Genomic DNA, 231045 nt, shown 5'->3' with positions numbered 1-231045 from the left:
TGTGTGCAGGAGGGTGACGCTGGCAAGGCCGGCCAGTGCAAAGGGCAGGACATGTGGCCGGACCCGTGGGGACCTCAGGAGGCCCCTGAGACCCCCTTCCAGGGCACACGGGGAGCTAATAGCCAATTGGGCCATCTTCAGAAGGGCCTCTGCGGACACGCGGGAGGGACACAGCACGTGCCAGGAAGGAGGGCTTTCTCTCGGGGCCACCCAGGGACCAGGAAGCAGAGGGTCACCAAGCGAGCCAGTCAGAGCCGGGGCCCAAACGTGGCCTCAGAGACCCCGGCCTGGGAGGGCCTCCGGGGGGCCGAGATGTCTGTTCTCGATGAGCCACAGTCCGGGGGGCTGCTGGGGCTGGGGCCTTCCCACACAGCCTGGGAGCCACTGTGTCACGCGCACGCGGGGCCATCACGTCCTGTGACTGAAGCCAGGTTGAGATGGGGCGAGAGCCCAGCGCCCCCTGGGTCCCTGCCCTGACCGCCCAGCCAGGGGGTCTCCTCAGGTAGCATCTCCTTATCCCTGTGGCCTGCCCCCGCAGACAGACGGACGGGTGGGCCTCACAGATCCGACCGCCTCAGGTCCACCCAGCGGGCGTGACCGCGGCCCCTGGCCTCTCTGCCCTCCCTCGGCGCCATCCTGGAGATTGGGGGAGGGGGCTGGAGGGACAGGAAGGTCAGGGGGTGGGGGATCAGGAGAAGCCCCCTCAAGTGGGGTCAAAGGTCTGAGCCCCAGCCCAGCCCCTGCCCCAGCTGAGTGGCCCTGGCAGTCCCCTGGGCCACTACTTGTCCTCTTTAGGGTGACGGTGGGGTTCTGCAGGGCAGGTAGCAAGGGTGATAATAGGTCCCATCCACGTGACTTCCCTGGGCCCTCAGGTGAAGTTCCTGTGCGTCTTTTGCGGGGCCCACCCCGCTTTATCCCAGGGTCTAGCAGATGAGGTGGCTCCTTGGCCACTTTCCCTATTTTGTAGACAGAGAAAATGAGGCTCAGAGAGGTCAAGCCATTTGCCCAAGGTCACACTGCCTGGGGCTCAAGGCTGAGGCCAGCCTGGGCCAGAGCTCCAGCACAGACATGTGTGAGCAGTTCACCCACCACGCATTTATGATGCCCCTGCTGGATGCGGGACTCTGAGAAGAGTCAGAGGAGAATCCGAGGTGGGAAAGAAGCCACAGGCATCTCCAACCACAGCCTGTGGTAGGAGCCGTGGCCCTGGAAGAGGGGTCTGGGGGCGGAGGGGCGGAGGGCGAGCTGGCCTGGGCAGACCCAGGAGGGCCAAAGGGTGGGGTGGAGGCCTCAACAGGAAACCGGCAGGGACACATTCAAGGCTAAGTGTGAAGGCAGGTGGCAAGTGGGGTCCTTGTCTGGAGGCCTGGGCCTCCCATCTCTACTTGGCCGTCGCCTCTCGGCTCTGAACGCACCCAGTTCTGCCTGGAGCAGGGCGTCTCCTGAAGCGGGCACCTGGGGCAGTGCGGGAAGAAGCCTGGGCCCAGACCCCAGCTCTCAGGGACCTTGCAGCCTTGGCCGGGGGACAGCCCTCCCGGCCCTCTCCAAGCCCATCCACTCCCCATGTGGCCTTCAGAGCAGCCTCGTGGCCCACAGCCCCAGCCCCCGCCCCTGGCCTGCTGCACTCCGACGGGGCCCAGCAGCCACCAAGGCCCTGCTCTCAGGAGGGAGAGCTCCGCCTTCTGAAGCCCTCCCTCCCGGCAAGTCCTCCCCTCGGCCCTGGAGCATCACACAGAGGAAACTCCTTGCCACCCTTTGGTGGCTCTAGGGACAGGCAGCACCCAGGGGTGACATGGAGGGAAGAGACCCCAGCTACAAAAAGACGTGGCTGGGCCTGGTGAAAGTTGCAACTCAAGTTTAATCAAGAGGAGGCCGATCCGACCGGCCCAGAGAGCAGCTGGTTCCCCGAAGATGGTGCAGAGCAGGGGAGGGGACGGGGACGGGGGACGCAGGCCCTCAGGGAAGGTTCACAGCCCGGTCAGGCAGCCGACTCGCTGGCAATGGCTCCAGCTGGCTCTGCCTCCGCCCCCCCAGTGGATGGGGCCCTGGGCAGCGAGGCCGGCCTCTCCCAGCCCTCCTGGTGCTCCTGCTTCAGGGGTGGTAAGAGAGTCCGCTGGAAATCACCACGGAGTTCTGAAGAGAAAGCCATGGGCAGGTCAGAGGCCGAGGGGACAGGTGGGACCCCAGTCACCCCCAGCACAGACCTTCGCCTCTCTGGGCCTCCATTTCCTGCTCTGTCACTAGGGGACAACCGTACCCGCGGCTACAGTGAGGAGGCAGTGAGAACCCATAGGAGCTGGGCACTCTGTGGGGTCAGTGCCATTGCTGTGGTATGACTGGGGGCCCAGGGCCATCGGACATCCTCTTCACATCCCAGCAGAGCTAGGTGCCCCCGTACCTCCCCAGGTCTAGTCATTCAGTCATTCAACAAACGTTCATTGAGCCTCTACTACACACCAAGCCCTGCTGCAGGTGTTGGGGCCTCAGCAAAGAACAAGCCAAACCCAGTCCCTGCCCGTTGGTAGCTCGCGGTCTAGGGCCACGTGGTCCAATATGGTGGCCGTTAGCCACATGCAGCCTCATAAAAATATTTTCAATGAAAAAATTAAAATTCAGATCCTGTGTCACAGGAGCCACACTCCAGGGGGCTCAGTCGTCACAGGTGCCGTGGCCGCTGCTCTGGACGGTGCGGGTTTCCACTTTGCAGAAAGTCCTGGGAGTGCAAGTCTCTGCCTCTGGAGGGCTAACGTGGCCCATCACCTGGGGAGTCCTAGGGATCCCCACTGCTCCTTCCTATGGTGGGGATCCCCCCAGTGCCTTGGGACCACAGTTCCCAAGGAACAGGGGCTTCTCCCTGGAAGGACATCAGCGGGTCCCCCCTTGGGGTGTGGTGGCACAGAGCCAGCGCGGAGGGGCCTTGGCTGAGCGCTCCGTCCCGGGGGCTCCTGCCAAGGGAATTCCCTTTTGTTTCCCAGGGAGACAGGACGCCACTCTAGGGCGTCCCTGCAGGCGGCTGGGCCTCTATTTCACATCTAGGGATGTCCCTGTACCAGGTCCCCTCCAGCCCACAGAGATTGTCCCCAAGGCTGAGCCGCCATCCACCCCGGACTCCAAAGGGCCGTGCCCATCCAGGGCGTGGGATCTGGGGAGGCTCGAGACCCTGCTGGGACTTAGTGAGGACTAAAGCAGGGTGACGTCCCTGGGTGTCCTGAGTCGCCCACCTCTTCACAGTGAGGGTCATGGTGTGGCTCTGGAGCAGGGTGAACCCCAGGCCTGGCTGACCCCAAGACCCTCTGTGGGTGCTAGCAGGTGTGAGGGAGAGAGGAGACCCCGGGCCCCCATCCCAAAGGCCCTCACCTCATTGATGCAGATATCAGGGTTGACATAGTGGAGGTTGGTCACCGTCGGGAGGGAGATGCCTATGCCCAGGAGCGCTGCAGGTGGGAAGGAAGTCATGGTCAGCCAGAGGCAGTGACCGACCACCACCTGGAGCCGGCCCTGGGTGTCATGTGGATGCCATTATTATTACGCCATTTTACAGAAGGAGGACATGAGACTCAGAGAGGGGAAGCAACTTAGTGGAGGTCACCCAGCTACCATGCAGGTACATACCCAGATGCCCACACAGGCAGCTGGACTCTGGGGCCTGGGAGGGAGGAAGGGGGTGGGGCAGAGCACAGACGGGGCATGGGGTCCACAGGGGACCAGAGGCCCTGCTGCGCTGGGTGGGCACGACTCACCATTGAAGTGTTCCAGCAGGGGCTTCTCGAACACGGTGTTCATGAGCAGGTACATGCGATCCAGCTGCAGCCACAGAGCCAGGGGCCAGGCCGAGAGGGAGGGACGATTAGGCCCACAGAGAGGCAGACAGACAGAGGGACAGGCAGAGGGAAGAAGGCAGGTCACCCACCTCTGGAGACCGGGGGGAGCCTCCCAGGAGTAGGCCGCAGAGTGAGGCTAGCCTGAGGGACAGGCCCCAGTGGGCCAGCACGCACACACTGTGGCCACAGGGGACCAGCCAGCACCAGATGACCCACCGAGGGACAGACCCACAGACGGGCGCATGGGCCAAGGACCTGACCACATGGCATGCCCACGGGACCAGCCAACACTGTCTGACTTGTCCTTTAATCACAAAGGACTCCTGGACTGAGGGCCAGGCCCATGGGGTATTCGTCCCCAGGCAGAGTGACCAGAGGCTGTGACTGACCCACATCAGCAGGGCCGGGCCAGCTGACTGACCACTGCCCCCAAGCGCCCCAGGGAGGCTGATTATGGTGGCACATGTGGGCACACCCCCTGCCCAGGCTTGAGCTCTGCCCACCCGTGGGGAGCTCCGTGACGCCCCCCCCACTCACGTTAATTGAGCCCACGTTGGAAGAGGCCACGGCCAGGTACATGTCCCTGGGAGAGAAAAGAGAGCTCCAGGGGGGCCTGGCTCCCCCACCCCTGCAGCACCCAGCCGCACCCCAGGCTCCCCCACCGACACCGTGACCCCCGTGGCTGTGACCCGTGGCTGTGACCCTCGTGGCTGTGGGCCCACTGCACAGACCCTCCCACCGAGTCCTCTGGGGTCGAAGGCCTCGCTTACCCCACCACAGAGGTGGTCCCGTAGAGCTTCGCCTTGGACACGGAGAGCTGAAGGTTCAGGTTCACCACCTGGGTGCAGGGAGGGCAGGGTCAGGGCACAGCCACGCGGGAGCCCCTCCCCACAATCCCCTCCCCCTCCCCTCCCCCTCCCCCACCCCGTTCATTGGCGACGCAGGTGTTTGTGAAGCAGCGGGTGCCAGGTCCTGCACTCAGCCCTGGGGACAACGCAGTGTGAATAAAGCTGGCCAGGTCCCTGCCCAGGAGCCCACCACAGGCCAGTGGGGGTTAAGCAAAGCTAGAGTAACCAGACAGGGTCCTTGCAGGGAGTGGAGGATGAGCGGTGGTCTGGAAGGGCTAGTGGAACCTTCTCCCTCAGGGTGGGGCAGGGTGCCCTGAGGAAGGCCACAGCATTTAATCTGAACCAAAAGATGCCAAGGAGCTAGCCATGCCAAGAGCAGGGAAGAGCCCTCTGCAGAGGGCCCAGTACGTACAAAGGCACTGGGGCAGGAATGTGCTGCTAAACAAGTTCAAGAGACAACAGGGGACCACCGTGGACAGGAGAAAGCCGGCGAGGAGCAGGCAGGAACGAACGAGCTCTTGAGAGGCGCCCTACCCGGCCAGCCCCACCTGGCTGGCTTCTTACCACAGTCAGGGAGAAGAGGGACTGGAAGGCCGAGTTGGAGGAGGTGGCCAGGACCTCCACCAGGGGCTGCAGCCGCAGCGTGATGCTCCTGTTGTGGAACGCAGCCACGGGCATGGCACCCAGGCGCACCTTGAGCACCACGGGCTTGTACTCGGGGACCTGGTGGGCCACCTGGAGAAGCAGAGAGGGCACGAGGGAGGGAGCCCTGCTGGGCGAGGGCTGAGCAGAAGTCCCACCCAGTCGCCCTCCAGTGTGGCCACCACCGGGGCCCTCAGGACTGGGCCACGGGGGCACATCCAGGCCAAGCCCTTGGCCCTCCAGGAGGAGGCTCCTGAGCTGGGCCCTGCAGGTGAACAAGGCACAGGGAGAAGGAAGGGTGCCCGGCAGGGACACTGCTGGGAGGAGGCAGTGGGAGAGCAGAGCGAGATGTCCACACAGGCCAGGGGCACCCCGGAGGGCTGGGGAGCAGACTTCAGGGCAGGCACTGAGCAAACCCACTACGGACGGACACGAGCCAGCCGAGGTCACACACCCCAGGGAGCCCCCAGTACCTGGGGCGACCAGAAAAGGCACCGACCTCGGGGATGAACTTGCTCAGGACGGAGGTGTTCAGCGGGTTGTCGTCTGACTGCTGCAAGCCCCCACCCAGGACAAGTTTTCAGGCAGCCATTCCCCAAGCAAGGCTGCCACGTGCCCCTCCCGGACAGGAACCCCGCCCCACCGATCCCACGCCACCTTGCCAGTGGCCCCTGTTATCTGTCCCACCCGCCTGCCACTCGGCATCTGTGGTGTCCCCCGGGAAGGCCACGCGCTGGGCAGAGGCCTCGCTCACCAGGTGCGCTGTGATGTCCAGGTTGAGGGCCCCGGCCTTCTGCAGCAGCAGCAGGACAGAGTCAAACAGGTTCTGAGACAGGGCCAGAGTGGCCATGGCCGCCCTGTTGCCCACCAACTCTGGCAGCTCCAAGTGGGGGGTGTCCATGGGCAGGATGATGGGGTTGCCCAGCAGGAAGAGAACCGCCTGCGGTGGAGGTGGGAGAAGAACACCAGGGTCTCGGGAGGGACGTGGCCCTGGGACAGGTCCAGCTCCTAGATCCCAACCCCCACCCCACCCGCCACGTGCACGCCAGCCTCATGCCTCTGCCTGGGGGTCACACTCCTTGCAGAACATCACACCAGCCCCTCTCCCTTTCACTTCCCCATTTTTTTAAGATTCTTCGAGGACACCAAGGACCCCAGAAGCCACCGGCTCCAAGCACTGGGCTGACAGGAAGGTACTTGCATTTAGATTCATGGAAATGTAGTCCCGGGTGATGCTGGGTGGGTTCATCATGTAGTAGCAGATTTGGGACTCAGGGCTCACAGGGTTGAGGCCTTCATAAAATCAGGATGGAGAAGAAAAAAGGGGATAGTTAGACCATCAAAACTAGGTTATCTGACTACCTTGAGTAGCCAGAACCAGGCCAGCCAGAGGGACTGGCCAGGCCTCTGGGGAAGCACATGTCAAAGGGCACAAGTTTTGCCCACTCACAGCCTGTTGACTCTTAGTTTAGACACAATTCTGACAAGGTGGCTTCTGCTTTCTCAATCAGTAAAAGACTAGTGACCTAAAATTACAAGGTAGGAGAAGGCTCAGTCTGGGCCTTCTTTACCTCCTGATAAAAAGTAAGAAGGAAAACAGAAAAAGACGAGAGCTCACATTTATCAAGTCCAGATACTTGACTTACTCTCATTCAGCCACCATCACAACACTAGAAGATAACCTTACATACACACATGCACACACACACCGTTTGGAGTTCAGTGTTGCCTAGGATTGTATATTTGGTCAGTTTTCAGTCTGACCTCAAAGCTATGGTCACTCCATCTAATCACACTGCCCCCTAAAGAAACACCAAAGGCACATATCCCCAGGTGTAGTCAGTGCAAGAGCACAGGAATCTGACTCCCCTACAAAGACTCAGGGCAGCTTGCAAGAAGGCACAATTAAGAGCCCAAAACCTATGAGGCAAGTTTACTCAAGGCTCTGAATATTCTGCATGGGAAAAGTTGCAGAAGTCATCCATGAGGGGAACCACATCCCTGGACCTGGCTGAAGATGTCTCAGATTAAGCTCAAGCCCAGCTGTTAGGAAAACCCACCTCAGCAAGAGCTCTGCTCCCAAGGCTCTGGATGACCAAGTTCACTCTGTATGTATATGAGTCTGCATGGATATCAATGTGTAGTACACTGTCTGTATTGTTTGGTTTTGTTTACATATAAAATATGTAATTACACTTAATATTTTCCATATAAAAACATAGGATATAAAAATATATAAATATGTTTATAAATACATGAATGTATTATACATTCATGTATTTATACATTCATGTATTTATAAACATATTTATATATTTTTATTCAGATTCCTGTTTTTATATTGTCTCTTCTGGATTTAATTTTATTTTCTCTAACATTTTGGAAATGTTTTATGATTGTAAAAGCAACGTAGTATGACTCCATTTCTACAGATCAGGAGCAGTGGGCAGCATGAGGGACCTGGGAGCCAGTGTCATGCTCTGTACCTGAGTATGGGGGGGATTACGCAGCTCTGCATTTGTCAAAATTCACTTTTTAAAAAAAGGTGAATTATTCCATATTTTCATTATAAGTAAAAATATTAAAAATTTTTAAATAATGATATATATTCATGAAGGATGTTTAAGAAATGGGAAAAATAGATGAAAATGTAGCCCAGAATTTCAAATTTTTAAAAAAAAATTCCTTATGCAGAGGTAAATCTCTCTTCTTTCCTGCCCTCCCTCCCTCCCTCCCTCTCTCCCTCCCTCTCTCTCTCTCTGTCTCTCTCTATCTCTCTCTCTCTCATCTAGGGTGAAACCCCACATAATTTTGTGTTCTTCTGGGTTTTAAACAGAGTACTATTAGAACTTTGGCTAAAGGCAGAGGGTGGGGGAGGCAGACGGAGCCTGACAGGTGGAGGGGAGGAAGGCCTTGACCAAGGGCCCTGCCTGCATAGTGGGTGGCCCCCAAACTTGTCCTGCAGGAAGGGCCCCCGGGGCAGCACACAATGGTCATGCCCCGCCCCTGGGGCCCCTGGCCCACCCTTCCTGCCCACTGCCTTTAATCTCTCAGGCTGTGCATGGCCCTGAGCCTCGTGCCCAAAGGCTCCAAGGCCACAAAATGACAGGATGGGTACCCTGGGGCCACTCATCCCCCTTCCTAGAGCTACTTCAAGAGTCCATCTGTAAAGTCCAGCACCCTGTCCCATAAACCCAGCTGGCTCCCTGGCCCAGCGCGGGTGCAGCGCTTTACACGAATCACTGCAGTTCATCCTCATGAAGGCCATTCTCCCATTTTACAGAGGAGGACACTGAGGCCCAGGAAGGCTGACTGACCTAATGTGGGTCACACAGCCAGGAGCCAGCTAGTCAGGCTCAAGGGCAAGCTGTACTTGTCCTCCTGCACTGGACCAACAGCTCTGCTTAAAGCAACTTCCTTTTTCTTAAATTGATGGCAAAGGAAAAACCTCCCCTCATGTCAAAAATCAGAAATCTGCACTAATAGTCATGAAGTCCCCGGGTGGATGGGGTGGTCACCCATCCCCTCCGACATGGCCTTTGAATGCATAACTGTTCGATTGAAGAAACTGCATCCCGGACGCACAATACATCCATGACAGCCCAGGCCTGAGCCCCGACCCCCAGGGCATGCCAGGCCAGCTCTAGTGACACATGTGCCCAAGGCCACAGCCTGCCTCCCAGACCCCTGTGGATTCCCTTGGGGCTGCTGTGAGCCCACACACTGTGTCACTGTAACTCCAGAGGAAGGAAAAGGTCGCTATGAGGCCCCTTCCGAGTGTCGGCGCCCTGAGAGCCCCCCTTCCTGGAAATGCTGTGGACTTGAAGACTCTCCAGCGTTAAGACCCATGACTTAAAGATGGGCTTTTATTTTCTTTCTCCAGATGATTGGCGCTCAAGTCTGCAGTTCTGGAATCAAAGACTTGGTTCTAGAATTCGGAGCCTCCCAGGCTGCACAGAGGCCTGCGGTTTGAGGACCCCACGTCCAGCCTTGCTAAGACTGGCCTCCCATTGCCCTGAAGCCCCGGGTCTTACCGATTAAGGTGCCCATGTGGATATTGATGTTGTCCACCAGGTTGGCCAAGTTCAGGTTCAGCTGTGGGGGACAGAGAGGAGGCGGTGAGGGGCCACTGCGGCTAGAGGCAGAGCTAGAAGGAGTCCAGGGCTGTGCCGAGGCCCCCCTTTCCCCTACGCCGAGCCCGGAATCCCACTGTGGCATCTTCCGGCTCCTCCTCTGGGCACCAGGGAATCTGAGAGGTGCCCCAGAAGCTGGTCATGGTGGCGGGGCCCAGAGGCACACAGAACCAGGGGCTATGCAGGCTGCTGGGGTGGCCCCAGCTGGGGAAGTGACCAAAGCTGGGAGCCTACTGCCCCAGGGTCCAGAGGGGCAGCTTTGGAGGGAGCAGTGCCCAGGACCACAGCAGTCAGCAAGCCACAGATGCCAGTCCAAGGGGACTGGAGGTTCTCCCAGGCAGTGGGCAGCCGTGGGCGCCATGCTCTGGCCAGAGGAGAGACCGCAAGGCCAGAGCACTCACTATCCAGGCCAGGTGACAGCGGAGGAGCCGGGCCATGCAAGGCCAAGGCGGGGAGGACAGGGCCTTCCTGTCCCCTAGAGCCACACACGACCCCTGCCCTGAAGGATCTCGTAAGAAGCTGTCCCATGGGCAAGGCCAGCGTCCTCCTGGGCAGCCCGTGGGACCCTGGGACAAGCTGCAGCCCCTCCTGCCCCAAGCCCGTCCTCCCTTCAGCGGGAGACCGTGGCCTCCTCTTGATCTGGCCTCTGCGCACCCCTCACGGGGAGGAAGGGCTGGCCTGGAATGGCCGAGAGGGAGGACCCGTTCCCTGGGCAGTGAGACCTGGAATCCAGGGGACAGCCTCCCCCCAGGTCAGTCGCATGCTGACAATGACAAGAGCAAGATCTGCTGTGACCCCAGAGCACCCACTCTGCCCAGCCCCACGGGGGAGGGCGGACGCTCACTGCAGACGCGGAACCCGGGGCACCAGAGGGTGACGGCAGGGAGGAAGGTCAGGACCCACCCAGCTCCTCTGCTCTGCCCCATGCCCCGTCCACAAACACTGTCCCCGCCCAGCTTCTCCCACGGAACTGGGCTCCCCAAGGGCATGAGCCCATGGGACCCATCCTCTCCCCCTGGACAACACATCAGCCCCTCTGTCCTCTGGGGGAAACGGGAGGTGCCCACGGGGGGCTGTCAAGGGTCCTGGGTGGGGACATGCCCAGTGGTAGAACACGGGCTCTGCACGGGAGGCCCTGGGTTCCATCCACCCCAGGCTCCCACGCCCTGTGCCCGCGACCCTCGTTCATTCATCACTCCTTCAGACACAGCGGCACCCCGTCCCGGGCCACCCCGCGGGGTCTTCACCTTGCTGCTGAGAATAGCTTTGATGTCCTTCTGTAGCGTGGCCAGCAGCGCAGGGGACAGGCTGAGGAAGAGATGCAGAAGGGTCCGTGAGTCCCCAGGGTCTGTCCCTCAGCGGGGCGCTGACAGCCCAGGCCAGGGGAAGGCGAAGGAGCCTGGCCAAGCAAGGCCCAGGCAGAGAGGACAGGGCCTTCCTGTCCCTGTGCCCCAAGGCTGGGACAGAAGTCTCTGTCCCCGGGCAGAAGCCCAGAGATCCCTGCCAAGACCCCACCGGGGGCCAGGCAGCCCTGGAACCATGGCCCCACGCTGCAGGGGAGGAAGCTGAGTCTTGGTCTCAAAGTGGCCGAGAAGGTGATGCCCGAGGCCAGGCTCGGGAGAGGCAGAGACACTGCAAAGGCCAGAGGAGGCCACCCTGCTGTCCCCTGGCTCCATGACCACTCAGAGCCCAGGGCGGTGGGCTGGGGCGGCAGGATCCAGGGTCTGCTTCCTGCTTTGGTTCCATTCTCTGTGACTAGTGAGGTCCCCTCCTGGCCCTGGAGCTCAGAGAGGGGGGTCTCAGTTGGTGGTTCTCAGAGGTGGCCCCGGGGAACCGAGCTTCCTCCATCTGCCAGGGGTGGACGGAAGTCACAGCTGGGACTCACTGGACCACGCCTGGGAGCGGGGAGAAGGTCTGGGCTTTCACCATGTCAGCTCTGGCTGCAGCCTCCCCTCCGGTCACCAGGAGTGGCCCCTGCCTGCGGAGACCGCAGGGACCACGGTCTACCCAGGACACCGCATGAATGAACGAACGTGTGTGCACCCGTCTCTGGGGAAAGTGGTCAGGCTTTGTGCAAACACGGCGTCTTTTAAAGACTCCAAAATGCTCAACCACCTCAGAGTAAGCCCCTCCTCATGTTTGGGAAGATGGGGACACAGTGTTGGGGATTCAGGAACAGTGGGATCAGGCAGCTTCCTTCACTTGAATTCAGCTCCTGGCCTTAGGCTAGTCACTCAGATTCTCTGAGCTCCATTTGTTCTTCTGTAAAATGGAGGAACCCTGACACCTACTGGGAGGAGCGCACAGTAGGGCTCAGGCAGGTGCTGTGTTAGTCTACATGAAAACATGAGCAGCCTCTCCACCCTTTGCAAGCTGGCTTCCCCTCCCACTCTGCAGGGAGGGGTGGCCTCCGAGGCTCCCGACAGCCAATGTCATGGGCAGAGTCCCCTCCAGGGTGTCCATCACTGGCTGTGCGTATGGGTGGACAATGGCTAGGATAGGCTGTGTGACCTCAGGCAAGTCTTGCCCCTTCTCTGAGCTTCAGTGTTCTCCATCACAAAAGAGGCATGAAAATGGGGGTCTCTTAGGTCTACTGTGTTCATTGGGCAAATATTTGAGGGGGACACTCAAGAACTGGCCCCACAGCCCTGGCACGGGGGCTCCTGGAGCCCTGCCCTCCGTACCTGTGAGCAGACACCTACTTTTTGTTGTCATCAAGCACCGTGGCTCGGCCGAAGTGCGGGAAGAAGGTGGAGATGCTGATCTTGGGGGTCCCAAGGGAGCTCTGGGTCACACGTAAGTCAGACTGCAGTGTCACAGGCACCATCAGCTCCAGGGACTCTGGGACACTGCAGGGAGGCCAGGCCTGAGTGCGGGCGGTCAACCTGCCCCAGGTGACCAAAGAACCCCAAGTCCCAGACCTGGGCTGCCCCCCACGGGGCATGAGACGGCGGCACCAGGGCAGGCCCAGAGCCCCCGGCCACGTGGCTGCAGATGTTGTGGTAGGTGAATTCTGGCCCTCTGAGCCCCCCACCGCAAGACCCTGGGCCAGTCACTCGCCAGGCACAGCCTCAGCTTGCTCTTCTGTGAGGAAGAGGAAGAGTGGGCCTGGGACTGGTGGCACTTATCCCGCAGGGCTGTGCTGAGTCTCCCACGAGGTCACCAGGGGAAAACAGCCCGCTCTGGGCCCGGCCACCGTGAGCGCTCATGAAACGGCAGTGCAGGGAGGAGGGTGAGAGCAAGGGCTCCCCAGAAGGCCAGCTCATGGCCTGGCCACAGACTGCCATCGCCCAAGAGCTGCCTGGTGCTCAGGACTCATTCTGATAGCTACGTTTATTGAGCACCTACTGTGTGCCTTCCACCATGAGAGAGGATGGTGGTGACAAGTACAGGAATGAATCTACTCACAGCCCCGCTGCCCAGTTTCACCCCATTTCACAGAGGGGGAAACTGAGGGTTGGGGAAAGGGCAGGTGGATGGGATCTCAGAGATTCTCTCACTGTCCTGTCCTGCTCAGAGGGTACAAGAGAGTGGCCTGGAGGAGGTGCCGGCCCCCCAAAACCTGGTCTGCCTTACTCTGCTCCTTGGAGTGTCCCCCAACAGGGAGGTAGTCACTCACCAAAACACCTTGACAGTGAAATTGGCGGCCGCCCACATGTATATGCCGAAGTCAGGGAGGAACTTCAGGTGGAGGCGCGTCACGCGGACTTCTGGAACCTGGATCCTGCAGAACCAAGGTGACAAGGGAATCCACGCTGCATCAGGGGCCTGAGCCACCCTCACTCCTTTGGTGCTAAAGAAGGGTTTTCTGAGGACGGGACCATGAGGGGAGGGGGCGGCCCTGAGCCCAGGCAGGATGTGTACCGAGCAGGGCGACCGAGGGCCGAGCCTCCGGCAGGACTGAGTGACCTCAGTCACTGTACAGGTTTCTGACATTCCTGACCACAGAACTTAGGAAGGGGGCAGGACAGACCCTGGGACCCACTGAAGGTGGAAATCCCTCCAGAGCTTTCCCGCAGACAGGGTCAGCTTGCAGCCCTCCAGCAAGGGGACAGTCCCCCTCCAGCAAGGGGACAGTCCCCCTCCAGGACTGCCTGTTCTGATGGCCACACTCTGTTCAATGACCCTGTTTTCCTTTTTCCCCAAGTGAAAATCCCTTTATTTCTTAGTTGGGGGTGTGGGTGATCAGACACTACAAAGCGGCAGGAGAGGTAAAGGTCACATCCAGACCCACCCTGAACACCCTGGCCATTGGCGTCAGGTGGCATGGGTCCACAGTGCACCCCAGCACACAGGCCACCCTAGAGCCTGCTCCACAACCACCTGAGTGTGTTCCCACGGCTGCAAATGAGGGCCCTTCTGTGGGACACGCGTGGCATGGCCAGACCAGAGACTGTGGCAGAAGCCTTGGTGGGTGGGTGTCTACGCGGTTCTCGGCTCCCAGCCACTATTAACGTGCCACGAACAGCGTTCCAGTGCTCCTCGGGAGGGTCTCAGACCAGTGGCCCTGAGCCAGCTGGTTATTTACCCATGTGTGTTCCAGGGTCTTAAAGTTAAGTTTTTCAATTTGAAAGTATAGATGATAAGTAGGTAGGTGGGTGGATGGGTGGATGGATAGATAGATAGATATAGAAAGATATAGACAGATGCTATTTGTAAATAAATAGATATAGATGATATAGAGATAGAGATAACAGATAAAGATAGATGAAAGATAAAGACAGAGGTAGAAATAGACACATAGATGAGATAGATAGATAGATAGATAGATAGATAGATAGATAGATAGATAGATAGATAGATAGATAGATGATAGATAGATAGATACATTCTTCTGGACACCCAGACTCCTGGAAGTAGCAAGTCTCTGTTCCCACATTAATGGGGACACTTTGCCCAATCTCTGCAGGTGCCTGAGTTTGAGGCTCTGTGCATTAAAGGACAGAGGCGACGCTCAAGACTAGTGTCTAAACCTGGTCCAGCTGTTGGAGGGAGCAGCTGGGGTCCTGCCAGCTCTGTGGATCCTGGAGCCACAGTCTTGGCCCTGAGAACAGAAATCCACTGATCCAAAGGCGCGGGGGCCCTTGTGACTCCATCTTGGTCCCATCTCCTAAATCTTGTAGGCAGTCACCCAGGCAGTGGGCACCTCTAACCTGGCAAGGGGAGCACTCCTCCATAGACAAGGGTGCTCATCCAGTGGTCTGGGAGTTGAGCCAGATGGAATGCCGCCTCCTAGGGCACCTGCAGGGGGTGGGGGAGGCCTCCTGTGCAGCTCAGGCAGGATCCTCCCTCCTGACCGCTGGAGCACACACCTGGCTGGCTCCACCTGGGCTCGTGAGCACACTTCTAAAAAGGGGAGCACTCACCTGACAGTCTGAAGCACCTCACTACTCTGGTCCAGAAAATGCTGGTCATTGACCTTTAAGGCCTCCTGGAGAGGAACTTTCCCGAACTCCGACACTGTAGGGCCAGGACAGAGCAAGGTCAGGCTGCCCTCGGTCTTCACCAAGCAGCAAGACCACCACCTCCCATCTGCCCAGCACCTGGAGTGCAGGGGACTCAGCTTCTGGAAGGGCGGAGCTTGCAAGCCGCCTCAAGGTGGTCCACCACTCACCCCAGGCCCTCTGCGGCACAGGCCGTCCCCTCTGGCTTCTGCCTCTCAAACCCCTGCACATTTCATGCCATTCCTCAGAGAATAAAATCCTTGGCCTCTTGCGAGGCTCCAGGAGGCTCCCAGCATGCCTGGTGGCTGAGGAGGCTGCCCCTGGGCAAGGAGGGACCTCGGCTGGAGGCTGGACACCCCAAAGTCCTCAGATTGTGGGTGCAAGTCCCAGCACTGCCGCACGGCCTGGGTGGCAGCTCCATGCCCCTGTTTCCACATTTGCAATGATTATAATGGTGCCGTCACCTGGGGCCACTGCAAAGGCCGTGCGAAATGAGTGCTGGCTACCACCGCGGCGGCTGTCCTTACAGAGGACTAATGGTGGCTGTCCCTTACAGAGTCGGGCACTGTTCTAAGCTCTTCCCTCTTATACCGTGCCCAGGTTACAGGGAGGCGAGGACACCTGGCCAGGGAGATCTGGCCTGAGCCCCAGCAGCTGGCTCAAGTCTGTGCACGTCCTCGCTCCCCGGCGCTGCGCTGCGGGGGCCCTGGTGCTGGAAGGGAGGGTCAGCTCAGGAGCGGGGAGGCGAGAACCTGCTCAGGCTCAGTGGGGATGGTGGGAAGAAGTCCCTGGGCCTCAGTTTCCCCAGAGGCAGAGCAGGAAGGCCAAAGCTCCAGCTCTTGGATTCCCACGTGCTGAGCCCCCTCTTTGGGGCGCTTGCAGTCTGGGGCTCCAGGCCGGGTGCTCTGATGCAGAGCAAGCCGCCCCATGTGCCAGGTGCGCCTCCCACCGGATGTCCACTAGGAACAGACACAGGCACGTAAAACCCGGGAGGGATCCCTGGGGACAGCAGGGGGCGGAGCGTCAGGGTGGGGCAGCTCATGGCCACGCCCACCCCGCCCACAGGCATCCGTGCGAGACGGTGGACAAGTCAACAAGTCACGTTCGGCTGGGATCACTGCCCGCGCTCCCTGTCTGCTCATCTGCCAGGATCCGAGGTCCCGGAAAGTCGTTGCACCCTGAGGGCCGAGGGAGGGGACCCTGCTGCTTCCCAGAGTGCGGGACACTGAAAATCCCTTCTGCTGCCTGCTGGAGCTGCTCACCCCAGCAGTCGTCCACCCTGACCCAGGTTTTGTGGGACACGGAAGCTCCCTGGGAGGCCACAGGTGGCCAACAGACTTCTGTGCTCAGTCCTGGACCGTGGCAACTTTGGTCCCTCCTGGGCCTACGTCTCCTCCCCAGGGGACAGGGCAGGTCTCCAAAGGATTTAGCAGCAAAGTGATGAGACAGAGGCCTGGCCCAACAGGGGCCCAGAGAGGCTGGCTGGCCCTCTCCCACTGAGCCCAGCAAGGATCTAACCTCAGACACTCCCCACAGCACTGCTTGACATGCTGCTCTCCAGGACACATGCACGTGCAGATGCCACACGCACACATTATACCCGGGGAGCACAGCCATCCAGGCACATGCGGTGATCACACACCCTCCCGACACTCAAGTACACAGGTGAGCACATCTGCACAGAATTCCAAACCCAGCCAGGCATAGTGGAGCACGCCTGGAATCCCAGGGACTTGGGAGGCTGAGGCAGGAGGATTTCAAGTTCAAGGACAGCCTCAGCAATTTAGCGAGGCCTTAAGCAAGTTAGCTGAGGACGTGGCTCAGTGGTTAATCACCCCTGGGTTCAATCCCCAGTACCCACACACACCCCCAAAAATTCCAAATTCATAAGTAGACATACAAAAAATGGAACTAACCACTAATACACGTGAACACAGACATGTGTGCACGTTTGCATGTTGACCATATGATACATAGTCCTGTTCATTTAATAAATATTCATTGAGCAGTGCTGGCTCAGGCACTGTCACAGCAGCGGATAAGAATCCTTTTGTGGCCAGGCACAACTATAGACCCAGTGGCTTGGGAGGCTGAGGCAGGAGGATGTTGAGTTCAAAGTCAGCCTCAGCAACTGAAGGAGGCCCCAGCAACTCAGCGAGATCCTGTCTCTAAATAAAACATTATAAGCTCAGGTGTAGCTGGGTGCAATGGCGTGTGCCTGTAATTTCAGAGGCTGAGGCAGGAGATATCTTGAGTTCAAAGCCAGCCTCAGCAACTTAGCAAGACCCTCAGCAGATTAATGAGACCCTGTCTCAAAATTTAAAAATTGAAAAAGGGCTGGGGATGCGGCTCAGTGGTTAAGCACCCCTGGGTTCAATCCTCAGTACCTCCCCACAAAAATAAAAAATAAGATAATTTTTAAAAAAATAATTCTTTTGCGTTCACAGCGTGCACACACTTTGGATCGCCCACACATGCAGACACGGGCTCCACGCACAGGTTGGGTGGTGCCTCTCTTACCGTAGCTCAGGACGGCCTTGTTGATTCGGACCACGGTGCCTGCCGTGGAGGCGCTGACCACGGGCAGCAGCAGTGCCAGCAGAAGCCTCAGCCCACGCACCCCAGCCATGGCTGAACTGGCCTCCGCCCCAGGATCTGCAGGTGGATAGAGACAAGGCTCAGGTAGTGAGCCCGCACAGCCCACCCTTGGGCTCACACCAGCCTGTCTGGAGGACACAAGTCCCAAGTGGAGAGCACAGCCTGGCCCTGGACCCCAGGCACCAGCTTTGCACCTTGGGAGTGACCGTCTCCCCATCTTCCAAACCAGGAGGGAAACTGGTTTGGAAACGGTTCCCAGACCCTGAGAAGGCGTGGCTTTGCCCCAGGCCACACAGCCTACTGGGGACAAGTGCAAACACCACCTCATGTCAGAGGAGGGTGGAGAGACTCCTAGATGGGGAGATGGGGGGCAGCTTCCTGTCCCAAGAAGAGGACCCGGAACAGGGTCCCAAGGCCAGGGCTGTCATCAGGAGTCCAGTCTGGGGTGGTGGCCCACCCTGGCTCCAGGTGGCTCCCGGCTGATCTCCTCCTAGCCTGCATGTTGGCCGCCCCCAGGACCCAACCCACCCGGCCTGGCCTGGCTCAGAGGGCAGGTCTGTACCGAACCTGTGTTCAACCTCTGTCCCAGCAGGAAGGGACGAGGGGACACAGCTCAGAAGGGCCCTCTGAGGCCCAGCAAGGCAGCCCCTGCCCACAGTCCCCCAGCAAGGCCAGGGGTGGCTGGAGTCCCCTGCAGCAGGCAGCCAGAGTTCATGTCCCCATGGAGCAGGGGACAAGTGCCAGTCCCAGCCCCTTCCTACCTCAGGTAGTTCTTGAGGCAGGTGGACACTCAGCCCAGACAAGTCCGCTTCTGCCTGAGGTGGACGGGTGCGCAGGTGGCTTTATGAGGCTTCCCGTGTGCAGGGCCCACTGTGCAGGGCCCCGGGCAGAGGAGGTCCGTGGGTGGTGCCAAGTGTTTTCCCTGCAAACACAGTCTTTGCCAAGTGTCCATCTCAGTCATGTGCGATGGGCTGCCACGTCGCCAGGCCTGGCTGCCAACGGCTGCGAGACCCTGGAGCTGGACAGCGCTGGTCTCCAGGGCCAGGAGCCTCCGGAAGAGTGGCTGTCCCCAGGGGTGGTCCCTCATCAGCCCAGGCAGGCCCACCAAGGCCCAGGAAGAAGGGAGTGCCCAAACACAGGGGGACGCCACAATGACCCCTCAAGCTTGGGGTCCCCATGCTGTCCCAAAAACACGACCCTTTCAGAGGAGAAGGAGGCTACCTGAGCCCCAGTCCCCTGATCCTGGCCACACCCTGAGCTTTGTCTCTGGGTAAACACTGAGACCTGACCCTGGTCACTGACTGAGGTCTGATGCTGGTCACACACTGAGCCTTCGCTCAAAGCAAACAGAAGACAAGGTGTGGATGACCCCCCCCCTTAACACCCAGTCCCCCTCCAAACTCGCACACAGTGGGTCTAACCCGTCCCCTCTCTCCACTGCAACCTCCACAGTCCACCGCAGCCACACAGGACCCAGAGGACCGTGTGTGCCCCTGAAGCTGGCATGTCCATGTCTGTGCATGGGAGGGGGCACTAGGTGTGTGTCCGTGAGTGTGGTGGTGTGTGCAGAGTTGCACGTTCACATATGCATTAGGTTGTCATTTCTGGTTTCTGTGTGGGTGAATACGTGGCAGGGCACATTGACACCTTGGTTTTGGATGTCACGTGCCAATTTGCACAAAACCATAAGAGTGCAGATATGAGGCGGTGGGCACACGGGCATGTGTGGCTTGGTCTGTTGAGTGTTTGTGGGTCTGTGTGTGTTAGACGCAAGTGTGTGTAGTGGACTGCTTCCTGTCCTGGGGTGTGTGTGTGTGAGTGAGTGTGTGCATGTACACATGTGCACAGGAGGTGACGTCTGGCTTCAAGGAGGGTCTTTCCATTCCTCTGAATGACTCAACTGGGACAGAGGGACAAGGGCCTAGAGGGCTTCCACCATTCCAGAATGCTCTGTGGCTCCCACTGAGTCCTCGCCAGCCCAACTACCAAGCCCCAAGCCCAGGCTGACCCTGTCCTGGGTTCCCATTAGTGCCCACAGGGCTGAGAGGGACCTGGACACTATCAAGCCCTCTCTTGGGGACCCAGATCTCCCCTGGACTGGCCCTGTCTCCCGTCCTTGCTCCATGACCCCAATTCTAGAGGCCAAAAGGAACGAGAGGGGCTGCTCTGAGCTCCCTCCCGTCCCACTCCTGGCCTTGGTTTGTCCACAGATGCCATAGACACTAGGCCTCCCGAGTCCTCAGCAGAGCAAACTCCATGGACAAGCGCAAATATTGACCGAAGGCATCTTGGTGTTTGCATTTGACATGAACGCTTCCTCTTCCTTAACACTTCTAGCACAGGGGACAACATTTAGGAACATCCAGGTGACACGAAGGAGGGATTCTCACCGGTTCATCCCTGAGCCCAGCAATCTCCCTACAGCACTTGGCAGGCCGTTTGCTAAGCACCTGTTCCCTACAAGATGGCCCTTCAGGCCCGGGGACAGGAGCTGGTGTTGCTCAGCCCTGTATCCGGTGCCTGGACACAAATTTACTGAATGAATGTATAATTAATTCAAAGGTCCTTGTGACAACAAGTGACAGAATTTCAGTTTCCCCTTCACTGGATATTCTCACGTTAGCCACCTACTGCTGCATAACAAATTGCCTCACCCTTAGTGACTGCACGTGCAAATTCATCATCTTATGGTTCTAAGCATTAAAAGTCCAAAGTGAGTCTCACTGGGTTACAATCAAGGAAGCAGAGCAGGAGATTAAGGAAAGGAACGGTTTCCTGACTTTTTCCAGCATCTAGAGGCTGCCCTTGTTCCTCAGTCCCTGGCCTCTTTCTCCATCTCTAAAGCCAGCAACGTTGAGCTGAGAGCATCTCTGTCTCCCTCTTCCATCTTCCACTTATAACTGCACTGGACCCACCTGGATAATCTAAGATAGTCTCCCCTCCTCAAGGTCATCTGAATTGGAACCTTAATTCTGTCTGCTAGCTTTAACTCCCTTTTGCCAAGTAACGTAACATATTCTTATGTTCAGATTTTAGCACGGGAACCTCCACTTCCCACAGGTACTTAACCTGCAATTTTTAGTACCTGCCATCAGGGGGCAAGAGCGAGTTCACTTTTAGTGTCAATTCAAATGGTCAGGTTCTCCTTTTTTTTTTTTTAATTCTATATAGAATTAAAAGAAAAAGAGAACCTGACCATTTGACAGCAAAATGCATTTCAATTCATATTACACATATAGAGCACGATTTTTCATGTCTCTGGTTGTACACAAAGTAGAGTCTCACCATTGTGTCTTCATTACGTGTACTTAGGATAATGATGTTTTTCTTATCCCCCTGCCCCCCTTCTTCTCCCTCCCTTTTGCCCTATCTAAAGTTCCTCTATTCCTCCCACACTCCCCCCGCATCCCCATTATGGATCAGCATCCTCATATCAGAGAAAACATTTGGCATTTGGTTTTGGGGCTTACTTCACTTAGCCCATTCACTTACTTCTCCAACTCCATTCATTTACCTGCAAATGCCACAATTTTATTCTATTTTAATGCTGAATAATATTCCATTGTGTATATACACCACATTTTCTTTATCCATTCATCTGCCGAAGGGCATCTAGGTTGATTCCACAATTTTGCTATTGAGAATTATGCTGCTATAAACATTGATGTGGCTATGTCCCTATATTATGCTGTTTTAAGTCCTTTGGATATAAACCAAAGAGTGGGATAGCTCAGTCAAATGGTGGTTCCATTCCCAGTTTTCCAAGGAATCTCCAAACTGTTTTCCATATTGGCTGCACCAATTTGCAGTCCCACCAACAATGTGACTGTGCCTTTTCCCCCATATCCTCACCAACACTTATTGTTGTTTGTGTTCTTAATAGCTGCCATTCTGACTGGAGTGAGATGAAATCTTAGAGTAGTTTTGATTCACATTTCCCTAATTGCTAGAGATGTTGAACATTTTTTCATATATTTATTGATTATGGGTATATTATCTTCTTAGAAGTTCAGTTTCTTAGCCCATTTATTGACTGGGTTATTTGTATTTTTGGTGTTAAGATTTTTGAGTTCTTTATGTGTCCTAGAGATTAGGCTCTATCTGATGTGAGTGTGGTAAAAATTTTCTCTCATTCTGTAGGCTCTCTATTCACCTCACTGGTTGTTTCTTTTGCTGAGGAGAAGCTTTTTAGTTTGAATCCATCCCATCTGTTGATTCTTGATTTTATTTCTTGCACTATAGGAGTCTTGTTAAGGAAGTTGAGGCTCTAGCCAGAGCAATTAGAGAGATAAAAAATTAAAGGGATATAGATAGGAAAAGAAGAACTCAAATTATCATTACTAGCCCACGATATGATTCTATGCCTAGAAGACCCAAAACATTCCATCAGAAATCTCTTGGAACTAATAAATAAATTCAGCCAAGTAGCAGAATATAAAACCAACACCCATAAATCAAAAGCATTTCTGTACATCAATAACAAATCCTTTGAAAGAGAAGCTAGGAAAACTATCCCATTTACAATATCCTCAAAAAATAAAAATACTTGGGAATCAACTTAACAAAAGAGGTGAAAGACCTCTACAATGAAAATGTTAAATGTTATAGAATGTTAAAGAAAGAAAGTAGATAAGACCTTAGAAGATGGAAAGATCTCCCTTGTTCTTGGATAGGCAGAATTAATATTGTCAAAATTACCATACTACCAAAAGCACTATACAGATTTAATGGAATTTCAATCAAAATCCCAATGACATTCCTCATGGAAATAGAAAAGGCAGTCATGAAATTCATCTGGAAAAATAAGAGACCCAGAGTAGCTAAAGCAATGCTTAGCAAGAAGAGTAAAGCAGGTGGTATCACTATACCAGAACTTAAACTATACTACAGAGCAATAGTAACAAAAGCAGCATGGTATTGGCACCAAAATAGACTGGTAGAACAATGGTACAGAATAGAGGACACAGAGAATAACCCACCTAATTACAGTTATCTTACATTAGACAAAGGCGCCAAAAACATACATTGGAGAAAAGATAGCCTCTTCAACAAATGATGCTAGGAAAACTGGAAATCCATATGCAGCAAAATGAAATTAAACCCCTATCTCTCACCATGCACAAAACTTAACTCAAAATGGATCAAGGACCTAGGAATTAAACCAGAGACTCTGCGTCTATTGGAAGAAAAAGTTGGCTCAAATGGTCAGCTTCTCTACAGACAGAGTTAACAGAAAAACATGTAGCCAGACATTTCCTTTTATCTTTTCCAGTAAATAGTAGACCTTCATTAAATAAATAACCGACATAATAGTATTTTGTGTGATGCAAAATGTCCACTGGTGAGAAGCTCAACAGTACGGAAAACATTCATGTACAACCTAAAACGGTAAATCAGAAAATTTGGAGCAGGTAGGAGTTTGGGAACAAGGAAAACCTGGTCCAGTTTTTGGAGACTCAACTCATTCCTATGCGACCCCTGAGACCAAGCATGGCCCTCAATGTTTTGTTTTGTTTTGTTTTTTCCCCTGTTCTTTTTGGTACTCAAGATTGAACCCAGGAAAGATTTACCACTGAGCTATATCCCCACCCTTTTTCGTTTTTATTTTAAGACAATGTCTCACGTAGTTGCCCAGGCTGGCCTCAAACCCGCCATCCTCCTGCCTCAGCCTCCTGAGTCACTAAGTTACAGATGTGCCCTTCAGCACTCAGGGGCCCTTACTGCCTTAGGCCTTCAATTTGCTCCACCTTAAACATGGAAAATTGTCACAATGGCTTCTTCTGAGGGGAGGTTCTAGGGCCAAGCTGGAGACTGGGTTCCTCCCTGCCCACTGCTCTGTGAGGTCACAGAGCCAACAATTCTCCCTGACCCTGGCAAATTTGCCACATGGCACCTTCCAGAGGACACTCTGAGGTGGTGGCAGCAGCTAGTTCCTCCTCATTGACTCCCAGAGATCCCCACCATCATCCATTAGCCCTACAGAAGGGAATCGATGCCACGGTCAAGGAACACTGGGGACCCAGGTTCCCTATGCGAAGACGTGATCCCCAATGTTAGGCCCAGGAGGTGAGGACAACAGCCCCTCCCTTGGCTCAGCCTTTAACAACCGACAAAAGGCAGCCCCTCCACCCCCGCTGGGAGGGGAGCTGTGCTTTACAGTTGACGAGAGGTTGACAGCGGCTTTCCCAAAGTCTCTTGGCGAGGAGGTGGCCATCTTTCAGGATGTGTTTATTGAGCATCTACTCTTTGCCAGGCACCATGCAGAGAACCGGGGCACCATGTTGTACCAGCCCCATGGGCTCCCTGCTCTCCTGGAGCTAGTCTGGGAGGGAGGCAGACACTGAACCAGGAAACACGTATCTCGGCCCTCTATCTGCCAGGAGGCCTCTAGCTGCAGGTGACAGGAATTCCAACATTCAAAATGGTACCCACTTCCGGGTCCCAGAACAGGGTGTGTATGTATCCCACCAGGGTTTACAAAAAAGCCATGGAGGTGAAGGAAGAAATCGTTAATGTTGCATGAGTATTTTTAGCTCATCCTCCTTGATATAATTAACACATAATAATTGTGTCTATGGGTGCAAAGTGATAAGTTGGTACATGCTATCCTCTATAATGATCAGATCAGGGTAATGAGCATTTCTTTGTATTGGGAAGTTTCAAACGCCTCTCTTCTAGTTATTTTAAGGTCTACCGCAAGTTGTGAAGCTAGTCACCCCCCTGTGCTGTATATTCCCTAGGAATGTTTAAATAAATCTGTACATTGAGGAAGGGTAAGTGTATGTTGGCATAATTGGGAATTATGTGAGCTTTCTAACACTATAATAAAATGCCTGAGATAATTAAGTTTTCAAGAGAAAAGGTATATTTCATGGTTTTGGAGGTTCTGGTCCATGATCAAGTGGCCCCTCTGTTTGGGGTGGCACTGCATCATGGTGAGAGTACATGGGGGAAGAAAATCACCCACCTAAGAAGCCAGGAAGGAAAGAAGGGAAGACTGGGGTCCCACGGTTCTCTCCAAGGACACGCCCCCAACAACCTAAGGACCTCTCATGAGGCCCCACCTCCTAAAGGTCCACATTGCCTTCCCATAGGGCCATTTGGGGACCCCAACCTTTAACACAGGAGCCTTTGGGGGACAATCAACATCCAAGCTGTAATAGGTATATTTGTGATTTCTCAAGAAATAAATGTAAACACAAAGGGGGGACAATGAGAAAATGTTGGGGGACCACTGCCTGAGGAAATGAAAGGCTTTTATCTCACCTACCAAGGGCTCCTGAGCTGTGGCTCCAGAGTCCCTGGATGCTGCAGTCCCATGCTGCCTCCGGAGACCAGGTTCCGGCTGTCACATGGCTCTTCCTTTAGTCATCTCTCGTGGTCACAGCATGGCCACCCTCGGTGGGGGGCAGGAACATGGCTGCTTAGGGGGAAGGAGAGCGGTCACTGCTCTCTGTGGGTCTCAACTCAGCGATGAGGAAACCTTTACCCAAATCAGGCTTCTGCCAGCAAGAGGAGTGGGTGGCTCGGGGTGATGGTCACCTACAATGGCCACCCAACCACAGTCCTTGCCTTAAAAGACACCTGGATTTGGGGTCAGCCAGACCCTGATCTGTCCCTGTTCCCAGCCTGGTGGCCTTGGCAAACTTATCTGTCACTCAGTTTCTCAATCTGGGATGCGGTGACATCACCGGCTTGTGTTGTAAACCGCGACTGTGAACCTTGTCGTCCCCAGGTGCAACCCGAGACCCCGGAACACCAGCAGGATGGTGATGGACCCCTCACCAAGCAGGAGTGAGCAGAGAGGGGAGCGGGAGGGGGCCGTTGAGGGGCTGAGGCTCAGAGATGTTTAGCAGGAAATCCAGGGTCACACAGCAAGAGGTGGAGGCAGAGGGGCAGGGATGCTCCTGAGTGCCCCCCAGGTCTCCACCAGCCCACATCTCAAAGGCAGTGACCTGACCGCCCATCGCTCCCTGCAGATGACAGCTTCCCGTTGCCCACCCGCATCAACGCCCCGGCCATCAGCCTGACTCAGTTCCTGCTGGGATATCTGTGTGCGTATGGTCTGCAGGGTCCCCTCGGCCACCCCCAGGGCCCGGGAGGGTCCGGCCTCGCGAAGCTGGGGAGGGGGAGGCCGTGAGGTTTACAGGGAGCCGCGGGTTGAGCCCCGCCGGGGTGATCCCAGCCAGGACCCCTCTGGTGGATGGAGTGGAGGTCGGCAGGACACTGGCAGGACACTGGCCGGTGAAGGGCTGCCCGCCAGCCCTCCTCTGCTGGGCCCCAGCCCGCCCGGCTCCCGCCGAGTCACCCCTCCAGCTGGCAGCCTCTCTCCTCTTCCAGTCCATCCACTCATTTCCCAAGTCCAGCGGCCATTCCCTCCTCCGTTCTCCCATCCGCCCGTGTGTCCCCCACCCTTTTGCACCCCTGTTTCTGCCGGCCCCACGCTGTGCTTCCCCGGAGGAACCCAGCAAGGCCCCTCCGGTCCCAGGCTCCCAGGTTCTGGACCTGGCATCAGCCCATCCCAGGCCTTAGGGCCACAGCCGCGCTCCCCTGCAGGGCCCAGCAGGTGCCAGCCTGGCACGTCCCATCGGCCTGTCCTGGGCCTGTCCTGGGCTTGACCAGCGAGTCCAGGGGCCTCCCAGGGCTGGGGCTGGGCTCAGCCGGGGCCTTGCCTCGCATGTGTGAGGCCCTGGGCTCGAGCCTCAGCACCACAGAAAAAATAAGTAAGAAGAAGGCCGCCCAGCTCCGAGGTGCCCCCACAGCCCCCGGACCCGCCGTAGGACAGGGATGAGGCACAGGACTCACGCTCCGTCCGTGTCCCCCGCAGCCTGGATCGCCTGCCTGGCCTACTTCCTGAGGACCCAGGCGCAGCAGGTCCTCTTCAACACCTGCCGGTGAGCGGCAGGGCGGCCAGGCGGGGCAGGCAGCCCGTCCTTGGCTTAGGCGTCCCCCTGGTAGCAGTGTAGACCAGGGACCCCAAGCTGGCCCCAGGGCCCCCAGGGCTCCTCAGCCTCCCTCCACAGCGGCTGCCCCTGGACCCCTGCCCCTTCTTTTCTAAGCTCCCCTCATTGTCACCCAGCTTGGGGACAGCAGGGCTGGGTCCTGGGCTTGACGCTCGGCCTCCTCCATTCATTTGAAGTCTGATGCCTGCCCTGGTCCCAGCTTCGGCCCACCCCTCGTGAGCTCCAGCCTGGAGACAAGGACAGACACAGCCAGCGCTCTGCGGGGACTGTGGGGGACCCTGGAGGTCCCAGCGGAGACCACGTTCATCAGGGAGGGGAGGGGGCAACCGCTGGTGGCCGGGGGAGGGGAGCCCCTTGACTCTGGCTCCCCTGGCCTCCAGGTGCAGGCTGCTGTTCCAGAAGCTCATGGAGAAGACGGGCGTGCTGGTCCTCTGCGTTTTCGGTGGGTCTGCACACCCCGGGCAGGTGGCGTCCCCGGGTCTGGCCCCCGCTGGGAGAGGAGAGCGGGGGTCGTCTAGCACTGCTCTGCAACACCTGGCCACACGTGTCCCCTGCACGCGACTCAGCATCCCCACCTAATGAGGGTTCAGTGAAATGATGTCCAAGAAAAATTTTTGAAAGCCAAGAAGAGCTCTGGAAACCACATTCATGCTTCTGAATATGGATCCGTGGTTGATCCAGAACCATTTATTGAAAAGACCATTTTAGTCTTACTGAAAGTCTGGACGCCCTTGTGAAAATCCATTGACCGCCATGTGAGGGCTTTATGTCTCGACTTCAGTGGGAAAGCTTCCATCCGGCGCCACTAGTAGGATGTTAGCTGTGGGTTTCTGATACACTGAGGAGGTTCTCTTCCGTTCCTAGTTTGTTAGGTGGTGTATCAAGCTGGGTGTGGTGGCCCACGCCTCGAATCCCTGCCTCTTGGGAGACAGAGTCAGGGAAATCACAAGTTCAAAACCAACCCCAGCAATTTAGCGAGGTCCTGTCTCAAAATTTTAAAAAATGTCAAAAGGACTGGGGATATGGCTCAGTGGTTAAGCACCCCTGCGTTTGATCCCTCACTTCAAAAAAAAAAAACAACAAAAGTATTTTGTCAATAATAACAAATAGGTTTTAAAGGCTTTTAAACAACTGCTGAAATGGTGAGGTTTCAGCCAGTTGGAGATCATGAAATGCAGAAGAAACCACCTGCCTTCTTCTCTGTACTAATCCTCCCCAGCAAGGCTGGGACAGGAGTGTGGGAGGAGACAGGTACCAGGTAGTTTATGTAACGTGATTTCATTTGCATGTGATTTCATTTGCACATGAAGTGGATTTTATGCTATTGCCATTTGGCAGAGGAGGAAACTGAGGCATAGAGGGATTAAGTCATTTCTCCCAAAGTTGTGCAATGCTAGCGAGTGGTAGGGCTGGGCTCTGACTCCAGGCTCTTACTTGACCTTCTATGTTAAGCAGCTGATTCTTGTTCTCATGGCCCCGCAGGATTCTGGATGTTTTCTATGCATTTACCATCAAAAATGGAAGTCTGGCAGGTGAGTGCGCCCCCGTCCAGCCCACAGCTGACTAGTCTCACCTCGGGCAGCTAATTGTCCCTCCGTAGCTCCTCTTGCTCTCACCAAATCTGGACTCTGTCAAGTTCCTGATTTATTCCAAACCAAATCTCTGCCTTGATCGTGCCACCCATCTAGGACCCTTCTCTCCTGCTACCTGTGACTTTCAAAGACCACATGCAATAGTCCCTCCACCAGGATGGCTCTCCTGCCACCCCCTAGATGACTCATCTCTCCTTTCTCAAGGCTCCCAGTAAAGCGAGGCAGTGGGAAGGGGAAGACCCTCTTTCTACTCAACAGTTGGTTCTTTTCTGCTTAAATGAGACAACGATACCCCTTTGCTTTGTGGTTTCTGGGGAGGAAAGAAGAGGGGAAAGGAGACTGGAGCTCCCTGTTCAAGGATGTCTCGCAACACCTGCAGGGACCGGGAACCCCAGAGGCCTATCTCTTCTCCTCTCCCTTGTGAACCCTTCACGTTCTTCAAGATTTCACAACATGTCGCTCCCTCCAGGCACAACCAGGCAGAGGTGGTCCCAGCCCCTTCCTTTCTCCCACAATGTCCTACACTCCTGACTGTCTCCCCAGCTCTACTATAGCAACTTGGAGGAAGGAGAGAGGGCGGATACCTCTGAGCAGTTCCAGCTCAGTGCAGGAAAAAGGGCTGCCACGCTCAATGCTGAATGACTGGATGGTCAGACGGGAGTCTGAATAGAGGGAGAACGGATAGGAAGGTGGATGGATGGATGGATGGATGGATGGATGGATGGATGGATGGACGGACGGACGGATGGATGGACGAACGTTGGATGTAATGGAGGTAGGGATGGGAAAAACAAAAGAGGAACATATAAAGGGAGAATGGGCAGTCGGGAGGGCAGGTGGGATAGATAGGTAAGTGGGGAGATGGATGGATGAGAGGAGGATATATGGGGTAGGGTGGGCGGATGGGAGGGGGATGGACAGGGAGCTTGGGGAGATGGAAGGGTTGATGGGTGAGGAAAGGTGATGGAGGAGAATGGATGGATAAAACTAAGAGTAAACTGGAGTTTCGAGTTTGGAGAGATGGTAGGTGGGTGAATGGATGGAAGCCTACATGGGAAGGTGGATGAGTGGATGGACTTGTGGTTTTGGAGAATGGATGGAGGGACTCTCTCAGGCCAACTGAAGGGGATTTCTGCTTTCTTCAACACTCCTCCAGGATGACAGCATAAATAGTCCGTTGCAGAGTTTGAGGTAAGAGGAATCTGCAGGTAAGTCCTATCATGTAAAAAATATATATATATACAGGTATAGGAAGACTCCGGGGTATATTGGCAGGATCATGAGCTCACAGACAAACCTGGACTTCAGTCCTAGCTCCCCTGAGTTTTACCTGTCTGGCCTGATGCCAAAGAAACTTCCTCTCGCTGAGCTTTTAACCAACGCCTCTTGTGTGAGATGAGGCAGAGTACTCCACCTTGCCCTGGGGACTTATGGGTATTAAAGAAACTCTGCACAGTTCCTGGTCCACAGTCAGTGATGAGTAAATGGTAATTAAGAGATTTCAATGAACAAGTCACCACCTGGTAGCAGCATTCTTAATTGCAAACAAAATTCTCAGAAATATTTAGAAAGAATGAACTGGTCTTAAGCATATTCCAAGAAGAAAGAAGAGAATGGATGGTGTTGAGAGATAATAACCTCTGGGTGAACCAGGAATGGGCCCAAGAGAGGAGAAGAAGATGAAGCTAGTTCTTTGAGATCTGACAAAGAGAGAACTTGAGGCCACAATAGCAGCATTACAGGACAGTCACTTCTTGCTTCACTCCTTCCTGTTAAGGATGTACCAGGAGAAGGTGCGACATCACACTGGGGAAATCCAGGACCTCCGAGGCAGCATGAACCAGCTCATTGCCAGACTCCAAGAGATGGAGGCCATGTCAGACGAGGTGAGATGCCACTCATTCTGCCCCCAGACACCTAACTTCTTTGATGTCCTCTTTCTTATATCCTGAGTTTTCTCCTTTCTTGGTTTTATCCCTCATTTTAATGGAGCACATCCCCAAGTAACTACTGAGAAAAGAACAAAAGAACTTAGAAACTTACATGTTTAAAAACACCTTTATATTCTACCCTTGCACTTGATTGGTAGTTTGGCTGGGTATAGAATTCCAGAAAGGAAATTTTCTCCTGAGAACTCTGAAGGAGGTCGACCACTGTATTCTCATTTGTATTGTTGCGGTTGGGAATTATTATGCCACTCTGATTACTGACCCTTTGGGTTTAATCCATTTGTTACTCCTGGGAGTTTATAGGGTATTCTTTTTGTGTCTAACATCCTTTTTTAAAAAATGTTTTAGTTGTAGATGAACTCAATACCTTTATTTTATTTTTAAGTGGTACTGAGGATCCAGTGCCTCCCATGTGCAAGACAAGTGCTTCGCCACTGAGCCACAATCCCAGCCCCTCATAGTCTATATATAACCAGCTTGGGGGTTTCCTATATTTTTAAAATCTATATATTGATATTTTTCAATAGTTTTAAAAAATGCGTAGCCTTTCTCTCTTAAAATATTAATCTTCCCCATCATCACTCCTCTCTTGAATTCTGATTACTATGCTAGACCTTTAAGAGTGTGTTTCATGTAATTCTTATGCTATCACCTGATTCACTTTTTTAAAAAAAAATCTTTTTTCTCCATGTTTTGATATTGTTTTTTTTTTAATTTCTTCAGGTTCACTAATAATTCTGTATTCTGCCTGAGAAATCTACTATTATTTCATATATTGCATTATTTAGTTATAGCATGCACATTTAACTCTTTTTCATATACTTTAACTCTTCAGTAAAATTCTCCATCATTTCATTTATGTTGTTCATCTTTTCCTTTATTTTATTTAACTCATCAGTCATGGTTATCTTTCAAATCTTTGTCTGCTGACTCCAACATCTGGATTATCTTTGGCCTCCTTCTGTTTTCTGTTTTTTCTCTTGGGTATCAGCCATACAATCTTGACTCTTAGTGTCTACTTTTGGGTATGAAAATTTTTATACATTTTTATATTTTTAGTGTTTTCTGGACATGGGATATAAAAGAACTCTATTGCTTCAAGTACTTTATGACTTCTACCCGTACAGTTCCCTTTTCTTTGGAAGGAGGATCGGATCCCTTCTTTCTAGACCCACACTGAGCTGGTTCAGACAGACCCAGATTGCAAATTTATGAGATTTATTCAGATATTTTCAGGTTAGCTCTTTGGAAAGCTGCCCAGGAAGTTTCAAATATTTGGCAAGTGTTTTCAAGGGGAAGACTGACCATGGATCTGAGGGCTCTCAATTCTCCTTTTTCCTTCTAGCCCTGAATCAGTATAAAATCTCTGGCCCCAGTGGCACCTCCTCTTCCAGGGGCATACTTGAATTCCCACCTTCTAATGGTGCCAGACTAGTTCAGCGCCTCATGGAGGGCAGCTAGGGTACTCTGGGCTGACTCCCCGCTCCTTCTAGGGCAGTGGGTCTCAGAGGAGGGCGCCCATGCCTGAAGCATTCCCTGGGGAAATGTCAGGCATTCCAATGAATGGGCCCCACCCAGACGGGCTGGAGCTGCAGTCAGGACGGGAATCAAGCCAGGGGACTCTGATGCCAACCCCAGAGAACCACGGTCCTACGGCTTTAGTCTCTCACTTGTTTCATTTTGTGCCCCCCCCCATTTTATTTCCTAAGCTTTAGATTCAGGAAGTTCTGCCCTCCAGAGCCTGGGAAGCAGCTCCTGGTCTCCTGTAGTCTCGAGTCCAGGGAACACTTTGTGGGGGAGGCTGGCCGAGGGTGCTTTTCCTCTGTCCTGATTTGATCCCCTTAGCCCCCCGGGGGGGGGGGGGGGGACGGGACTGTAACTTCACTGCTCCTCCTTCTCCAGGAGCAGTTCAGAGTCTGGCCCAAGCCCTGATCCTTAGTCCATGATCCGAAACATCAAAGGACCCCAGGGGTCAAAATAAAATTGTCAGCAGAACTGGGCCCGGTTCTCCCTTCTCTGGAATTTTAGTCCCTAGCCCACATTGGCCTTAAAATATGATTTATTCAACTCTCTGGCTTCTTCTAGTAGTTGCTGTGGTAGGCACTGGCCCTCCACGCGGGGCCAGGTCTTACCTTCCATCCAAAACTTCAAGAAAAACGCCCCTGGGCCGGACACCTGAGGAAGCTTTCAGTCCACACACTCACGTCCTTCCATCCTAAGAAACGTTCTTTAACCATGTGACCAAACTGGTGACCTCTTCCCTGGTCCTGTTTGCTCTATTCTTTTTTTTTTTTAATTGGGTTTGAACCCAGGGGTCCCCAACCACTGAGCCACACCCCCAGCCCTTTTTTATATTTCATTTGGAGGCAGGGTCTCACTGAGTTGCTCAGGGCCTTGCTGAGTTGCTGAGGCTGGGTTTGAACTCGCGATCCTCCTGCCTCAGCCTCCTGAGCGCTGAGATTACAGGTGTGCGCCACCGCGCCTGGCTCTATTCTCACTTTTAAGCTTTTGTTATTTGGATGTCAACTCCTGAACAAGTCCTCTACTGTCTTTTCTATTCTCGCCTCCTGGGCCTCTTTGTTCTACAGTTAACAAGATAGCTTCAGCCTTATCTACCAAAACATCTGGTGAGTTTTCACTCTACCACCATCTTTGCCTAGAAGCCAAATTTCTAAGAATTTACAGATGGGGGTTTTGTCGTGTGAGGTCAAGCAAAGCTGCCTGAAGCTTGACTGTACTCTTTGTTGTTTCAAAGTCCCAGGTTTCTGGCCAGGGCTATAGCTCAGTTGGTAGAGTGCTTGCAGCTTGAAGGGTCTGGAGAGTGGTGCTGGCCATGCACAAGGCCCTGGGTTCAATCCCCAGTACCCCCTCCCCCCCAAAATTCCAGGTTTCCAGGGCTCCTTCCTCTCCCCCAAGCCTCTCAGGAATCAGAGGAGAGAGTGTGTGTCACTCTTCCTCACTCAGGAATGAGGCCCTCTGCAGGGGTTTCCTCTCTGCATTGGGGAGGGAGGCAGGGATGGGCCATGTGGGGGGTCGTAGAAGACGGACCACTGACTCAGAGAGACAGTAAGCATGGTGGTTATGAGCACTGGCTCTCGAGTCAAGTACTTGGATTTGAATCCCATGTTTACCATCTATAAGTTGTGTGACTGCTCTCCTCCCTTAGCTTCTCTGCGCCTCAGTTTCCTCATCTACAAAATGGGTTGTATATGGATTAAACATGGTAATTCATGTAATCCTTAGAATAATGTCTGTCATAGGGTAAGTGTTCCTTAAATGCTTGTTTCCTTGGAACAAAGGTAGAAGCCCAAGGCATACACTAGTCAATACATAATCATTAAGCACCTACTGTATGCCTGGTCCCATTCTGGGGTTCAAGGATAGTGATAAACTAAATTCCATCCCTCCCTTTAAGGCAGTCCCAGGACCTGTGGACCCCTAACCAGACTTGGAGCCCAAAAAGGGCATGGCCAGCACCATCAGGGAAATTTCTTGGAGTTGGTGACCCAGTTTTGAGAAGAAATAAATGAGCATTTGCCCAGCAAACAAAGCAAGAGTTAGGGATACTTTATCTTTTGGAGCTGTGCAACCTAAGGCAGGCCATCAACCTGTCTGAGCATCAGTTTCCAAATCAACAAAACAGAATTGTAACCTCCACCCTATAACAGCCTGGCTCTTGTTTAGTCACTATGGCTGCATCCCAAGGCATCCCAAGAATTAGTGTAAAACAACCACTGTATCATGGTCAGAGAGTCTGCAGGTCAGGACAGGTCAAGGATGGTTGGTTTCTGTTCCACAACACCTGGGGCCTCAGCTGGGAAACCTCAACACAGGGGGCTTTGATGAAGGGTCTGGAGAGTGGTGCTGGCCATCAGCTAGGAACCAAGTTAGGCTGTTGACCAAAGCATCTCCTCATGTGGCCTGGGCTTCCTCACAATATGGAGGCAGCTTCCAAGAGTGGAGGTTTTAGAAAACCAGTCAGTGTTCTAGTGACTTTTAGGACTGAGCATCACTTCTGCCATAGTCACGAGCCCAGACTAATGGGGAGGGAGCTTATCTGCCTCTCAAGGGAAGAAGTCAGCATCACATGGAAAAAGAGTGTGGAATGGGAGACCTGGTTGCAGCCATGGTTGGAAAATAGAATGGGCCACATGTGAAAGTCCTTTTGCCTCTACGCTCTCACCTTTAAAATGGGAGGAAGACCTCCACACTTCCTAGGAGCGCTGCAGGAGGCTGAGGCCAGTCCCAGCACACACTGGGGCTTTCTAGACCTCTCTAATCCTCTCTGAGAGGGAGTCGCCATTACCACCCCATCTTACGGGTGGAAAATCAAGTCTCAGAGGCACAATATTGCCCAAGGCCCCACAGCACTCAGGTCCTGCTGATTCCAGAGCCCCTGCCCTTGCCCTCAGTGAGCCTCTTGGCCCCTTGTGACACAGTCATGGTGCACTCAGACACTCAAAGTGAACCTCGTGGGAGGGGGCAGGGCTCTGTGTCACTGGGTCGTCCTCAGAGTACAGGGACTGGGCAGTCCTGTGCTGGGCCATCGGAGGTGACCCAAGAGGGTTGCACCTGTCACCTGTGGAGGACACACCCCTGGGGCTTGTGATCTGTAAGGACACATCAAGGCACAGCCTGTGTTTTCTGCCTTCTCAGCAAAGAATGACCCAGAAAATAATGAAGATGATACAAGGCGATTACATTGAAAAGCCGGACTTTGCCCTTAAGTCTATAGGTAAGCGGCCTCCCCCGCCCGCTTCCACCCCCCTCAGCGTCTGCAGAAACCCTTCCATGCCTGGATTTTGATTCTGGTGTGATACACCCTCTGCTTGAGGACAGTCCTCCTCAGAGCTAACCTCTGTTCTCAGCTGGTTTTCTTGCTAGAATTTATTTTGTCTAATGGAGCCAGAAGCAGGGATGGGGCTAGGAATCCAGATGCTCCCCACTGCCTGACCCCTCCACTGCCCCTCCCTCCTGCCTCTCTCTCAGCCTGGGGCTGCCACACAGTGGTCAACAGGACAGAGAGATGGGGGTGGGGACACACTGACTAGAAATAAACCAATGTGGGCCACAGCGGTCAGGACTCAGGACTTCAGGGGCAATGAGGCAGTGACACTGGGTCCAGACCTGTGAGGAGGGAAAAGCCTTCCAGATGCCCCAGGGGAGGAGGTTAGCATGAGTGAGCTAGGGTCTCCTGGTGAGGGGACAGAGGCCAAAGAGGGGCCCGGGAGGGCACCCTAACATCAGTGAAACATGGGGGTCACAAGGCGTGTGCCCCGACCCCTGAGCGACCCTGGGTCCCATGCACCCTCTCAGAGCCAGAACTTCCCCTCTCTACTCTGTACAATGGGTGTAAAACCAGCCACAAAAGCACAACAGGGCTGCCAGACATAGTGCGCACGTCTCCCCCAGGCTGGTGGGGAAAGCCCTGGCTCATTACCGCTGCCAGTGGACCTGGGGTGGGCGCTCTTTGGCGGCCTTTATGGTTACTGTCAGACCCACTGCCCAGAAGAGAGCACTGAGGTCCAGAGAGGGCGCTGTGAGGCTCCCAGGGGCTCCAGCACCCGGCGAGTGCCCTCCCCAGGCAGAATCTGATCCTCAACGTCCGTCCGTCCGCACAGGGGCCAGCATAGACTTCGAGCACACCTCAGCCACCTACAACTACGAAAAGGCTCGCTCCTGCTGGAACTGGATCCGGCTGTGGAACTACGCGCAGCCCCCAGACGTGATTCTTGAGGCAGGCGACAAGGGGCGAGGGACGGGTTTGTCAGAGACAGGGCCCTGGGATAGAGGCTGGCAGCAGAGGCTGGGCGGTGGAAGGAAGGGCAGTGGGACCTGGGGCGGGGCTAGAGGTGGGCGGGGCTAGTGGTGGGCGGGATTAGGGTTGGGGCGGGATAGAGTTGGGGGGCGGGGTTAGGGGTGGGGGCGGGGGAGGCAGGCCCCAAGAACAGAGAACAGGGCCCCAGGGTCTGCTGTAGGAGCACGGCATGGGACTGCTTGCTATGGCACTGGAAAGTCCCCTACCCCGCCCTGAGAACCCTCAAGGCCACCAAGGCTCAAAGAGCCAGCTCGTCGCTGCAGGCCCACAGCTGGCTCTAGTGAAGGGCAGAGCCAGAGTCCACCCAGCTTCAGCCCCTGCGCCGCAGCCCCTGGATGAGGGCAGGGGCTTGCTGGCTCGCAGAGCAAGCACAGCTCCATTAGCAGCCCCCGGCTGAGCATCCCGTCCCGTGGCCAGCCTTGGGTGGTGCCAAGGCCACAGTGACTTTTCCATGGGTCCCTCCAGGAGCCCAGAGATGTCAGTGCTTGAGACCAGGCTGGGGCAATGGCCTTGCAGGGACAGCGGGCCTCCTGGAGGAGGTAGCCCCGGGTGAGCAGGGTTCCTTAGGCAGAATAGGTGTAAGGGCCCTCAGGGAGGAAGCAAGGTGGCAGGCCAGGGCCCCGAGGCTGGAGAGATCCTGCCCTCAGGCCTTCTGCCCTCTCCAGCTTAAGCCGCCGCTCCCTGCAGCTAGTTCCTGTGGCCCTCAGGGCTGTGGCTGTCCCTCAACTCACTTTCCCCATGCTCCTGACCCTCCTTGGTCCCAGCTCCTCAAGAGGCCTTCCCTGACTCCACAGTCCCTGTCCCATCCCGGTCTCAGCATCTACTGTTCCACTTCAGAGCTGGCCACACTGAAAAGCTGCTGATGAATGCCTTCCTGTGTGATTTCAGCTGAAATGCTCTCCCTCTCTGAGCCTGTTTCCTCTTCATAGGGTAGGAGATGGTAGTGGTTAAAAGCAAGTGGTCCAAAAAAAAAAAAAAAAAGCAAGTGGGTCCAGGGTCAAATTGCCCAGGCTGCACTCACAGCTCTGCATGGTTCTGGCCAGTCATTTCCCTGCTCTGCTGCCCGGTTTCCTCATCGGTCAAACAGGGATAGTAACTGTGCCTAGTTGTAGAGTGAGGAAGCCCCTGCCGCCCACTCAGCATAACCCCGTTACCTGCCTCTTCTAGCCCAACATGACACCTGGCAACTGCTGGGCCTTCTCAGGTGACCGTGGCCAGGTGACCATCCGGCTGGCCCAGAAGGTCTACCTGTTCAACATCACCCTGCAGCACATCCCCAAATCCATCTCGCTGTCCGGCAGCGTGGACACGGCCCCCAAGGACTTCGTCATCTACGTGAGCTGAAGGGACAGCCTGGCGAGGTGGGGGTGCCCCGGGCCTGCACATCTGGAGGCGCAGGGGGCTGGGGAGGCTCAGGGGGGCTGGGGGTCAGAGCTCGCCTCCGAGGGCAGACGTCCCAGCGCCTCGATTTCCACCGGGTTTTCAGAGCCACCAGAGCCTTCAGAGACCACTGTGCCCCCATTTTGTTGAGAAGGTCCAGAGAATTATCAGGAACTGCTCATCTAAATGGGGTCCAGAGAAGGGTCGGGAAACGCCCCAGGCCTTGGGGTCAGTGGCACGGGCAGCAGCTGGCCCTCGGCCTCTGCCTCCCAGGCCCTGGCTCTCTCCTGCTGTCACCTGTGCTGCCCTGGAAAGCTCCGGTCCGGGAGGGGCGCTGGCCCAGGCTGGAGGGGGAGGCCCCCCAAGGCCCCTGTCTGACAGCTCTGGGTTCTGCCCCAGGGCATGGAGAGCTCCCCCAGGGAGGAGGTGTTCCTGGGAGCCTTCCAGTTCCAGCCAGAAAACACCATCCAGATGTTCGACCTCCAGGTACCTGAGCAAAGCCCTGCAATGGGGATCGCCAGGGGCCACACATCATCCCCTTGCGTCCCCATGAGGTGCTCAGCCACTACTGACCCACTGGACAGCTGGGCAGCTGAGGCTCAGGGAGCGGCAGCAGGGCCCGGAGTGGGACGGGGAGGGGGGGACGGGGAGGGGGAGACCCACCCACAATCCTGGCTCCAATCCTGGGGCACAGCCAGTACCACTCCCATCCTTCAGAAGGGGAAACGGGCTTGCCCAATCCTACCGCAAACAAGCTGCCAGGGGCCCGCTGCTGGGGCATTTCCCAGCCACTCTAGGTTGGTTCTGCTGGTCTCAGCACCTTCTATCCTGGCCCCTAAGTACTGACTTGCTGTGTGGCCTTGGGATACACCATTTCCCTCTCTGAGTCTCAGTCTCTCACCTGAGATATGGGAGGCTCTCTTTCCACTCTGCCAGGGAGGCTGAGGGCCTGTGGTGAGCTGCCCATATCTGATTCTGTTTTCCAGAACCATCCACCTCGAGCTTTTGGTGCTGTCAAGGTGAAGATCTCAAGCAACTGGGGGAACCCTCGCTTCACCTGCCTGTACCGAGTGCGCGTGCATGGCTCTGTGACCCTGCCCAAAGAGACTCCTAACTAGGACTCCTGCCCTGAGAGAGAGTAAAGTTTATTCTGTAGCCCGCGCCCCAGTCTGCATGTCTTTGGGCCCTGAAGAGGGAGAGGGGCCCAGCACTTGAGGTCTGAGGCCATGGTGTGCAATTCCTGATCCGCGCTGGACGCCCGCACGTTACAACATCCCCGGCAGGACACAGAAGCCTCTGAGCAGCCAAGTGACTGGTGGAGGTCTCCGCCAGCAAGTGGTAGCACCTGGATCCAAACCCAGGCAGTCTGGTTCTCTCTCTCTGGTTTCAAATTGATCCCACCCCTGGTCTCCCCATCTCTGCAACAAAGACAGGATGACATCTGTTAAGTAAGGTGGCAGAGGAGAGTGTTTCAACATCCTCTGAACATTTTTCTGTGTGATATCAAAAGGACGTGCACCCTCTCTGGGCCTTAGTTCTTCGTTCCTCCTATTCCCCAGACCTCAGCCACTCATATTTGTCTGTAATCTTCGCCAGAGCTGAGGCCACCTGTTCTAGTGATGGTTTCCTCGAGAGCGTGAGCGCTAGACACGGTGTCACCGCCGTGAAATTCCCAGCACATAACATGATGCAGAGTAGGTGTTAGGTAAGTGATCACCGAGGGAACAACTGACCTCTGGCCCAGGCAGGCAACAGGAGGTCCAGTCCCAAGGAGGGAATAACACTTCCCTAAGCAGGGCCTGGGAGTGGAGCAAGCTAGCCAAAGCGGAACGGGATCAAGTAGTGGAGCTGGGAAGAGAGGGGATGGATTCCAGGCAGCAGGGGCCCAGCTGGGCGTTAAAGAGGCAGAGATATCAGAAAGACCCAGGGAGGGCACCCTGGACAGGCCCTGCCCTGCCGCAGAAGCCGGCCCTCTGGCCATCTGCCATGCCTCCACTCCCGCCCCTGGGGGCCCTCCTAGACCAGCTCTCCAAGTCTCCACGGTGCAAGGAGCTCAGGAGGTCACCTCACACCCCTGCCCCCTCCCGCAGCCAGTGGACCTGGAAGCCACACATGTCCAGCCTGGCATCATGTTTGATAGTGGTTACGTGAACCATTCTTGTTATGAAAAAGCCAAATCATACTGAGATTCGATAAAAAAAGAAAAACAACTGTAGACACCCACTTCCTCCCCCAAATCCCTCCCAGCTTCCCTTGGCCAGCTGTTCTGTGTTTTAACTTTGTTTAGAATATCTTTTGTTCAACAGATTTTTTTTTCTTTGTAAAACATGATCCAGTCAATCAGGAAAGACATCAAGTTCAAGTTCATAAAAAAATACCTCTGTTTTCTTCTACTAATTTTATTACACACAAACACACACACACACACACACAAGCACACATTTGTTCTTTCATGCATAAATCTACAAGGTACACGTGCATTGAAGCTCCTCAGTGCATCTGGAATATATCTTAGTGTATGGTGTGAGGTAGGGATTGATGAATTTTTGCTTGATTACTAAGTCACCACTATACCCCACCGCTTGGGGACAGTGTGAGGTCGCCTCCAGTTTCCCTACTTGGCTGAGTCCCGTTTCATCCTGTGTCAACACCATCCTTTTTCACACATTCTGGCCTGGGACGCTCTCTAGCAAGCACCCCATTTCCAACACTTGCTTGGTGATTCTCATACACTTTCCCAGGCAAGATGTAAAATCAACTGGTCAGGTTGTGGTTTTTATGGTACTAAGGATTTAACCCCCAAGAGTGTGAGCTACATCCCCAGCCCTTTTTATTTTGAGACAGGGTCTCCCTGAGTTGCTTAGGGCCTCCCTAAGGTTGCTGAGGCTGGCCTCAAACTTTTGATCCTGCCTCAGCCTCCAGAGTCACTGGGATTACAGGTGTACATCACTGCGTCTGGCTCAGGTGGTATTTTTGAAACCCTGCTACTTAACGCTGGTTTTTTGGGCTCGGGTGTGGAGGGTGAGTCTCTAAGCCCCCAGCACTCCTTTTCCTGAAACTAGAATCTTCTGTATCTTCGGGTTTCCGTGTTCTTCAGCAGAGTGGCATGGCTTATTTCATATGAATTCCACACTATTCTTACCAGACTGAAGCCTGGATGTTTTAGCAGTTTTAGGGAGATTGTAAATGGGGTCTTTACCCTTGGTGACATTTTCTGTGAAGGGAATTCCAGGTGTTTGACAGTCACACGGCTCACCCTTCCATGACCCTGCCCTCCCGAGGACTCACACCATTCCACGCTGCGTGCTCCAGCCCCGGCTGCCCTTCCTCTCCCTGTAGAGACAGGGCTTCCCCACAGACGTGGGGCGTGGGGAGGCGCAGCAGGTTCCCAAGGTCCCAGTGGTGCAGCTGGGACCCAGCCGCGATCCTCCAGGCCTCCCACAGCCAGGACAGATTCCGGCAGGTCCCGGTGACCTGGAGCGGCTAGCGGGGGCAGGACGGGGGGCTGACGGCTGCACCCTGGAGAACAGGTGCACCCCTCCCCAGGACGGCCGAGGCAGCCGCAGGGAGCCCGGTAGGTGGGTAGGTGCTCCGTGAACAGGAGTTCTGTTCTTCACCTGAGGGGAGCCGCTGCCCAGACGTCAGGTCCCTCTCGTCACAATCGGTTCCCCTCTGCCTGCCCCCCTCAGGCCCTCCCATCCCCCAGGGCCATGGTCCCCGGGGGAGCAACACAGTTCACAGTGCCCTTGAAAAGCCCTGTGCACAGGCAAGGAGGCAAGGCTGAGGGACAGCCCTACCCGAGTCCCACAGAGAGCCCTGCCCAACCCTGCAGGGAGCCAGGGCCTGGTCCAGCCAAGGGGGGCTTTGATTCCAACACAGACACTGCCACCGCATCCCAGGTCCACAGGGAACAGGCTGGCCACTTGTCTGCCACCCAGGACACCCCCGACCCGGCCCACAGCAGGAGTGGGCAGCCGGCCAGGGGGGAGCCGGCTCACCCTGGCGGCCCAGACAGAACCGGAGGTGCAGAGCGCCAAGCCACCCGCAAGGCCCCGGAGTGGCGCCTCTGATAAACCCAGCTCCAGCCCAGGATGTGGCTAATCCCGTTAATCTCTGGAGCCAGGTCAGCTCAGCAGGAGCAGGTGGACAGGGCTCTGGTTCTGCAAGACACAGAAACCCCTGAGCCAAGGGCAGGTGATGGCCCAGTGATGGCCCCGCGTGTCCTTGCCTGTGCTGCTTCACGGTGTCACCTTGAGGGGTCACCCTCGGTGCCTCAGTTTCCCCAGCAGCATCTGGAGGTGCCAGCTATCACCTCTCCCTGCCCAATGTGGACCAAGGCCCAAGACCCTCAGCACGAAAGGCCTTGAGCCGTGGCCTTCAGTGTGACCAGCTTCGTGCCCCACGTGGGGAAGCACCGCGCGCTCATTTCTCCAAGTCTCAGCCTGAGCCCCTGAGCCCCTGGGTCAGTGGAAACCCCAGTCGTGGTTTTCCAGGCCTCTGTCCCCCAAAGCGCTCAGGATGCCAACCCTGGTGGGGGGAGGTGGCTGAGGCTGCTGGTCACTATTATGGACGCCACCAGGGAGTCTAGACCCAGGGACCCCCACCACCCCTCTTCTTGACCGTGGGATCCCAGGGCTGTGGGGAGCTCAGGTGGCCTAGACTCCGCGCCCCAGCTCCCATGGCTGTCCTGGTCTGCGGACACCTGGGTGCTGCTGCCCCCTACAGGCACAAGGCCCTCCCGCTGCCTTCACTGCCCAGCCCTAGCAGCCGCAGGGGGCTCCAGGGCCAGTGTGACCAGGGAAGCAGGGCGAGGCAGGCTCCGGTCTCCAGTGGGGGTGAGGTTCTGTCCCCGCAGGCCTTTGAGCTCCTCAGAGGGGTCTGAAGTCGGAAGGGAAGGCAGGGTGACCCGTCCACCCAAGCTGGGGACAGTAGAGCTCCCCAGGGACCTCCTCACCCCGCCCGCCTTCCCACTGCCAATGACGCCAGCCAGCTATGTGGCCACAGTGTGCGCTGCCCCCTGAGGGCCATGCCGAACGGAGGGGGGACGGGGGAGTTCCTGACGGCCTCCACCAGGGACTGCCCCAGGGGCTCGGAGACCCCAAGTTTTGCAAGGGAGACGGACAATAAAAACCAGATGAGATGCAGCCCGTCTCTTCCCCACACAGGGCCTGGGCTCCTGCAGGAAGGACTGGGGTTAAGGTCTCCACCTCCACATGGCACCCGGGTGGCCCGCCGGGCACCGTGTGGGAATCCCAGCACTGGTGGAGCTACTGGCCATGGTGGGTGGCAGGGCGCAGAGCGGCTGAGAGCCAGGCCTGAGCTCACCAGGAGGTGTCTCGGGGGCTTGGGAATCCACAGGCCTGTGGTGGCAGAGGGCACAGCGCGGCGTCTCCTTCCCCCACAGAGAGAACGCACCGGATCCCAGCCAGGGCCTCGCACACCCACGGAAACGTTTTCCATGGAAGGCGAGGATCAGGTAAGGGAGGTGCTGCTGAGAGGCCACCTCTGAGGCCACAGACCCTGTCGGGGTGCCCCCTAGAGGCGCTGGCACTGAGCAGCCTGAGGCATCGTCCAACACCCAGCTCTGCTGAGGCGCAACTCTGTGACCAAGGACAAGCCTCGGTTCCCACCAACAGGAACCGACACTCTAGGAGCAAGGAGGGGTCAGGCCCTGCAGAGCTTGAAGCCTGTCCCCCAGGTCTCTGGGGAACAGGACAGAGAGACAGCAGTCCCCAGTAGCAAGAATGATCACTCCCAGGACGACGGGGTGTGCGAGCCCAGCCCTGCCTGGTCTCCTCTCTCCAACCGGCTCCCAAGGCCACGAGGCCTAGATGACAGACACCTGCCCATCACACAGCAACCCAGATCGGCCAGGCTTTCAAGCCACAGAATGACCCAGAGCTGCTCCAGCCCCGAGTGACATGACTCTCTTTCCTTGAGAAGTCTGTGCCCTGCAATGTGGAAGGTGCTCAAGAAGGGTGGGGGGCATGTGGTGGCGAGAAGGCCGGTCACAGGTGGATCTAGAGACCAGGGGCTGCCCATTCACCTCCCCAAGGCCTCAGGGACTGTGAGTTTGCTCTGTAAGCCACAAAAGTGGCTCTGAAGAGCAGGACCTAGCAATGCCACTGCCTGCCAGCCCTGAGTGCCACTGTTCCAACCTTACCACCAAGTCCCCGAGGCCTAGAGCACTGCCCCTGGTCTGCACGTCTACACAAGCTGCTGGCCCCCTCCAGCAAGCCAAGGGGAGCCCCGGGGTCAGCATGAAGCACACCACAGGGGTCAAGTGCAGGCAAAGTCCCTGGGAGAAGCCAGAGGTCCCATGAAGGAATTCAACCACAGCTACTTCTCCCCATTCTATGGATGAGGAAACTGAGGGTCTGAGAGATTTAAGCCCGCCCCCCAGGGTCACATCGGGCGTGAGCAGAGAAGCCAACTCCAGAGAGCACACTCTGAGCATCAATTCAACTTGAGACATTACCAATTCCAGAGTCCTGCCTGGGCTCCCCCAACCTGATACCTCCAACACCTGAGAGAGCCAGACAAAACCTGAAACTCCCCTGAATTCCTTCACCTGAAAAACGGGGAGCCACAAGTCCCACATAATATGCTCGCTGAAGATAATAGCCGGGCTTTCCTCCCCAACAATGTCCCTGCCTAAGAACCCCCTCCCGGCTTAGCACAGCCTCTCTCCCCTCCAGAACCTGGAGACCCTCCACCCCTCACCCACCCCTGCAGAGCCCCAGGTCAGGAAGCACCAGGCCAGGAAGATAGGGCACCTCGCTGCGGTGGGGCCAACTGAGAGCGCACAGGTCCCTGACGCAGTCACGGCAGTGGTCAGTGGTCAGAGAAGATGAGAACCAGCAGCAGAACCCGTCCAGGAGCAGCGCCGTGGGAGTGCAGGTGTGTGGCGCGTGTGACCAAATCACAAGTCAGTCTAGAAGCAGGGGAACGTTATTCACCGCAGGCCAAGGGGCAGCGACCAAGTCGACTCTGCACCCTTGGACACTTTGCAGAAGTTAGAGTGCGTCTTTTATAGCCAAAACCCACCAGCTACCAGTAAATCAAAACCATAGCAACGTGGAAGTGGGTCAGAATGATCCAGTTCAAGGTGCAGTCAGGGTACATTGCCCAAGAAAAATAGGAACTGAAAAGAGAACATCTTACAAAAGCATTTCTTAATAATACATTGTATAAGAATAAAAGAAACGTTTTTCAGCAGCTTGGCCTTGGCCAAATAGGACGTGGACAGCCGGAGGTGGGCTACAGAGGTGGAGTTTTCACAAGGGAGAAATTTCTTATATGAAATGGAGTCTGGGGTAAATGGAGTCCGTCTGGTCAAGGCACATACACTCAGGCCCACAACACAGGAACTTACTCTAGGCCACGGTCCAGAAGGAGTGCGTGTGGTTCAGAGTGTCAGCTTGGAGTAGGCTCATGGTTGTGACCGGCAGGAGAAACCCAGCTCCCCTGAAGCCTGAGGATACAGATTCTTTTTTTTTTTTTAATACTTTTTAGTTATACATGGACACAATATCTTTATGTATTTTATGTGGGCTGAGGCTCAAACCCAGGGCCTTACATGTGTGAGGCGAGCGCTCTGCCACTGAGCCGCAACCCCAGCGATTCCTTTTATGGCCTGATTAGGGGAGTCGCCCCATGACATGGCCTGGGTTTTCCCATGAGTTTGGCACACCTGTGCGTCCGTGTGCTTCTGATTAATTCGGTAAGTCCACAGGTGTCACTTTTGTTAGCATGACTAACTTATTAGTCTGTGCCTTACGGCTGTGCTAGACAGGTGGTGGCTGTTTACTTGTAGAGACATTTCATCTCAGAACTTAAACTCAAAATGTAGTAGTAGCTTACGGCAAGCCTCGGTCTCACAGAAGGGTCACTCAGGCTTAGGTGTCCCCCAACAACTGCTGCTCTCAGCATGGTGGGGTAACTCAGAACAGAGCATAGCTTGTTTTCCAGTTACACATGGAGAACATGGCCACAGGACATGGAGGCAGAGTTTGAGGTGACGTCTCTATAGGTGGAGGGTTGCTGGTCAACAGCAGAAAAAATCCTCCAAGATGAAGAAAATTCCCCAGTGCCTCATAATGACATGGTTCTAGAAAGTTCAGAAGGGGCGAGGAAGAACCCTCCCCTCGGGATAACAGGCCCCCAACCTCCACCACGAGGAGACAATACATTTCCACCTCTGAGGCCAGAGAGCGACAGGCTCTGGGTGCCAGCAGGACACCTTTTCAGATCCACCATGGGGAAGAATTTTCTAGATTGGAAGGTGCTTAATGGATGTTTGTTGCACAAGTGATAAACAACAAGGGCTGAGAGGGTGGCCTTACCAAGAAACCAGTGGAGCTTAAGACAGCGCCCTGGTGAGCCATCTCCCCGGCCCACAGCCTGATCCGTGTCTGTCTCTGAGGACTCGCCTCCTAAGGAGAAGTCGGCTGGGTGAGCTTCAAGCCCATGGAAACCCAGATGTGCCTCTAAGGGCTCTGCACCCTGGGACAGCTGCCAGATGGTGTTCAAAATAAAGCCCGAAACCCTTGTTTTTGTTTTTAATATTTATTTTTTAGTTGTAGTTGACCCAATACCTTTATTTTATTTATTTACTTTTATGTGGTGCTGAGGATTGAACCCAGGGCCTTGCATGTGCTAGGCAAGTGCTCTACTGCGGAGCCACAACCCAGCCCCCCACCCGACCCCTTTTTTTTTTTCGGTGCGAGGGGTAGATTGAACCAGGGGCGCTCTACCCCTGAGTTATACCCCCAGCCTTGCTTTTTTTAAAAATTTTAATTTTTATTTATTTTTAGTTTTCAGCGGACACAACATCTTTGTTGGTATGTGGTGCTGAGGATCGAACCCGGGCTGCACGCATGCCAGGCGAGCGCGCTACCGCTTGAGCCACATCCCCAGCCCTGCTTTTTTTTTTTTTTAAATCTTCCAACAGGATCTTGATAAATTGCCCAGGATGGCCTCTAACTTTCAATCCTCCTGCCTCAGTCTCCAGAGATGCTGGGATTATAAACAAGTGCCACCATGCCCAGCTTCCAGGGGTGGGTTCCATTCGTCTCAGTGAGGCGGGATAAAGGAATAAAGGTAGGTAGAAAGAAGATGAGAGGAAGGACAAGGAGATTATAGCTTTAATCTAAAAGCTAAAGTCCCTCCCACCTGTCCTTCCCAGGCCAGTTCTTCCCCAGGCCTGTCACTCCCAAGTTTCTGGGCAATTTACAAATCTTCGCTCACGATCTTAAAGTTACTGGAATTTGCCCACTTATGAAATCCTGTGCACAGTTAATCAGCCCATGAATACCTGTATTTTTAGAGTACACTAAGCAAAGAGAGATACAAAATCTATAATCCAGTATATTTTCCCAAAGTTATATAATGTCTAGATAACAGATAACATCGATCTAAGGACTCTGGGAACAACCAGACAACCATAAGCCATCTGTGACCACCAGACTAATGTCATCCCCCCATACCTTCCCATGCCCACCTCTCAGTTTCCTTTAAAAAGAAGTGCCTAAGTCCTCCAAAGTATGTCTCACCCTTAAGATGGCCCGTGTCCTCCACTAAATGTGCACTGCTTGCTTTCCTGAACAAATCTGATGGTGCCTCTCTTTGACATGTCTTGAAATTCCTTTCTGTGATGTTTGTCAGGGACCCTGTCATCTTGAGTTAAGGTCCCTCTCTAGAGGACCTCCTCAGATGCCCTCCAGTGAAATGAGAACCCTCCCTCAAAGCACAGCTGACACAGGACTCAATACACCCCGCATGTAAGAGACACACCTGTAGGACTGCTCTGCGGGAGACAGGGGCCTGGAACCTGCTGCCCTGGGGACTCAGACAGGCTCCCCTGGCCTCTCCACCCCCTGAGCAGCTGATTCAGGAGTGCACTGCCCTTGAGCTCAGCTCTGCTAGCCTGAGGACAGCTGTCTTAGGGTACCTGGGAGGAGTAGCATGGTGCCACACCCATGGCAAGGGTGGGCCTAGGAGCTCTGTCTGTGCAGTGGTCACCAAAGCTAAAAAGGGCATGAGTTGATTTGGGGTGAGGGCCTGGCCGACAGGCCTGTGCCTCCTGACCTCTAAATGCTATCTTCTGCGTCCAAAACCCCCCATATGCCTCAAGATGGCTGGTGGCCCAGCGGAGGCCTAGATGGTGCTTCTGGGTCAGAGGGAGGCTCCAGAGCCAGGTGGGTACCATCTGTCTCCCCGTACAGGGGTGTAGCTGGAGTACCTGTGGGTGAGGGGGACTGGACAGATAGCAGAGGAGGGGAAAAACAGCCACTGGCACCACCCGATGGGCTCTGGGCCTCATGTTCCATGAGACAGAACCAAAACTGTGGGCCATGCAGCTCCCCAGGGTGTGACCCACCGCCACAGCACCAGGGGCCCACCAACGGCCCACCCTCAGGTGTCACCTGTTGCCTGCCAGTCAACTGTGTCCAGGTTCCTAGGGCCGGGACTCTCTGTCTTCCCTGGGGCCTCGCCAGGGTGGGGCTGACCAAAGCAGGGACTAAGGGTGTGAGCCCAGCCCAGCCTTATCACCTGCAGGACTCTGACAAATGAGAACATTTATTTTCTTCTCCAAGACTTTATGCAGATCCAGAGAGAAGACAACTGGACTTCTCCAGAGAGGCAGAATGAGAGCCACCGGGGAAAGCCCACAGTCCCCAGGACTGGCAAGGTGTGAGCCAGGGACAGCGGGACCCCACAAGCCGGTGCCTTGCTGGAGGGCTGGAGACAGGGGTGGACACTTCAGAACCTGACATGGAAGCTACTCCTTGGGGAGGACATGATGGGGGCTTCCAGGGGCTTTGGGGGACGCAGAAGGGAAGAGGCGACAGCCATGGTGATCTCTGGCCTCTGCAGGATGGACTGGGACCCCTGGGGCAGGGCTGAGAGGGAGGTCATGGAGGCTGACCTGGGCCACGAGGTGGAGGACTGAGGCTGCAGGGAGGAGCTGGAGTCCAGCAGCCTGAAGGTCGAGGCTGCTGGGGACAGGGAGGAGGAGTGGGAGGAGGTGGCAATGGGCGTGGTGTCCACAAACACCTGGTCCCTGGGAGGCTCGAGATCATGCGCCACCCAGCGGATGTGCCGGCCCTGCTGGTCAAGGACCCTGTGTATCAGGGAGTCGGGAGGCTGGACAGGAGTCAGCTCGTCGAAGAACAGGTTCTGGTAGATCTGCGGAGAGATCTGCAGGGGACAGAGCAGCGAGGTGGGGCACTGTGGGGGCTGAGGGCACCCAGGACCAAGAGCAGGACCTCTCACAGAAAAGAAGTCTCCAAGTACCAAGGCTGTCACCAATGCCCACAGCCCGAGGGCCGTGCACCCTCTGCAGAAGGCCCGGTCCCGGCCCCCAGCTCCTCACGCTTGTTAGGTGTTCACCACAAGCTGTGAGGTGGGCACCAGCACCCGAGCTGTTCCCTTCTGACAATGAGGCCACTAACCAGGCCCACAGTGGGCCCAGGGGCAGAGAGCTCCTCAGGTGTACCCCACCTCTCTGATTTGCTCTCACAATGCCATGAGGACCCGCCCAGGATGGGGCCGGGGTGCAAAGTGAGTCCTCTGGTGCCAACCCGCCCCACGCCCAAGAGAGGCCCTGCAGAGGCCAGCTGTGTTCTCATTCATTCCCCCCCACAGAGAAGGAGGGGCTCTCAGAATGCCCCGCGGCAGACAAGGAGGGGGTCTGCCCTGGGCTGCCCTGGCCAGGGACCTGTGCGTGCTGCCACTGAGCCACCTCTCCCCCTCGGGGCTCCTTTCTCTCCCACTCCCTTCCATGGACCCCATCTTCCTGTGTCCCTGAGACCATGACACCCTGTGCCCGTTCTCGAGTGCCCACATCCCGAGGACATGGGCAATGGACACGTGGAAAAGCAAATGAGCAACCACAGACTGTGGCAGCACTTGGGAGGCTCCAGATGTGCCAGACCCCAGAGACCCCCTCCCACAGACCTAATGACGTTTGTCCTCAAGAATGAAACCTGTGCCAACAGCCTCAACCAGGGCTAGACCAGGGCCGTGACAGCAGTCTGCGGCTTAGAATCCTGATAAAGGACAAATGTGCCCATCACTCTCACTGGAAGCCACACGGGCACCACAGCGGCCACCACAGGAGATGGGATCCCCTGACCTCCATCAGCCCGCATCTCAGGGGCAGGCCCCACACACTCGTACCTGCTGCCTCATCCAGGTGTACTGCACGCCACTGAACAGGACTTTGGGGTTCTGCAACCGTTCCTTGGGCTTAAATGCTGCCCCCACCACTTTGCTCACCTGCAAGAGTCTCAGGTGAGAGTGAAGGCCAAGTGCTGGGCTGCACCTGCCCGACCTCCCCCAGCCTGCCCTGCAGGAGTCTCAGGAGAGAGTGAAGGCTGAATGCTGGGCCTGCACCTGCCCCACCTCCCCCAGCCTCACCTGCTTGCCCTTGGACTCCCACTCACTCCAGCTGGCTTCGATGTCTTGCAGGGGGTGCTCGCCAGCCCACGGGGACATTGGGGCCATCCTGTGCAGCTTGGCCCAAGCCTCCGCCTCTGTATCCGCTCTGCCACTCAACAGTGACATCAGCGCCTCCTGCTCCCGCCGTTGGTACACCAGCGCCTCAGCCAGATCCCTGCTGTTAGGGGCTCACCTTCACAAGATGCCCCTCCTGCTGCCAGGAGCTAAGAGAGGAGCTCCCCATACTGGGCCTGTCCTCCCCAGCCTTTCCCCCTCCCCCGTCCCCAGGCCATGCTCCCAGGGCCCACCACTGAGAAAGCCTTCAATGGCACTGCAAAGCCCAGAGGCAGTGGCCTCTGCAAGTCCTGCCATTCCCCCACCACCCTGTGCTGTCCTCCATGGAGGCTGTACCCCATTCTAGCCTCACCTGGACCTCCCCTGTGGAATATTCAAACACCCTCCCACCCCAGGGAAACCCTGCCTTCGCCTTGTTTCATAGGTCCCCACAGGATTGCCTTGATGGGAGCACAGGCGTCACACAGATTTCCATGGATTTTGGCAAACTCCTACTTAAATGTCAAAACCCAACTCTACAATCTCCCTTCCTAAGAAGCCTTCCTTATCTGTTCCACCCAATCAGGTGGCTTGACCTCTAAACCATCCCTGTTCCTAAATCATCACATGGCGTTGCAGACATGGGCTTGTATGTCCGCCTCCCTAAGTGGACTGTGAGTCCTCTTGAAGGGACCTGTTACCTGGATGTCTTGGATTCTGGAAACTTAGATTAAGGTCTGGAAGTCAGACCTCCATGAATTTTTTAAGCAACCAAGATTATATGAGACTTGGTCAGGAATAAGGGTCGAGCAGATGGAGTAAGTGGGAAGAAGAACAGAGCCCCTCTTGCCTACAAAGCAGGGAAATAACACAAATGTCTGCTCAGGACCAGGGACTTGGATGTGGGCCTCGGCACCCTCCTGCCAGGGACCTCTGACCATGTGGAAATGACCTCTGCTAGCCTAGCAAATCCAAGTCTGGCTCAGGGGGTCCCCATCTAGGCGCTTGGGGCTCTGATTTTCTTCCTTTACTGTTCAATCTTCCCGCCAAGCTGCACTAGAACGAGGCTTGGGCTCCCAGCCACAGCTGCCACCTATAGAGTAAAGTTGCCTGCAGGCCCCAAGCCCCTGGCCTTCCAAGGGCCCTCCCCAACCATGCCCAGCACTGCCCAACTCAGGGAGAGGTTCCTGGGACCTGGGGAGGCCTGCGGCACCCCTGCTCTAGCCAGGAAGACTCGGGGGCTGGCCAACTCACTGCAGCTCCTGGTGGGAGGCCTTGAGGAGGGTGCCTATGGAGTCGGTCTTTTCCTCCACGCTTTCTCTCTGTTCATGAATACCATCCATTTTGGCTTCCTGTAGTCTTTTCCAAACACTCAGGCCAAATGTCCCTGTGATTTGATCCAGACCAAAGGCTAAAACACCCTCCCTGAAACCTTTGCCCCTAATGTCCACCCTCAAGTCAGCCAGTGATCCCTTAACCCTGCCCCATGCAAATACTGGTGCCCCTCATGTGCAGGGTATTGTGCTGGGTACCCAATAAGCATCTTGATGACCAGACACCAGTGTCTGGATAGGCTCAGTGCTCAGGCCTCGATCATCTTTCCACACGTGCAGATTGAGATGGAGGGGGACCAGGGCAATGGCACATGACCCTCAGCTGGGCTCCAAGTGGGCATCTATCCTGCGAGACTCGGGGTGGACTAAAAAGAAGGCAGTGAAAATACAGCAATAGGGCAACAGGAGTCCTATTTATGGGCAGGGTGCAGTGAGTAGTGGCCATTCTCCTGCTGCCGATTTTTTTTTGAGGGGTGGGAGGTACTGAAGCTTGAACCCAGGGCCTTGAGCATGCTTGGTAAGCATTCTACCACAGAGCTGCACCCCCAGACCCAGAACTTTTTAAATTTAATAAAAATACAGCAGACGGCTGGGGCTGGGCTCAGCGGCAGAGCGCTTGCCTAGCATGCATGAGACACTGGGTTAGATCCTCAGCACCACGTAAAGGTGGACAAATAAAATAAAGGCATGTTGTCCATCTACAGCTACAAAAAAAAAATTAAAAAATAATGCAGCAGATGTGTTACAAAGTCATACTTTAAAAAAAAAATCAGAGAGCTATAGAAGCAAGGAAAACTAAATGCCAAAAATTACGGAATGGAGCCTTTCCATGCCAAATGGGGATGGGAGCTGCTTCCTTGAGGCTTTTCTAGATCTGGGAATAGGCTGAGAGAGAGCTGGACTGGGTTTAGCAGAAGTAAACTACTGGAGGGGAGAGTCCAGCAGGGCTTCCATCAGCCATTGAGGTTAGCATGATGGAATGAGTCCAGTGGACTGTAAAGGTGCCTCTCATCCCATAGGATATCTGCTAAACAGTAGAGAGACTGGGATGCCGGAAGGAATGAGGTCAGCAAGAGACAGAAGACGACAGGTAGGGAAGAATGAAGGAACTTTGGGTTGTGCAGCGGGGAGTGGGGGAGAGGGGGAAGGAAGGTGGAATGAGATGGACATTACTACCCTATACACACGGATGATAACACTACCTGCGTGACTCTGCACCATGTTCAGGGAAAGGAAGGAGAAGCTGTGCTCCATTTTGTACAATGTGTCAAAGTGCATTCTACTGGGGCTGGGGTTGCGGCTCAGTGGTAGAGCGCTTGCCTGAGCATGTGTGAGGCGCTGAGTTCGATTCTCAGCACCGCATGTAAATAAATAAAAAATAAAGGTCCAACAACAACTAAAAAATTTTTTTTTAAATTAAAAAAACAAAATGTATTCTACTATCATGTATAACAAATTCATACAAATTAAAAAGAAGGATCTAAAGAAAAAAGGAGAGAGACAGAGTCCCACAGAAGGAAGAATCCTGCCACAAATAGAACTGACTTCATTCTGAGGCCACAGAAGGCAAAGTAAACCAAGTCTACCTAAAGCCACAGTGCAGCCCCAACCCAGCTCAATCCCTGCCGGTTGAAGGTGTTCCACCCCACACAGAAGAAAGAACAAATGCCCTGGGGAAAAGTAATGTCATCTCCAGTCTCTGTAGTTCATTTGTACAAAGTTCACAAAAGTTTTATTTGTTTTATTGACAGAAGAGGCAGAAAAATATAATCAGTCATCAAAAGAAAAAAATAGACATTAGAAGCAGACCCTTCAGATGATTCAGACATCGGGGTTTGCAAATAAAGCCTTTAAAATGACTATTGCAAGCAGTGTTCAATAAAATAAAAGCAAGTGTAAGAAAAATACTTGTTGGAAAGAAAAATACAAAAACAGAAAGTTGTGACCTATAGAAAAGAATCAAGGGAAGTGCTCTAGAGCACGATCTGCCTACAGGGGTCCTGTGTGCCCAGGTCTCAGGACTGAGCGTAAGAAGATTGACCAACAGCATGATGAAGAAAAGTTGGCCAGACTTGAGGCTCAGGTCTGGGGCAAGGGCACAGCCTAAAAAACTGGCTATGAATAACTTAGCTGGTATGGAAGAGGTGAACATGGTTAAAGATGATGGGACAGTTATTCATTTCAACAATCCCAAATCCCAAGCTTCCTTGTCTGCTAATACCTCCACAATTACTAGTCATGCAGAAGCCAAACCAATCACAGAAATGCTTCCTGGAATCTTAAGTCACCTTGGTGCTGACCGCTCAGCAAGCCTGGGAACAGTTCCCATGGTAAATACTGGACAGTAAAGCACCAAACCCAGAAGAACACATTGATGAATGTGTGAAGAGGATAAAGATTTCCTAGATCTTGTAGAAAATTTTAATGAAGCATCAAAGAATGAAGCTAATTAAAAATTTTTTTGGTATTTTGAAGCTGGACTAGATTAACAAATAAGCTTGTGTTTCCAAAGTTTTACAGACCCAGAGAATATTACCTGCTACTAGTTCGGTGATAAAAATATTTTGTATATTAATAATGCTATTTGTTCAGCATTTTTTGGTCATTTGAATTTGCATTTTGTACTTCTTCCCAGGACCTATTCTTTTGGTCAAAATATGAAGTATTGGTGCAGTTTGGAAAAAAAGAACAAATAGGTCTGTGGATGTAGCACAGTGGTAGAGCACTTGCCTAGCACATGTGAGGCCCTAAGTTCAATCCCCAGCACCACAAATAAATTAATTAAATTAAATTAAAATAATAAAATGATATCTCCAATAACTCACTCAGGCTGCTCACCATGGCCCATGCCTATAATCCTCACTACTTGGGAGGCTGAAGTAAGAGGGTCACAAGTTCAAGGGCAGTCTAGGCAATTTAATTTAGCAAGATTCTGTCTCAAAATTGAAAAAAAAATTAAGACTGAGGATGAAGCTCAGAGGTAGAATAAAAAAGAAAAAAAGAAAAAGAAAGAAAGAAGAGAAAATAGCTAGTTGGCTGGATTTAATAGCAGAACTGCATCCAGAAAAAATTATTCATAAACTGGAAAGTAGTTCAGTAAAAAATATCCAGTCTGGAATATAGAAATTAGAAAAAAAAAAGATAAAAAGAACAGAACAGAGCATGAAAACATAGAAGACAAGATAAATTGTCCAGCATACACACAGCTAGGAACCTACAAAGAGAGATAGGAGGGAAGAGGGCAGAAGCGACAGTAAAGGCATAAAATATCTAAGAATTTTTCAAAACTGACAATGTCAGCCCATATATTTTAAAAAACAATCAGTGTACTCCAAACAGGATAAATACAAATAAAACACACTTAGGCCTGTAATGGTGAAATTGCTTAAAAAAAAAAAAAAGAAAGAAAGAAAGAAAAAGAACCTTCAAAGAAGCAACATACAATTAACTTTTCAACAAAACACATGGAAACCAGAAGACAAGTGAAAAGAACTTTTTTAAAGCGTTAACAGAAAAGAAACTGCCAGATGAGGACTTAACACGTAGTAAAATAGTCTTCAATGTTTAGGACAGAATAAAGATGTTTTGCCAGGTATGATGGCACATGCCTGTAATCACAGTGACTCTGGAGGCTGAGGTAGGAAGGCCACAAGTTCAAGGCCAGCCTGGGTAATTTAGACTCTATTTCGAGATAAAAAATTAAAATGGCTGGTACATATCTCAGTGGTAGAGCATCCCCAGTATGTAAAGTTAGTTAGTTAAAAAATAAAAATGAAATAAAGATGCTTTAAGATAAATAAATATTTAGAGAATTTATTAGTGGCACATAACACAACAAGAAATAAAGAGGTATAGGGATGAAGCTCAGTAGTACAGCACTTACCCAACATGGGCAAAGCCATGGTTGGGTTCGATCCCCATTACTGGCATGAAAGAAAAAGAAGAAAGTTCTTCACGCTGAAGGTAAATGATTACGAACATCCTAGAACCAGAACTTCAAGAATGAAGAGTACCAAATATGGCTAATATCTGGGTAAATGTGAAAGAAAACTGCCAAACCCAACATCAGGACAAATGTCTTAAAGGAAGACAGAACATAGGTACAAGTACAATATATGATCATAGCCTAACAGCTGGAGAGGGGAAAGTAATATCTTCCATAGACATAGAACTAAGAGTGTATATAATAATCTCTAGCTATAGATTATTAATAAAAAAGATAAAACAATATTTTTCTTAATAGATAATATAAAATAAAATTTAAATAATAGAGGAAATTATAGAAAAGATAAACAAAATAATTTTAAAATATTTGATTAATCTAAAAGAAGAAAAGAGGATCAAAAACCAGATGTGATAAACAGGAAATAAATTAAACTGATTGTGGAGAACGAAAGAGCCCCTAATCCTGCGTAAAGGTGTTGGTGCTGCATGGGTCTCGGCCAATGATAGACCCAGCTACAGAAGTAATTAATATTTTAATGGACTAAATATCAAGAAGCATAGATTGCCAAACAAGATGAAAAAAAATAAGACTCAACTATACAGTGTTTAAAAGAGGCACAATTAGGGGGTTGTAGATGTAGTTCAGTGGTAGAGTGAACCCTTAGCCTGCATGGGGTCCTGGGTTCAAACCCCAGCACTCCCCCAAAAATAAGTAAATAAATACAACAAAATAGGCACACTTAAATACAAAGATAGACTGAAAGTTTCTTTTTAAATGATAAAATAGGGCTGGGGTTCTGGCTCAGTGGTAGAGCACCTGCCTAGCATCTGTGAAGCCCTGGGTTCGATCCTCAGCACCACATAAAAATAAACAAAGTTATGTCCATCTACAACTAATAAAATATTTAAAAAATAAATAGATAAATGATAAAATATGTAGTGATGTTAAAGGTGGTGGGACCTTTAACAGATGAGATCTCATGAAAGGTGGTTATGTTACTGGGAGCATCACCCTCAGAAGGGATTCATGCTGGTCTCTCCTGGGTGAATTAGTTCTCTGAAAGTGGTCTTATAAAAAGACAGCTGGCCTCTCCCTGGTCTCTGGCTTCCTGCCTCACGATGCAATCTCTCTCTCATCTGCACTCCCACCATGATGACATCCACCATGTTGTGAAATAGCCAAGGAGCGCTCACCAGAGTGAAGAGATGAATTTTCAACTTCTAACATGGTGAGCTAAGTAAATCTTCTTTCCTTATAAAATCTCTACTTTTGGATATTTTGTTATAGCCATTGAAAATGTGCCCCTTTGCGGGCACACCCCCAGTGACTAGAAGACCTCCCACTAAGCTCCACCTCTTAAAATTTCCATCACCTCCCAATAGCACCTTTAACCCAAGGGCTTTTCAGGGACATTCCAGATCCAAATTATGGGAAAGACTCAAATAAATACAATGAGAAATGAGAGTGAAGACATTAACTAATGCCAGAGAAATAGAAAGGATCACAAGAGATTACTATGGGACTGGGAGTACAGCTTAGTGGTCAAGTGTTGGCCTAGCATGCATGAGGTTCTGGATTCAATCCTCAGCACCAGAGAGAGAGAGAGAGAGAGAGAGAAAGATTACTATGCATAATTATATATCAACAAATTAAGTAACCTAGGAAAAAATGGATAAATTCCTAGAAGCAAACAATCTATCAGACTGAATGATAAAAAATAAAAATTTTAAAAAACCCAGAAAATCAGAACAGACCTAGAACTAGCTTAAATCAATAATCAAAAACCTCCCAACAAGCCAGGTGTGGTGGCACACACCTATAATCCCAGCAACAAGAGAGACAAAGGCAAGAGGATTGCAAATTCAAGGCCAGCCTCAAAATAAAAATGGCTGAAGATATAGCTCAGTGGCAAAGGGCCCTTGGGTTCAATCCCCAATGCCAAAAAATAAAGAAAAATTAAATTAAAAACTCCCAACCAGGGCTGGGGATGTGGCTCAAGTGGTAGCGCGCTTGCCTAGCATGCGTGCGGCCCGGGTTCGATCCTCAGCACCACATACAAAACTAAGATGTTGTGTCCGCCAAATACTAAAAAAAAAATAAATAAATAAATATTAAAATTCTCTCTCTCTCTCCCACTCTCTCCCTCTCTCTCACTCTTTCTTTAAAAAAAAAAAAAAAAAAAAAAAAACTCCCAACCAAAAAAGAAAAAGTCTAGAGCCAGATGAAGTCATTGAAGAATTCTACCATTCAAAGAAGAAATATTATCACTCCTTCTCAAACTCTTCTAAAAAATTGAAGAGGAGGAAATACTTCTAAACTCAACTTCTGAGGCCATAATAATCTAGCCAATAACTGTAGCCAAAGGCATTGTGAGAAAAGAAAACTATAGGCCAATAGTCCTGATAAATAGAGATGCAAAAATCCTCCACAAAATACTAGCAAACGGAATTCAATAGCACATGAAAAGGATCACACAACATGACTAAATAGGATTCACCCATGGATGCAAATATGATTCAACATACAAAAAAAAAATCAATCAACACAACATACCACATTAATAGAACAAAAGATAGAGACCAAATGATCATTTCAGTTGGGGCAGAAAGCACATTTGAAAAAACTCAACATTCTTTCGTGATAAAAACTTTGAGCAAACTGGAAACAGAAGGAAATTGCCTCAAATAATAAAGGAAGGCACACAGATAACATCATATTCCATTGTGAAAAACTGAAAGCTTTTCCTCTAAGGTCAGGAATAGGCAAGGATACTTATTTCCATCACTTCTATTCAGTGTAGGACTAGAAATCCTAGCTAGAGTAATTAGGCAAGAAAAAGAAATAATGACATACAAATAAGAAAGAAAGTATTTTTGTTTGCAGGTAACATGACATTGTATGTAGAAACCATCAAAAAAATTTTAAACTGTGATAACTAATAAATGAATTCAGAAAATTTATAAGATGTGAAAATCAATGTACACAAATCAGTTGGGTTTCTACCCAAGAATGATGAGCAACCTACTCAGGATGATGAGATAGGAGGATTGCAAGTTTTAGTCCAGCCTAGCAACTTAGTGAGATCCTGTCTCAAAATAAAAAGGAAAAAAATAAGAAATTTAAAAATAAAAATTAAAGATAAATAAAAACTAAAAGGAAAAAAAATAAAAATAAATAAAAAGGAAATGTGACTCAGTAGTGGCATGCCTGTGGGTTCAATCCCCAGTACCAAAAATTAAAAATAAAAATGAGCAATACAAATAGGAAATTAAGAAAATAATCCCATTTAAAAATGTATCAAGCCAGACACAGTAGTGGCACAGCTTTATTCCCAGCAACTCAGGAAACTAAGACAGGAGAATCACAAGTTGAAGAAAAGCCTTACCAACTTAGAGAGACCCAATCTCAAAATAAAATTTTTAAAAAAGGGCTGGGACTTTGATTCAGTTGTAGAACACTCCTGAGTTTAATCCCTAGTACTGTAAAAATAAATAAATTAATTAAAAATGTATCAAAGAGAAGAATATTTAGGAGTAAACTTAAACAAGGAGGCAAAAGACATTATATCCTGCAATCTATAAAACATTACTGAAAGAAATTAAAGACAACATAAATAAATGGGAAAACATCGGGTGTTCATCATTTGGTAGACTTAAAATTGTTAAAATGTCCCTACTACCCAAAGTAACCTACAGATTCAGTGCATTCCCTATCAAAATCTCAATGCCATTTTTTTTTCAGAAATAGGGAAAACATTCCTAAATTCATATAAAAGTACAGAGGAACCCTCAATAGCCAAAATATTTGGAGTAAAAGAGAAAACCTGGCTGAGAGGAGAAAGTGGAGCAGTAAGCCTAAAACCTCACATTTCCTAATTTCAAAACATATTACAAAGTTTCAGTAATCAAATAGTATGATACTGGCACAAAGACAAGCACATAAACCAAACAGCATAAATAAACCCACCCATATGCCAAAAGCACAGACAGCAAAAGCGAAAAACAGACAAGTGGGAAATAAAAAGTTTCTGTATAGCAAAAGAAATAATCAAATGATCTTTGACAAGAGTGACAAGACTATTAAAAAGGGGAGAGATAGTTTCTTAAACAAAAGATATGCGAAACTGAGTATCTACACGCAAAAGAAGGAAATTGGACCTTCATCTCAAAATATACTGAAGACTTAAAAATAAAACCTGGAACTATAAAACTCCTAGAAGAAAACATAGGGAAAAGCTTCCTAAAAGTAGTTTTGGCAATGGTTTCCTGGAGATTACACCAAAAAGCAAAAATAGACAAATGAGATTACATCAAACCAAAAAGCTTCAAAGAGCAAAGGAAATAAATATGAGGGTGAAAAGGCAAACTGTGGAATGGGAGGAAATGTTTTGTGAATATAAACCATGTATCTAACCAGGGGTTAGTATCCAATATATATATATCCTACAAGCTAAAAGCAAAACAATAAAAATAGATGATTTTTAAATGGGCAAAGGACTTGAGCACACATTTTCCCAAAGGGAAGATATTAAAAGGGGCTAAAAGGTTCATTAAAAGATGTTCAATATTCCTAATCATCAGGGAAGTATAAACCCACACCATAAAGAGGTATCACCTTGCACCTGTTAAAATGGCTGTTATCAGAAAAACAGATAATAAAAAGTGTTGGAGAAGATTCAGAGAAATCAAAACCTTTATGGGAATGTAAAATTGTATAGTTACTATGCAAACAGTAGGACAGTTCCTCAAAATATTAAAAATACAACTACCATCATTATCTAGCAATCCCCTTCTTGTTATTTATCCAAAATAAATACTAAGGACTTAAAAATAAAACCAATTAAAACAGGATTACAAAGATTGTGCACTCCCAGATTTCAATGCAGCATTATTCACCACAGCCAAGAGATGGAGGCAACCTAGGTGTCTGCTGGTGAGTGAATGAACACAGAGAGCAGGATATAGACACACAATGGATTATTTTCCAGCCCTACAATGGGAGGAAATCTGTGATACCTACAACACTGATGAACCTTGAGAATACTGTGCTAAGTGAAATAAGCCGTGTACAGAATGACAAATATTGCACAATTCCACTCACATGAGACATCAAAGTAATGAAATCACACAAAACGCAAGTAGAATTGCAAATGCCAGGGGCTGAGGAGAGCAGTGGAGAGTGGCCATGTATGGTATAGTTTCAATCATGCAAGATGAAAAGGTTCTAGAAATAACAGAGTATGTATGTTAACAATATTGTATACTTAGAATTTTGTTAAGAGAGTGTATTTTATGTCCTTTGGGTTATGCTACAATACAAAAAAGATGCAAAACATCAGCCAGAAGTGATGAGACAGATAAAATGATCTACCTTTGAAATGAATAATTTCTGATCATCCAAACTTATGACCAAGAATGAGAAGTAGGCCACAAAATGAAAGGAGAATCTATAAAATATGTAATTGTCAAATGACTCATATCCCATACATTCAAAAGAAGACAATTCTACAGAAAAATGGGCAAAAATTCTGAATAAGCATTTAACAAATGAATACAGCCACCAAGTGACCAATATATAGACACTTAAACTCAGTAGTCACCAGGGAAAGTCAAATAAAACCACAATGAGATGCCATTACATAACTCTTCAAAGTGGCTAAAATGCAAAGCACTGACAATACCAAGTGTTGTCAAAAATATGGGGCAATGAAAATTCTTAAACACAGCAGGTGAAAGAAGGCAAACTGATAACTACTTTGAAAAATCATTTGGCAACATCAACTGGGACTGAATACTATGCTTTCTGTAATTTGGGAATCACATTTCTGGATGCATAGCCAAACAAAATGCCTACATTTGTTTACCTAAGAATACATATAAGAATGTTCATAGCTGCATTATTTTTAGTTACTCAAAATAGCTAGAAACAATCCCAATGCCCAAAACAACAAAGACAAGTAAATTATGGTATCTAGTTCAATAAGAATGAATGAACTACCACACCACACAAATGGATGACTCTCACAAACGAAATGTTGAGAGAAAGGAGAACATATTACATGATTCTGTTTCTACCAAATTCAAAACCAGACACACTTAATATATGGATTTAGACATCAGGATGATGCTAATTCTGAAGAGGAGTTGTTAGTGATGGTCCCAGAGGGAAATGTGAGGGGAGTTGCTAGTTTCTGGAAATTCACCAAGATGAATCCTTTAGGTTTGTGGTTCTTCTTTAAATATAACATAACAATTAAGTTCACTTTTTAAAAAAAAAGAACATACTTTATCAAATATATGATTTTCAAAAATATACAAAGGGAAATAAGGTGGGTGGGTGAGTGAATGAGTGGATGGATGGCTGGCAGCTGAATGGACAGAGTACTGAATGGGCGACCAGACAGATGCGCATCCTGTAATCCTATTTGAGCAAAGACAGTGGCTGTGGTCTGAGACCTCCCTACCCACAGGGTACACGTTCATGCCAGCTTATGTTCTATCAGGGACAGGGATAAGAATGAACATGGGTATGGGTATGCTTTGGTAGGCCTCATACCAATGGCATCACCAGAGAGTTTCCAAGCCTTGACGTCCTGGTCCTGGCCAGCGCTGATGACCAGTTGGAAGGTGTCTATGTACAGGATGTCCACAATGCTTTCCAAATGGCCTCTCCAGGTATTCAGGAGCTTGGGGGGAACCAGGGAAATGATCTGGCCAGCCACAACCTATAGGGAACAGGAAATGACTTACTCCAAGGCTGTCACACAAACTCATCTGCAGGCATTCAGGACTGCAGACAGCAGAGCCCAGTGGAGGGGCCCTGGATCTTGAGCATTCTTGTTCTGGACACATTCCACATACCTCACTGGTGACCTTTGGTATTTCCCAGAACTTCTCTGGCCCTGTCTCCATTGGGAAAATCATAAAAAGCATTTTCAAATGTCTACATCATTTATCACCTATACAGATTACCCCTTTTGAACCTCACCACCTTACAGGACATATAAGATTCTCCGTGTCTTACAGAGGAGATAAGTAAGAGTTAGAGATGTTGCCAGGTATTCTAAAGTTCTTCAGTTGAACATTGGGAGAAGACATATATCCAAAATATCTAGGGGTGAGTAAGTAATATATAACATTATACCACAGATAATACAACTCTACTTAACTGGAAAATGGATGAAAATTAACAGCCCGTTTTTAAATTAACAAGATTAAAAAGGGGCATTTATTCTGCCACAGTCAAGTATGGTTAGGTCAGAATAATGTAAACTATAAACAGAACAATGAAAGAAAACTGAGAACTCAAAAAACCAACCTGAATATACATAAAACTTTGGTATGAGTGGCAATAGAAGCCAGGCATGGTGACGCACACCTGTAATCTCAGTGGCTCAGGAGGCTGAGACAGGAGGATGACGAGTTCAAAACCAGCCTCAGCAACTTATTGAGGCTATAAGCAACTTAGTGAGAACCTGTCTCAAAAATAAAAAAATAAAAAGAGATAGGGATGTGAATCAGTGGTTAAGCATCCTTGGTTCAATCCCTGGTACAAAAAAAAAATAGTAGTAATAAAAAGCATTATTCAATAAATATTACTGGGATACCTGATGAAATATTAAGAGAAGGGCTGAGGATGTGGCTCAAGCAGTAACGCGCTCGCCTGGCATGCGTGTGGCCTGGGTTCGATCCTCAGCACCACATACAAACAAAGATGTTGTGTCCACTGAAAACTAAAAAATAAATATTAAAAAATTCTCTCTCTCTCACTCTTTCTTTAAAAAAAAAGAATAAAAAAAGAATAAGAAATATTAAGAGAAAACCAAATCATTATCTTTTTTTTGTGTGTGTGGTGCTGGGGATTGAACACAGGGCTTTGTGCATGTAAGGCAAGCACTCCACCAACTGACTTATATCCCCCAGCCCCCAAATCATTATATAATATCTTAAAATAAATACTTAAATGATTGAAGATTATTCTTTTTTTAAAAAAACATCTTTATTTTATTTTTATGTGGTGCTGAGGATTGAACCCAGCATCTCACACATGGTAGACGAGCTCTCTACCTCTGAGCCATGACCCCAGCCCCTTGAAGATTATTTTTAATGAATCAACAAACTTTTAAAAGAAATAATAAGTGAAGGTTCAGTAGTAGAGTGCTTGCCTAACACATATGAGGCCCTGTGTTAATTCCCAGTATAGGGGAGAAAAAAGAATAAACATTTACCTTTTTTCTGAATAAGAAAGTGATAGGCAATCAAAAATTTGCCTGTATCTAATCAATGCTTATCTGTAGCCAAGCTACTCAGTATGAAGTAGGACCTCATTATTGTTTTGCATGCATTTCCTTGATAGCTCACAATATTCAGTCTTATTTCATACACTTACAGGCCATTTGCATATCTTCTCTGAAGAAATGTCTGTTTAGCTCTTTTGCCCATATTTTGATTGGGTTATTTATATTTAATTAAGTTCTTCATATATTCTAGTACTAGTCCCTTCTCAAATATATAATTTCCACTGACCTATGTTTTTACTTATGCCAGCACTACACTGTCATGATTACTGTAGCTTTGGATTAAGTTTTGATCATTTAAGTATTTAAGATATAAGATAATGATTTGGTTTTCTCTTAATATTTCATCAGGTTTCCCAGTACTTTTTAATGAATCATGCTGTTTTTTTTCTTTTCTTTTCTTTCTTTCTTTCTTTTTTTAAGACTTTAAGGTTTATTGTTGTTATCATGCTATGTGTTTTGGTTTTGGTTCTGGGGAGTTTTGGGGAGGGGGTGTTTTTGTTTTTGACTATTCTAGATCCTTCGCATTTCCACATGAATTTTTGGGTCTAAAAAAAAAAACCAGCTGAGATTTTATTTAAACTATAATGAATCATTTTGGAAAGCATGCTATACTAATAGTGTTAAATCTTCTACTACATGAACATGGGATGTGTTTCCATTTATTTAGGCTTTCTTTAATTTCTTTTAATAATGTTTTTCAGTTTTCAGAGCACAGATTTGCACTTCTTTTGCTAATTAGTTCCTATTTTAATTTTTTTAATGCCATTTGCAAGGGAAACATTTTTCCTTCATTTTAATTTTTAAATGCTCATTGTTAGTTCATCAAAATATCTTGATGTTGTATATTGATCTTAAATTAATATATTCCATTCCATTGAATTAATTTATTAGCTGTAATAGAATTTTAGTAGATTTTTTAGGATTTTCTATTTACAAAATCTTGTCATCTACATATAAAGATAGTTTTAGTACTTCCATTTCAATATAGAAGCCTTTTATTCTACTTTCTTTCCCAAATGACCTTCCAGTAAAATGTTAAATAGAAGTGACAAGACTGGACTTTCTTATCTTATTCCTGATATTAGGGGAAGGTATTTGGTATTTCAACATTAAGTTAGCTGTGAATTTTCATAGATGGTCTTTACAAGGTTGAGGAAGTTCCTTTCTTAGTTTATGGAGTGTTTAAATCAGAAAAGTTGGTCAATTTGGTCAAATGCTCTTTCATCATCTATTGATATGAGCTTTTGTATTCTCTCAGTCAATATATTGTATCACATTGATTTTAGATACTGAACCAACTTTACCTCCCTGGGATAACTCTCATTTGGTCATGGTATATGAATCTTTCATATGTTGCTGGCTTCAATTTGCTAGAATTTTGTTTAAGATTTTTGCATGTATATTCATAAGAAATACTGGTTGGTAGTTTTGTTTTCTTGTGATACCTTTTCCGGCTTTGGTATCATATAAAACTCTTTTGGAAAAATTTCCAAAGAGTTTTATATGATAGAGAACTAGAGAACTGGCATTAATTCTTTCAACAGTTGGTAGGATTCATTGAAAACATTTGAACCTTGACTTTTCTTGGTAGGAAGTTTTATTCTTATTATATTCAGATTGACTCTTCAGATTTTCTATTTCTTCTTTAGTCAGTTTTAGTTAAAGTTTTTCTAAGTTTTGTCCATTTTTTTATAATAAAATTTTTAAACTGCCCTGAAGTCCAATAATAGGTAACAAGTTAAATGATATGATTCTTTTATACAATTAATATTTATAATTCTATAAAGTAAAATATCACTTAATCATTAGATCTGACTTTCAAGAATATTTGCCATCCCTGAGATGCAAGGATGGCTAACATATGCAGATTTATAACTATGACACCACATTAACAAAATGATCATCTGATAGATGCAGAAAAAACATTTGACAAAGCTCAACACCTTATCATAATAAAAACTCTCAAGAAATTAGGAACAGGGGTTGAGATTGTGGTTCAGTGGCAGAGTGCTTACCCAGCATGTGTGAAACACTGGGTTCAATTCTCAGCACTACATATAAATAAATAAAATAAATGTCCATTGACAACTAAAATATTTTTTTAAAAAAATTAGGTATAGAGGGGATGTACCTCAACACAATAGAAACCACCTCTGACAAACCCATAGCTAACCTCATACTCAACATAAAAATTTGAAAGCTTTTCCTCTAAGATCAGAGATAAAACAAGAATGCCCACTCTCACCACTTGTTTTTTTTTAATACTTATTTTTTAGTAATAGGTGGACACAATATCTTTATTTTATACTTATGAGGTACTGAGGATCAAACCCAGCACCTCAAACATGCTAGGCGAGTACTCTACCACAGAACAACAAAAATAAACTCTTAGTGCTAATAAATGAATTCAGTAAAGTTGCAAGATACAAAATCAACAGACAAAATCAGTAGTGTTTCTAAACACTAATAATGAAATATCTGAAAAGGAAAGCAATAAAACAACCTTCTTTACAATTTCAACAACAATAACAAAAATACTTAGAGGTAAATTTATCCATAGAAAACTTATACACTAAAAATTATATAACAGATTAAAGAAATTGAAGGGGAAAAAAACATAAATGAAAAGATAGCCTGGTTTCATAGGTTGGAATAATGAATTAAGAACAATATGCACACGTGGACAGGTCACAATGAAATCCACTATTCTGTATAGTTAATAGATACCAATACAAACTAAATTTAAAAAGAATGATTGTTAAAATGTTCATACTACCCAAGGCAACCTACAGATCCAGGGAAATTCTTATCAAAATTTCAATGTCATTGAACAGAAAAAACAATCCTTACATTTCATAGAACCACAAGAGACCCTGAATAGCCAATGTTGTCTTGAGCAAAAAGAACAAAGCTTGGGGCTGGGGCTGTAGCTCAGTAGCAGAGCACTTGCTGAGCATGTTTGAGGCACTGGGTTCGATCCTCAGCACCACATAAAAATAAACAAATAAAATAAAGGCATCCTGTCCATCCACAATTACAAAAAAGTTTAAAAAAGAACAAAGCTGGAGGCATCACACTTCCTGGCTTCAAAATATATTGTACGGGCTGGGGATGTGGCTCAAGCAGTAGCGCGCTCGCCTGGCATGCGTGTGGCCCGGGTTCGATCCCCGGCACCACATACAAAACAAAGATGTTGTGTCCGCCGGAAACTAAAAACTAAATATTAAAAAATTCTCTTTCTCTCTGTCTCTCTCTTTAAAAAAAAAAAAAAATATATATATATATATATATATATATATATATATAAAAGCTCCCATCATCAAAATAGCATGGCACTGGAACAGAACAGACAGCCTACAGGTACATTTCCAGTTATGAACAAATTATTTTTGACCAAGATGGCAAGAACACACAATGGGGGAGGACAGTCTCATGAATAAATAGTGCTGGGAAAACTGGATATCTACAATATAGAAAAATGAAACTGGATCCTTATCTCACACTGTATACAAATATCGACTCAAGATGGGTTAAAGACTTAAACATAAAATCTGAAACTGTAAAGTTACTAGAAGAAAACCTAGGGCGAACACTGGTCTGGGCAATGACTTGTTAGATATGGCCCCAAACATAGGGAACCAAAGCAAAATAAACAAGTGGGACTACAGCACACTGACAACCTGCACGACAAAGGAAACGATCAACAAGGGGAGAAGAAACCCAGAAGAGTGTGTGTGTGTGCGTGTGTGTGTGTGGGGGGGGGATAATTATAAACCACACATCTCATAAAGGGATAATATTCAAAATATATAAGGAACCCAAGCAACTCAACAGCAACAACCCAATTTAAAAATAAACAAAGGACTTAAGGAAGAATGAAATTATAGCATTTACATTTAAATGGAGGGACCTGGAGACTGTCAAGCTAAGTGAAATAAGCCAATTCCAAAAAACCAAAGTCCAATCTTCTCTCTGACATGTGGATGCTGACTCACAAGAGGTTGGAGGGCAGGGGTTGCAGGTTCACCTGATTGGAAGAGGGAGGAGCAAGGGGAGTAGAGCAGGATGGGAACGGGAAAGACTGTAGAATGAACCAGACATAACATTCCTATGGTCATATAGGAACACGATCAGTGCAACTGCATACCATGTACGACCACAGTAGCTACAGGAATGGGAAGTTACACTCCATGGATGTAGGATATGTCAAAATACACTACTGTACTGTATAACTAAAAAGAACAAATAAAAAATTTTAAGAAAAGAATTAACATCCAAAAAATAATAATTTTCCACATAAGTAGAGTCATAATCTCAGTAAGTGAACCAGCTCCTTATGGGGACATTCTTCTGACTGACCCTCCAGTAACCTTCCTACCTCCGTCTCCTTCAAGGGAATGTAGTGTGGGATGTTCATTTGGAACCGTTTAGGAATTAAGATCCGGAACTTGTTCTCTGTTTCAATGGGGATCTTGCTCTCACTGGTATGCAGTGGCTGCTGGTGGATAAGTATGCAGTAATCCTTAATGTCCCAGATCTAGGCACAAAGAGTGGGTTATTGACTTAGCAGCCCTTGACCCAATCCTTCTCTGTGGGCTCTTCCCAAACTACTCTGGAGAAGCAGTTCTTCTAGCTTTCAGACTATAACCATGGCCTTAGGGTCTTCTCAGCCACACCCCTTGATTAGCCAGCAGAGGCGTGTGACTGGCTCAAGGATGAGACACGCCTGCCCCCTGCCCCATAAAGCACAAAATCAGCTCCTGAGACAGCTGATCACTTGAGACACCTGGCTGGGGATGGAGATGTAGGATAACAGTGGAGCAGAAGAATCACAGAGAAAGGCTTCTTGAAAGGGCCTTTTGGTGGTCATTTTGGTGGCCAGGCCAGAGCAAGAAGGGACTTCTAAGTAATCCACCCCCAGTGTTTTACAAATGAATTCAGTACCCAGAGGAAGCAGGGGGTGGGTAAGGACCTTGGAGCAAAGGGCTGGGCAGCATTTGACTGATGCCAGTCCCCCAATCTCAACACAGTCTTTCCTCACCTTGATGTGTCCTTTACAATCCCCTGTGATGAGGATCCAGTCATTTTCATCAGTGGCCATGGCACCCACAACCACATCCCCATTATCCTTAAGGTCCACAGGGAACTTGCCCAGCAGGCCTCCATTCCCATGGAGGGACCAAGCGTAGATGTGGCCGTCGATGCAGCTGCTCAGCATGGCAGCTGTGTGTGGCTGGCGAGGCCTGGTCTGCAGGAAGATGATCTGCGGGAGAAGCAGGCCTGGCTCGGCACAGCCTCAAACCAGCATTTACTCTGGCTGCTGTCACACATATTCCTCTGGGACCTGGGCAAGTCACCATACCAACCTGGTCCCCAATTTCCTAGATGTCCCTTTCTACTCAGCTGGTGATGCGAAACATCACACTGGATTATGAGCTACTTGAGGGCAGGGATTTGAGTCTGGTTTTTGTTATGGCTTTGTCCTCAGTAGCTACAGTGACAATAGCACAATAACTACAATGGCACATAGTACAAGATTAATAAATCTTTGTTGAAAACAAGATACACAGGAATGGGAAGTTACACTCCATGGTAATTTCATTCCCTAGTACTTCCCTGTTCCTTCCCCTTGGTTTGATTTGTTATAAGGCTCCAACAGAAATTTTCAAGACCTATTAACTCAAAGTGAGGAAGGAGCTCGTTCCCACTCACATAAACCTACAGCAAAATACCCATGTTTTCCAGCCAACTGCTGAGAGTATTTTAACCAAATTCTTGCTCAAGTCTTGCTTTGCTCGTCCCTTTGATAATTCCCCCTCTGCTCACTTGAGCCTTACATATCACTCCTGAGGCCCACGTGGAGCCATGTAAGAAGCTGCTCCACATAGTGAGCATGAAGAGAGCTTCTTGGCTGTCTCCTGCTGGAGGCTGAGAGCACCATCAGATGGCAGAACCAATCAGGAGGGGAACTGGAGGCCTTACCACTTCTGCTAAGTCGTAACTTTACAGTGTGATGGCTCTTGTGTCCCCAAAACATATTGTCAAACAACAACAACAAAAAAAATCTTGATTATCCCTATTGCCATTGAGTCCAAAACAAGATACTTAGCCCACTTCCTATTGGGCGTTTTAGCTTGCTCAGTCCAGTGGCCCCAGACACAAAGGTCTTTGACCACTACTGAGAAGGCCAAGGCATATGCATTATCAACAGGCTCTAAGGGGCACAGTTTAGCCCCCTGCACTGGCTGCCTTCCCAGTACCCTGTCACACTTGCTTCCAAGATGGTCAGATAGAAGCGGTGAACAGGAAGACCACAGGCAAGACCCTTCTGCTAAGGCATCATTGCCCCACCCAACCTGAGCTCTTCTTCCACTAGAACCAAAACTGAAGCCAGAATTAGACGGGCAGACAGGCAAGAGTCAGATCCAGAGAATAGAGGGACTGGAAAAGTTAATTCCTTCAGAGGATAACCTGCCCCTGCTCCAACCTGCTGCTAAGGTAATCTGTCTCAGGGATTGTCCCTCCCTAGGGAGTTATTAATTAGCCCCCTTCCTGCACAGAGCACTCCAACTTGGCCCCTATAGCCCATCTGCTTCTTACCTTTTGGCCATCCCCCCACCAAGGTGTGAGCTAGCAGGAAGGACAGAGAGAAAGAACAAAGGAAGCCTAGGACACATAAGAGGGCAGAACACCCTCGCTTCTTGGGATACCAGGCCACCAGCTCTGGCCCCCTTCTCCCTCCCAGGAGAAGTCTATGTTACCCCCTTTTAAATAACCCCTGCTTCGTATGCTTGCCTCGGCAGGCTTCTCCAATGTTATGCTTCAACACATGAGGGAGCAGGCACTGGTCACCAGTGGTGTCAAAACCAGGGGTGACCCAAAAGCGCTGGACCCTCTCAACCAACCACCCAACTCCCAGAGAGAAGGGACGTGACTGCTCTTGGAGCAGGAGGAAGGGCACTTAGAAGCCAGGGGTGGAGGTCAGCCTCAGAAGAGGGCGGCCTCACACAGAAACCACCAGGGTCAGTCACACAAATCCAATCAAGATTCATGACACAAATCTTTATCATATTTAGACCACCAGGCCAAGCAAAAAGCCCAAGGACTTCCCAACAGTAGCCATGCAAAGAGTTAAAAGAACTCAGGCTTTGAAGACTGTCAGGCTCCCTCTTTATCAGGAGTGAGATATATCCGGGATCTCCTCCCTCGCCCCAATACACACTTGTTTTCTTCTTATTAACTTGCATTATTACTTTTTAAAAGGTTTTAAAAGGTATTTTTGGAAGAAAATTCATAACCTGAAGGGGGGGAATGAGCTCCTCCCAGCTCCCAACCCCCCCCACCACAGGCCAGCTCTGAAGGTATCAACTGCCCCTTCGTTTCTGAGTCCTTGGTCCCTGCAGCTGGATGAAGGGACAGGCCTGCAGCACCCCAACATGAACACGCAGCGCATTTTCAGGAGGGGCATGCAGGGTCAGACAGAGAAAAGTAGAAGAGGAAGAGAACGAAGAGCCAGCCCCACCTGCATGGGGTACCCAACACCCTCCGGGATCTCCTCCCCAGCCCAAGCCCCCAACTAGGAGGGACACCACCCACATCCCTAGCTCTCCCTGACCCACCCTGAGGAGCTGTTCCCAGACAGCAACCCTGACTCCAGTATGCTCCCTGGGCACTGGGGCCTTTCCTAGCCACACCCTGCGCCCCTTCCCCCTGCCCCCGGCCCCTGGCTGAGCACAGCAACCTTTTCCACGGAGGCTCTGGATTGTTGCAGAAGCAGCTTCTTCTGAAGTTCCCCCTTTTTCCTTTGGGCCTCTTTGTACATTGACTGTTTGGTAAAGGTGTCTCTTGCCAGCCCGGAACGATCAAGGCTGAGAAGCATCTAGAAAGAAAAATAGGTCTCCCGGGTCACCATGAGGGCATTGATCAGGTAGATGATTAAAGAGCAGCCACCCGTGGCCTCCCACAGTAGAGAAAAGTCCAGTGGAGTATCTGGTGGGTCCTGAGCCTTAGGACATGCAGATGGCTAGGGAATCAACATTTTAAGGGACTAGCAGTCTTGCTCTCTGGGGCAGAGACTTGAGTTTGTCTTTGGAGAAGACCCTTCCTTTGTCCTAGAAGTGATCATCCTGGTTAAAAGTGAGGCTCAAGGAACCCGAGGCCCCACTGCTCTAGAAGATTTGACTGCAGGGTAACCCTGAGCCTTCAAAGATGGCCTGGGTGTCTCACAGTATATAAAGTACATGCATTTTAGCAAAAGTATGTCCCAGCCGATCACGCTTGGGCTGGGTCTACACTGCCCCATGCCTGGCAATGATCATGCACTTGGAGAAGGTGGTGTTTCTCACCCAAGCCTCATTGCCCAGGAGCTGGAATTAGGCCCTGATTATGGAAATGAACACAGTGGCTCTTCGAGCACCACATGAGAGATCCCTGTGCTCATCATGGGGATACTGTGGTCACTACTACAAGCGCAAGGCCAGCAACTCCTGATGTCAAGAGAAGTAGCTCCTCCTGCTTTCTCCCTGTCCCCCCAAACAGAACAGTCATTCATTCTTGGAAGGGTCCATCCTGGGGCCAAGACAGCTCAGAGGAGGAAGGAAGTACTTGGCCGGCAACTCTGCTTCACCCCTTTGCAGACTGGTCTGCAAGGAGGCAAGGCTTGCTGGAGCAACCCCGGGGGTCCATGCTCACTCCTGGGTCGGGGCTGGGGGCTCAAGCTTGAGAACTGGCCCAGGATCTAATACCCAACTTCAGGTTTCCAGGGTTTTTTCCTGCAGGTCCTGACTCTCAGCCTTCAGACTCTTGAGCCTGGCCTGGCATTGCCCTGGGGAGGCAGCAGGGTCTGTCCTGCCGCAGCATGGGGGATCAGATGCAGTAGGTCTGGGATAGGGAAGGACTCTGCTCTCTGGCCATCTCAAAACAAGTGGGCTAATGGTGACAGTCACCCTGAAAAGGTACATCCAAATAAGAACACAAACACAATAAGAAAGACAAAGATGGAGGGCGCTTCTCCCACCTTGTAGGGCACAGGAATGTAGGATCTCTGGTGTCTTGGGAGCGAGGGGGAGAATGAGTGGCTCATCACAGGGGGTGCCGACACCAGATTCCGCCTCAGGCTGGCATTGGTTGTCACCCTGGAGGACTTTTGGGGCACCTTGTGTACCCACTTCTTTTGCTTCCTGCAGGGTTTGTTGGAGTGCCTCTCATCCAGGCACCCCTCAGTTAGCACCTGTGCCAGGGAGAAAACAGCCCTGAGGCTCTGCATCATCTAGAGAGAAATCTAGGCCGACACCACAGGGCCCTCTGGCACCCATGGTTTGTTCTTAGAAACCTTGTCCCCTTAAAGACATCAAACCAAACCTCTAACCCCATCCCTGGGCCCACCACTGACACCATGAGTGCCCACAGGCAGGATACTGCTCCTGTGAGGAACTCAGTCTTCCCATCTATCAAATGGACTGTGAGTTCCAAATATTGTCATGGTTGTGCGTAATGTTAGGGACGTCCAGAGGATAAAACAGATTCAAAACTGAAGCAAAACCAAAAATATCCTGAGCTGTTCTTGGGGAAGCACCACCCAACTTGGCAGAGCTTTCAAGCACCCCTCCCCAACACACTTGGGAAACCTAAGGAGGAAGTAACCCCTAACGTCCTTTCCAGCGTTAGTCTGCCAAGACATGGTAACTCTGACCGCACAGGTTCCCCAATTCCCTCCCCGAGCCTGCTGAGCAGTCTATGCAACACCTAATAAGGACAGGAGCAGCACCAGCTCAGGGGCGGACTGCCCAAGTTTAGATCTACCCCTTGTGCGTTGTGTGGCCTCCAGAAAGGTGTGGATCCTCTCTGAGACTCAGTTTTCTCATCGGTCACATGAAGATAAACAGAAACTGCCATCTACCTGCGGCTCTCTGCCTCTCCAGAACAAGCTCCACCTCCCCTCTGCTTCCCAGGTGCCCCCTACCCTCCCTGTCCCCCCTGCTGCTGGCTGCCCTCAGCAGAGACAAGGGTGAGAGGCGAGCGTTCCCCCTGCCGCCACCATACCTTCTTGGGCTTCAAGGGCAAGGGGCTGAAGGATGCATTGAATCTCAGGATGGGCTTCAATGTGTTGACGTTCCAGAAGAGGATGTCCCCATTGTAGGAGGAGGTGCCGAGGAACTGGTGCTGGTACTTGGCCATGCTCAGGACATCCTCCGTGTGGAAGGTCTGCCAGTGGTAGCACAAGAGCACCGGCTTGGTCTTGTGGAACCTGTGCACGTGGCCAGAGGCAGGAGGGCCGAGAGCTGAGCCTTTAATGCTCTTTGGGGGAAACCTTGGCCTTTAGGATTTGGGGAGCCAACTCAGAGGAAGACATTCTCTGGTTTAGGAGCTGGCTGGAAGCCCAGCCCACCAACCTCATTTCCTAAGCATCTACTACATGCTTACTGTAACAGCTGTCTTTGGGGCTTACAGATAGTCTTAATCCACCCCTGTTCAGATACCTGGGCAAAGATTAAGGCTTAAAGGGGGAAATCATAACCCTACAAAGGCCCTCTGAAAAGGAAGGGCCCTTGTTCCTGGTGCTCCCACCCCTGGAATGTGTGTTCTGCCCCAAGTACCTCAGATCACACCCACCCAGACACCTCAGCTCAGCTAGCCTGACACCCCAAGTCAAAGCATGTTTCCACCTCCCCCATAGAAACCTCGGCTTTCTTCTTTCACAGCACTCAGAACACTTCATAAATGAAATTCTTTGATTTATAATGTTCATATTCCCCCAAATCCATAAGTTAACCCATAATCCTCAATGTGAGGGAATTTGGAGGCGATTTGGTCACAAGGGCAGAGCCTGGGAAAGAGATGAGGTTGTGAGGGTGGAGCCCCAGGAATGGGATTAGGGCCCTTATAAGCCCCAGAGAGACCCCTCACCCTTCAACCTGGTACGGTTATAATAAGAAGAGAGCTTTCTATGAACAAGGAGTGGGCCCCCACCAGACAGCAACCTGCTGACACCTTGAGAAAATAAGGGTGTTGTGCATAAGCCACCCCAGCGTACACTATTCTACTATAAAAACCCAGACATACCGAGACATCCCCCCACTGAATGAAGTGTTCCAGAAGGGATCACCCAGCACCTGGCAGGAGGCCTAGACATATTAGCCTCAATGAGTATCAAATGAAAAGGACAGTCGGGCAGATGGAGCGTGGCCATTACCTACCATGGAGCTAGGACTGGAGGAACCCAGCTGCCCTCCCCTCACCGTGTGTGCTGGCTACTCACGTGAAATTGGTGATTCTCTTACTCCACCCCGTCATGTAGTATGCTTTGTTCATATGGACAAGTCCACTAATCTGTTGAAGATGAAAGAAAATAAAGCTCTAAAGCTCTTCAGAGAGCATGGCTCTGGACCCCAAATGTCTTCCTAAATGTGCCAGCAAGAAGTCAAAACTCTCAGTCATAAGGATGCCCTAGAGTTTTGCCAGCATGCATTTTTCAGAGTATTTTCACATCCCATTATCTAATTTAATGGACCTAGACCATCGAACTTGACAGATTTAAAGGAAGCAGAGAGGGCAGGTACCCATGATCATTGTCTAGAGGAAGGGATGGAAACACACAGTGACCTGGCTAAGGTCACTTAACTACTAAGTGACAGCATCTGGACCAGCATCCAAACCCCATTCTTCTTGGCCAAGTATTCTTGCTGCGTTGGTTAAAAGACTGTGTTATAGGGCTCAAGTCCCATAGGGCTGGCTTTGCTCTATGTCACACCCACAGACTGTCCCTAAGACCTTGTCAAGTATTTCCAATTGAGGGTGAGTACAGTAACTCTGAATCCCATCTCCCCTTCCCAGCTAGAAATGCAATCCAAAGCTCCAATATGTGAAATAAGAAGTGCTAACAAATATATAGAGTAAGGAGCACTTGGGGAAACTTAATAAAGATAGCCCCTATTGTCTGTCTTTATTTGACGTATGATACCACAAGGCTCAGGCAGGTTTAGGACAGGAGTCTGCCCAGATGGTACGGCCTTTCAGGAACACATAAAACTCATGTTCCAGCGCCCGGGAGCTGTGGTTAGCTACTTGAGGGCCCTGCCCTGGCTCCGCAACACACCAGACTGACCTCCACCTTGTCTGGGTTGGGAAAGGTCAGGAGGCATTCCCCGCTGTTGTAGTTCCACATCTTCATGGTGCCATCTCGCAAACCTGTGAGCAGACACCGCTCGGACTCGTCCAGGGCCATGGAGGTCAGCTCCACAAAATGCGTGCCAGACACGGAGAAATCCACCATCTTCGTGCCGGTGAACAGCTCCCACACGCACACGGTGCCATGCAGGCAGCCACTCACCACCTGTGGGGGGAACACAGCACCAGGACAGCAGCGTCTCCATGCCAGGGCCTCCAGCCTGTGCTACCCCAGAACTCCGCGCACCCAGAGATCAGGCTCCAGGGCCCTCCTGCTGCAGGGCAAGCCATGCCTCCAGTCAGTGCCAGCTCCCACGCTACAGCCTTCCTCAGCTCTTACTTTAGAAAGTAAAGTCTCCCTTAACTCAGAATCTATCCAGAAAAAAGTAATCTTCGATTCAGAAAAAAATATATATATATTGGCTGAAGCATCATTATTCTGACGAAAAGAAAGAGGAAGGTAAAGAAAGGAAGAATATCCTAACTTATACTAACTGGACCCTCTGCGGAGAGTAGAGGACGGTCATGCCGCTCCAGGGCTTGCTGCTGCAATGACTGTCACCACGCAGCAGAAGCAGGTGAAGTTATTTCAGACCCGCCTCCCACCGAACATCTAGAGAAGCCTGGAGTTACTTAAAGACAAAGCAGGAACTATTCGACAACACTGAAGAGCCTGAGGCACGAGAGGTGAAGGAAGCCCGGAGAAGCTACTGTGGGTCTTGTGCAGAAAAACACCCCCGTAGCAGATGCAGCTGCCCCGGCCCGAGGGCCCAGGCTGGCAAGAGCGGGGTGGGCGAGGCCCTGGCATCCTTTTCTGTTCCCGTTTCTCATTAAGGATTCCTTGTGCCCAGCCTCTATGGGCCCAGAGATCTCTACTCAGGCCCAGGGTGCTGCCTACTACCTAGGTCTTCCCCCACCCACTTCCTACAATAAAGAGAGCCAAACAACAGTTTCCCTGAAATCTAGCACCCTGGAACAAGAGCCATGCTGGGAGCCCCAAAGAGCACCCCACAGCCAGCGTTCCAGCTGACTCACGTAGAGAGGCCTCAGGCAGCCAGCCCATGGCCCAGGGGCTGAGGGCAGCCGTGTGGTACCAGTTGGTGCCGTTCAAACCTCATCTCATGGCCACCCTTCTGCAGGGCAGCTGCCTGCTCCTCAAATGCACCCCCGGGCCCATGGCAAGGTCTGGGTCCTGCCCCATGTCACCTGGCCCTCCCACCAGCCTTGGAGATAAGTCCTGGTCACTTACCTGCTTAAAGATCTTGCTGTAAAGGACATTGCACACGGCTGCACTGTGAGTTGACAGCTTTCCTGTTTTCATAGGCTGCTGGCACTCCAAATAGCCATTTAAGATCCCAATCTGCAGGTGAGGAGAGTCAGAGGGGCTCTGCCTTCAGTGAGATGGGCCCTCAGTGACTGGCCCCAGGGAGATGGCTCCCATAAATCACTCCACCAAGATGTCTAGATGGCACCCAGTGAGGCTCCTGGGCCACTCTTCCTACTCCAGGGCCTCCATTCCCAGAGCTAGGCCTCTCAAACCCTAGTGTCCCTAGAACCCCAAGGCAAAAGTCCAAGGTCCCTCTCTCCTTACCATTTCTGAGAGGCTAAATCCTCTATCAAGGTTCCCTTCTCAAGGGAGTGTCTTATTCATATATTCTCAGCTCTTGACAAAGAACTGGAGGTTAATCATGTTTGATGACTAAAAGGAACCTGGAAGATCTAACTTGACAGAGGTCAACAGCTGGTCCAGCACTCAGCAAGATATGGAGGAACCCACAACCCTCCTTCAAAATCTGCTATGTGGGGAGAGGCAACAAAGGCACAAGAGGACATGTGCATCTCCTGCTAGAGTGGCCCAGCCAACAGAGGGCGCCAGGACTCGGTGAAGCTCCACCGCGAATGATGTCCTCCTCTTCTCCTTCCTAGTCAGGACTGCCCTGCCTACTGGCTGCTGGTTATTCCCACAGCCCCAACTGGTCCCAGGCCCCACCACCACTCTGGCCAGTCCACCTTCATGATTGCCCCTCAGGAGCAGGACCTGTTGCAGGTATCAGCATGGTCACCACTCACAAGTGTCTTCCTGTCATCCTGAGGACCTCTCCTTCAGAGTCTTGCTTGGGCCCAGCCCCGCCTTCCTAATGTTCATGATTTAGTAGGAAAAACATCCTGCAACCGTGATGGGCCAAGGGGACTCAGGAAGGACTCCTGACGCCACCTGGGGCTAGCGGTTCCAGAAGGAGAGCCCGAGGGATGCGCAGGTCAGGATGAGCGGAGGTAGCGGTGGCAGAGAGGAAGGCAGGCCAGGGCCCAGACGCTGCCTTCCAGGACGGCCTGAGAGCAGGAGCCTCATAGGCCAGGCTGGAGGCCAGCAGCTTCAGCAGTCTCAAGATTGCTGTTAAGGATGTGACAGACTCTTGGGTGTCCCTAGCTGATGTGCCCCTTCTGCCCGTGGCCATGAGTCCCTCCCTCCCTCCCTCCCGGGACAACACTCACGGAATAGGTGCTGCAGATGAGGGTGTTGTTGGTCTCGTGGAAGCAGGCGCTGGTGATGGGGCAGTTCCCCAGGGCAAACAGCTTCCCGCAGAAGGACTGCAGGCAGATGTAGTCCTGCATGTCCCACACGCGGATGTTCTGGGTGGGAAACAGGCAAGAGGTGGGGGATCCTCGGGGACACGTTACCCAGGTACCCCTAATACACATGTACTGCGTTAAGTGTCTATGCTGGTGACAACCCTGCACTGGTGAAAATCCTGCACTGTCTACACTTATGCTCCAGTAGCCCAGCCACAGGTGAGTGACGGCAGAACACAGCTCCATCCCAGGGCTTTCCCTTAGGCCTCTACCCTGCAGAACACCCCCACCCAGACCCCCACCAGCTCCCACTTCAGCTCACTCATGAAAAGCCAGCCTAGGACACAGTCAGAGTAGGTACAAACTTAATTGCCAAAATGGCCTGTGTGTCCCCAGAGTAGCCCCAGTGCAGTCATCCTGGGTTGAGGAAAGTTCCTTAGAGAGGCCCCATGGAAGTCCCCCCAGGACCCATTGCTCAGAGCCACCTCAGAGAGCTACATAAGGATGGACTTAGAATCAACCAGACCAGTGCACGCCCCAGCTCTTCCCATGGCTGTCACGAGGACGTCAGCTGGCCCATCTCCATCACCCACCCGCACCTCAGATCCTTCACCAGAGGTGAGGATACTAGTTTGCAGAGGAGAGTCCCCTAGCAGCCTGAGTGAGGACATGTTGGGAAGGGTGGCCCAGTGACACCAAGGCTCTGAAAATTCTCCATCTGCTGAGCCAGAAAACTCAAAATTGTTCCCTGAAGGAGACCCTGGGAGCCGTGGGCCTCCGCATGTTGGCCAGGATGCCCCAGCAGCAAGAAGGAGGTGCAGCATCCTGAACTAACAGCTGCCCCTGAGCAAAGTGATGCCCCTCGCCCCAGGCACTGAGGAAGGTCCAGTCAGGCTGACAGCCAGGGCGACCAAGGAGGGGGTCACTGGGAGAGCTGAGGCGTGCAGATGTGGGTGGGGCAGGGACCAGCAGGGACAGGACTCATATGTCTCATGCACCTACTGTGTGCCAGATGCTGCCTGCTCTCTTACCACCTATTCTCCTCTAAACCATTCAAGAGCCAGCCTATTGATGAGGAAACTGAGAACCAAACAGGAGGAAGATCTGCTCAGGTAAAGAAGCCAGACTGGGCTACATGGGAACCCTGCTCTGGACTGATGTGAGCTAGGATCAGGACTCTACTGGGGACTGTCGAAGATCTTCATGGTGATGCCAGGTACCTCTCTGTAGGCCTTTGGCTGAGGAGGGACGTTACCCTGTTCCTCTAGGCCTCAGATGCCTCCCAGCATGGGTCCCCTGGCTGGCTGAGCCAGATTACTACCCCAGCATCAGTGTCTTTCCCCAAGGAACGGAACTGAGAGCATCACCTTGTCCCTGGAGATGCTGATGAGGATGCTGCTATTCTTGCTGTTTACGAGGAGGTGCATCACGGAGGTCTGATGTCCCTTCATCACCCACACAGGCTTTTTAGAGAATAAGGGGTTCCACAGGTAGATGTGGGAGTCATAGCCACCAGTCGCTGGGGTAGAGAAATGAGTACCAGGCCCCTGGGCCTGCGCTGGATGTACAAGGCCCAGCGCCAGCCCTCGGATGCCTGCCAGGCTTGCCAGATGCAGAGAGGATCCCTGCAACCCAGCACCGCCCCTCCTGCCCCATCCTCCCACACCTGCCCACCAGAGCCTGCCTCATTACACCGCCCTCTGGTGCCCATGAGTGCTGACAAGAGCAGCAGGAGAGAAGCCCCGTGGAAGGCCGGATGCTGGACAAACAGCTTATGGGGGACAGAAAGATGACTCACCCAGGAAGTTCCTGTCTGAGCAGTAATCAAAGCAAAGAACTCCTTTTCTTAAACTCAGCACTGTGAACCTACAACATGGAATGGGTAAGAGCTGCAGGGCAGGAGCAGCAGCCTCAGGGGCCTCTGAGGGAGCTGAGGCAAGGGCTCCTGGGAGGCCTGGGAAAGGCACCACCTCTCCAACCAGAGAGAAGAGTCCTAGAAGCTGCCCAGAGCTGAGCATTGTGGGCAAAACAACTGCCAGACCAACAGTTCATGGAGGAAGCACTCACCTTCCGGGTGAAAGTGGCCCCAAAGGAGGAGGAGCGCCTGACATTTGTAAAGTGTTTTGCCTCGTGTCAAGGGCAAACTTGACACGATTTTCACATCAACCAACCTGGGACAGGTATCTTCCTAGCCAGGACACAAATCAAAAAAGTGAGGGCTCCCAGGTCCAGAGAGCGTCCTGACCTGGCTGCCCTCCAATATGCTGGTCCTTCTGCTGGGTACCATCTTATGGGTCACCTGGACCCCACACACAACCCTGAAGAGTGTCACTGGCCCTGAGCCAGAGACAAAGACCCTAAAAGGAGACGCTAAGGAACTTTCGCAAGGTCACACAGGTAACAAATTGGCGTGGGGTAGAGGACTTAGCCCAAGGCTGAGTGGGTACAGCAAGAAGTGGCCGCGATCAGCACGAAAGAAAGAGGCTTGGAGAGCCAGAGAACCCAGACAGGAGTCCCAGGACAGTTAGGCCCTCACAGGTTGCTCTGTGCCTCTGCCCACGCGGCTTCCTCTTGCCCACACCCATCCTGCCTGCCAGATCCTTCTACCGGATGTTCCCTTCAAAACCCAGTTTGAAGAACCCTGTCATAAAGCGCCCTAGCCTTCTCCATTGAACTGGCCCACCTGGGTGTCACCTCAGATAACACAATGGCTTCCGTCATCCCATCAGGCCAAATCTTCCCTGCCCACTGCCCATGGTGACATGCCTCTGCCCAGCTCAGGTGCCTTCACCTTTGTGTTGGTCCCAGCTGGTTTCTTAACCTTTGGTCTTGCTCCCCCTCAAACCCTCCCTTCGCGTCAACAGCCACAGGATTCCTCCAAAAATCAAAGCTTCAAGAAGAACATATGGAAGTGCGTGTATTTCATTTATGGTTGAGTCATATTCACTGCCCTCTTCCATGTATTTTTTTTTATTTTACTTTTTATTTCATTTTCCATTCTAATTTTGGGTTTTTTTTAAATTTATTTATTTATTCATTCTAATTAGGTATATATGACAGCAGAATGCATTTGATCCATGCATTTTTCTTTGTACTGGGGATCAAGCGCAGGGGTACTTAGCCACTGAGCCACATCCCCAGCATGTTTATATTTTATTTAGAGACAGGGTCTCTCTGAGTTGCCTAAGCAACTTTGAACTCATGATCCTCCTCCCTCAGCCTCCCTAGCCATAGGATTACAGGCACGTGCCACCACACCTGGCCCTCCATGCATTTATATGCAGAGAAAATATTCTGGAAGAACAGTCACCAATGGGTTAGCAGGAACAATCCAGGCTGATCCGCTCGCACATTCAACAAAGGCTTGCCAGCTCCAGCTCCTTGCCAGGGTTCCAGAAGCATCGCTACGATGCCCCTGCCACATGGAGCTTCCCTTCTGGGGGAAATAGCAGCAAGGACATAGAGACAGGGAGAGGAACAGTGACAAATTGTGGCAAGTCCTGCAAGGGAAACAAGGAGGTGGCTTTGACAAAGGGAAACTGAGGCAGACTTACTTTCGACAACCTCTCGAGGAGGGTTCAGAGAAGCTGAGATGGAGAAGGAACTGGCCACAGGAGCACTGGGGGGAAGACGAGGCCTTGCAAGTGCAAGGCCACGGGGCTGGCTTGAGGAGCCCAGGAGGAGAGGGCACAAGAGGACAGCTAGAGGAGGCAGGTCTACACCACTGAAGGCTCCAGGAGGACCCCTGCTGAGACCTGCAGATGACCGCAAGCAGGGACAGTGGCCAGAGGGCATGCAGTGGGGCTGCTAAGGAGGCAAGCAGCTTGGGTGCAAGATGACAGTGGCCTCAACGAAAGGGAGGTATTGTGGGTCCATCCACCCTCTAGACACCGGCTCCTGACCCACCCCTCAACCTCTGCTGCTCTTCCCCCAGCTTCACTTCTGGCCCTAACCACCCAAAGAGCGCAGAGAGACCAGCTATGGGAAGTCGGACCCGCAGGCCCACTCCTTGGAAGTCGAGGCCAACTCTAGAAGAGGAGTCTGGGGCCACAGACAATGGCACATACCTATTATCCCAGCAACTTGGGAGGCTAAGGCAGGAGAATCACAATTTTGAGGCCAGCCTTAGCAATCTGGCAAGACCCCATCTCAAAATAAAAATAAAAATGGCTAGGGACATTAGCTCAGTGGTAGAGTAGCTCAGTGGTACAGGGCCCCCTAAGTTGAATTACAAGGAGAAGGAAGGGGAGGAGGAGGTAGAGGAAAAGGAGGAAGAGTTTAGGTTGGCAATGCTTGACCCAACCTTCAGAGGCCATACACCAAGACAGCGACTTCAAAAATGGGAGACCAGAAAGTGGTCAATGGTACCCCCTGCTGCCCAAGGCACTGTACTGCATCCAGACAAGAAGGTGTCTTGGGAGTGTGTATGTCTAAATATACTCTCCAGCCTAACCCCGCCCCTGCCAAATTTATACACTCCAATCCCTCCATCTCTACCCATGACCAACTCCAGGGTCATCCCGTGGCCTGAACCACTGCAACAGCCTCCTCACTTATGTTCCCACCTGCATTCCTGCCCGAGCACGTCCAACACAGGCCTCAGACCACACAGTTCCTCTGCTCAAAACCACCGGAGAACTCTGCTTACATCTGATTTCAAATAATCATAAGGAGATCTTCTGAGACACCTGGACTAAGTACCAGGTGATGATAAAGAGGAGTGCTACGTGTTTCTATTCTGTGTATGTTTGAACGTTTTCATAACAAAAACAACCAGAAAGCAGGAGCGTGCCAGGCAGAGAACAAGGCAAAGGCCTGGGGCAGGGGCGCTCCTGAACCTCAAGGGGCCAGTGGAGCTGGAGCTGAAGGGAAGAGGGGCACTCAGGAAGGCAGCAGGGCCATCCACAGAGGCCCGCATGCCATGGTAGGGGGATCCGCTGATATCATCCAGGCCTTAAAGAGCTCCCCAAAAACAAGAAGTCGAGCGAAACAGGTATCAGGGACATGGTAGAGCAGCAGAACAGAGGCAGAAACCATTCAGCCACCAGGGCCAAGCAAAGCCCCACCACCCGCCCTGCTCAAAGCACAGAGCCAAGATGGAGCCCCCCCAACACACACACACACACACACACACCAGACATTCGCAGGGCCCCTCCCACCTTGGGTGAGCCCACGACTTGGTTAAGAGTGAGCACACTTTGGAGGACTAAAAGGTACTGGACTGAACAGCAGCCTGAGATCAAGCTCTGGCTCAAACGAGCAAAGACAGTCACTTGTCTTCAGCACCTCCCTGAACCTCGGGCTCCTGTCTGGAAAGTGAAGAGGCCACCCAAGGAGCCCTGTGACCTCAGAACTGGATTTTTCTTGAGAAACAACCAGCAGAAAGTAACAGTGAGGGCCTGCATGGCCCTTAGCACCGTGTCACACCTTGCGACTCCCCAACAGGGACCTCCAATCTCTTCTTGTTCCCCCAAAAGACATGCCTGGGGCACAGACCATCATGCAGGATGCTCAGGAACCCAGCGTCACAGAGCCCAGGACTTGAGGGGAAGGCTGTGGGGGCAGGAGAAACCAGCCAAGGAACGCCGCAGGAACCCTCGAGATGTGCCACACAGCAGAAGGAAGGTGTGAGCCAAAATGACAATGGCAGGCTTCTGCCAACAATGAGACCATGTGGACAAGGGGAATCCCACAGGACTCCAACCATATTTATAACACTTTGATTCTGACATAGATATGCATTTAATACCCACTTGTGCAACTAATAACTGATTTTTAGTTTTGGTTTGAGAGAGAGAGAGAGAGAGAGAGAGAGAGAAAGAGAATTTTTTTTTTAATATTTATTTTTCAGTTCTCAGCAGACACAACATCTTTGTTGGTATGTGGTGCTGAGGATCGAACCCAGGCCGCACGCATGCCAGGCGAGCGCGCTACCGCTTGAGCCACATCCCCAGCCCTTTATTTTTTATTTTGAGACAGGATCTCACTAAATTGCTGAGATTGGCCTTGAACTTGCTATTCTCCTGTCTCAACCTCTGGAGCCAAGCCCTGGGATTACAGACATGAGTCAGTGTGCCTGGCTAGATTTTTTTTTTTTTTTAAAGGAAAGGTGGGACTGGGGGTTTTGCTCAGTGGTAGAGCACTTGTTTAGCATGCTCAAGGCCCTGAGTTTGATTCCCAGTACCATAAAAAAACAAATTTCCTCAGGGTTAGAGGAATCTAGAATGAAGAAAATAGATTGGAATCATCTCTGAACAATAAATGCTACCAGTTGTTGAACACTTTCCACGTACAGCATTTTTCCCTCAAGGAATCCTTAAGATATTTATTAAGGTAAGTGCTTTCCTTAACTCATTTTACAGATAAGCAAACTGAGGATCACAGATTTTGAACCAATTCATATTCATATTCACTCCTTTCTTCAGGAATGGTCTTGATGGGCACAGTTGCATACACCAGTAACCCCAGCAACTTGGGAGGCTGAGATAGGAGGATTGCAAGTTTGAGCCAGCCTTAGCAACATAGTGAGGCCCTCAGCAACTTAGTGAGACCGTTTTAAATTTAAAAAAAAAAAAAAAAAAAAAAAGGTAGTGGGGATGCTGCTCAGTGGCTAAGTGCCCCTGGGTTAAATCCCCAGTACAGGAAGGAAGGAGGGGAGAAAGGGAGGGAAAGAAGGGGCTGTTGGCTTCTATGCTGAGCTGTGACTAGAAGAACCCTATCACATTCTTAGCACTGGTGTCGAGGCTGGAGCAATAACTGAAACCAGACTCCAGAGTGTGCACTCTAATTCCTGACCTATGTCAGCCCATAGGACACACACTGCCTGCACCTAGGCATGGTGTGATCCTCAGGACACTGCCCTGCTCACGGAGATGCCACTAGCACAGAGGTGGGTCCTCTCTGGCAGGGACATCACATGGCTGACGTGAACCCACCCACCAAGGCCCACTCACTGCCCACCTCCCTCTCAGCCATGCTGCCTCGGCCTGGAAAGGTGCTCTTTACCTGGGTTTCTCAAGGTCTTTGGCTGGCAACACTGTCAGCACCAGAGAGGACTTCTCAACGGCCGAACAGGAGACCACGAGGTTCAGATCGGAAATGAACTTGACCTTCTGACACCAGTTGGGATGGAGAGCCTGGGGAAGACAGCCGCCCTCGTGGGAGACCCTCCAGAGGACAGCTGCATTCCAGGCCCAGCCCCTGGAACATGGCCAGGGTGAGGGGCTGGAGGGGCCTGGAGGTGATGGAGCCTAATGAAGTGACCACGGCTTGGACAAATTGAAGTGGCCCAAAGTCCTAGCCCAGGTCCAGTGATCAGGAAAGTGTAGTCATCCCTTGTGTCAGAAAATGCTTAAAGGCATTTTATTAGTACGACTGCTTTGTCCGTGAAAGGACCCATGGGGTTGGGCCTGTGTAAGTGTCATTCTCCCAAGGGGAGAATGGATGGAGTCATCCTCCACAGGAAGCGCCCACTGCGTGGACCTGTCCCTCTGGCCCACTGCCACCCTCTAAGTTTGTCAGACAAGTTCACGGGAGCCTGGGAGGTAAGGACAACCTGTGGCAACCTTAACAAGAAAAGAACACAAGTGGGCTGGCTGGCCTCTGTCTTCCCCAGCTTGGGATCTGTGACCTGGACCAGAGCTTGGCCTCCCCAGCTGGAGATTTTCCTGTCTATGACAAGAATAGAGGACAGGAAAGAATGGAGGCAGGTGGAAGAGATGGGACCATCCAACACTCATTCAGTGCCTTCTGTGTGCAAGGCACCAAGCCAGGTTTTCCAGTCTCACCAAGTGTCCGTCACAAGGAGGCACTAATCCAAGGCACTGAATGAGACCTGGGACATTAAGCAACTTGGAGGAAAAACCAAGCCCCAAAAGAGATTCCCACTGGAAGATGAAAAAGGAGATGACACAAAAATAAAATATTAAAAATAAATAAATAAAAAGAAGATGAGGTCATAGGTGCCTCCTCCTATGAAAGTCACAGAGCCCACGCAGAAACAACATTCGGGAGCCTTCGACCACCCCACTCAGGCTTACCTTGAGGCTCTCATTCACTCAATCAACAGATGTGCTGGGAGCCCACTGTTGGAGGCATTAGAGATGGATCGGAGAGCACAACACACAAAGTCCCTGTCCTCAAGGAGCTGTCAATCTTGTGAGGATCACAGGGCAACAATAATGGGTGGACAATACAAAGTTGGGAGTGGAAAGTACAGGGTGAAGGGAGAAAAGACAGAGGAGGCAGCAGGTTATCCTGGGAAACAAGTAGAGAGTGGTAAATAGGAACCTAGGGGAACAGCACTACAGCTGGAAGGGATGTCATGTGCCAAGGCCCTGTCACAGGTAGGAAAGGGCTTGGGGGTATTTTGGGAGGGGAGAGCAAGGAAGCTTGTGTCTCTGCAGCACAGTAAATGAGAAAAAAAGGTAGAAAAAAAGACCTAAAGCAAGTCAGGGGCCTCATGTCCTGATGCTTGTGGTAAGGACTTGAGAAGTTGTTTCAAATGTGATAGAAGCTACTGGAGTGACACGACAGTCATTCTAATGAATAATTCCTGTGACTGCCAAAAGGAGAAAAAGCTGCATAGAGAAAGGAGTGGGGAAGCCAGCCTCACACGCTGTAGGACTCCAGAAGACAGGGATGTCTGCAGGGCCAGGCCACAGCAGCAGCAGCAGCGGGAACGCCTGGCCACGCTGGGGCCCACACGTATCATGCAGATGGAACCCACGGCCTCCAACAACTGCCTTGGCTCTGGTTCTAGGGCCCGATCCCTAGAGCTAAGACTGGACCCGGGAGGTGAATCTGCTTTCTGCATTTACTTTTGGGTGGTGTGTGTATTGAATGTTCACCATGGTCACAGGCCAAGAAGGTACAACTTACCCTCAGCTGGTAACTTCTGTATACAGCAGACTTCTCAGTTAAGAGTTTTGGCATGGAAACATTGATCCAGTGATCTGATGGGGGGAAAACTGAGGTCCACACTAGCTTCCCTCTTTGCCAGCCACGCAGACTCTCAGATGATATCTGGAGTTGACTGTCAACTCCTTGCTTCTCAAAGGTCTTTTCAGCCAAATGCGCATGGAGCCTCACTGTGACTTGAGAGGTTAGTGGGTGCCACCACTCAGGCGGCTCACAGCTGAGAGGCCAGGGCCCACATTCTCCCTCAGTGCTGCATCCTAAACAAGCCACCTCACTACAGAGCTCCAATTTTTCTCCCCAGTGGAAAACAAATGGAGATCCTAGACTCCCCTCGTCCTGAAACATCATTCTTGGGGGATTTGCCACCAAACCCCTTGTTCAGAAAGCTCAAGTTCCAAAAAGTAGAGGTTGCACCCATGCATCATCATAAAACGAGCAACTCTAACGAGCAGGTACTGCCGCAGCACAGCCCTGCCCTTGTGAACCTCCCGGCCACCAAACACCCAGGGGCAGCAGCTAATGAACCTCCAGGAAAGCGAGCTGGACACAGACAGGTGGGCAAGGGGACACACACAGGCCACCCTCAGGGGCAATTTAAGGAAGCAGGTTGGAAACGCCTGACACTCTGGCCTTGGGTCTGATGGTAACTGCCAGGGAATGCGGAGGAAAGAGGCTAGGGTGGTGGTGGGGGGTGCGGGTTAGGCCATGCATCTCACTGCTGCTCACCAGCTCCACTTTGAGGGCGGAAACAAGTGTGCTAGGAAGTCCCAAAGTCGGGTCGGACGCTGCTCAAGGGGCAGGGCTGGTGTCCTGGATGGAGGGGGGTCAGGGTCCCTGTGGGTGGGACCCCTGGTGGCCTAGGCTCTTCTAAATGGATATGAAGTGGCCCAGAAGCCCCAGCTCAGCCCCAGGTCCCATGGCTGCTGGGGATCTGGAACTCCTTGGCAGAGAAGTCCCAAATGGCTTCCTGAAGCAGTTTAGGACATTGCCCAGCAAATGGTTAAAAGTATAGTCTCTGGCAAGTGCCCTGGCTTCAGACCTCAGACACCACTCACAGCTGCGCACGAGTGGCTCCAGCCCACCAACGCTCCTTCATTAACTCCCTCGGGGTGGTAGGTGGAGACTGAGGGAGGTGACACACAGGCGCCCTGCATGCAGCTGCTCAAAAGTGGCAACCACACTCACTCACATTCCTGCTCAGCCAGGAGTCCTCCAGGCCTGCCAGAGGCCACCTCTAGGGCCCCTCCACCACACCCCGCCCCCCAAAGGCAGCTCAAGGCCAAGGAGAGCAGAAGCCACCTCACAGTCATCCAAGGAAGTTCCACTACCCTGGCCTCAGAAGGCAGGAAGGACTTCCTCAGGTCATACCCAGCACGTTCCCTTCTTCCTGGGTAAGGAGTGTCCTGCAGCCCCTGGTCCTCACCTGCACAAGATCTGCCTGCAGAAGGATGGACCTCTTCTCAGCCCCTGGTCTTCTGCTGTTGCCCCATCATTCCCTCTCCCATAGGCCACTCAGCCCAGTACCCACTGGTGCCTTCACCACCTCCCCAGAGGTCCACAGCATGGAATGGGGAGAGCACCCCAGGGCCAGGGCCAGCTCAGGACCCACTTCAACCTACTCCCAACCTCTGCCCCATTCCTGTGCATCTGAGCTACCCCATTTGGAGAGTCTGGGGAGGATGTGGGGGTTGAACAGTCCGGTGGTCACACTGTCAGAGATGAAGACAATTACATTGCCCTTGGTGTCCCCATAGCAGAACACGCCTCTGTGATAGTCAGACCTAAGGAAAGATGGGGACAGAACAGGCTATGGATCCTCCTGTTCTTCACCTACCCGCCTCCCACAGCTCCCTCCACCTTGGGATCCGGGATCCGGGGCAGTTCCAACCAACTTCCCCAACCTTGCCCAGTGGCCCAGATCCAGACTGATACTCAACAAGAATTTGGTATTTTGTTTCAACTAAAACAAATTAATCCCTAGTCTTCCAACTCTCATTATCAAGCCACCCCTCCCTATAGACTGTGATGTTCCCAGAGTCCTCAGCTACAGTGGGACCAGCCTCTGCCAGGGTGTGACAGCTGACTGGACAGGAGAGGGATAGGGAGAGAAGCAACAACAACTCCAAGGTCAGAGTGACCATAAAGGCCACCCAGGGGAAAAGCAGCTTGAGGGAAAGAGGATACAGGGCCTCAAACCAGTGGAGTGAGGATCTTTCCAGGCTGTCTACAGGGAGGTGTTCCAAGACCCCAGCCCCAGCCCCTCCTGTGATATGGCACCTGCCTAGACCCTTCTCCCATCTTTTGTGGGACTCACCAGTAGTTCATGGCCAAGACACAGCAGTCCAGATCAATAAAGGTGAAGGTCCGGACACATTTATGGTCACTAATATCAAAGAACTCTGGGGAAGAGATAGAGGAGCAGGAAAAGGCACATATGGAATGGAAACCCCTTCAGTATCCCTGTGACAACCAGAGGCAGCCAATCAGAGTAAAGCCACTAAGCCAGTGCTTCCCACTGCGGCTAGATTGAATCTCCAGAGCCCACTATAGTGGCAAGGGCTTGTAGGGCATCCACATCCTGCCTGGCCACCACTCCTGCCTCTGTCCTGACCCCCGCCTGGCACCCCAGCCCTGGCCTACAGGCTCCGGCCACATGCTCACCCCACCCCAGGCCCTCCCCACTGTTCCCTCCACCCGGAACGCTCCCGGGACTCCTTCAAGACCTACTCAAATGCCCTCTCAGAAAGGCCGTTCCCTGGACCCAGGCCTCGTCGATTCCCTCATGGCACCATCTCAACATCTAATTTGTTTGGGTCTTAGGGTCTGTCTCTCCTCTGCAGTGTGGGCGCTGTGGCGCCCTGTGGCATCCACAGTGCCCAGCACAGCACCTAGGCTCTGAGGAATCTGCGACAACAGCTGTGACAAGCAAATGCAGGGAAATGCTGAGCCCTGGGCTCTGCCGGCAGCGGGGTGCCTCTGCCCCTCGGCTCAGCTGGTCACTTGCTCTGTCCATCCCTGCACTGCAGGGGCAGGGAGACCCACTTTCTCACCACCCTGCCACTCCCTCCTCAGGACCAGGGCCCAGCCCCACGCGTCCCACCACTGAAACCCTGGACGGGTCCGAGACCTGGAAAGCAGACTCCGCACAGGCGCACTAGGACAGAGAAGAGACGGCTTCTTGCCATCTCGCCTCTTCTTTTACCCACCTGAACCAGCCCTTTCAGACTAATTTTTTGAAAACACTACTTTCATTCTTTCAAAACCCTTCAAAGGGGTCCTCACACCCAGCTGTTTCAAACCTCAAAACCATTCTCAAAAAAGTCGGCTGCTTCCGACAGATGGGGCTCCAGTTCAGCCCCCATCTAATGAGCAGCAGCCTCACTAACAGAGCTGTCTTCACCCGGATGCAGCTCTCCCCTCCACCTCTCTAGGAGCCAGCCACTGAGGAGGCTGTAAATCCCAGGGGAGGGCAGGCCTCTGGGCCACAGAGGCTGAGGCTCATGCTGGTGAGCCTCTGGCCTTGACCGAGTGTTCCCAGGAGATGACAGCTGCTCGGTGAGGAGGGCTGTGATGACAAGATCCTCTCTGAGATTCTCATGCCAGTCTCTCAGGAATGAAGGACAAGAGAGAAGACAGGGACAGCACCTGGCCCTCAGGAAACATGTATTTGCAACTGAGGCCCTCCCTGGGTCTCAGATACCTCCCCCAGCCTGCCTGCACTCACCGATGACCACTTTCTCTTATCACACAATCTAACCTCATAGTCAGGCTGATATTAGTTGAACACCTACCAGATGCCAGGAGCCAGGCTGTGAGCTTCACCCCTAACGACTAAGCCACTAAACATAGGCTCCATCTTACTTCTGGGTAATCTGAAACCCTGGGAGGTAAAGTACTTGCCCAAAGTGTCACACCAACAGTGGGCAGAAGCAGGGTCTGAACCCAGGCCCAGCCTCTTCCAGAGCAGCCGGGGCTCGTCCTCCACTTCAGCTATGCCCCGTGAGCTCCAGCCTCCCACCTGCCTCTCATCCCCCAATCACTTTCCAGTCTGCTGGTGCCACCTCCACCTCTGCCTCTGGGACAGCTGGACACTTCATTCACTCACTCCTCCACCCACTTAATAGCCACCAGGCATCTCACAGGTGCCAGCCACGGGGACAGGGGAGTCAAAGAGCTGCAGCCCTTGACTGCAGGAAGTCAGGGAGCCTTCAGGCTGGAGGAGGAAACAGGCTCTACAGAACCACACTAGGACGTGTGACTGCACCTCAAAGGGACCCTGACTGGGAGAGGGACAATCTCACACAGGCCTTTTCAACAGAGGAAACTGACTTGGAGGAGGTGGTCACAAAGGACCCCTGGAGGAAGTGAAATCTGAGATGAAACCTAAAGAGAAAGCAGCCGCTGTGGGGGTGGGGAGAGGTGCCAGAGGATCGCAGGAGCAGGGACGGAGGCCACAGCACCCATCAGAAGAGGGGAGAGAAGGTCACAGTAGCCTCAGGCTCCAGGGACAGCAACAGGTAGAGAAGACTGTGGGGCCACAGGGGCTAGGAATTCCAGAGTGTGGGGCCAAGTTAGGGATCCCATCACCAGGCTAAGAGCAGGGGAGCGAGTTGAAAGCTTTCTGCAGAAAGGCATTTTGAAAGCTGCTCCGTGGGCCTTGAGAGGAAGAACGCAAGCAAGGCTTCAGTGCTACTCATGTGAGAGCCCGGGGTGGCCCAGGCTGCGGGTGGCTGGAGAGGGGAGAATCAGGGCTGGAGGTGGACTGGTTATGGCCTCCAGTCAATAAATATTCAGGTATTCATTAAGCATTCCCTGCCTACTGAGAGGAGTTGGGCAGTCAACAAGTGACTGGTCCCTCTGGGTCCCTCCTATGGCACCCAGCACTCAGCAGCCACTTGGCACCTGATAACCAGGCCTCTCCTCCTCCCACCAGTGCTCCCAGAGGGCTCGCATCCATGCTACAGGTGCTCAGCTGACACAGCTGCCCCAAGTGCAAGTGCAGAAAGCAGGCCTGGGGAGCCCAGGACTCACCTATCTTCAGTTCGGTAGATGAAACTGCAATGAGGTTCAGGTTGGGTAGGCACACCATGTCTGTGACCCACATCTGCTGGCTGTGGAGCTGCAGGAACTGGCTAAGCTGGCAGAGGAAGACAAGGGGAGGCTTGGGCTGGGGAACTCCCCAGCAGAGCACACCATGAGCACGGGCTGCAAACCTTCTCCTGCCACACAGGACCCTGGAGCAGCCACAGACAGAGAGCCCGGTGCTACGACCAACTCCTCATGACAGGACTTTGAATAAGCTCCCTAACCTCTCTGGTCTCAGTGTCCTCGTCTATAGTTTCAATAGGTTGTTCCAAAGTCTTGAATGTACAGAGCTTGGGATCCAGGGATTTGTTTTCAAGTCAAACCCACAGTGTGTGCAAAGGCAGGGGATGCAGCGTGCCATGAAAGCAATGAGACACTACTATGGGCCACCACCAGGCACGAAGAGTGAAGGGCTGTACAACTGCCAATAAAGAAGAGTTGCCACATGTATTTACCAAGTGAGAAAGCAAGATGGAGAGCAGCATTACACTGTGACACCATTTGTACATTTACAAACAAGAGGGGCCAGGTGTGGTGTCACACCCCTGTAATCCAAGCAACTCAGGAGGCTGAGGCAGAAGGATCTTTCAAAGCCAGCCTCAGCAACTTGGTGAGACCCTAAGACACTTAGCAGAAGTGTTATATAAAGTCTGGGGATGTAGCTCAGTGGTAAAGTGCCCCTGTATTCAATCCCTAGTTATTAAAAAAATAAATAAATTTAAAAAGAAAAAGGGAGACACATATGTAAGTGACCCATGGAAGAGTGACCCAAAACTGGACACAGCAGATATCTCCAGGAAGAGGAATTAGGGTCAGAGAAAGGAACCTGACTTCCCTGTGTCGGCCCCTCCCGATGTCTGAGTCTTGTTTACCATCTCAGGTGCCACCCAGTCACGGGGCTTGCTTGTTACCAAGGATGTATTCTGCCAGGTTGGGAGTAATGGATGGAATGAAGGGAGTGAAGGCATCCAGTGAGGGGCCGGGGCCTTCACTCTGAGCAGCTGTCTACTCAGACGAACTTGAGCTGGTCCTCCAAGGGGAAAGCCTTGAGCAAAGTCATGTCCCCTGCTATTTCCATGGGAAGAGAAAACAGCCTGACAGGTGGGTGTAGAGAAGGATGAGATGAGTCAGGTAAGCCATTCCAGGAGTCTTTTTGGGGGGGAGGGTACCAGAAATTGAACCAGGGGTGCTTAATCACTGAGCCACCTCCTCACCCCTAAATATTTTATTTAGAGAACACAGTCTCACTAAGTTGCTGAGGCTGGCTTGGAACACTTGATCCTCCTGCCTCAGCCTCCTGAGCCACTGAGATTACAGGTGTGTGCCACTGTGCCCAGCCCAAGGAGTCTTATTTTTAAGACTCCTTTGTTCCATGGTTAATACAGTGGCTCTCGGCTAAAGAAAGCAGAAAGGAGTCTGAAAAAGAAGGAAGGCCGGAGCTGGGATATAGCTCAATTGGAAGAGTGCTTGCCTCCTATGCACAAGGCCCTGGGTTCAATCCCCCCCCCCAAAAAAAAGAAAGAAGCTATGTTTCAAAGAAGTTCCTCTAGATGGATGCCCAGAACTAGCGAGGCATTCCCACAGGGAGGACAAAGAACAGGCTGTTCCATCAGAATGGACAGAACACCCAGAACCACAGCCCTACACTCTCAGACTCCCCCACATGCCTCGGACGGTAAAGATGATGACTGGAAACCCCCAAGGTCCTCTCCCATCTTGGGTGGGGTCTGACCCACACACCCCCATAAACTGGTAACCTCCAGCATCTACACTATTCAGATGGGAAACCAGGAGCCCTGGAAGTTCCAGTGACCTGCCCAAGGTCACAGTACTAATGATGGGAGTCCAGGCCCCACCTCAGACTTCAGAGTAGGTGTTCACAGATGGCTCACCCTTGCCAAAATCTACCTGCCGAAGCAGGAAGAACCTCCAGGTCCTCCAAGCCTTACCAGGACCCCTCTTAGGGAGCCTTCCTCTGTCCTCTTCAGCCCTCCCAGGCTTTGGCCCCTAAGGGGCACTGAGGTGACACCATCAGGAGCTCTGGCAACAATGCACCCTCCCTCAACACACAGAAAAGGCAGGAGTTTGCCAGAAGCCATAGCCTCAGGGAACCTCAGGAACCAGCGCTCGCACCCTCAGGGATAGCTGCTGCTGCTGCTGCTACTGCAAGCCCTGAGCAGTCCCATAGGCGGGGAGCCCTTCAGGCAGCTGGCAGCATTCTCCGCAAGCCCTCCTGCAGAGCCCTGGAGAGCAGTGCTTGCCTCTTGTTCTGGAGCTTTCTGGAGTAGCCTGGCAGTATCAAGCGCACAGCAGCTTTTCTTGAGTGTCCTATCACTACTACTCTGGGCCAGGACCTGGTGGCAGAAAGACCGCGACAATGTTGGCTTGTATTTATTGGGCACTTGCTGTGTGCCTTGTCCTAATCAAGCACAACCCACGTACAAGGTCATTAAATGCTCTCAACAAGTCCCCTTTCACAGATGAGGACTCAGAGGCCTGGAGAGCTGTATCATACCCTGCCTGGGTTCAGAGCCGGTAGGTGGTCCATTTGGGATTCTGAGCCTGCAATTGAGCTCCAGGGTCCACATTCACAACCAGGTGATTTCCTGCCTGGTCCAAGTAATGGGTTAAAACCAGCGGGACATGGAGACAATATGAGTGCGACAAGGAAAGGAAAGAAGGCTGAACCCTAGTGCAGGAGCCTTGCTGGACGATGATGCCATTTGCTGATTTGACTCAAAAAAAAATAGCCCTGTGGGCAGGGGGAGCTGGAGTGACGTGCTATTTGGACAAATTAGGTTGGAGATGTCTATTGGGCATCACATCATGGTGGAGTCCTCCTTAGCAGAAAAGAAGTGTGAGGCTCCCACAGGAAAGCCAGACCATGGACCCACACCCTGTGACAAGTCCAGGCTGCTTAGATGACAAATGCCAAGAACAAGCCCACACTGGGTCTAGGTCACCTTCAATGTCAGGGTGCTAAGGTGATGCTCTCCGGTAACCCCACATGTGCTCCACATGCACCACCCCACTCACCATAAAGGAGTTAATCAGTGAGAAAGACTCAGACCAGAACTGCAGGATCCCATCTTTGGTGATAGTCAGGAAACACCCAATCTTCTTGAATCGTTGGATGAAAAACTCCACTTTCACAATCTCACACCCATGATTCCTTTGAATGGTGAGAGGCAAACAGAAACAGCTCAGAAAGGAGGGTTATCACTACTCAACTGTACCATAAATAAGCAGCCTTAAATATGTACATGAACAGACAAGGCCATGTTTTAATAAAACTTTATTTAGGAAGAGAGGTGGTGGGCCACCAAGCAGTCTAGAGCAGAACCCAGGGGAGGAAGGACAAAAGCAAGCAGGAGCAGCTTCATTCACACATGCACCAAGGGACAGTGGCTGGCCCCCTGAGTCATGGGCCTGCCCGCTCCTCCAAGCAGATTTCTATTAGACTGACAATGGCCACAAGAGTGAGCCCCAGTGGGGGCTGGGATGTAGCCCAGCGGTACAGGGATTGCCTAGCAAGTGCAAGGCCCTGGGTTCCATCCACAGCACCACAAAAAGAAAAAGAAAAAAAGAATAAGAGCTATGTATGACAATGGCATGAGATGGGCTCTAAAAGTTTATCTTGAGCAATAACCAGCCAACTTCCTCACCAGTGTGCGATGGGACAAACAACGCAGAGAGCTGAGGTCTTCTTTTCTAGCAGAAGCAGCCCACCAAGGGTAAGCAGAGTGGGGCATGTGACTGAAACCTGAGAAATAACACTTTCTAGCCACAGCTCCAGTGCTCTGGGGTGGAGTGGAGAACAGAACCCAAGCATGAGGTGGGTACACCAGAGGATGGTGAGGAATTAGGGCCCTGGGCAGTCAACTCTTCATCTCCTGGCCATGCACAGAACACAGAGAGAAGTTCCAGGGATAGACCTGGCCTCACCAGATGAGACCAGCAGCCTTCCCAGCATGCTTCAGTGCTACCTTCCAGTGGCTTCTTTCCTGCCCCAAAGCTGGCTAAGCCATCTGGCTAGAAAGGATGACCACCATTTTGACTTCCCGACATAGCATCATCAAGCACTCTGACACTTCATCTGTCCAATCTTTAGGCCCTGGCAAGGCAGTGATGTCACTTCATCTAACAAAGAACCAATACCTGAAGTTCTGTACTGGTTTCTAACTGAGCTAAAACTAGAACCCAAGCAACTTCCCCCTCCCCCAGAGCTCTCTCCAAGCCTTGCTGTGGACATGACCTGACTTCTGGCTTAAGTATGACCCACACCCCTATGAAACTCTGCTGCTGTTGCCATCTCAGCGGAAGAGTAGGAAAAACATGTAGGTGGACACTGTTTTCCTGCTATCCCGTCCTCAGCCCACTGCTCTGTATGAACAATGGTGAACTCTCAGCTGCCTCTCTAATCATCATCTCCAATTCTGCCACTTCTTTTTTTTTTTTAAATATTTATTCTCAAGCTTTAGGTGGATACAATATCTTTATTTTACATTTATGTGGTCCTGAGGATCGAACTCGGTGCCTTGTGCTTACTAGGTGAGCACTCTACCACTGAGCCACAACCCCAGCCCTTCTGCCACTTCTGTCAAGACCAAAAACTGTGAGAAACAGACACAAGTAAGAGCTCTGAAAAGTTAGGATGGCCCCAGGGCAATGTCATGGTTTCCTTATAGGCTGACAGCAGCACTCCTCCCAGGACAGCAGTGAGATCAAATAGGACAGTGCATTGGGTGCACTCAGCCTGGGTGGGCTCATTCAGATGACTCAGTGTTGAGGATCAAACCCAAGGCTTCCTGCATGCCAGACAAGTGCTCTACCACTGAGCCACATCCCCCTAGCCCAAAGTGAGTCCATTAAAAATTACCCTTTCAGTTGGGCGCAGTGGCACAAGCCTATAATTCCAGCCAAGGCAGGAGGACTCAGAGTTCAAATCCAGCCTCTGCAAAAGTGAGAGGCTAAGCAACTCAGTGAGACCCTGTCTCTAAATAAAATACAAAATAGGGCTGGGGATGTGGCTCAGTGGTCAAATGCCCCTGAGTTCAATTCCTAGTACGGCTTCCTGCAAAAAAATAAAAGTAAAAAGTTATCCTCTTATAAAGGAAATTAAATAATATTTGGGTATTTCCTCCAAAAAATTGGAAATGTTTTCTAGGTTTGCAGGTTAAGCAATTGAATTGGAGAAACTAAGACACAAAGACAAACAGCAGTCCAGCACAGGTATGACTACAGTGAGTAGTGTCTATGACAAAATTATGGTCATAAAACCTTTTAGTGTTCATATTTATTGGCTATTCCTCAATTAAATCCCAGCCAAATTCCACCTACAAAGTCCACCTAACAATTCTCATTTAAAGTACCTTATTAAACTCTGAGCTACTGCGGGCAAGGATGACTTCTAGTTCTTGGTCTTCCTGTGGCCTGACCTGGGTGTACTCCTGAGGCAATACCTACCCACAGCCCCCTCCTGACCAGGACACAAGTGCAGGCCACCACAGCTTATACCACAGGAGTTGGCTCCCCGGTCTCAGACACCTGCCTAAGACAGTTGACATTGACCCAAGGTGAGTGGAGAGGGCCAAACAGTGCAACTCTACCACTTTCTGTCTTTTGGCCTGCATCAAGGCATTTGGCTTCTCTGAGCCCCAGTTTTCTCATCTGTAAAATGGGAACAAATCACCTGTCTTCATCCTAATGAACACCTCCATGATTGTGAGGCAGAAAAGAACTAAAGAGCATTCAGCATCAAGTCCAGTGTCAGATCCCTTGTTGGCACCAGCAAAAAATGGCTTATGACCTTAGGAAGGGGGCTCCTTGCAGGACTGGCACCAGCGCTTATTCAGTCAAACCCCTAGGTCCAGGGAAGAGGCTCCTTACAGGGGGATGATCCTCATAGGGAGCTGGAACAGCAGGCGGTACTGGCTCTTCCTCATCAACTCCAGCCCCTGGAACTCATGCATCATGTAATCCATATATTTCTCCTGCCTCAGAAAAATCAGGAAAGGGAGGGTAGATATTAGCAGTTCAGCAGTCACCTTCGGAAACCCAAGTGGTTTCTAGTGTCTTCCTCATCCCTCCCCAGCTCCTTCCAAGGGTTTCTGGGCTGTTTCCTGAGCACTCAAGGGAAGTGGCTAGACAACAGACCTGGGTTTGAATCCTGAACATAGGAAAGCCAATCGAAAGCATCTGTTAATTCAGCAAAGCAGCTCCTCTCCTGAACTCCCTCAGCAATGCTGAGGATAGCTCTCTATTTACCTCTACTATAAAGATAAGGAGGAGTCCCTTATGTAAGCATGTGTGAATTGCCAAATTCATGTACCAAGTTAACAACTGGGGAGAACCCAAAACTAGGACCATTTGGGTAACTCTAGGCTCCAAATAACTTCATGAAAATATTGCCAGAGCCAAAACAAGAAACAGGAGTCAGGTGTGGTGGTACACATCAGCTACGCAGGAGGCAAAGACGGGAAAATTGCTCGAGCCTGTAGATTAAACACCAGCCTGGGCAACAACAGCAAGACCAAGACCTCATATCAACAAAAAATAGAAAGAGATAGAGGTATTAAGAAGGATTGTTGTGTAGCTGAGCACAGTGGCCCATGCCTATAATCCTAGCAGCTTGGGAGGCTCATGCAGGAAGATTGCAAGTTCAAAGCCAGACTCAGCAAAAACAAGGCACTAAGCAACTCAGTGAGACCCTGTTTCTAAAAAAAATACAAAATAGAGCTGAGGGTGTGGCTCAGTGATCAAGTGCCCCTGAGTTCAATCCCTGGTACCCCTCCACCAAAAAAAAAAAAAAATAGAAAAAGAAGGATCATTGTGTAGATGGTGGAGAATGCTAGAAACATTTACTAAAGAATGCTTAGAGAAATAAAAGCAAAAAACTTTCAAAAATAAAACTTGCAATATATACTTAAACTAAGGGGATAGGAGGGATGCCATGGTAGTTCACAAATGGACCTTAAAGAAGATCCCTGGCGGGGATGGGGATGTGGCTCAAGCGGTAGCGCGCTGGGCAAGTTCCTAACCTCTATGCTTCGGTTTCCCACTTCTACCCCATAGAATTCTTGTGAGGTTTAAGTAAACCTTAAATAAAGTGTGAAGTCTCACACTTTTAAGTGCTTTGCATGGTGCCCTATGTCATCTTTACTGCATCAACATGTCATACTATGTTTCTACTTTGCTATATGTTTACATGCCATATGTGCTCATTATAGAACATTGAGAAACAGAAAAAACAAAACCACTATTACTGCTATCCTATAAAACTCCGATATTTTTGGATTTAATAGCCATAGGTTCGTCTTCTGAGTGACTATAAAGAGCCAAGAGATGGTCATAATACTGGCTTGGATTCCCTAAGCTGCATAAGAGGCTGGTGTGCAGGATAGCCACATGTCAGAGATACCCCACAAGAAGGTCTCACACAAGGACCATGGACACTTGTCACATACTCTCCCATACCCCACTGCAGAATGAATTGCAATGAGCCCCGCTGACAGAAGTCTCAGGAAGGACTCCTAAGAGACATCAAGTTTCCTCCCTGGGCATGGTAGCACACACCTGTAATCCCAGCAACTAGGGAGGTTAAGGCAGGAAGATCACAAGTTCAAAGCTGGCCTCAGCAACTTAGCAAGTCCCTGTCTCAAAAAATAAACAGAGCTGAGGATGTGGCTCAGTGGTCAAGCACTCCAGGTACCAGAGAGAGAGAGAAATACCAAGGTTCCTCTACCTGGCAAGCACACCAACTAGTGCCAGAATCCAAAGGGAGATTTTCTGATGCTGTGACTGCCTCCCATCTTCATACCTCCATTTGCTCCACCTATTTAGGACTGTATCCTCCAGCCTCCCCAAGATACTTGAAGCAACAAGGATACCCTCCTCACCCAGGTGATGAAGCCATTACAATTTGAGTCCACCTTCAAAAACAGGGTCTCCAGCATCTCATCTGACACATTCTGCAGAACCTTCTTCATGGTCTTAGTGAAAGCTCCCAGATCCAGGACTTAAAGAGAGAAAACATTATTCACTCAAGCACAAGTCACAGAGGGCCACAGTGGCCACAGGTGCTGAGGGGGCACAAGGAGAGGATATCTACTGGGTGCCTACAGTTCAAGGCACTCTCTGCTCCCTCCTCCACGACGATCAGCTAGATCACTGGAGGGGAAACAGAAAAGAAGCCTTAGGCAGCTGCCTTCTCCTCAGCCCCTTGAGGAGTCGCCCCGTCTACCCTTCCTTTACCTCCCCAGCAGAGGCCCAATTGATTTCTGAAGTTTCCATCATCTCTTGGTTATCTTTTACATATTTTTTTAATCTTAAGTACAGGAGATTGAATGCAGGGCTCTCTACCACCGAACTACACCCCTTGCTGTTTTTTAGGTTTTATTTGGAAACAGAGTCTCACTCAATTGTCTAGGCAGTCCGTGAATTTGGAATCCCCCTGACTTAGCCTCCAGAGTCAGTGGAATTACAAGCATGTACCATGGCACCAGCTCTTTGAAAGCTTTTTTAAAGAGAAAAATGATCCTATTTTCCCTTACTTTAAAACATCAATGAAAGGAGAATTTTCCTTTCCCTCAATTAATACCACAGCCAGCCTTTAAAAACAAGGAAGTTCTTTTTAGACTGATATGAAAATATCTCAGGCTGGGGATGTGGCTCAAGCAGTAGCGTGCTCGCCTGGCATGCACGGGCCGCTGGGTTTGATCCTCAGCACCACATAAAAATGAAATAAAGATGTTATGTCCACTGAAAAAACTAAAAAATAAATATTAAAAAAAATTTTTAAAAATCTCTAAGACATATTAAGTAAAATAAAAACTTAAAAAACAAGGTGGAAAACTTGTGAAAAATTAATTTTAAAAAATATCAAGGAAGGGCTGGGGATACAGCTTGGTGGCAGAGAACTTGCCTCGCAAGGTGCAGCCAGGCATGGAGGTGCACACTTGTAATCCCAACCATGGAGGAGGCTAAGGCAGGAAGATCTCAAATTCAAGACCAGTCTCAGCAACTTAGCAAGGTCCTAAGCAACTTAGTGAGGCTCTGTCTCAAAAAATAAAAAGAGCTGGGGTGTGGCTCAACAGGAGGGCACTCCTGGGTTCAACCCCCAGTATCAAAGCAGGGAAAAAAAGTAAATAGAACAGTGTGGGTCACAAGCTGTCACTGCATAGAACTCACCATCTTGCTTCTAAAGGTCACAGGAAATTGAAAGCAGTAACCGCCTGCAGCACCACACCTGGGCAGCATGGATGGGGGAGAAAGACTTTCTCCACATACTAAAAGGTATCCTGGAAAAAGTACTTTCTGCATTTGAACTGTGTGAACACACTGTGTATTCAAAAGTAACCCGTACATGACAGGAACCATGGCTAAAGTAAAAAATGTTAGGTCCTCCATGATCCAGTGGTGGTAAAACCAAGGGAAAGTCTGAATAGACCTTCGCACTTCACTTGACTCCAGTTTCTTGCTTTTAGTGGACGTCATACAGCTAAGAAATGTAATTAGTCTGTCATTAGCTGTTTAGGTAGCACCTCTGACATGTGGGTTATGATAACCATGGTTGCCTGGGTTGTTTTTCAGGAACCTGAAGGCCACTTTTGTTGAAACCACCAGCTCCTCCCATGGGTGACCTTTTGACATGAGGCCCAAAACCCCACCCTCAGACTGTGCTGACACAACCACTTTCTGAACATGTGGCCCACAGAAAGCCACACAATTTGACTATACATGCTCAGGCCACTACTTCACCTCCAGTCACCTTTCTCCATGTCTTAAATCTCCCTGTTTCTTTATCCCATCAATGTCCCCAAATCCTCTCCTGGGGGAGGTAGACTTGAGACTTGGGGTCTCCCACCTCCACACTTGGCTGCCTCTTAAATACTTTCTCTTTTACAAAACTTGTTGTTTCAGTGATTGACATACTATGGGGCAGGAAAAAATGGGCCTAGCTAGGTAACACTGGCACCTCCTGGCTGTAAACATCAACACTGGAAAACCCCAGCTGGAACCATCTCATCTTCAGGTCAGACATGAAGTGCCTCTCGGAGGCATCACTTCGTCATATTTCCTGCCCACATCAGAGAATAGTTGTAAAGCTCAAAAGAAATGAACTGGGCCAGGAGCAGTGCAAATGCCTGTAATTGATTTTATGGGTGTTTATTTATTTGTGCTATTATAAAGTCAAAAATTCTTGCCTCACATACGTGAGGCACCTGTGCCGTATTCTCTAGCCACGAAAATATGGTACAGGTGACAAGATATGCAAGACTATATGCATATGGCCGCATAACAGTGCACATGCCTCCTGTTGCTCAGGAGGCTGAGGCAGGAGGACTACTGGTCAAAGCCAGCCTCAGCAACTTAGCAATGCCCTAAGCAACTTAGTGAGAACCTGTCTCGAAATAAAATATAAAAAAAGGCTAGGGTTGTGGCTTAGTGGTTAAGTGCCCCTGGATTCAATCCCTGGTAACAAAAAAAAAGAAAGAAATGGGAGGGGCTGGGGTTGTGGCTCAGTGGTAGTGTGCTTGTCTAGCAGGCATGACACACTGGGTTCGATTCTCAGCACCACAACTAAAAAAAAATATTAAAGAAAGAAAAATAATGAAGTGGGAAAGTAGATAGGGCCCTGTCTCTAGTGGCTATAAAGAAAAAGTCTGATGTACAAAGGCTATCCTCAAAACATTATTTACACTTGATAAAAATCTAAATATGCAAAAATACAGGAATGGCTTAGTCAACCAGGGAACACTTAGATCTATTAATAATGATAGTTTAGAAGACTACATAGGAATAAGGAAAAATCCTTAAGATATTAAGTGAAAAAGAGTCTGAAATTACATGTACACAGTATCTGACTTACAATTTTTTTACTTTATTTTTTTTTTCTTTTTTAAAATATCTTTATTATATTTACTTATTTTTTTTAGTGGTGCTGAGGATTGAGCCCAGTGCCTCACGTATGTGAGGCAAGAATTTTTTGGCTTTATAATAGCACAAACAACTAAACACCCATAAAATCATTGTTGTTTTTAATGGTTTTTATTTTTATTTTTTTCAGGGGGAGAGATGATAGGGATTAAACCCACAGGTGCTATATCACTGATTTATATCCCTAGTGTTTTTTTTATTTTTTGCTTTTTTGAGACAGAATCTCAATTTGCCCAGGCTGGCCTTGAACTTTCGATCCTCCTGCCTCAGCTTACTGAGAACCTAGGATTACAGGAGTGCACTATTTTTATTGTATTAAGTAGATTTTTAACACCTTATTATAAAACAGGTTTTGTGTTGGATGATTTTGCCCAACTAGGAGCTGAGCACATTTAAGCTAGGTTAGATTAAGCTGTGGTGTTTAGTAGGTTAGGGGTACTAAATGCATTTCAGCTTGTGATATTTTCAGTTTGCCAGACATACCCCATTTTAAGTCGAGGAGTATCTATCTATATGGAAGGATTAAAGATACATGAAAACAAACTGCCATCTGTGCTAGGGAGGAAGCCCCCAGTATATCTGCTTCCTAGCTCAGTCCCTCCTGTGGTTCCCTCCTGCTAAGTAGGGTAGGACTTGTTACCTGCTTCTAGCCAAGAGAATATGGCACAGGTGACAGGATATGCAAGACTATATTCATATGGCCACATAACTGTTCTATGAGATTGCAACACAGTTCTGCTGGAGCGGCTCTCTCCCTGGTTAACTTGAGCCTTTTGAGAAGCCATATTGGTGACTCCTATATGGCCAGGAACTGAGAGCAGTATTGGGAGCTGAGCGCAGTCTCCCATCAACAGCCAGCAAGAAATGGACACCCTCAGTACTAATGCTACAAGGAATTAAATTCTGGAAGTGAGCTTAGAAATGGGTCCTTTACCAGTCAAGCCTCAGATGCCACTGCAGCCCCAGCTGACAACAGATTTATGGCAGAAGAGCTATGAGCATGGTCATGCTAAGGACCCACCAGAACTGTGAGATAATAAATGTACAATAAGCAATTAAAATTGTGGGACTACTGTTTCACAGCAATAGATAGTACAACATACATGAAACTGGAAAAAAAATACAACAAAATATGCTAATAGCAGTTTGCTTCTGCGTGTTTGGACTAGAGATATATTTTAATAGATCCCAGGTAAACTTCAATATGCTTTCACTACTTAAACAATGTTTAAAAGGTTTTTTGTTGTTGTTGTTGTTGTTGTTTTAGTATCAGGATTAAACCCAGGAGCGCTTAACCACTAAACTACATCCCCAACACTTTTTTTTATTTTGAGACAGGCCCTCACTAAGTAGCTTAGGACCTTGCTAAGTTGCTGAAGCTGGCTTGGAACTTGCCATCCTCCTGCCTCAGCTTCCCGATTTGCTAGGATTACAGGCATGTGCCACCATGCCTAGCTGATAAAAAGTTTTAAATGAGATGCTGTACCCAAAAGTGTTTGTCACGTCTGAGCCCTCAACACATCCCAGACATGGGGTCCTATTCAGAAGTCAAAAAGACAAACTGCAGTATGCTTTACCTCCATTTGAATCAATGTTCTCCGCAAACATTCTTTCTAACTTGGCCAGGTGTAGCTCAGAAAACAGCGGAGTCCTGTGTTCAGGCATCTGGCCACATGTAATGGATGATATCTTGGGTGTGGGAGCCTTCTTGTCCTGGAATTCACCTGGGCTAGATGGCTGAAACAAATTTGACTACAAAAATGAGGGTCTGAGAGGGTTAATCTTTGAGACAAGCATTTTTCAGTACATTTCTCTTACTGAAAGAGAAAATCTTTGGGGAAGAACAAGTAGTGTAAGACTACTACAACTAATGGAAACAAATAAGTCGTACCCACTTTGAGGCCTAGAAAGATCAGGAAAAAATCTAGACTAGACTGCAAGGTCAGGGATATGGCTCAGTAGAAGAACTATCCAGCATGTGTGAGGCCCTGAGTTTGGTCCTCAGCACAAAGAAAGAAGGAAGGAAGGAAAGAAAAAAAAATGAAAGAAAAAGAAAAATATGGACTGTGGTTCTTGGAGGAATTAACCTTGTTCCCCTTCTCCAGATGCCACAGCTGAGGTTCAGGGCAGACACAAGGGCTTCGGCTTCAGTGATAAAGCAAGTGTGCTTACCCTCCTGTGGATGCTCACTCCCATGATCCACGCACTCACTTCGTGCCTGACACTGTGGGTACAACGAGCGAGAAGGCCCTGCCAGGAGGCCCTGCCTCCACACAGCCCAAGAGATGGAGTCAGTGTTCTCACCACCTACCCAGGCCTTTAGTAGAAATTCAGCACTACGCCATCTTAAGCGCTTCCCTCTTCTCCCTTATTATTGTGTTTTTTTGGGGGGAGGGGGTGTCACTGGAGATTGAACCCAGAGATGCCTTACTACTGAGCTATACCCCCAGTGCTTTATTTTTTTTTAAAGACAGGGTCTTGCTAAGTTGCTGAGGCTGGCCTCAAACTTGCAATCCTCCTGCATCAGCCTCCCAGGTGGCTAGGATTATAGGCATACAGTAGTGCACCCAGCTTCTAATCTACCTTTCTAATTTCCAAGAACAAACCATGTTCCAGGCACACCAACTGCTCTCCCACCCCTTTATGACAAGTGTTCCTCTTGTATGCACTGTCCCCATGCACGGTTTACCCCACCTCTCCCAGGGTGAACTTCTACCCATCTGCAGAGGCTGGCTCAAATGGCACCTCCTTCAAAGAGCTTTTCCTTGACTTTCAGATAAAAAGTACCACTGCCACCTCCACATTTCCAGGTGCTCTGCCTATTCCTGCCATGCTTGGCAGGCATCTAGCTACACAAGTAGACAGCAAGATGTCAGGAAAACATCATGGCTGTGGCTCAGAGCTGCGGGTTAGAATTCTGCCTGGCTCCCCCATTTACAAGTTATTTTATCTTGGGATTCTCGAATTCCTTCCCCAAGCCACAGATTTTGAAAGCAAGGGCACATTAATTTTCCTTAATTTATACTAATTATCTTATTACCCAGCCCCAAGCACTTACTACTTCATACTTATCTGTCTCGAGAATAATCAGTGTAACCCATCTCACCCTTATCACCACTTAGTTGGACAGAATCAAGTATGGGCCATGGATGATCTGTGAACTCGGGTGCTATTTACAGTGCACTACCTACCTGGCCTGTGAACATCTGAGTCTGCAACACCTAGTGCAGAAGCAATGGATTCCTGTGCTCATGGCGAGTTCAAGGTGGCTCCAGAAAACCCCGCACTGTACGTTCACTCTGGTGGTCTGCTTACCTTTTGAGGTTGAGGGCTTTCTTCGAAGTTCTCAGAAGATTGTGATGTTAACCTAAGACAGGGAATCACAGTCACTTTAACTCCAGTTTTGAAGGACCATGTGAGGCTGACAGAGCCAGGCCACAGGAGAGAGGAAAAGACACGATCAAGGGGGGCAGGTAGCTGCCCATTGCCCATGGATACTCCTAGCAAGCATTGAAGAACATCCATTTTTCCAGAGTCTTCTCTAGCAGAGAACTGCCCCCAAGTTGACAACTAAGCTTTCCTTTCTTTCCCTAATGGAATGGAGTGGTCCTACTTCTGAATTTACGGGGCTTCTCAAGTTACTTTACTTCTGCCTTAAAGCCAGAGGCTTCCTAAAGGTTGGGGGGCAGGTATCAATCTTCCTACAGAAGAAATTTAGGGAACCATATGGTAGTTCAAAAATAATTCACAGGAAAACAGGTCCAGAGGTAGGTCCACTTCTAAAGGTCAAAGACATGCACCAGAGGTGGGGGCAAAACGAGCCCTGAACTTCCAGAACCCTCCCAGCCTGCCTTCCATGCCTTTGCAGGCACAATTTCTCAGGGATGGGGCAGAGCTTAAGGAACTCTGTTTTTTGGTAATCAGGGCTTGAACTCAGGAGTATTCAACCACTGAGCCACATACCCAGCCCTTTTTGTATTTTATTTAGAGATAGGGTTTGAGTTGCGTAGCGCCTCCCTTTTGCTGAGGCTGACTGAATTCGTGATCCTCCTGCCTCAGCCTCCCGAGCTGTTGGAATTATAGGTTGAAACTCTTTTTTTCTTTTTTTTTATTTTTGATGAACCTTTATTTTATTTATTTATATGGGGTGCTGAGAATCAAACTTAGTGCCTCACACATACTAGGCAAGCATTCTATCACTGAGCCACAACCCTAGCCCATGGGAACTCGCTTTTTGGCAGCATGAGGATCAGGCAAGAGCTGCATTCCCCGTAGCTCTGCTCTCAGAATGTAAAGGGCATATTCCTATTGGGCCCATACTTTGTTAGGATCCTTAGAAACCAATCTAGTTAATCAGCAAGTCTTCTCAAGCAAGAGTGGAAGGGCTGCTCTAGGGTGGCAGGGAAAGGCAAGCCAAGGTAAGGCAGGGAAAGGCAAGCCAGGAAAGGCAAGCATGGCATGCACAGGGGATTGGCCACCTGAGATACCTGGCTTGAACAAGGACTGGGAGGAGGTGCGAAGGAGGGAGCAACAGTGGGAAAGGAGAGTGGAAAAAAGAAATTATAAGCAAAATGCAAAATCTTTATCTTCCCAGGAAGACTGAATGAAATAAAGGGAAATTATGAAAATTCTCAGCACAGGATAGAGAGCAAGAGGAGGAGGAGGAAGACGACAGAGGATCCATCATGAGCATCCTTTCCTAATGGTGTCTTGAATATAGTTCAGATGTAAAGACCAAAGGAGAGAAAGCAGCTGCAGGGAAAAGAGGTTTCCAAGTCAAGAACCAGAATAACTGAGGGAAGTGAATCCTTTCCAGAAAAAGGAGCAGAGAGTGAAAGTGGTCTTGTGTACATGACAAGAGGCTGTCCAGATAGACATGAAACACGAACACCTGGGAATCTGGGATCTAACATTTAAGGGGAAGCTACCTTGAGGGGAAAGGAGATAAAAAACACAGAAGGGTGGGTCGCTTCAGTAAGCCAAATCTGGGTGAAGGGGGATTCTTTACACAATTCTACAACTATTTTAAATATAATTATTTCAAAACTGTAAGAGAAAAATATCTTCAACCAAGAGAGAACAGCTTTGTGTATGTTCACAGACCAAGGCAAAGAACCTTTAAAAAAAAAAAAAAGCCACTAAAGAAAAGGACAAGGGGTGGAGGTGTCAACAGTCCAGTAGTGCTTGCCTGGCATGCATGAGCCCTGGGCTCAATCCCCAGCACCACCAAAAAAAAAAAAAAAAAAGAGGCTGGTGTTGTGGCTCAGTGGTAGAGTGCTTGCCTAGCACATGTGAGGCATAGGTTCAATTCTCAGCATCATGTAAAAATGAATAAAAAACAATTAAAGTTTAAAAAAAACGTATAAAAGAGGGAAATAGAAATACTACTTCCAATATTAGAGAAAACAGAAATGAAGAGTTCAATTTATATCCAGAATTAGAGCCAGACACAGTGGCACACTCCTGCAATCCCAGCTACTTGGGAGGTTGAGACAAGAGTGAAAATTCAAAACCAGCCTTAGCAACTTAGCAAAACCTTTTCTCAAAATAAAAGAGGGCTGGGGTTGTAGCTCAGTGGTGGAGCACTTGCCTTACATGTATGAAGCACTGGGTTTGATCCTGAGCACCACATAAAAGTAAATAATTGTATTTTTTTTAAATCATTCATTAAAAAAAAAAAAAAACAGGATGGGGATGCACCTAATTGGTAAAGTACCTGAGTTCAATTCCTAGAGCAGAAAAATAAAATACGACTAGCGAACAGATAAGATTAGAAGTCACTGACTGGCATCAGGTTGAGAGTTTGGAACAGCTACTAGGGCAGCATGCCAGGCATGGATGGAGAATAACTGGTTGGCACTTAATAGGGGCAGATGACTGAAGGCTAACAGCATTTGCAGCTGTCCCAGAAATGGAAGAGATGCTCTCCTCTGGGCACATGGGTGCACACCTGTAATCCCAGCAACTCAGGAGACTGGGGCAGAGGATCGTAAATGTTAGGTGCCAGCCTGAGCAATTTAGCAAAACCATACCTCAAAATTAAAAATCAGAAACAGCTGGGGATATAGCTCAGCAGTAGAGTTCCCTTTGGTTAAATTCCCAGTACCACCAAAGAGAGAGAGAGAGAGAAAGCAGCAAGAGAGATGCACTCCTCATTCCCATCCAGCCTTTCATGTCAAGCAAGTGAATCTTAAGGCCAAGATGTCCAATTTTGGAAGAACAACAATAACCCAAATGCTCACTCACCCTGACCCAATTTGATTTCTCCAGTTAACTACACTGGCTGACAGGGAGCTATCAGCTTTCAACTCCCATTTAATGTGAGACATCTTGGCAGCTGTCCCTGAGTTCCAGATAGCTCCTCTATGAAACTGCTGTGGAACTCTTGAGGGCTTCCACCTAAATGGTCACATTTAGAACAGGGAAATAAGAGGATTCCACATGAAGAACATAAATGGAATATCAGAATCCAGCCCACAAACCACAACCACACAGCCATTTTTCATCCAACATGAGATATTCTTTTTATTAATGAAGTTGAACTTACAGCAAAGAGTGACAAGGAGACAGTACAAATAGCCAGGACAAAATACAAAACAATCCATAGGACAAGTACAGGTACCGCCCAATAAGAACCATGGAAAATGCCAGGGAGCCCTATGATATAAAGCAGGATTCACCCAAACCTAAAGGCCCCCCAGGTGGGACAGCAAAAGGCACATTGGCTCTCTAACACCCTCTGCATGAGCTCCACTTATATGAAAAGAGGAAGGCAACAAGAACATTATGTTTGAGAAGGGAGACTCACAAATCCAGGCTTCAGAGCAAGCCTGAACCTGATGTAACCTCTGCACAACCTTGGTCCATGGCACAACAGCAGGGCATGTTGGTGAAAGTCAAATCTCTTAATAGAGATTTCAAACAGGGACATGAAACCATGAAAACCATACTTAATGAGAAACTGAATGTTACCAAAATGCCAATCAATCACCAGACAAAACATTCTCCCTGGACCTAAACAGAGAACACCAACATACCAAAATAATTTCTGCTCCCATTCATCAATAATGGAGACAAAAAAAGTCGGTGGCATAAGCCTGTGATCCCAGTGACTTTGGGGGCTGAAGCAGAAGGGTTGCAAACTTACGGCCAGCCTTGACAACTTCATGAGATCCTGACTGAAAATAAAAGTAAAAAAGGGCTGGGGCTGTAGCTGAGGAATAGAGAGCCCTGGGTTAAATCCCAGAACCACATTTGGAAAAAGAGAGAGGGGGAAGGAGAAGAGAAACAAAAGGATTCTGCCATACTGTAAAACATTAAAGGTAAAGTGGTCAAATGTCAAAAGTGCAGGTCCTTTTACTAGGTGTTAATGAACTTAAGGATTTTAAAAAAAAAAAAAAAAAAAAAAAAGGTGGTTGATTGGTTAACTTTTTCCCATTGTTTTTTGGCTCAGTGAATTCATTTCTTACATGTTGGCTCACTCTCATCAATTTACAGCAGTTTCTACATTATTCCAAGGACACACAATTACTAATCAAACGGTACCTATTTTTTCACTATAAACTATCTTTGCCAATATTTTTAATGGTAAAAATATGCTAGGTTCTGTCATAATTAATGTACTTTCCCCTCCCTGAGAGGAAACGTGGAAAAAAAAAAAGATAGAAAACTCCACCTGAAGAGCAAAACTATAATCATCAATAACTCAACAGAAAAATAAGCAGAAGGGAGGGCATTTAGAAGAAAAAGCTCCTAGATAAACCTCTGCACAAAAATAATTGTAGAATAAAGTTTAAAAGTCCTACTTGAGATTAATTCAGGCATCACTTGCTAATGCTAAGGAAATACTGAGGAGTGTTAATGGAAGGAAGCCACTATTAACACAGCTAACTCCCCTCCAGCGAGCGCCACCTTGGACTACCACTTGGCAACACCACCATGCTGTCCTCTCAGGCTTTGCGAATTTTAAGGTGCCCAACTTGAGTCCTTCAGTTCTATGTAATCTGTCAAAAATTTTAAGATGTAATCTGACAGCCAGAAAGGCTTTTTTTTTTTTTTAAGGCAGTCTTTGACTGCTAGAACTACAGGGGACCCTAAAGATTACTATCAAGATCACACCTTTAGCTGGCAGTAAGTAAAAATGAGGTCAACTCTGCTCATGTGACCTTTAAAACAATGCTCTTAACTGGATATGGTGACTCCTGCTTGTAATCCCAGTGACTTGGGAGGCTGAGGCAGGAGAATCTCAAATTCAAGGCAAGCCTCAGCAACTATGCATGGCCCCAAGCAACTTAGACACCCTAACTCAAAATTAAAAATAAAAAGGGCTGGGGATGTAGCTCAGTGGTAAAGTTCCTCTGGATTCAATCCCCAGTATCAAAAAAATTAAAACAAAACAATGCTCTTCCTACCACATTACCAAAGAGAACTCTGAGCTGGTGGCAGTGGCTGGCCTGTAGTCCCAGCTACTCTAGAGGCTGAGATGGAAGGGAAGACTGCCAAAACCAGGGAGTACAAAGACAGCTTCTTGGGCAGTGTCTCAATTAAAAAAAAAAGACAGTGTCTCTATTAAAAAAAAGAAAAAGAAAGAAAGAAAAAGAAAAAAAAGAAAGAAAACTTTTGAGTGTCCCAAATATTCGAGAAAAAAGCAGAGGCCCAGTAGTTGCTTTAATTAAAAAAAAAAAAAAAAAAAAAAGTGCTTCTTAAAGCTTGGGAATATTAAGTCAGCCACAAATCCTTAGGACTTTTAGTTTATTTCATCCCACATTAAGTTTCAAATCAGGTTTTAGAACTGATAAAAGGGGAGGGGCAAATTGAGTGAGCCTGAAACTACCTGCAAAAACACAAGGCTTGCCAGCTGGCATGGAGGCACATGCCTGTAGGCTGAGGCAGGACGATCCCAATCCCAAGGCCAGCCTGAGCAATCAGAAAGACCTTTGTCAAAAAAGAAAATTATTAAAATTTTTTTTTAAAAAGCACATAAGCTTATTCCATTCTCCTAGGCAAGATTTAAAACTTCAAAGTAAAAACAGCAATCATGTATAATTTTATATGTCTAACTCTACATTATTTTGTAGAAAAACATAATACAAAAAAAGAGACTATCAGGTTAGAAAATTCTAAAATGCTAGACAGCCTTGAGGTTATGTTGGATCTTAAAATCACCAGACCTACTTCCGAATGTGTAAACGGGTCCCATATGAGGAACAATGGAGAAGCAAGCACAAATAGAAAGAAATCTGAAAATCATTCAAGCTTAGATGGGATAAATCATGACAGGCCTTTGGTAAAATTCATTTAGATTCTTGCACTAAATGATGATTTGGGGACAGATCTTACTAGAGGGCTCTCCCTGAAGCTTGTAACCTATGGGAAATGGCCAAAGGCATGTTATTTCTATTTGCTATTTCTCCTGTCAAAGCTTCTTCCTACAGAGTTAAAACCTTTAATTAAAATACAAAAATTATACACTTATGGTTTCACCATTAAAACTTTTCCAAAAATTCCACATGTAAGACATGCAAAAGATGCTAAGAAACATTGTGCTTTTCTTTGAATCAAAAATGTCCTCTAGGTTTGGTGGCACACATCTGTAATCCCAGCTACTTGGGAGGTTGAGGCATGAGTATCCCAAGTTCAAGGCCAACCTTGGTAACTTAGAAAGACCCTGCCTTGAAATTTAAAAAAAATAATAAAATAAAAAGGGTTGGGGGTATATCTCAGTGATAAAGCACCCCTGGGTTCAATCCCCAGTATGGGAGTGTGGGGGAGGATGTCCTTCATCTGACAAAAATTAGCCTCTAACGATAATATCTGCTAAAAAGTGTTCATTCTCCCACTCTTTCTTGTTCCAGCCTCCTCTTGGCTTTTATACATTTAAACTTTATTTTTTATTTTTTTTTTAAATCTCTTTTTTTTAATATTTATTTATTTATTTAGTTTTCGGCGGACACAACATCTTTGTTTGTACGTGGTGCTGAGGATCGAACCCGGGCCGCACGCATGCCACGCGAGCGCGCTACCGCTTGAGCCACATCCCCAGCCCACATTTAAACTTTATGAACCAAACAAATTTTCACCTCCGTGAGCCAATGAAAAGTCATCATCTGCAGATCCAGGAGGCAGAGTCTAAGGAAGACACTGGCCTCAATTTCTGGCCTTCCCATAACACTGTTATCTTCATATATTTTGGTAAAGGTCAAAGGGGGGCTCGAGCCATAGACCCTATTTATATGTAGTCCGCCTACTTGTATGTGTGACCTTAAACTTAATTTTAATACTCTACATTTCAATTTGTGAATCATCCATAGGGTTAAGTTTTAAAATAGCATGTCTACCTACCAGAAACTAGTAAGAGTCATAAAGCCAGCTTTTAAGAGTTACCCTGGGGGCTGGGGATGTGGCTCAAGCGGTAGCGTGCTCGCCTGGCATGTGTGAGGCCCGGGTTCGATCCTCAGCACCACATACAAACAAAGATGTTGTGTCCGCCAAGAAATAAAAAATAAATATTAAAAAAAAATAAAAAGAGTTACCCTGAAGGACTGAATCTCACCTATCAAAAATTTCCCACGTCATTCTTATACCAGAACTAAAAGATGATCTAAAGACATCAGTAGTCCATGGGACAAATTACTCTTCCTCCTCTGCTCATACCTGTGCCCAGCCAACCAACCTTATCAACAGTTCCTGCAAACTGCACAAAAACATTTAAACTAAGCCAGATAAAGTAAAGGAAGAATATTCCCCCCCACACTTTCAGTGCTGGAAATCAAACCCAGGATTGGGCATGCTAGGCAAGCTCTCTAACAGTGAGCTACATCCCCCACCCGTTCAGAGAAATTTTTTAAAAGTCAGTCAAGGTAAAAATTTCCAAACTGCTAAAATAGATACTTTACAATTCTAAATCTATTTCTTGAGGCCATTTACAAAATTTTAGGCTTTGGTGGTCAGCCTGATTTGCTTTTGATTGGTCACTGCACTAAGAACTGCCTCTTCCAACCTCAGAAACGTGCCCAAGAAGGCATCTCCACTACACATTCGGCACCAAGGAGCCTCCAATGCAAAAGACATGAGGCCTATTTAAATTTTATGAAATAAAACAAAGATTTAAAGTTCTAGATTAAGAAACCTAGAAATTTGACTCTAAAGCTAGACCTGCTCACTTAGATAACCAAATTCATGAAGCTTCTTGACTACAGCCCAACTCCAAGGAGTAAGGTAACAATACTTTGCAAATCAGAGTAAGCCAAAGAGGAAGCAGAGGAATCCTCATAAGTTAAAGCTACATAACAATTCTGCTGAAGTCATCTAGGTTAATGGTTCTAACTACAGTCAAGTTCAGTGTACAAGTACGGAATTAGCCCTTGGGCTTGCACACTCAAGTTACACTTTCATACTTTCAAAAACTGAGTAAAAAGCAGCAAATGTCATAAAGATACAGAAAGTGAACATGAACTCATCCAATTTTGAAATTTTATTAATTAAATGAGTGAATTCAAAGTATAACATAACATATTACTGACAGCAAGAGTGCTAGGTCAGAAAAATGGTGATTCATGGACACTGACCACAGGCTAAAGTTCATCATGGTTCAAAGCAATTACTTCTACTCTCTGCTGGTGACAGTCAGATTTGGGTCAACCACATGACAGCAAGCTAATCTGACCAGGCTGATCAGGTTTATGGCCTGGGTTTCATTTGAAAAGGAGCTCCTCATACATCTTATAGAATAATCCTTAAAGAAAAATTTTAGTAGAAAATTGCCTTGGTTAAAGCAAAAGAAAACTTCCTTTTTACGACTATTTTACATCCTAGAAAGTAATCCTTGAGGAAAATATGATTGTTTTTTGAAACCAATAAACCTGAGTCACTAAATCTTCATTTAAAAGAAAATGGTAAAATGTGTGTTTAGACCTCAATTCCACTTAGGGAAAAAAAGGATGAAAAATCATAGTTTGAAGACAGAAAAGAGCTGGACTTGTCAATACCACTAAGCTGAAAAAGAAACATTAAAAGAACTTGTTACTCATTTTAGAAAATACCCAAAGCTTATCTTAAGGAACCCCCTTCTTGAATTTACAAGATACAAAAACCCTGTTCTAAACTTTTTCTAATCTACAATTTCAGTCTGAATCTCAAGTATCCAGACCATAAATAAATACCTCTTGTCCGTACAGAACTTTCTAATACTGCTGCTGCTTTTCTTGTCCATCAGCTCAGATCCCAACAAGCACCCTCTGAAGAATGTACTTCAGCCAACATCATCATCCTTATTTTGCAGATAAGAACAAGAGAGTTCAATTAACTTAAAACTCACAAGGGTAAAAGACTCAAATCTGATGTTTCCTCTGCCAGAATTAAAACTTGAAGTTGCACACATTTACGTAAGTCCCAAGAACAAGCCGGTCTACTAGCTCAATCTTCAAACTCCCCAGAAGACTCTGAAATCCATCAGACAGAGACCATCAGCCTAAGGAATGGATCTTGAATCCAAATCTAAGCAGAGAACCCATTTGTTGCTCTGTCCTCCATGCAACACAGAACTTGCCAAGCAACCAAGCAGCTCACTTGAGTTTACCACATGAATATTTTAACCTATTATTAGGCACACCAAGACTTCATGTGCCTTAACCTAAAGAGCCAAATCAATAGGCTTAGGTCATAGGTACAACCAACATTGGCTTCACTCCTTACCAAGTAACTTAGTTGATAGCACCCAAGAGTATCTTCACAAACTCCATGCATTCCTGGCGGTATCTTCTCGTAGATTATGAACACCAAGGGTTTCATATTCCTTCTGAAGGTGTGTAGCATTTCAAGGAAGGTATCATATCATTAATTTCCTCAGAAAGTAAGGTGGTACAACCCTAATCAAGATGGATTTTTCAGAGCACCCAGAATTATGGGAGGTAAAGATTACATAAGTAACTACCTTCCAACCATTTAATTTTATTTAGCACTGAAAATGGCAATAAGTTGCCTTTCGAACTCATTTCTAAGGGTACAGAATTTTTTAAGGGAGGGAAAAAAATGATGACAACTTGATTATTTTATAGACTGAGATTGTGTTAAATTGTCTTTAAAACATAATTTCAGGGAAAAATATATATATATACATATCTATATCTCATCCCTGTGGTCATCCACCAAGTTTTATCCTGATAAATTTCTCAGGAGGAAATGGCCTAAAGAAGGCTTCAAAGCAATTAGGCTAAGCTTGGGCTTCTGGGAGGAAAAATCTCTCACAATAATGGGAATTTAAGAAAGTAGGACACTAAGAAATATACTGTGAATGAAGAAAAAGGAAGTAGGCTTAGAAATTAGCACATTTAGTGTGGGGGGGGGGAGAGTGGGGAATTTGAAAATACCAGTCCTAATTTAACAAAGAAGTACAGGTACCTTATCTTATCTATAGAACCTAAAAGCTTATACCCAGGGCAAGACAAATTTCAGAAGACATGACACTCTTGAAATACAGAATTTTATTTAGAAACTGTTTAAAAGTAGAAAAAAACCCTGTCAAGAAAGACCAGGTGGAAAATGGGTTCCCGACAAAATGGAATTTTAGGGCAACAAAAGTCTAAAAGGCCACAAAAGAGAAATAGCACCACTGTCATTTGAACAATGGCTAGTTACTTGCATTTTTTGGCATTGTTAATCAATGAGTCTGGGTTTTCCTCTGAATTCCACACAGAGCATGCACTACACAGCAATTTTATCATAAAATACCTGTTTTCTACACACATTTTAGGACAAGCTACCACCATAAACAAACCAATACAAACACATCAGGGGCTGAACAGTCTCAGTAGTGGGTAACATACATTTTGCAGAATTCTGCCAAACAAGGGATTGAATAGGCCATGGGCAAAGCAAATAAAGAAGAGTTAAGGAATGAAATATTTTAAATATTAATAATTAATTCAGACATGGTACTGTATTTTCTGCAAAAGAAATTAACATTTAGTAACATACTAGTGAATTTTATCTCCAAAGAGATTAGTGCACTGGCAAAGTATTCAGGTAACAGTGGAGAGCCATGGACAGCAGATACCGAAAACACCCCAGCCTTGTAGATCCCAAGTTAATGATGGCCTTCACTGATCACTCCCTTTGCTAGAGATCCAGCAAGAGCTTGCAGCATGATCATCTGCCTGCTGTACTTCCAATGCTAAGCAGCAAACTTAAGGAGTCAAAGAGGAGTCCCCAGGGGGCAGGGGGACAGAGAAGAAAAACATGTTAAATGTAAACTTAAGTAAAACAGGACACAACCCCCATCCAAATCCCAAGGATGTGGGTAATTCTCCAATAGTAGTTATTAGATTAAAAACTGGACACACCTCATTTTCCTCAACACATAGAAATTTCAGGAATAAATGGAAAAATCATCAGAAATTTCAGGAATAAATGGAAAAATCATCAGAGAAACACTCAATGAAACACTCTTCACCTCAAACATTTCAGGGCTGAATTACCTTCTATTCATCCAGGCAACCAAGCTGTTTGCTTTTAGCAGGGATGCAACTGGTCAATGACACAAAATGGTTTTACAGAGCAATTGCTTAAACTTTCCTTTTGGGACAAAGCCTAGGCCTGCAGGGATTCAAGCAACCCCACAAGGCCTGTGACAGCAGGTTCCAAATGTTCTGAGGTCTGGACCTTCCTTGCAGATACAATGTCAGACACATAAAATCTCTGTCATGTTACATTTTATATTTTGAAATATGGAAGCATATTTTAAATACTCTTAAGGCATTTATTTATTAAAACGTTCTCTGCCAAGACTTCACATTAGGTTAAAACTCAATTCAGTCTTTACTGAAGTCACCACCTCAGTGTATTACATAAAAACACATTCTCCAGCAATCAGTGTGACCAGCATTCCACATCATGAGCCCCATAGTCAGCCTCTTTGATCCCCAGGTGAACAAACTAGATGTTAATACTGCTCTGCTACAAGGTAAAAGCTCCTAACTCAAACTTATTGGAAAAGGAGTGAAACTTCTGCAAAGTGCACTTTTAAAAAGAGGTACTTTTTGCTTATGAAAAGAAACCAGTGAATCCTCTAAGAATAATAAAAGGGAGTATTTTACAGTTAAGCACATGATTTGGAGTGAAGAATTCGGATGTTGCTTTGCTGGTCCAGGCTGTTAATACTCTTCTTGTTCCTCCTGTGGGCCCCCTTCATCAGGTATCACAAAGCCTTCCTGAAATGGGAAAATGAGAGGGGAAAACTATTACTCAACAATGAATGATCACTTTCTACTGTAGGTCACTTTCTTCATATTTAAAGCCTTTTCAAGTAAGATGTTCTTCCTATTTCTACCACACACTTGACAATCACACAGGCCAAGTCATCTCTATTTTATTTCTTGAACAGTAGAACTGTATTTTACAAAAAGTCAAAACTAAGTACAATTAAATTAATGACGTTGGAAAATCAAGTGTGGAAAAAACAAAAAAACAGACTCATGGCTTCCATTTCATACCCACTGCCGAGCATTCCCCATATACTTATAACAGAGAATGGATACACTACTGCACCATGATAATTAACTTCTCAGTTGGCATGAAGGTGCACACCTGTAATCCTAGCTTCTTGGGAGCCTAAGGCAGGAGGACCTTAAAATCAAGGCCAGCCTGGACAACTCAGCTAAGATCTAGTCTCCAAAAAAAAATTTTCAAGAAGGGCTGGGGATGTAGCTCAATATTAGAGCACCAACTGAGCATTTTTGAGGTCCTGAGTTCAATCCCCAGTATCTTCAACCATCTTTTTTTTTTCTTACACTAAATCTCTAGAGCTGAATTAAGATGCACATCCACTAAAATTATAAGCTAGACCAAAGGACCCACCTTCATCATCTTTATTTTCATTATTCAGTACACAACAAGTCCTAAAGATTTACTGAACAAATTATCAACTTTTTTATCATCTGGCTTAATCCCTCACAATTCACAAGACAAGTTTAGAAGACGGTCATAATAATAGCATTATTATTAACTTATATTTGTATAATGTTATACATACTACAGATAGTTAAGTAGTATGGTCCTACAGACCTTGCTAGGCATGCAGAAATATAAATACACCTATTAAACATATTTAAAGCCTTTCCAAGTAAGATGTTCTTCCTATCTTACTTGGAATATCCTAGATATCAATAGATAGATAGTTATCAAATCCTAAATCTACAGAAAATCAGACTTCTCCAATCAGCATCATAACTAAAACAGCAGGTTTGGCTGAGTAATAAACAAGGATGCAAATAAACTTGATAACAAAGTACTTTCAGGAAATGGGTACCAGGGCAAGTTCCTTGGAGGGAAGGAAAAAAAACACATTTTAGACAACTGGGGGCGCAGACAGTGAAAAAGAACCAATGGTATGCCTGGGGTCCTGAGGGGTCTACCTGAGGGGTCCAAGCTACACAGAGTGGGACGGAGGTGAAGGGTGCTTCTGGATGATGTATTTTGTGGCTTATCAGTGACTACAATCTATAGGAGGCAGGTAAAACAGCCACTTCCTTGTCCTATTGCTTCCTCTAAGGCTCACTGTACTTTAAGGAATCAAAGATGAAGTCTTTTTATGAAAGCTACACTGGAACACAATAGGAATTAGCACAAAGTTTGCTGAAACCAACTAATCTTATTTCCCCTTAGGAGGCAAAATGGAAAGAAAATGTGTCAACACATACGTCTGTGGCATAGAGAATGTCTACAATCCTCTGTAATACAGGGTCGTTCTCCCCCTCGTTCTCCTGGCAAATCAATTCAATGTTCCTTAGCTTTCCAAAGTAGAAATCTCTCTCCTTCTCCAAGTCTTCAACAGTAAGTTTCAACACGTTGACCTATGCAAGGTATTGAAAAGGGAGAGAAATCTAGCGTTAGTGCAACAATAAAATATCACTCAAACTTTTAACCCCAAAGATGTTATGGTATTCAATCAAAGTCAAACAGACAGAAAGCCAGTTCATTTTAATATCAATTTTGTTCAGTTCCACATAAGTATTACATACTTGTTCAAGGAAACCTTGAACATAAAAGCAGGGCAGACTATAAGATTATACTTTGAAACTTACAGGAACTTCTCAAGGAGAAGTATCAAGAAGAAAAAACTAAGGAAGTGAAGTGTGAGGCAACCCAGGCTGGCAAGGTGGCTAATAATCACAAACTGAGTCCTTACCAGAGAAATGGTCAATTATGTCCAAGTCTGGCTACATGTGGAGGTCAATGGCAAGAGATGACTGATCCCCCTCCAGCCTCACTGAGGGGCTGATTCCCACAGAGGTTATTAAAAAATAAATCTCAACATTTAGGTCAGGACTCTACCTAGCCAAGAGCAATAAAAGACAATAACTCCCACAGTCCTTTGTGTACTTTAGACATGGTGCATCTTCATTTCAGTGTATTCAAATCTATGATGAGTGAATTTTTTTTGGTGGGGGGGTATGGGGGGACCCAGGGGTACTTAACCATAGAGCTACATCCCCAGCCCATTTTTATATTTTAATTAGAGACAGGGTCTCAATGAATTGCTTAGGGCCACACTGCTTTGAACTTGCAATCCTCCTGCCCCATCCTCTCACCAAACAGCTAGGTATACAAGCGTGCGCCACAGCAACCAGCTGATAGACAAATTAATTTAATTCTCACTGAATGAAAATTACATGGCATACCATACAGCATAAAGCCTTCATAAAACCCTCAATCTACAGGTTACAGCCACAAAGCAACATGGAAAGCCAAACCAGGAAATTAAAGGTGCAGGATTGAGAACAATCTGAGCGGCTGCAAATTCTGAAAGTACCAGAAGGCACCAGAAATGATTGAGTCCGACCTTCTCAATATATAGATACAAAAGCAGAAGCACACTGCTGATCTAGCATCCCCATAGTTAGACACCATTGAGGGCATCAGTCCCCATCCAAGTGGAAGGAAGCTCCCCTTCATAACCTGCGGTAAAGTAGCATTCAAAGAGTTGGGGGTATGGCTCAGTAGGACAGTGTTGCAGACCAACCATGGGCTGTGTGAGCTGTGAGCATTCTGAACGTGAGCTGTGAGCTGTGAGCATTCTGAACGAACAAGCGGAATGTTGCTGCTCTGTCTGGGCTGTTGTGCACGTATGGGTCCTTTTTGCTTGCTCTGCCTTTAATTCCACACAGCACCTAAGATGGGTGTGACCTGCCAAGATGTCAACCTACTGACCACCAAACATCACAAAGCTAGACTTTACGCCCTGAAATTTGATCCCTTGCCTCATTTGGGTGGAACTTTCTCAAGTGCCTTCCCCTCGATAAATAAGATGATTTCAGGCATGCGCCCTCTTTTTTGTCTGCCTCTCTTGCTTCTTTTGTGGGAGCTGGGGCTGAGGAGCTGTCACTGGACCCTAAGAAAAAGGTACTTTCTGTGTGTGATTATTTAGTGCCAACCCAAATTCACCTGGAGTGACCCTGAATGATTCAGTCGCATGTCACACGCAGCAGGACAGCAGCACCTGTCTAGCACGTGCAAGGCCCTGAGTTTGATACCCAGAACCATAAAAAAAGAAGAAAAAGAAATGGTGTGGGGGCAGCATTCAGAGACGAGGAGCAGGCTACTAGGAACACAAAGCCCTAACTTCAAAATTCACCATCAAAGTCTTGAACAGACAAACCAAAATCAAGATTCTAAAGAACCTAACACCATTCCTCTATCAATCACAGAAATCACTTTCAAAAATAATTTAAGCCAAGTGCAATGGCACACGTCTGTAATCTCAGTGACTCAGGAGGCTAAGGTAAAACGATCTCAAGTTTGAGGTCAACTTGGGCGACTTAGCAAGACCCTGTCTTTAAAAAAAAAAAAAAAAAAAAGATATAGCTCAGGGGAAGAGGACTCCTAAATTCAATCCCAGTACCACTACACAAAAATAATAAAAATTTTAGATGCCAATAAAATACTACCATTGCCTGGTGGCAAGCAAAGCTAAATCACCCACTTCCATCTAATCTATCCCACTTCCACCTTTGCAGCAGCCTGCAAAAACCAACAGCCATCCCAAGGTTTGGGGTTGTGGCTCAGTGGTAGCATGCTCACCTAGTATGCATGAGGCACTGGGTTCGATCCTCAACACCATATAAATATAAAATAAAGATATTCTGTCAACCTAAAAATACTAAAAAATAAATTTAAAAAAACAACAACTAACAGCCCCAAAGTGGGACACAAGAAAGAGATAAGGACAAAAGTTGAGTAACCCCAGCAACAGAAAGTTGCCTGAGCTTCAGTTCCACAATCTAAGAGAAGGTAATCTTAGTGACCTAGAAGAAAAGTCAAAATAGTCTAAAAAGGCAATATTGGGCTGGGGTTGTGGCTCAGTGATACAGCACTTGCCTTGCATGCACAAGGCCCTGGGTTCGATCCTCAGCACCATATAAAAATAAGTAAATAAAAATAAAGATATTGTGTCCATCTATAACTAAAAAAAAATATTTTAAAAAAAGGCAATATTAGCATAAAATCCCCACCTACACACTCATGTTTCACTAGTGCCAACCATACAAACACATTTAAATCTTCCTCTGTCCTACAAATCATCAAGGCCACCAAAGTAGAATCCAGCTTCTGGGTGCCCCCTATAAGTCCAAATGCAGCATTTATCCACAACATCACTCAATAACTATGTATAAACAAGAAATAATATGTATGACTAAGTCACTAGCTTTCATGTGGTACTCCTCTAATGCTTATTTATGAGATTATTAAAAATCTGTGGCAGGCTAAGGGTGTTGCTCAGTTGTAGAGTAGTTGCATAGCCCACATGAGGCCCTGGTTTTATCCCCAGCACCAACATAAACAAAATCCAGTAATCACTGTCACTTTTAAAACCTTTCCTTATAGTAAAGCAACAGCCACAACCTAGGAAGCCTAAGGAGAATGTTTTGGGCCTACAATGGCCAAAACAGTAGCCATCAGGCACATGGGGTTATTTGACATTTGGCCAGCAGCAATGAAATGGGCTGCAAGTACTAAGTACACTTTTAGAGAGAAAGAATTTTTTTAATATTTATTTATTTTTTTTTTCTGTTATCTTTGTTGGCATGTGGTGCTGAGGATCGAATCCGGGCCGCACGCATGCCAGACGAGTGCGCAACCGCTTGAGCCACATCCCCAGCCCCTAAGTACACTTTTAAAAGATCAAGTACAGATGAGACAATGTAAAAGATCTCAAAGTAACTTCTCCACAATGAGTTAAGAATGTGAAATCCCTAGCCAGGCAAATGGTGCATGCCTTTCCAGCAGCTTCAGAGGTTGAGACAGGAGGATCACGAGTTCAAAGCCAACCTCAGCAACTAAGGCACTAAGCAACAGTGAGATCCTGTCTCTAAATAAAATACAAAGTAGGGCTGGGGATGTGGATGTGGTCTAGTGCCCCTGTGGTCTAGTGTGGTCTAGTGCCCCTGAGTTCAATCCTCAGTACCAAAAAAAGGAGGAGGAGGAAGGCTACAAATTCAAATACTTTCAGGAAGACCAGACAGATCATGTAAATGAGCCAAAAGTCAGTAACAGAGTGGGAGAAGGACTCTGGCAAACTGGAAAAGCCTAAAATTCTTCCTATAAATTAAAATCAGTCAATCAAACAAAAAAAACTCATAAGATGTGCAGGCCAAACAAAATACTTCTGTGGTAGAGATCAACCAACAGGCTGGGTATAAGCATTTGATCCCAGTCTTCCGGGATCAACTTTCAGCCACTGCATCCTAAGTCTCCCAAACCTTCTACAGCACTATAGAAAGCACAGTCACAGTTTCAAACCTTCCCCTAATACACCACAACCCCTCCCAACCTCAACTGCTGAAGTTCTCCTGCACTGGCCATCCCACCGATTTTCACTATCCCCTCAGGGAAGCAAGCCTCCCAGTCTCCAACTATTCCCTCCTCTGCAAGACTTATGGCTCCTGCCTTCCAAAATCTTCATTTTGTTTTGTTTTATTTTTTGGTATCAGGGATTGAACTCAGGGGTAGTACTTGACCACTGAGCTACATCGCTAGCCCTGTTCTGTATTTTATTCAAGACAGGGTCTCACTGAGTTGCTTAGAGCCTCACTAAATTGCTGAGGCTGGCTTTGAACTCGTGATCCTCCTGTCTCAGCCTCCCAAGCTGGTGGGATTACAGAAGTGCACTGCCACACCGGCCTTCAGCTAAGATTTTACTTCAGGATGGCACCACATATATCTTCTCCAACTACATCAAAAACCGCTTCTAGGGCTGGGATTGTGGCTCAGTGGTAGAGAGCTCGCCTAGCATTCATGAGGCACTGGGTTCAATCCTCAGCACCACATAAATGTAAAATCAAGATATTATGTCCACCTAAAACTAAAATATATGTTTTTTAAAAAAAGCTTTCTGTAAAAAGAAAAAAACCACTTCTAGGCTGGGAATGTAACTCAGTGGTAGAACGCTGGCCTAGCATGTGCAAGGTCTTGGGTTCAATTCCCAGCACCAAGGGGGAAAAAAAAACTTTTAGTCAGTTGAGAGTGGTACATGCCTATAATCCAGCTACTCAGGAGCTAAACAAAAGGACCCAAGTTCAAGGCCAACTGGGCAACTTAGTGAGACCCTGTCTCAAATTTAAATTTTTAAAAGAGCATTTGCCTAGCATTCACAAGGCCCTACATTCATCCCCAAGTTTTGTCAAAAAAAAAAAAAAAGAAAAAAAAAAGTCCACTTCTAGGCCTAGGCCAGATATTCCATACCTTGTTATATTCTCTCTAATGCTTAGCAGCAATGTGTTCAGAGTAACTACAGTGAATAGTTACAATTTCCAATGGTAAGCACAAGAAAAAAACCTTCTATATACCACAGGTAAGTTACACAACCTCCTCCTTCATTTCCCATTTAGCAGTGACTGACTGACCCAGGCTCTAAAGTCAGACATACTGGGTTCAAATCTTCACTCAAATTATTTAACTTCTTAAAGCCATTGTCAGCTGTAAAACTGTACAGACTTGTTGCAAAAATGAAATGAAAGTACTTAATACATGGCATAACCACTCCAAAAACATTTTAAGGTATTATTTCATACACAAGCCAAAAAACCCTGGTTCCTGTGAACTTTTAAAGAACACTGTAGCCAGGTATGGTGGTACACATCTACAGTCCCAGTGACTGAGGAGGCTGAGGCAGGAAGACTGCCAAGTTCAAAGCCAGCTTCAGTAATTTAGTGAGACCAGGTTTCAAAATTTAAAAAAAAAATAGGGCTGAGGATGTGACTCAGTGGTTAGCATCTCTGGGTTCAATCCCAAGTACAAAAAACAAAACAAAAATAACACTGTTAAACTTACTCCATTCTATCTAAAATAAATATGGTTCAGACAAGAACCATAATAATCACTATTGCCTTTTATCCACTGTCATCACCCCAATAGAGTTGATACCAAACACAATTCCAGATACCCGACTTAACATCAGCTCATGTAATCTATTCAGCTGCAGTAAACATACAAGCGCATTTAAATCTTGACTGTCATCTTTTTCTCTCCAACTGCTTTCTGCACATCCGTGCTGCTAAAGAGAAAAGTCTCCTTTCTCTCCAGGACTTCTGTACTTTACAGCAACAGTGCCCAGATGGTGACTAAGTCAAAACAATCATCCAAAAGCAAAACAAAACATCTAGAAGGATTCATAAGAGAATGTTTAAAAGGCTAAAATTTGTTCTGATCCACAGAAACCTCTGACAAGTACCTTAACGACATTTAACCTGAAGATATTTCCAAATCATATACTGTTACAAACAGAATCTGAAGAGCAGTAGCCCCTGTCATACCAATTTTACGCTTAATTCCAATCTCCAGAAAGTAACTCCCCTTTATCTTTCACTCTCTGAATCCCAGAGAATCCTAACAGACCCCAGAAATATCCAACAGGATTCTTCTTTAAGAGTTCGTTTCCAACACAGGTTTCTATCATACCAAGAGAGCACAAAAATGCCTGACTCTTTCTCCACCCTCACCCAATCTTGCTCCCCACATTGCAGTCAAAGTGCTCCCTCACCTCAGGAAGACCACCCTTGCAAGCAGGACAAGCTTCCCCTCACTGCAGCAAGGAAGTCCCAGACTGACTCATACTGTGGACACAGGAGGCACCCACCTGCTGCATCAATTCGGCTGCTTCATCATCGCCATTGCCTACACCAGGATTCTTTCGCACCACCCCTGGGCCAGCCTTAGGAGCCGCAGTAGTTCTCTGTGTTGAAATAGGTCTCTGTGGGGCTGAGAGAGGATTAGACATTTTTAATAGGAAAAAAATTTTTTAATATTTTTTTAGTTTTAGAGGGACACATATGATTTATTTTTTTATGTAGCATTGCGGCTTGAACCACTGCCTCACACTTGCTAGGCAAGCGCTCTGCAATTGAGCTACAGCCTCAGCCCCTAAGAGGAAAATTTTAAAAAACAAATTCACAGGACAACAAAAGACATTCAGTGAAGGGGACCAACGTTAAGGAGCCCCACATGCAGGACCACACCCTACATTTGCCTAAAGTTGTTTTTATTCTGACAGCATAATTAAGTATCAATTTTAGCCACACTCTGTCATGCTTAGAACAAATCCAGTGAGGTCTTTTCTCTGCTGTGTGAACAAGAGACTCATCTGAAAGAGGCACAGTACTTCTGGTGCATACAGACAATCTACCTTACCCCAGCTCCAACCAAATCTACAAACAGGACAGTTTCGTGGACCAAAGGCAAACTTCACACCAATACATCACAACCCCACCTACAGCTGTATATCCTCTGCTCCCCATCTGCAAAACTAGATCCTCAAACCTCTTGGATTAAGAGAAAGAAGTCTGTAAGAATGGCAGAGCCTATTCTTACCACTATGACTTCAAACCTCTATCTTTGCCCACCTCCTAGAAGATTCTCAGAAGGGTCAAGAGAAATGTTTCTCACTGATGAGAATTTACAGACTTCTCTGAGTATTTATAGCCAAGCACAGACAATGTAATAATACATTAACCTGTCTACAAGCTAAAATAATCAAGAATGAGTTACCTCAATATCTCATTCGTGATTTTACTTATTCATTTAGCAATTATTCTATAACATTACACCAGGCCTAGAAATATCTAATCTTCCTGGTACCCCATAGGCTTTTGCCCATAGTAACGGGCATTTCCTCTGGATGGCTCTCTCTACAATGTTTATCCTGAAAACTAAATGTTTACTGCAAGTCTCCTCTCAATTGTCAGCAACACCTGAAATATGAAATACACAAGGTAACCTAAGCAGGTGCCCATTCTGTACAGCTGAAGAATAAAAGCACGCAGAATCTGAGGAAGTTGGAAACCTCATATACTGCTGATGGTACTGTACATAGTTCAGCCACTTTAGAAAGCAGGCAGCTCTACAAAAGGTTAAGCATAATTACCATATGGCCCAGGAATTCTGCTCCAAGATATATACTCTTGGATATAAACCCAAGAGAAATGAAAACATGTCCACACAAAGAACTATACATGAATCTTGACAGCAGCATTACTCACAATAGCCAAAAAGTAGAAACAACTCAAATGACCATCAGCTGACAAATAAATGAGGTACAATCATATAACAGAATATTATTCTACAATAAAAAAGAATGAAGTACTGATAAATGCTATAGCATGGATGAACCCTGAAAACATGCTAAGTGAAAAAACCAAACATGGGCTGGGGGTATAGCTCAGTTGGTTGAGTGCTTGGCACGCATGCACAAGGCCCTGGGTTCAATCCCCAGCACCACTGGGGGGGGGGGGGGTGGGAGGCCAGACACAAAGACCACATATTCTATAGTTTCATTTACACAAAATGTCCAGAACAGGCAAAACAATAAACAGAAAGTAGATCAGGGGCTGCCTAGGGTTTGGGGGAAGGCAGAAGAGCTGGGAAATGAAAAGTGACTACTATTAGGAACACAGAATGTTTCTGTTTGGGGTGATAAATATCATCTACAATTGTCTGCTATAATGGTTACATGACTTTTTTTTTTTTTGGTAGTACTGGAGATTGAACCCAGGGGAACTCTACGACTGTGATATAACCCCAACCCTTTTTATTTTATTGTCAGACAGGGTTTCACTAAATAACCCAGGCTGATGTTGGAATTTACAATCCTCCTGGCTCAGCCTCCCAAGTAGCTGGATTACTGGCATTGTGTCACTGCACCCAGTCACAACTCTTCAAATGTACTTTAAAAAAAAAAAAAAAAATTTAAACATTTTAAACAAGTGAAATATATAGCATGTGAACTATGTCAACTAAAGCTATTTTAAAAGTACTTAATCTATCCTCTCTACCGGATGATCAGACTCTCTCAAGACACTGTGGGATCTTAACTAATATTCTTGTCATCTTCTGGAAAAGGAGGAATGAAGCACCTGTAAAAAATATACCATGCCCCAACAAATACATATAATCTGTGTATATACTACTGCAAAACATCTTGGGAAACCTATCAGCAAATACCGTCTTCAGAAATCTCTTAAAAAGCCCCTCCCCCTGCCTCCCAGACTATGTATTAGAGCAAGCTACAGCCGCTCAGAGTTCAAGCCCTCAGGAGGCAGGGAAGTCAGGAGTAAGCACAAAACTATAGACTAGCCAGCAGGATGATGAAAACAGCCTACGACAACCCTCGACCTAGAAGGCTCCTTTGGTGCTAGAAATTCAGGAATTCAGATTGTAACATGCCTGGGAGGCTCTGTGAAATGCCTCTGTCTTCACCACATAGATAAAACTCTCTTATGTGAGCTGAGGGTTTCTATTCCACACAACTGAAAAGCTTTCACATAATAACATAAAGTAATTTGTTCAGGTCTCAAAAAGAGCCTCTGGCCAAGGACTAAACTTCCCATTTTATAGAGAAAGAAACTATGGGGAAGAGGTGAAAGGGCTCACACAGGGTTGCACAGAACAAACACAATTTGCCTCAAGGCAGAATCAATGCTCTTGTCACATGCCAGAGATTATGCTTTAGAAAATTCCCAAGCCTATGTTTACTTAAAAATTTTAATTGAGATCCAGGTGTGCGCACCTATAATCCCCAGATAATCTTGGGAGACCAAGGTAAAGGAACTACAAACTTAAAACAAGTCTTGGTGACTTAGCAAAACCCTGTCTCAAAGTTAAAAAAAAAAAAAGGGGGGGGGGGTCTGGGTGATACAGCTCAGTGATAGAGCATCCCTGGGTTCAATGCCCAGTACTGCCAAAAAATAAAAACAAATAAATTTAAAAAAACCTGGTTCGATATCAAATGAATGAATATCTGGAATACTATTATTATTTGGAAATGATGATTGGAGGTGTCTGCTTACCTGCACTGCTCGAGCTGAGAGGTTTCTTCGGTTTATTAAGAGCTGGAGCAACAAGAGAGGGAGCAACCGCGGTCTCTTGACCTTGTCTGGCAGCTACAGGGTCATAGTCTTTTCCATCATAGTTTGCATCAAAAAACTTCTTGAACCACTGCACGAACTCAAAATTATCCTGAAATTTTCCTTTTACTAATTTATCCACAGGAATTATCTGCAAAGAAAAACCAAGACTGTTTAGCCCAAAGTGAAGCTTTTGGCACTCAATCTGTCCAAGCCCCAAATCAATACAAAGTTCTGTCAAAGTGAAGAAAAATAATATTTTAGAGCTGGGCCTGATGGTACACACCTGTAATCCCAGAAACTCAGAGGGCTAAGGCAGGAGGATTCCAAGTTCAAGGCTACCCTCTACACTTAGTGAAGCCCTAAAGCAACTTAGCAAGACCCTATCTCAAAATAAGATACAAAATACGCTGAGGATGTGATTCACTGGTTAAGCACCCTTTGGTTCAATCCTCAGTACCAAAACATAAATGTTTTTAGAGAACTTGATGCTAAACCCCTGTAAGTTTACCAGCCAAGTTTTGTTCAGTTTGTTTTCAAAAGGGCTAGGGATGTGGGAACGTAGGATCAATCCCCAGCACCACCAAAAAAAACCCAACACAAACACACAAACACACAAACACACACACACACACACACACTCACATACACACACATGTGAGTACATATATAATTCCATAAAAAATAGAAAAATTATTGTGTATAAGCTACAACTATTTAAATCATGCCTAGGAACTACATGATGTTCTTATAAATGCTTATTTTACATAATATACTCAAATGAAAGAAATAATTATTAAGACTGATTTCAAAATAAATAAAAACCAGATATAGAGCTGGGGATGTGGCTCAAGCGGTAGCACGCTCGCCTGGCATGCTTGCAGCCCGGGTTCGATCCTCAGCACCACATACAAACAAAGATGTTGTGTCTGCCGAAACTAAAAAATAAATACTAAAAAATTCTCTCTTAAAAAAAAAAAAAAAAAAGATATACCAGCAAGATACTTAGGGGGTATTATAAGTTTTACCAAACAAAAGTTATATTCCTAAAAATGGCTTTAAAAGATAAATTTGGTAACTCCTTAATTTTGCAATCTATTATATGCTTGAGCTAATGAAATCTGGTGGACCGTTTCTGGTACCATCAAATAATCTTGAGACAGCAGGGACTTCCCAGCACCCCCCAGGGATCCTCCTCAGCCTCTGCATAAAAAGGAAATATTTCTAGAATCTTCTCTATTGAAACTACTTATTCATATACAGTGCTTTACTGAAATAAATCCAGAGATTACATTAAACTACTAGAGAATTTTTAAAAAGGTTTTTTTTTAAATCATTATTAACAAATATATAGGTTGGCCAGGCCCAGTGGTGCATGCCTGGAATCCCAGATGCTGAAGAGGCTGAGGCAGGAGGATTGCACTAAGTAATTCAGTGAGACTCTGTTTCTAAATAAAATACAAAATAGGGCTGGGGATGTGGCTCAGTGGTCAAGTGCCCCTGAGTTCAAACCCCGGTACCCACCCCACCCCACCCCCAAAAAATATATATTTGCTTCCAAATAGTTACTACATTCACACATAATGAAGACAGAAGACGGCAATGTAGAGGTAGGACAGTACAGGGAAACTTCGCTCTCTATAAATTATGTTAAGTAGAGAAAAGATAGCTATATAAATTGGGAAAAGGAAACACCAAAAGTCATGGGCTACCGTAAGTATCTTTAGTAACAATCATTAGTTAAAAAAAATATAAAAAAAGGAATAAAATTTACTTACTTTGTCAACTCCCATCCTCTTAAAACCTGCTTGTAGTATTTTGAAGTTCTGGATATATTCATGTTCTAGCTTAGCTTGGAATTTCACTTTCTTCAAGGCAACAGAGCCCGGGAATAGCATGTCCATAAACTGACAATAGGCAGCTCCTGAATGAACAACAATACAAAAAGCCCATAAACACCAGACGCCAAACACTACTATTAAAGAAATGTGAACTTTTTCCCAAATACAACTTAACAAAAAGTTGTAAAAGGAACCTATAAATCCCAAAACTTCGCCAGAGTGGCAAACACCTATATAATCAAACAACTTGGGAGGCTGAAGCAAGTGGCTGAAGTAGGAGGACTGTGTTCAAGGCCAGCCTCAGCAATTTAATGAGGCCCTAAACAACTTAGCAAGATCCTGTCTCAAAATAAAAAAATCAAAAAGGACTGGGGTGGCTCAATTCAAAGTCAATTTTTAAAAATCTATTAACAACACTGGTTTTACCTGATAAATTCCACAACACAGTTGCAATTTGGAAGCCTATTAACAAGAAAAAGAATATCTATGAAATTTTAAAACTCCTATTTCTTATTAGAAATCATGATGACAGCCAGGCACAGTGGTACACACCTGTAACTTCAGCAATTAAAGAGACTGAGGCAGGAGAAGCCCAAGTTTGAAGCCAGCCTCTGCAACTTATGGAGACTCTGTCTCAAAATTAAATATGAAAAGGGCTGGGGATGTACCTCAGTGGTTAAGCACCCCTGGGTTCAATCCTCAGCACCGAAGAAAAAGAAAGGTTGGAAAAAAAAATTTAAACTGATATCCGAAAACTGTGACTCAAAACTACAGAAGCCAGAGACCAACCCACATCCAAGTAACCTCAATTCTCATCCAACTGTTCTTTTCCATATCACCAGAGGCCTTCACAGGATACAGTAGAGCTGAGTAAAGAAACAATTCCTAGCAGGGAACAGTGGTGCCCGGTGTAATCCTAGCTCCAACAGAAGCTGAAGTAGGAGGATTGCAAGTTCAAAGCCAGCCTCAGCAACTTAGCTGACCCTCAATAAGGCCTTGTCTCTAAATAAAACATAAAAATGGGCTGGTACACGCCTGTAATTCCGAAGGCTAATGCAGGAGGATTGCAAGTTCAAGGCCAGCCTCAGTAATCTAAGAGAACCTGTCTCAAAATAAAAAGAGCTGGGGATGGGCCAAGGTTGTGGCTCAGTGGTAGGGCGCTTACCTAGCATGCCTGAGGCATTGGGTTTGATCCTGGCACCACATAAAAAAATAAACAAATAAAGATTAAAAACAAAATAAAACAAAAGAGTTGGGAATATATCTCTGTGGCAAAGCACCTCTGGGTTCAATCCCCAGTACCAAAAACAAGCAAAGAAAATAAAAAGGGTTGGGGATGGGGCTCAGTGATTAAGCACCCCTAGGGTCAATTCCCAGTACCAAAAAAGAAAAAAAATTAAAGGACAAAGATTTATGTATAAAACTGATTATAACTGTATTCACCAGAGTAAAAAATGTTAAGTACCATACTTCTCACAGTAAGATCAACTACATAACTTTTAACATATAATCCTAACAAAAATTTGTTCCCCACTATTGAGTACTGAATCTAGCTCTACCACAAAGTTACATCCCCAGCCCTTTTTATTTTGAGACCGTATCTCACTGATTTGCCCAGGTTGGTCTGGAACTTCCAATTCTCTTACCTCAGCATCCCCAGTAGCTGGGCCACAATTAACAAAAAGTTGTAAAGGGAACCTATAAATCCCAAAACTTTTCTCTTACCTCAGCATCCCCAGGCATGAGCCACAATATTGCAGAATTTCATGCAAACATTCAAACTATGTTTGTTCACTTTGGGGGGGGGGGAACCTCAAGATATAACATTTAATGAATACGCAAGACAGAAAAACATAACCATAAGGTATCTTTACATGTGTAAAAATATCTTAATATATATGCACACAAAAACCAAAAAACATAAAGTATTAAATGAAGCCATAGGAATTTGTTTTGTAGACTAAAAATGATCAATAATGACCATGAGGGATGATGCAGAATGCATTATAGTTTTTCAATATTTGGCTACGTAATACAGTGAATATTATATATATAATAAGAATACAAAAAAGGTTAAATTTCTGCCAGGCGCAGTGGTGCACGACTGTAATCCCAGCTTCTGGGGAGGCTGAGGCAGGAGGATCAGGAATTCAAAGCCAGCCTCTGCAATGGCCAGGTGCTAAGCAATTCAGTGAGACCCTGTCTCTAAATAAAATACAAAAGAGGGCTAGGGATGTGGCTCAGTGGTTGAGTGCCCCTGAGTTCAATCCCCGGTACCAAAAAAAAGGTTAAATTTGTTAAAGAAAAAAGCTCATCAATGCTTTTTACAGGAAGAGTTGAAAACTCCTGGTCTATATGTCTCAACTGGGAAAAGAACAGGTGTGTAAAAGGGGCCTTCCTTCCAGTCTCTGACTTAATAACAATGTGACCAAGACAAGGGCAAATGCTGACAACACAAGCAGGACTAGAAGAAGATTTCACTTTGGTGCCTCTGGCCCATCAATCTGCAGAATAAGTACAGGCCCACATAATCGATGGCTCAAGGACTCAGAGTGTAGGATATATCATGGCACTGACTGCCACAACGCCATTTTAACAGGCTCTGTGCTACAAGCAGAAACCAAACCCAAGAGCAGGATGTGCACCAGTGTCAAACGCTTGCTTATCTCAAGTGCACTGGCTCAACCTTTTCAGGTCAGGGGAGTTAAATGAAAGCTGCAGCCAATAGTCTGCACAAAAGAGATGCTCACCTATCAGAAGACCAAAGTTTAAGAACTCTCAACGCTTTAATATTAACATACAGGAAACACATATGACTATTAAATTGAAAGTGTTCAAGGCTTCATGGAGTAGGTGAAACTTGAGTGATCTTAAATGATGAATAAAATCTGGAAAGAGAGGGCTGTGAGGAGTCATTAATAAAAACATTAAAATTCAAGCTCAGGATATTTCAACATGGGAAAAATACAATTTTGGTTTTAAAATAGGCAATAAAGTTGTACAACACATGTGTGCTTATACGTTAATTACAGCAATGATTTTCCAAGGGCAATAGACTAGAAATAAACTAAATATCCATTCCATCAATAGAAGATTGACACAAAGAAATCACAATAACACATAGCCATAAAAGAAAATACAGTGGCTTCTGAAATAGATAATAGCACAGTGGTTTGGGATTTTTTTTTTTTTTTTTTTTGCAGGGGAGGTGGGTGGGAGGGTACCAGGGATTGAACCCAGAGGCATTTAACCACTTAACTACATCCCCAGCCCTTTCTATTTTTTTTATATTGAGATAGGGTCTCACTAAGTTGCTTAGGCTAGCTTTGAACTTGCAATTCTCCTGCCTCAGCCTCCTGAGCAGCTAGGATTAGAGGCATGTCCCACTGTGCCCAATTTAGGACAGTGTAATTAAACACGCTATCAAAGGAGAGAACCCATACACTCAGCATACAGGTAAACAGCCATTTTTGCTTATACAAACACATACAGTACATATATACATATATACATATATAAAATTTAAAAATAAAAAGGGCTGGGAATGTAGCTAAGTAGTCAAGCACCCCTGGGTTCATTCCTGGTACCCACCCACCCCCCCAACCCCTCAAAAAAGAAAGGCTGCAGACTGATGCAGTGTAAGAGGAGGAGGCGGATAGGGAAGTTAGAAGGAACCCAGTATCCTTTTAGGAAGCCACTGTAGCAGCAGTGAGCTACTAGGAAAGGGGGTAGATCTCAAAGTCCTTCAGAAGACAAAGAGAATTTGTAATTAGCTTCAAAAGATGTTACTTAAACACTAGGAGTAAAGTAGAATCATGTCCTTAAATGAATAGTACTTGGAAAAGGAAGCCACCTTGAGGAGAATACAAAGCTAGGATTTAGGTAATGAGAGAGGTAAGAAAAAATATACCAGACAGCAATACCAGACCAGAAGGCAGCAGGGGAGGCCTGGTTAATGGCATGGTCAGAGTAGAAGGCCAAGGCCATTAACAGGCAGCACTAATAAGACAGCTGCCTTATATGAACTCAACGGCCATCAGGGCCACACAATAAACTGGAAGAAAAGGAAGCTTATATACCCCTCCTATTTTTTGCAGAACAAGAACTATGAAGGAGGCCAGGTAGAGAGGGAGAATACAGAGAGGAGAATGGAGAACATTTAGTAAGGTCCCTCTGTGTACAAAGCAACATGCAGGATCTTTGAGGAAAATGCATTACAGTCTGACATGGAATGGAACTGGGAGGACAGTGTTACGGCAGGCAAAATGCAAACAGCAATCTCTTTCTGACAAAAGCAATTCCCCATCAAAATCATTCTCTGTGGTCAGATTTTTTCCTTGATCACTCTTTCCATAATACTTGACAACTGGGTCTCCAAAGTAGGAAGTTAGATAGAACTTTAGATAGAACAGTAAATCTGTGTTTTTCTTACATTCAAGGGAAAACTTCCTACTTATTAAACTTGGAGAATTCTGGTCTACTTGATCATGTGTTTGTTAGTTATAAGACCAGGAAGGATGAGGCACCAGTAAGAACAGCTGAGGATCTCCCTTGGGTCTCAGAAAGCACGAAGAGTTGAGGAGTCTCCCCTTCCCTGATTCCAATCCCTGGTAGCAGGCCATCTTCAGGGCAGTGTTTACAGTTCATCCTGTTTCTCACACTAGAAGCAAGATCCAGTTTTCAAAACATCAACATAAAACAAAATGCATCATACTCTAAGAGAGATCCTACATGGCTTCAAGAGGAAGGCTATTTATGAATGAGTAACCTTATTTACAAAACACAGAAGTATCCTGCACTTACCATTTTCTAACAGGGAAAAGTACTTTATCTCAGATAAGAAAAGTGGCAGGCATCATGTAAAATTGAAACACCTCACATATTCTACAGTGAAACAATGTCATTGTAATTAATTACATGAAATTTAAATCTGTCTAATTCTCTTCCAAATGCTTCTTTAAGACATAACATGTAGCTGGGCGCTGGGGCTCATGCCTACATCCCAGCAGCTCAGAAGACTGAGGCAGGAGGATCACAAATTCAAGCCAGCCTTGGCAACTCAGCAAGACCCCGTCTCAAAAAAGGCAGAGAATATGGCTCAGTGGTTAAGCACTCATAGGTTCAATCCATAATACCAAAAAAAAAAAAAAAGACATAATATGTAAGGCAGTAGAAAGCATGTGGGTTGGATAATCAGAAACATATAGATTGAAAACAAGGATCTGGAATGCACAAGTTATGCCTCATGAGCAATCTTCCCACCTATAAATGAATATGTGCCCTCTCAGAGAGCTGCACTCATCTCCAGGGTGTGACACAGAATCAATACCTAAGAGCTATTATTACAGGGGATTCTCAATAACAACCAAACAGGTGGGCTAGGCCAGCTACTACTGTCCAAGTTTGCAAATAAGGAACTAGAACATAACAGAACTTGTCCAAAGTCACATGGCTCAAGGTAGACTGGAGCCTCTTTACATGCCCAGGCCTATAAATGACATCTCCCTGGCTGAAGGACCTGTGGCTAGACAGGCACATTTCAATTTATCTACACATGAAAAGAGAATGCATTTTCCAATTAACTAAGTGAGATATACTTTGCAGGATATTTATAGAAAGAGGTCAATTTTAGGGAGAAACTGCTAGTAAAAAAAAAGCTGTCTCTAATAAGAACAAGAATGACCTCATCTCCACATCAGTCACAGATCATGAGGCAAAGAAGTGTTTTAAAAGTCTCAAACAAATGGGGGCATGATACTCTGGAAACTTAACAAAAAACAGGAGAAAAGCAACACAAATCTAAGGCTAAAAACTGTTGTCTACAACTAGCAAAGTAATTAATGTTTAACAAACATTAATTTAACATTTAACATTTAAATTAAATTTAACATTTAACGCCTGGTATGCGTGCGACCCGGGTTCGATTCTCTTGGGGACCACTTCAGTGGTAACCTCCCTCTGACCATAAGATAGAGATTAGGGGCTGGGGTTGTGGCTCAGTGGTAGAGCGCTCGCCCAGCACATGCGAGGCCCTGGGTTCGATCCTCAGCACCACATAAAAATAAATGAACAAAGATATGGTGTCCAAATAAAAATAAATATTAAAAAAAAGAGAGATATTAAACCTCACAGGGGAAATTAGCAAATGAAACTAAGACTAAGAGTAGGTCCTGGGAGTGGTACGATGCAGAGGAAATACAGAAAATGAACTTGGGAGGAAAACAAAAATCAGAAACAGCAGTAATTTTAAACAATCCAAATGGCTGCGGCCCGGGTTCGATCCTCAGCACCACATACAAACGAAGATGTTGTGTCCGCCGAGAACTAAGAAAAAATAAATAAATATTAAAATTCTCTCTCTTAAAAAAAAAAAAAAGGGCTGGGGATGTGGCTCAAGCGGTAGCGCGCTCGCCTGGTATGCGTGCGACCCGGGTTCGATTCTCAGCACCACATACCAACAAAAGATGTTGTGTCTGCTGAGAACTAAAAGATAAATATTAAAAAAAATTCTCTCTCTCTCTCTCTCTCCTCTCTCACTCTCTCTTTAAAAAAAAAAAAACAATCCAAATGGCACCTGTTAATAAAGAGAAAGTTCAAAGAGCAACTAGGGAGTAGGGGTTGAAGAATATAGGTTCTTGATTTAGACAAAGGTTCAGATCCCAATTCTGTTTTTAGCTGTACAAAGCTGGTCTTGTTACTTCTCTAAACCATCTTTTTCATCTGAAAACAGAGAGCAACCATACCTACCTCATCAAAGTACAGTAAGAAATAAATGGAAAGGTTTCAAAAGCATTTAAATGATCCTGGCATACAAGTAAATGATTACTGTTCTTATTACTAAAAGAGACAGAGGGTTTCTGATTGTCTATCCCATAATTTTTTTTGGGGGGGAGAGTGGTGCTAGGGATAAACCCAGGACCTTATTTATGCTAGGCAAGTGCTCTACCACTAAGCCCACCCCCAAGGCACGAATTTAAGTACTAGTAGGACACACATCCCATCCTTTTTCTGGCATATTTCTGATATCATCTCCTATTGGTGGAAAATCCAATTTTAATAAGCCTGACATGTTCTTTACTATGTTAGAACTCAGAAATAGTCAGCAGAACTCTCAAGAAATGAGAGAGAAGTCCATAAAGGAGCTGGACATGGTGATGCATGCCTATAATCCCAGTGGCTTGGTCAGCTGAGGCAGGAGGATCACAAGTTCAAGACTAGCCTGGGAAACTTAGCAAGCTCTTGTCTCAAAACAAAAAGGACTGGAGATATAGCTCAATGGTAGGAGTGCTTGCCTAGCATGCACAAAGCTCTGGGTTCCATCTCCAGTACCAACAAAAAAAAGTATACAGCTGTTCAAAGTAGTATTTCTAAATTAATGATACTGGAGAATATGCACAATATAATATTAAATTTGCAAAAACTCGGGATACACACATACACAAATTATACACAGAAATGTGACAGGAAGGATCCAACTAGTGGCTTTCCTGGAAAATGGAATTTTAGGTTTTTTATTTGTTTACTAGTTTTCTAAATGTTATACAGTCAGTACATACAGAAACAAACCACATTTTTTTTTTTTTTTTTTTTTACAAACCACATTTTTATTCTTGCTTTAAAATCATTAACTCCCTACCAAATTGCAGTTCTATTAAAACTGGCTAAAGGAACTGGTGGTGCAGCTCAGTGGTAGAGCAGTTGCCTAACACATATGAAGAACTGGGTTCAGTAAAATCAAGTTTTGTGGGCTGGGGATGTGGCTCAAGCGGTAGCACACTCGCCTGGCATGCATGCGGCCGAGGTTCGATCTTCAGCACCACATACAAACAAAGATGTTGGGTCCGCCAAAAACTAATAAATATTTAAAAAATTAAAAAAAAAAAAAAAATCAAGTTTTGTGTCCATCTACAACTTTAAAAAAAAAAAAGTCTCAAATGGCATTTGCCTGACTTTGGTCATGTGTTTTCCATAAGTAATAAATGCCAGTAATAAACTAATAAAACCAGAAGACTGGGGGGTGTAGTTCAGTGGTAGAGCACTTACTCGGTATGTGTGAGTAAGACCCAGGATTCAATCTCCAGCACCACAAAAAAAAAAAAAAAAAAAAAAACCTACAACAGTACTACAATTAATGTCCTCAAACAAAACATTTGAAATCTGGATGTTCAAGAATAAGAGGTTGAGGGCTGGGGATGTGGCTCAAGCGGTAGCGCGCTCGCCTGGCATGCGTGCGGCCCGGGTTCGATCCTCAGCACCACATACCAACAAAGATGTTGTGTCCGCCGAGAACTAAAAAATAAATATTAAAAATTCTCTCTCTCTCTCTCACTCTCTCCTCTCTCACTCTCTCTTTAAAAAAAAAAAGAATAAGAAGTTGAGGCAGAGCTCCAGGTCACAGAATGCAGTCTCTGCAGCAGAAGAGGGTAGACATGTAGACTAGAAGCATAGCCTATTTAAGCATAGCTCCTTTTAGAAGAGGAAGCAGGGTAGGCCTGACAGGAAGGAATGGCAGCTTCTCTGTGTGGCTCTGTAGGCAGATACAGGCATGAGTGCACCCAAAGAACCTAAAGGCTTTCCTAGAAAAATGATCTAGTGAATTTCTCTTACCTGAGCACAATTGTTCAATCTTTGTCAGATTCAACTGCAGAGACTCATTGATCCAGGCCAGCATGTCATGTCGACTTAGGTTATCACTGGTGACTGACGTCGAGTATACGTTCACTGCCATCTTCTACAACATGCACAGAAAAGAGAAGGGCTCATATTATGGTAGGCATGCAAGTGAGGGAAAGCCTTTCCTAGTCACCCATCGTCAACCTGAGAAAATACCCAATTTGTAAGCCTCAACTTCTTCCCCAAGGTGCCAAACCAGAAACACTAGTGTTCCAGTCATAAGCCTGGGCTTCCATGTATATAGATGACTTTAGAAGCCAGGCAAGGTAGCACATAACCTGTAATCTCAACTCAGGAGGCTGAGGCAGGAGGATCACAAGTTCAAGGTCAGCCTCAGCAATTTAATGAGATTCTCAGCAACTAAGCAAGATGATATCTTAAAATAAAAATAAAAAGGACTGAGGGCTGGGCAGAGTGGCACACACCTGTATTCCCAGTAGCTTGGGAGGCTAACGCAGGAGGATCAGAGCCAACCACAGCCAAAGTGAGGCATTAAGTAACTTAGTAAGACCCCGTCTCTAAATACAATACAAAATAGGGCTGGGGATGTGGCTTAGTGGTCAAGTGCCCCTGAATTCAATCCTGTTAATGCCCCCTCCCAAAAACAAGACAGGGGATGTTGCTCTGAAGCACCTGGTTTAATCCCTGGTAAACAAACGAAAATGGCCTGAAATAAACTTTCCAACACCAGTCAGCCTAAAATTTAGATCCCATCTTAAGGAGACTGAAAAAAAATCTTAACTATAAAAGGCACTAAATAAAGGGAAAGGGCTTTATAGAGGGAGGCTGGTGCACAAACAAGAACTCTTACGTTGGGCTTGGATTGTGGCTCAGTGATAGAGCGCTCACCTAGCATGTATGAGGCTCTGGGTTCGATCCTGAACACCATGTAAAAATAAAATAAAGATATTGTGTCCAACTAAAACTAAAAAATAAATATTTACCAAAAAAAGAGAACTCTATATTTAAAAGACATCAGTTCCAGTGTAGTTCAGAGAGGGCATCCTAATCTTAGCATGCATGAGGTCCTGGGATTAATCCCTAGCACCATGAACACACACACTCATCAGTCCAAGTTTTTTATTAAGATATCAAAATGCTTACAGTTTTCTTTCATTACTTCTTTTTACCATTTTCAATACTTACCAAATTGTCTTTAAAGACTATTATCTACTTTCATAATTTTCAATAACCTAGATACTATAAAGGTATGCCAAATGACAATCTTACAAGTGAAGAGTCCTTGATACTAATTCTCCTGACAACCCTCTGCAAGGTCCACTTCTTTCTCATTTTATTTATTTATTTATTTACTTACTTACTTATTTTTATTGACTTTATTTTTTTAAATACACGACTGCAGAAATGCATTACAATTATGATATAGAGAGAACACAATTTTTAATATCTTTGTATGTAAAGTATGTTCATGCCAATTCATGTCTTTATACAAGTACTTTCGTTTTTGTTTTTTTGTTTTGTTTTTTGTTTTTTGTTTTTTTACTTTCCTCATTTTATAAGTGAAGAAAGGGAGGCCCTGGGGATTGGCAGCCAAGCATGCCCAGACCCATCAGCCACTCTCTCAGAAAACATTGCCCTCACCTTTCTGCCAGGTTTTCAAATTCAAAACATAAACATAAAGCAACAAATCTCATTGAATTTAATTATATTTTATTATACTTTTTTAGAGTCTTGCTACATTGTTCAGGCTGGCCCTGAATTCCTGGGCTCAAGTGATCCTCCTGCCTCAGCCTCCCAAGTAGCAGGGACTTATAGGCACATACCACCACACTGAGGTAATAAATCTCACTTGAAACACAAATGGCTGGGGATCTAGCTTAGTGGTAGAGAACTTGCCTAGCATGTATGAGACCCTGGGTCTAATCCCCCAGCACTGCAAAATCAAAAAACAAAACAAATAAAACACTAATAAATGTGGATACCATCGTCGAGGAGTCCCATTTGAATCATCCATCACCCACTCAACAAATTATTTTCTTAAAGCCAGGCATAGTGGTGCACACCTGTAATCCCAGTGACTGGGAAAGCCGAGGCAGGAGAATCTTAAGATTCCAGGCCAACCTCAGCAACTTAGTCAGACCCTAAGCAACTGTCTCAAAATAAAAAATAAAAAAGGGCTGGGGATATGGTTCAATGATTAAACAACACTGTATTCAATCCCCAGTACCAAAAATAAATAAATATTTTGCTGATCTCTACCACAGACTGGGCACTATTCTAGGAACCTGAAAACAGACATGCAAGAGGGACAATGTGCCTGTCTGTAGGAGGTGACATTCGAGTAGTGGGAAGTCTGACAATGACCCAACACAAAAAATCTCATTTTACACCAAACACTTGGCCAAAGGGGGTTTTGGAATATGGCAGGGGATGCCTCTCTGAAGTGACAGCAGAGCTTAAGAATCAGAAGGAAGCAACCACATCTGGAAGAATGATGCTACAGCCTAATGAACAAGAGGGAAAACAGGAACACAAATGGGAAAAGAAGTCAAGAGGCCAGATCATGTTAGGGCTCTTCAACCCCAGTAAGGAATACGGACTTTATTCTGTTACATGAATCCACTGTTGAGTTTTAAGTAGGGCAAAGTCTCATCTCATTAAAGTCTGAAAAAGATCACCTTAACTGCTGCTAGAGGAGCAGGCAGGGAGGTATGACTCAAGCAATATGAGATAAGAGAAGCAGAGAGGGAAGACTCATGCAGTATGAGGATAAGGACAGGCTACTCAGATCTAAATGAAACCCCTGGGCAGTCACCATGAGAATACCCGTAACACAGATTTTATAGTGACCTTAACAATAATAGTTTTCCTCATTTCATTAGACATCAACATTGCCAATGGTGCAAGAGGGGTGGGATTCACAGCAATCTGGAACTATCATCAAATCCAGCCTTTTGTTCTCTTGCGGCACCTGTTCCCTCACCTAGAGTAGAGTTGGACTTCCCACATCCACCTTCTTCAGTAATCTACCTTGTAAGCCACATTCTCCACACAGAATGTGAGAGCAAGAATAGTCAGGGATCCACCCATCCAATCTCCTTATGCAGGGGTGAATGGGGTCTAGACAGTTAAAAGACTTACCAGCTCTGTGCCCTCAGAGATCCCCAACTGCACTTGACACAATGCCTTGCACACAGTGAGGGCTACTAAAAGCTACCTGCTGTCAGGATGTACAGGGCAATGACAAAGAGAAAAAAGTATCTACATAAACTTTTTTTTAGAAAGCAATCCATCAACACTCTCACATTCCCGAAATCAGCTGATAAAAACATGTTATGCAAGAGAGCCAAACAATTTAGTTCCTGACTCCATTGGAAATTAATCCCTGTTTTTCCAGAACACTTCATTCAAACCTCTATGACTGCTGTAATCATCACATTAGATTGGCAGTATTTCTTCATTTCTGAACCATTCCTAGGTCAGGCAAGGATCAGAAAGCAATCCACTCCATGCACAGAGCCAATGACTTCAAACCAGGAGAACCTGGGTTTTAATGTGAGGCCGTCTCTCATTAGTTGTGTGATCTTGTTCAAGTTACTGAAACTCAAGGTACATCAATTATCTTGTAAGTTAATACAACCTATTTGAAAAGATTTATTTATTTATTTTGGCTTGGGAATGTGATTCAGTGATAAAGTACTTCCCAATTATGCATGGAGAAATTTAAATGAGATAAGAAATAAAATACTCTCCACTGTATTAAACATAAGAGGAATTCAACAAACAAGACCCAAGGCTGCCACCCTGTTTCACACGTTATCTTCAGTACTAAAAACAGTACCTGAGACCCGTTACCACCATCCCTCATGGAAATCCACTGTCAAGTCTTCAAATTACTCGGTCTCAATCTGTTCTTACACAGCAGCCAGAAAAAATTTCCTGAATCACAAATCACATAGTGTCTCCTGTTTTAAATCCCTGAGCAAATCAATGGAATGTATATTATGTGCAAAATGCTAATATCAAATACCAAAGAGAAACATCCAAACAAAAAAACATGGTCCCAGGCTGAGCACTTGCAGTCTATCTTGATGACATTCATGTGTACACTGGGTGTTGTGCACTGCTACCATAAAATTTAAGCTGCTGATAAAGCCACGTGTCTCCTGACCACACCTCAGCTGAGAAAAGGTTAGTGGCCTTTCATCATCATATAATTTTAAACTCTTTCATTAGCAGTAAGTACATTAATAGCTAGTCCCATGTGCTCCACAAACTCTTCAGTCACTAAATACACAGGATTAGGCACCCTGTGGATGTGCAATAAACATTCACTGACTTGAGCAATTAAGCGGCTCTTCCAGGCAGTCAAAATAGCCTAGTTCTCAAACCGATAGCTCCCTCTAGCTCTTCCTCATTAAAAATTCCATTGCCTGGGCTGGGGATGTGGCTCAAGTGGTAGTGCTCCACTGGCATGTGTGCTGCCGGGTTCGATCCTCAGCACCACATACAAACAAAGATGTTGTGTCTGCCGAGAACTAAAAAATAAATATTAAAATTCTCTTTCTCTCTCGCTCTCTCTCTCTTAAAAAAAATAAATAAATAAAATTATATTTAAAAAAAAAAAATTCCATTGCCTGGCCCTGGGGTTGTAGCTCAGAGGTAAGAATGCTTGCCTAGCACATGTGAGGCACTGGGTGCGATCCTCAGCACCACATAAAAAAAATAATTAAAGGCATTGTGTCCATCTATAACTAAGAAAATAAAACCAAGTTAAAATTTAAAAAAAAAAAAAAAAAGAATCCCATTGTCTGGCCTCAATGGAAGACCCAAGACTACCCACAAACCTTACCTTTCCAGAACTCTTCAATCCAAGTTTTGATCACCATGAAAAAGCCCCCCTGTCTAACCAGCTAGCACAGCACGCTCTCTCTCCCTCTCTTTTCTTCCTTCAGCAGCTCTCTTAGCAGGTTCTATCACTTGTTCTAATTCAATGCTAGCTGAAGAGCACCCAGTTGCTCTCAAGGCACAACCCTGTGTCCTACAGAAATAGCGGGAGGGAGGTGCCAGAAAAGAGTTATGTGACCCTGGATAAAACACTTTCCCCACCAGTGGTGACTCAGGCTGAAGCAGAAGGATCGTAAGCTAGAGCCTCAACAACTTAGCAAGACTCCATTTCTAGATCAAAAATAAAAAGGACTAGCTAATAAAAAAAATTTTAAATAAAAATAAATAAATAAAAAGGATTGGTGATATAGCTCAGTGATACAACCTGAGGTTCAATTCCTAGCACCAAACTAAATAAATCCAAGAAAAAAAAAACATTTTACAAATGGTTCATCTGTAAAATGGGTAAAACACTCTTTTACACAGAGTGGTGGTGAGAATTAAATGAGAATCTAGCTGAAAACACAGAACTGAAAAGCGTGCCGGTGCAAAGTTTCCCTTGTGTCAGAAACTGCTATGCACACTCTGACACACCACAACCAAAGGCCCATCTAAACAAAATGGGCTTTCTAGTTCAGAAACTCAAGAAAAGTGTGAAATAAAGGTTAAGAGCCTGGATTCTGAAGCCACAGGTGTGGGTTTAGTCATTTGCCAAGCAGCATAGGCAAGTCACTTCACTACTCATTAGAGTCTCAGACTCATTTGTAAAATGAAGTTGGCTGGGGACATAATTCAGTGATAAAGCTCTTGCCTAGCATGCATGGAGCCCTAGATTCACCCAGCATCAAAGTCAATAAATAAGCTCTCTAAAAGACAGTGTGAATATAAATGAAATAATGCCACATCAAACATTGAACACAATGCCTGGCACACAACAAGTGCCAATTAATAAAGATCCATCTTTATTACTATTCTCCCGTCGTCCCATCAAAGAAATGGATGCCAGGTCTGGCAATAACTTCCCTCAATGAGCCTCATTACCCTCCTCCCCAAAATGGAGCATAGGTCGGTTTCTGCCCTGTAGCATCCCCAGGGCAGCTAAGAAATGGCCACCTGGAAATACACTGTGGTATCACCCTACATTGTCCTCCTAGTAATTACAGAAATTATCTTGTCTGTGTATTCATTTTCCTTTCCTAGCTCTCTCCTCACGAGGCAGACTTCTGGAGAGCATGTCTTTGCCTGCCTACCCCCGGGTGTGTAGCACGATGCCCAGCACATAGTGGAAGAAGTACAAGGAGCTGGCTTACTTTTTGCCAAGCACCATGCAAAGCCCTTTCTGTACGTTGTATTACTGTGCACGTTTTACAGATGAGGAAGCTGAAACCCAGACATTACAGCACCTGCCCAGGGTCGCCCAGCAAGGACTCGAGCCGACGTCTAAACCCCCACAACGAGCCCACCCAAGAGGCAATACCGCCTAGCACTCTGCGGGTTCCAAAAGCGCCCGGCAGGCCCACCTCCCTCACACACCCACTCCGGGCCCACCGCCCAGGGACCTCCGATCGCCACCGCGCGAGTTCCACACCTCGGCAGCGGCCCAGAAGCCCCCACGCCACGGAGGAGTAGCCCCCACTTCCGGCCCGAGGCCCCGCCCCCAGAAGAGCACAGCGCGCGCCCCTCAACCCAGGCCGCGCGCTCCGGGTCACGGCCCCGCCCTTCCCCCACCCGGCCTGAACCGCATTGCCGTGTGGAGCGGCTTCCCGCAAGGCCTGCCTGTGCCTGCCTGCCGTGGCTCACCCGGCCACCCCCAAGGCCGCCGCCCTATTCCCGCTAGCCGCCTCACCGGCTCTCGGCGGAACCGCGTCCACTGCCCGCGCCCGGCTCCGGTTCCGTCTTCGTCTCGTTCAAACCGCCCGACCCCGCCCGCCCGCGCGATGACCTCACACGCACCCCCGCCCGTGACGCGCCGACGTAAGGGCTCGTCACGCCAGCCGGCTCCTTTTATAGAGAGGGACTCGGCCGCGCGCCGGGGGCGGAGCTCAGCCTTTGATCGACAACTGTTAAGGTCCAGGAGGCGGGGCGCCGAGTGCAGCTACTGAGCACGTGGTCGGCTGCAGCCAATGAAGTCCCGCCTCAGGCAAGGTGTGACTCTGCCTAGAAGGCGGGGTCCAGTTACATGTTCTTCGTTATCCAAAAGAAAATGGGTTTTATAATGAAGTTTTGCAAAAGTGGATTATTGAGAAGATACTTGGTATGTGCCTTAGAGAAAATCTTGAAATTCACCTCAGAGACATGTGTATGGCCTCCCTGTCTGTGATGTCTCTGAAATATCTGGTTTATTTTCTTCCTAATAGTACTTGAAGTTATTCTTATTACTTGTCTTTTCCTTTATTATGTGTCTTTCAATAAAATCCACAGACGCAAACTTCCTATTTTTGTTCCAGCCGTGTCCAGTGTCTGTACCTGGATTCTCATTAAAACTTTACTGAAAGAATCACATCACCCTACCAGAGAGGAAACTTAGGGTCAGAGAGGCCAATTGACTTCCCAGAATTACAGAGCTTGATCCAGACTTCCGGCTGGTTTCTTTGTCGTTAATTCAACAAGTATTTACTTTTCCCTAAGAAGGTCTTAGGGATTTGATGGTGAGCTCCATAAACATCAAAAGTAGTCTCTAACCTCTTAAAGTTTCTAGTATGGAATAGGAGGCAAAGAGGACACAATGACAGAAATCCCTATTTCATTTCAAATCAGACAGTGCTAGGCTAGGCAGGAGGAGTATACGGCAGGGGTGATGGCACTTGTGTTATGTGGAATAGAGCCCTAGAGGTGCCTTTTAGGACAAGTCTCACCCCTTAGTTGCTGAAGCCTAGCAAGTGTTCAGAGAAGAATGGGGAGCTGGGGTGGGAGCTGTTTATCAACCTGCCTGGGAACATTTTTGATATTCCAACCTCCAGTACATACTGGTAGTTTCTGTGGCATGTGCTACTCCAAGCATATCACAAAACTTGACATCACTCCCATAGTGTGAGATGACTTCCCTGAGAGGACACTCATCTTGAAAGATGAGGAGTTAGTCCAGCAAAAGAGTTGGGAAAGGAGAGGGCAAGCAAGAGGCAATAGCAGTTGACACCTGTAATCCCAGCTACTTAGGAAGCTAAGGCAGAAAGATTCCAAATTCAAGGTCAGCTTTGGCAATTTGGTGATACACTGTCTTAAAATAAAAAAGGGTTGTGGAAGTAACTCAATGGTAGAGCACTTGCCTAGCATGTGCAAAGCCCTGAATTCAATCCCTAGCACTGCAAAAAAAGACAAGAAAAAGGGCTGGGGATGTGGCTCAAGCAGTAGCGCGTTTGCCTGGCATGCGTGCGGCCCGGGTTCGATCCTCAGCACCACATAACAACAAAGATGTTGTGTCCGCCGAGAACTAAAAAATAAATATTAAAAATTTTCTCTCTCTCTCCCTGCTCTCTCACTCTCTCTTAAAAAAAAATGACATAAGACAAGAAAAAGTGTATAAAGTTCTTGGACCACTTTCAGCACACAGTATGTGCTTACTAAATGTCAGTGATGCTGGGCATGGTGGCACTCACCTATAATCCCAACAATATAGGAGACTGAGGCAGGATGATTGCAAATTCAAGGCCAATTTCTGCAACTTAGCCAGACTCTCAGCAACACAGTGAGACTGAAACGTCAAAAGCAATCTCTAACCTCTTAAAGTTTCTAGTATGGAATAGGAGGCAAAGAGGCACAATGACAGAAATCCCTATTTAATTTCAAATCAGACAGTGCTAGGCAGGAGGAGTATATGGATCAAAATAAAGTAAAAAGGACTGAGGATGTAGCTCAGTGGTAAAGCATCCCTGGGTTCAATCCCCAGCACCAAAAAAAAATAAAAAATAAATATTACAATGTCTGATCCTTTAACTTAATGTTAATTATCAAGTTATATCAATTGGGTTGGGGGCATGCTCAGTGGTAGAACGCATGCCTAATACTCATATGTGGCCTGGATTCAATCACCATAATCACACACACACACACACACACACACACATACACAAAATGATGTCAATTAATTGGTGTCAGCATTACCTACAAGCCATTTTGTTTAGGGGATGAGGACTTTAGTATGGAAGATGAGGTCAGTAGATAAAGTTAAGAAGCACATCTAGAGCCAGATCTGCTTCTAAACACATAGTGAATCACAGGAAGTTTCTGAACAAGATCCTCTAAAATAAAACTCACCCACCCTCCCTCGACAGTTCCCAAAGAGATGACAGAGAAGCCCATGGCCTACTCAGAGTCCACATCTCCAGCCTTCTTTATTTTTATTTTGAGGCAGGCTTAGGCTAAATTGTCCAGGCTGACCTCACACTTGCAAACTTCCTGCCTCAGTTTCCAAAATCCCTGGGATTACAGGCATGTATTACCACATCAGATGATAATATACACCTTTTGTATATATATTTATTTTTTAGTTATTGGCGGACACAACATCGTTGTTTGTATGTGGTGCTGAGTATCGAACCCAGGCCACAAGCATGCCAGGTGAGCGCGCTACCGCTTGAGCCACATCCCCAGCCCGATAATATACACCTTTAAGCACCTGTTTTAATTATTTTTTTTAATATTTATTTTTTAGTTCTCGGTGGACACAACATCTTTGTTGTTATGTGGTGCTGAGGATCGAACCCGGGTCGCATGCATGCCAGGCGAGCGCGCTACCGCTTGAGCCACATCCCCAGCCCCCTTAATTATTTTTATGTAATGCTGAGGATTGAATCTAGTGCCTCACATGTGCTAGGCAAGTATATTACCACTGAGTTACAACCAAAGCTCTTCTGTTTTAAAGTGTGAAATAACCTCATGAACACCAATAGAAATTGTGAGACTCCTCAGCAAAAACAAAACACCTTGTCTTCAAGGCCTGAGTTTTAGAAGTGTATGACAATTTCATTGAACTAAAAAATGGAGGTAGGGGAATCTCTTCTTTCTTTATATTGTATTAAGGATTTCATAAACTAGTGGAACAGATGACTACAAAAATAGGAAATTATAATAATAACTATAATAATAATCCATGTGCTGACATGGATTCTTCCATCCAATTTCAGGAAAAGAGACTTCATCCAATTAGGGAAGAGCTCTTCTCCTGCCTAGAACAGGGGTAAGGAAGGTTTCTCAGAAGAGAAGGCTGTTCCAAGCAGCGAAGAACTCAAAATGAACAGATGTCAACACCAGTAAAGCCAACCTGTTTTCTTTCTGCAATGCTGTCAGTTCAGGATAAGCCAAAGCACAGAGAATAGAGACAGGCTCCAAGACTTGAAGCCCCAGGCTTAATGCACTGTGACTTATGTATGTCACAACTAAAAATCTAAAAGGTGACCATTCTGAGATCCCCTACCCTCCTATTCTCAAATGTATTCTACTTGCCCTTTATAACAAAATCTCTTGTCCTTCTACTCAAAAAACAAAAACTAAAAACTAAATGCGAGCATGTGATTCTAGAATGGGTACTAGACCTAACAAAAATATATGTAGAGCTAGGCCCAGTGATAAATGCCAGCAATTCAGGAAGCTAAAGCAGGAGGATCATGTGTTCGAGGCCAGTCTTGGCAATTTACTGAGACCTTAAGCATATAGTGAGGCCTTGTCTCAAAGTCTCAAAATTAAAAATAAAAAGGGCCAGGAGGTGGCTCAGTGTTAAAGCACTCCTGGGTTCAATCCCCAGTATAAAAAAGAATGTATGTATGTTTTCTTTCTCTATGAAGATATTTTTGGGAAAAAAAATAACAACAAAAGGTATAATTGGAACCATTGGCAAAACCTATAAAGCTTGTAATTTATATAAATAAATGGATGATTGTTCATTCCCCCACCCACCCCACTGCAGTGCTAGATATTGAACCCAGATATGCTCTCTGGTGGAGCTACATCCCCCAACCCTTTTTCATTTAAGACAAGGGCTCACTGAATTGCCCAGACTGGCCTTGAACTTGGGATCCTCCTGCCTCAGTCCCACCACACCCTGCTGAATGTTCATTTTCTGTTTGTGATAAATGTACTATAGTTACATAAGAGAATGTTCTAGTTTTAGAAGATACACACTAACAGATTTAAAGGGAGAGAGAGACCATGTCTGCTACTTTCCCTTTGGCTCAGGGGAAAAAAAAATGAATATAAAGGATGACAAAGAAAATGGGGCCAAATGTTCGTATCTGAATGACTGTCGCGGAATTCTTTGTACTACTTCTGCACCTTTTCTCTAAGTCTAGTCTAAAATTATTTTATAAGTTTTTAAAAACCAATAACTTTTAAGCAGGAAGAAGGAAGGAAAGGTAAGAAAGAAGCTAAGGAGCAAGAAAGAAGGAAAGGAAGCAGGGAAGGCAGCAGCTTCTCTCCCAGGCTGCAAAACAAATGCAAATGAGGTGAGATACGCAAAGTAGGCTTTACCTGGGTGGAGGTGCACACCTGTAATCCCAGTGGCTCAGGAGGCAGAGGAAGATTCAAAGCCAGCCTCAGCAGTTTAGCTAAAATTATTCAATGAGACCCTGTCTGTAAATAAAATATTTTTAAAAGGGCTGGGGATGTGGCTCCAAGGTTAAGTGCCCCTGGGTTCAGTCTCCTCCCCCCCACACACACACACAAAAGGTAGGCTTTGGCTTCACAAACCAGTTTAACTCACAATGCCTGAGGCTAATAATGGCTTTGTGACCTTGGGGGTGTAAGAGGACCTTTCTCAGTCCTCTGACCTATAATCATGGTAATCAGGCCTCACCTCACGCTGCTAATAATAAATTCCCTAATAATAAAAAGCAGTTCTCATTTGTGCTTCCCTAGTTGAATTACTAGATTCCACCTATCAGCCCTGGGAAGGGCTGCTTTACAGCTGGGTAAACCAGGGCACAGAGGAGTACAGCCCAGGTCTAGAGCCAGTTACTAGGTGAAGGCAGAACAGGAACTCTGTCTAGCTCCATGGAGGAAATCAAGGACCAAGTACAGGTCTGGAGCAGAGACTTGTCTATCCAGTACTGAACCCCAACACCACACCTCGGCCATGGAACTGCCCAGAGGACAGCCACTACACCCCCTGACAAGATCCCTTCCAAGAGGCCTCCAGGGTCCTGGAAGCCAAAGCCACCCTTCCTTACCTCTTCACCCTAACAAGGAGCACTGGACTTGTTAGTGGGGCCCTAGGAGGGACCTGAGACCAGACAGAAGCTGCTGTGACTGCAGTGAACATCAGCAGCTCCATCCAAGCATTGAATACTGTCATTACCTGAGCCATTCAATTCATTGACTCTGAGGGCTCTTTTCAATACCCTGGGCCTGCCAGACACCAGGCAAAGCACTTCACAGAGGTCTGGTTACTTCAGTAACCAGAATGATTGATCAAACAACCATGACTGATCCTTTCCTCCTCTCAGATGAGGATGAAGAACTCCAAAACATCTCATGTGACATGAGATGGCCATGTCACAGACCCTGGACACAAACTCACAAAACTGCTTCAAAAATTTCCCACATGGAATGCAAACTGAGCTCTGTACATTATGTTCTCCCATTGCCACAGGCCAGAATCACTCGGATCCAAGCATGGCCCCATCGTGAAGACAGTTTCTGATGCCTCCCCCAGCCTGCTGCACAAGCAGATCAACATACCCCAGGACCCCTCACCTGGAGGGCTAGTCCACCTCCTCTCTTGGGGTTCCGAGGCCGGGGCTGTTTGTTTTGCTTCATCCTGTCCTGGCATTTAGAGCAGCACTGTACACAAGGTGGCTTAATTGGGCAGCCAGGGCCCCTGGAGTCTCTCCACACCTCACGGAGCGAGGCCAGGCCCAGCCTCTTGCTAATTACCAGTTGTCTCACCATGGCAACTCATACCTGAGATGCTGTAGCCCGTGGCAACTTTCTGAGAGAGAACTTTTTTTTAAATATTTTTTAGGTTTTTTTTTAATATTTTATTTTCTAATTCTCAGCGGACACAACATCTTTGTTGGTATGTGGTGCTGAGGATTGAATCCGGGCCTCACGCATGCCAGGCAAGCGCGCTACCGCTTGAGCCACATCCCCAGCTTTTTTTTTAAGACAGGGAGAATTTTTTAATATTTTTTAGTTCTTGGTGGACACAACATCTTTGTATGTGGTGCCGAGGATCGAACCCGGGCCACACACATGCCAGGCGAGCGCGCTACTGCTTGAGCCACATCCCCACCCGGGTGGCAACTTTCTAATAACACATTTGGTTCTCCATCCTTCCACTCCCCAAGCTTAGTCACTCAATTATGGGCAAGACCCTCTGGGAGCATGGTGGACCAAGGCGTGTAACCATAGAGAAGGGCATGATTGTAACCCAGGTAGAAAAAGTATCAGTCTGTTAGGTGCACAACAGATTAACTGGTGGCCAAGAGGGCCCCATTCACATCTCATCCTTCCCTTTCTGCATTCACTTGTTGACAAGGAGACATTTAACCTCAGAGATGTTTGTCTGTGGTCCTTTTTCTTGTGTCATGAGAGGCTCTGGCTTAATGGCACACATACATACAGTAAATCCTCAAGGAATAGTCTGGGGTGTCAGTTCACAGAGAACCAAGCAGACTCTGCCTAAGCACCATTCCCAACCAGGATGGGTGGAGGACAACTTGGCAGTTTGAAAGAAGTGCCAAGGAAAGCACAAGGAGAATCAACCCTGGGGTTTCTTGGTGGATATCAACAGATGTCTCAGCTTTCTTAAAATGAATTAGCCATGTTTGGGTACCAAGGTTCAGACTAGCTCAGTGTGGTCAAGAAAGAACATACATTATAAACTGAAGGGGGGGACCAGCAATCAACGGTCATAGTCCTCCAGGGGATACAGTTTTAGGAGACTGCCCTAGACACCTAGGGCCCATGTCTTCCTGGGCTATGTCCTATTCCACCCTGTTGAATGAGTGAAGTGACCTATTTCCAACACCAACCTTACCACGTTGGCCAGGCCCTCCCATGGCCCACCCCCAACCACCTGACCTGCAGAAGAACAAAAGGAAGAACAAAACGCCAGACTGCCAGGCTGTTATAGAGAAATACTGATTTTAATTAAACAGCCTAAACATTAGCGAAAACAGTTGAAAACAAGGCACGGTTTTTCCCCATACTTGTTATGTGGCTCCAGTTACCAAAAAAAAATTTTTAATGCAAATGTTAAACATAAAAATAGAAGTCTTGAGAGTATTTTTAAAAAGTGTATAAAAAGCCCCAACATTGTCAAGGTTGTTCCTGATTCTAAAAATAGCACCAGATAAGAGGAGTAAAGGTGTTAAAAACCACTACAACAGCATTTCTGAAATGCAGCTTGTCCAACCTCTTTCCCCTTAAAAATATGACGTTATCATGGAAAAAAAGGATTTTAAAATCTCTGGAGGAAGGATGCAGCTTTTATTGCAGCTTTCCCCTGCCATCTCTTAGATGAGGGGCAAGTGTGAGGAATGTGCTTCTTTCCCTGAATGTCCAGAAAGGATGAGGAATGTGAGCATCCAGGTTCTCATCTGGGGACCTGAGCCTGTAGGTACACGGATTGGGGGGGGGTCTTACCTAGCTCAGCCCCCCTCCTTCATGCCCTGCACACAGGAAAGAGGGCGACGACTATAATATATGGCAGCTTATATATAATTCCAACCCACCCCTTCCTGAGTGCTCCAGAGGCTTCTATTGCAGATTCCAGGAGGGATTTAGCTAAGGGGGACTCTTGCCCTTGGGTTTATTGGGGGGGGGGATTGCCCTGAATGAGATGATGATGATGATGTCATCCCTGCTGAATCATCATCATGGTGAGAAATACTCTAATGGCTAATGGCCTTGGACTGAGACAAAGGGAATGTGGTATCACAAAGAGGTATCACTTCCTCTTCTGGTAGCCCTAGGGAAAAAACATTCATGCTGGGCCTTTAAAATGTCCCTCACCATCTACAACTACACACAGAGCTGTAGACACTTTTAAAAAGTCTTGCAATAACAGTCTTGGGTGATTTGGCATTCTAACCTGAGTATATGAGGGCTGTGGGTCTGTGGTTTTGGTATCTTAGCCATTGTTTCTCTGAGTGGTAAAACCAAGAGGGAGGAAAAAAGCCATTTTACTATCTACTTCAAGTTTTAGAAGAAAAAATGAGCACCGTGTTTGGCTGCTCAGAGCAGCCAGGTCGGAATTGTGCACAAGGGGGTGGCACCTTGGCTGCCCCCTGCAGGAGAGGATCAGGTGGCTCTGCTCCCAGTGAGCAGGAGGATTAAGGTATGAGGGGAGACCCAACAGCTCAGCTGGGGGCAGACTTGGAATGCCTTTAGGGATCAGGGTGCCCTCTGGTTCCTGGCTCTGTCCCAGGAACCCTGGTGCCCCAGCAGGCCTGGGTAGAACTATTCACAGGCAAAGTAGTCCTTCAGGGGGGCGAAGAGGTGTCGAATGACTGGCACACTCCAGGACCGCCCAAGCAGCTTCTGGCGGGCACCGCGGCCCATGTTGGACACATCCGTGTAGTGCACAGGAAAACCGAAGATCCTGGGGGGGGCGCCAGAGGGAAAAGACAAGGAGTGAGAAGGGCTGATCCCTCTAGCATGCCCACAGCCTCTGGGGAGGAAATCCTCACCTCAACCAGTCCCTTCCCTTCACTCAAGCCCCCTGGGCCTCCAAATAACCCTTTGTTGAACACCAGGAGGTCCAGATGGGCTGGTTCCTCAGAGCCCTTGCTCATATGCACGCTGTGCACATGCCTATAATTCCAGCAACCTGGGAGGGAGGCTGAGGCAGAAGGTTCATGAGTTCAAGTCCAGCCTCAGCAACTTAGTGAGGCTCTATCTCAAAATAAAAATAATTGCAGAAGATGTGCTTCAGTGTTTAAGCATCCCGGGATTGAAGCATCATCCCTTCAATCCCAGTACCTGTACGTGTACACACACACACACACACACACACACACACACACACACACACACACACACAGGGGAGGTCAGGAAAACTTGATCAAATGATCATCATGAGCATGGCTCCTCCAAAATCATGAGTTCAAGCCCAGCCTCAGCAACTTAGCTCAAAAAAATAAAAAAGGATTAGGATGTGGCTCAGTGGTGAAGCAACCTTAGGATTAATCCCAGACACAAAAAAAATTATAAAAAATAAAAATTAAAAAAAAATGAGGGGCTGGGGATGTGGCTCAAGCGGTAGCGCGCTCGCCTGGCATGCGTGCGGCCCGGATTCAATCCTCAGCACCACATACAAAGAAAGATGTTGTGTCTGCCGAGAACTAAAAAATAAATATTAAAAATTCTCTCTCTCTCCCCTCTCTCACTCTATCTTTAAAAAAAAAAAAACAATGATTTTCAATCACAGACTTGTTATAGTGAATATATCTAAGCATTCCAGTTTTGTCCATAGGGATTGAAATGGCCTGTTAAAAAGCTACAGATGTGCTGAATTGTCCAGGATTAGACACAGTACTAAAAATAAAAATCAATGGACCAATAACCGAAAGGTTGCAACACCCCAGGCCTGTGTCTTGCTTTGCCATAGCATGTACCCTGGGACAAATATCTATAACAACCCTTTCCATCATATCTTCACCCAAGTGTGGATACATTCATGAGTAACATTGTAATTCATCAGTTTTCTCTCTCTGCCAGTCAAAAGTTACTTCAATCCCAAGATAGCTATAGTTAAGTGAAATTAAAAAAAAAAAAAAAATCAAACCAGAGTTAAAATATCTAGAAAATATGAAAGTCTTCTGAATATAACCAAAACGTAAGGAGGAAAATTCATAACTTTTAACATGACTTGCAAATAATAATGTTGAAAAAGACAAGTTAGACCAAAATGGTCAAAACAAAAATATTTACATCCAAAAGACAAAGTTGGCTCAATTATTGGAAGAAGGAAGAGACGGACTGTGGCTGAGGAGGAATCAGCTAGAGAATGAGCAACTTTGCACAAGAAAGAGCAGGTCTTTACCTGGTCCCTCACACACTAGGACTAGGAGCTCTCAGGGCAGCACAGGCGGTGCCCAGTAGTGCCCTGTGGTGCCCAGTCTGCTAATCTCAGGTTCCTCACCACCGCCCACCACTTCTGTCCAGAAATAAGGGCTGGCTCTATAAGGGCATTTCCACCAACCCCAAACACGAGCCTGGGAGACTGTGGAGATATGGCGAGCACCTGCCCCTTGGTGAAGCTGGCCTGGACGGCTTGCTCCTCCCCTTTCTGCCTCTGTGCAGCCTTGCTCACCTTTCGAGCTCAGTGCACCACAAAACATCTTCTTTGCCATTCATGACAACAGGGAAAAGTTGGTTTTTCCCCTGTTTGATGGAGTTGGACTTGGTAGTTATTGTCTGCACTTTCTTTAACTGGAGAACAAAACGGATATATCATGGAGTAAGCACAGCAGGAAAGGTTCAGGTGGGATCAAGGCTCAAAAGCCATGAGAAAAGATGGATGGAGCAGAGGGCAGGTGTGTGGGAGCGGGGCAGGGCAGGGCTGGCAGCCAGAATGAGAAAAGGAGCTCATGAAGGACAAGAACATTGTGTGCTTCCCATAAATGCCAAGAAGGTAATGCACACCAAAGACCAGCCTTGAGAGAATGAAATGAGCACCAGGTACCTATGCATGAGGATCACCGGGAGTGGGGGCCGGGGCCAAGAAGACAGAGTTATTTATCAAGTAAGATTAAGAAAAGGCAGCCAGAGTTTGGAGAAATGGTTCTTTGCTTAATGCAGACATGGAGAATTAGGTTCACAGACGTCTTAATGTATTTATCTGTGATGCGACAGTAGATAATTACGTTTATTACTGGAAGGGCCAGCTGAAATTGCCTCTTATGTATCCAGCATTAACAATTGGAAAGGCAAGTTGTCTGTTTCCCACAGTGATTACTTGTTTATCAAGAATGTCTCCTACACTTAAGGACAGAACAGTTGTGTGGGGGAAAGTGGCCCAGCACCAGAGTCACGTGGAGAGAGGGGAGTAGACACCAATAGGACACACCACCAAGGTCACCTTCCAAGTGTCGCCTTGGAGTCACCCAGTGCGCATTCAGGAGGGCGGTGGGGCGGCCATCTGGGAGCACACCTTACCTTTGCAGTCCTACTGAATTCCAAGCAGTCCTGCAGCTCGAGCTTATCATTCTTTGATGCTATCACAGGCCTGGGGACAGCCAAAACCCATTACTTTCTACCCTCTGCAAAGGCCTTGCTCAGGCCCCTCCCAGGGTGGGAGGAGGGTGGAGTCTTTGCTGCAAAAATGGGCCCAAGCAGTGAACATACTCCTGTCATGTGACGGGCAACACATCAGGCCTAAGGACTAGTCTGGGTGCCAAGGGTGGACCTGCCCCTGGAGGGGAAGGTCCAATTCCAATATCTGCAGCTACTGCCTTACCTCTTGAGTTTTGGCATCCGTCAAAGCCAAGCTACCTCTGAGGAAAGGAGGGAACAGTGGGCAGGGAGACAGAGACAACCTTGGTTTGCTCATTGATCAAGTCAAGGCAGCTCCTTGGAAGGAAGTGCTGGCGTGGAAACCAGGGCCTCTTGCATGCTAGGTGCTTCAGCACTGAGCCTCGGTTTTACAGGAAGAGCTGGGGCTGGATTTTGGTGGGACTACTTGATACACCAGGACAGCAAACAGAATTGGTGGCTCATTACCGGGGATGCAGGCTGAGGATGCTGGAAGGTGGGGTGATGGGGAGGTGTCACACAAGGATCAAATGGGCTCTTAACAGTTAACTCTGGAAACCTATTTTGCAAATAAAGGCCCAAGAAGGGCAAGGGACAGACCCAAAGCATTTGAGCAGTTCCAGGGCGGAAAGGCACAAGACATCTGCAAGCAGAGTGGCAGCCCCGGGATCACGTATTAAGGCCAGAAGGAACTCGCACATGAAGGTGGAAGGCGGAAGAACCACACAAAACTTCTCCCCTAGAATGCAGACCTCCTCCTCCTCACTTTCTAGGTTTCCAATGTCACCCTATTCCTGTCACTCTATTGCAACAGGTTAGGGCAAAACCACAGACAGGTAAAGACTAGCCTGGTGTGACTTACACTAGATGATTTCAGGTCTCAGCCCCTGGTCTCTCACCCATACTCCACCAAGAAACGGGGATCCCTATGAACCTTCCCAAAGCCCACCCCCAAAGTGAACCTGTGATCATCCTTTAGCATATCAATGTGTCCAATCTTGGATTGGCAGCAGCACAATGGTGTCCGGTTCTAAACATGAACATGGTACCATTTGATAGGCTGACGAACCATCGGGTTCGTCATGATATCCAATAGAAATTGGAACCACTCTCACCTCTACTCACATTTTGGTAAATGCCAGAAAATTATCATGCTTCCAACATTCCCTTGTAAAAGGTGTTTCAAGCTAACATGTTCCCAGAACTGGGATGTCAGTTGCCACATTTTGCATCTTAATTAGAGTGTTGTTCTTAAATGACGAATAGACACAATATTCAGTCCTTGGCAAAACCCCTTGTTGTGGGTCAACATGTCTATCTAAAGAGATCTGAGCTAGCTCTGGTAAAAAATGCAAAGGTGGAAATGTTAGGAAACCTCAGGGAGATATGTTTGGGGCCTACCATTTATCATCTCAGCTCTGCCACACACCTGGTCCAGGTCCTTTATTTCAAGGGGAATGGGAATCATAACAATTTCCATGTCCTGACAGGTACTGCTATGGCAGCTGGGAGGAAAGGCAGAGCCCAGAAGGAACAACAAGAGGCATCCCTGGCATCAACATGGCTCCAGCACCTGACACCAGAACCAGGCCTGTCTGCTCACCATCGGGCCTCAAGTCCTGGCCCAAGATTCCTAGAAATACCTAACAGGAATCAGCCCTGAAATACTGCAGATTGTTCTGAAGCCGCGACTGGGGTTGTTTCTCAGCACAGACAGCACTTTCTAGAAGACTGGAATGTGAAAGCTAACATCTGAATTTCTCTTGGCTGTTACCTAGGGTTCCACCAAGAGTCGCCTGTTACCTGTTCATCCCAGGTAGGTTTCCCCAGAAGTATCGAGCCCTGTGAGCAGCAGACACTTTGATAGCATCAATCATCACTGGGTTGCACTGCAGAGAGAGAGAGAAGGGGAGCTGCTTGGAGACCACATCAGATGTCAGTGGTCACTCAGAGCAGGGCTTGAGGATGCAGGTGACTGAACTGCCCCTAGCTGTGGAAGAAGGATGTAGACAAAGATCCACCTGGTGGATAAGGCCATGGTCAACCTATTACCAATGGACAAACGGAACAGATCAGACCTTCAGATTCTGAGAAAAGGTACCCCCAAACAGCAACTCATATCAGAGATCTGACAAGTAGAGATCTGGGGTAAAAGAGGGCATCTGGGCCATATATAGCTCTGTACCTCTAGCTGCCAAGTTCACAGAGCATCAGGTACCTACCTCCCTGAGGCTCAAGCTATTAACATTTTGATAAACACAAAAAAGTATTTAACAGGGCTTGTTGTCTATTAAATAGAATATAATTTAATTTCCCTGAAACCTCCAAGTATCCATTTTCACAACAAGAACATTGAGTTAAATTTCATGAAGAAGGTGGCTGCATTGTTGCTGATTTCTGTGGGTTATGGGATCTAGTCACACCCCAGCCAAGACCCTGGGTAACACCAGCAGTGTATGCTGCCAGCGGGGCCTTCCCTGCCCAGGTTGCCTTTGACCACTAGAGCCCTCTGGGCATCCTCACCTCCAAGAACCGTGAGATGTCCCTCTTGTCATCGACCTTCATGGCTACAACATTCTCAAACATCCAGAAGAACGGCCGGTCATCCCCTTCTTTGGGGCGTGAGTAATTGAGCAGGTGGTAGAATTCGAAGAAGAGTCGGCCAGTGCCCTCTGTGCCCAGACAGGAGAGAAGGGGACCAATCAAAGCCTTCAGCAAAATCCCCAGAGTTCTTTAAAACCACAGTAAGGACAGCACCGTGAGGTTCCATCTCCCTAAGGTCCTGTGGAATGACTAAGAGCTCCGGGTGGAAAATTTGCTTCCATAAAAATGTAAGGAAGGGCTGGGGATGTGGCTCAAGTGGTAGCGCGCTCGCCTGCGTGCGGCCCGGGGTTCAATCCTCAGCACCACATACAAACCAAGATGTTGTGTCCGCCAAATAGTAAAAAAAAAAAACTCTCTCTCTCTCCCTCTCTCTCAAAAAAAAATGTAAGGAAGATCAATGGAGAAAAAGAACAAGAGGGAGGAAGGGAGGGACGGAGAGGGGGAAAGAGGAGGAAATATGGAATGAATTTAACAAAAAATTAACAAAATCATATTATAAGTATATATAAAGATACCAAAGGGAACAATCAGAAATAAACAAGGGAGAGAAAAATCAAAAGAAAAGAAGAAGATGTGGGAGAAAGACAGAGAAATGGATATTGAAATCAAATTCCTCGTAGGCATGATTTTGTCAAAATGTACCCAACTGCTGCTTCTAACCATAAAAATAGGGAGGACAGTGTCCTTTCTTTGTGGGTCAAGGATGTACAACATGGTTTGGACAGGGCCTGAGGCACCTAAAACAAAGCTCCCTCTCAGGAGGTTCCACTGGACCAGACTCAGGTATTGCCTGTGGGAGACAAAGTTGTTATGGGACAAAGAATAGCTGCTCACCATACAGGCCTTTCCGGGCAGGATTCACATTTGACAGGTCATTGCACGGGCTTCCACCGATCACCAAATCAAATGGACCCCACTCTTCAATCTGAGGGACCAAAAGAGACAGGCTCAGCGCAAGAGTATTTCCCAGGTAACTACCAAGAAAACCTCCTTCTAGAATCTTCTCTGGTCAGCAACTCCAAGGAAATGAAATGCACTCCTCACTACTGCCCAAGATGGAAACCAATCTGTGGTTTGCTTGTGGTTAAGTAAAAGACACAGTGTCTCTTCTACCCAAAACCCTGAGGCTCACATGGGAGTAGGGGACACATTCAGGGTATAGGGGGCAAACATGAGGAGACACAAGCCCACCCGGGGAGAGGCGACCCTCACATTTTTCTTTGTGATGTTCCTAACGTCATTCACATATTTGATGTTGCCCTCGTGCTTCACGGTTCCAACGGCGATGGATTCTTCGCACACTTCCGAGGCAACATACTTTTCCACTTTAATGCCCAAGTCTTTGAGGACCAAGTAACCTGCAGGGGGAGAGGTGGACACTTGAACACAATGAGAGCAAGGGGAGAGCAGCTGGCTGGCCACAGTTTCTGCTCTGGCAGAACAAGAACACTCCTCGCTACAGTAACTGGCAGTGGCTACAGTAACTGGCAGTGTAGGAGTCAGCGCAGGCGAAGGCCACGGGGCACCAGGGAGAGGCTGTGTCTACTCTGTCTGTTGGAACTGAAAAGTGGAAAGAGCCAAGACGGTGGTAACTGTCACCTGACCGATAGACAGTATATTTGTGCATGTGGATTGAAAAATTAGATGCCTGCATAGAATTAAAAAACCACTAAAACAGGACTTAGAATAAGGGAGAAGGCAGAATAGGAAGAGAAGCCACGGGCAGGGTCCCCGAGGGCATCCGAGGCCTTGAGACTGCCTGGCTGCTCACCCCTGTGGAAGCAGAGCCTCCCTAGTGAACTTACCTGTGGCAATTCCATCGAATAGTGACAGGACTCTAATGGGCCGCCTTTTGGCTGCGGGAATCGCAGGGTACAACTTGGGGGCCTCCTGCCAGATAAGGAAGGAGGGTCACAGAGGTGAAGGAGCAGGGGGAAGACTCAACCTCTGAGGAAGGGAGGGGAAGACGTTCAGAGGGGTCCAAAGTCGGCTGTGGCTGCCACACAGAAGCTTTGATGGGAACTGGCAAGGGAAGGCACCCTGTGCCACTATGCCCGGGGCAGGGATGGCCGCCCTATTCCCAGGCAGGAGGCGCTTCCAAGGACAGACCCTCAACAGCAATTATCTAGGTGCTCTGGCTAAGAATAGGAAAAAGCTATAAAGAAAAAAAAATTGAGATGTCCCAGGTTTCCCGGTCCCTGTCCCTTGTAGCTTTTTTCCACAAGCATCTCTTCATCAGGCCACACTGAGAAGTCAGGGACAAAGAGGCCTCATTCAGAGCGGGGTCCCTCTGATCTGATTCCCTAACACCTGCACTCTTTTGAAGGCTATCTTCAGACCAGTGGCCCTGGGGCCTGTGGCTTACATATTCGAGCCCCGGGTCGCTGGTGAAGAAGGTCTGCAGGCGGACATTCCAGTCCTTCCGGCGCCGCAGGACTCCGTGGCAGCGCTGGGGGAGACACATGTAGCAGCTCCAGGGCTCCTGCAGCTTGGCGTCCTCCGCTGTGCCCTTGCCCACCAGCACCTCCAGACACTCCACACAGAAGCACCTGTACCCAGTGGCCAGGGAGAAGCTCTGTCACCAGGACGCCTTCCCTAGGTAGATGGCAACTCACAACTTCAGCATGAACTGCAAGGTCCTGCATGACGTGGGCTAAGTGACAAGCCCTTTACTCAAAAAGCATCGAGTACACTCGGCACTTCTTATAGTTCCTACTAATTGGCAAAGCTTCAGAGAGGGACTCTTCCCTGAAGCCCCCTGTCCCACTCTTCCCCATGGGGCAGAGCACATCCCTATTTATCCATTTCTAGTCCTAGGACAACTACAATCAGTATGGCACACGTTGACTGTGGTCACAACTTCCACTTTACCCTAGCTCCCGGGGTGCAGGCCTGAGATTTCAAAAACAGGCAGCTGTCCCAAGACTGCAGGAACTGCAGGGTACAACTCAGGAACCCTGGGGCCCTGAGGGTGTGTCCATAGGGGCCAGTGCTCACCGGCAACAGCTTGTATTGCTGCAGAGAAGCAGCTCACGGCCCTCACAGCACACGGTGCAGTAGGACTGGTAACCATCATCGTCGTACATGTAGAAGAGCTCAAGGAAGCGATCCTGCAGTCATGGAGAAAAGTCCGTGAAATCAAAGAATAGGGACAGCCAAGCCCAGCTGGCATAGAACACAGCCACAGAACAAGTCAGAGGTGGCCAGGTATCCTTTAGGGGACAACTGGCATTATAGATGAAGCTCTCTACCACTGGGCCACCCTCCCCTCCAAAAGGAAGACTGCAGGGAGCTGGAGACCTGGGAGACTTTCACTAATGCCTGTGCAAGTACCATCTGTGGGGAAAGGACTTGGAGGATTCTGGTGGCAGGAAGAGGCAAGTGCAGGGCAAGGGGAGGAGGACTTACCCGGCACGTCTGGCAAAGCCCACCCTCAAAGAGGGGATGGAAGGACACTGGGTTTTTCCTACCACAGGACAAACAGCTATCTGTAAGAAAGACAGGGCCACAGGTTAAGGCAATTACAGCCACATGGCCAGTTCGAGCAATCACTGCAAGCTTGCAAGTGTGCCTATCCCAGAGCCTGGGCACGCCAGGCTCACACACACAAAGAGCAGGCCAAACTGGTTAACAATACTTGAGTAGCAGCCCCTCCTACAGAGGAATGTTTTGAGGACCTGGTGGGACAAGGTGGCCATGGTATCACAGCAACTTGGGAGGCTGAGATCAAGGCCAGGCTCAAAATTACCCCTATAAAAGGGCAGAAATTTGGTGCAATAGCACTCCTGGGTTAATCCCTTTTATTGGGGCGGGGGGGGGGGGGTGGTTATAACACTGAAGCATTTGTAGTGACTCCAAATAGCTTTTGATGGCTGAGGACAGGAATTGCCCATGGCATTTCCTATACAACCAATATGCTATTTTGTCCTGGTGTCCTATCAGTAGGTCTGAAGTTGTTTCAGTGACTTGTTGGATAAGATCCTTCTTGCCACAAACCAATCCTTCTACAGTGAAGGGGTCTCAGGTTATATGGATGACTATACGTTGAAGGTTCTAGAGTGTCCAGGAATGCTCCAAAACCGGGCTTTCCCTGGGCCAGGGACTATCTTTTCCTACTCAACACACATCTGTGCCACCGGGCTGAGGAAGAAGGGGTTTGCAGGTACTTCCTCACGTTCATTAGGTCTGTATCATTAGGTCTGTTCTGTATCTTGAATCCAGAGGAAGTTCCCAGCTCGCACATGCTGAACAGAGTCACTAACTAGAGAGTGACAATGACAGTGTGTGCCCACCATTCACCTAAAAGCTAGTTCCTGGAGGACCTTGGTTTCAGGCTGTCTTGGCTCAAGTGCCTCTGTTTGCATTCTCTCTCATCCCACCTCCCTGTTCGCTCAATTAAAAATATTTCTCAATTAAAAAAAAATTTTTAAATTATCCTACTCAGTCTGCACAATGTTCCAACAGGGACACAAAGGAGCACAAAGAAGCCCTGATTCAAGCCCAGATCTGTGGGAGAACCCAGGCAGGCCTTGGGTAGTACCCAGAGGGGAGGTAGATGGGGGTCAATGTTACCTTCCAGATTGTTCTTGTTGTTGGCAACATCAGAAACCATTTGTTCTGTTGAGGAGAGAGGGAGAATGTGTCAGGAGATGAGCTCAGGGACAACAGGGTCTTGTTCTGTACCCTCCTTACAGGGTGGTCCTCACACCAGCCAGTGCACACTGTCACCTCCCCTTCCCCAAGAATCACCTCGGCTCTGATCTTCCTCTCCCCGGTCCTTGCCATTGTTATAGCAGTTTGTCTTGAGGCGCTTGTTTGGAGGACAGTGGTCAGAGGGGGCTGAATCATCAACTGTGCGTCTTCGACTCTTGTTCTCTGTGAAAGGCAAGCAAATAGCAGCCGTGGCTTGATTGGAGGCAGATACAGGAAAGGTGGGCTCCGGGCAGATAACACTGTGCTGAAAACCATCTACACCTAGGGCATCACAGGGGACTTAACACTGGGTGGACATGTCCATGACAGGCCACCAGAAGAGGAGCCAATCTAAAACCCTACCCCAGGTTTCAGGATCTTTCCTATGGGGGGGGGGGGGTACAGCACGTCCTCTTGGACTCGCAAGAGGAAGTATAAAGTGCAATCCACAGCTAAACCCTGACACATCTACAAGTGATTTCAAACACGCTGCCCAGCAGTCACATGTGGTTACCAAGCATTTGAAATGCAACCAAGTGACTGAAGAATTTCCTTTGTGTTTGAAAATCTGGTAACTCATTAAAAAAAAAGTTCATTTGGTATTAATTTGACATCTAAATCTACATTGGAAATGATTTAGTTAAACTGCATTCAATTGACAATTGATATTTGTATTTAATTCATCTATACTACATCAACATTTAGCATCAGAATCAAGACGATATACACTGTATTCATGCCTACAATCCCAGGTCCTCAGGAGGCTGAGGCACATGATCGCAAATTCAATGTCAGGCTCCACTACATAACCCTGACTCATAAATAAAAATATAAGGAGTTGGAGTTGTTGCTGCTCAATAGTAGAGAACCCCTGGGTTCACTTCCCACCACCAAAAAAGAAAAAAAAATCTTAGAATGTAGCTTAGTGGTAAACAACCTTTGGTTCAATCCCAGAATTAAGGTACATAGGAAGATCTATAAAAATAATTTATTTTTAAGAAAGTACTAAACAAAGGTAAAAATCAATTTTTATATTACACTAACATGAATACTAGAAACATTAGGTTAAAATGTATGCGTATTAAATTTTACAGGTCCCCTTTCAATGAAAACTACTACAAAATAATATAGTGGCTCCTTTGTATAAATCCCATTCAGTTTTCTATTGAAACATAAAACCCCATTCATTTAACCATCAGGGTTATCTTTGACTCTGCCCTTGAGAAAGAAAATTATATAGCCATCAAAATCATAAGTACTCTTTTAGTGACAAAAATCACAATTGATAAGTGCTTAGACAACGAAAATTGAGAAATAAAGGGAAGGCAGTAGGAATCCAAAAGTGTTCAGAAAAGGCTAAGGATGTGCAACCCAACAAGATAACCTGGGGGAGGGAGTGAGGGGGAGTGAGGGGGTTCAGATTGAAATTTGATTCTTTTCTAGTGACCATTGCATATGCCAAGAAATTGAAAGAGCAAAGAAAATAGAATATAGATGGGAAGGGAATACCGTGTTTCCTTGATTCTAAGTTCCTACTGCCTGCACGACGCACCTTCGATTTATTAACCACTTTGTAGGGGAAACAAAACAAAACAGAAAACATTAAATGTATGGATTGTTAAGACATTAACAATGTCTTAACATTGTTAAGACATTTCAGGATACCATGGGCATAATGGTGGAAATATGGTTATTGGTCAAAATGTTTAGGGTGTCACCCTTAAGGTTTTCTCCAATGACCAGTTTAATAATTTTTTTTTCCTTTAAAAAAAGAAAGTATGCTTCCTTTTATTCAACTTTTCATGAGATTCAATCTCGGTTTTATGTGCATGATATTAATTTAGCATGAAAGTGTCCGATGAGGCCAAGAAAGCTTGGCATGGCCTTCATCTGCGCTAGATGTTTCTCACAGGCCTGGGTTCACAGGACACAGTTCACAGGACACGGAGGTGGCTGTGGATCAGCTGGGTGGGGCATGGGCATGTGGGGGTGGCACTGTCTCTCAGCTGGCAGTGGGCGCTGCCTCAGGGACTCATTCCCACCTGGTTGGTTGTTGTTGGGTTTGAGGCCCTCGATCCCAGTGGGCTTGAAGCCCCCGTGGGCCCACTCCAACATGGGCTTCAGCTGGTCCTCCAAAGAGTCTCCAGGGCTGCTGGGGAAGGTCTTGCCAGCTCGTACCCTGGCTTTCTGCCAAGATATAAAGGCAGAGTCCATGGTGAATGGGGGCGGAGATACTGCTCACCAGGGCACACCCAAGGACTCCCCCTGCCAAGGCCAACATTCCCCTTGACACTGGGCCCCATTCATAGCAGGACAGCTGTCCTGGGGAGGAGGAATAGCCTGGGAAGGGAGACAGGCAAGAAATCATGGAAGTGGGGGTGGGAGATGGTTAGTATTGTATCTTGCCCTATGGAAACCAAGTATGATCTCTTTCCTGTAGGGAATGAGCCTTCTTTTAACCAGAGGAATCAGAAAAGCTCTGCCACTTTATGACAGTGGAAGTCTCTGTCAGCTCTACCTTAACACCTCTGTACCTCGTTCAAGTTGGATAATGAAATGAAAATGAGAATGCAGTCAAGCATCCTTTATTACATGGACCATTAGGCTTTGCAGGTGTTATTCAGAGAAACGGGCTGGCTCAGGAATGCCACATGGACCAAAACAATGTCGAGGCAAGGTAGGAGAAGGGAGAGCACAGGATACCATGGCCCACAGACAAGGTGGCCTGAGGTGCTCTCCAATCTTGGCCTTGAAACACTCCACAATCATGGAGCCAGGGGGAGCTTTGAGGTCTCTAGAGAAATCTACTGACATGAATGAACCTCCCACATACACACCTTTCCTGATTCAGACACTAATAATGACAGGCAGCAGGTGGGAGACCTCCCAATCAGGCCACCAACTCTGATGGCACTGTGCCCTCCAAGCCCTACTTGGCCTCTCAGTGACCTGAGCTAGCTCTCAGTTGACCTCACTTCCTCCAGGATGAGGACCTCACTCCCCACTCCCATGTTACCTCCAGGGCCTGGTACATGGCCTTCCTGTAGGACACCAGTTTATTGAAGGTGGCCTGGTTAAAATGCTGACTGAACAGCCCCAAGGCCACCAGTTTGTCTGCAGAGACCTAGAAGAGAAAGACATCATCAACATCTACCTAGCATCTGTAACTTCAGGAAGGAAGACTTTCACACACTTTATGTGACAGCCCATTCCTGGGGACAAAATTCACAGATGTCAATCCAGAAAGGAAAGAAAAAAAAAAAAACAAGAAAAATGAATGGTACACAGAGAGAGTCCTGATACAAATAGAGGCAGCAATGGCACATTCCCCTCCAGAGGTGGGGAACGAGATGCTCAGAAGGACACACCGGGTACATATGTTGAGGTGTGAGGGGTGAGATCATTGTCCCAGGAACAACCCTGAGGCTTGGGTCTGTAATTCACTCTGCATACACTTTGTGTGAGATGTTTTGCTTCCCTCATTCCTGAATATAAGCCTGGTAGTTTTCTCTTCAGCTTTGGATTAAATAATTTCAGATATAATCGATTTGATCATTTAGTTCAGTGCCAAGTCCCCAGGCCAAGTGGGAAATGAAAAGTGTCCCAGGCAGCTGATCAGAGGTATAGGACACATATGCAGTGCCATGGTCCTGAGAGTGCACTCCAAGGCTCTCCTCCGCTTTGTTCACAGAGACTCATCTCCACGAAGAGGTGTGGCCACCATTCCTGGAGAAATGGCCAACTGCTACCAGTTGGAGCCAGACACAGGCATGCACTGTGCAGGCTCAGGGCAGAGTCACACTCTCCTTATCATCTCATCCCACAATTCCAACAGTCCCATAATGGCATCAGACCGTATCATGAAAACCATTTTCAATGTCACTGGGTCAAGACAATTCTAAGGAAGTAACCCTCCTGGGACCACAGCACTGCACAGGTGTCCTGTACATGTATATCCAATCAGGGGCTTCCTGGCTAAAATAGGCCGAGGACACTTGTCCTTCTGCTCCCTCTGCTGGTTAGAGAGAACATCTGCATGCAGTGTCACCAGGCAGTCACATGTCTTACTGTGATCAGCCTTGGGGAATCTCAGTGTCTATGAGAAGTGGCAGGAAAGAGACCAATTCATGGAAAAACTAGAAGCTAGAAACTGGAACAAATTAGATGATAACTCATTCCCACATTTGCTTTCATCTCACCCAGCTTGTTAAATACCTTAGGAACCTCACAAAACCTGTTGGGAATTAAAGGTTTGCCTGATTTTTTGGTTGTTTTTGAAAGGATACTAAAGATTGATTGAACCCACGGCCACCTTTTCTTTTTTTTTTTGGTAACTCATCTCCCTTCCCTTCTTATTGAATAGAGGCATTTAACCACTAAACTACATCCCAGCCTTTTTTTTTTTTTCATTTTAACAAAAGGTTGTGCTAAGTAAATTGCTTACAGCATCACTAAATTGCTGAGGCTGGCTTTGAATTTGTAATCCTTCTGCCCCAGTGTCCTGGGCCACTGGGATTGCAGACATGCGCCACCCAAGACAAGATATTCCTAATTTGAGAGTCTCACTAAATTGACCAGCCTGGCTTCATACTATAAAATTAGAATTATTAGAATTATAGGCCCACCAACAGGTAAGCACACAGGGGTTGACTGACATTCCTAAGACCATGTCAGGAAATGTCTTCTTCCTGCATTACTCAAACCAAAATCTTTTGCAGATCTCTTAACTGCACAAGCTTTCTTTTTTCTTTTGCAGGGCAGTGCGGGTGGGTATGGAGGATTGAAGTCAGGGGCACTTGACCCCTGATCCACATCCCCAGCCACATTTTGCACTTTATGTTAGAGACAAGGTGTCTCACTGAGTTACTTAGAACTTCGCTGTTGCTGAGGCTGGCTCTGAACTTGCTATCCTCCTACCTCAATCTCCCAATCTGCTGGAATTACAGGCGTGTGCCACTCCTGGGTTGCACAAGCCTTCTACAGGAGATAAAAACTTAATATAGCCCCAGCTGATACAGCATAAATGAGGCCCTGGGCCCAGCAGTATTAACTATTGAGGTCCTGCACCTCAATAGTTAAAAATAAACAGAGAATTCCAGCAGAATTCATGGTCAAGGAAATCTTTTTTAAATGGCTCATATCATCAAGAGGCTCTGAACTATAAATTTTTCATAACATGCCTCAAGGCAACCTAAACCCACCTATAGGGGCGAGGCAGGGTTGCCCACCACACCCCCATTGCAGTCCTATATGAACAGATGGTGACCATCCCTTCTGACCTTTCTACTGAGTACATTTGGGTGCCAACCCAGAAAGACAACCCCTAAAATCTCAGATAGGTATATGATCTGCCCCAGAAAAATAAATCCAATAAAGTAAATATAGCCTGGTGAATCCATAGGAGTTTCCACCCCTCACTTGTCCTCTTTGGAAGTGCAATGAGCTTCTCTTGCCATAAACTCAAGTATCTGCTTAGCAGGTGAATACAGGTAAGCAGGGGAGTACAGGTAAGCAAGGGAGTACAGGTAAGCAGGGGAGTACAGGTAAGCAGGAAATACAATAAAGAGGGAGTACAGGTAAGCAAGGATTACAGGTAAGGAGGGAGTACAAGTAAGCAGAGAGTATAGGAAGATTCTGTCCTTACAGAAGACTTTGCTGCATCTTTCTGCAGAAAGATCGCAAATTAACTGCCTAAGGAAGGAACTAACATTTGAGATTATGCCTTGCGCTGGACTCACCTCAGAGAACTTGCCATCACCAAACCACTGGACCCATCGCATGCCGGACATGGCCTGGCGCTTGGAGGTAGCCTTCCAAGAAACCACCATGGCAGGCCACCAGGAGAAGCCCTTGATCTTGCCCCATACCAGGTCCCCTATTCCAAACTCCTTCCCATCCTGGAAGAGAAGCCACATAGAAGAAAAACATTTGTGAAGACATGTCAACCTGGCCAACTCCTGCCCCTCCACTGACTCCCTCAGCAAAACAAGCTTGGTGCACAGATGTGAGATGTCACTGGTGGGGAGCTCAGAGCAAGCCTGGGCGCATCTCCAGCTGCAAGGAAAGAAAGTACAGTACAATGTCCTCTGACATAATGCACAGAGTACATCCTGTACCCTAAGTACCTCCATGGGAAGGGAGGCTTCACCCAGCAACACTCAATTAAACCATCATCCAGATCCCTGCATGCATTAAGAGGATGAAAGTAAGCAGTGCTGGCAATCTGGCATATAGCCAGATTATAAACATATGTAGGGCATAACTAAAGCAATCATAGCCGGGCTACAATCAAATGTAGCAAAGCCACCAGTGGCTGGTGCCTGTTCTCACATTCAGCATCCTGGGGCACCCGCGGCAGGAGTACCTGGTACTCAGTGTTGTCGGAGTCTCTCCCCTCTGCGTCCACCTGGGAGATCTCCGAGTTCTCCTGCTGGCTCTCAGCTAGGCTGGCACAGGGGGTACTGCTGCTCTGTGGTGTCACATCGTCCTCCGTGAGGTCGATGGTGAGGTAAGGAGTGGATGGGGATGGCCATGGCGTACCTGGCGAGGCTGTTGTTGACCGCCGCCTTAGGGACTGTGGATGAAAGGACACAAGTTTGGGTCACAGCAAAGCAAACCAGGTGATTGGAGACCAGTGATTCCCCCTGTGGATTCCCAAGTAGCAGAAAGAGGGAAGGAAGAAATTGAGGAGGTTCAAAATCACCCAGGACAGTTTTCAAAGGAAGAAGTGTCATTTAAGTGGTGAAAGTCATCACAGCCATCCAGAGAAAGGACAATGATGGGTAAGTGCCAAGAGGCTGCCAAGCCCCATCTGAGAAGGGAGATCCTGTAACCACCTAGTGTCCCCACTGGAAAGAGCAGTGGAGTTTTCTGGAACATTAGACACTGAGGCGACAGGACAGTTCTGGAAGTTCCACCCAAGAGCAGGCCAGGAGAGAAGCCATTCAGCCGAGGAGAAGTTTTCCAAAACCCAGGAGAGAAAAGGAAAATCAAGATCCTTAAAAAGGAGCCGTGAAGAGAGGACATGGGTCCTGCACCAGCCATGGGTTCTCCCCGTGAGCGGCTGGGCAGGGGCACCAACCCTGGTAGCCGGGAACTCCACGGGAGACTCGTCCACATGACTGCGGCCCTGGCGGCCTCGGGTGGGATGTGGGAAGGACTTGGAAGCACTGTTGTTGCTATTTCGGGTTCGGACCTGGAAGCAAGACAGGATAGGCACCAGGCCTTAGTTGACTGGAGGTGTGGGGACTGGGACTCGGGCCGGACGACAACCGAGGACAACTAGTGGTCGGAAAGCAGTAAGGAAGTTGATGTGCTTGGCTGGTCACAGCACCCAATCCTGGCCAGTGGAGACCAGCACTGGCAAATGAGGATAAATGCACAATTACCAAAAACCACACTTCTTTCCCCCCAAAAGGAGCATAAAGACAATTATTGTTTTTCTCAGGAAGGGCAAGGCTCTCATTCAGGAAGGAAAGGCCATTATACTACACTTTCTCCAAATGGTATGAGTTTGAGTGTTGCAGCCCAGTTCCAATTCAATAGGACTTGATGTTTAGTCCTGGAAAGTTACTGGAATCTTTCTGTGTCTAGAATGGGGATAATAGAGCTAGGGACATAGCTCAGTGGGTAGAGTGCTTGCCTCATATGCACAATCCCAGCACCACCAAAAAATAAAACTGGGATAATTAGCCAAGCAGGCCTTTAATCTCTACAATGAAGTTAAAGGAGGCAGAAAGCCAGCTTCACAACTTAGGAAGGGCTGGGGATGTGGCTCAAGCGGTAGCGCGCTCGCCTGACAATAGTGCAGCCCGGGTTCAATCCTCAGCACCACAAACCAACAAAGATGTTGTATCCGCTGAGAACTAAAAAATAAATATTAAAAATTCTCGGGACTGGGGATGTGGCTCAAGCAGTAGTGCGCTCGCCTGGCATGCGTGCGGCGCGGGTTCGACCCTCAGCACCACATACAAAGATGTTGTGTCCGCCGAAAATTAAAAAATAAATATTAAAAAAAAAATTCTCTCTCTCTCTCTCTCTCCTCTCACTCTGTCTTTAAAAAAAAATAATAACTTAGGGAAACCCTGTCTCAAATTAAAAAGGGCTGGGAATGTAGCCCAGTGTTCCTGGGTTCAATCCCCCATATTGAAATTTAATACGTAACTAAATTAAATACACATATTAAACTTGGAAAATGAGATTATAATCCATTCGAGAAGTCAGTCAGTCAGTCAGTGTCTGCCTAGTCTCTAGGGGCTGGTGGATCATGGGTGCTAATTGACATCCCATCCTCAGATGTTATATTCTACGGTAGAGCCACAGCATCTATCTCCAGAAATGACAAGGGCCGCGGAGGCGACTTGACAGCTGAGTAAGCTGTCTACTCTGAAAATTCTATAATTTTATAAAATTCTATCAGTACCATTTTCAAGAGAGGACCAAAAAAAGATCTTGAAATCTGTCATAGAAAAGATATGGCACCTGAAATAAACCTCCAAACTATGACAATTCGTGAGTCTGGCTGTGATTTCCTGAATTTTCAATACATTTGTTCACCTGTCTTCCATGTCCCCCCAGGGGGATCGACCCATCCCTGGTAGGAGTCCCTGGACTCTGCGTGTGGGACTTACTGCTGGGCTTGCAGAGCGGGTCCTGGTTTCCCGGAATAGTCTTGGCATCACAGGAGCCTCGGAGTTGTCCCCATCTTCTCCTTCACCATCTGCTTCCCCTGTCAGATCCTTTTTGAAGGAATAAGATCAATTTTTCAATGTAAGCCACACAAGCAAAGTAGCTAAAGACTGGATCCCCGGAAACCCTTCATAAAATTAAGCAAAGACACCAAGAAATATTGTCTAAAGGCTTTTGCATTAGTTCACCACAGGATCACAGGAAAGATAAACCTCAGTGAATCATCAAGTCACAGGAATAAGACATGATAAGGAAAATGAGAGGTCACCATGATGAGCAAGGGACACCAGGACAGTTTCCACCACTCGCAGCACATGGAGGAAAATGCACAGAACTGCTCACTGGAGATACTTCTTGATATAATGACAAGAAGCACTGCCAGCAAACCAGAATCGTGTCATGAAGACACCAGTGCAGGCTCCAGCTGCACCCAACATGCAAAGAGCACAAAAATTGAAACCAAGAGTAGCCAGATGTGGCTAAAGCTTTCAAAGTCTCACTTTTGAAATGGAGCCCATCCCCCTTATTTTAGAATTGGAATAATGTTTCCTCACAGCACAACAGGGTTATAACAAGCCTCAAATAACACAGGCTTAGCTTAGACACAGGAAATCCTCAGATGGATTTCATTACTTTTACTGATAACTAACTGGATAACCCAGTAGCAATCGTGAGGCTGTGATCCAGTCCGTCTTAACCCTCCATAGCCTTTGGACACCACCTGGATCCCTTATTTGGTGGACCACCACTAAATCACAACAGATGCCGCAGAAAGATGTGTGCTCACTGACCGACTTCTGCTCATGACTGTCCCCAGGGCTTGCCATGGGCTGAGGTTATAGCTCAGCACCACATAAAAATAAAGATATTGTGTCCATCTTTTATAAAAAAAAAAAATCCTAAAAAGAGCAATCCAAGGAATAAAACTAAGACTAATTATAAAAGGACAAACATGATGGAAAAAATGATGTTGGTAAAACTGAAGAAGTAAAATCTTTAATATTATAGCAATTCTAACAATTCTTTAAAAAATCTTGTAAAAAATTTTCTTGAGGCCAGATAACCTGATATCAAAACCACAGTTCATGAGTAAATGAATTTCAAAACAAAATCTGCCTGGCTCAGTGGGGCATGCCTGTAATTTCAGTGACTTGAGAAGCTGAGGCAGGAGGATGGAAAGTTTGAGGCCAGTCTCAGCAACTTAGGAAGGACCCTGCCTGTCTCACTAAGGGCTGGGAATACAACTCACCCCAGGCTCAATCCCTACTAACACAAACACACACACAAAAGAAGAATTATGAATTATGTCATAGCTGTCCAGGTTAAGAAATAATTTCATACACAGGAAGCATTCAGGAAAACAAAACTTCTCAACTTAGTTTGGGGGGGGAAAAAAAGATTAGCTTCACTTGTCATTAGCAATTTGAGCCTCTGAGACCTACTGGATGGATAAAAATATTATAGCTAATGTCCTGGAAGGGGAACGTGGGAAAGTACCTGAGTGTAGCTGATTAGGCTGGAGACCTCCCTCTTGGACAGGCGGGAGCTGGATCTGCGGCCTAGGGAGCAGAGCAGAGTTTAGGAGCAGGCCCCGCCCAGAGCACAGCCTTGCTGATGGCTGTGGCTTGAGATCTTGCGGACCATGTTGCCTCGGGAATGAACTCTCTCTCAGGCCCTCGGTACTCTTGTCCCCTCCATGGACTCATAAGCAACAAGGCACAGAAACAAAATCAGATCCAAAACAGTTCTGAGGGGAGCCATCTGAGTCTGTGACCAAGAACTGCATTTAAATGAGGAAGTCACGTGCCTTGCTGGTAGGACACTAGCTTAGCATCCGCACCAGGCCCTGGGATCAGATTCCAGGCATCACTAAAATCCATCAATAAAGGCTGGGACAGGAGGTTTGCCAGTTCAAAGCCAGCCTCAGCAATGAGGAGGCACTAAGTAACTCAGTGAGACCCTGCTTCTAAATAAAATACCAAACAGGGCTGGGGATGTGGCTCAGTGATGGAGTGCCCAAATTCAATCCCTGGTACAAAAAAAGTCAACAATTCTGCATCTGCCCTTTCAGCCACATATCCAAAACACAGACATGTGGCTATTAGGGTTAACAATGCAGAAAAAGGCCACTGTCACTCTTGCATTAACAGAAAGTTCTAGAGGACAGCACAGAACAGGAAGGGATGGGGGTGGGCGGTGGGAAAACCCAAAACAGGCAGAAGGCCTAGTGAGGAGGTCTGGAAGTGCCGCAGGGAGGGTGCTGCAAAAGCAAGCCTCAGTCCCAACCACAGGCCTGGGAGAGGGGCTGGGTCACACTGTAGATGGGCCAGAATCTTAGCCTGTGCAGGCAGGATCACCCTATGACTAGTGGCCAAGGACAGGAGAGCATGCTAAGTGTCCCTCCCCTCAGAGTCCCAGCTGAGGGGAGGAATGGGAGGGGCTGAGGCAGGGAGAAGGAGGGGCTTTGGCTGGCCACATCCTCTGGGCTGTGATAGAGCTCAGGTCTGTCTGCAGCACCCGCCCAGGGTATCACCTGACCCCCCCTGACTCCCATCTGGCCACCTCTGATCTCGGGCGAGCGGATAGCCTCCAGGATGGGGGGCGAAGGGGCGTCCTTGGAGTCGGAGGATTGGTCACTGCTGGCCCCGTTGATGAGAATGATGGAGTCCTCCCTCCCGCTGGCGCCCTCCTCTTCACTGAGGTGTCTGGTGTCCCCCTTCATGGTTTCCTGTGGGAGAAGGCCAGAATGGGTAGTGGAAGGGAGGCAGGGGCACGGATTAGCACAGCCCCCATCTTCCCGCCAGTGGCTTGATGTCCTCAGGCCAAGGGAGGACCCATGACCCAATCTGAGGATGACATCCTACCCCAGGACCCCACCCAGACGGCCCCCCATAGTCTGCCCCCTCACCAAACTCGGAGGCTCAGGACTTGGTTCCATGTGGCCAGGCGGCCCCGAAGGCTCAGATGCCAGCACCCGGGCAGAAGAGTGGACTGGGGCTGGGGTTTGAGGCTCAGGCTGCTCTGTGCAAATAGCTGGCCCCTTCAGACAATGCCATTTAGGACCTAGCTGGCCAGGCCTGCCTGCCGCCAGCCTCAGGTCCCTCTGCCCCTGGCCCCTTCTCCCTGCCCAGCCTCTGCAGGGCCTCAGGAAGCCAGAGCATTATTTTCCCTCCTGACCCCTTTGTTTGCTCTCTCCCTTCCCCTCAATCTCCAGGTCCTCTTCCCACCGCCCCCTCCTCCCCCACAGAACCGCTTCTCTCCTCTCCATGGCAGCACAAGCCCCGCCTAACCCCATCCTCAGGGGCCCATTGGTCTGCTGGACTGTCACTCACTCCCCTCCTCCCTCACCAGCTGGGGCTTGGAGTCCCAAGTTCCCAAGAAGACAAGGATGGAGGAGGCTCAGGAGCAGAGCCTGGGCAGTTACAGGAGAGGAATGCCCCACACCCCCACCCAGGCTTGGCCTCCCCACCCTGTCCCTTCTGTCACAGCAGTATCACCAGGTCAATCAGCTAAGACACCACTCATGGAATGTGGAAGCTCAAGTGTGGCCCATTCCACAGAGCCAGCACTAGACATTTGTTGGACACAAGAGAGTCTGCACCTTTCTCTCCCAGGGAGACTGTGGGCTCATTTTATGCAAAAAGAAAACTGGTAAATGAAGTTCATCTCCAGAGTCAAAATCACATCCAAGCATCAATGGTAGATCACACCCCGCTCAGTGGTGAAGCACTTCTTGCCTAGCATGCATGAAGCCCTGCATTTGATCCCCAGCAACACACACACAAAAAAAGGACTAGAAATGTGCCTCAGTAGTAGAGCAGTTGCCTAGGATGTGGGAGTCCCTGGGTTCAATCCCCAGTTGTGCATGAATGAATAAACAAACAAACAAATAAGAGGGAGAGGGGAGGGGGGTGCCTGGAGTTGTGGCTCAGTGTTAAAGCCTAGCATGCATCAGGCACTGGGGTCCATCTCCAGCAGTACATAAAAAAGGGCCACTATTGGGTACAGACCATATTTAAAGTCTCAGGGCATGGCGCCTAAATCACAAATTTCCAGGTGGGCACAACAGCACATGCTTATAATCCCCAGATTAATTGGAGAGATTGAGGCAGGAGGATAACAAGTTAGAGAAGAGTCTCAGCAACTTAGCTAGAACCTCAACATTTTAGTAAGAAAAAATAAAAAGGGCTGGGTGAGGCTCAGTGGTAAAGTGTCCTGGGTTTAAACACTAATACCAAAAAAAAATTCATTCATTCATTTCAAAAAGTCACTGGAGGCCCTGGGGCTGTAGCTCAGTGGCAGAGTACTTGCCTAGCAAATGTGAGGCACTGGGTTTGATCCTTAGTACTGCATAAAAATAAAATATAAGGGGGCTGGCGATGTGGCTCAAGCGGTAGCGCGCTCGCCTGGCATGCGTGCGGCCCGGGTTCGATCCTCAGCACCACATACCAACAAAGATGTTGTGTCCGCCGAGAACTAAAAAATAAATATTAAAAATTCTCTCTCTCTCTCTCTCCCCCCTCTCTCACTCTCTCTTTAAAAAAAAAATAAAATAAAATAAAATAAAATATAGGCATGTGGACCAACTACAAAAATTAAAAAAAATTTAAAAACCCACTGGAGCTGGGTGCGGTTACAAACGCCTGTAATCCCAGAGGTTTGGGAGGCTGAGGCAGGAGAATCAGGAGTCCAAACCCCAGCCTCAGCACTTTGGCTACCCTGAGCAACTCAGCAAGACCCTGTCTCCAAAAAAAATACAAAAACAAAAAAAGCCGGGGAACTTGGGGTGTACTTCAGTGGTTAAGCATCCTTGGGTAAAATCCCCAATGTCCAAACTCACTGGCTTTTGTTCTTTTTCATCCACCTTCACTTCGAAAAAAATAGAGCCTAGGAGCCGGGTCTAGGCACTGGGCAAATGGCGCGAGCCTGTAATCCCCGCTTCAGGAGCCTGCCGCAGGAGGATCTCAAGTTTGAGGCCAATCTGGGCAATGTGGTAAGATTCTGTCTCAAAATAAAATATAAAATGGCTGGGGATATATTTCAGTGGTAGAGTGTCCCTGGATTCAATTCCCAACACTACAAACATAAATTAATAATAAATAATGTTAAAAATTAATGCCTTGGGCTGGGGATGTGGCTCAGCGGTAGCGCACTCGCCTGGCATGCGTGCGGCCCGGTTGGGTCCTCAGCACCACATACCAACAAAGATGTTGTGTCAGAACTAAAATAAATAAATAAATATTAAAAAAATTTAATGCCTCGGTACAGAGCAAGGCTCTGACTCCCTGGTTCCAATTTCAACAGCTCTAGAGGCTGTTTGAGCTATACAGCTCCTTCCCTAGAGGCCTGCCTTGGAAAAGCAGACAGATAAGGTCTCACCTGGCCCTACCTGATAACCCAAGCAAGCTCCCCGCCCAGAGTACCTTCTAGAAATAACACCTGGGGCAGCCTGGCTGCTGGCTGTATTGACCACTTCCACCAGGGGGCGCTATGGGAGTAAGAAGAGGTCCGTGGCGCCCCCAGGTGGATTTGCATAAATTCCATTCTTTAGACCTGCCCATTCCCCAAGCTTGGGCTCTGGGCCACCAGACCTCTGGTATTCCCCAGGTGCCCCCAGGATCCACACCCTTGAAACAGCTGCACTGGCATTACCTGGTTACTGTTTACAACCAAGGAATTTTAAGACAGAGTCCTACACCTGCTGATCAGGATTTTAAGTAGACTTTACCAAGGTCCCTGGGTAATAAGTACATTAGACAAGCAGAGTTCTGATTGGAGATCTGATACACTGCACTTGGGCTCACTCTGCCCTGTGTGGCCCATGAGTCTATATATATGGATCCATTTCTGGGCTCTGGCTTTCCCCCCACACAGGTAACCTCCTCCCCTACCACCCCAGACCCACCAGCTGCTACTCAGCCCTTCTCCCCCACCCTGACCTGGAAGAGAACAGGCTGCTGACCTATGGCCAGGTCTAGGGAGACCAATTAACCAGAATCTCAGAAAAGCTGCTGGAATGTAGTTGGGAATTGTAATTAATTTCAACATTTCACCTCAGGCCAAATCAGTGAACTAAGTAAGTAAACTTGAGTGGTCCGGCATGGCTGGTGGGTGGCCCCATCTGCCACTTCAAGGAGCTCTCTGGGGAGAAGGAGAGCACACAGGTTGCCCTCAGGAGCTGGAGGGTGTCAGAGGCTTCAACTGAAGGACATGACTTCTGCTTCCAGGGCCCAGGGTCCGGATGGGTTTCTCACGCAGTCCCTCAGACAGCCCCTAACTGACTCAACAAGAAGTCAACAAAAAGTGTCCCTCTTCTTAGGCCTAGGTGGACCCTGAAGCCCAGAGCTGCTAATTAACTACCTTAGGCCTCCCCCCAGGGCATGACCAGTACCCATTTGCCTGCCAGTCCACATGAAATATGGGTAGCACACTTCCCATCATTAAAATGTATCCCCCCTCTCTCAGGCTCAGAGGCGCAGGTCTGTAACCCCAGGGACCCTGGAAGCTAAAGGAAGATAACAAAAAAACAACTTTGAGCCAGATCTCAGCATTTAGGGAAATGCTTAGCTTCTAGACACACATCCATGGGTCTGGAACCTGCTAAAATCGCCACCTCTACCTGGGTGCCCAGGATGAGCTAGGCAGGTAAAGATATGCCCCAGAGGGATTTCATTAAACATTCCTTCTCTGTACTTCCGTACCCTGGCTTTGTAATGAAATTAACACCCTCAGTGCCACACAGCCACAACTGTGCGCACAGACAGGACACGCCAGCTTCCAGGACCTGCACCCATCATTAAAATGTATCCCCCCCTCTCTCAGGCTCAGAGGCGCAGGCCTGTAACCCCAGGGACCCTGGAATTATTACCCCTATTTGGCATGGGGAAACTGAGGCACACAACATGGGTGGGGTGAAGCTCAGTAGCAGGTTAACCTTAATAAACATGGAGTTCTAGGTTAACCTCTAACCCCCAAAAGAGAGAAATCAGACATAATCAACGTCCAGGGATGTTAAATAAGAACATACAAATTTGATCAAATGCTCTTAGAAACAGGGACACAAGAAATGAGCAGCAGAAATAGCATTTGTGAGCTGGGCACCATGGCGCCTGCCTGTGATCTCAGCAACTTGGGGAGGCTGAGGATCACATGGTCAAGACCAGCCTCAGCAATTTAGAGAGACTCTCAGCAACTTAGTGAGATCTTGTCTCAAAATAAGTAACAAAAAGGGCTGGGGATGTGGCACCACTGAGTTCAATCCTCAGTTACCCACCCCCCCCCAAAAAAAAATAGCATTTGTGCCAGGTGTGGAGGTGCATGCCTATAATCACAGATTTGGGAGGCTGAAGCAAGAGGATTATAGATTTGAGGCCAGCCTTAGCAACATAGAGAGGCCCTAAGCAACTTAGTGAGACCCTGTCTCAAAAGGGGGGGGGGGGTAGGGAATAGCTGGGAGTGGCTCAGTGGTTTTATGTGCTCCTGGTCTAATCCCAGAAAAGAAACAGCATTTTATCTAATGCTAGATATAAATCTCTCCCTCTCTTCCCTTGTTCCTCACCTTGGCCTCCAACAACTCAAGGTTGGCATTTTCCCAGATAATGTGACCAGCCGACATCACAAGCCACCTGCTTTACCTGATATGAACATCCTGGAGGATAAGCTGAGGATTATACTTTCTGGAAGGAGGTGGTATCTCCCTAAGGGATTTTTCCAGAGTGGTAGACTTGCTGGCTTTAGGACATTGCTGTGTCCTTCAGCCATTCTTCACATGAATAATGATTAAGTGATCCCAAAAGGTCCCTGTAGGCAGAAAATCTTGCTACAAACATCTTTTTACCCCCACCTCCTCCCGCAAGGCAGGTTCCATTGTCAAACTGCTTTCAACAGGCCCAGAGGAGTTAAGTCACCCAGCAAAGTGGCAGTGCCAAGTCTCATGCCCAGGCAGCCCAGGGCACTTGCCTAACTGCACCCTGACACAAGGCAGACAGGAATTATGAAAGTGATGAGCGCCAGAGGCGGGGTCCACTCCTGTTTACTTTCACAGGAGGGGGCTGCCTGACCTAGAGAGGAGATGTGTGAACTTTGACCCTTTCCCAGAGGCTGGGGTCCAGCATGTGATTCGGTGGTGGGCAGTGGCATTGGACCAGGTCAGACATGCTAAAATGCAATGTGGCAGACAGGGGGAGTAAGTGGCTCCCAATTAGGCTCAACAGGGGAGACCCAGGGACGCCCCCTCCAACCCTGCAATAAAGCTGACGTCATTCATGTCCCGTGGGCTGGCAGCATAGCAGAGCTAGCTCAGAGCACCTTGTAAATGTTAATTGCATTAATTAAGCCTCACAATGCAGGATGGAGGGTGTCCTTGGGCCTGAAGGGGAAAGTGGGTGGAAGGGGTGCCTTTGAGATCTCCGCCTCACCTCTAGCCACCGCCCCCCCCCCAAGGCAAAGCAGGATCCCCACAGCCCCTACTTCCAACATCCCTTTGCCTGCAGGGCCTGGGCAAGGGAGAGCTGATTCCCAAGTGAAATAGGGGACTGACACTAGGACAGGGGTTAAACAGCCTACACCCTGGGGATTCTTCCCCTCTTACCATTCCTCCAGCTCTGTCTCAGAGGGATAAGCTCTTGGCTGTGGCAGAGGGTGGCGTACATTACCCAGGAGGCCCTTAGCTCGTGCCCCCCAAAATTTGCCAAAGCAGCATGGCTTCACCCTGCCAGCCTCAGGAGGTGTCTGGGGATTGCTCAGCGCCCCTGGGGCATGATCACAAGCACCCTGTCATCCTATAGCAAAAGGCAGGCCTCAGCATGCTAATTGGAATTCCCAAAGAATTTGCCAATATGGGAAATCTTACAAAATTTGGCTATGAGGATGCTCCTAGCAACCTTGTGCAGAATAGAGATGACACCAAAATATAACCAAATGTTGTCATTGACCTAAGCTATAATATTACCTTTCATGAAATTCACAGGAAAAAAAATAATCCCAAGAACACAGACTGAAAAGCTAAGACAACCTAGACTAAAGTCCACTCCTCCCACCATCTGCCCTTTGCCAAACCAGAGCCTATGGCCCTCTGCCTTGCTTCCCCCTGGTCTAAGCACAGCAAAGAGGCCAATATTCTGGAAGGCCAACTCAAGGCCTCTGACCTTGCAATGTGATGCACCCATTGCTACAGATGAAAATGCCTTAAATCTCAAGTCACCCGTGCAGTGAAGACGACCACTCAGCCTGTGTGAGGGCAATCTTGACATTGTCCAAGGCAAGCATCCCTGTCCCATCACACGGGATTCTACACTGCTGGGAATCCACCCTGCTCAAAGCTCTCACCAAGATCCAAAGTCCTGCTTGTCCCAGTGAAGTCCACAAATGGTCATCAATAGGGAAGTGACACTGGGCACAGTGGTGCATACCTGTACTTCCCCAAAGGCAGGAGACTAAAGCAAGGCAAGGTCAATTACAAGTCAGAGGTCAAGTTCAGCCACTATAACAAGATCCTGTCTCAAAAGAAAAGGGGCTGGAGAAAAAAATAGGAGAGGCAGGAATGGTGGTGCACACCTGAAATCCTAGTGACTCAGGTGGCTCAGAAAAGAGGATCTCAAATTTGAGATCAGCTTCAGCAACTTAGAAAGACCCTATCTCCAAAATAAAATAATAATAATAAAATAAATACAAAAGCTAAGAATGCAGATCATGCTGGGTTTAATCCCTAGAACCATACACACCTCAGGAAGAGGAGAGGGTGAACTGAATGCCACGGATCCACTGTCAACCTGCAACTGGGAGGGGCTATTTTTAGAAAAAGAAATCTGCATAATACAACCCATTTGTTAATGGGCCATGTTCCCCTGGGCAAATTTTTTTTAAAGGATTTAACCTTTATTTTATTTAGTTATTTTGGAGGGGGTTGCTTAGGCTGTCTGTGAACTTCTGTCTCAGCCTCCTACTCAGCTGGGATTACTGATGTGCCTGGCTCCTCTAGTTTTTATGTGGTTCTCACCTGGGCTAGGTAAGGGCTCTCTGCTACTGAGCTACAACCCAGCCCCTTCTGTGCAGTTTTTCTTCCCATAAAAAATCATGGCTCAGGAAGGTGACTTGTGGGGGAACCCACTGCCCTAAGCCAGATAACTCACATCCAAGAAATATTTCTTCCTTTGAATAATCAACCTAATTATTTGTGCCTGGCATGAGGTAGGAATCTACTACTCTTCCTGAAAGAAAATCAGACCCATAGAAGGCCTATGTTCACTCCATGAGTGTCGACTCACTCCTGTTGTGTTGGTCCTTGCACCTTTTCCTGAGGTGTCATTATGCGGCTCTGGCTGCTCTGGACTAAAGTGGCCTTCCTGCCTCAGTCTCCCATGCAGATGGTACCACGGAATGTGCCACCACGCTTGGCTGGAGCTACTGCCTTCTGCATTGCTGGGGACAGAGCCCAGGGCCTCAGGCATGCTGGCCAATGCTGGGTCACCGGATCTGGTCCGGATCTGGTCCTCCTTGCTACCACCTTTAGTCACTGGCAGGAGAGTGACAGAGTGAGTGCTCCCACCTTCCAGGGAAGCCTGTCAACCTTACTGCAGGTTGTTTTTTCCTTAAAGGCGCCTTGGACACCCACCCCTTTGTGTTTTTTTGTTGTAGCTGGGGACAGAACCAAGGGCCCATTACCACTGAGCCACATCCGCAGGGTCTTGGTAAATTGGCCTTGAACTTGCCATCCTCCTGCCTCAGCTGGGATTAGGGGTGTTCACTCCTGCCCTTGGCTGAGCAAATCTCAGCTTTACAAACAGATAAATGTGAAGCTTGTAGTTGTTGGTGGGCTTTTTTATATTCCCCCCCCACAACCAGAAAGGTCCTGTACATTAAATACTGAAGACAAATTTTTTCCCAATACAAAAACTAGACAAGTTATATTCAAAGAAAAAAAATAGCAAAAATAAAGGTCGACAGATGAGTGAATGGTTTACGCAATCAGCTGACCAAGGAGCCCATGGCATCTCATAAACTTTTTAAAAACTGACCAAATTCCCTGGGGAGGGGTTGAATCTGCCCACCTCAACCTAGCTGTCAATCAGGCCTATATCACTGGCACTGACCTTCTCAGGAGCACAGTAGCCCACACACTCTGTGTCCTGCCAGTTTAGCAGATTCCAACCAGCGGGAGGAAGAGGTCTGTTTTGTGAGGGGCGCAGTGGCCCTTGCCTGTAATGCCAGGGCAGAGGGAGGTTGAGGCAGGAGGACTGCAAGGTTGAGGCCAGGCTGCAAAGTGAGACCCTGCTCAAATTAGAAAATAAATAAAGTGCTGGAATGTGGTTCAGTGGCTAGGCACCCCTGGGTTCAATCCCTTGTGCCAGAAGGAAAAAAAAAGCATTTGCAACAGTATTTCAGTGCAACAGTATTTCACTGATAGCTACATAGTCTCAGGTCATAGAGACCAACATATTTAATACCGCCCAGTTACTCTAAACTCCATTCTACTCACAGATCTATGCAGAACACCCCAAGACCTTCAGGAGCTGGTTTCTTTCTGCTCACCTTCAGGGTCTCCTGTGGAGTGCTACAACTTCATGATGCTCACAAGGTAATGCCCACTGTTCCAGCTTCCAGTGTCACACAGCCCAGATTCAGAGAGCCAGGGCTGCTAGCAATACCACCTTTCAGGAACAGGTGTGGGGGTGGGTGGGTCCCTGGTGAAAGCCTAGACTGCAGCCCCAGCTGTTGTCCAGCTCACCCACACCAGGAAGCAACTAAGGATCTGCTAAAACTTACCTGAGAAGGTGGGGCTGCTTGGGGGATGGAAGGGACGAGGGCCCCTCCTCTCCCAGTGCCCTTCCCCAGACTTTTCTGCAGACAATCTCCAACCCTGCTGCCTTTTCCTTGGGATTGGGCCTAGGGAGGATGGCAGACTGAGAACTCTACTCCCCAGGATTGGCTCTGCCCTGCTGCCAGGCCTAAGTCTCCTAGAAGATTCCTAGCTCTGAGCTGGGGAGGGTGGTACCTGCCTGTAGTCCCAGTGGATTGGGAGGCTGAGGCAGGAGTTCAAAGCCAGCCTCAACAAAAGCCAGGTGCTAAGCAACTCAGTGAGACCCTGTCCCTAAACAAAATACAAAATAGGACTGGGGATGGGGCTCAGTCATTGAGTGCCCCAGAGTTCAATCCCTGCTATCCCCCCCCCAAAAAAAAAAAATTCCCAGCTCTAGAAATAAGATACCTTTTAAAGGGAAACCCAAAGACAATTTCCATTTATAGCCCCACAAAAATGTTCACCCTGTATGTTGTTCCTGTGGTTGCTTTGGGGTGGTGCTAGGATTGGAACACAGGGACACCTCCATGCCAATCTTCCAATGAGCTAGATCCTCAGCCCAAATTTGCCAGTTTCTAAGTCCCATAGACAATAGATGGGAATTTGACAATTTTTTATGTTCAACAATTTTTAACGTTCAACAATTAAACATTAAAAATAAAAACAAGGGCTGGGATTGTGGCTGTGGTAGAGCATTTGCCTAGCTTGTGTGAGACACACACACACTCAAAAAAAAATAGTTTGAGTCCATCTACAACTAAAAATATTTTTTTAAAAAATGAAAACAGGCCCCAGCATGGTGGCACATGACTAATATCCCAGTGATCTGGGAGGCTAAGGCAGGAAGTTCAAATATCAAGGCCAGCCTCAGCAACTTAGCAAGGCCCTAAGCAATTTAGCAAGACCCCATCTCAAAAAATAAAAAGAGCTGGGGAATGAAACTCCTTGGTTAAGCACCTCCTGGGTTCAATCCCCATTACAAAAACAAAAAAAAGGAAAGAAAATGGGACTGGAAGTGTAGCTCAGTAGTATAATGCTGACCCCACCCAATACCAACACATGATAAAAATGAAAACAAAAAAATATACTGAAAGCGTAATGGAGACAGGCGTGATGGCACACATCTATAGCCCAGTGACTTGAGGGCAGGGGCAAAGACAGGAGCATTGGAAATTAGAGATCAGGCTGGGAAAGTCAGCAAGACCCTGAAAAAGAATTAGAATCTTAGAAAGGGTGGGAACATAGGTCCCAGGTAGAGCACTTGCCTAGCATGTGTGAGGCCTTGGGTTCAACACCCAGTGCCACCACACACAGGAGATGTAGCTCATTTGCACAGCATTTACAGACCATGTGGGAGGCCCTGGGCTCAGTTCCCAGCACTGGGGGGGGGGGGGATGGAGACAAGTTCAAAGAGAGGGGTTGGAAGCTTAGGATATCACCCATAAAGTATAATATAAGGATGAAGTTCCAAGAAACCTCTATCAAGCCAGGGGATTCAACATCTGATGGAGAACTGTTATGAGCACAGAAATCTACAGGGAGATGGTGATCTCCTCTGCCACAAGGAAGGCAGATATGGCAGATATGCTTCTATACCAAAGACTTTTTCTCCAAACTTGAGTTGGAAATTACAACCCTCTTCTGGACCCCCTCAGACAAACACCTGGTCAGCAGCAACCTCTCACCTCTCCCAAAAGGAAACTTTTCCCCTCAGCTTCCTCCCTTTCTCACTGAATTGTTCTACCCCCATCAACCTTTTTTTTTTTGTACTGGGGATGGAACTCAAGGGGCTTAACTACTAAGCCACATCCCCAGTCTTTGTTATTTGAAACTTAGCAAGTTTCCTTGCTAAGTTGCTGAGGCTGGCCTCTTAACTAATCCTCCTACTTCAGCCTCTCAATTGCTGGGATGACAGGTGTGCACCACCACACCCAGCTATCAGTCTTTTTTTTAATGGACTCAACACAATGCCTTTATTTTTATGTGGTGCTGAGAATGGAACCCGGGTCCTGCTTGTGCTAGGGGTCCTGCTTGTGCTAGGCGCTCAGCTGAGTTACAACCCCAGCCCCCCAGCTATCAGTCTTAAGAGAACTGCATTTCTAATTTCCTGCTCACAATCCCAAAGGCTACTCATTGCTCTCACAATTTTCAAAGGTTATAAAAGACAATTTTATGGAAAATTTAGTTTTGAGTAGGAAAAATAAAAGGCAAAGAGCTAGGTTATATGTATAATAAGACCAGGCAGGGTGGCGCATGCCTGTAATCCCTGAGGCCCCAAGCAACTTAGTGAGACCTGTCTCTAAAATTCAAAAAATAGGGCTCGGTATGTGGCTCACTGGTTAAGTGCCTGAGTTTAATTTCAGGTACAAAAAAAAATTGTATAATAAAACAAAAAAATGGGCTGGGGATGTAGCTCAATGCTAGAGCATCCGAGTTCAATTCCTAATACTATTAAAAAAAAAAAGCAAGCAGGGCTGGAGTTGTGGCTCAGGGGTGGAGCACTTGCCTGGCCATGTGAGGCCCTGGGTTCAATCCTCAGAAGGAGAACATTGAAAGTGGGTGAGGAAGGGGGAGAGGTCACAGCCCACACTATTGGAATGAATGAATGAAAAAAATCTGTGAGTGAAGTAATGAGACCAGGCCAGGCGCAAGCCAAGCAGCTAAGAAGGGAGGGAAGCCAGTGATCTTGTCAACTAAATCTCTCTTTCCTCTAACAGTGACCTGTCTGCCCTGAAGCCAAACCCAATGGTGACTGCTGGGCCCTAGAATCCGGTTGAGATTAAGTCGCTTGCCACTCTGCATTCCTCACAACCTGTCCCTTTGCTTAGGCAAGGCTTACCTGGGTCCTGGCTTTCAGGTGGGATGGTGAGATTATAGGCCACATCCAAATGTCTAAAGACTGTAAATGATTTTTATTCATATCAAAAAATTCAGGGGTGGGGGGGCATGCCTAGCATGCTCAAGATTCTGTGTTCAATTCCCAGCACCAAACAGCGCGCGCACACACATGCATGCATGCATACACACACACACACACACACACACACACACACAAAGTGAATGTTGCTTGATGGAGGGAGGGGTACACAGGTAGGTAATGAACTCAAGGCCCCATGCTATTATATTAGGCAAGTGTTCTACCACTGAGCAGGATCCCAGGTCCCTCAAGGTTTATTGAACCCTGAGCTTCTGACCCTACGGACAATGGGCTTTAAGTAATACTAACAATACTTATAAGTAATACTAACAATACTTAGCCCCCCTCCCCAAGTAATTTAGTGAATGAGCAACTAAAAGCAAGCTCTAAGATGGGCCTGGTGGCACACACCTGTAATCCTAGCTACTCAGGAGGCTGAAGCAGGAGGATTGCAAAGTTGTAGGAAAGTCTCAGCAACTTTCTAAGACTTTGTCCCCAAAATTAAAAAGGGGGCTGGGAGAAACCAGGAGCTACCTTAGTAGTGGAGTATCACTAGCTTCAATCCCCAGTACTGGAAAAAAAAACTAAAAGGCCCTTGAATTCCACTTAATCCTCCTGGCAGCCATGCTGGGTAGGAGCAAATTTGTATCCACTTCCCAAATGGGAAGGGCTCTCATGAAAGGCAATTTACAGTAACAGCCGTGCTGAGTGGGGTCCTTGTGCATGCACCAGGCCACTTTCTCCAGTCAGCCAGCCTCATCTGCATTAGGCTTCTATCCTCTGAAAAGAAAACCTTTCCTGGTTGGGGGTAGGTAGGAAAGTGTCATCACCATGATGCAGAAGCAACTGGATTCCCCAGGGCCTCAGTTCCTTCACCTGCAAAAGGCACCCAGTGAGAGCATTAGCCCCTCCCCCAAATCAAGAAGTCCAGTCCCCTTGCCTGCAAAATAAATGAGGAATTCCATCCTTCAGCATGTAACCAGAAACCACCCTGAATTCATAACATTTAACAATTTAGAAAAACAAAGCTGATCCCTGATACTGATAAAAGTTGCTCCCAGAGAGCTTCAGGTTTAACAAGGACTATGCAGGTAAAATGGATAAGATGTCTGCAACTGGAAGTAGTATGGTCAGTGTGGGAGCTTGTCTGGGACAAAGGAATCCCAAGGTAAGTTTTCCTGGAAAAACTTGTCAAACCTCCACTGTAGCAGGTCCCTGGGGCTGCAGTGATGAAGGAGACAGGCTTCTGTGTGCCACGGGGCCCACGTGGCTGCAGGAAGAGAAGGAAGCAGCCTTCCCCACCCCATCTCCCTTGCCCCTCCCTCCTCTTGCCAGCACCCAGCTCCCAATACTCTCTTCCCATCCCCCAACCTTTGCAAGGGCTGGAGGTTAAGCTATGGCTTTAGAGGATGTGGCTGGCCCCCCAACCTGGTTCCTTTGTCTCAGCTCTCTCCAACCCAGGAGGAAAGGTAAAGATCTCATGGACTCTGCAATTACACCTTCACAGTTGGCCCCAAGCTTGGAAGGGGCGGAGTTAAAAAGGGTCCCAACACATAAAAAAACCATGGCTCTTTCAAAAGGGAACAAAGGCGGGCCTTCCTGCCAACTCCCCCCACCATGGACAATGATGATTTGGAAAAGCTTGCAGAGCCAAGAAAGGCTTGGGGGCACCTCCAGGAAGACAGGAAAAGGAAGGCCTGGCAAGGGGTGCCTCCCTCCATCCCCAATTCTCCACTCATACCACCCTAAAGAGAGGGGTTACTGGTTAATAACACAAACATTAAACTCCCTCATGCGCTGACCCTTTGCCAGGTACTGACTTTTTCCAAGGATGTCATACCTAAAACTCAAAGGAAACTGGAGGACTAAAGAGGTTAAATTACACATGAAACTGGCTTCACCTTCACACAATCTGAGATTGGAGTGTTCCTATTTCACAGATGTAAAAGCTGAGGCACAGAGAGGGTGATGGCCTCGCTGGATTTGAACACGTGCTCAAGACCTATGGCTCTTTAGGGAAGCCTGCTTAACCCGTGTGCTAGTTGATAATGCCTTATAGCAACATTTATTGAGTGCTTACTGTATACCAATGCTAAAACAGATATGGTAGGACGGGGGGTATACCTCAGTGGCAGGCTCCTTTTCCTAGCATGCACAAAATCCCGGGATTAAATAAAGAAATATACATTTCAATACGGGGACAGGAGGCTCAAATCTGCTACCAGGTTCCCAAGGGCCAAAAAGAAGCACCCAAGGCTAGCCTGATGAAGGAGGGCTGAGTAAGGTCAACGTCCTGGGACGAGCAGGAGCTACCTCCGAAAACAATTGCTAGCCAGTCTGCCCAAACCAACATTCTGAACTCAGAGAGGGCAGTTCAAAGTTCGTAGTCTGCCCTGGATTCCCTTTAATCCATGCATCCCTCAAGCCTGTGGGCCTGGGCGGTGGAGAAGGTGCAGGAGCTCTGCATGCCTGCCTCCCAGAGCAGAGGACCGCGATGGAGGAAGGCTGAGGGGCCGGCACTCCGGCCACAGGTGAGGCTTCAGCAGTAAAGCCTGCGCCCAATGGTAACTTTCTCTCTCGGTGCTCAACCTCTGCTCTTTGCTGCCTTCCACTTTCTCCTCCAGAACAATAGGGGAGAAAAACTACCCCCAAACCATGACACAGGCACTTAGCTTTGCTTCTTGGTGGGGGGGGGGGTGAAAGTTGAGGCCTCAGTGTGCGAGTTTGGAAAGTGGGGCCAAATACACCCCGGAAGAAGGCTAAGAATGGAAAGTGAGCCCCTGGGGCAGGCGGCGCGGCAGGAGGCACCGCCCCCCGCGGCTGCTCCGGGACCAGGTGTGCGCAGGAACGCGCGTCCCGGCGGCTGCGCATCCCCTGTCGTGGCTCAGCTCCCGAGGACTGAGGACGCCCCTCTGGCTCACGCCTGGGACCCGCGAGGACACCGTGACCCACCTTGGTCCTGGACACACAAGCACCACCCTAGCCCTTAGGCAGCGGGACGGCCCCTCTCCTGAATGCCCAGCCGGACCCACGCCCACCTCCACAGCACAACTCCCTCTTCCTCCTCCTCCCCAGAGGCCGACGGGCTCTCCCCTAAGACCAAGTCCAGGTAAGGACCCCCCGCCCGGGAAAAGTCCCTTCTGACTTCACTCCCGGGGAGGGCACCTCTTCCCTAGATTCCAGACCCCAGAGAGGCTGCAGCCGCTCCCTGGGGTCGGGACTCTCCCTCCCGGCTCTCGGGGTACCAGGGTAGCCCTCTATGCGTGTCCCCTCCTGGTAAGGCCAGCTCCCGTGTCCCGCTGGCCCACCACCCCGCGCGGGGTCAGGGGACCCTTCCCCACGCCCCACCCCTCAGGCCAGGTCCGCGCAGCGGCGGGATCCCTGCCCAGGAGGTCCCGGGCGTCCCCGCGCCGTGCGGAGCCCCGAGCTCGCTCCCACAGGCGTCCGCGCGGGGTCGCGAGCCTCCGGGGCCGCGGGACGCTCACCTGCCGCGGGGCTGGCTCGGGCGCGGCTCGGTGGTCGCTCCGCGGTCGGGACCGGCGGTCGGGAGGCGGCGGGCGGCCGCGCAGGGCGCTGGGCTAGCGAATCTCCGGCGCCGATCGCCGAGCTACGTTTACTTGGGCCACTTAACCCCCGCGGTGCCGGCGGGCGCGGCCGCCCGCTCGCCCGCCTGCCAGGGGGCCGGTGCCGTCGTCGGGGGGCGCCCGGGGCGTCCACGCGGGCCGGGGCGGCCGAGCTGGGGGCGGCTGCTGCGAGGGAGCGGCGCGGGCCGGGCCGGGCTGCGGCTGAGGGTGGGCAGGGGGCGGCGCCGACTCCCCTTGTAGCCCCGGCCCGGCCCTCGCCCCGCCCCCACCCGGGGCCGCCCCCGCCGCAGCCACTCAGAGCCCGGGCGCGGCGCGGGGGGGAGCGGACGAGGGAAATTTGAAATCACTCCGGGAGCCTCCCTCCGCCCCTCCTCCGCGGGCGCCGCCTCCCGTCCCCCAAGGCCTGTTAAATCACCGACGGGGATGACCAGCCCGAAGGGGACTGCAGATACCCAACTCTCCTCCCTCTCCAGCCCCCCACCCCACCCCACTCCAGACAGATCTGGATGCGGGGCCCAGAGAGGGAAAGGCCCCCTCTGAAGTCACACAGCAAGCAGTCTCCGCGTCACCCTCACCTCCAGTCAGTCGCAATGCCACTGGGGCGCTGTGATGCCTCTCCAGGTCATCCCGCTGTGGACCCTCTAACTAGCCCTTCCTCCCTTCCACCCACCTAGGTCTTTGTCAGCCATCTTTAGCGGAGGGGAGGGGAACGCAGAGAAGAGGCCATCAGGTCTGGCTGCCTGGGTTCCCAGGCCCTGCACACATCCTCTCCCTGAGGAAGAAGCCCGACTCCATGAGCACGTCTTGGTTGCCTCTGCCGTTAAGTGGGCACTGAATTATCTGAAAATGGTGCTTCCTAATATTACCGTTCCTAGTATTTATATTTATTTATTTATCTGCTAATTGTCTCCACGTATTAGACTGAGGACAGGATCAAAGTAGACGCTCAATAAATAAGTCTTAAACCAGACATGGTGGCACATGCCTGTAATCCCAGGGTCTCCAGAAGCTGAAGCAGGAGAACTGCAAGCTCAAGGCCAGCTTCAGCAACTTAGTGAGGCCCTAAGCAACTTAGTGAGACCCAATCTCAAAATTAAAAATAAATAAATAAATAAATAAGGGCTCGGGATGTGGCTCAGTGGTTAAGTGCTCCTGGGTTCAAGCAGGAGCATACTAAAAATAAATGTGTTAAGTGAATAAAGGAATGAATGACTGACAGGCGAGTCTACAAGACCCTGTAATGAGCTAATGCTGCCTTCCTCTTCAGGTATCTCCTGTCCTCTCCTCTCTCTGACTCCATTCCAATCTTCCCTCCTCTTTGCTGTTTGCAGTTTGGACTTGCGTGGCTGTTCCTTCTACCTGGACATTGCCCCAGAGCACTGCATGACAAACTTCTCACCACTCAGTTCGCTCCCAAAAGGTCACCTTCCGGAGAAGCTCTTCCCGAATGCTCCAGCAAACTGCCTCCCCTCTCCATCACTACTTTTCTATTTCATTCTGATCAGGTAGCTCTTAGAGCTGGCTGAAATTGATTTGCATATTTGTTTTCTTGTTTACATGGTTCTACATACACATTGTAAAGTTCATTCTAAACAGGCAGGAACTACATCTGTCTATCTTGGGTTGATGCAAATTTTCTTTCTAGTAATGATGGGGGGAGGGGAAGCCCAGTACCAAAAGGAGCTGGATACAAGTTTGTTGAAAGAATGAAGGAACACAGGTTTCCTGCCTTTGGGGCTCTAGGTCTGAGTAAACCCAGCTTTCTCCTTGCCGTGTGTGTGTGTGTGTGTGTGTGTGTGTGTGTGTGTGTGTGTGAGTGTGTCTTTCTGTCTGTCTGGGGCTTGAACCCAGGGCTCACTCATGCAGGGCAAGCTCTCTACCACTGAAGTACATACCCAGCTCAGCCCTTCAGCTCTTTTATAAATTTGACTTTTGGGCAGTATTTCACTAAATTGCCCTGGGCTGGCCTCAAATTTGTAATCCTCCTGATTTCAGCCTCCAGAGTACCTGGGATTACCGGCAAATGGTGTTCCTAGCACCTTGGCCTCCATGCATCTCTTGCCAGTTAGTAATTAAATGAGCAAATGGCAAAGACTTTAAAAGTTGCTCAAGTGTCTAAACTCACTGGATATTTTTCTACCTAAGAGCCCAGGAAAAGGCTAAGGAGACTTGAGGAAGGAACTGCCTCAGCACCTGCCTCCTTCCCTGGAGGGCTCAGGGGGAGGAGCAGCAGGAAATTCTTGGTGTTGGGGACAAACACCCAAAAGCATGTTCCTGCCAGGCTTGGTGGCATCTGCCTATAATCCCAGTGATTCAAGAGGCTGAGACAAGAGAATGGCAAATTGGTTGTCAGTGTGGGCAATTTAGTGAGACTCTGTCTCAACATAAAAATAAAAATTCCTGGGTTTATAGATTAGTGGTAGAGCACTGTGGATTCAATCCCCAATACAAAAAAATCAATAAAATAAAATAAATAAAAGTGTATTATTCTGGTCAATTGCTACAGGGAGACCAATAAAAATGATAAAGAGGATCTCTTCTCTCTCACTCTCTTTCTTTTTTCTTTTTCTTTCTTTTTTTCTTTTTTTTTTTTTTTTTTTTTTTTTTGGTACTAGAGATTGACATCAGGGGCACTTTACCACTGAGCTATACCCGCAGTCAGTTTTTTTTTTAATTTCTGTGTGAGGGTTTGAACCCAGGGGTACTTAACTACATCCCCAGCCTTGTTTGTTTATTTATTTATTTTTGGTGCCAAAACCTGGGAACAAATTATTTTTTTGAGACAGGGTCTCATTAAGTTGCTTAGGGCCTCTCTGAGTGGCTGAGGCTGGCCTTGAACTTGCTCCTGCCTCAGCCTCCTAAGCCACTGCAATTACAGGCATCCAACACTGCACAAGGCCATTCATTTTTATTTTTTATTTCAAGACAGGATCTCTCGCTAAATTGCTAACACTGGCCTCACTTGCAATCCTCCTACTTCATCCTCCACAGTTGCTGGGATTACAGGGGTGTGCCATCACACCCAGCAAGAAGGGGATCTCTTGGGAAGACTTATGGTTTAGCCCCACCATCTAGGGAAGGTCTATGTGGAAAAAAAATCTCTGTGAACTTGGGAGGCCTGGTGGACCTCTGCTTTCTGAACATTAAGCCAAGACCTGCCACCCGGCACAGGATGTCTGTGCCACCAAGGAGAATGCTGGTTCAGATGGCAAGGGGCTGGGTGAGCTGAAACAAAGCAGGCACTTCTGGGGAAAGCATAGCCCTAAATCCAGGAAGAGCAAGTATCTAAATGACAGGTGGTCTTGGTCCTGGCACTCAGAAAGGATCATAACCATCAGGAGAATGGGTGGAAGGAAAAATGGCCTGTGGCCTCCCCAGGGCACAGAACTTCAGTTTGCAAAGGCCTTTGGTTGAATTTGCCATCTTATCTGAGCCTCACATCCACCCCACTGGGAGGCAGGGGAAGGGTGTTTGGGGGCCCTATTTCAGGTAAGAGGACTGAAGCACAGGGGACAGAGGGACATACACAAGGTTAATCAGGGGTGAAGCCGGACTTTGAGTGAGCAGCTGCTCTGTGTGGTCACCTCAGCATTTACTTTAAAACATATCCCATCAGATCACAATCATTATAATCATGAAGGTGATCAATGTGCATTAAGGAGATAAAAATTCTGTGATCTGGACTGAGGGCATGGCTCAGTGATAGAAGGATTGACTTCCTAGCAAGCACGTGATCCTGGGTCCCATCCCCAGCACCAAGAGAGAGAGAAAAAAAAAAAATCATGAATTTTTGGGGCTGGGATTGTAGCTCAGTGGTAGAGAACTTGCCTAACTAATGTGCATGAGGCCCTGGGTTCCATCCTCAGCACCACATAAAAATAAATAAATAAAAATAAAGATATTGTGTCCATCTACAACTTAAAAATATTTTTAAAAAATCATGACTTCTCTGTACCAGCTTTACAACCTTGAAACTCTTCTATAATTTAGAAATTATGACAGGGCACATTGGCACACGACTGTAATCCCAGCAATTTGGGAGGCTGAAGCAGGAGGATTGCGAGTTCAAAGCCAGTCTCAGCAACTTATCAAGGCAGTGAGACCCTGTCTCAAAATAAAATACAAAGTAGTGCTGGTTAAATATTGCATTTGTCTTAAATTATACTATCATCTTTTTGGTTTTTAGAGCCCCAACGGCAGGTTGACAGGTTTTTAATAATATCTATGAAGTGATTAGCACAGTAGATCATAGGTGCTTAATATAGGGCAGGAAGTTTGTTTGGGGCAGGATGGGTACTAGGGATTGAACTCAGCTGCACAAGACCAATGCGCCACTTCTCCAGTTCTATGTTGAGACAGGGTCTCACTGATTTGCTTAGCACCTAGTTTTTGCTGAGGCTGGCTTTGAACTCAGGATCCTCCTGCTTCAGCCTCCTGAGCTGCTGGGATTACAGGCTTTCACCACAGTGCCCGGCAGGCAGGTAGTTTTAATGAGCACAAGACCACAAGACATGTCTCAATTTCTTCATCATTAAAATGAAGATAATAATTTCACCTACTTCAAAGGGTTATAATGAGAATTATACGACCATATATATATGTATTTGGTCGTATAATTCTCATTATATATATAATTATATATATAAATAATTTCAGACAGTGCCTAGCTCACTGGAAAATACCATGAAAGTGCTGATTAAATAAAAAACTATATTGTTATCAATAGTGAACACGTGCTGTTCCCCACTGGTTGAACATTCTCTTTGCCTCCTCCCAGTGGAGATCGCTCTGTCTGTCCCTTGAGCTCCCTGCTACTAAGGTGAGCCCAGTTCACCTCTAGGTCTACAGGCAGTGTTGGGGACCCTGAGCTGTTTTCTAGTTGAGGAAACTGAGGCTCAGCAAGTGGAGGCAGCTTGTCCTAGAGCCACCGCTGTCTGGTGCCAGAGCAGGGAGTGCCAGCTGGAGCCACCCCCTCTGTCACATGTGACCCCCCACCTTATGTACTATGCAAAGGAGCTTGCCCTCAGTCCTCTGGCCACTCTAATTGGAATAATAATAAAATTAGTAAGGCTGATTCCAGGGGCTGTGGGGCCTGGGGCTTGTGTGTGAAAGAGCTCATTGTGAAGTGCAGGGTCTTAATTGTGGTGTCATTAGCAGCCACCTTCATTTGCAAAGTGGGTTTCTTACCTTTCCTTTTCAACAGGAACACCCCAAACTCTTGTTTTCTCCTTTTTTTTTTTTTAATCTCAAAATGGGTCATTGAACTATTTTATATAAATGTTCCTGACTAGACAAGAGCACAGAAGAATATGTTCAGGTAGCATTCATCAGTGTCTTCTTTTCCTTTCTCTCTTTGTGTGTGTGTGGTGTGTGTGTGTGTGTGTGTGTGTGTGTGTGTGTGTGTGTGTGTGTGTTTGGGGGGGGGGAAGTGCTGGGGATGGGACTCAGGTCCTGGCCCTTGGTAGGCAAGTTTCTAGCCCTGAGTTACACCCCCAGCCTCCTGCAGTAAAGTTGACATTGACTCATCCACATTGAGGTTCCTGAGAGCAAGGACACTTGTACCCCATCCTGGGCATTCACTAAATTTTCCTTCCCTGGAAGCTCTCTGTCACCATCTCCTTACCCCTGCCCTCAGGCAAACCAGCAAGTCACCTGGACTTGGCTTCCCTTAACTTTGAAAGTTCAGACTTGACCTCTGGAGGGAAAGCCTGGCTGAGGAGAGGTTCACAGCCTTGATTCTGTTCTCCTGCTACCTCTGCTACCCCGCTGAAGGAACATGGGCAAGGGTCTTGCTCTCTTTGGGGACCTGCTGACTCTACTGTCAAAAAAAAAAAAAGGGCTGGGGATGTGGCTCAAGCGGTAGCGCGCTCGCCTGGCATGCGTGCGGCCCGAGTTCGATCCTCAGCACCACATACCAACAAAGATGTTGTGTTTGCCGAGAACTAAAAAATAAATATTAAAAATTCTCTCTCTCTCTCTATCCTCTCTCACTCTCTCTTTAAAAAAAAAAAAAAAGAGGCAGATTGTGTAGCAGGGAATGAGCCCAAAATTCATACTGCCATCCTTGACTCCTCTCCCTGTTACCAGGATTTTGCTTCCTAGATTTGCTCCACATTCAGGCTTCATCAGCTCTGCGTTGATGGATTGATTGAATACTGACTCCTTGATTTTGCAGGGCTGGAGATCAGACCCTTGGTAGAGGAGCTACATCCCCCCCCCCCCCCCCCTCGGTTTGAGAATAAACACAGAGGGGATATGTTCAAACCTCTTTTATAAAACTATCCTTATTTTCTTTGGGCAACTCCTTTCCCTTCAAGCTTCATGAATTTCATAAACCCAACATGATGCTGCAAACCAGGCTTGGGTGAGATGCCCAGGACCCTGGGTCTTCCCTGTAGACAGGTGTGTCCTTGTCTAGAGCCTGGTGATAGCTGACACTGTCTGCTGAGCCGCGGTTCATCTTTCAGTCTGCCTCCTTCCTCCACTTCTCTCCTGAATGTCTTCAACTGAGGCTTCAAGTAAGGTGTTTCTTCCTCAGGAGACCATGGGCAGCAGAAGGGAGGAGCAACAGTCTATTGTGTTCACTGCCCTGTGTCCAGCACCTAGCACAGGGCCTAGCACACAGGAAGTGCTTATTGAAGGTCTAGGGCCTGAATGAAGGAACAGACTCCTCCATCTTTCCAATGATGCAAAAAGAAGAGAAAGTCTCTGGCTGGGGATGTGGCTCAAGCAGTAGCGCGCTCGCCTGGCCTGGCATGCAGCCCGGGGGCCCGGGTTCGATCCTCAGAACCACATGCAAAGATGTTGTGTCTGCTGAAAAATGAAAAATAAATATTAAAAAATTCTGTCTCTCTCTTAAAAAAAAGAAAAAAAAAGGGAAAGTCTCCAAGTAACAGCTCCCAGGTTACACCCAGTTGTGTTCACAAGCACCCAGCAGAGGTATGCATAGCAGGCCTTGACGGGGGGCTTGGCCAGGCATTCACTTTATAATTGTTCTGAAGAGAAAAACAAAGCCAACAATAGAGATCCCAGGCCTCATTTTCTCAGGCAAAGTGATCTCTACCATGAATTTGTAATGAAGGGTGAGATTTCCCAAAAGTGGAGCTTTATCATCCCTGCCCTCCACCTTTTTAAAAGGCCCTTTAAAAAACAGATTTCTAGAGGTGACAGTTTTAATGTCCTTTAGAGTTTAGGCACAAGGATCTTTGAAAACACTTAAACTTTTCCCCAGGAATACCACTTTGAAAATGTATCTCAACAACAACAACAACAACAATCTTGAGATTGAGACAGGGATCTTTGAACCAGCAAACAATTTCATCACCAAATTCTAATCAGAAATCAGAGAATTCCAACTTCCCTTGAAGTCCAACAATAGAGGATTATTTTCATTAATTTACCTGTTTAAGGATTAAAAACTAGAAGTGGAATTGACTCCCCCACCCCCACCCCGGCTTCCAGCAAATTCAGAGCCAATTTCTACACTAAGCCACTCAGTAGGACTGCGGCCGGGGCCCTACTTTTGGTCAGTGTCCATCCTACCTGGGCCTGCTTGACTTTATTAATAGAATAAATTTTTTCCAGGTGCTAAAAATTGGACTCAAGGCCTCACGTGCATGCTCATCGAAGGCTCTACCATTAAGCCACACCCCTGGCCCTATCTTTTTTTAGTTTCTTTGAATCTGGAACAATTGCAGCATTTCCTTATCAATGACTTTTGTGACGTAGATGTCAAAAGTCCAAACCAATTGTGTTTTTACTTTGTTACGTGATTTTCTAATTAGGGGACTGATACTAAAGATCCTAATGAGAACAGAAAATATCCAATGGAATTTTTTGTTCTAGATGTTGATAGAAAGAAGCCCTGGAGCTGGTCAGTGAAATTATCGCCCTGGGCCATGTGAGATCCTGGCTTCCTGGGAATGTTGGGAATCTTGGAAGTCAATATCCTGGTCCCCCCACCTTTGGATCTGAGCATCCAGAGAAACTGGGTCACAATACTATAGCACCTAGAGTATTTCTTACAACTATGAGTCTACAATTGTCTCAAAATTAAAAGTTGAATTTTTTAAACATGCCCTCTGGCATTTCCGATTGTGCAGGGCAAACCTTTCACCAAGGAAAACCTGGCCCTTTGGTGAAATTCCCAGTGGGAGTCCTCTGGGCCTGAAATCTGCTTCTTAATGAACTCCTTTCACTTGCAGGGGCGGGGGAGGGGTGAGGAGGTGGGGACTCAGTTGCCCTCCACAGGGACATTTTAAATTGAATGAAGGGAGCAGGGTCCCTCATTAAGTCTGAAATGGGGGCAGGAGGCTCTCTGGAAGGGAGGCCTGGCCCAGGCCTGCATTTCCTGTTGCAGACTTAAGGCATTAACAGTAATCACCTCTTCTTCCTTCCTCTGGCAGTGCATTCTGAAGAACATCAGAACTACTTTCTTATCTACAGAGGCCCCCCTTTATCCAGGAGGCCAGGGTTCCAGACCCTCCAGGGGACACCTGAAGCTGCAGCTCCTACTCAATCTGACATAGACTAGGTTTTTCCTGCACATACACACCTAGCGAGAGTTAATTCCTTAATTAGGCACAGTAAGAGATCCACAGCAGTAAAATGATGAGAACAATACTAAGTTATATGAATGTGATCTAACTACACCTCTCTCTCTCTCTCTCTCTCTCCTCTCTCTCTCTCTCTCTCTCTCTCTCTCTCCCCCTCTTCCTCTTCCTCTTCCTCTCTCTGTCTCTCTGGAAATTCTATATTGCACTGCACTCCCTAGAGTCTAAATGTCCTGCCTGTTTTATGCCCTGGTACTTTCATTACATTGTTGTGAAAATTAAGTTCTACAGGGAATCTTCTAGAAGTGCTTGGTGTCAAGACCTTTGAACCCTTGCTCTTTTTTTTTAAATTTTTTAATTTTTGGTTTTTAGTTGTAGATGGGCACAGCAGTGCCTTTATTTTATTTGTTTATTTTTATGTGGTGCCAGGGATCAAACCCAGTGTCTCATAGATACTAGGCAAGTGCTCTACCACTGAGCCAAAACCCCGGCCCCTGAACCCTTGTTCTTTTTTTTTTTTTTTTAAAGAGAGAGGAGAGAGAGATTTTTTAATATTTATTTTTTAGTTATTGGTGGACACAACATCTTTGTTTGTATGTGGTGTTGAGGATCGAACCCAGGCCGCACGCATGCCAGGCGAGCGCGAGCGCGCTACCCCTTGAGCCACATCCCCAGCCCCCCTTGTTCTTTTTTTTTTTTTTGTACTGGGGATTGAACCCAAGGGCACTTTGCCACTGAGCCACAGCCCCAGTCCTTTTTATTTTGAGACAGGTTCTTGCTAAGTCACTTAGGGCCTCCCTAATTTGATGAGGCTCACCTCCAAGTTGAGTTTCTCCTACCTTAGTCTCCACAATGGCCAGGATTACAGGCATGCTCCACTGCACCTGCCTGGCTGCCAGGCTTTTTTTTTTTTTTTTTTTTTTTGGTGCTGAGGATGGAACCCAGGGCCTTGTGCATGCAAGGCAAGTACTCTACCAACTGAGCTATATCCCCAGCCCTGCCATGCTCTTTTTATAAGACTGAAAACTTAGAATAAGGAGCATATATTGAGCATTTTCCATGAATCATTTTGTTGTGCTAAGTGCTCCTCAAGCCTTGATTTTATCTTTTCAAGTAGATTCCATTATTGTTTCATTCTATAAGGGAAAAAAGAAATAGAGACACAGAAAGATTAGCAATTTGTCCAAAGCAATATCTTTAGTGTGTCAAGGGGACAGATGTATAAAGGACAGCAGTAACACAATGTGATAGACTTCAAAATACAAACAATGGTTCATTCTGGGTTTTGGTACCAAAAAAAGAAAAGAAGAATATAAGCAATAATAGGTAGGCAATTCAAACATATTATGGTCATTTTACATGACATGTATTTAGCTGCTTAAAGCACGAAGCATAGTAGGCACTTAAAATGTTTATTATTAAATATGATCATTATTATTAGAACCTTAATTTTTTTTCAATATTTATTTTTTAGTTCTCGGCGGACACAACATCTTTGTTGATATGTGGTGCTGAGGATGGAACCTGGCCACATGCAAGCCAGGCGAGCGCTACCGCTTGAGCCACATCCCCAGCCCCAGAACCTTAAATTTTAATGGGCCCAAGATTGCCTGGGGATCTTATTAAAATGCAGATCCTGAGGGCTGATAGTCTACAGTCCAGCTTTAGTGGTAGAAAGATTGCTTAACATCTGTGAGGTCTGGAGTTGGAGACCAAACACAGGAAAAAAAAAATTTTTTTTAAGTGAATCCTAAATAGCAAGTCTGGCAGGCCTGAGATTCTGCATGTCTCCTAAATTGTTAGCTCCTAGGTGATATCCATGCTGACCCAAAAATCAGAGTAGTGCTAGATATAGCTCAGTTGATAGAGTGCTTGCCTTACATGCACAAGGCTCTGGGTTCAATCCCCAGCTCCACATTAAATAAATAAATAGATAGACAGATGGCATGGTGCAAGGGAAGAATCCCAAATGTAGAAAAACAAATCACAGAACCCCAGTGACTGCAATGGTAGAAAACAACTGGCAGAGTAGTAGAAGGGTGGTGGTGGTGGTGGTGGAGGTGGCGGTGGTGGGGAGGACAGGAATTCTATCCCCAGCTATAAAGAAAAAGAAAAAGAAAAGGACTGGCAGGCAAGAGGGTACCTTGTAAACAGTGTTGGGCGGTGACTTCAAATGAATACTTCCCTTTTCTTAATTTCCTTCAATTTGACTCCACACATTTATGGAGTACCTCAGCACCAGCCACTATGAGAACAGAAATTAGAGAAATCCAGTGGTTTCCTCAAGGATGTTTTTTTGTTGTTGTTGTTGTTTTGTTTTGTTTTTTGGGGTTTTATTTATTTATTTATTTTTTATTGTTGGTTGTTCAAAACATTACATAGTTCTTGATATATCATATTTCACATTTTGATTCAAGTGGGTTATGAACTCCCATTTTTACCCCGTATACAGCTTGCAGAATCACATCAGTTACATGTTTTTGTTTTTGTTGGTACTGGGTATTGAGTACAGGGGTCCCTAACCACTGAACAACATCCCCAGCCCTTTTTTTTAAAGATATTTTTAGGCTGGGGATGTGGCTCAAGCGGTAGCGCGCTCGCCTGGCATATGTGCGGCCCCGGTTCGATCCTCAGCACCACATACCAACAAAGATGTTGTGTCCGCCGAGAACTAAAAAATAAATATTAAAAATTCTCTCTCTCTATCTCTCTCTCTCTCCTCTCTCTTAAAAAAAAAAGATATTTTTAGTTATACATGGACACAATATCTTTATTTTGTTTATTTATTTTTATGTGGTACTGAGAATCAAACCCAGTGCCTCACATGTAAGAGGCAAGTGCTCTGCCACTGAGCTACAGCCCCAGCTCCTTTAAAATTTTTTTTAAAATTTTTTGGGTACCAGGGATTGAACCCAGGGGTGCTTAACCATTGAGCTACATACCCACCCCTTTTTAACATTTTTAGAGAGAGGGTTTTGCTGAGTTGCTTAGGGTTTAAGTTTTTTTTTTGTTTTTTTTTTTTAAGAAAGAGAGAATTTTTTAATATTTATTTATTTATTTTTTTTAGTTTTCAACAGACACAACATCTTTGTTTGTATGTGGTGCTGAGGATCGAACCCAGGCCACATGCATGCGAGAGGTGAGCGTGCTACTGCTTGAGCCACATCCCCAGCCCAGGGCTTAGGTTTGTGAGGCTGCTTTGAACTTGAAATTCTCCTGCTTCAGCCTCCCAAGATGCTGGGATTACATGCATGCACCATCAGGCCCAGCCTATTTTTTATTTGAGACAGGTTCTCACCAAGTTGCTTAGGGCCTCCCTAAATTGACAAGACTGGCCTTGAACTTGTGATCTTCTTGTCTCAACCTCCAGAGTAGCTGGGATAACAGGTTTGTACCACCCTGTGTACACTCTGAAAGCACCCTGCTTCTTGGCATCTGTTAATAATTTCCAATGTGCCAGGTGTGGTGGCACACACCTGTAATCCCAGGGACCCCTGAGCCTCACAGGAGGATCACAAGTTTGAGGACAGTCTTGGTAACTTACAGAGATCCTGTCTCAAAATAAATATAGCTGGAAAAGTTGCTCAGGGCCCATGGGTTCAATTCCTAGTATCAGAAAGTAAAATTTTTGGTCACTTGTGCACGGGATTCATTTGTGCTTGTCTGTCTCCCTGAATGAACTGTGACTCCTCAGAGGCCAGGCACTGCATCTAATTTTGTCACTATGGGCTTAATATAGGTTCAATCAACCCCTATCATGGAATCTGGCTCAGGACAGGTGTCAATATTTGTTGAATGAATAATACATGAATTGAAATGAAGACTGAACACAGATTTGACCTCCGGGCAGAAACCTTCTGTTCCTACCGTTCCAGAAGGGACTTTCAGGCAAGAAGAGAGGAGGTCTGTTGGAGAAGGCCAGTCACTTTTTCTGCCCCATCATCCCTGCAGGATTCTAGTGCTGCCTCCAAGCCCTCAAGCTGGACTCAAGGCTAGATGAAGCTCTTGGGTTTGGGGGTCAGGTCCCAGAATTCAGGTAGCAAACTTTTGTTTTCTCATATGTAAGAGGTGGATCAGGTCAATATTCAGTGGAGGGCAGGGAGGGATCCCTAAGAAGAGAGAACATAGGCTTTGAAGAGTTTGAGAGCCAGGCCTGGTGGCCTCTGCCTGTGATCCCAGAGGCTGAGGCAACAGGATCAAGAATTCAAAGCCAGCCTCAGAAATTTAGTGAGGTCCTAAGCAACTCAGCTAGAACCTATATCTAAATAAAACATAAAAAAAAAAAAAAACGGCTGGGGATGAGGCTCAGTGGTTAAGCGCCCATGGGTTTGATCCCTGGTACCCGACCACACACACACACACACACAAAAAAAAAAAAAAAAAAAAAAAAAACCCCAGAGTTTGAGGGCTGATTGTGTATGGTGGCTCACTCCTGTAATCCCAGCTGCTTGAGAGGCTGAAGAAGGAACACTTTAAGGCAAGGCCAGCTTCAGCAATTTAGAGGCCCAGTCTAAAAGTAAAAATAGGCTGGAGATGTATAGCTCAGTTGCAGAGCACCTCTAGGTTCAATTCCCAGTGTTCATCTGCCAAAAAGAAAAAAAGAAAAGAAAAGAAAAAAAGATGGTTTGAGGGCTACAAATATGCTTACTGTTTCAATAACCTCACTCCCACCTGACCACCGCCAGCCCACACAATCACAGTCCTTCTGAGTAACCTTTGATGGGTCAGATTCCTCTACTGTGCAGGTTCTCAAGTGGTTCCAAGGGAATTCGTTAGAAATGCAAATTCTCAGGCTTCACCTGGGGCCTCCCAGTTCAGACTGGGGGAGGCCCAGCACTTGCCTTAGGCCATGCCCTCCAAAGTTTGGGAGCTGTGGCTTTCCTCCCTGAGGGCCATACCTGCTTGTGGTCGTTCCCACCTCTAGTCCCAGGGCCTGGCGTCGGGTGGGCATGCGATCCTGGCTGAGGGCTGTTCACGCTAAGTCAGCGGTAGAGCACTTTAGCAGGAGTGAGACCCTGGGTGCAATCCTCAGCACCGCAAGAAATAAAGTTTTGTGAATGATTAATAACAAAGGTGATGACACTGAGAGCAAGGAGCCAGGATGGAAGACCTCCTGGAGGCGAAGCTCTCAGCTTTCTGGCAGAATGGGCGCCTTTGAGCAGCCACCCGGGGTCCTTTTACAGACAGTAAAGAGAGGCCAGGCGCCTTACCCAGGGTCCTGGCGGGGACTCCCGCGCGTGACCGCGCCGCTGCGCAGGGCCCTCCTCTGAGCCGCGGGAGGCCGGGGGCGCGCGCGGCGGGGGCGGCGCGGCGGTGGCGAAAGTGCGGCTGCGGAAGCGCGGCGAGGCCGCCGGAGGAGGAAGCGCGGCGGGGCGGCGGGGCGGCGGCGGCGGGGCCTGCGGGGCGGCCGGGGCCATGGGTCGCCTGCACTGCACGCAGGACGCGGTGCCCGAGGCCGTGGGCGGCGACATGCAGCAGCTGAACCAGCTGGGCGCGCAGGTGGGCGCCGCGGGGCGTCGAGGGCGGGGGCGCGGGGCCGGCTGCGGCCAGCTCGGGGCCTTTCGGGGCTGAGCCGAGGGATCTCGGGGCTGCGGGGCGCAGAGGTGCGGCGGGAGACTTCTCGGGTGGCCTGCGACCCCAGGAGTGTGGGGTCCTCGGAGGACGACACAGCGCAGGCGCTGATGAGCTGTCCCTCGGGGAACCGAGGGAGGTCAGGGAGCGCGGGACTGCAGCATGCGTTGGGGACGAGGGGTCTGAGCACCTGGAGGCCCTGGTCTCCATAAAGTCCAAGGCGAGGCCGAGGTGGAGGCCCCGGTCCTGGTGGTGGAGTCGGAAAAGCCTTCTTCTCCCTCTTCTGCAGCTGCCAGCAAAGTCTGGACGCCCTGGTGGCATCTGTTCCCCTGCTTATTAGGATGCCCCTTTCAAACCGCCCAGGCAGCCCAGTTAAAGAGGACAAAATGAGACTTCTCACCACTCTGTCTCCCACTGGGTTATAGCTTCCCAGGAGGTGGGGCCGTTGTCTTTCCTCTCCTTTCCTTTCCAAGGCTTCCTAACACCCCTTTTGGTGGATCAAAAGGGCACTTCCTCTGTTTTCACGGTGACCTGGATTGTAATGCCAAGCATGGTCTAAACCTGCATTGTCCAGCAGGAGTAAGTTGGAGGGGTTGGGGAGATAGTTCAGTGGTAGGACACTTGCCCAGACTGTGCAAGGCCCCTAGCTTCAGTCCCCAGCACCACAAAGGAAAAAGAACGAAATTGTAAGCCACAGATCTAATACTATGTTTTCTAGTGGCCACATATATTTATTAGTGTTATTAATACTGGGGATTGAACCAGGGTTAGGGGTTACCAGGGACCCACATCCACAGTCTTGCTAAATTGCTCGGGCTGGCCTCCAATTTAATCCTCCTGCCTCAGTCTCCCAAATGGTTGGGATTACAAGAATGCCTCACCACAAACCAGGAAAACAAACAAACCCACCCACCCTATTTTTAGATCGGTTATGAGAATAAATTCAGAAAATTATCAAGGGAAAAAGGGGTGGAGTGTGGTAGCACACACCTGTAATCCCAGTGACTTGGGAGGCTGAGGCAGAATACAAATTCAGGGGCAGCCCCAGTAACTTGTCAAGGTCCAACAAAGCAGTTTAGGGAGGCCCTGTCCTAAAATTTAAAAAAAGTAAATGAATAAATAAAGGGAAAAAATGGTCCACAGTCACTTCATGTAGGTAGAAATGAAAGCAGTACACACAAAAAATTTGAGCAGTATACAAAGGTATAAGTAAAATGTGTATTTTTCTCGTGCCCAGAAATAGTCATTTTAATAAGTTTCTTGTGGGTTTTTTGTTTGGTTCCTTGGTTTTGGCACAGGGTAGAGACTGGTCTCCAGGGTGCTATCCTCCTGTCTCAGCCTCTCAAATCACTGAAATTACAGTGTGCCTGGCTTAATGATATGGTGTTTGGGATTTTTTTGTTTGTTTGTTTGGTGCCGGGAATTGAACTCGGGGCACTCCAGCTGTATTTTGTATTTTACTTAGAGACATCTCACTGAGTTGCCTAGGATCTGGCTTTTGCTGAGGCTGGCTTTGAATTTGTGATCCTCCTGCCTCAGCTGGGATTGCAGGCCTGCTCCCAGAGCCCAGCTAATGATACAATGTTTTTATCTGAAGCAGTTCTTTTACCATGCCCAGGTGAAATCTTAATCAGAAAATAAGGAATACACCTTCCAGAGACAATGCAGGCCAACTCCAGAGGGAGAGACGGCCCCCAGCGCTTTTTATTTTTTGAGACAGAGACTAACTAAATTGCTGAGGCTGGCTTCTAACTAGTAATCCTTTTGCCTCAACCTCCTGAGTCACTGAGATTACCACTCTACCTGGCTCTTTATTTAGTTAGTTAGTTGAGGTGAGGCTTTCCATATGTTGTTCACACTGACCCCAGGGATCCCGGTCTGAATTAATTAAATTGTCTTAAGGTTTTTCTCTGAGTGCTAATAATATTGGTTTTGTTTGTTTTTTGTGGTGTTGAGGATTGAACCCAGGGCCTTGTGCATATGAGGCAAGCACTCCACCAACTGAGCTGTATCCCCAGTCCCTGGTTGGGTTTTTTGTTTGTTTGTTTTTTTGGTACCAGGGATTGAACTTGGGGCACTGAGCCACATCCCAGCCCTATTTTTTATTTTATTTAGAGACATTTTATTTAGAGACAGGGTCTCACTGAGTTGTTCAGTGCCTCGCCATTGCTGAGTCTGGCTTAGAACTCATGATCCTCCTGCCTCACAGGCATTCTCCTCCTCACCGGATTTTGTTTTGTTTTTGTACTGGGGATTGAACCAGGGCTGCTAAATCACTGAGTCACATCCTCAGCTATTTTTATTTTTTATTTTCAGAGAGGCCTTGCTAAGTTGCTGAGGCTGGCTTTGAGCTTGTGATCCTCCTTTATGGTCCTCCCAAGTTGCTGGGATCACTGGTGTGTGTCACTGTGCCCAGCTGAACAGTGCTTTGAAGGAGGAGAACAGCTTTGTGTTAGCATGTCTGGAACATACCTGAAGCATATGTTCCTTGAAGTGAGATATGATCACTTAAAAATTAGTTACTGCTGGGGCTGGGGTTGTGGCTCAGTAGTAGAGTGCTTGCCTCGAATGCTTAAGACACTAGGTTCAATCCTCAGCACCAAATAAAAATAAAATAAAGGTATTGTGTCTACTTACAACTAAAGAAAAAAAAAAACCAAAACAGTTACAGGGAGGCATGGTGGTGCATACCTGTAATCCTGATGCTCCAGAGGTTGAAGCAGGAGGATTGCAAGTTTGAGACCACCCTTAGCAATTAAAGGAGGCGCAAAGTAGCTTAGCAAGACCCTCTTTTTTTTTTGTTTTATTTTTTAAATACATGACAGCAGAATGCATCACAATTCTTATATTACACATATAGAACAGTAAGACCCTGACTTAAAATAAAAAAAAAAAAATGGCTGGGGATGTGGCTCTGTAGTTAAGTGCTCCCCCATTCAGTCACCAGTATCAAAAGGAAAAAGAAAAAGATACATATTGTAAAATGGCTCTCTAGAAAATTCACCCCAGTGTGTCTTCTCAACAGTGTGGGGACCTGTCTCCTTCCATGTCCTTTTGCCCACACTTGTATCCTCCTCAAACTTTTGTGTTTGCATATCTGATAAATGAGAAATGGTTATCTCCTTGTTTTGCATTTCTCTAGAATGAACTTTCTCTTTTCCCTGTTTACTGTCCCTGGATACTAGTTAAGATTTTGATATGCATGGATAGTCCCAGGTGGAACATTCCAGGGAGAGGCAACTATGCAAGAAATCCTTACTGTGCACTTTGCAATATTTACAGTGTTGTGACTAGGCAAAACTATACAAGGAACTTTCTTGCTGCTAAGTTTCTGTTCCTCATTGAGGTTGCAAATTCTAGGTGCCCCAGGCCAGCTTCTAAGAGGGAGCCTGAGAAGTTGAGAATCAGAGAAGGTCCCTTTTTCTTTTGTCCACCCCCCCCCTCCCTGGGAGTACTGGGGATTCCACCTGCTACCTTCAGCTTGCTAGGCAAGCTGTCCGCCATTCAGCTCCATCCTGAGCCTTTTTTACAATTTCACTTTCAGACAGGGGCTGAGTTGCTGAGGCTGGCCTCAAACTTGGAATCCTCCAGCTTTAGCTTCCCTAGTATCTGGGATTATAGGCATGTGCCACCCCACTCAGCCTGATTGAAACCAGGGGTGATTAACCACTGAGCCACATCCACAGAACTTTCTATTTTTTATTTTGAGACAGGGTCTTGCTAAACTGCTGAGCTTGGCCTCAAACTGACAATTCTCAATTCTCTTCCACATCACTGGGATTACAAATATGTGCCCAGCTGTTTTGCCCATTTTTAATTTAGGGTATTTGTTTTCTTGCTATGGAGTTGTTGGAGTGCCTTATGATTTCTGGTTTGGGGTTTTGTTGTTGTTGTTTGGTGCCAGGGATTGAACCCAGGGGTGTTTAACCAGTGAGCCACGTCTCCAGCCCTTTTATGTTTTGAAACAGGATTTCATTAAGTTTCTGAGGCCTTACTAAGTTGCCGAGACTGTCTTAGAACTGTGGTCCTCCTGCCTCAGCTTCTAGAGCACAGGGATTGCTGTGAGCACCTCTGTGCCTGGCTGGATTCTGATTATTAACCCCTTATCAGATGATTTGTTTGCAGGTATTTTCTCCTATTCTCTAGGTTGTCTTGCTTCATCCTGTGGTTTCCTCTTATAGATCCCTTTCTTTCTGGGGGATCATGATATCTTGGTAGGGTTTTGAAAGATAAGGAAGGTTTGGGAAAGTAGAACTAGGGATGGAAGTCTGAGCAGGCAACACAGCAGATTAGCAGGAAGCTCCTCTTGGGACCACACTGGAGGATGAGACCCAATGAGGAAAGTAGGATTTAGCCTCAGTATTGGGCTGGGTCTAGAAGTGGAAGAGTGCTTGGCGTTCTAATTAGCTGACTCAATTTTCAGAAAGCTCCGAGTGACATAGGAAATTCAGCAAAAGAGCTGACAGTTCCGCTTTTTTTTTTTTTTTTAATTAAAAAGAATTTTTTTTTTTTGGTAACTACATCCCCAGCCCTTTTTAGTTTTTATTTTTTAGTACTATTATTATTTTTAAGATGTTGATGGATCTTTATTTTATTCATTTATTTATATGTGGTGCTGAGAATTAAACCCAGTGCCTCACACATGCTAGGCAAGCGCTCTACCACTGAGCCACAACCCCAGCCCCTTTGTTTTTTATTTTGAGACAGGGTTTCACTTTTTGTTTAGGGCCTTGCTAAATTGCTAAGACTGGCCTTGAATTTGCAATCCTCCTGACTCTGGAGCTGCTGGGATTCATACGCCACCATGTCCTGCCAGTTTTACATATTTGCAGGAAAAAAATATTAAAGAAATAAAGGAAGGGGGCTGGGGATGTGGCTCAAGCGGTAGCGCGCTCGCCTGGCATGTGTGCGGCCCAGGTTCGATCCTCAGCACCACATACCAACAAAGATGTTGTGTCCGCCAAGAGCTAAAAAATAAATATTAAAAAATTTTCTCTCTTTAAAAAAAAATTTAAAAAATAAAAAAATAAAATGTTTGCTGGGCATGGTGGTGCACGCCTGTAATCCCAGCACTCTCAAAGCTAGATGGGAAGATTGCGAGTTCAAAGTCAGCCTCGGCAAAGTGCTAAGCAACTCAATGAGACCCTGTCTCTAAATAAAATACAAAATTAGGCTGAGGGTGTGGGTCAGTGGTTGAGTGCCCCTGAGTTCAATCCCTGGTATCCCAAAAAATTTAAAAAAATAAAATAGTAAAAGCTCAGGTATAGGGTTGGGGATATGGCTCAGTTGGTAGAGTGCTTGCCTTGTATGCATAAAGCTTCCCAGGGCTGGAGTCCTGCTCTTGTGACCTCATTTAACCTCCATCATCTCATAGTCCCCAACTCAAAAAAAAAAAAAAAAAATCTCACTGGGCATTAGGGCTTCAACATAGGAATTTGTGGGAAACACAAGTGTTTACCTTAACCAAATAGCACTAGAAAAAAGATTTCTAAGCACAAAACAACAAGAGACTATTCCAAAACAGCGTTATAATAAAGATTTAGAATTCACTGTTGTTCATTTCTGTATTGGGAGTTGAACCCAGGGGTGCTCTACCACTGAGCCACATCCTCACTCCTTTTTATTTTTTATTTTGAGACAGGGTCTCGCTAAGTTGCTTAAGGCCTCATCAAGTTGCTGAGGCCGGTCCCAAACTTGTGACCCTCCTGCCTCAGCGTCCCAAGTTGCTGGGATTACTGGTACGTGACACCGTACCTGGGAAAATTTACTATTTTGTTATATAAATAAGAAGGTGTTTATTGTGAGCAGTAGTGCTAGGGGTACCCAGAAAATATGGATAGGCAAACAGAAAGTAAAAATCAAATCATCCTGTTGGGTACAGTGGCGCATATCTGTAATTCCAGTTGCTCAGGAGGCAGGAGGATGACAAGTTTGAGGCCAACCTTGGCAAGCCTGACCCCAAGTAAAAATTTTTCAAAGGCAACAGCAACTTGGAGAGATGCCTTGGTCAAAGTGCCCCAAACCATGCCTGGTTGCAAAGTGTCTCAGAACTAAAACACTCCTGGGATCAACCCCCAAATCAGCAAAGATATAGTGTGGAATAGAACGGAAGAGAGGGAAGCAAAGCAGGGCTGGGCACGTGGAGTCCCATAGCCCCAGCTACAGAGAAGGCTGAGGCAAGAGGATGGCAAGTTCAAGGCCAACCTCAGCAACTAGCCAGACCCTGTCTCAAAATAAAAAAAATATAAATGGCCTGAGATACAGTTCAGCGGTAAAGTGCCCCAGTACAAAAAAAAAAAAATAGAATATCTAGAGCTGGGTTTACAGGTGTGCAGTAGTGGATACCAGCTCTGGGATCATTCAATTCTCAGCATTGCAAAAAATTAAAAGAAATATCTTTAAAGTATCTTACCACACATAAATGCATTCTCCCCATGGCCCTGGCCATGCTGAAAATTGAACCCAGGCCTCCACATGTTAGGCAAGTCACCCTGAACTATGTTCCCAGCCCTAAATAACTGCTCTTACTATTCTGGTGATTTCCCCTTTCAGATCTTTTCTCACTGTGTGTTTGTGTCTTTGAACCCCAGAGATCTGTGTGTGTCCCTGCATGGGTGCACACACACAGTTTAGCTCTCTATGTCTCCTATCTCAATAAAACATCTGTGCCTTACCAACAATATGGTGCTGCACTGGGTTCAAGTCTCAGCACCACATATAAATAAAGGTCCATTAACAACTAAAAAGTATTTCAAATATATATATATAGTGGTGCAGATACATGGATGCTATTGGTGAGTATTTTGATTGTAACTTTAAGATGATCAAAGCAGGACTGGGGATATAGCTCAGTTGGTAGAGTGCTTGCCTCAAATGTACAAGGCCCTGGGTTCAATCTCCAGCACCACAAAAAAAAAAAAAAAAAAAAAATCATCAAATCAGGTCTTTGGCCAGGTGCGGTAGTGCACACCTGTAATCCCAGCGGCTTTCCTGCTCCTGGTCCTTTACCTGAAGGGGTTGGATGGGATGTTGCACACTGACCCATAGTAAAGATGGCACTGATGTTCTGTGTTGTTCTCTTTACAGCAGTTCTCAGCCCTGACAGAAGTAATTTTCCACTTCCTAATCGAGCCCAAAGAGGTAAGTATTTTGTGATAAGGACAGTTGCGAAGCACAGGTCAGTGAGTCTGAGGAACTTCGAAAGTGAACTCCTGGTCCCTCTTTTCAGGTTGAGAGGTTTCTGGCTCAACTGTCTGAATTCGCCACCACCAATCAGATCAGTCTGGGCCCTCTCAGAAGCATCGTGAAAAGCCTCCTCCTGGTTCCCAATGGTGAGTAGCTCCATCAGCACTTGTGGCTGGAGATGTTACCCAACATGCTTTTTTGAGGGGTGGGGGTACCAGGGATTGAACTCGGGGGCACTTGACCACTGAGCCACATCCTCAGTCCTATTTTGTATTTTATGTAGAGAGAGGGTCTCACTGAGTTGCTTGGAACCTCACCTTTGCTGAGGCTGGTTTAGAACTCATGATCCTCCTATCTCAGTCTCCCTAGCCCTGTGATTACAGACGTGTGTCACCACCGCGCCCAGCACCTGAGCATTCTTGAGTCCAGAGAGTCATCCAAGTATACTCACGATCCTCCTGTCTCAGCCTCTCAGCTGCTGGGATTAGAGGTCTACACCACCACACCTGGACCTTTTTATTTTTAAATTTTTAATAATTTTTTTTGTGTGTGTGTGGTGCTGAGGATCAAACCCAAGGTCTTATGCATACAAGGTAAGCACTCTACCGACTGAGCTATACAGCCCTTTTTTTAAATTTTGGGGTGGGTTTCTCTAAATTACCCAGGCTGGTCTTGAACTTGTGATTGTCCTGCCTCAGCCTTCCAAATTACTGGGATTATAGGCTTGGGCCAACTTGCTCAAGTACATTACAGATGTTTTGAGGAAGAGAGTTTGCCTAGAACAATCAGGAAACCTTCCCAGTGGAAGGGAGGAGGTCAGGAACAGGAATGTTCAGCTGTAGGGATGTTCATTGTAGTACTGTTTATGGTGGAGCAAAATTAGAAACCATCAGATTGCCTGGCAGCAAGGGATTGTTTTAACAAGCCGTGGTCATTCTTTACAGGGAAACATGGTGGTCAAAAACATATACTTCTGGGCTGGGGCTGGGGCTGGAGCTGGGGCTGGGGCTGGGACTGGGACTGGGACTGGGGCTCAGTGTAGAGCGCTTACCTAGTGTGTGTGAGGCACTGGGTTGGATTCTAAGCACCATATAAAAATACATAAAATAAATAAAGGTATTGGTCCATCTACAACTAAAGAAAAAAAATTTTTTTTTAAATTGTATACTTCTGCCAGGCACCGTGGCACATGCCTGTAATCCCAATAGTTTGGGAGACTGAAACAGGAGGATTGCAAGTTTGAAGCCAAAAGTCTCAGCAAAAAGTGAGGAGCTAAGCAACTCAGTGAGACCCTGTCTCTAAATAAAATACAAAAGGGGGCTGGGGATCTGGCTCAGTGGTCAAGTGTCCCTGAGTTCAATCCCTGCTATCAAAAAAAAAAAAAAAGTATACTTCTGCCAGGCATGGTGGCCCAGGCCTGTAGTTCAGCAGCCTAGGAGGCTGAGGCAGGAGAGTCCAAAGTTCAAAGTCAGCCTCAGCAATTTAGCAAGGTCCTAAGCAACTTAGTGAGATCCTGTCTCAAAATAAAAAATAAGGGCTGAGGATGTGGCTCAGTTGGTAAGTGCCCTAGTTCAGTCCCTGCTACACACACACACACACACACACACACACACACACACACACACACTCACTCACTCACTCACTCACTCACTCACTCACTCACACATTCTCTCTCTTACTTCTGAGTCAGCCAGGTGCCTGATCTCTCCACACCCCTAGAAGTGGCCCTCCAGAGCAGTGATCTTCCCTCCAACTAAGCAATTTTTTTTAAGGTGGGGAAACATGTACAGATTGAGATCATGTAAATAAAATGCTTAGCCCTAATAAAAGGTGGGGTTTTTTTCCTATTATTCACTAATTTAAAAGATGCTATTGATTGGGGCTGGGGATGTGGCTCTAGCGGTAGCGCGCTCGCCTGGCATGCGTGAGGCTCGGGTTCGATCCTCAGCACCACATACCAACAAAGATGTTGTGTCCGCTGAGAACTAAAAAATAAATATTAAAAAAAATTCTTTAAAAAAAAAAAGATGCTATTGAGGAAAATGTAATAATATGGAAAACTTTCACAATATATGATTTGTTTTTTCCCTGGTACTGGGAATTGAACCCCAAAGCACTTAACCATGAAGCCACATCCCAGCCCTTTCTATTTTTATTTTGAAACACCATCTTACTAAGTTACTTAGGGCCTCACTAAATTGCCAAGGCTGGCCTCAAACTTGCAGTCCTCCTGCCCTCGGTATCAGGAGTCACTGGGATTTCAGGAATGTACCACTATGCCTGGTTTTATTTTTTATTTTGATACAGCATCTTGTTAAGTTGAAGGTGCTGGACTCAAATGTGTGATCCTCCTGCCTTGGCCTCACAAGTTGCTAGGAGTACAGGCACGCACCAGCAAGCCTGGCCACTGATCATAAAAATAATAGTTTAAGAACGGAAGGTGTATGTAGCTCAGTGGTAGAGTGTGTGCTTAGCATATTTGATTTGAGACACTGGGTTGGATTCCTCAGCATGGGGGCAAAGAACAAAGTTAGCTGTGGCCATATCTAGAAGGTAGGATTCTAAGTTGGTCTAATTGTTTGGTTTTGGGCTATATATTATCTACCAGGTTGCTATTGTTAAAATGGAAAATTAACTAATAGTTTATTTTAAGACAGATGTGAGGGCTGGGGATGGAGCTTGGTGGTAGAGCACTTACTGGCCTACCATGCACAGGGGTCCTGGTTTCAGTACTGCAAAGAGGGGAAGGGAAAAAGGGGGAGAGAGAGGAGGAAAGAAGGAGAGGGTATGGAGGGAAGAAGGGGGAGAGAGAAGGGTAACTTTGAGCCTAGTTTTGAAGAGTGAGTAATTTTGACCAGGCTGAGAGGAATTAGGCCAGCATCCTGAGCCAAACACTGGTGCACACCTGCAACCCCAGCTACTCAGGAGGTGAGGCAGAAGGATTCCAAGTTCAAGGCCAGCCTGGGCAACTTAGTGAGACCCTGTCTCTAAATAAATTTTATTTTTAAAAAGGACTGGGAAAGTAGCTTAGTGGTAGAACAACCCTGGGTTCAATCCAAAAAAAAAAGAAGAAGAAACTGGGGGCTTAATTTGTTTGTCCCTGTGGAGGTACCTTCCCTCCCCCCCCCCTTTTTTTTCCCTGTACCAGGGATTGAACCCAGGGTTGCTTAACCATGAACCACATCCCCAGCTACTTTTTGAGACAGGGTCTTGCTAAGTCATCTAGGGCTTCACTAAGTTGCTGAGACTGGCCTTGAACTTGTGATCCTCCTGCCTCAGCGTGCACTACTGCACCAAACTGAAAATCCCTTCTTTGCCTTGTATTATGCTCCTTAGATTCTATGGGGTGAAACCAGAACAGTCTAGAGGTTTCCAATTGCAAAATTTTCTGATCTATTTCTGTGATTCTTGCATTTTTTTTGTCCTCTTGGTTGAATGAGAAATTGAAGTTTCTTTTAATATAGGAACACGTTTTTATTACAAACTTTTTAAATAATGCAGAGCTATGGAGGAGTCAAAAGTGAAAATCCCAGGCTGGGGAGGTTCTCAGTGGTTGATCACTAACAGAGCACGTTGTTCGAGGCCCTGTACCTAAAAAAAAATTTTTTTTAAATGTTTGTAGTTGTAGATGGAGCTTTATTTTACTTATTTTTACGTGGTTCTGAGGTTCAAACTTAGTGCCTCACATGGGCCAGGCAAGCACTCTACCATTGAGCCCCAGCCCCCGCCCCTAAAAAACATTTTAGTAGGATGAGCGTAAATGAGGGGTGTGTGTGTGTGTGTGTGTGTGTGTGTCGCTGCCGATCAAACCCAGGCCTTTGCCCACGCTGAACAGGTGCCCGGCACTGAGCCCTGAGCTGCACTCTAGGTCCTCAAGCCTTATTGGTTGACTGACCAGCCAGCTTTGGGCCCTGTGTCTCACTATCAGAGTATGACATCAAGTTTCCATCACCTGCTGATGGGGACCTGAACTTGCCTCTTGACTGGTCACGTTCTGGGTGGAGCGCTCTGGGGTTTGATCTGCTGAACCTGAGTCCACTCTCAGCTTCTCTTCCTTTTACACTCCGTTCTGCGGGGCCTTCCTGCCTGATCCTCTGTTTCTTCTAGAACATCTCTGAAGCATCTGAGATTGCAGCTTGGAAGTCTCATGGCCCCTTCTTCTGCCTTGTCCTCTGATGTCTGTCTTTCCAGTCCCAAAGGCGCCATCCCAGTTCTTGGCCTTGGGGCTTAGGTAGGGCATTAAGGGCCCCAGCGTGGTTCCTGTTGCTGCTCCCAGCTCCTTACCATCTGTAATGGAGTCTTTAATTTGGCACCCAAGACCTTTTACCGTTTAATCCACAAAGAGCCTTTGGGTCCCATCCTCTTCTCTTCCGGAACCCTGGTTGTGCTTACCTGGTAAGACGCCATTGCAACAGTGCCACTGTCAGAGCTGAGGGGGCCTCCCAGGGACTCCCCCAGTCGGCATGTCATGTCCACCAATACAAGGCTGCAGTGGCCACACAGAGCCAGGACTTCCTTGTTCCCCAGCCCTAGCCTTGGAACTTTGGAGACTCACACACACTGCCACGTCTCAGCCTCCAGAAACTCCTGTAGGGAAGAAGCTGCCGGACCAGTGTCTGTTCACTGGGAACTGTGCAGCCCTCCTTTTTGGGAGGTGGGGACAGAAGGGATTTCAAGTAAAAGCTTTGAAAAGTGCTTTTTTTGTTGTTGTTAAGAGTCAGGGTCTCACTTAAGTTGCCTAGGCTGGTTTCAAACTTCTGGGCTCAAGTGATCCTCCTGCCTCAGCCTCCTGAGTTACTGGAATTATAGGTGTGCACCACCCACACCTGGCAAGTATGTAATTCATAAGAGGACCCCACTTTCACAGCTGTCTACCCCAGGCCAAATTGTTTCATCTGCACCCACCCCTTTTTTATTGCTCTCCAAACTGAGTTATTTTATTTTTTTTTTTTTTTTTTTTTTTTTTTTTTTTTTTTAAATATCAAGTTCTTTTAAATACTCTAGTCTTTTTTTTTTTTTTTTTTTTTTTTAAAGAGAGAGTGAGAGAGAGAGGGGGACAGAGAGAGAGAGAGAATTTTAACATTTATTTATTTTTTTCTTAGTTCTTGGCGGACACAACATCTTTGTTGGTATGTGGTGCTGCTGAGGATCGAACCCGGGCCGCACGCATGCTAGGCGAGCGCGCTACCGCTTGAGCCACATCCCCAGCCCCAAACTGAGTTATTTTAAAGTAAATGTCAGTTGTACCATTTTACTGCTAAGTACTATCTCTAAAAGATAACCACAATGTCATTATCATCTGAAAGGAAACTATGCACTCTGTGCTCAGATGTCCCCATTGTCTAGTGCAGTGAGTGTGTGGGTGGTTGGTTGCTCCCATCTGGATCCACATAGGGCTCCACCTTGCATTTGGTTGCTGGGTGGCCTTCCAGAAAGTCCTCGCTTACTCCCTGTGGCTGCATAAGAGCTGGGAGACCTTGAGCCAAGTGACTGAACTTGTCTAAGAATCAGTTTTATCAAGGATGAAATGGAGCTTGAGGGCACCTCAAGCTGCTTGCTAGAAAGATGGAGAAAGCTAATGAATGTAAAGTGCTGACCAGAGTGCATGATGGCTGGCCCTGCTGCTTTTATTATGATTGTCATTATGGTTATGTCATCTTTTAGGACTACAGATAACTTTGCAGTAGAGACACTAGTGAAGCCTGGGTTTTTCTGGTATTTTTGTGTTTTTTAGTACTAGGGATTGAGCCTAGGGGTGTTCTACCACTGAGCTAAGTCCCTAGCCCTGCCTTGCCCCGCGTTTTGAGACAGGGTCTCCCTAAGTTTCTCCAGCTGCAATCCTGATTGCATGAGCCATCACATTAGGCTGTCTCAGGAGTTTTCCCCAAGGCCTCCTTAGGTCCAGGGCTGCAGGCTGCCTTGGCTGGCATTTGCTCAGAACAAAGGAATCACCAAAGGAAGAAACTGAAGAAGTTGAGATCCTGAGGCCTCCCAGGAGGCAGATGCATTTTAAGTCTGGCTCCTGGCTCCTGCCTCCTGCCTGCGGGAGACCAGAGCTCCTGGGCCTGGGGCTCAGTGAGCCTTCCTGTCCTTCACTGTTGAGGCACTGCCAGGACAGCCTGTCAGGATGACCTGGAGCCGGAAGAATTTGGTGCCACTCTGGCCTGAAAGCCACTTGGCTCTGCCACTGACTGGCTGTTGTGGCCTTGCTCAAAAAAGTAACTTTTATTTTCTTAATTACAACCAGGTGCAGTGGCATGCGCCTGTAATCCCAGTGGCTTGGGAAGCTGAGGCAGGAGGATCATGAGTTCAAAGCCAGCCTCAGCAGCAGTGAGGCACTAAGCAACTCAGTGAGACCCTGTCTCTAAATAAAATACAAAATAGGTCTGGGGATGTGACTCAGAGGTCAAGTGCCCCTAAATTCAATCCCCGGTACCCACCTCCACAAAAAAAGTCTTGGGAGCCCTGGCGCAAGCCTGTAATACCAGTGGCTTGGGAGGCTGAGGCTGGAGGATCCTGAATTCAAAGCCAGACTCAGTAATTTAGTGAAGCTCTAAGCAACTCAGCAAGACCCTGTCTCTAAAATACAAAGCAGGGCTGGGGATGTGGCTCAGTGGTCGAGTGTCCCTGAGTTCAATCCCTGGTAGCCCCCCCTGAAAAAAATGCCCACAATTTTACCACTTTCACATTAAAACAACAACAACCTACTTTCACATGATTAGACTTTTTTTAATGTATTTTTTTTTAGTTGTCTATGAACCTTTATTTATGTATTTAAAAAAATTTTTTGTTGGTGCTTGGTATTGAACCCAGGGCCTTGTGCCTGCTAGGCAAGCACTCTGCCAACTGAGCTATCCCCTCGGTCCCATTTATTTATTTATTTATTTATTTATTTATGTGGTGCTGAGGATGGAACCTAGTGCCTCTCACATGCCAGGCAGCTCTCTGCCACAGAGCCACACACAATCCCAGTCCCCATTAGAGAATTTTGAAACAACAGAAAGGAAGAAAATAAAAGGGGCTGGAGGGAGATTTCAGTGGTAGTGTATTTGCAAAAAAAAAAGATCTGCTCTGGCCATAAACCAGGGAGCTGTCCCCGTGGTGGTCATGAGTGCACTGTCCCTTGGTGGTCATGAGTGCACTGTCCCTTGGTGGTCATGAGTGCACTGTCCCTTGGTGGTCATGAGTGCCTCTCATGGCTGGGAAGTCTCCCCTCTCAAGAGCCTCTGGCTGGGGTTTCCTGGGGTCTTGCGTTTTTATTTCCCCGTGGCTTCCTTGCCCAGTCTGATCTTGGAGATAAAAGATTTCCTCTCTTTGTTTATGTGGTGGATTTTTACCGGCACCACAGCCTTTGGGATTGTTTTCCTGGAGCAGGGTGGGGGTGGGCACTTAGACTCAGGGTGTAGGCTCCCGGCCCTGCCTTAGCCCTGGGTGTCTTTTTATCCTTTATTTAATTATTTTGTGGTGATTGAGAAGTGGATAGTCACAGAGCGCTAGTCCAGTTGTGACTCTAGGCTGCCCTCTGAAGTTGAAACCTTGAGAAGCCCAGACTGCTGGCCACATTCTGTCTTCAGGAATTGCAGCCGAAAGCAGGACAAAGCAACCCCTGGAGGGGTGTTCTAGGGCTTCTGGAGGGAAGCTGAGACAGCCCCCTGCAAGTCACTGTGAGCTGTAGAGGCCAGATGGCACTGTCTAGTAGAATTGTCTCTTTTATTCTCAGCCTGGACTCAAAATTGTGATCCTCCTGCCTCAGCCTCCCCAAGTAGCTGGAATTACAGGCATGTGCATCCCATGGAGCTCCAGTGGAACCCAGAGATGCTCCCCACGGAGCCACCACCCACTCTGGCTATTTCTTATGTTGAGACAGGGTCTCACTAACTTGCTTAGGGCCTCACTGAGTTGCAGAGGCTGGCCTCAGGCTGCCAATCACTGGCTTCCCATAGAACTTTCTAGGCAAATGGGAATGGCCTATAATCTGCACTGTCCAGTGCAGTGGTCTCTGACCCTGTGTAGCTACTGAGCATTTGAAACAGCGCAACAGTAGGCTTTTAAATTTTACTTAATTTTAGTTAAAATTGTAGTGACAGCCAGGCACTGTGGTACACACCTTGTAATCCCAGCGACTCAGTGGAGGTTTAGGCAGGAGGATGGCAAGTTTGAGGCCAGCCTCAGCAACTGAGACCCTATATTTAAATAAAAATAAATCAATGTAAGTGACCAGATATTGCACGTTTTGTCTCCAGCTTCTCCCACCCTCCCTGGAGGGCCACTCCATACTTGTACAGTGACCAGCATTGTTTCAGAGGTGTGTCTCCCCTCCCCCTGCTGGGTTGCAATCTTCCTGGTGCATAAGCCTTTTGTCCTCTGCATCCCCCAGGTTATGCCGGTCAAATACTTGTTGCAGCTGATTCATTCTCGCCCTGTCTCCCTGCCTCCCAGGTGCCTTGAAGAGGAGTCTCACAGCCGAGCAGGTCCGGGCGGATTTCCTCACTCTGGGTAGGTCACGCCCAGGGCTGCTGGGGGAGGGCCTCGGGGCTGTTTATTATGCTGATGAGCCCCCTTTCTCTTGCAGGCCTCAGCGAGGAGAAAGCCACTTACTTTTCTGAAAAGGTATAATTCTCATCAAGGTTAAGATGGGTTGCGGGCTGGGGATGTGGCTCAAGCGGTAGCCCTGGCATGTGTGCGGCCCAGGTTCGATCCTCCAGCACCACATACAAACAAAGATGTTGTGTCCGCCAATAACTAATAAATAAATATTAAAAAAAAAAGAGAGAGAAAACTGTTTAAAAAAAAAATAAGATGGGTTGCTTTGGGCTGGGGATGTAGCTCAAGCGGTAGCCCGCTCGCCTGGCATGCGTGTGGCCCGGGTTCAATCCTCAGCACCACATACAAACAAAGATGTTGTGTCCACCGAGAACTAAGAATAAAATAAATAAATGTTAAAATTCTCTCTCTCGCTCTGTCCCCCCCACTCTCTCTTTAAAAAAAAAAAAAAAAAAGATGGGTTGCTTTTATTTTAGTGGAAAGGAAAGAAAGGGGAAGTGCTGATGGTGGGACCCTCAAGGCCTCATTTCTTTGGGTGCCACACCAACCAGTGACACAGGGCTTGTGACCCGCCTTGTTTAGTACGTGTCATGCATGTCACATTTTTTCTTCTCTAATTTGATGGAATATAAAGTCTTTTGTTTGGTCGTATTTTTGTTTTTTGTTTGTGTGTGTGTGTGGTGCTGGGGATTGAACCCAGGGCTTTGTGCATGGGAGGCAAGCCCTCTACCAGCTCTACCCCCAGCCCTGTTTTTTTGTTTGTTTGTTTGTTTTTGGTACAGGGATTGAACTCGGGGTCACTCAATCCCTGAGCCCCATCCCCAGCCCTGTTGTGTATTTATTTAGAGACAGGGTCTCACTGAGTGCTTAGGGCCTCCCTTTGGCTGAGGCTGGCTCTGACTCACAGTCCTCCTGCTTCAGCGTCCTGAGCTTCTGGGATTAATAAATATAGTTTTGGGGTCAACATGGGTTAAGTCTTGGAAGAGAAGAAAACAATCACCTCTCTTACCCCCCCAGGTGTGTGAGTGGGGAGGAGCCCTTGGCTCTGTCTTCTCCCCACCCCCTGTAAACACTGAACTGCTGTTTGGGGCGGCGTGGAGAGGGGGTGCCTTTTTCCCATGTTGTGACTCTGGCCTTCGTTCTCCTCACAGTGGAAACAGAACGCCCCCACCCTTGCTCAGTGGGCCCTGGGGCAGACCCTGATGATCAACCAGCTTATCGACATGGAGTGGAAGTTCGGAGGTAACTGGTCAGAGCCAGCTCCAGGTCCTTTGGTTGCAGGATCCCGAGGGTTTGGGAGTCCTAGTCTCAAACACTTGGGACCAGCAGCTGCTCCTCCCCATCCCCCTGGGCCAGCTTGCACTCACATGGCTCCTGCGGACAACCTGTAAAATCGGGGTTTTCTGGGAAATCCTTCATCAGTCACCTCTTCACTTATTTTTCTCTTTTGTATCACAGTGACATCTGGCAGCAGTGAATTAGAAAAAGTGGGCAGTATTTTTTTACAAGTAAGTCTTCTTGATCTTTGAAAATGAGGAAAAAGGGCTAAGGTTGTGGCTCAGCCTTAGAGCACTCGCCTCTCAAGTGCAAGGTCCTGGATTGGATCCTCTGCACCACATAAAAATAAATAAATAAAGATAATGTGTCCAACTACAACTTAAAAAAAAGAAAATGGGTAAAAAAAATTTATTGGTTAAAAAAATTATTAAGCCAGGAAATCCCAGGTATTCTATCCAGGGCAGGAAGATTGCAAATTCAAGGCTAGCCTCAGCAATTTAGGGAGACATAATCTCAAAGTTAAGAAAAAAATAATAACTGGGGGCTTAGCACAGGGGTGAATTGACCCTGGGTTCAATACCCTAATACCAAAAAAAAAAAAAAAAGAAGAAGAAGAAGAAGAAACTGGGCTGGGGATGTAGCTCAGTTGGAAGAGTGCTTGCCTTTCCTCACATACACAAGGCCCTGGGTTCAATCCCCAAAGAAACTGTGTTGGAGGGCTACGAGTGTGGCTCAGTGGTAGAACACTTGCCTAGCATGTGTGAGGCCTTGGGTTCAATGTTAAATGTCTGTGTAAATACTTATTCCATTGAATTTAAATCAAAGAAGTGTGATCCACCAAGGGTATGGTCACTGTCTTGCCTACTTCTAGATTCACAGATCCTAGCCCTGTGCAATGGCACACTCCTGTGATCCCAGCAACTCAGGAGGCTGAGGCAGGAGGATCACAAGTTGAAGGCCAGCCTCAGCAACTTAGTGAGACCCTAAGCAACTGAGTAAGACCTTATCTCAAAACAAAAAGGTCTGGAGATGTAGTTCATTTGTAAAATACCCCGGGTTCAATCCCCAGTATCAAAAAAAAAATTAAACAGATCTTAATATTATTCCTGAAAGTTTGATTCTTCCTGTGATCATGGGAAGTGTCAGAGCTCCTATGGAGGGTGATGGGGACCACTTCTGTGCATCCTGTGATGATGGGCTGGGGCTCGGGAGCAGAGCCCTGGAGTACTTTGACATTGAATTTGGATTAAAGGGTTTTGGGGAATTTCTTTGCCCAGTTGTCATCCTCTTAATTTATGGGTTTGTTTTTGTTTGTTTGTTTGTTTGTTTGTTTTTTTAGTTAAAGTTGGTGGTTAAAAAAGGAAATCAAACTGAAAATGTGTACCTAGGTGAGTATGGATCCCTGCTGAGCCTTTCCCAGGTTCTCTTCTGTCGGTTGGGCTGGTGAGACCCACCGCCAGCCATGTCTCCAGGGAGAGGGTCTGCACCAGGCTGTGCAGGAGCCACCCCTGACCTTCCCCCTCAGGAAACCTGGTGCCAGAGCTTTGCTAAGCCACCAGCCTGTTGCAGACCCTGCCCTTGAGCCCCTTTGTGAACAGGGAACTGTGGGGGCTTGGGAGGCTCCAAGCATGATGAAGACCAGAGGTTCTGGCTGAGCCTCCCCTTAGGCTTTCCTGTCTGTGCTGGGGAGTGGTGCCGTTTCACACACTCCCCCATTTTTCTTAGGGAGCCAAGAACCTTCTGTGTTCAGGACTCTGTCCTTTACTGTGACCAATTTCCCATCTAGAGGTACTTAGATGTATGTGCTAAGCCAAAAGAGAAAACAGTCTGTGGTTGAGGATGTGGCTGAATGGTAGAGTGCTGCCTAGCATGCGCTGACCCTGGGGTGGGTCCCCGAAACTCAGCACACAAAACAAGAACAAAACAAAAACAAAAAAATCCCTGACTGGGAGTCTTGGCCCACACCTGTAATCCCAGCAACCCAGGAGGTTGAGGCAGGAGGATCACAAATTCAAAGCCAGACTCAGCAGCTTCAACTTAGCGAGGCCTAAAGAATTTGGGGAGAACCTGTCTTAAAATAAAATATTAAAAAGGTCTGGGAATGTGGCTCAGTGGTAAGCGCCCCTGGGTTCAATCCCTAGTACAGAAAAAAAAAAACAACAACAACAACTCTGGGTAGAAATGGACTCTCCTGGTGGTTGTGCGGTTCTATAGAGTTGGAAACATTTACCTCAAACTGGATTTTTTTTCTCCCCAGAATTAACCCTGCCCCAGTTCTACAGCTTCCTGCATGAGATGGAGCGAGCCAGGGCCAGCATGGAGTGTTTGAGCTGATTTCTGTTGCCTTCCCTTCCCTGGTGACTGCTCTCAAGGCACCTTCCTCTGGCCATGGGCTCTCCAGGTGGCCCTGCTGGCTCTGGGGAGTGCAGGTGCACAGAGGCTTCTGAAAAACAACGGGATTAAGTACTTACAGAGCCCAGCCCAGAGAGTCGCCCGGAACAGCACCACCACCCATCTCCAGACAAGTTTTAGATACCAACAGGCTACTGACTACACCTCAGATTTGGATCGGGGGAGGCCTCATCTCCCCACCAAAGTTCCACAGTAAAGAAATGGTACCTGGGGGCCAGGGTTGTGGCTCAAGTGGTAGAGCACTTGCCTAGCACACGTGAGGCACTGGGTGTGATCCTCAGCATCACATAAAAATAATATAGATATTGTGTCCACCTAAAACTAAAAAATAAAATATTTTAAAAATTAAAAAAAAGAAACGGTATCTGGGCTAAATAAAGACATAAAAGAAAAAAACAAAGAAACGATGCCATCACTTGAAATAAACACTCAACAGCAACTCAAGAGGCTGAAGCAGGAAGATCACAAGTTTAAGGCCAGCCTCAGCAACTTAGTAAGACCCTATCTCAAAAAAAAAAATTAAAAGCAGGGGGCTGGGGTTGCAGCTCAGTGGTAGAGCTCTTGCCTAACATGTGTGAGGCACTGGGTTTGATTTTGCACCACATACAAATAAATAAATAAAAGATCCATTGACACCTAAAATATTTTTAAAATAAAATAAAGGGCTGGGAATGTGGCTCAGGCGGTAGCGCTTTCCTCTGGCATGAGTGCGGCCCGAGTTCGATCCTCAGCACCACATACCAACAAAGATGTTGTGTCCGCCGAGACCTAAAAAATAAATATTAAAAAAAAATTCTCTCTCTTTAAAAATAAATAAATAGATAGATAGATAAATAAATAAATAAATAAAATGGGCTAGGGATGTAATTCAGTGGTAAAGCACCCCTGGCACCCCTGGGTTTAATCCCCCATACTAAAAAAAAAAAAAGGCAACATGCTAATTACCCTCCCCCCACCCAAAGCAGAAGCCTGTTTATGGCCAGTGGAGGGGCAGTTTGCACAGGTGGCGACAGAGAGGGCTCTGTATGTGGTGGTGCTGGTGGTGGTGGGTTGCCAGTCTGTCTTAATGTTTATTTGGGATCTAGCTGACCACCTGTGTTAGTTAGATGATAAATAATACAGGTTCTGAAGAAAAAGTCTAAGTCCAATTTTTTTAAAGAATTTTTTTATACATTTATTTTATTTATTTTTATATGGTGCTGAGGATCAAACCCAGGGCCTAGCACGTGCTAGTGCTACATGAGCACTCTATCTCTGAGCCCCAGCCCTAAATCCAGTTTTCTTTGTGCATGGATTAAAAACTCATCTGCTTTGCAGAGAGCTAAGGCCTTCCCTAGCCAGGCAGAGTGGTTTATGCCTATGATCCCAGCCACTCCCGAGGCTGAGGCAGGAGGATGGCAAGTTTGAAGGCAGCTTCAGCAATGAAGCAAGGCCCTAAGCAGCTTAGTGAGACCTGTCTCAAAAAAGGGCTAAGGACATGGCTTGATGGTCAAACACCCCTGGGTTTAATCCCTGGGTGCCTAAAAATGGGGATCTGAGAACTTTGGGGGACCTCAGCACATCCAGTGATTCTGTTCTCTCAGGACACTGCAGCACTTGCTCTCAGCTGGCTACTGGACAGATTCTGGCCAGCAGCTCTTTGCCCTGCCCAGGTCAGATGGGTCACCACAGTGGCTTCCAGATGACCCCACCTGTCTTCAGCCTCAGCTGCTTCTGCAGCCCTGCCCACTTCCTGCTGGTCTTATGTGAGCCCACAAATCCAGCTGCTCAGGCTCCACATGGCATCCAGGATGAAGCCCAACCCCCAACAGTGTGGCCCTGCCCACCTCTTCCAACACTCCACTGTCCCCTAGCGGGGCCCTGTACTGGATCTCAAGCCATGGGCCCTCTCCTCTTGTCCCCTTGGACCTACAGTGCTTCCACACACTTCAGAGGGTCTCACAGGACCTCTTGGGCCTTCATCCATCTGCTGCAGGGGCCAGGAGTGCAGCTCTGGAGTTGGACTGCTTAGGTTCCCATACTGGCCCTTTTGCTTATTAACCATGTGACCTCTGGCACCTCCTTCACCTCAAAATCACAGCTCCACCAGGCGCCCTGTGGATACACCTGAAATCTAGATATTTAGAGCTGAGGCAGGAATACAAATTCAGACCAGCCACAGCAACTAAGCAAGACCTTGTCTCAAAAAAAATAAGCCAGGCACGGTGGCACACGCCTATAATCCTCGGGACCCGGGAGGCTGAGATAGGAGGATTGCTAGTTCAAAGCCAGCCTCAGCAATTTAGCAAGGCCTTAAGCACCTCAGTGAGACCCTGTCTCTAAATAAAGTACAAAATAGGACTGGGAATGCGGCTCAGTGGTCAAGTGCCCCTGAGTTCAATCCTTAGTACCCCAAAATAGTAAGAAGGGCTGGGGATATAGCTCTGTGGTAAAGCACCCCTGGGTTCAGTCCCCAGTACAGGTAGGAGAGGACTGTCCTAAAATGGGTGCAGTTCTTACCTGAGTTACCAAGTAGATCACTTAGCATGAGATACCTCCTCCACTAAGCTGGGAGCTACTCCTTTTTAATTAATTAATTTATTTGTTTATTTTTTTTTTTTAAGAGAGTGAGAGAGGAGAGAGAGAAACTTTTAATATTTATTTTTTAGTTCTCGGCGGACACAACATCTTTGTTGGTATGTGATGCTGAGGATCGAACCCGGGCCACACGCATGCCAGGCGAGCGCGCTACCGCTTGAGCCACATCCCCAGCCCTCCTTTTCAATTTATTGTAATTTTTTGTTTCCAGGGTTCTTTTCCTATGAGTGATTTTGTGTTTGTTTTACAGAAGTACTAGGGACTGAGGCCAGTGGTGCTCTATCACTGAGCCTCATTGCACCTCCTTTTTATTTTTTAAGACAGGATCCCACTAAGTTGCTTAGGACCTGGCTAAATTGCTGAGGCTGGCTTTGAACTTGTGATCCTCCTGCCTCAGCCTCCTGAGTCATGGGGATTACTGGCATATGCCACCATGCCCAGTTCTTTTTTTTTTTTTTTTTTTTGGTACCAGAGATTGAACTTAGGGGCACTTGGCCACTGAGCTACATCCCCAGCCCTATTTTGTATTTTATTTAGAGACAGGGTCTCACTGAGTTCCTTAGGCGCCTTGTCATTGCTGAGGCTGGCTTTGAACTCAGGATTCTCCTGGCTCAGCCTCCCTGCTCAGCTCTTTTTATTTTGAGGCGGGAGCTCCCTGTGTTGCTGAAGCTGCCCTCCATTTATGACCCTCCTCAGCCTCTGCAGCTGGGTTTACAGGTGTGATTCATTATGTCCAGTGTAGCCTTCAGGCTTCTTGATAAGAAACTTGTTTTTCAGCTTGGTGAACCCTCTGCTCAGCATCTGCAGCTCACTCCTCCTCTCACCCCCACTTGTTCTCTGTTGAGGTGAAATGAGGTTGGGCATAGATCCTCCCTGCTAGGACCTCACAAACCTGCCTCGCTTTATAAGAATAAATCTGGGAAGGGCTGGAGTTGTGGCTCGGTGGCAGAGCGCTTACCTGGCACATGTGAGGCTCTGGGTTCCGTCCTCAGCAACACATGTAAATAAATGAAAAAAAAAATAGAAGTATAAAAGTATTATGTTCATCCACATCTAAAAATAAAAATTAAAAAAAGAATCAATCTGGGAAAATTGTTCTGATTGTTGGTCAGGGTTGGTTGGTTTGTTTTGTGTGTACCAGGGGTTGAATCCAGGGGCACTTAACCACTGAGCCACGTCCTCATCCCCAGCCTCTCTCTCTATATATATATATAATTTTATTTATTTATTTATCTATCTATCTATCTATTTATTTATTTATTTTTTGAGACAGGGTATTGCTAAGTCGCTGAGTCTGGCTTTTAACTCATGATCCTCCTGCCTCAGCCTCCCAAGTTGCTGGGATTACAGGCAAGTGGCCCCGGCCCCGGCTGTTGTTCAGTTTTAACATAGAGCAGAGATGGAACAGAAGAGTTGAAGAGTGAGGTGGCCAGGCTGGGCACCCATCTTCCGGAGCCATCTTCCAGGAGCAGGCCAAGCCTTTGCTGCCTGATCCCACAGTCCTTGTTGGCGCTCCTCAGGCCCTGAGGAGGTAAAGATAAACCCTGGACACAGATAACAACAGCCTGTTTTCTATTCAAGTGCTCACTTCCTTTTGGATAGTGAGAGCCATTATGGATTCCATGAACTCCTCCAGTCCCTTTGGGGTATTGGAATTTTGTCGGGAACATCATCTACTGGAGAAGGAGCATTGACCAGGAGCTGCAGGGGATTTCCTGCTGGGGATTGGAGCAGGATCCTCTGATGCAGGCACTTCATCTTCCTATTGATTCACTTGTTCCTGTCCTAGGCTTTAGTTTTTGGTTACAGTTCATTCTTTTTCTTTTTTGGTGCCAGGGATTGAACCCAGGGTCCCTTGTAACCACAGAGCCACATCTCAGCACTTCAAGTCTCACTAAATTGTTGAGGCTGGCTTTCAACCTGCAGTCCTCCTGCTTCAGCCTCCCAAATTGCTGGGATTACAGGTGTGTGCCACCACACCCAGCCGGCCCTTTTCTTTTTGAGTTTTCTAGTTTTTGTTAAGATGATCTAGCCCCAGGGATGCACGCCTGTAATCCCAGCAATTTGGGAAGCCCGGAAGGGAGGATTGCAAGTTTGAGGTCAACCTCAACAAATTAGCTGAGGCTCTGTCTCATAAAAAGTCCTGGGGGTGTATCTCAGTAGCAAAGCACTCTTGGGTTCAATCTCCAGAACCGAACCAAACCAAACCAAAGATGGTAAGGTTTTCCCTGGGAGGCTGAGGCTGGAGGATCCAGAGGTCAAGCCCACCCTGGGAAAAATAGCAAGACCTGGTCTTAAGAGAAAAATAAATAAATAAGTGATCGAGAGGCTGGGGATGTGGCTCAAGCAATAGCGTGCTCGCCTGGCATGCATGCAGCCCGGGTTCGATCCTCAGCACCACATACAAACAAAGATGTTGTGTCTGCCAAGAACTAAAAAATAAATATTAAAATTCTCTCTCTCCTTCTCTCTTTAAAAAAAAAAAAAAAAGAATCTTTAAAAAAAATAAATAAAATAAATAATTTTTTTTTGAGAGAGATTTTTAATATTTATTTTTTAGTTCTCGGCGGACACAACATCTTTGTTGGTATGTGGTGCTGAGGATCGAACCCGGGCCGCACACATGCCAGGTGAGCGCGCTACTGCTTGAGCCACATCCCCAGCCCTGTTTGTTTAAATTTTAACATGGGTTTTTGTTTTCAGTACTGGGGATTTATCTCAAGGGGACTCTACCATGAGTTACACCTTCACCCTTTTT

General features: G+C 47.6%; 6 protein-coding genes, 2 long non-coding RNA genes and 1 pseudogene across 13 annotated transcripts; 4 read left to right on the top strand and 5 right to left on the bottom strand.

Moving 5' to 3' along the window:
- Window positions 1-1838: 1838 nt before the first annotated feature.
- On the bottom strand, window positions 1839-17517 carry Bpifb2 (BPI fold containing family B member 2). Its single transcript, XM_040275720.2, has 15 exons — window positions 17409-17517; window positions 14811-14904; window positions 13064-13168; window positions 12147-12293; window positions 10692-10752; window positions 9346-9406; window positions 6513-6604; window positions 6066-6251; window positions 5811-5864; window positions 5234-5404; window positions 4592-4659; window positions 4359-4404; window positions 3741-3804; window positions 3358-3434; window positions 1839-2133 (listed from the first exon to the last, which is right to left on the bottom strand). Exons 1-15 carry the CDS (start codon window positions 17515-17517, stop codon window positions 2092-2094), a joined length of 1377 nt encoding a protein of 458 aa, XP_040131654.2. The 3' UTR covers window positions 1839-2091.
- A 5961-nt stretch (window positions 17518-23478) lies between these two features.
- On the top strand, window positions 23479-38459 carry Sun5 (Sad1 and UNC84 domain containing 5). The gene is made up of 13 exons (XM_005320605.4): window positions 23479-23552; window positions 25222-25280; window positions 25466-25540; window positions 26314-26380; window positions 26830-26891; window positions 27932-27981; window positions 29198-29232; window positions 29819-29927; window positions 34647-34725; window positions 35612-35727; window positions 36976-37143; window positions 37588-37674; window positions 38175-38459. Exons 1-13 carry the CDS (start codon window positions 23479-23481, stop codon window positions 38304-38306), a joined length of 1113 nt encoding a protein of 370 aa, XP_005320662.2. The 3' UTR covers window positions 38307-38459.
- A 7510-nt stretch (window positions 38460-45969) lies between these two features.
- On the bottom strand, window positions 45970-105139 carry Efcab8 (EF-hand calcium binding domain 8). The gene is made up of 26 exons (XM_078049079.1): window positions 105116-105139; window positions 104521-104680; window positions 99904-100022; window positions 97895-97998; window positions 95042-95177; window positions 91952-92057; window positions 89235-89319; window positions 88577-88701; window positions 86882-86955; window positions 85007-85137; window positions 79800-79867; window positions 79369-79520; window positions 77924-78061; window positions 76680-76790; window positions 75369-75596; window positions 74523-74593; window positions 73307-73511; window positions 72282-72494; window positions 71007-71144; window positions 68307-68528; window positions 67644-67802; window positions 61522-61690; window positions 50941-51073; window positions 49612-49810; window positions 49372-49470; window positions 45970-48390 (listed from the first exon to the last, which is right to left on the bottom strand). The coding sequence occupies exons 1-26, from the start codon at window positions 105137-105139 to the stop codon at window positions 47953-47955; spliced, it is 3807 nt and encodes a 1268-aa protein (XP_077905205.1). The 3' UTR covers window positions 45970-47952.
- LOC101964077 (transcription factor BTF3 homolog 4 pseudogene) lies at window positions 53171-53473 on the top strand (annotated as a pseudogene).
- Window positions 105140-116409: 11270 nt separating the features above from the next.
- Mapre1 (microtubule associated protein RP/EB family member 1) lies at window positions 116410-152482 on the bottom strand. 2 transcript variants are annotated; one of them, XM_078051614.1, is made up of 7 exons: window positions 152382-152482; window positions 139782-139905; window positions 131112-131257; window positions 129277-129484; window positions 126072-126193; window positions 119638-119790; window positions 116410-118149 (listed from the first exon to the last, which is right to left on the bottom strand). In XM_078051614.1, exons 1-7 carry the CDS (start codon window positions 152442-152444, stop codon window positions 118093-118095), a joined length of 873 nt encoding a protein of 290 aa, XP_077907740.1. In that variant the 5' UTR covers window positions 152445-152482; the 3' UTR covers window positions 116410-118092. The 2 variants fall into 2 exon arrangements, with proteins under 2 accessions (XP_077907740.1, XP_077907741.1); XM_078051615.1 differs by lacking the exon at window positions 152382-152482 and adding an exon at window positions 146542-146682.
- Window positions 152483-153754: 1272 nt separating this feature from the next.
- Dnmt3b (DNA methyltransferase 3 beta) lies at window positions 153755-192256 on the bottom strand. 3 transcript variants are annotated; one of them, XM_078051610.1, is made up of 23 exons: window positions 183593-183652; window positions 176433-176598; window positions 175368-175429; window positions 173813-173920; window positions 172264-172377; window positions 171547-171756; window positions 170921-171079; window positions 168199-168306; window positions 167225-167369; window positions 166692-166751; window positions 165240-165365; window positions 165063-165107; window positions 163899-163978; window positions 163488-163600; window positions 162856-163039; window positions 162296-162380; window positions 161703-161848; window positions 161325-161415; window positions 160410-160558; window positions 159690-159775; window positions 157791-157860; window positions 156946-157064; window positions 153755-155232 (listed from the first exon to the last, which is right to left on the bottom strand). In XM_078051610.1, exons 2-23 carry the CDS (start codon window positions 176590-176592, stop codon window positions 155091-155093), a joined length of 2562 nt encoding a protein of 853 aa, XP_077907736.1. In that variant the 5' UTR covers window positions 176593-176598; window positions 183593-183652; the 3' UTR covers window positions 153755-155090. The 3 variants fall into 3 exon arrangements, with proteins under 3 accessions (XP_077907736.1, XP_077907735.1, XP_077907734.1); XM_078051609.1 differs by lacking the exons at window positions 156946-157064; window positions 157791-157860; window positions 183593-183652 and adding an exon at window positions 192070-192256; XM_078051608.1 differs by lacking the exons at window positions 156946-157064; window positions 157791-157860; window positions 166692-166751 and having other exon boundaries at window positions 183593-183650.
- Window positions 190963-226352, top strand: Commd7 (COMM domain containing 7). 3 transcript variants are annotated; one of them, XM_078051611.1, is made up of 9 exons: window positions 190963-191115; window positions 213378-213431; window positions 213520-213622; window positions 221916-221972; window positions 222049-222086; window positions 223172-223262; window positions 223479-223528; window positions 224638-224686; window positions 225556-226352. In XM_078051611.1, the coding sequence occupies exons 1-9, from the start codon at window positions 190996-190998 to the stop codon at window positions 225630-225632; spliced, it is 639 nt and encodes a 212-aa protein (XP_077907737.1). In that variant the 5' UTR covers window positions 190963-190995; the 3' UTR covers window positions 225633-226352. The 3 variants fall into 3 exon arrangements, with proteins under 3 accessions (XP_077907737.1, XP_077907739.1, XP_077907738.1); XM_078051612.1 differs by lacking the exon at window positions 190963-191115 and adding an exon at window positions 206085-206219; XM_078051613.1 differs by lacking the exons at window positions 223172-223262; window positions 223479-223528.
- LOC144378105 (uncharacterized) lies at window positions 191122-193384 on the top strand. Its single transcript, XR_013439641.1, has 2 exons — window positions 191122-191693; window positions 192843-193384. It is a non-coding gene; the product is annotated as an uncharacterized LOC144378105 (long non-coding RNA).
- On the bottom strand, window positions 198423-206072 carry LOC144378104 (uncharacterized). Its single transcript, XR_013439640.1, has 2 exons — window positions 205931-206072; window positions 198423-198981 (listed from the first exon to the last, which is right to left on the bottom strand). It is a non-coding gene; the product is annotated as an uncharacterized LOC144378104 (long non-coding RNA).
- Window positions 226353-231045: the final 4693 nt, after the last annotated feature.

The sequence above is a fragment of the Ictidomys tridecemlineatus genome, chromosome 5 (assembly GCF_052094955.1).
Source record: "Ictidomys tridecemlineatus isolate mIctTri1 chromosome 5, mIctTri1.hap1, whole genome shotgun sequence".
Lineage (NCBI taxonomy): Eukaryota > Metazoa > Chordata > Mammalia > Rodentia > Sciuridae > Ictidomys > Ictidomys tridecemlineatus.
Note: the sequence above shows the minus strand (reverse complement) of the source record. Positions and strands in the feature narration are given on the sequence as shown.

Coding starts and splice junctions, on each gene's coding strand:
- Dnmt3b (XM_078051610.1), bottom strand. CDS start 176,592: ATGAAGGGGGACACCAGACACCTCAGTGAAGAGGAGGGCGCCAGCGGG. Junction 173,921..175,367: donor GCCTAATCAGCTACACTCAG/GTACTTTCCCAC, acceptor TCCTTCAAAAAG/GATCTGACAGGGGAAGCAGA. Junction 165,366..166,691: donor CTTAGAATCAAGGAAACACG/GTATTCCCTTCC, acceptor TGCCTTTCACAG/AGAACAAGAGTCGAAGACGC.
- Sun5 (XM_005320605.4), top strand. CDS start 23,479: ATGCCACGGTCAAGGAACACTGGGGACCCAGGTTCCCTATGCGAAGAC. Junction 27,982..29,197: donor CAAAAATGGAAGTCTGGCAG/GTGAGTGCGCCC, acceptor ACACTCCTCCAG/GATGACAGCATAAATAGTCC. Junction 37,675..38,174: donor TCCAGATGTTCGACCTCCAG/GTACCTGAGCAA, acceptor TCTGTTTTCCAG/AACCATCCACCTCGAGCTTT.
- Mapre1 (XM_078051614.1), bottom strand. CDS start 152,444: ATGAAGCAAAACAAACAGCCCCGGCCTCGGAACCCCAAGAGAGGAGGT. Junction 129,485..131,111: donor AGAGGATGGGAGTTGACAAA/GTAAGTAAATTT, acceptor TTTTCTTTGCAG/ATAATTCCTGTGGATAAATT. Junction 119,791..126,071: donor CAGCCGAATTGATGCAGCAG/GTGGGTGCCTCC, acceptor TACCTTGCATAG/GTCAACGTGTTGAAACTTAC.
- Efcab8 (XM_078049079.1), bottom strand. CDS start 105,139: ATGGGAGTGAGCATCCACAGGAGG. Junction 72,495..73,306: donor TGCCCTTGAAGCCCAAGAAG/GTATGGTGGCGG, acceptor TCCCTGGCACAG/GTGCTAACTGAGGGGTGCCT. Junction 51,074..61,521: donor ACTCTCTGGTGATGCCATTG/GTATGAGGCCTA, acceptor ATCAAATCACAG/GGACATTTGGCCTGAGTGTT.
- Bpifb2 (XM_040275720.2), bottom strand. CDS start 17,517: ATGGCTGGGGTGCGTGGGCTGAGGCTTCTGCTGGCACTGCTGCTGCCC. Junction 14,905..17,408: donor CAAGGCCGTCCTGAGCTACG/GTAAGAGAGGCA, acceptor CTGGCCCTACAG/TGTCGGAGTTCGGGAAAGTT. Junction 5,865..6,065: donor TGGACATCACAGCGCACCTG/GTGAGCGAGGCC, acceptor GGGGGCTTGCAG/CAGTCAGACGACAACCCGCT.
- Commd7 (XM_078051611.1), top strand. CDS start 190,996: ATGCATCCCTCAAGCCTGTGGGCCTGGGCGGTGGAGAAGGTGCAGGAG. Junction 221,973..222,048: donor GGCGGATTTCCTCACTCTGG/GTAGGTCACGCC, acceptor TTTCTCTTGCAG/GCCTCAGCGAGGAGAAAGCC. Junction 223,529..224,637: donor TGGGCAGTATTTTTTTACAA/GTAAGTCTTCTT, acceptor TTGTTTTTTTAG/TTAAAGTTGGTGGTTAAAAA.